Below are 245,653 nucleotides of genomic sequence, written 5' to 3' on the forward strand. Positions count from 1 at the left end.
TTTTACTTAGCTCTGAAACACCTGCTTTCCTGAGTTGTAGGAGCATGAAGTAGGCTGCTGATGCTGATTGCTATGTGATGCACCACTGTTGTTGAATGTTTATTTTGTTCCAAGTAGAGTCTATCTATGGGAAACACTGTTTATATATGTATATATATATAATTGCAAATTATGACTAATTTCCTTTTGCCTTCCCTCTACTTCAGAGTCACGTGTTGTTCAATCAGATAAATCCCTATAAGATCATTTTAAGTGTGTTGCTGTAACATGACATTTTTACAAGGCACTGTATCCAGACTCACTGACAGCGTAATCACTATCCTGCAGCCAGAGGGCAATTGTATATAGTGCTGCAGCTCTCTGTACAGTATGTGAAGCACGTTCCCCTACAGAAAAAATGACCTCTTCGTTCCACGTTCATGCTCACCTTTTGTCTTAACCAGCCCAACATTATCACCATCCTGCCTGCTGCAGTGAAGGTGTGCTGTGACTGATTTCACACAGACAGGATCGAAGCACCGGAAAAGCGGCTTGCAGTAACAAAAAAAAGAAAAGAAAAGAAAAAAAGGATGAACAGCAGCCTGGTAAAACCACAGACCAATCACATAATTGTGGAGCCCTGAGGAGTAAAACCTGCTGTCTGCTTGTATTTGACGAAAAATAAATTAGTTTGAGGCTCCCTCGTTTTATTCTCTTCATCTGCAGAGTTTAGAGTCTCTGTCTTTCAGTCTGCTTGTTTTTACATTTCAGTGCCCGGCCTTTCCCAGCGTTCTCCACCTTCATCTCTCCCTTCACTGAAATAACCAGCTGCGTTCTGGTAAATGGTGGCCCAGTTTGTCTCCCCAAACCCTCCCCTTCCTCTTCCTCCCCCGTGCTCCCACTGGTGAAATTACCAGTTGGTTACTATAGAGACGTGTTTATAAATGCAGTTTATGACTCCCTTTTTGCCCCTTTTCCTCCTGCATTTACCTCCTCATTTTCCACACACACATTGTGCCTTCACCTCTAAACTGACATCTTTCCATTTTTTTGTGATATCTCCTTCATTTGTCCTCTATAGACCAATTCTATTGCACCTTTTCTTTGACAAGATCTTGTTATTTCATTAATCTTGTTGTTAAGCGGCTTTAAATGTTGATCTCTACAGTTTTTCCAATGAATGAATGCATTATCCCAAGAGTTAGCACAGGGCTTTCATCATTTTCTACTTGTCTTTGTCTTTGATGATAAGTTACTGTAGGGCTTTTCTTTATGATAATGTACTTGTATAAGACATGCCATATTTCACTGTTTGCAAAGCTCTCTTGTACCTATGTGGCCACAGAGGTAATCTAAAGGAAATAAAAGCTGTGGGTTGTCTTTCTGCCCCCTCCTGAAAGTCTAATGGAGAGCTGATTCATGCACGCTTCTACTCGAGAAGACGATGGGCGTTCAGGCGTTTCTGTGGCACTCAGAGAAGAGTGCTGCTGAGGCTACAGTTTTCTTCCTACTGGGTTCAGGTGTGGAGGGGAGCTAATGCACAACAAAAGGTTTCTGTGCTTACGCAAAGACCAGCCTACCACAACTCAAGCTGCGAGCGAAGCACTTAGGTCCGGTTTGAATCTACAAAATTGTAAAAGCATTAAAAATGCTGTCAGAAACTACAGTGAACAAATATTGAGTCATCTGTTCATGTATATTTTACATCTATGGAGCTTTACTGTCTTATGATCTTGAAGCTATAGTTGCTAATCTTGTTCAGAAACACTTTTTGTTATGCTGGGTAAAATAGTCATTTCATCCTGAAAATAGTTAATACATTATGTATTCACAAAAAGGAGGTTAAAAAAAATTCTCTGTGGGAGCTGCAGGCTGGCCCTGCGACAGACTGGCGACCTGTCCAGGGTGTACCCTGCCTCTCGCCCATTGAACGCTGGAGATAGGCACCAGCACCCCCCGCGACCCCATGAGGGATAAAGCGGTTCGGAAAATGGACGGATGGATGGATGGAGCTGCAGGCTGGTAAAATTTCTAAACAATCCAGGGCTTTTGATCCGAAGGGCATAGATTTGTCATTGTTTTGTTCCTGCTCTCAACCCCCCTCTGTCCCTCGTTCCAGGGGAATCGCCTTATCTATTGGTTGTCCCGATCATTCTGACGTGCCAATGTAACTCCAGTGTCAATGCTCTTTCCTTCCTAGTTTCCGCTTGCTGGCTGTGCATGCACACTTCCAGTGTGTATGTATTGTTATGGAAATATATGATTATTTCTTATATTAATCAGGCATTTTGATGGAAAACAATAAGAGTTACCTTTAAATCCCTAAACTGTGTCTTGGAAGTGTACAGAAAATGGGGGTTAGCTCTGAGGGATAACATGCACCACTCACAGGGTGTTTGTTTTTAAGGTCTGAAAGCTATTTTATGGTTCTTGAGGTCATCTGGGTTGACCCTTGATATGGCATTTGGGTGCTAAATCAGCCTGGTTTCACAAAGACTCTTAGGAGAACAGAAATCCTTTGTGTCGTAGCAGATATGACCTGAAGTAAACAGACAAATCGCTTGCAGCACCATGAGGTAGGATGTCAGGTAAATATACAAAATGAGGTGTTATTGAGCTTCTAAGTGTTTTTTGGAAGCGATTCCAGTTGCAATAAAAATGGCATGTTTTAAATATTTGTCTCTGATAATTTATTTCTCCCTTGCTGCCAAATCTTCAAACCGGGTGAGACGGGCCATGGTAAATGGAACAGGAAGCAAACCGTGTTCATGAACTTTGGACCATTCAGAGACAGTCCAGGTTATCACTGTTGCTTCTCACATCTTTATCTGCTGCACATTTTCCACTAAACTTTCAATTAATATGCTGAAGGTCGGCTCTCTGTCAACAAGCTTCTTTAGCACTGACGTTGTCTGGCTGACTGCTCTTGTGGAGGGTTTCAGTGGCTGTCTGCTGTCCTAATAAGAACAAAACAAATCATTTATGTATTTAAAATCCTTTTATTCCTGGTTTTATTGTACTATTCTAACTGTTGGGGCAACTGAATTGTTATTTTTTTATTAGCTGTAAGCCCTTTAATCCTCAAAATGAACAAAAAAAGGCTTAAAATACATCACTGTGTATTGAATAGGAATAAAATATGAGTTTAACTTTCGGAATTGGATAACTGAAATAAATTAATGTTACTTTAGTGAGATCCACCTTTAAGAAACTGTGGATTTTTGTAACTAATAGTGGGTTTGAAGCATCCTTTATTTCAGGTTACCTGCTGTAAAGACACACACACAAAAAAGAACCATTGGCATAATGTTGCAGCTCTGGCTCAGGTGTTATAATGAGTGGTAGGTAGGTACACAACCAAATTTAACCTATAAAACTAGTTTTATTCTTGCCAGACTTCTCCCTAAATGTCTTCTTCTCTTTTTTGTTCAAAACATCCGTCTTTAATGCAGGTGAGATGTGCTAAGCAAGAGAAGGGGTATGTTCTTTCCTTCAGGAAAACGCAACACACAGTTTGTGATTCTTCTCTCTGTCTCTGTTCTTCGAGGATTTTAAAAGAAGGAACTCAGCTTGCATTTGTTTCCAAGCTGAATTTCTATCACACATCTGGCATGCTCATAGAAGGGTATGCACATTAAATATTCATGTGGAATGTTAATAGCAAACAAATGCATTGTTTACCAGGTTGTAGTGAGATCTGATGTGTTTTTCTTTAGACTGTGACAGATTTTGTTCACCTATTTTCCGTCCAGTATTTGTACATGACAGCATACTGTGCTGCTTGTGTTTAAAAATACAAAACAAAAACGAGGAATGTGGATAAATGGAAGACAAAAGTAGAGGTGCCTGGTCTATAAAAATACTATTTATAGCAGATGGACAGTAATGGAAAGTTATATAATTAATAAACAAGAAAAACATAAATGAAAAACCTGACACTGCATCTTATCGATGCATCACTTTTTAGCTCACCACCTGCCGTAGGAATCATCTTGATGGTGCTAAAATACCGTTTTATGCATTTCCCACTTTTTTAATAGTTTTTTAAATCAACTAACACAAAATAAACAGGAAGAACATCAGCTGCTGATAAAGTATCTAAAAATTGTAAATTCTCTCTGATCCACCTTTTCCCAGGTTTGTAGCTGATGATAGCTGTATTCATCTGTGTCCGAAATCAAGGAATTTATAGAAAACCTGCCGTTGTATGGCAGCCTCGCCTCTATCAGTCTGCCCCAGGGCAGCTGTGGCCACAAACATAGTTCACCACCGTCAGGGTGTGAATGTGAGTGTGAATAACTGACTGTAGTGTAAAGCCATTTACCATTTACCAAGAGACGATGCTACATTTGGACCATTGAACTCCAGCATTAGTGGATAATAATGGTCACCCAAGACTGAAATATCGTTTGTAAAATAAAGACCTGGAGTATGTAGGGATTTATGCAGCGATGGCAAGGAAGTCAGGATAAATGCTGTTTAAAACTCAATAACATGGAGATCCAATACTTCGGAACCATGAGATTTAAATGCTGGCTGGGGTCGCCATGCCTGGCTATAATTCTCCACAGCAGTAACACAAAATAGTCGTCTGGCAGCATCCAGGTTGACTTTTGATTTCCACCCTAGTTCTGACCAGGTGTTGTACTTTAAAGAAGAATATCAGTAAAGCAGTAAGACAAAGCAGGGAAAGAAAGAGCAGCAACGATGTGAGTTAACAGGCCACAACCCAATATATATCATGGAAGGAACATGGCAATGAAAGGTCTTTTACTGACAGAGTACAGATAAATATTTTGAAACAACGCATTTTTGTACCTTACAAACCTCATGCTCACAAACAACCCCCCGGCATTGTTTCCTCTTCCCTCAGCGGTTGGTTATTTATTCCCTTAAACCACCGATAACAAAAATTTTATAGATTTTATAGGGACAAACAAACCCCTTTAGAAAGCCTGATACTTTAAAGTGGTCAAGACCACTTTAAAGTATCATGAGAATCCTTGAAAGGAAATATTTTTCTTGTATGTTTGACAAATCTGCTCTAAATAGGACTAAGATTTACCAACACAATAGATAATCGGTCTGGAATACCAAGCAGGCAACTGATTAGAAGTCCGTTTGAGTTGGCCATTAAGCGTGTTTGGAAGGATAAAGCTCGTTTGTGTGATTATATCTGCCTGTTTGTGCATCTGCCTGCATCATGTCTCCGATTTTCTGCCACTTGTCATTTTGCCTCCTTTCCAAGAAGACACATTGGCACGCTGGAGAGAGCCTGTCTAACACCAGCGCTGGTGATATTATACCGTACACGACAGCGGGACGAGCTGCCGTGACATTGATGACACAACGCGTGTCACCCCTCCGCTGCATCTCTGCATGCGGCTCCGTGCGGGCCTACGGTTGTATTTTTTTTCCCCCCACTGCCTTCTCTCCTTCTGGGATTTGATGAGGTGCAGTAATATATAAGAAATGACTTGGTGGCAACTCATCTAATATGATTTGTGTAGGAGCTCATAAAACCTGGCCAGGCGTAACTTTAAAAGAATGGAATTGGAGGGCCGTGCAGATTCAGCTGCCTCTGTCGCATTGCAGGCATCGTAAATGTGTTCAAAATCCGGTTCTGGGATTATCTGGGAATTTCTATCAGAGCTAATGACATCCACATCATTTTCTCATAAAATGTGTACGTGAACAGTGTGTCTGAGCCACTTTTTACACGCACATCTCTACCTCAGAACGTTGCTTTCGGTCTGTGGAGAGGCAATGAGGCGTCTGCCTCCCCTCCGCCTCGCTCCTGCGGTGACTCTGGAAATAAATAATAAACACATTTAATTAAAATGAAAATGCGCTGCATTTCTGTGTTAATCCTAATTTATTCGCTTTAATTGAGCCTCCATTTGCGTTGTCAATGGTTGGCAGAAGTGTTAATAAATATGCCATTGTCTGTATGCCGTGAAGCATTTAGCATAGCAAATTCTAATATACGGCAGCCCTTCACCTGACTAATCAGCAGGAGGAAAAAAAACTCCTCAGGGTCATTAACTTAAAGAATGCAGCAGTCACACGCAAATACACAAGCAACAATTAATACCTGACTAGAGGTTCATCAACAAGACAGCGAAACTTCAAACTTACACAATGAGGGTCCTTAGGGCTAAAAGTGAGTGAATTCAGCAAAAGATTCATTTAGAAAAACAAACTTGTAATTTTAGTAAGGATCCTTTTACATGAATGTATTTCAAGCATTTAAAAAAAAGCATGAAAATCAATTCTACTTAGAAATCCACTGATATTTCCAGGCTGTTTTTTTTCTCCCTAAGAACAATAAAATAGAAAAACATATGCATCAGATTCTATAATGTAGGTAATTGGGGCAAAAAAAAATCCAACACCAAATAAAGTAATTAAAGATTTTTCTCTTCTATGCATAAAAGCATCTGTCCCCAACCTTTATCTGATTTTTAGTTCAAGTTCAAAAAGATTCACTTAGTAGACCCAAAACGGTAGGTAGCATTTCTCCTTTTTTCAGAGTTCCCAAAAGCTTGAAACTATGGCCTATTTAGTTTAACCTTAATTTTATCCTCTAAAAAGCTTAATAAAGAAACGCAACATTAGTTTACATCAGGATAAAATATCACTATACTGTAATATACTGTCTACACTGATATCAGTGGTCAGCTATTCTGCTGTGAAACATAATGAGCATATTTTCACTGCCACAACCTGTCTTTCTTTTTCTTTTCCATCGCAAAATAAAAGTGGAGGCTCCTCTGAAGTTTAGAAATGTTAAATGTATGCTTAATGTCCATATGCTGTGAGTGCATGAAACCATGAAACCAAATCAATTATAGTCTTTGTTTGTTCACACAGTCTTGGCCAATAAGGATGATTCTAGTTCTGATGTGCAATTTTATTTATCCTTACAGCCAGATGTTTCGTCATCTGTTAGGTCTATGCTTTCTTACACGGATGATTAAACACTGTAAGTGGATGTGTCAGAGTTTCATATGCTTAAATCAAAAAGTGAGATTTTTATCATTAAAAGCATGTGCTAACAACATTGGACCATCCATCCATCCATCCATCCATCCATCCATCCATCCATCCATCCATCCATCCATCCATCCATCCATACATACATACATACATACATACATACATACATACATACATACATACATACATACATACATCCATTCATCCAATACCTGCCCCCTAGTTAAATTATGAGTGATCAAACACGTTTTTGGTTCAAATGGCTAAAATTGAACACCCACTTAAATAGAACATGTCTGACAACATGAAGTAGGCTAAAAGCAAAATATCAATCTAAAAAAGACTGAAGATAAAAAATAAAATTTTGATGTTTGTGTAATTTGGTATTGTGAATAATAATTTTGTATTCATAGTTCGTTTTTTTTTTTGTTGGTGCACTTGAGCACACATTTGTAGGTACCCGAAGTTATGCCCAAAATGTTTTTTTAGAGTTTACAAATCAATTACAAAGCTACACACAAACATTATTACACAATTTACAAATCAAGTATTATGTACAAGCAGATATATTGAGTCTTTTTTTTTCTCTCCATAAGTGGCTACCAGATTTTTCCAAATGCACATAAAGAAGTCACCCAGCAGGTCACAAAAGAGCCCAGAACAACATCTAAAGCACCGCAGGCCTAACTTAGTGAACAAAGGGTTTAATTATTCAACAATAGGAAAGAGACTGGGCAGAAACGAGCATCAACGGGAGAGTTTCAAGGCGTGTTTGACCTGTTACATCTGATGTCAACCTCACACAGCATTTCAGAAGAAGAACATCAAGAAAATGTTTTGCTCTTTAGCAGACCCTGAAGAAGAATGTGCTGCCGTCAGTTTGTGACCTTGAGCTCCATTTAACAAGGGTTATACAGCAGGACAATGATCTGAAACAAAGCAGCAAGTGTACCTCCTAATGGCTCAAAGAAATCACACTACAATGCAGGTTCTGAAGTGGCCTACTGGCCAGAGTTTCGAGTTAAATCTGATTAAGATGCTGTGGCATCAACTTAAAAATCCAATCTTGCTTCAAAAACCTCCTATAATTTCCGAAATAAAACTTTTCTGAAAATTTATGGGCAAAATTTTATCCTCTAATATGTAAAAGACCCGTTACCAATTTTGTAACGTACGCACTCGGTGGCAGTTATTGCTGCCATTGATTGGCACAACCAATTATACTGGTTTTACAGAGAAATTCCCTGTTTCGAATAGGACCAGGTAGATTCAGATAGCTTTTTTCTCTTTATAAATGAGATCCTAATCTTAAGTGCTTTAGTAGAAGGCTACTGGACATCTATTTTTTTTTTTTTGTTTCTGGGAGACATTTAAACGTTTAAACTCACAGGATGAGAGTGAGTGACTGAGAATCTACACCGGCGAAATGAAACCCTAATTTAAACATCATCTCTGTAACATCGAAATTTCTTTGACGACCTGAACATTTAAGTGTGACGAAAGAACAAAAACAGAGGGAACCTCTAATTAAGGAATACTTTTTCGCAGCACTGTAGCTTTGTGATAAGACAGACACACATTTTCTCTGCAATAGTGAAGAGATGTCTACCTGTATACACCTGTAAAAATGTGGTCTTTGTTGTTTTGTTGCATTATGAAATCCTTACATTAACAGAAATGTGGTAACATATATTCTAACATTTTTCCAGCCGGTACTAATGAAACCTGTTAACATCATACAGTACATCTCTGAATGCAACCTATAAACTCACATTCTTTTTCAGATGCATCAGGACACATTATTGCAGCTCTTTCTCGCTCCACTTTTTTGCACAAAATGATGAAAAGATATTCGTTTTTCTCGAGGCAAGAATAATCTTTTTTTTTTCTTCTTTTTTTTTAGTAGCAGTTTAATTGCATCTTAAAAGTCTACTTCTTCTGCGTCTTTCACCGTTCTTGAACTGTGCCCCTTCGTCTGTCGTCAGAACCAGCGTGGAAGTAAACTCTCTCCTCTCCTCTGTGTCTCCCTTTCTCATTAGCGGAGTTTTCCCTTCATTACCCTAATGTCATAATTTTCTTTTGAGAAAATGTAATTGGGTCTTTGCTTGTCAGCGATTGTCTCGGTATTTGCCGCATGTAAAATCAAGTGAGAGCGAATTTGCACCCCGGGCGTATTTGAGCTGTCTCTCAGCGTCCCACTTGGTGAATTCAGAGCATGAGAGAAAACGTTGAACATGGGCACACTTCTATCAATCCTCTTTCTCTGTAACCCTCAATGCCCCCCCCCCCTCTCCCTAAATATTACTCAGTCTGATGCAGCCAAGCAAAACATCACACCTCGTCCATTCAAAACAGCGCCTATTTGCAGTATCTGATTAGACTCCTTGTGTCTTCTAGGGGGGGGGTGAAGCATATAGCGGCAATATATTTAAAGTACCGCTGTCCTCCTCAGTGTGGCCCCAGGCGAGGCATCTGCACACATCTGCAGCGTGCAAAAAACATCCCCTGTTGCCTCGTTATCTTCTCCAGAGCTACTAAGTGATTTATTTACCTGCACGCCACACGTCGCTCAGGCAAACGGACGAGGGCCGTTAAGGGAGAGAAAATGCGGTAAAGGAGCCGGAGACGGAGGGAGAGGATAGGCATCAGCAAGAGTAAAGGTGATGAGGAACAGAAAGGAGGAGGCAATGAGCAAACGAGGGGCTGAGACGACGATAACAGGCTGACGATGAGGGGGAGCAGGTGGAAAGACACGTTCGGTCGCCATTTACAGACTGACACGGCCGATGAAGGTCCGTCTGGCAGCGGGGAGTAGAAAATGAAAACAACACGCCTGGGACTCGGCGATGCCGTCGTGCCTTGCGCGTCACCCTCAATCAGGGGATCTTTATTTGGCTAAAGTAAAATCCATGCAAACCCCACGAATGCCACTTCTCATTCATTTCGAGCCTGTCATCAGTGAGAAGACATCAGCAGCTGAGGGACATCAGGTGGCGGGAGACGAAAGGTATTAGTCAACTGAAAGTGGCTGTCCTCTGTGTTGCTGCGTGTGTTCGAGTCCACGCAGCCAGTTACATTTCCAGGGGGCTAATTTAATAAATACTGAAGGAATACCTTAGTAGGAGTCATAAATAAAACACTTGATTTCAAAAAGTGTTGGGGATCCTCATGCTACCAAGCTTACCGAGGATTGACAACAGACCGGTTTGTATGGGACCATATGAAGGCATTCAATACGCCAGTAAGCAACATGCAGCAAAGGTGAAGGTCACATAAAGATGATATTTTATTAGATGCTATTATAGATGTGGTGAATGAAGGACAGAATAGTTTCTCTCAACTGTAGGTTTACTAAGAACCAAAAAATCCCCTCCCTACGCAATGATACTTGTAAACATTGCTTTTGGTTGCTTTGTTTGTTGTTTCTTTCTCTTTTACCTGAAAGTAAATCTGTTGAGCTTTCTTCGGTAGTATGAAAGCAATTCTGAGCGTTACACCACCAGACAGGATAAACCTTAGATATACAAGTGCACTCTCAGAAACACCCACAGGTGCTTGGTGCTGACAGATTCACCTCTATACAGATAAACCCTATAATCAGCATTGGCTGCCACTAAATAAATATTGTATTAAATAATACTGCATGTTTTTCTGTGATGTTATCAAAGTTGTTGGTTGTTTGTACCTGTGGTACTTTTTTTTTGGTTGTTTTTGATGTTCTTTTTATATCACTTTCTGCAGGTGTAGAAGCAGACTTCAAAGATTTTATCTTGTTCTCTTTTTTTCTTTAGCTCTATTTTTGTTACTTTTCTCCCTTTTAACGTTTTGCTTCATCTTTTGTCTTCTTTTCTTTCCCTTTTACCTTTCCATTTCTGTGTCCAATTAAACAAAAGAAGAAGAAGAAAAAGGAAAATAGTCAACACAGTTATCGCTTTTATGATGAAACACATTCCTGATCCATTGGTGTTTATGTTGATTATCATCTGTGTCTTTACTTTGATCATTTTCTTGTTATGTCTTGCTTTATGTAAGTTCTATTCTCTGTTGGTTATTGTTAGTATGGTCTTGCCATACAGGTTCCTTCCCTTAGGCTCTTTATTGTTTGGTTAGTTTAGTTTATGTTTTTCAGTATTATTTGTGATCCTTTTGCATTTAGCTTGTTTCCCGATCTCTGTTTGACATTTTCTTGTTCAGGTCCATTTATGCTGATTTGTCTTTTATACCCGTTTTGATTTCGGCTCTTTTCTTTTGTCTTAGCTGTTCCATATCTCCCCTGATTGCACAACATTCTCTCTCCTTCAGTTGCAACTCATCCTCACTGATTAGCCCTTCTGGTTTATCTGTCATATATTATCTTTTCCCTGCCTCAGAGTATACTGTATATACTTATCGGTTTCATTTGTTCCTCACTGGATCCTCCTGTTGCAATGCCATTTGTTTCCTCACGTTTTAGTCCAGTTCTCTATCATTGCTCCACGCTCCGTTCTCCTTCGGCCAGCCTGTAAATTTGGTATTTTTACGTCCTTCATTCATAACCATTTCCAATCACCATGCTGTTCCCAAGTACCTGTCTGCATGTTGGTCCAGCCCTTGCCTCACAAAAAAAAATTACAAAGATGTGCCCTCTGTGGTACATCCCAAAGGATGTAACCACTTTTGGTGTTATTTTAAAAGTAATTGTTTTAATGCTACTTAGTAAGTGTTCCTTTATGACATAAATGAATATTAGAATTATGATTGCATACTTCACAGAAGTAGTCTTGGCTAAATAATGTAGAGGAGCAGAACCTTTGGCACTATGTAGTCCCCCAACCCTCTCCCCTGGTTGCATAGTTTGGAGCAATTTCCATTCCTGTTAATATGCAGTTCTGGACAAAGATGAGTGGTGCTGCTGTTCTTATACCCACACTTTAAACATATTTTGGAGGTCATTACTTGGAAGAAACAGCTATAAATGAAAACCTTAAACTTTGTGTTACCTGTAGGTTACTCAGTTGCTATGTCTGGGGGTTCGTGTAACTTTTGGTAACAGTTTTTATTGAAAATTGTTGAGCTGTGGCCAGTAATGGTGATAAAGCTGAACTGCATTGTCATACTATTCTTGCAATAGTGAGCTGGAATCTAAAATATGTTTATTAGGACAGAAACTATTATATTAGGCAGATCATGCACATGTAAATTGTTCCAATTAATTTTGTATGACTCCTAAGGTGATTTGATGAATGTTTTATAAGCACAGAATGCTGCATTACTTCACAATGTTTAGATTTCCAAGTTAATACCAGATTGTCAGTGATATTTACTCATGCCATATGAGCTTCTGATTAACAAATATTTCTAAGTTCTAAATTCAACACTAAATGAGGTAGATTTACTTATCTAAAAGCATAGAATTTTAGCTGAATTTTGCACTATTTCAATACAAGCATATAACAATATATATATATATATATATATATATATATATATATATATATATATATATATATATATATATATATATATATATATATATTTGCCAGATGTCCCTTGATAAAAAGATTTTTAATCTTAATGGTGACTTCCTGGGTAATAAATAAAGGTTAAATTAATAAAAAATAAAGCTCCAGTTATCACATATGGTTTTGAGAGAAAAAAGGGACAAATGAATATAGAATTGTTTATTCTTTATTTTGATTTTGTGAATCATTGTTTGTACTGGACAATTAAAGCATTAAAATGTATTGTAAATGAGTTGCCAAAAGAATTAACATATGCAATTCTGGAAAAAAAGACGAGTGCTGCTGTTCTTTTTCTTAATCTCCCACATGACATATATTTTACAGACATTCTCTTTGTTACCACGGACCAAGACCTGTAGCTCCACTATTTCTGTCAAAAAATATTGGTCTGACTGCATTTCACAGCTTTCAGTATTGTTGCTGCTCAGGATGTTTTTCGTTAATACTGATCACTTTCATCCCCTGCAGTAAAAATATAGCCGTTACTCCCCTCACCTGCCAGTGTTCATAAAATGATAAGATTGTACAAGCAACAGCTTCCAGCAACAACAGATCTTATATTAATGGCCCTTTTCTTCGCAACACAGTTTGTGAAAACATGTTTTTTTATTTATTTACTGTTTTTCATAGCTGAAGGTAGCTCTCACACATGGGGAACTTCTGCCTCACTCAAAGAGAGCTTATTATGATTGACAGCAAACAGAGCCTGAGTTCTGTATTCCTACTCAACACACTGGGATGCCTGCACATGCATTCAACAAAATAAAACTTGTTTAGGTAGCAAATGAAAGATAAATATATAAACTGTTTTACATTTACTGTTCCACCCACTCTTCTAGTATGGCCCTGGGCAGGTGCCAATATTGCTAATATCAATAACCATGTGACTGTTTATGGTTGTGTAAGTATAGTTACAAATAAAGTAATTAGGTTTAGGTTCTGTATCAGTTTTGGAATAGTTTGGGTTTTATTGTGGTTTGATTTTGTTTTATGTTATCAGTTTTTCTGGCCTGCTCAGATCACTTCTGTCACCAGTCTTAATTCAGTTCACCTGCCAGCATTCTTTCACCTCTTAGTCACCACCCCGTCACGCCCCTTCTCCAGTCACCATCCAATCAGCTTCACTTTACTTCCAGTCACTCCCCTTCCCCTGATTAGCTCCACCTATGCCAGTAATTAGTTTCACTCCATTCACCTGCTCACTCCCCTACTTATACCTGCCTCTGCAATCTGCCGCATCATTGTTTTTTCCATGCCCATGGGTGAGTTTTGTCCAGTAGTTCCTGTTCCCTGTTATGTTTCTCCTGCCTGATCTGACTGCCTGCCTTTTTTGTCTTGGACTGTTTATTTACCACCAGCTTTGTTTATGTCCTGGGGCCCGTTATTTGTACATTGCTTAAAACATCCAAGATCAAATGAGACATTCAAGATGATTTCATCCAGCTAATCCTGATCCGGCTAATTGGGTTCTTTGAAGACACCTGTTTATGATTAGTATGGCTGGATTGAGTTATCTGAGATAATTGCACGTTCATGCATTTGTTTAAAAGGGGAAATGTGTCGATAGTAGAAACAATGATCAGCAACGCTGCTATTGGCTGTTCGGCATGGCCGAACCTCTTCCTTTTTAAAAGCCACTATTAAATTATGTGTTTGTCTGTTTCTAACAGCCACCAAGAAAGAGGCTGAAAATGAAAAAAAACTGGTGGAGGTCATGCACCACCACACTATACCCCAGCAGAGGACCTGTCCCTTGGGTTAAATGAACACCAGGCCAATGTGGAGGGCATCCCCGGGGGGAGCTCTTCCTCAGACCCAAAGCCAGGGACCAGTAGCAGCAACACCGTCATTACTGGTAGGCTAAATGAGCTTTTAATTCTCTTAGTACACTGTAACATTATTTGCTGCTGAACTAAATTAATATTATTTCAACCATTTGTGAAAGTGCAAACTTCAAAACTTTAATAGAAAATGTTTGAGTTAATGATCACATACTTTTTACAGTAGAGTTCATTCTAATTACCCCCCCCCTCTGTGCAGTTTTACAAAGTACACCAACACTTGTACCTGTTGCCAAGCAAGTGGTGGCTGAGGCATATGCGGTAAGTTGTGTACATTTTCCAACTTGCATAAAGGGAAGATATTGTAACTTTGTAATGCCCATTTATTTGCATTGCACAGGACATGGAAGACACCCTCTCAGATGACTGTCCTTTGGAGGAACCTGTAAGGGCATAAATAACTTTACTCTAATTTTATATATACTTGTGTACCTATTCTGTTTGCATTGTGAGTTTCAGGAGTCCATAGCTGGAGAAAGGCTTGAAGAGTCTGCACAAAGAACTGATACAGAGGTGGACAGTGTTGTATTTTTACTTTTGTTGCATTGTGGCATGTTTTGACTGTCTTTTTTTCTTTCACAAAATGACACAGGGAGACATCCGTTCCCTATATAAAAGGCATCTTCACCAAACAATTGAGTATTTGGAGTTGAAAAAACGCAAATTAAGAGGAGAAATTCGTCTTGACAACTTGAGAAAGAGAGAAATTGCACTACAGATCGAGTTGCTTCAAAAGGAACTTCAGAGTAAGTTTAAATGCACCATTTGACACATAGTAGTATTGCTGACTTTACATAACTATCTCTTATTGCAGGCAAGAGATGACTTGCTGCCTGGTCTCCATAAAGAATAATCGCTTAAATAAAAATACAGGAACTAAGCATATTTGTCTTGTCTTTTATTAAACATTCAAAAATGGTGTTCCGCAATTCTGTCCCGTGCAGCTCTGCCACTAGGTTGGTCCAAGTGCACTGGTCGTCATCATCAGGCTGCACCCCCCCCACCACAGGGATCCTCTCTTTCTGATGTTGTGCAACATGACACATGCAACAATGTCACAGGCCCTGTCAGGTGCATCCCTCAGACTTTTCAGACACTGAAATCTTTCCTTCAGTTGTGCAAAGGTCATCTCAATGTGTGCCGGGTCTGTGGTCCAGGGTTTGGGTTGGGGAAGGGTGTCATAAAATACTGCCTGCAGGCATAGCCCCTGTCTCCAAGCAGGATCCCGTCAAAATCCCCTGTAATGGAAAACGCAGTTTTGTTAGGCTCAGCATAAGTGTGTTTAATACTGTGAACCTGACATTTATGTTCCCTTACCACATTCAAATGTACATAAATGTGACTCTCGAAAAATCACATGCCATCTAAGAGATTTTTAGTTGGTCAACTACATAACTTTTGATTCCATTCCTTTTTTAAAAAAAAAAAAAAACAAATGTATTGCTAATCTGGAAAATTTTAAATTGGACAGCAACTTACCTGCACATTTACACTGTGAACCCCCTCTCGGTTTAAGAAATCCCCTTCATTTGGGCCTTGATGGGGATGTGTGTAGTCTATGGCACCAATCACATTAGGGAAGCCTGAAGGACGCATACAGTAAGTCACTTTTTGGCATGGTCATGATTGCATCTCATTAGCTATAAATGTACCTGTAATACCAAAATTCTGCTTTACAACCTGGGGTCTTAAGTGGCTTGGAAATGCTACAAAATCCCTAAAAAGAAAACTGCAGTGCCAGGTACACTTTGCGAAATGCACGACAGACGGCACTCTTCACCAAGTTCTCTGCATCGCCAATAGTGTACAGAAAAGTGCCACTCGCAAAGAATCTGAGGGCAATGCACACAGGCTGCGCAGTTGTAAAAGCCTGACTCCTCCATGTTGAACACTTAATGTGGGGTTCCAACAAATTAAATGACACCCTCACGAGAAAAACGACATCTCTCCACAATTACACTGTTGCTCTGCGCTAAAGGATCCTGTCTGTCTCGCAATACGCGATTAATCCGAAAGGCTCGGCAAACTATTCTTGCACCTTCCGCAACAGGTTGTCGTAAAAATGGACATGGCTACAACAGACTTCCCTATCTCCTCCGCTTATAGAGCTGCTATCTAATCCTGTTTACATGAAATAAGCTGCTCGCGAGCAGGCTTAAGTTTGCGCACACCTGTTGCTATGACAGCAAGCCCAGGATGAGTTTCGAAGAACCAAACGATCCAAGATCATGCCAAATCGTCAATTAAATCCAGCTAACTGAGTTAGCGACGTACGAAGAACGGGCCCCAGGCCTTCATTTTGGCCTGCCTGTTTTTCTTGATTCCTGCTCACACATGTTTGGAAATAAACCTTCTTAAAAAAAACGTACCTCTTGTCCGGCTGAATACTGGGTCCATCTGTTCCTGATCATGACAATATTAAGTGTATTTCAGTTTTTGTGTTTGTACATTGAAAGGCACACGTCCTTGGACTACAACAAACTAATAAACCTAAAAGCCATTTGGTTTAAAAGTTCAGTATTCAGCTCAAAAACCTTTTTGATGCCTTTATGTATTTACTTCATGGAGCGTGCCCAAGGCTAGAGAAACATTCGGTAACAGGGACACGTTCAGGAATGCATTCGGCTCCATTGTGGGTCACATTTTTTGTCATTGTACAGTTGCTAGAAAAAACACCAAAACACTCAGATGCAGAACTTTAGAATTTGTTGGAAATTGACAGGACACAGGATTTTTCCCTATATGCAAAAAGGCTTGTTTGGACTTTATGAACAAACAAGAGAATAGTGGGGGATAATTACATAACAGTATTATGCAAATACATTAGAAAGGCAAACCCCAAGGGTAAATTCAAATAAATCTTCCTTAAAATTGTTTGCAGTCAAGTATGAGTTTTAACTAGCTTCTGAACATCAGCTGTAGCATCAGAACAGATGCAACTGGTAGCCTGCGTGCCCCTTCCGGCCCGCGCTTGATTGCAATCCGGCCCGCGAATGACTTCTTTGTAAAAAAACAAAAACAAACAAAAAATGTAACTGTTATAATCCCTGGCCAATGTTAATAATTTACTACCTTCTGATGGCCAGTTACAAGCCCAGTCCCAATACTCACACAATACTCACTGTGGCTTGATGGGTTGAGTAGTCGTCTTGCAATCAGAAAGTTGGGGGTTCAATTACTGGAAAAGTGATACATAAGTTCAGTCTATTTACCATTTGCTAGACCATGAAGTGTGTGCTTGGATAAGGTGCACAAAGGTTCAACTGTGCAGGTTACAAGCATGCAAAAATTGCAGAATTAGGACACAATGGGTTACTTCATCAAAACTGGCTAAAACATTTTTAAAATTGCCACAAGCAATTGTTTTATGGAGAATAAATCGCAGAAACCAAAATTTGAGAAGATCGGGCATAGTAGAGAGAGTATTGCCATGGGGAAAAAAAGAACTGAAAATAATATTGTTATAAGATTTAACCAAAATAGATCTAAAATGACTAAAAATATCTAATATGTTGTGTACCTTCAATCAATGATAGCAGCTTGTTGTGACATTGTTTTCTTTTGTTACAGAAAAAAGTAAAAAATAATAAAGAAATGTGATATTTTTTCATAAACATTTGTTTATTGTGTAACAGCTTGTGTGGTTAAAAATCACCGTCGCAGACGGGAAGCATAACTGGTTGCTGACTTTTTCAGAAATACAGTCACTTTCAAATAAGACAAATAGACATGCAAATATTTTCAGATTTTTATATATATATATATATATATATATATATATATATATATATATATATATATATATATATATATATATATTTATAAATCTGAAAGCAGAGCAAACAGAGGGTGTCAGTAAACAGAACAGACACCTAAAGGTATACTGGACAATCTTTTTTTGGCTTCGAGCTCTGGGAGGATATACTTATCTATCGGTCGTCCCAAATGCTAATCATTGTGATGCGTGAAGCCAATGTGCGTGCACGGTCCTTGCTAGTTTCTTCTTGCTGCACATGTGCCTTTTTAGTGCTTAGGTATCCAGTGAGCTTTGGTCCTAGCCATTCATTGTAGCTCCACTGCTCTTATCGTATTTGTTGAAAATGGCGGAGAGTCGCAAGAAGCGAACCGTCTTACAAGTGTATGAGAAGAAGAATAAGACCAGAGTGTATTTGGGAGATTCTTTCACGCGATCTCCCTGAGAAACGGAAGAGCTGATAATATGGTGTTACGCGCATGCAAAAAAAAAAAAGGACTTGGGCATTTCTTACCAACATTTCCAGAAAATGAATCATCTGCTTTACCTTTAACTCATGTTTCAGATCTGTCTCTATCTAGCCCTGCCCTGCCTGCACCCCTTACACCAATGAACAGATAGAAAAAGGAAGACCAGTTTAAACTGAAAAATATTGAACAAATGAAGAGTCCCATGACAACCCAAGCCTAATAACACAACAGTGTCTCTCAGGAGCGCCCTTTGGGTTGCTGTACTGTGTTATGTGTTGCAATATTGTTTTGAAGAGAAACATTTGAGTTTACCATGTCAGCCATAATGCTTTTTTGTATTAGCTGCAACTTTGCTGTCTACTAGTTTTTAACCTAAGGGTAGTAATTTGAAATAGAAACACCATTATAGGTTTCTGTTGTCGTCTTTGTGAACAGAAAAAAGTAAAACTGCCACATGTTTTGGCTGCTAAAGGGCATGAGGCTCATGCATTTTCCTTTCATTTGTGTTTATTTTGAACGACAACATGGTGTAAAAAAAAAGTGTATACATATTTTACTAATGTTTTCAGTTTTACATAAAACTTGACCTCTTTCTTTGACATTTCACATTTGGGTTCTGCCTATTGCATTTCGGGTTTGGTGCAGTAAAATAAAACGATTTAATAGGTAGCAGATTATTGCAATGCTTTTTTTTTTTTTTTTTTTTTTTTTTTTTTACATCATGACTTCAATTGTTGAATGTCTGCCCCCTGAGCTGTTGGTCTTCAGTAACTGTGGCCCCCTAAGCATTTTAACGGAAAAGCCCTGGTCTAGAAAAATTACATAACGTTGTAGTAGAAGACTAAGCGCCGTTCTATTGGTGAAAAAGGGTTGTAGGAAATAGTCACAGGGAGCATGCCAATAATGTTGATGGTGTTAAACAGTTATTTACTAAAACAATATTTCATTCCACATTAAATAAATTAACTCACATCGAATTTTTAAGTTTTTACACGTACTTACCAAGGGTTACAAAATAAAACTATAAATACAACCGTGGTTCTTTTTATACATTGCAGATTTTTAGATTCCACCGTTACTGAGTCAGCACTCTTAAAATCAAACCTAATGCAAACTTCCTTTTAATCAGACACTTGTCACAAACGTGAAGACTGCAACTTTCCAGTGGAAAAGGGACAGACCTCGCTTAACCACCAGAACTGTGACGGCTCTATAGCAGGCAGTATGCTTGAAAGCAAACGCTGGTTTGCCAAGGTCAGCCCCGGGGTGCTCGCCGATATCAATGCCTGTGAGGCAGCACTTTTATCCACAGCCAAGACTCACGCTGCTCCCTCGAGCTCTGCCTCTCCTTGCTGTGCCACCTCCCCTTGTCCCCTCTGGATCTGCAGGCTTAACTAAGTCAACCGTGTAAGCACATCTCTCCCACCACTGGAATCAGCCTCCGTCGGGGCCCCTGCTTGCTTCGCCACACAGCGCGCTTAGGGCACGCACCGCCAATTTCCGCTAGAAGCCAGACAGACGTTCATAGAGTATTCCCCCCCCCACACACACACACACACACAAGCACCCTCCTGTGCTCTGAGAGACCTTTCCCACCTCAGCATGTTGGTTTCAACCCAGAGGTTCACTGCCATTTATACCACAAGACGAGTGGCAATTCAAGGCAATTCTTCCACAACCCACTAACTCCAGTTTGTTTCATTTTAGGGGGGGAAAACTTGTCCAACCCTATCAGGGATTTTAGAGCTGGAGTGCCGAACGGAGCCTCTTAATGTCAACGTCGAGAAAAATGGGAAATCTCTCAATTTGGCATGGGCCACGCCGTGGCAGGAAGGCGAAAACGTGATGGAGTGGGAAGGTTTTAAGCGGCAGGAAACCCGGTGACCTTTCTCTGTTTTCTGACGCCTTGACTCGATTGCCCTTTTGAAAATGCTAATTCCAAACGGTCCTCCAAGAAGGCCCTTGGAGTGCCAAATAAAAGGCTGAAAAAAAGACCACTAGCTTGGTGTGTTACGTGGATACAGACGTTGTTTAAGGAACCTGTATGATGGGAAACTAATTTCTCTGCATGTTTAAGTAGCGTCAAATTTCTTCAAGGACTCTGGCAAAGAAAAACGTCAATTCCATCCTAAAGTTTAAAAGGCCAATCTTAAATACGTGAATTTGTTGTATCAGATTGGACAGTATTTATAACCCCTAAAATAAAAAGTTAAATCTATTTTGTTTGGATTTTACATGCCAGACCAACACATTGTTGTACAGAATAGTTAAATAGAAGCTCTTCTTCAAATAGAAATCTGAAAGGTGCTGTGCATTTGTGTTCAATGCCCTCCCCCAAGGAGATGCTACAACCACCTATCGCTGCAGTTACCCCTGTTGGGTTATGTCTCTAACATATTTTCACATCTACTGATGGCAATTTGGGGCCATTCTTCTTTAAAAAACATCTCAAGCTCACTCAGATTGGATGGAGAGAGTCTGTGATCATCAGATTTTCATCTCTTGTTACAGATTTACCATTTCTGGACTTTTTCACAGAGTCATTGCAAAAATATGGATAAACTTTGATATAAATCAATTTGTTATAGCTCTGGCTGTATGTTTAGTGTTGCTGACCTGCTGGAAGGGAAACCTCTACCTCAGCCTCCAGGTTTTTCAGCCCCTAACAGGTTTTCTTCCAGGATTATCCAAGGCAAGGCAAATTTATTTGTATAGCAGATTTCAGTACAGAGGCAATGCAAAGTGCTTTACATGATTAAAATATAGGAAAATTAAACAGAATAAAAGCAAATTGTAATAAAATGTAGAAACAAAACAGAACATGGGAGAACAGAGACTAAAAGCAAACATTAAGCTTAGGAAAAGCTTCCCCACAGGATATGCCGCCACCACCATGTTTTACAATGAAGGTAGTACTTTAATGGTGAGGAAATACCCCCCCCCCCACCACCACCACCATTTTAAGCATTTTCAAGTAGGCCAATACAATTTTGTTACCTTATTTCCCTATGTTATTGAAAATTAGACTGTAAGAGATACTCTCCCTGCCCAGCTTGTCTGTGTCGGGGAACGGCTGTGAGTTTTATAAACTAACTCTGCTTTAAACTTCTCCCCAACACTATTCCTGACCTGCCTGCTGCATTTGTTGGTCTTCGTGATTTATTTGGTTACAGATGTTTCCTAAAAAAACCTCAGAGGTTTTTCACAGACCTTCACAGAACAGCTGGATTTATGCTGAGATTGAACCACACACGGGTCGAGTGTAAGCCATATGTAGCTGACCTGAGGTCACTTGGTTGAGCTGGATTTTTAGGGATAAAGGGATGCTGTACACAAATGTATGCCAAACACTTTCTTATATTTATTTATAAAATTGTTGGAAACCAGCCCATAATTTTTCTTCAATATCACAAGCCTGCACTACCTTCTATGTATCTACCAAATAAAATCCCAATCAAACACAGAAGTTTGTAGTTGTAACTCGTCAAAATATGAAAGAAAAAAATTCAATTAGTATGAGTACTTTTTCCAAATGCGCTAAAAGTCTGCATTTTAGGAAGGATCTTCTTTTTTTGTTGCACCTGTCCAATCATGCAAATAACGCAAAGCTGCTCAGTTTCTTGAGCTCTACAAGTACACACGAAGAGCAACTTAATTATTTGCAATTTCCTTCATTCAATGGGCCGCAGAGGTGTGCAAAAAGCAATGGAAAGCATAATTATCTTAATGGAAGACTGAGATGCATGCCCTTTGTAACACAAGCACCTCTTAACAGCCAAATCAATAGCACACTACGGCTGTGCCCTCAGCACAGGAGTGGATCACCCCCATCTCCACTATTGAGCACTGATGATCATAATAAGCAGCTTTGATGCGATTCACATCACCACAAATAATGAGGCATCCTCGTCCTGGAAAACACTATATTAGCTTTCAGCTTCTCTCTCACAGCAAAGTTCAGTGTAAATGCAGCTTAACAAGTTTTTCTTCAAGCCTCTCCAGGGCACTGAATCCCAGTCATTTACTTCCTTCTTTCTCTTTGCTTCCCTTGTACGTTGAGTGGCATTTTTTTCAGAAGATTAATTAACAATCATCGCTTCATGAAGAACTCAGTTTGGCAGTGTGATAGGAGCAGAAATAGAACAGAATCTGATGGCTGTGTTGCAGAACCCCCTGCCCCCTCCCCCCAGCAGTTGTAAGATGGTTGCCATGCATGTGGAAAGATATAGCTCCTTTGTCCAGGCTATACACATTGCCTTATAAAAATATCCATACCTTTTCAAATGTTATCACGTTAAACCACAAACTTCATGAAGTGGATGGACAATAATACATGTTATTTTTTTCAAAATGACACAAAAATTTGAAAATGTAAAATATTTTAGGGCCCATTTACAAAAATAGTCCTGTGCAACCAGTTGCAGTCAATGTCACCAAGCAGACTAGGGATAAAAATGTGTAGCAACCAAAAGCAAGGTTAGGTTATAAAAGCCTGCAGCAAGGAAAGCATTAATCAAAGAAGCAGCCAAGAGGCCCATGGTAACTCTGGAGGAGCTGCAGCGATCCTGTGCTCGGGTGGGAGCATCTGATAACATCTGCTATTTCTGGAGGAGTGGCAAGAAGAAAGCTACACAAAGTGACAAACACGTTAGCCATCTTGAGGAACAAAGCCCATGGTCTGCAGAGTAGTACGCCTTTCCTTTTGTGTTTTTGTGATTATTCAATTAGGCAAAAGGTGAGCAAAAGGGTGGGAACCGTTGATGTAATTGAAACAGCAAACGTGGACAAAGTTGCTCTTCTCAGATGAGAACAAAATAATAGTTTCTGGACAAAATGCTAAATGCTATGTGTGGTAAACAATTTATGGTGGTGGCAGCAGCATGCTGTGGGAATACTGAGGAATCCTCTAACAACACAAATCATTAGAGGTAGCAAAGACCAGGACATAGGCCAGGGGTAAAAGTTCACTTTACATTGCGAGAAAAAAATCTAAACATCCAGCCAAGGCTTGGATGAAGTGGTTTAGATCAAAGCATTTTTGTGTGGAAAATGGCCCAGTCAAAGTCTAGACCCAAATCCCACTGTTAATATGTAGTAACGCTTCAAAATTGAGGTTCACATATGCTGCTTATCACATCTGAATGAGTTTGAGCTACTTTTAGTTTCAGTTCTCTTGTAGCCAGGTTTCTGTGAGACAAAATAAATCAATCTGATTATCAGAAATCAGAAATCGATTCATTAACTAAAAAAGTCTTTGGAGGGAGAGACCTTTATATTTAATATACCACATTTTATTTCTTTATTCGAGTGGTATTGATTCTTATGACCTTTTTATGATTTGTTCCTTTTAGATCAGTTTTTGATCTGTTTAGTTTTGGCCGTGGGAAAGACACCGTCTCAATAGGATAATGGGTGGTTAACTGTACAGAAGCTGCAGAGAGTTGTGTTAAACTACGGCTCTGCTTCCTGGTCTGGACCCTGGGTTGTCAGCATTTGGGAGAACTAATAAATCCGGCCAGATTCCAAGAAAGAAGAGCTGCACCATCCAAAGTGGGATGGATGCCGTCTCTCCGGATCAGACCAGGTTTTCCCCAGAAAGTTCTCCAGTTATCAGTGTAGTCCACGTCATTTTCAGGTATAAACATGGTCTAAAAAACATGTCCCAGTGACAAGAAAAATGTATATAAAAATATCACTGGTACTTTTAGTATCATTTAGTCGTGGAAATTCAATGCAATAATAAAAACAACAACAGAAAAACTGCAAAATATGAAGGAATAAGGAGGATGAAGAAAAAAGAATTAGGAGGAAGAAATCAAACAACTTTTGACAGAGTTGCTTTTGGTTTTCATACATTGTAAAGAACAATTAGAATTTTTTTGTCAGATTTTTGTTTATTTATTTGCCAATTAAAATGTGAAAATAGAGCTATTATTCTGTTGCTGGTAAATTTTCTAATACAGTTATTTCTGTCATTATTTAATTCCAGATGGTTTAAGTTATTTTTGTCCTTGTGTCTGAAGTGTATTTAACTTCTCTTTATAACCACACAGAGAAGGCACCTTTCTCTATCACAAGTTATAGTCTTCTTAAAGTAAACGGTTTCACTTACGTCACCCTAGTAATGTGACAAAATGTGAAAACTTTCAAATGAGTTTAAATGATATATCGTAACCGCATGAGAAGCCGTGTCAGCAGGGTGTCTGTGAGCTATTAACAAGAAGCACTGACTTCATTGGACCCTAACTCCTCCTTACCAGAGTCCTGACTAACAATCCTCCGAGGAGGCGTCCCGTCTCTGTACGAGAGCTTACTGCAAAGCAGACTGCATGGCTAGCTAAAATGGCTCTGAGCATCAGTTTATTCCCCTTAGGCTCATAACAACGCTCACATTTAACGGAAGAGCATTTTTATGGCAGCCATTCTATACAGCATCCGTGTGAATATTGATAGAACTACGTCAATCAGCGAGATTCATCCTAACATGCGATAAGTGTTGGAACAAACGGTGCAGGACCCCCTGATTTATGGACAATCTGTTAGCTGAATGGAGTTTGTTTCCTTCCAAGCACAGCAGCCATTACTATGGCCGTATAATTGAAGTGAAGGCACTTGAAGCTAGAGCGTAGATGTATTTGGATTGGTCATAGTCAGATGCAGGTAGTTTGTAAGATGTCCCAAATTTTATAATTCCCAATTAAAATTATGAAATATTTGCTGAACACATCAAAACAAAGGCTTCTTTTGTAAATTTCTCTGCAGAGACACCTTTCTCTGGGAGCTATAACTCCCTTGTTTATCTCTTTTCTGACCCATTTGGGTCGTTTTTAAGCTTAAGCCCTGAGACAGGGGACTTATAATAAACAGCAGCCAATCACAGATTGTGTGCAAGGGGACCATAAACAAAGCTGTCCCTTCAAATTGCCGTTACTTACAAATTCATGCTTTGTCAGCAGAAGATGGACTTTCACATAAAAATCTGTCGATACAGCAGCCTCCCGTTGAGGTGTGGTTGTAATTATGTTTGGAACGATCTGTAAATTACGTTTTATTTGTCTGATTTATTGCTTTGTGCAGTCAATACCCACTGTCTTATTTTTTTTCCTCCCTCTCTTGAACACTGGTACTGCTTTACGATGAAGTGAAAACGGCTGTGTAACCCAACAGAGGCTATTTTCCTTTAATAGGTCATTAGTCTGTTAGTAATAATGAAGCTGAAAACAGCTCAGAGTGTTCAAGGTTCTAAGGTCTAACGTGACCAACATATTTATCCTGACTGAAAGAAATAGATGGCCATTTTGACTCCTGGTTTGAATCTTATAGAGAACCTGTGAAGGGAACTAAAGATTAGGGTTATGGGATGGAGGCCTTCCATCCTTAAAGAATTCGAACATGCAAAAAGATGGGTTTGATTGCAAAAAACTCAACAAAGATTTTTCAACTCCAGTTATTTTATAAAACGAAAATAAAAACAGACAAAACATACTTCATTTAACATTTTAATTGACAGACACCTATGTCATGTCCTTTCAGAAAAAAATATTTTATAAATGAAAATACATTTAAATCTAAATCTGCCAGGGGTGTGAGTAATTTAGGGCCTCACTGTACATTTCCGATGTAATTAGTAAAATTGCCCTTTAGACTATAACTTTTGACAAGACTTTTGGGAAAATGTCATGGTTAGTAGATTGTCAGTAGATGTAGAGCTTTTCCCCCCCCTCCAATGTCTGACCACAACGTTACGATCATGAATCTGCTTCTGGATTTTTCTACCTTGCCTTGCCCTTGTCAGATTTTCTACCAAGCTTCTGATATCTGGACCCTCTTTTCCTAACTGATCTCTGCCATTCTGCCTGATGCTGCAAAGTGACTAAAGTCTCTCGCCACTGCCAGGTTGAAACCAGCTTTATACTGCAGAAGTTCCCCACCTGCAGCAAGTTTTTTTTTAAACCTAAATAAACCTTTTTAAACACAACTCTTTGTCTTATTTACTTTTCAGGTACTTCAGTCTGTTTCCTGACATAAAAATCTGAAAGAACGTGACTTGCACCTGTATTTGGCCCATGATATTTAAACACGAAACATTTAATGCAATTAACTGCACCCAGAAAGGTGTAGCAGTCCAAATTGTGCAATTACTGTGGTTTATTAGAGAACATCAGTGAACAAGCGGCATCATGAACACCAAGCAACACAGTGGACACGTCAGGGGCAAAGTTGTGGAGAAGTTTAAAACAGGAATAAACAGAATTAGGTTATAAAACAGTATCCCAAGCTCTGACCTATCTCACCTCACATCTAACCCTAACACCTGTTCAGTCCATTACCTGAACACCGAAAGAGAATTGCACAAAAGCAGAAAGACATGAACATCCACCTAAAACTGACAGGCTGACAAAGTAACACTGAAAGTCTTCTCCCTGCTATTTTTCACCGCAAGACAAATTGAAATGAACAGGATCAAATAAAAATGATAGCACATCTAAGATTTAGACCAGTTTGGACAAATTTTGACACGTCAAAAAATATTTTAATCACATTTTATATATAGAGTGATATGCCGGAAGGACAAAACCTATGTTGCTCCCGCCGTGACCTGTGATTTCTTTTCATTACAGTCCACACTTTTTTAAAGTCTACTTGCTCGTGTATTTTGATGAAAATAAGCCAAGTTTTGAGGAAACTTTAAAGAACAGTGAGAACATTCAGAAACCAACCAGTGCCCGTCCCGATGCCCAGGCCGCACCCCTCCGTCTCCGGTGATGAGTCCGGTTCAGCGATTACTTTACAAATCCATGTTACACAGAGAAGCAGGCTGCTAGCATATCTGCATGCTTTAACAATCCGTCCTGTTATCCATGGAATGAGCGTAAATTAGGATGGGGAGTGACACTTAGCTGCACTGGCAGGAAAAAGCTGTCAGCTCTTAACTTTCATGGCTAACGGCTGTGCTGTCCTGTAAATTAATTTACAATCCATTCATTTAGTCTCAATATGATAAACGACGAAGTACAATTATCATTCTCAGTCCGTTTAAGTTAGATTTATAGACTTACTGTAAATACAACCGCTGCTCCAGAACACCCTGTGCTGTTTGGTTACGTTAGCATGCGTTGATAAAAGAATTATCATTTAAAAAATAATGAAGTTCCTAGACATGAAGAAATTATGGAAATTATATTTATCTGCTAAACACAAAATGGTCATCACAGCCTACATAAAAAAAATGGTGTGCTCGGGTGTTTGGCTGCTCAGATGAGGGCTTTTAAAAGAACTGTGGTATACTGTGAAACTGGAAACAAGCCAATCCCCAGTTTTTTTTTTATGCTCAACACAACTAAAACACAAAAAAGCAGCAAAATTAGGGCAAATTGAGTAAAATCTGATTTGTAGAATCACAAGAAAACTTGCATATAAGCCTAAAACCAGTTCTACAAAGGGAAATATTATGGTGGATTCCTCACACAAACTGCTTTCACCAGTTATGCAGCACGTCTTCTCCACCTGCACATATGAATTATGTAAAAGCCATGTGATTTTGACCCCTCACCCCACTCAGCCTTGATATCTTTGTCTCTGCTGTTACCATACAGAAGCACTTATCAAGAGTCACAAACTGCTTTCTGTGGTAAAAAAAAAATCATTGTAATGTGTAAATGAAATGAAATTGTAAATTAGAAGGAGAAGATTGTCAGTTTTCTAAATCTTGTGTATTTGTGCTCTTAGAAAAAACACCATGCATGGCTTTGTGAGTGCTGTTTCATACATTCTTTGTCTGAAAACACTCCTGCATAAAATGAAAAAGGAGAAATAACAGAATATATTGCTCCATGATTCCTCAAATATATATTTAGAAGATGCTTGAAGGCATCTAACATAAGTTTCACTTTTGTTTTGAGACTGTGATTCTGCTGCTTCTACTCACACGCTGTGTTTTATGTTTAGGAAAAAAGAAGACTTTTGTTCATGCAAAAAGTACACCTCTCTTAAATAACAAAAAACAAGACTGTAAAGACTTAAATATTATGTTCTAAATGTTTTTTTTTAGAGTTGGATGGTTGAGTTTTATGTGTTTGTGCTTTGGTTCTTGTTTTTTTTTGTATTTATGGTGTGTTTTTCTCTGCTAACCCTCGTGGTTTGTCAGGCTATCTGCTGTCAGACTTCTACAGTTTCTTTATTGGCACTTATTCTTCCCTATTTAATTTGTTTTCCCTTAAGTTTGTTTTTATCATTTTTTGATTTTTTTTTTTAAATTGTGGTTACATGTCCTGTTTGTGAATAAAGACTTACATTTTATTCTATGGCTGCATAGAATTCTGGATATCTGGTCTCTAATTCATACGTTTGATATTATAACACAGACATTTTTAAATGCTGAAATAAAACAGGCTTTGCTAACACTAAATAAAAATAACTACTGTTACACTGACTTAGAAATACGAGGTTAGATAACCTTGTTATTGTCAGATGTCTGAGAATCCTTACCAGAATATCCTTATCTGGATACTATTTTTTTGTTTTTTTGTTTAAGAACTCCTATAAAGAAAAGTCAAAGCAGGAAAAAGGTAAATGTAGAGAAAACAAACAAATCAACAAATTCAGAATGCATGCAATGCAATTAGGCTTTATTCTGACACAATTTGCATTAAACCCCCTGGAGTAAACATTGTACTCAGAGTAATGCACGCAGCATTTAGTCTCAACAAATCTCCATCCCATTAGTTTGGTAAACACTTTTCTCTCATATCTCAAAAGTGTCTCGGAAAAATGAATAATATTAGGTGTCTTATGTTGTAATGGAGGTGGGCCAAGCCAACACCTCTCCAACACGTGCTCTTGAATCTAACCATATTTGCACTTTGTACCATGGTATGATATGGCAGCTAACTGAGTTGGGAGTCTGGTCGAACTCAGTACAACTAATGCAGTGAAAATAAGTGTAAGCGATAAATTTTTGGTCAAATCAGCGTATTGCTCAAAATCCTAGCATGTGCTAATGACGTTTGGTCCACAATATGAGGAGTAGTTAAGTTACCCTCTGATTTACTACATCACAAAAGCAACAGGAACTGCATCACTGAAGAGAATCCGAACTAAAAAAGACATTTGTAGAGTATTTCCTGTCAGCTTTCTAGCTTTTCCCTCCCTTCGGTCTGGTCTTGATAGAGTGCAGGAGACTGGGTTTTATAACGCAAAGAATAGAACAGCATGAGTCAGTAACCGGGCAGAAATCTGCAGCTTTCACTGACCTCGTGACAAACATTTGGCGAGGAGGACAATAGGAAATCCTTTCAATACATTCGGGCAGAGCGCTTTACTCAACATGCTTCCTGGCCACGCCTGTCGACGGTCGTTGGGGATTAAAGGTAACAAGTCAGGAATCCCTTACTGATCAGTAAGTGGCTCGCAGAAATGGCAACATGAGCGAACACAAATTCCCTGTTATTGTCATTTTACTGACTTAATAACGCTCCCCGAACGGCAGAAGATTTCACTTAGCATTTCATCACAGTGCCTGCACACGCCTCTAACGAGGAGCCGCAGAGGTGGAACTGCGCTGGCAGAGAGAAGTGAGCTTGGCAGAGTGAATCAGAGTCAAAAGGCAGCGTTAGTCACTGCCGTCTCTCGCCCAGGGGCTGGCCATACCCTGCACATGTAAGCCCCAATAATACACTCCGAGAGCAGTTATTATTAGCATAGCAACTACTTTGTGGTAATGGCTAGTACAGAGCATGCATCTCAAACACAGAGATCAATGTATGATGAATTGTTATTCCTTACCTGTATGTAAACAAAGAACGTTGCGCTGTCAGAATGATAATCCCACCCAACGCCTCCTCACTCGTCCGCCCCGGCCATCCTTCATCCAAAAAACACACAGTTTACTAAACTTACCGCGTCCTCACAGTGACAGCTATTTTCTGCCTCCTCTGTAAATGTTAGGTCGAAAGTTCACTTTGAAATAATGGAGCATGTGACCTTTTTTTTTTTTTTTCCGCCACCAGCAGAAGATATTGCTCCTGAGAAAATGGAGCATTTTTGATGAGAGGGAGGCACAGAGGAGGAGCAAGGCCCTGAGGGAGAAGGAGAAATGTCACAATCACTGCCGGAGCGCAGCCTGGCATGGACATCAACCTTTCGCTGGGTGTGTGTGTGTGTCTGTGCTTTTGTGGGGAAAAAAAGGGCAATTTTGGATGAAATTAGGGAAAAAACAATTTAGAAAAAGATGAATAAATTAAAAAGGATCCGTTTCCATCCCGATGTAAATTAACAGTCTGATCCTTTGGATGTTTATGGTTTGGCAGAGAGCAGGGTACAATACAGTCTGCAATATAATATCAAAATAGTTTCGAAGCAAACAACTACTTCATCCCAGCATCTGATATGTAACAATTGTGTTCAATCTAGAGAATATTAAGCTGCACAAATTTCTGGTTAATTGACCTCCATGCAGCCATTGTCTTCTCTGACCGTGACCTGTAAAAGATCCAGAAGGGAAAACCCAGACATCCCTCGGCGCAGCAACCGTCTCCAGCTCATTTTGGGAGATCCTGAGGTATTCAAAGGCCTAAAGGGATAAACGGTTTCCCTCACAGTTTCTGGGTCTCATCCGGGGTCTCCTTCCAGAGGGGTGTGCCTGGGAACACCCCTCTGGAAATTAAGAACTGCCCAGCAAGCGTCCCGATGAAATGAAACCACCTCAGTGTAGCTAAGTCTTCTTTATTTTCCAAAATGAGGCAAATCTTGATTTGTGAGATTATGCGTCAGAACTAAATAAAACTGTGTTGTACTGCTAAAAAAGGGTTCTGCTCCTTGATCCTGTTATGCATCCACAGACTGCGATGAATGGCTGGATGCCCAGAAGGGCTGTACTCAGGATTTCCGTCATGGATCCAACCGATGCTTAGGTCACTCAGCCCTTGGCTTTGGATCAGTCCCAGCTCGGGATGCTCAGGCTGGCTGTCATCAGGTCAGTATGTCAGGTCTGACCATCTTGCACAAGCGGCCGCCTCCAGAGCTGCATGAGCTGACTGACCTAATTAGCAGCTTGAATAATTGCCCTCCCATCCAGCGCTCCTGATTTGGATGCAGGAAGTGGATGTATTTTAAAACTTTTGCTAGAGTCTGAAAAGTAGTGACAAGAATCTGTAATGCTAGGATAAAATGACACTGCATGAAAGGAATTCTAAAGAAAATAATGCTGATCCAAAAAATATTTCATTAGTATATACAGCCAGGCTGTAACAAGAGAAAGATGTCTCATCGTGGGGTTTCATTCTTTCTTTGGGACCCAAAGTAATTCTGATCAAACCCAATGCTTGGGTTTTATCAAAACACTTTTTTTCCGAAGACAAAAAGGGATGTGGATGGCAAATACAATTAATTTGTGGGACGAGGAGCATTAATGAGGTTAAAAGCTGAATAAAGAATCAAACCGAAGTTTAAATAATGATATAATCATCCATCAGTCCTTCAGTCTGATGAAAATAAATGTCTTCTTGGGCAAAGTCATCCTTTCCAGCCATGATTTATTTATGGCCAATTTTCATCTAAATGAGATGTTAATTCTCCAAACAGCTTTGTTAAATAAAATGTAATTTTAAATAAATACTACTGTAGAAACTTTCTCTGAGATTTTGAAATGTGATTATTTAAAATTGCATTATAATCGGATCAAATTGGATTCTGTTTAAATGCACCAAATGTGAACAAGAAGGTTATAATGGAAATCAGCTGACCTGATTAAAAATGGCTTCATTTTTTTTTTTTTTTTTGCTAATAAACACAGTTATGACTTTTTGATACTATAATTTTGCCCTTTACAAATCAAAGGAACTGAAGAGAATCAACTTAAAAGATCTGCCAGGGCAGGGGTGTGAATAGTTTACGGCTTAGTTATATGTGAACTTCTGAATTTGATGGAAATTACAACAACAATCTCTCTTTTCTTATTCTAGCGTTTAGTAAACACAACGTATTTTAATTGTTGATGAAACAGAACAAATATGTTTTTTTGTGGCTTCATCTCAAACAGTGAGGGAACATACAGGGATAGTATGTGTCTATATAGCCGTCAAAATATGTTCAAGTAGGACAGATCAACAACTTTAGTGGACAAATGTGATTATATTTCTGTATTTTAATAAGTAGCAATTCTTCTAATTGTGACATTAATTAGCTTTATTAATCATTACTCCTTAAATAAACATATTCTTTTAAATTAGGTGCAGCTATTCTTTCGTGTGTTATGAAAAGATCATTACATTTGTTACTATATCAACATTTCTGTTGGTAAAAAAAATTCATTATTCTATTTTGGTATGTGAATGCAGTGGGAAAAAAAAAACTCTTTCCTGTCATAGTCATGACAATAAATCTGCTTCTTTTTTGTTTGCTCATCACACACATGCTGCTCAAGTCTTGTTTTTTTCCCCCTCTCCATCCTGCTCAATATTTCATGCCACTGTAAGTGCATCTATTCTCATCGTTCCCCTTGCCCTACCACCTCCCGACTGTCAAAACATAATTTTCTATCATCCCTATCCACTATCTGAACCCTGTGTGTGCTTCTTGGTCTTTCAGTCTCTCTTATCGCTCATCATGCACCGACTTATGGGATGCTAAATAACCTAAAGGTTTAGAATGTTTGAATGTTTGCAATAGTCTTTTGTTAAAACTAGGAATCCCTTTTTGCACCAAAAAGCTCAAAACTTATTTCACCATGAGATTCCAACACTTGAACGTGCTAAAACTAAACACTTGGCTTATTTAAGATGCTTCTTGATCAGTTTGGACAACAAGCTGAAACAAATGTTGCATGCTTGGCATAAGGAATTGCTGCAATGTCCACTACTAAATGCAAGCGACTGTCTTATATTGCTACATGCTCATTCAGGAAAAAGAGCATGCTGTAAGTCAATCTGCTGGGTTCTTTCTGTTACTCTTTGCATGTGCAAGTGATGCATCACTTTGTGGGTGCAAGGTCTGGCCCATGTTAGATGCAAAGTGGACATCTTTAAACAAGACTGTTCACATTCTGCATTAAGATCCAGGTTCAGTGATAACACCTCAGTGTATATAAACATGTAGCTAAATCAAAAAAATGCTCTGCCAATACCATCAGCATGTTAACTAATGGGTTTTAATAAAAGCCCTAGTACGCTCAGCCACCTGCGCTATGGTATTACTTTGGTTCGTATTCATCTGAGTTGCTGAGACAATTAGTCTGCAAATTGCTAGTTAAATCTAATAATGCAACTTAATAGATGACACATGAGAAACCTTGAGATGCATAAAGGGTCTCAGAGTTTACAGAGCTCTATTACAGTGCAAATACAATATTGTAACTCATAAACCCCAAAGGCATTACAGCAGTTAAACGCACAGAAGTTGTATCTTCAGAATAATCCCATAGAGGTGTTACATTAGCCATGGTTAGATTTCTGGACCGGATTGAAACGTGTTTGGATTGAAAAAGAAAAAAAAAAAATCTGAAAGCATTGTTTATATGGGCACAAAAAACAAGCAATCCAATCATGATGTACATTTACATGCACCAGGTTTATTTAGAACAAAATCACTTTGACAGCAAAAGGTAATTTTGTCTGTTCTGCAAAAAGTGGAAGTGTGCTATTAACAAACAAGGAAAGTTAAGAACACACACATCTATCTATCTATCTATCTATCTATCTATCTATCTATCTATCTATCTATCTATCTATCTATCTATCTATCTATCTATCTATCTATCTATCTATCTATCTATCTATCTATCTATCTATTTTCTGTATATATATATATATATATATATATATATATATATATATATATATATATATATATATATATATATATATATAGATATATATATATATAAAAAAAGTGCTCTCGCACCTACCCCTCATACTCCTGGGCAGGGTAGGTGGCTCTCCATTTCTCAAGATCGGGTCCTCTACCAGAGGTCTGGGAGCTTCAGGGTTCTTCTTAGGCTCTTAGCTGTTCCTAGGATTGCGTTCTGTTGGACCCACTTCTCCAGATTGGGGGTTCCTGCCCTAAGTTCTCCGATGAGCACGGGCCCTACTGTTGTCTTCACCTTCCAGGCTCTTTCTAGTTCTTCCCTGAGCCCTTGGTATTTCTCCAGTTTCTCATGCTCTTTTTTCCTGATGTTTCCATTACTTGGGATGGCCACATTGATCACAACGGCTGTCTTCTGCTGCTTATCAGTGATCCGGTTGCTTGGCCATTACCATTTTGTCTGTTTGTATCTGGAGGTCCCACAGAATCTTAGCTCTGTCGGTCTCCACCACCTTGGGGGGTGACTCCCATTTTGACCTTGGAGTCTCCAGTTGGTGTTCTGAACAGATGTTTCTGTACAACATACCAGCCACTTGGTTATGGTGTTCCATGTATTCCTTCTCTGCTAGTATCTTACACACTGCTGTGAGATGCTGGACAGTTTCTGGAGCCTCTTTGCACAGCTTGCACCTGGAGTCTCCACCTTGTATAGTAGATCTGGGCCTCTATTGCTCTGGTGCTCAAGACCTGCTCCTGTGCTGCTATGATCAGAGCTTTAGTGCTGTCCTTCAGTCCAGCCCTCTCTATACATTGGTAGGATTTGGTCATATCAGCCACTTCAGCTATCTGTCAGTGCTACATCTCATACAGGGTTTTTTCCTCCCATGATGGTTCTTCTAGCTCCTTCTCTTCCAGCTTCCATTGTCGGAAACATCCACTGAGCACTTTTTCCCCTGGGGCCATCTTCCTGATATATTCTTGGAGATTGGACATTTAATCTTCAATGGTGGCTCTGATGGTCACTAGGCCTCTGCCTCATTCTTTGTGCTTAGTGTATAGCCTATGGATACTGGATTTGTGGTGGAATCAATCATGCATGGTGAATAGCTTTTGTGTTTTAACATCAGTGGCATGTATATCCCCCTTGGTCCAACTTATTACCCCAGCAAGGGTATCTGATTACTGGTAAGGCATAGCTGTTGATTGCCTGGACCTTGTTCTTGCCATTGAGCTGACTTCTTAGAACTTGTCCTACTTGTTGCAGGTATTTGGCTGTTGCTGCTTTCCTTGTGGCTTCTTCACGGTTGCCATTTGCTTGTGGTATTGAAAAAGCAATTCTCTCTGAACCTGATCACTTATTGTGCCACCCTCAGCGGCCACAACTGCCACCTTTGTGATAGCTGATAGTAATTATTTTACTCTCCTTTACAGAGTTTCTTTGTTTTATTTCAGCCACATTGTATGGTTTCCAAGCATGAATTGATTGCCTATTTAAGGTCACGCCACAGCATCTCTGTCAAATATGTCTGGATCTTGACATGGCCTCTCCAAAAACTTCACCTTGTTTTGCGTTTTTTGAGTTATCCAGGTGCGGGCTCACTGATGTGCTGTGGATCATTGTCCTGCATAACCCGAGTGCGCTTGAGCACATGAACTAAAGGTTACAAAGTGATAGACCAACATTGGCCTTCAGGATTTTCTGGTAATTAATTAATTAATGGTTACATCAGTTATGATAAGTTGCTCAGTCCCTGAAGCAGCAAGGCAGCCACAGACCATCACACTACCACCACGATGTTAGACTGCTGTTCCGGTGATATTTTCTAAAATTCTGTGTTAGATTTACTCAAATTGCAATGGGAGCGTCCCAATACCTTCCAAAAAAATCCCACTTTAGTCTCGTTAGTCCACAGAATATCTATTCAACTGTCTTGGGGATTATGAAGATCTTCTTTTAAAGATTTTGCAGTCTTAGTGGCCTTTTTATCCCCTAGTTCACAGAGGATGAAGAATGAATGTAAAAGAAACACAGCAAAGGTCCTGAGGTCGGGGGTCAAACCCTGAACAGCTATGTCAAAGAAAAAATAGCCTCTAAATATAATGTTTTGGATGCTGTTTATGGATTATTTGTGACCTGCTGGATTAGTCGTCATTTTATAAAATTATTTTGGTAAACCAGTGACTCCTGGGAACTTTTCCTACTGTTCAACATTTTGTCCGTTTGTGGATAATGACTCTGACAGAGAATCACTAGAGTCCCAACAGTCTAAAAATTGCTTTGTTACCCTTTCAAGGCCAATAGATATCTTTGTATTTCTCATCTGTTCTTGAATCTCTCTAGATCGGGACGCAATGTGTTGCATTTCTACAGCCTACTTAATTTTGTCAGACAGGTTCAATTTCAGTGAATTATTGATTCTACTGGTCCGTGTTCATTCCGGCTCGGGTGTGGCTAGGGAAAATGAACCAAAAGAAGAACGTGGTTAATCCCAGTTTATTAATGACAGGGGGTTTAAAAGCCTTTTCTCATAAGGCGAAGTCAGTAAGAATTTCATCACATAAAGTTAACTGAGAGCGTCATACGATAAAGTTCTCAGTGAAGAAGAAACAGCAATGAAGTAAGACATTTTGCTTGGCTTCTTTCAAACCCTTTCTTGTATTGATGTAGTAATCCACGTCTGTTTACTCACACTTTATTCCTCTCTTTTCCACTAAACACCCTGGCTTGCGTCTTCTACAACCTTTAATCAAAAGGTTTCTTCCCTCTTAATGTTAAACCTGCATCCCTTTCTATCAATGCAGAGGAACATTTGTGTTGATTGCTTGGTACGTACCAATATCCCTGACTTATATATTTGTAATCACATCAATGGACACAAAGACAGAGTCCCCATGACAGACCAACCTGACTCCCCTTGGCACCGCAGCATTAAAAATGCCTCTGTGTCTCCTTCTCCACATTCCTTTCCCATGCTTCTTTTGTTATTTCTGTCTTCTGTTAACTTATACATGCTTCTTTTGTTTCTCCATTTTCTTTCTATTTCCTCATACAATGAACGTTTGCCTCCAGGTTTTTACCTGGTTCGTTTTTCTATCACTGTAAGATTCTTTTTTTTGTTGTTGCATCCTTTTGCCGTTTTCTTTACTTTTTCACACTTGCATGGATGCGTTGAAGTTCAGATTGCTGGAAAATGTAATCTTCAAGCAGATATAGAAGGAAAGGAAAGGGGGATGACGGTGGGCTTAAGCCCTGAGATAGGTCTTGTAAAAGTATTCACACTCCTTGAATTGTGTAAAATTTTTCACTTTACAATCACAAACTTTAATGTGCTTGAACTCCTTGTACAGTAATCTGCTTATCCAGCATGTCATTTATACATCTTGGTAGGTTTGCAATTTCCCAATGCTCTTTCTGTTTTCATAGTATGGACTGAACAGAGCTCTACGAGAGGTTCAAGAGTTGAGATTTAGATTTATATCCTAAATCTTCTTTAAACTTCACAGAACAGGTAAATAACTGACTGACTTCCGAACTAATTTTTGGGGGGTATCAGATTAAAAGGGGTTGAATACAAATGTCATGGTTGAGTTTTGGTTTGGCTTTGTTTTTCTGTTATTTTCATTTTTTCATCTCTTTTGGGTTAGGTTTGACTTTATTGTTAGTTTTCAGTCATCAGTTATTTTCTGTCATTTTTCACTTCACCTCCTCAGCAGTCAGTCACACCTGTTATCATTTACCAGTCAATTAGCCAGATCCTTGTTCCACCTGTGTAGTGCTCTATTTAAACCTCCCTCTGCCTTCAGTTCAGCACTGGGCCGTCATCATTCCACACCTCTCCATGCCAGTCCCCGTTTTGCCCTGGAAGCTTTGTTTTGCTCCTGTTGTTAAGGTTAGTCCTGTCAGTCACTCTAAAGACTGTTTGTTCACTGTTTGTTCCTGGAGAGGTTCTGCTCTGTGTCCTGGTGTCTCCAGAGAACTGCTAACTGGACTAGCCATCCTGGAAAGGCTCTGCTCTGTGCCCTGGTGTCTCTCAAGTTCTGCTAACCTGACTAGCCGCACTGGAGAAGCTCAGCTCTGTGCCCTGGTGTCTCTCAAGTTCTGCTAACCTGACTAGCCGCCCTGGTGAAGCTCAGCTCTGTGCCCTGGTGTCTCCAATGAACGGCTAACCTGAGTGCTATGAGGCCTGCTAGCCGAGCAGCACCTTGCAAGTGTGGACTCTCTGTCTCCGGGCCGTCAGCTCCTGCCATCACATTCATCCCTGACCTTCTGCAGTCCTGAACCTCCGGTCTTCCTCATTCACCACCCAGCATACTTCCTTCAATAAAGACTCAAACTTTTAGTCCCGTGTGTGCGTCCTGAGTTCATCAGTAAACAAAACCTTGACAGTACGGCCCAGTCAAAGGGTGAACTCAGGCGCCATGCGGGGCTTACCTGCAGGAGTTGACGACCCGGACATCCTCGCATATCTGGAGATGTGCGAACGCCAGATGAGGGAGAGGTACGCCAAGATGGCTTCTGCCCGGGACCCTGCGCCACCGATCCGGGTCGACTCCACTTCCCCCGTGGTTCACGTGGGCGTTGTTACAGCTACCCCGGAGCCCAGTGAGAGAAGCCGCTCAGCCTCTCGTCGTCTCGGTCATCACCTCCATGACTCGCAGCTGGCCCCTCGAGTGAGGCTCATCATTCCACCTAGCAGAGCCCCACGCATCAAGGAGAGCCAGCTGTGGGAGTTCTACTACGGTGACCGAGACGACCCTCTGCCCTGCTGGCCAGCTGCCACCCCCCGAGATTGCCCCAGATTCCTCATCTGTCCCCTCCCGGCGAAGACAGCAGAACCACCGGCGCGGAGGGTCCGTCAAGGCTAAAGAGGAGGATCCGCCTCCAACCTCGGCGTCCGCTGAAGCCTGTAGCCCGGCGCCGCTCTCTGAAGCCTGTAGCCCGGCGCCGCTCTCTGAAGCCTGTAGCCCGGCGCCGCTCTCTGAAGCCTGTAGCCCGGCGCCGCTCTCTGAAGCCTGTAGCCCGGCGCCGCTTTCTGAAGCCTGTTGCCTGTCACTGCCTGAAGTAGCCGAGGAGAGGGTTCCGCCTCCACCAGTAAGCTCCGCTCTGCCGGCCGCCGAAGGATCTGCTCTGCCGACCACTGAAGGCTCCGCTCTGCCGGCCGCCAAGAAAATAGATCCACCGGCCGACGAGGATGAGTCCGAGGGAGCCGCTTTGCCTCAGCCCGAGGCCTCCGAGGGAGCCGCTTTGCCTCAGCCCGAGGCCTCCGAGGGAGCCGCTTTGCCTCAGCCCGAGGCCTCCGAGGGAGCCGCTTTGCCTCAGCCCGAGGCCTCCGAGGGAGCCGCTTGCCTCAGGGCCTCCGAGCCTTGCCTCAGCCCGAGGCCTCCGAGGGAGCCGCTTTGCCTCAGCCCGAGGCCTCCGAGGGAGCCGCTTTGCCTCAGCCCGAGGCCTCCGAGGGAGCCGCTTTGCCTCAGCCCGAGGCCTCCGAGGGAGCCGCTTTGCCTCAGCCCGAGGCCTCCGAGGGAGCCGCTTTGCCTCAGCCCGAGGCCTCCGAGGGAGCCGCTTTGCCTCAGCCCGAGGCCTCCGAGGGAGCCGCTTTGCCTCAGCCCGAGGCCTCCGAGGGAGCCGCTTTGGCCTCTGTCCAAGCCTCGTGAGGAGGTCCGGAGGACCTGCCTCGCCCAAGCCTCGTGAGGAGGTCCAGGAGGACCTGCCTCCGCCCAAGCCTCGTGAGGAGGTCCAGGAGGACCTGCCTCCGCCCAAGCCTCGTGAGGAGGTCCAGGAGGACCTGCCTCCGCCCAAGCCTCGTGAGGAGGTCCAGGAGGACCTGCCTCCGCCCAAGCCTCGTGAGGAGGTCCAGGAGGACCTGCCTCCGCCCAAGCCTCGTGAGGAGGTGCAGGAGGACCTGCCTCCACCCACGGTTTCCGCCGAGACCGGTAGCTTGGCCCTGCCTCTGACTTCTCTGTTTGGCCGGAGCCGCCGACTGCGGACTCCGAGCCGCTCGACTCTGCCTCGTCGGGGCCGTCCACCACGGCGCCCGCCTCTGACTTCTCTGTTTGGCCGGAGCCGCAGACTGCGAACTTCGAGCCGCTCGACTCTGCCTCGTCGGGGCCGTCCACCACGGCGCCCGTCTCTGACTTTCCTGTTCGGCCGGAGCCACCGACCGCGGTCTCCGGGCCGCTTGACTTTGCCTCGTCGGGGCCGCCCTCCTCGAGGGTTTAGTCGGGCGATGCTGCTCCGCCGCCTGCCTCGTCCAGGACGACCTCCACGAAGACTTTTTCTTTTTTGCTTAGCAGCCGTTCTTGCCTGAGCCCTTAAGGCCAGTGCCTTCTGTTATTTTTTGGGCTCGATTCCAGTTTTTGATTTACTTAGGATTTTTGGGGTTTTAGAGTTATTTAGGGGTTCTTGTTTTCTTAGAGTTCTTAGTCTCTGTTTTACTTTTGTTTTTCCTGCTCCGTTTTAGGATTCTAGGTTTTGCCTTAGTTTCCAAGCTTTGCTTTGTTTCCTCATTTATAGCCTTAGTTCTCTGGTTTTCTCGTTAGTTTACTTATTCATGTTCTAGTTTTCTTGTTTTGCCTTAATTTCTAGTTTAGCCTTAGTCTCATAGTTCTGCTTAGTATTTTGTTTTGGTTTTGCATTAGTTTTATAGTTTTTCTTGAATGTCTTGATCTTTTTCCTAGTTTTTTTGTTTCATTTTGATTTTCTAGTTTTTTGCTTCGGTTTTTCTTTTGTTATCCCTACCCTAGTTCTTCTGGTTTTGTTCTATAGGTTAGTTCATGCCTGGTTTTCTAGTTTTTGGTTTAGATCTGTAGTTTCCCAGCGCTCTTTAGGTCCCAGCGCTTCTTAGTTTTGTTTTGGCCCCCTAGCTCTTAGTCCCCTGGCGTGTTTGACGCTCTCCATTCTCCGGAATTTAGACGCCCTTAGTTCCTGGTATTTTTGTTTCCTGGCGTGTTAGGACGCCCTCTGACCCCTGTAGATTTCGTGTTTTTCTGGCGTGTTAGAACGCCCTTTGTCTCCTGGCGTATTAGGATGCCCTTTGTTCCTGGTTCCCTGGTGTTTAGATTTCTAGCGTTTAGATTTAGTGTTCCCGACGTGCTTAGACGCGCTCTGTTCTCGATTCCCCGGCGTGTTAGGACGCCCTCTGTTTTCGGTTCCCCGGCGTGTTAGGACGCCCTCTGTTTTCGGCTCCCCGGCGTGTTAGGACGCCCTCTGTTTTCGGTTCCCCGGCGTGTTAGGACGCCCTCTGTTTTCGGTTCCCCGGCGTGTTAGGACGCCCTCTGTTTTCGGTTCCCCGGCGTGTTAGGACGCCCTCTGTTTTCGGTTCCCCGGCGTGTTGGGACGCCCTTTGTTCTCGGTTCCCCGGCGTGTTGGGACGCCCTCTGTTCTCGGTTCCCCGGCGTGTAAGTACGCCCTCCGTTCTTGTTCCTAGGCGTTTTAGATGTTCCTGCTTCCGTCATATCCCGACGTTCTCTTCCCCAGCCCCGGCGTTTTCCTCACGCCCCGGCAGGTTTCCCTTTGGCGTTAAGTACGCCCGTTCCTTCCCTTTGGCGTTAAGTACGCCCGTTCCTTCCCTTTGGCGTTAAGTACGCCCGTTCCTTCCCTTTGGCGTTAAGTACGCCCGTTCCTTCCCTTTGGCGTTAAGTACGCCCGTTCCTTCCCTTTGGCGCTGTCGTGCGCTCGTTCCTTCCCTTTGGCGCTGTCGTGCGCTCGTTCCTTCCCTTTGGCGCTGTCGTGCGCTCGTTCCTTCCCTTTGGCGCTGTCGTGCGCTCGTTCCTTCCCTTTGGCGCTGTCGTGCGCTCGTTCCTTCCCTTTGGCGCTAAGTACGCCTGTTTCTTCCCTCTGGCGTTGTCGTACGCCTGTTTCTTCCCTCTGGCGTTGTCGTACGCCTGTTTCTTCCCTCTGGCGTTGTCGTACGCCTGTTTCTTCCCTCTGGCGTTGTCGTACGCCTGTTTCTTCCCTCTGGCGTTGTCGTACGCCTGTTTCTTCCCTCTGGCATTGTCGTACGCCTGTTCTGCCTTGTGGCGATGTTCGCCTGTCGTGCCCGTTTTTGCCTGGTGGCGATGTTCGCCTGTCAACGTCGGTTAAACGCCTTTTGTTTTGCCTACCAGCATCTGTTAGACATCCTTTTTAGTTCGCCCTAGTGGGTAGTTTTGGTTTGATTTTAGCCCACGATCCTACTTTCCCTCCACCCACCCAGGTTAGATCAGCTTAGTTATGACTCTTGCCCGCCATCCTGCCGTCCCTCCACCCACCCTGGTTAGATCAGCTTAGTTATGACTCTTGCCCGCCATCCTGCCGTCCCTCCACCCACCCTGGTTCGGTCACTTTGTAGTTTGTTTTGTTTGATAGGCCGTCCGGAGTCCGGCCTTGAGGGGGGGGTAATGTCATGGTTGAGTTTTGGTTTGGCTTTGTTTTTCTGTTATTTTCATTTTTTCATCTCTTTTGGGTTAGGTTTGACTTTATTGTTAGTTTTCAGTCATCAGTTATTTTCTGTCATTTTTCACTTCACCTCCTCAGCAGTCAGTCACACCTGTTATCATTTACCAGTCAATTAGCCAGATCCTTGTTCCACCTGTGTAGTGCTCTATTTAAACCTCCCTCTGCCTTCAGTTCAGCACTGGGCCGTCATCATTCCACACCTCTCCATGCCAGTCCCCGTTTTGCCCTGGAAGCTTTGTTTTGCTCCTGTTGTTAAGGTTAGTCCTGTCAGTCACTCTAAAGACTGTTTGTTCACTGTTTGTTCCTGGAGAGGTTCTGCTCTGTGTCCTGGTGTCTCCAGAGAACTGCTAACTGGACTAGCCATCCTGGAAAGGCTCTGCTCTGTGCCCTGGTGTCTCTCAAGTTCTGCTAACCTGACTAGCCGCACTGGAGAAGCTCAGCTCTGTGCCCTGGTGTCTCTCAAGTTCTGCTAACCTGACTAGCCGCCCTGGTGAAGCTCAGCTCTGTGCCCTGGTGTCTCCAATGAACGGCTAACCTGAGTGCTATGAGGCCTGCTAGCCGAGCAGCACCTTGCAAGTGTGGACTCTCTGTCTCCGGGCCGTCAGCTCCTGCCATCACATTCATCCCTGACCTTCTGCAGTCCTGAACCTCCGGTCTTCCTCATTCACCACCCAGCATACTTCCTTCAATAAAGACTCAAACTTTTAGTCCCGTGTGTGCGTCCTGAGTTCATCAGTAAACAAAACCTTGACAACAAATGCTTGCACCTTCTATATTTTTAGGTGTAAAAAAACTTATATTTTCGTTTCCTCTTTCCAATTCTCAGTAACATATTTCTTTGTTTTGTTTACGGGTTAAAATCCTAACTGAACGCAATAAAGTTTACGTTACAACATAACCAAATGGGGAATGGGTGGTATAGGAACTGTTTGCGTTTCTTTGCTTTATTTTTCTGCATTGGTAAATTTAAACGTGATCTGCTTGTGAACTGAACTGAGTTCTGTTGTTATTTTTTGCAGCACTTACTTTATATTCAAAGTTTGACATTTCACTAGATTAACTGATTAATCAGTGAAATCGCTGTTTGCTGACATCGCCACTGGACACTAAGCTCAATCACACCACCCTCATTTAAACCCATTCACACTGAAACCTGAGAGAACTCCAAAAATGAGACACGGGGAAGCGGTGAACAGATGCGAGTTGGAAAATCAGCGAGGATGGCGACAGAAGCCTAGAGGAAAAAATAAAGAAATCCCAGAGAAGAAGAAACCAGCACATTTTTTTCTGTTACGGGAATATTGCTTACAACGGTAATGAAGTAGGACGAAGAAGGAGATCGATATTTAGCCAACAAGGATATATGAAGGTGTCGAGGCTGATTGATGAGAACAAATTATCTGAATAATCAATATGCCCATAGCTAGTGTTCATGAATTAATCACAAACAGATCCACGGTCAAGGTAACGAGTCGGGTTGGTACAGCTCTAACCAGTGCCTGTAGCAAAATACAAAGCGTGGCTCTGCAGAGGCTGCAGGAGGCAATAAGCATGCACAGGCATGGCGTCACGTGTTGCAAACTCCAAAGAACAAATGTGTTCAATAACTTATGACACTCAGAAAGCGCATCATAAATATGCATTTGGACCTCTGCTGCTAGAGATGGGATCTGGAAACATATTAAATGTCATTTCCTATATTCTCATCTCACTTTTATTGGCAACTGTGTGGTCGGCATACGCAACAGGAAGACTGAGATAATCGGGTTATGAAGAAGTGTGGGATTGATGCTCCATATATGCAATGCTTTCCTCCTGAGCAAGAGGCGACAAAAGGATGACAAATGGAGGAAAGGGATGCAGTGGAGCTGCACAGATAGGTGTTGGGACAGTGAGAGATGTGGATGGGGTGGGGGTGGGGGGGGCTCATTTCATCTGCCCCTTTCGCTCTAGTCACCACAGCAACATGCCCGGAGGGCACCCGGGAGAGGTATCTTCGCCGACAAAAACAACAGAGAGGCGTAGACTGAGTGAGAGCAAACGGCAGCAAAGTAGTCACACTGAAACGAACGAGAGCTGCAAAAGTGTGCAACTGTGCTACAGCCACAAACTTCAAAGTATTATATATTTTATTGGGATTTTATGCGAGAGGCCAACACAAAGCGGTGCGTAATGGTGAAATGGTTTTCACATTTTACAAAGTAAAATCTGAAAAAGTGTGGCGAACATTTGTATTCAACTGCCCTTATCCCTATCGCTACCAGCTTTGCATATCTAGAAACACACATCCATCCATCCATCCATTTTCCAAATTGTTGCTTATTTTTTTGTAAACTAGCTCAAACTCAGTCTTTTTGGTCTGCACTTTGCCTTTGCCATTCTAACGCATTAATAGGGTTTGCGCATAAACCTTTCTATTGTAACGCTGGCTCTGCTTAGGGTCATTGCCTTGCTGGAACTCCTCAGTCTTCAGCCTCTAACAGGTTTTCCCTTAACCCCCGACCAGCTTCCCTGGCCTTTCTGAAGATCAGCATACCCACAGCATGATGGTACCACCACCATCATGTTTCCCAGCGTGGATGGCGTGTTTATGGTGATGTGTAGAGTAAGTTTTCAGCATTACAAAGCATTTTGTGTATGGGCCAAAAAGTTAAACTACTGTCTCATTTGTCTGAAGCATCTTCTCCTGCGTTTTCTGTTTTGTCTCTATTTGTTGCTACTTATGGCTTGTGGGAAACTGTAAATAAGATTTCTTATGGTAGTCTTTCAGTGATGGCTCTTTGCTTGTGATTATTCCACGGAGTAAAGACCTGTGGAGTATGTCCTTCATACTGGACCTCTGCAGCTCCTCCAGAGTTACCATGAGCCTTTTGGCTACTTCTCTCCTTAATGCTCTTTTTTCTCAGCCTGTCAGTTTATTTTAACAACCATGTCTTGGTAGAGTTGCAGTTGTGCCTGAGGCCTACTCTTTCTATTTTCAGATGGTAGATTGAACAGGGCTCTCTCTGTAAGATGCTAAACGCTTGGGATATTGTTTTATAACCTAACTCTGCTTTAAACATCTCCATCTCTTAAATTCCTCTGAAACAGGTGAATAATGTTCACTAATTAGGTGACTTCTAAAGGGAATTATATTTTGTTTATGGGTATCAGAGTACAGGGGGCCAACTTTCTAGATTATCTGTAAAAAGAATTTTTTAAATCCTGTATTATTTTTCATTTCATTTCAAACTTGTAGCTGGCGTGTTTGTTTCATTTCAAGTTTAATTTCAAACTTGTAGACTATGTTGTGTGGCAGGGTTACATAAAGTCCAATAAAAAAAAAGTTTGGTTGCAACATAACAAAATGGGAAAAAGGGCCTTTCTAGAAGAAATATGTTTAATAAAGAATAATGGTCTGAATCACTCCACTGAAGTTTAACCAACAGTTTCCAGGTTTACGGGTGTGACTGTCTCTAGCATCCCCTTGAAAACGACCATGGTAAGGCTCAGAATTAGCAGAGTTAATCAAACCGAGGCTAATTTCATATTTGAAATGAGCTGAACTGTTAATATAGCGGGTCGCTGTTAGGATAGATAGAGTGGCTAAACTACCAACGGCAAAATTAAACAGGTTAATTAAAGGCTCCAAATTCTCATACCCCCCGCCAACCCTCCAAGTCCATATTCTACATTACACACGCACACACACACACACACATACATCCAAGTACACACATATAATTACTTTACCACATTTGGTATCATTACATGTCCAATGGCACCCTGCAAAGAATATTATTTTCCCCAAATATCCATGTGAAATTAATCCTAACAAACCCCGACCTTCAATTTTGACTCTACTTCTTACGAATTTGGTTCTCTATTTCTCTAAACACATAAAAAATACATTAAGAAGAAGAAATCTGGCAGAAATACAAATAGCTGGAGCTCCAAATGTTTTTTAGCAAATCCATTCAGTTGCATTCACTAGAGGTTTAGTTGCAGTGGTTGCAAAGATCTGTAGGTGCCTTCAAACCAAACTGCAAACATGTCTGTCTATCTATCTATCTATCTATCTATCTATCTATCTATCTATCTATCTATCTATCTATCTATCTATCTATCTATCTATCTATCTATCTATCTATCTATATATATATATATATATATATATATATATATATATATATATATATATATAGTGTGTGTGTATAATGCAGTCATATTGAATAAATGAGAATGTAGCAACTTGTGATGGTTTTAGGTTTTCATTTTCATGCCCAAAGTAATACCTTAAAGTGGCATAGCCATGTTATTTGACTCTTTAAAATGTATACGTCAGTAGCTCACTCTGGTTACTTTTTTATGAAAGATTATCACGTCCTGCTGGCGTATTAGTTGTTATCTTAGTGTTTAAGCTTTGTTTTTGCTCAATTTGTTCGTAAATAAAGTCTTTTTGTTTATTTACGACATTAACAGAAGTACGTGACTGCGCATGCGCAGCAGGGGTTGAAACAAGGAAGCAACTAACAGCTATTAGCATCTCGCAGCAAAACAAAGGATTAAGATCCAAGATTCAGTGAAAAAAATGCAAAAAAAAAAAATATTCCAAGAGGGAAAAGACTGGGAAAATAGTATGAATAGTGTTCACTGAAGCAGATGCTAAACCTGCGAATTGCTCAGATGTGACCGCAAAGTTGATTGGAGTGAGTAAATGTTCTGATATGAGGCCGTTAAAGTTTTTGCAGATTGGTTTATTTAATAAACCGTTGGTCTTCGATCACGCTGAGCTGCCGCTTTACTGCGAGACATTGTAGAGGGTCAGGCTCGGTCCGGCAATATTGTCGCTAGATGTCACCACTTCTGTTTATATTTCTTAATCGCGCCCGAGAGCAAATTATTTTTCATCTCAAAGAAGACTATTAAAACATTATTAAGATAGAGGCTTTGTGTATATAACCTTATTTTATCATGATCAAACGCTTTTTATAAGCATATTACGTGGCTATATACCTTTAAGAGTAAAATAAGTCAAATAAAGAGTGGTATGGCATTTGGACAGCCAATTCAGACATCAGTGCATAACGCAAAGTCCTCCTTAGAAGAAACTAGTGATAATCAAGTCTAGCCCAAATGTGAATTCAATTTGCCCAGTGAAGAGGCAGAAATCAGTAAAAATCTTGTTGGAGAGCAGTAGCTAGATGACCTGACTGATTAGCACCTTACCCAGGGATATAGAAGAGTTCTGTGATGAGCGCCGTTTGCCTGTAATTCACCACAGTGGTGAACATAAAGCTGTGAAAAAAAAACCTGTAATTTAAAACACAAACATGCTGGCACTTACAGATACATCTGCTTTGGTTCTGACCACGATTGTGATTTTACAAAAATACCTTTTTTGTAAAATAAATAAATAAATAAAAATACACATACACATATCACATCAGATAAACACCATAGGACAAACATCAATTAGCATCTTGAAAGAGTTCTGCCCTGTTTAAACCTTAGACGTTTGGTGTTGTCCTGACTGATGAAGTAAGGGGAAACATAATTGGAAGACCCAAAAGATCAGTCAGATGCTAGGGCAAAATAATTTTTATATCTCAACAACATGGTTTTATTTAAAATAGTTGCTTCTGGCTGACATTTGCTTTTCTGGTGTTAAAAGAACGTCATGCTTGCAATGTGTCCATGTGATTTGGGATACTTTGCTCTAAAAGACCTTATCTACCTCGCCATCATTGAATCCATGATTAACATGTTTTAAATTGTTGTTGACGCTTAAAAATATGATATTTGCTCTTTGAAACAGGGTTCTAACTATAACTATTGTTTGTGCAGTTTGGGATCAAAAGTTAATAAAACACAAAAGTATTTCTGAATATTTTTGGCTGACTTTAGCGCAAAAACCCTTCTTTGGATGTCTGAAAAATGCCTCAGAAGTGTGAATGTGACAAGCATTGTGACATTGCTGGGTTTGTGTCTGAATCCAATAAGAAGCATCACTTTTACCCAGCATCATGTCTTTTTTCTCCTATAATTTGTCACCAGCTTCTGTATCAATAATGTTCTTTTTTCTTCTGACAGTTGACAAGCATTTGAACAGCATGCCAATGTGTAACTACAGCATAATGATTAAACCTTTGGATAATGAGCCAGAGCGGATTTTAGTCTTAAATTCACTTCTTCCAGCTTAGTCGCAAAGTAAACAGCATCAGACGAGGCCTGTTCTGCATTTTAAAGATATTTTCTCATTCACCAAGTCATGAAAGGATTTTTTTCTGATCTAACAAAAGGAGAAAGGCTGCAATTAGTATGTTTGTCTAGATGCGCTAAATCTGGTAGAGCCTCGAAATTACTGGAAGTTATTAAATGAGTTAATTTTCCTTTTTCATTTTTATGTATGGCTGCATTGACATGATAATAGGAGAAGATACCTGTACCAGTTCATATGTTCACAGAATATTAAAAATAATCACGTGTGTGACAGTGCCAAAGGCACAACATTTTATTCTGGACCAGGAAAATATGCCACATTGTGGCCAAATTACCCATCGTTTGGGTAATTTGGAGTCATTATTGTTTTGGTTTCATGTCACATTCATAGGATACTGGCACAGAGGACATCTCTTGTATGAATAGACCGTTACCAGTAAAGTTACTAGCTGGCCTTATCAAAATATGACCAAACTCCCTTTAGATTTATGCCTATTTTGACCTGTAAAATATCCAGTGCTGAACAGTTTTTCACGTAAATTGACATTTTCAAAAGGACATTTTAAAGTATGAATGCCTTTGGTCTCATTAAAAGAGTGGGGCTCAAAATGACTTAACATGACAGGAAACGGCTCACCTCTGTTGAACACAATAATTTTACGTATGCTATTTCTACCTTTAACAGAGCAAAGTGTTCCTTGGAACCCCGTGACCCTGTCAATGTGTTCTGTTGAGAAGCTAAAATCTCTTTTACAGCAACATCAACAAACACGAAAGAAATCTGCCCATTAAACACTTTCTCAAAAGAGGATTTACTGTAAAAGAAGTATATGTAGCTGAACCCCCCCAGCACTTTGGTGTTAATAAATTGTCCACAATGAAAAGTCTTGTAATGCTAAGTTATGTTATGGGTCATGTTGGGTAATATTTAAAAGGGTGCATCTCTGCATATGAACTATAACTTGATCAATGCCTTTATCTGGTAAAGAAGCAGCTGAACAGAGTAGCACTGAGCCAGGGGTACCTTCTATCTCAAAGAGTAAACAGGGTAATTGCAGCAATAGCTTGGTCTATGGCTTTCTTTAGGAAAGACACAGCTCTGACCCTTTGGGAGTGCCTTCCCTAGCTGCCCAGCTTCCTCATCTGGGGAGGCCCCTTTCCTCCTGGTCTTACAAAAAAACCTCACCCCTCTCTTCTCTGGCATATAAGGGTCGCTTTCGTGACCAGGGCCTGGCGGGGATTGGCTGCTGGGGGGACTCCATTCCATGACCCTTTTTGGGCTTCTGTCTCAGGCTCTCCCCTGCTCTCCTTTAGATGGATACGTGGTGTTCCTGTGGTGGGCTGCCTGACCTCTTTGTGCTCCATGGGGCTTCTGGATCCCTGGGTTTTGGGGTCCTCTCTGCTTGCTTCTGATCCCTGGAGGGGGACGGTGGTAGCTCTCTGCACCCATCAATGAGCACAATTCATGTAAGGCCCACATCACATATTTTGCATATTCATATAATTGCTGCTGGTGTTGTTGAGGTTTGTTGAGGTTTTCAGAGCCAGGGAGATACTGAGTATCTCCTGGCCACTAGCCTCGTTCTCCTCCTCTTTGCAGTGATTCAGTTTTGGTTACCAGTCAGTTCCTGTTCCAGCTACACCAGTTTCTCAATAAACGTTTTTTTTATGCTTAACTCAAGAATTATTGGGTCTCCAGATTCTGAGGGTGAATTGTAACACTTTGCAGGAGTTTGTGGCTCTCTTTCCTTGGTTTTCCCATGGTGGCCGTAGGAGATTTTTTTTTCTAGCAGCTGCTTGTTGGGTGGTGTAATTTTTGTCTAAATGTTCTACATCTCTGTTTTCTCTCTCCTTCTCTTAAAATGCATTCACATTGGTGCCAAAATGTTGCCACTTGCTGTCGCTCGCCGGACATTATCGCCAGCCGTTCGCACAGCAGTCGACAAGCCTGAAATACAGCAGTACAACTCCACTATCTAGTGATACTTTCACTTCCCTGCCTCTCCAGCCTCGCCACTCACTCTTCTCCAGGCTTGCTCCTTTCTGGACTTGTCTTGGTGGTACTAATTCGTTGAGTCATACAACTCAGGCCGACCGAAGACCACTACAACCAGTTTCTCTTCCATGTTAAATCAAAACTGCTTCCACTCCGCCGCAGTCCAAGTTCAGCTTTTCAACTCCAACAACTGTCGCTTTGCATCAATCCCAGTTGTCGTGTCACTCCAGCTTCGCTGTAATCACCAAAATCATGCATTTTGCGTTGCCAGAATATTTTCTGTGGCTTATCGTAGCATTGCTTACCATCACATCGCTCCCGTGTGGCACCTTTGCATAGAAATATCATGTAAATCTGTCGCTCGGCCTGCCACATTCGCGCTTGACGTGAACGCACCTTTTCTCTGTCCTTGTTATTCCTCTTCCTGTGTCATCTTTGGCACCAGTTTGCACACAATTATCCTAATAGCAATATCATATATATATATATATATATATATATATATATATATATATATATATATATATATATATATATATATAAGAAAATAATAAATCAACAAGGGTTGGGTGTCAATGGAGGATAAAGACATAAACCCTCTCTTGGTTAAGCTAATATAACATGTTTGGCATAACTATGGCAGCCTGAGCACCGTTCTGCTTACCATGATGCTGGGCATGACGGGTGATGGTGGTGGGTGCTGGGGTTTGCAGTAAAACAAAGAAGCGCTGTGCCAGGGGTATTTTACATGGGGAAGAAAAATGAAGACTGTAAGGAGAGTTAATGCCAGCGGTGGCTCAGGTATTGGCTTTATACAGTAAAGAAACACAGATAAACAGAAAAGCACTGATCTTATTTGTTACAGGAAAGAAAAAAGAACTGGCAATGGTAGAAACAGCTCCATCGATGGCTTCGCTCAGTAAATCATCTGTTAAAAGTAAAAACACTAACCCTGGTGTACTTTTAATGGGAAAGATAAACAAAGACTATCCAAAGGTACTGGAAGGCTCCATCAATGAGAGACACAAAGGTATGTGCCTAACTTACAAGTAAAGGCCAGCCAGCAGGTCTATAAAGGTTGGTACTGCACACTATTCTAGACATTTTCAATTGGGAAAACTTCCTGGATGGGAAGCGAAATGTCTTCAGCATCAGAGTAGAAGTCCAGTTGTTTTATTTTCTTTTACCCTTTTTTGGATTAACTGAAAAGTGTAACGATAGGAGCGAACCCGAAATTCAGTCAAACGCAGAGTTACGTCAAAAAAGGGTTTATTGAAAAAGGAAAAACGGACCAGCCGATGCAGGTGGAGCACGTACACATGCTGAAAAAAAAACCATGGCAGCAGAGCACGATTGAGGTGATGTGATGACATATGCTGTGACGATCTGGCAGCGAGTGGGTCAGTGAGGCAGGTACATGAAGGCAGGTGAACAGGTGAGCAGATTTGGAACTAATCAGTGACAGATGGGCAGATGGCTGGTGACTGAGAAGGGGACTGAGGTAATAGGAGGGTTTTCTTGTGGCCGAGAAGTGACAGAGCTGAAACTTCAAGTCCAGAAAAGATCAAAACAAACAAAAACCTAAATCATGACAAAAAGTAGTTTTTGAATACTACAGATATTGGGATTTTCACCAAAATCCACCAAATTCTGTTACTGAGTTTATCATTATATCTATATCTATCTATATCTCTATCTATCTATCTATCTATCTATCTATCTATCTATCTATCTATCTATCTATCTATCTATCTATCTATATATATATATATATATATATATATATATATATATATATGTATATATATATATATATATATATATATATATATATATATGTAAAGCTGATGACTGATATCGCCTGGCACACTGGGCAGGGGCACCATGGGTACAACAGTGACAGAACAGCTCTGATGCCATTACTAATTGATGAGTGGTGCATTACAGGCTTTTATCAGTCTTGTTTGTGAAACGAAGGACCAAAAATCCTCTTCATTTTAAATTTAACCACTGATCTGTGGAAACCTGTTACAAATAATTAGGTCGAGAAAAGAATTTTTTTATTTTTTTTTTTGCATAATATACGCCATATGTTTTTGTTTTGAACGAGGTAATTCTTTTTCACATATAGTCCATGCACACACACACCGTGCATGAGATGAGGGGGCGTGTCGGCTGAGTAGACTGACATGTGCGCGCTTCTCTGCCATCAGAGGGCGGGTTTGTGTCGATGTGTGCGCAGCGTGTGGCTGCTGCTGCTGCGGCTTCTGGTGAGAGAAGTGGCAGGTACCCCAAAATACCTCCCAGCATAGATCCAGCGGCTTGGATGCGACTTTATCAGCTAACCAACAATAAACGCCAGTAGATGTGGCTGCCTGTTTTCAGCCTGTTTTGCCTTTTTGTTTTTGTTTTTTTAAACCAGCGGGTTTAAATTAAAACTGAGCTTGGAAGCACAAGGAGAGACTTAAAAGTACGCAGAATTGGCTCCGGTAAAGATGCCTCAACGGGTTCTGTCGTCGCGATGGGGTTTGAATTAAGGAACACGTAGCCTCACAGAAGTCGCTGAAGTTGAAGACGCGCTCCTGGCCGCTGGGATGTTGTGAACGACGCGTCGTTTGGGACAGAAGGAGCCAAAAAAAAAAAAAAAAAAAAAGAAGAGAAAAAAAAAGGAAAGAGGTGGAACCAGGCAGGTTTGGGCCAGCACCCGGAGGGATTATGGCTCTTGTAACGTTTTCTCTCAGCCTCATCACCCTGGCGCTTACAAACTTGCCCATTTCGAGAGGCAGCAGCCGGCATGCGGTGTATTGGAACAGCTCGAACCTGCAGTAAGTAGCTCCCTCTGCGGCTCTGAACGCAGTCCCGTCCGCGCTGCTCGCTGCTGGTGCGCACCTGTGCTGCAAACTCTGTGCAAGATCGTGGTTGACAACCAGTGGAATGTGTTTTATAACAATAAAATAAAGCTTAACAGAAAAAAAAAAAATCTCTTACACGTAGAAAAACCTTTTGGTAAGAAGACATGAAAGCGATTATTAAAAAAATGCAACAGCTAGATCATAAAAATGCAACAGAAAAAAACCCCATTTATAACCAGACAAGAGCGCACATTTGTTGCCAAATCAATAAAGTCTTAAGAGATTGTCTAACAATGTTAAAATCGGTAATAGATTTCAAAAGAGCCGGTACTGTGTTCCCGCTTCCTCCTCATTTGACACATAAAGCTGTCTGCAGGCTTATATCTGGACACATCCGCAAAAACGTTAATAGAAAAGCTAAAACGCAAAAGGTCCGAAAATGCTTCCTTGTGGGGTTCCTGTTTCAGACTTTCTGTTGTCAATTTCGACACAAAAATATGATTACAACATTATCACTCAAAACAGCTCTGGCAGATCTGTATTCTTCATAGTCACCACTCCATCAGTTTAAAGAAGGAACACTTAGAGTGATTTCTTTTTTGTAGAAGCTTTTATTTCTGTTCATTTTGGTAATTAAGCTAATGAAAACCCAAAGGTTTAACAGAAAAAAATAAAAATAAAGTTAATAAAAAAAGCCAACACAGTGATCAGGACTTTCGATTTGCCAGTTGTCCAGCTGCCAGTCTTTGACCTCATCAGAAATGTTCAATGAGTAGGACTTAAAACTGGAGGGCACATTTGTTGCTGAACCAACCTAATCCTAGATCTGCAAACAATATTGACATTTTCTATAGATTTTAAAAAATAGGTAATGTGTGTTAGAGTATTCTCCCTTTGACTGACAAAGCTGTCTGAGGGCTGAGATCAGGACATAAGTCTGGGATATCATCAACAGCTACACTGAAATGAAAGGATGGCCACTTAAATGGTTCCTTTGTGAAATTCCTGTTTTTTTTTTTTTTAAGGAAATGACCCACTGTTATCAATTACAATGCACTGCACCCTTCTGAATATAAACAAACAAAATAAAGAAATAAAGTAAAATGAAATATTCTTTAAGTATATCCCTTGTGATATGTAAACTAAAAAGATGGTACTTAAAATGGAATTGCTGCTTATTCTTTGGGGGAAAAGACTAGATGTTATTATTCACAGAACAATGTTTGCTACTGTTTAGACCTTCATTTATAGAAACGATTCAGATTATTGAATAATTGATATTAAAACCATTTAAATCCTTACCTTTTATCTTGTGATGTCCTTACTAGCGAGCCAGATTTTATTGCCCATCCTTCTTTACGCAGATAAGACATAACATTATGACCACTGACATGTGATAAGAAAAACACTGTTGGTCTCGTCATCACAGCACTTTGTAGTTAATGAGATAATTAAGTGTGACCACATGTGGTCCTGGGGAGCTACCTGGTGCCCACGGGCATTATGTTAGTGACCCATGATCTACTAAACGTGATCTAAGAAACTAACTGTGGTGAATCAGCGATAGGTTCAAAGGAGGTTAAGGCTCATTTATGTGGCTTGGTGTATAAAGGATGGTCAGTGTGCTCTGATCCAAAAGAACATCTCCTGAAGTGGAGATTGCCAAATAAATTAATGCTGGTTCTAGGAGAAAGGCACCACAGTACAAAATGCTTTGGAGATATTTGCATATTTTAGTCGGGGTTTAGGTCATGTCACAGCGCTGAAACGGCTCTTCTCAAGGTGTGCAATGATTTACTTTTAACTGCTGAGTCCGGAGCTTCGTCTGTTTTAATTTTTCTTGATCTCACTGCTGCTTTTGACACAGTGGAACATTGTATTTAATTATACATTATTAAATGGTTGGAGCCCTACTTGTTTGACAGACATTTTTCTGTCCAACTTAATCTTCTTTCATAGGGGCCCCACATAAGCATGGGGTTCCTCAAGGCTCCACTTTAGACCCTATTTTATCAAGTAGACTCGCTACTTGCTATCACCGGGGTCCATTTTTGAAAAATACTGTGTCATTTCATTTTTATGCAGATGACATCCAAGATGTACTTACCTTTAAAATCCGATGGAAACCCGTAGCTAGAGAATTTGCAGAAGTGTTTACAGGATGTTAAAACATGGATGAAGCTGATCTTCCTCTGCTTGAGTGAAAATAAAACAGAGGTCATTGTATTTGGGAAAACTAATCAGCTGACAGGATGCAGCAGTGGTGGTGGCCCATTATACTAATTATCTTTATAATTATCTGACAGGTCAGCTACATCTCTTAACTTCTGGATTGGACTCCCACTATCTGTGAAATCTGCCAGAACTCTTGATGAATTTAAATCTGTTTAAAAAACTTGTCTTACTGCATTGTCTTTTAACTCTAGAGTAAAACCACTAGGCCATTATTTGACTTTTGTTGTTTATTTTATTGTGTTGTTATCGTTTACTACTTTTATTGTTATGGTTCTAGCTTGTATTTTTATTTACCTATACAGCGATATGGGTGCTTTATGGTACATTGAAGTGCTTTATGAGTAATATTTTCTTTCATTTGATATCGATTTGCTAAGAAGCCGTACACCTTCAGACGACTACGGGTGGAAACGGTATGCAGTAAGGCATCTGTCAATGGGAAGAATGGCTTGGGAATGAATTTGACGAGCACAGCAACATGTTCCAGTTAGCCTCAGATACCCCAGATCTCAGTCCAATCAAACTCCTGTAAGATATAATATCTTGGTACCAGATGCCACTATGGTGAAGTGTATGCCTTGTTGGGTCAGGGTTGTTCTTGTAGCAGAAGGAAGACTGTGCTCTATTAGGTGATAATAGAGTGGGAGTAGTGGCTTTTGTCCTGGAGGTTCTGGGTTTGACTCTGATAGACTGCTACACTGGCTCATGAGCAAGACCCTTAGACCCATAATGCTTCACGGGTGCCGCACAGTGGCAGCCCACTGCTCCCTAAAGGGTGGTTTAAATGGAGGAGACACATTTTAATGGAATGTATGTTGTAATGACAAACGTTATTATACATATCTGCTGTGAAGACTAATTTTGAATGACCTGCATGTTCCTTTAGTTGATGTGTTATCAAGAACTAAAGGGTACCTAAACTTTCAGAGCCTATAATCCTTGCCACACTTGCAGCATGCAGACGTGATTCCTGCCTATTATTACACTCCGGCTAAGGTCCATTTCTTAGGTCAGGTAAGCCTCAGCAGACGCTCCTTTCTGTATCTATCTGTATAAAATATGGTTTGCTGTGGGTCAGGGACGGGTGTGGAATTCTGTGCCTTTCTTTTCTCATTAGCCAGCAGTGAATCCATCTTTTTTTTGCATTTGTGTTTTACCGCGCACCCTCCTTCCCCCCACTACCACTTCTCCATCCGTGCTCCTCGTCTGTCTATTTGTATTCACCTCAGATGCAGGTCTCTCCTATATCTCTTCTCTCTATCGCATACTTGGTTATTTCTTCTCTCCCTTACTTTTCTGAGGTGTCTCACCAGCTTTTCTGTCCCCTTCAATTACCTTTCTGCATTGTCTCATTATGTCTCCCCTCAGCATCTGCTCCTTGTCCCTCGTTCATTTCCTGACAGGACTCACGGTCAATGATTGGAATTAGAGACGGTGGAAAACTTGAGACGGTGACTCAAAATTCGAGACGAATAGTGGCACGAATGGCTATAAAACTTAATCGAAACAGTCAATGGCGGATGGTGCAGAACTTTTACTAGTTAATTTATGCTAAAGTATGAATTTAAGATTTATGACTGCAGTAAATCCCATCTGTGTGACAGGAATGGTAATAAACCTTGACGAAGTTGCATGTAAATGCTGTAAAAGTGCACAGATTTTGAGTGCTGTAATCAATATTAGTACTCCTTATCAATGTCAGTGAAGGCTTTTGGCAAATTTCCCCCCCGCTAAAATGATTTTCTCAACATGAGGCTAGCTCATTTGTCAGCCTTCAATTGACATTTATGTGTTAGGGTGACAAATATGTGCGTATATTATTAAACTCAATATTGCATGTGTGAAAGAGAGAGACAGAGTGGAAGGAAAACAGAGGGAGGCAAGACGCAGGTGTTCGTCTGCATGCCTGCATGTGCACAAAGCCCCCTCCTTTCCTCCCAGTGAGATACAAATCTCTAAAATAATGCAAAACCTGACCCAGTTCGCAGGTAGCAGAGAAATCCACCGAGGCCATGGCAAGAATACCGATGGCCGTCAGGCTTCAAAAAGGCCTTAAAGCTTTCTCCACAGCTCCGTCCTAGGCCTCACTCGTTTGGGAAAGGGGGCTCCCTTTGTCATCCAGACCTCGTTACAGAGACAAGCCCAGGAGAGAAGAAGTGAGAAATAAAAGTGGTGATACACAGCCGGAAAGCAGAAGCCTTTAGGGCCAAACTCTGGTTGAAGCTATAATGTTTTACCCGTGAGCACAGCATTCAGTGCAGACGGTTACAGCACAGCTGCGAGAAATGGGATCACTTTAACAGCAAGCTGTTTGCTCAAAAGCCGTGAAAATGTCATTTTATGATATTTTAGCTATAGGATGTCTTTTGTGTCTTTTTAAGTTAAAGATCTGCTGACACCCTGGTGATAGAACATTAGTTTGGAAGCTCTGAAGGTCATATAATCTCAACACCACTGCAAATTTATTCATCTATGTAGATAAATATGTTGTAGTGGATGAAAAAAAAATTAATACAGCTAGGATTAAAGCTCTATTCTTGTTCATGTTTAACTTGAAGCTATGCTATTACTGCAGCACAGCTAAAGGAAACTCAAAAACATTACAGTAGTTAGTACCTTTAAAGGGGCGTTGATAATGATCCGGCTGTTAATATTTTCCCATTGTGATTATGTTGTGAGTGGGTTTGCTGGTTTTTTAGTATGTATGTTTCTGAGGACAGCAAACAAAGAAAGCTACAAATAAAATAACAAGAAAAGGAGATTTCCTGAAATACCTGTTTGGTTTATATACCCATCACAGACCACAAAGACACAACCATTGTGTTGAATTCCTCAGGACAAAACCCTCTTTTTAGTTCAGATTTTTTGTTTTTAGTTGCCAGTTGCCAGACCTGCGCATCCTTCCCACTTAGGCTGTTGTTAAAACTTTGTATTTGCGAGTGAAACGCTACGATCCAGCTGACCTAACCATATACATGGTAGTGGCTTCATCATGCTATGGGATGCTTAACTTCAGTGAATGCTACTTTGGACAGCCTGAGCTATCATCTGAAAGAAGAATGGGTAATGAACAGCTGCAAACCTACCAAAACATGGTCATTCTGAGCTGACGGCTGGAGCAAGGACCACTGTATTCAGAAAACCAGCTAATGTATCTTTTTCTATTAGTACCAATTCAGAGCTGTGCTTTTTTAGCTTTTAGTACCTGCTTTAATGTGGTTCCAAGTACAGTGAGTCGGCACGAAGACCCCATGTCAGAAGGCCGTACGTCTCTGATTTGCTGCTGTTTGCGTAACTGGAGCCACTCCAAAATAAGAACCAGACCCAATATATTTAATAACATACTGAAAGAAGAGTGAAGTCCCCAAATCAATATCATGGTCCAACGCATAGGCGCACGCAGTTTTGTGCTTGGCAGCTGATGAAAAATGTTACACATTGGACCCTCAGCGCCGCCTTGCTATGTCAACCACACCCGTGGGGGTGCGCTACTCAGTTGTAATGGAAACCCACCTGTGTAGAACTGAATCAAGCAGACTCGTACCATATCCACTCAATGTGTCACCATGGAAAAAGTTAGGAAGTTTTTTTTTTTTGTAGGAGCTACAGAGATTCACAGCTCAGGTGGAGCCAATGCTCGACATGTACTCAGCTGATCTGGGTTTAACAGAAGTCAGCTACTGTTGAAAGTAAAACCCATAAGATCAGTTTGCAGTTTGCCATATAAACCACGCAGGGGACACATAAAACAGGTTGAAGAAGATGCTTTGATCACATTATAGCCCAGGTGCACTTTGCATAGAGGAAAAACCAACACTGCACGCCAGCCTGAACACAACCTGACGATGGTCAAAGCGTGGTGTTGGCAACATGCTGTGGGGATGATTGTCCTCAGCAGGGACAGGGAAGCAGACCAGATTTGATGGAAAGATGAATGGAGCTAAATGTAGAACAATCCTGGAAAAAAAACACGAGGCTGCAAAAGACCCGATGCTGTGGTGGAGGTTCATCTTCCAGTAGCAACTTCCATTCAGAATTTGTAGCAAGAATTGAACAAGCTGTTCAGAAATGCTGGTTATCCAACCTGACTAAGCCCTAGTTAGTTTTCTGAGGATAATGAGCAAAGATGTCAGTCTCCAGATGTACAAAGCTGTCAGAGACATACCCCAAATGACTTAGTGCTATAATTGCAACGAAAAGTAGTTCTACAAAGCGTTGACTGAAAAATTCACACCACACACTTAAGATTTTTACATGCATTGTCTATGCTTTGTCTATCACACAAATTCAACTCCAGAAAATATGATGTTGGTGGTTGAAATGTGACAAAATGTGCAAAACATTCAAGAGGTATAAACATTTGTCTAAGGCAGCGTACATATGCGTTCTGCAAGCGCTGAATTTGTGCAGATTTTATCATCGCTTCCCTTGGAAAAAAAAATGTCTTCCCCTCCGCCGATGATGACCTGCATGCTGTTTGGCTTTTCAGAGCTGTTAGAAAGTAAACAACATCAAACAACTGATTACAGGTTTTTCTGCTGCCTTGGACAATTCCAAACAAGATATCTCGATTATTGTAACCCAGAGAAACGCCTCGGAGCTCTTTGATCATCGCCCAAGTCTGTCACTACCATGCCCCCCCCCCCCCCCCACGACTAGAAAGTGTTGGTCTCAGCTTCTGCTCTCAGCAGTGCGCCCGGCCAACTCGTTACAGATGTCCCTGCTAATGGCTGACTAAGGCAGGAAAAAACACACACACAGGCCATTAAATCATCTCGCTTCTGAGGCAATCTGCCAATTAGAGGGGGGAGATGCGTAACATCTTGGGAGTGCGCGGGAGCAGCGGTGCACTGCAGTAGCCTCGCCTACTCACAAGCAGTGTCCCCTGCTCCTGCCACTTCCTCCCATCAGGTGCTTGGCCTCTCTAGATACACGGGGGCACATCTCTGTAATTGGGCACCCCGTGTCAGCATGATGGAAACAGGAGACCAGCCTTCATTTAATCTACTACTCCTTCCATAAGTCACGCAGTGTCCCTACTAATGCTCGGCCGCACACCGAAGCACAAAGAAAATGTGCCACACATCTCTTTGCTAAATTACTATTCCCTTGCCCACTCAGCAACTGGAAGGCGATCTTTTTTAGCTATTTGCGGCTGGTCCTGAGTGATTTAGAGCTCTGTGTGTTTCATTCTGCACATTATAACCCTGATTTGGACCTGAAATGGTGTCTGTCAGGTCCCCAGCTCGCTTGATGAAAACAACCCAAGTCCCGACACACCATATCTAGTGCTAAATTATCACCTTGACAAATGGCTTCCCCTAAAGTGCTACGGATTTAGGCTTTGTGATCAATGTTTAGTGGAGGCGCTGTCTTTATAAACAGGCTCATTAACTGGCATACGGGTATATCTTGGAGGTTTGACCAAGCGGTAGCTGGAGGTGGTTTCCCTTGGGTGAGGGAGAAGCAGAGAAAACTTGAGCTGCAGTGCAGCAGACTATTAACAAGAAGCAACAGGAAGTTAAGCCATATTGTGGGGAATGTACAATTGAAACTTGTGTATAAAGCAAAGAGGTTGCCATGCGTCCTTTTGTTTTATTTTCTTTAGCAGAACATTGATTGAGTTGGATAAAAGTCAGAAAGGCAGAACAAACAGCACTTGTTTTATCCCCCCCCCCCCCCCCCACCCACAAACAGAAGTTGAGCTATTTGACCAAATGTGCTGGAGCAGCTGTTTTCCGAGCAGATCATACCCACAGGATTTGATCCGTGTTAATGTGGACACCGGCTGGGTCAATCATGTGGACCGGCGCTCGGAGACAATACCTTCAGCCATCCGCTTGCCCCTCATGTCCCGCACGGCTCGGAACAGACGGTACAAGCAGATTTAGAACCTGATTACATGGACGTATGTCCGTCTGCAGCTCCGTCTCTGGGCTCTTTTGCATACAAATGCATCCCATTCATTGGCATTTAATGTCTCTCACTGTCATTGTACGACACAGGCATCTCAAACAGCCCTAGATATTGCAAGGCTCTGAATCAATTGTCCAGTCTTTCGCTGTGTAGTGAGTCAGCCATTTTGTGCTGATGTTTAATGTCCCAGGTAATTTTTTTTAAATTTGTATCTCAGTGCAGTACAGCAACGCACACTCTACATCTTTCAAAGATAATCATAACGCGGGGCTTAAGTTGTCAGAGTAGGGATAGGTGATATGTATAAAAATATCTTTGAGGTTTCTTTTAACAGTTAAAAATCAATTGGGATTTTATGATTGATATTTCCCTATGTAAAAAACACAATCATAAAGACAAACCTGTTTTTCTGAGTATTTACGCCAAGTGGCATTTATAAATAAAGATTAGTACATCTAATTAAATATTTTTTTCAAAAGAAGGTTCACATATTGATGTCTAAATCACTGTCTTTTCCAGGCATAAAGAAGATTAATTACAGGTAAATGCCTTGTTTCACCCATTTAACAAAGGATGTCAACGTAAACCGGTATTTAATATTCAGCGCTTGGCAGTGGTAGAGTGGGCACCTCACATACAGAGCCTATTACTCCTGGATGGAGGCATCAGTGGGTTTAATTCCCAAACTTGGAACCTTTGCTTCATGCACTTTAATGGAGTGCAAAAAGGCCAGTACTAGAAGAAAAATCTTAATAATAATAATAATAATAATAATAATTGGCTTTATTTTATGAAAATTGTCCTCTGTATTTAACCCATCTATTACAACTGATAAAAAATGTGGTGACCAAAGCCTATGAGTGCTGATGTTACCTCCTTTGGCTGAAATGGCTCTCGTGAGAAGGAAAGTTTGCTCCACTCCTCACTTTTATTTGTAAGATATTTAAGAGCTTGTTTTTGCATTTAGCGCCTTTTTCTAATCACCCCACTGCATCTTGTCTACAGGCTTTGATTTGGTCTGGGACTTTCCGTTTCTTAGTTCTTTGCGAGTCCTTGGTTAATTTACTGATGTGTCCAAATGTCCAAAGAACATTATTCAACAAGTCCAGGGGTCTTCGTGTACAAAGCAGTGCGCAGTTCTTATACTAAACATTGGTGGTTGGGAGAAATCCTGATACTTGCGGCACACAAAATATTTAGATGTACGAAACCGTGCATAGCTAGGTAGCCGCATGCGTTGCCTTGTCAATTCTCAATTTACATGGAATTGAACGTACCTGCATGTGTACCTAAGGCTGCCCTGTCCTCGCTCCTAGTTACATATGCAAATCAGTAAAATACACAAAAGTGACTCAGACTCATTGTCAACCAACAGAGAATTTGAGAGATATTTGTAGTGAATTACAGCAACCCAACAGCTTATGGAGCGACATCAGTGAATAATTAAAGAAACTGGCTGAAAATATAAAGTTTGTCTGATCGTACTCGTTTTCTTCTAACGTTTATCAGATTCAGACGGCTCTGTCTAGCTGCTGCATTGAGCTTGATTATAGCTTAATGCTGATCGTTGTCATTTACTCATTGTAATGATGTGAATGTGCCTCTAATACTTCGATGAGAAAGTCTATCCCCACATACATTTTGTGAAGTATTTGAAATCTTTAAGATGAATCACGATGTTACATAAAAAATAAGTGAGTCAGCCATCGCGCACAGAGCCTACTCTTTAGTTCCAGACACAACTATTATAGTGAGAATAATTATAATTATTATACTAATGTAGCGGAATCGTAAATTGAGCAGGATTACTGCAATATGAGTTCAGTCTTAGCTCTGATTACATTTGGAAATTGGTCCTTGCTGAAAACGAGAGCCACAGTTTAAAGGAATTTTATATATCTGAACAACACGAATGTTTGACCACAAGACACAGAGATTTTCCATCGACGACATCCTCCAGCAGCGCCAATGCTGCCACCATTTCTTAGTTACGCACAATTTTATGCAGCTATCTATGGACATGTGATTGTCTCCAGCTTAGGATTCATCACACCTGTTTTGTTCTTTTCCACAGTTGCCTACAAAAGTGTCATTAAAGTGGTATAATATGAGTATAATATGATCTGATATGCACTGATGAGGCCATGTGAATGCCAAAAGTGAATACCAATTTTCTTTATAGGTTATCCTTCCACATAATTCATATTATCCAATTAGATTATACCATCAGCCAAACAGTTGGAAGGGGAGCAGTCAGACATGCTGTATTGACTCAAACTGGAGACAGATGCAGCTGAAGCCGCGGAGCGCTAATAACGTTCCTGTATCGCAGCAGTTCAGCTGCAGGATTTCAGTCCCAATATGTTGAATCACGCCACCAGGTTACAGCCTTTGGTCAGCTTGGCCTCGCCTCGCCGACATCCTGCAACACGAACGCTTCCACTAGCCAGAAAACCATAATATTGATTTGTAACGGAGTGTTGCGCCAAGAAGAGAGATGTGGATGGTGGGAGAAAGTGGTGTTGGGGGGGGGGGGCATGTTTGAGCTGCATACCATCACTGCATCCAACCCTTTTACTGAGGAGGGACATTTAACCTGACAAAACAACAAGTGGATGTTATATTTTAATGACATTCTTTGGATAATTCACATATGCATCAATATCAATTACATGAAATGGTTTCTACAGTGACGTCATGGCACCTTTAAACCATGATGTACTAATCCTAGTCTTAACATGCTGATTTCTCTGCTCAGAAGTGGGATTTTCCAAATTTCAAAATGGAAAACCTACTACACCTCCTGAAGTAGGAATATCCGACAGCCTCAAAATCCAATATGGCGTCCACACATATAACACACACTCATATAGGCACTAATAAACTCTTTATTTGTATTTTCAGAGCTTGCACCTCATTAAATCAAGAACACATTATATTGTATTTCATCAATGGAACTTTGTTTCTTTATTGTTAAATATGTACAAATTTCAGAAATACATAGATATAAACTAGTTATGCTAACTACATAAACTAACTACATCTTCACTAACTACATCTAACTACATCTTGATAAAAAACAGGCTAACAGTAGTTAGCCTGTTTTTTATGAAGAACATTGAGCAAATTCCACTAGTTTTCCAATTTTCAACTGGAGCGCAATTAAGCCCAGATCCAAGTTCAAACCTTTGAGACAAAATGATTGCGTTTAGAGTTGGTTTGTCTATAGAAATGTTAGCATGCTAACTGTAATGCTATCGTGCTAATGTTAATGCTTAACTAGATCTAACCACATTTAGTATAGTTTTTCAGTCTGTTGCTCTTCCTTTCTGCTTTTAGTGACACAACTTGATGGTAAAACTCTGAGAGAATGTTTAATGGTTTGTATGGATCTAAGAGTGGGTGAGCAGATCGATACATTTATATGGAATGGGAAGGTGAATGGACCCCGAGCAAAACATAACACAACCACGTTGCTTTCTGAGCAACAATCAATCAAGGGGACGTCAGTTAATCAATTTCTAAAGGCATTTTTAATTTGATTTTGCGGTGTCAGTAAATTGCCATGTATTATTTGGAACTTGGGTCGGGAAGCTCGGATCAAGCGTTGCCTAGGATCGACATGCTTGTGAATTGATTATTAAGGGCTTGTCAGTCACTGCTCTGGGTTTGGGGTTCCTTGGAGACCACAAAGTCTGTTTGCTCCAAACTAGTTCTTGGTAGTGCTAGAGCCTCTGCTTCATGAAAAAAAGTAAGGCTTAAAAAATATTGGGGCATGCTTAAATGAAAGAGATAAATCTTTGAACTAAATGTGACTTCTGAACAACAGTAAAACAAATTAAAATTCATTTTTCATAACTGGTAGGGATTCCCCTCTTTCCTCCTACTCTTCAGCCAAACTCCTCATGTATATTTTATAGTGAGCATTAGCTCAGCTGCAGATCTCTTGCTAGCTGCATTTCCAGCTTCCAGACTGAACATTTCTCTTGAAGGTAAACACATTCATACAAGTCACTGCTTCCCACACTCAATGTATTAGGTTTACATAAACATAAATATATAATGTTTACCCTGTTTAACCTTAGTTTAAATAAGAGTAGATCATGAAAATACATATTCACCTGTCACACTGCCCTGAATACATTTAACGTTTGCGGTGACTGTAGTTACCATGATTACCCAAATGAAACTATGTGGCAAGATTCTACTTTAAACTATTATTCCTAGTTGCCTTATTTTGACATTTAAAAACGTTAATTGCTCTAATTTGCCTTGCCTTGCCTAATTAGTCATGCCCCAGAGTTTGCACTGTATTGTCGATGCAAAACGTTGTGAACACAACAACAAAACAACACAAAAAGTTCTTCTGTTGTTACTGTAGGTGAAAACGTAGTTAATTGCATTTATATTCGGATAAACACTGTTTATAATCTGGTTCTAATTTGAACTACTTTGGTTGTTCAAAAACATCTACTAAAACACAAGAATGTTCCTATTTAGGATAAAAACGTAAGTTTCTGTATCAAAAGCTGTTATCAGTTTACATTAAAGATATTAACAATTTCAGTGTGAGAATATGCTATTGCAATAAAAGATGAATTTACAATAGGGCTTTTCAGCTGGGGTGCCAATAACTGCGGAAGGAGCATTGTGTGTGTGTGTGTATGTGTGTGTGTGTGTGTGTGTGTGTGTGTCTGGACATACTGGATCCATGATGAGAACTCGTCTAAAGAACAAACCATCCAGGCTACCAGGTGGCTAACGGCTGGTTATTAGGTTAAAAGCTACTCAAAGGAACCGTCATGTGACTTTCCACTTATGTTTCACATCTCCAAACAAATGTTGATGGCAGAAAAAGATCACGTGACTAAATGCAAATTGAAGTTTCTTAACATCAAATGATGATTTATCCAAACAAGCCTTATCTTTTTTAGAAAATTAATTTCCTCTTAAACCTAATAACTGTTAGTGCTACACTTGGCAGCAACAACTGCCATCATGAGTGCGATAAACAGCAATAAGTCTGTTATGTGACAGTATAGATATTTTGATCCATTTTCAATATAGCATTTTCTTTTAGTTTGGCCACATTGGTGTTTTTTTGGGGGGGAAATTTAAGCCAAGACTTTGACTAGGCCATTCCATAACCTTCAGTTATTCTTTTTGAGTATTATAGAGATGAACTTGCTGGTGTGCTTCGGATCGTGGTTTTACTGCATAACTCAAGTGCACTTAAGCATAAGGTAATGAAATGATGGCTAGACGTTCTCCTTCAGGCTTTTCTGAGAGAGCAGGCTTCCTTGTTTCATCAATTACAGTAAATCTTCCAAGTCCCGAAGAAGCAAAACAGCCCCAGACCATCACATTAGCAGCACCATCCTTTTGTGTCAGTACAATGTACTTTTCCTAAAATGCTGTTTCTTACTCCAGATCTAATGCACGTCTTCGAAAAAGTCTAGAGATTAGTCTACAGATTATTTTTCCAAAAGTCAAGATGTTTTTTCAAAAAGCGAGACTGAACTTTTTGTCATTTTTGACAAGCAGGTATTTTTGCCCTGGATGTCTCACACGGGTGCCATTTTTATCCAGTCTCTTTATTAGCATTAAATCATGACCACTCACTTAGACTGAAGCAAGTGAGGCCTGCAACGCTTTAGATATTGTTCTGCATCCTTCGTTCACTCCAGGGAATGTTCACCACTGCTCCATGTTTTCTCCATTTTGGTTTGCTGTAGTCTCTAAGCCTTAGAAATGGCTTTGTGAACAACTTTGTTTCTTTGTTGTTCGTTTGTCTGTTCTTGAAGTCTTTGAAACCGGGGCATGCTTGTTGCTTCTTGAGGCCATATAGCCTACTTCATGTTGTCTGACAGGTTCTGTTTGAACAATGTATTTTTGCACGTCTGGCAGTAATCCAGTATGGGTGTGACTGGTAAAACTAAACTCAGAAGAAGCACTTAATAAAATGTATTACATGATTTATATATATATATATATATATATATATATATATATATATATATATATATATATATATATATATATATATAGTCAAATACATTCTTTGTAAGTTATTACATTATGGAACCATATTGAAATTCCTGAGCTTTTATCACTAGTCTTGGCATGATTCAGTCTCCTTTTTTAGTGTTTCTGTCTTAATCCTCCCTGGTCTCCATCTGATGTGCTTTGAGCTTGCATGAATATAAAGAACTGACTGATTTTGTGGGTCATTATAAACTGTCCATAGGCTCTTATGGAAAGCTTTCCAAGTACTCATCCAAGAGCTAACCCAGGTATGAGAGCCCCAAAAAAAAGCAAGTCAGCCCATCAAAAGACATTAGCATTTCCACTCTCGAAGGTCATGAAAACTGCGACTAACTGGCAGTGGGAACCCACAGGAGATAGTCCTGATCCCAGACAGGTAGAACCAATTTCAGACTCAATGATTTGAATGCAAATGCTTCCCACAAAAAGAGGGCCTTCCAACTTCTAAATGGTGGCTCCACAGTACATTTTTTCTGGGAGTCTGCACCACGGCGGCCCCGCTACCCACTGGGAAATTACATTGCTGCTATGATGAAAATGGCTGCCATGTTGGAGAAAGATCAAAGGTGTTGATAGCGGGACGGTCACTGGCTGAAGTTTGATTATTTGGGAAATGGGTCTTTTTATGGTACATTGGGTGGAAAAACGATCTGGCAGCCACAGCGCCTGCTGAAAATAAATATATCTGTTTTTTTATTAAAGCAGAAGGCCTCCTCCGAGCTGCGACTGCAGAGGTGGTGTTTGGCACCAACTGGTGCACCCGGAGTTAACAGCATCCCTTTATATAAAAGCAGTAGGAGAGGATACAAGTTTGTGCTCTGTCATATCTTGTTCCGTGCTCGTACCCTTCAGGTGTTGAGCCGTGACAGGTCTGCGCTCTAATGCCCTCGGCTGCTATAAAACAGAGGCATTACGAGAAGTGGGAACTGTCCTCACCGCTTAGTGGATTATCCGGCTCCTCTTTTCCTTTCATGGGAGGGCAGTTTTTGATACACACAGTCCCAATAATTAGATATTGTTTGACAATTGAGATTTTTCCTTTTGACAATGCAATTATGTGAAGGTCTGAGAGCTTCTGGCAGCCGTCGTCCCTGTAATAGGAATATTTGAAGAAAATGGAAATCTCTCTAATTCGACCCTTCAGCAACAGCAGGAGCAGCCTTTAATGAGTTAATATGTCTGCTTCTTTGTTTTTTTTTTATTCTAAGGAGACATTTCAATCCTCTTCAACTGAAGCGGTTATCAAAGTCTTCAAAGCTTGGAAGTTTGATGCAGTCGAAAATTTGCAGAACGTTTCCTGCAGGCAAAAATAAAAGTGAAATTGTTATGTGGAACATTTGGAGATATTAAAGCTCATCCCTGGAGAATTCACTGTATACGTACGGTATGATCCATTGAATTGAGCAGCCATTTAGGGGAAAAGCGCACACTGTTATGTTAGTGTTCCTCTGAGAGTTGCTGTTGTATTTATGTTTAACTGTGTTCAATTATTTTAGATGTCAGAAAATACTACATATTATAACCCATCAAAGTTAATCTATAGGATGTATTTTTACCATTCAGTAATCAATTCACACCTTTATTGCCTTCTTCTGTTAGATAAAGTTAAGTCTTTTTAAACCGTGCTGGTCTTGAGAAGGCTGTACACGCTTTTATCAGCTCAAGAATTGATTACTGTAGTGCTCCTTTAAGTCAGTGTCTCTTAGTCGTCCCTCAACAGGATTCAATTGGACCATATTTTTTTTTTTTTTCCAAAGCTCTTAATGATCTGGGCCCTACATTTCTGATTTATTGAGTTTTTGCATGCGTGGAAGATCCCTGAGGTCATCATCCCAGCTTGTCTCTAATGTTTGAGCACTAAATATAAATATTAAGGTCTCAGTTGATGCACCCAGACCCTGGAGCCAGCTCCCTCTGGATCTCTGGTAGGTAAGAAAGTAAAACTTTATTTATATAGCACCTCTCAAGTTAAGAATCACAATGTTCTTTGCAACAGAAGTTAAGAAAAAAAACACAGATTAGCAGATTAAAAAATAGAAGTTTTTAGCTGGCTATTAAAAGAAACAACTGAGTCTGCTGACCTCTGAGTCCAAGGAAGGGCGTTGCAGAGTCTTGGAGCCACAGAAGAGAAATCTCTGTCTCGTTTAGTTTTCCACATTTTTTTATGGGGGACAATCAGTGGGTCCTGATCACTGGTCCTCGGAGCTCTGCTCTGCTCAATTACTGACAAGGGCCTTTTTCAAAACCAAACCTAAGACATTTTTATTCAGGAAGGCTTTTAATACTCAGTATCACTGTGACATTTGTTCCAGATTCCTAACTTTTATCTATTTTTTTTTTATTCTGTTTGATTTGTTATATCTGTTTCTAAATGACTTTGATGGACTGGTGACCTATCCAGGGGGTACCCAGCCTCTTGCTCCCCTCCTCTCAATGACTTTCAATAATCACTGAAAAAAATCTTTGCTGTCAAACTTAAGAGATATCAAACGCTTCTGATGCTTACTGACCAGCGATTTGCATATTTCCATTGGTATTTTCGTGATTTATCTTTGTTGTTGACCTCCCATTATTTCAGGTTGGCCTTCGTGCCATCACCCTAATCATCAGCTCCCTTTACAAATTCCCTGTTAGATTCAAGTTGAGAGACTCTGACTGGGTCGCTCCAAAAGGTTAATATTACTTCCAGTCAGAAGAAACATGTTGGTTAAAATAAAAGCTCAATTTGAAACCTAATTCTGCTCAGAGTATAAATAACTTTGGGCTTAACTCCAGAGGCAATAAAGCAAAATACAATAGTCCACCCTAAAATAATTAGAAGAAATAAGCTTATCATAAAGCATATAAAAGGAATCTAATAAGAAAACCCAATAGAAGTTAGGCTTATGTAGATGTGTGTACCTTGGATATTATTAAATGCAAACAACTAGACACCGTGTTTAGAACAACTCAAAAGATTTAGTTTCACAAAAAAAAAAAAAAAACATTTCCTATGTCTTCCTTTACATTTTTGTTTTTTGAGAGAGATGGACTGGAGTACAATTTCATCATAAATAATCCTTAATTTAGACCCGTATCAAAGAAAAAAATGAACAGGTTTGGTGTTAAACAGTGAATTCGGCACTTTATTTATCTTCTGTTATGTTTTAGTAAAAATCTATATTCTGAAAGGCAGGTTTGACAGAGAGAAGAGATAAAGTAGCACTAATAGTGAAGTATGCTAGGATTAAAAACACAAGTGTTGACTAAAAAGAGGTACTGAATTATCGAATCTTAAACTCTGTTTCATAAAAATAAAAAGGAGAAATTAAGGCTGTTTTCAACCTCAACCAACTTCCATTGTATTAAAATCAGGTTCATATTAAAAGTTTGGCAACTTAATTCATATTTACATTTAGATTATTACAATTATGACACATTTAAAAGATTTCTGAATTCATAAACAAATCTGAATTAGGCAATTAACCTGAATAATCTTTGAGTTGTCTCATCTTAGCAGGAACTTTTCTTTTTCTACTAGATCTAAAGTCCGATCCAAAGTGATCTGGGCAAAAAGACCTTACCCATAGGTGAAAGGTCAGATTGAGGTATGTGAGTTAAATGTTAGCCCAAGTCAGGAATATAACACAACATTAAAATGCAATTAGAATTAATATTTGGCATATTATAACAGACATCTAACTGGTTTTTCTAATTTCCTTTTCCATTAAACTGGAGAAATGAGGAGGGCTTGAAACCGTACGGATGGAAGATTGTGTGAGAAAGTAATCTCATCTTGTCTCATGTCAGACAGTACTGTCAACTTATTAAACTCAGTTTCCAGCTCCAGTCTGTCATTGACTCAGCTCCGTTCGATTTCTGCTGGAGTCGCCTTCCCCCTTTTTTTTTCCCTATCCAATTATCGAGGCAGGTTTCTGCCAGAATTAAACATCATTTTCAGTTTCAGATGTTGGGTTAAAGTATCAGTTTTACAGAAGACCAGTGCTTTTTCTTTCTTAACCCGAGGAGCTATCATTTCATGTCAAACTGTAGGACAAACCATCCACCTCTGCAGAGTAGACACATTAAAATGTCCTGATCAAGACCCTTTAAGAGAAGCTCGTCAGTCAGACCAACAAAGCTTAGGAATCCTTGATTTGCTTCCCAGTTTTAATAACCATCTTCCCTCCTAAAAGTGTTGATGGATGAGAATTCAATCTATAAAACTTGACATATTCCCAAATATACGGAACTATTCAAGTTCAAAATAGGTGACACTGTAATAATTAAGTCGTCATGTTAATCTAAAATACAGAATTTAATTACTTTTCCCTGAAAACCAATTTTTTCATAAATATTTTTGCAAACACAAAGAGAAGCTCCTCTTAAAGTCTCTTTAGGCTGTTCATTAATCAGCCACTCGAACTGACCACGTCCCACAACAGCGTGTGATTGCTTAGCAAAATGCAATCAAAAAGAAAAAGTGTAACCTCGTATAATCAATTTTAATTAAATCAAAACAATATGTTTCCCCTTTTGGCTACTAAAAATAATACTATCCATAAAATTATTTTTTTTCTTCATTATTTGGATCTGAGGTGACAGGCACTTAGTTTAAAATAAGAGTCACCAATAACAATTATCTACTTAAAAGGTTTCTTTATTTTAAAAATCAGAAATTAAATCATTGTTTAATTGTCAACAGTGAGATCAAATCTGATATAAGGAGTAGTCAGTACGTCAAGTTTGAGAGCATTTTCATGTTTAACTAAATAAACACAGTGGAATTTGGCAAAAAAATTGGAATATAATAGTAACTTAGTAAGTAAATATGCACTTTTGTACAGAGGAAAACCATTTGACTATGATCCAGCTTTAAAAAAAAAAATCTTTCCACAAGTGCAGTAATCCTGACAGAACTGGTGTAACTCAGTCAGCTTTGCAGGCAACCTTGCTCCCACTCACCTTTTCAGCTCTGCACACACATTTTCTGTAGGACTGAGATCAGGGCCTTGTGACGACTTCTCCAAAAACACTGACTTTGTTGTCAACATGATGTTGCCACCCACTGTACTCCTCAGCTGGGTTGTTATTCCTGGGTTTGGGAGCTTCCACCTTTCTCCTCGAACTGTACAACATTTTTCTAATGGCCAAACACGATAGCTGTGGTTTCCCCCAGACCACCAGACATGTTCCCAAAACCTAAGATCTTTGTGTCTGAGTGCATTTGCAAACCACGGTATGGCTTTTTATTTTGTTTTTGGAGTAACGTCTTCCCACTGTCTACATCCTCACCGGGTGGCTGTGCTGTCCATGTTGGTATAGGACACGTTTCACTGTGGGACGCATCACCTTCCTGGATGGTATGATGGCTGTATATTCCAATGGTGCTTGTAGTTGAGTATAATTGTTTGATCAGATGGACATAGACACTTCTGGCACCTGGGAATTTTACCTGCGGATGAACCACACTGCAAAAATAGAACTAAAAATAAGAAATTATTTCTTGAAATTAGAGTATTTTTCCTTGATTTGAGCAGGTAAATAAGATTATTTGCCAATGGAATAAGATTTTTGCACTTAAAATAGGAACAATTCATCTCCATCGTCTTATTTCAAGTGCAGTATATCTAATTATCTTATTTTAGGGGTAAATATGCTCATTCCATTGGCAAATAATCTTATTTACCTGCTCAAATCAAGAAGAAATACATTAATTTCAAGAAAATTTTACTTATTTTTAGTTCTTTTTTTGCAGTGCACAGCTGTGCTATTCCTGATATCTTAGCCGTTTTTATTTTTCCATGCAGCTCAGCTCCAGGGTTTCCTCCATTTAACTCAATGCCGTCAACATCACGGCCTTCCCGCAGAATTTTAAAGGCCTTATAATCTTTTGTGTATGTGCATTTGAGAATTGCAGGAATGTGATAAGAAATCTTTCTTAATATTTTGGTATTTAGCGGACAGACAGAAATGGTATTCCTAACTGTCCTGAAATGAGAGAAATGTCAAATTAATGTGTAGTGAGGAAAATGGTTGTGTTGTAGTTTACAGTGTATGTGAACTTCAGCTTTCGTGTGTGTATTTGATTAATTCACAACAAATGGCATCTCAAAGCACCTTGTTTGACACACAAGTCAAATTTGCGTTAAAGAACCATATAATCGAATCAGTCTTAAATTAATCCATTACATACATTCCAGTTTAACTCCAATTTATAACACACTGCAGTCAAATTCAGTTTATTGTGGCAATTCTTACAAAGTTGTCTGTTTTAGCAAGTCCTGTTGATTTTATCCAGTTGGAAACTTTGCACCAGTCGCTCATACTGACCAAGCATGTGGCGACTGTGCAAAGGAATGAGCAGAGTGCATGAAGTTAATGGCAGCTGTAGTGTTCACTCCATTAAGGCTGACGCAGGAACATTTTCATTGGTATGAAACATTTACATGGTATAGAAAAGCAGGAAAAAAATGTATCGTGTTTATCAGCGCTGTAACAGAATCAGCTGGGAGAGGAAAAGTTGCAGTGATGTTTTTGCAAAGTCATGCTTGCATTCCCCCCCCCCCAACCCACCCCCCACCCCCCACACACACTTACATAATCTACTGTATAATCTGCAGTCAGCAGATCAGAACGTAACACGGAGATTTCGCGCTCCTTCCTTTTCATCCGCTGCTCCACATCTTCCTCCTCATCATTTAAACAAGTCTCGTGTTGGTCCGCATCAAAAATCTATCCGGGAATTCACTCGCCGCCTTGATGTGTAAATTCGGTTATGGTTAATACATGAGCTACGGCGCATGCATAATCATGTCTCTCTGCTCCAATATGGATTTTTTTCTCTCTCTCCCCCCCCCTCCCCTCTTCCCGGAGTTATCAGTCATTGACGATATGGGACACGTGACGGCATCCTCCGTCAGCGGAGGTATAGGAGGAGAATCCTTTCCCCTTCCTCTCCTCCACTTGTGGGTGGTAGTTGGAATAGAAATAGCTCTACAGTGCAGTTTGTTATTTATATATGGGGCTTGCAGTGGGATGATTTTGAACGGTATTGGTGAATAGGTGGAGAGCAGCATATTTCTACGGGCTGCATTAGGAAGCAATGCAGCTTCCTTATGTTCAAAGGTTGTGTAAGGCACAGTTTTCGACACTAAAGGCTGCAAAAAAAAAAAAAAAACAAGATTTGGTTAAGATGACTTTATCTGCATTGTTTAGTGGAGCTGTTTATTGCAGCACAAGCCTGTGTCTAGACTGGTGCGTAAAACGGGTAAAAGCAAAGAGAGGAGCCCAGCTCGTCGCCATGCTGTGTGTGGGTGTATAGAATATCAATGCCCTGCTGTGCTTTCACTCCTGTGTTTGTCTGGCTGCTGTTTGTTGGCATTTAAAGTATTTCCATGTCTCATTGTTAGTCTAGTTCGGAGCGTTTATGCGCGAGAGCGCTGCACGATTGTTTGATTGATTGTCTGTAAAAGCGGAGTAACGATTCTGTCTGTGCATCTTGGAACTTTCTGTCTCCTTTGGGCTGCCCGCGCAGGGTTTCAGCAGCTTTCTGCAGCGGCAGCCCTCCGTGACTTCCTGCCGTGTTGTTTGAAGTGTTTCTTGCTCAGCCTTCTGTTCCTGCCTCGTTCTCACCTTGCATGGAGTCAATGGGAAGTCCCAGAAGACTGCTTCGCTCAACCGCATTGCCGTGCGTGGGTGGAGAATGGGCCCTGCCGCCCATTTACCTCCATTTGCTTCATCACTCATCAGCGCTGCAAGTGAAAGAGGGAATCACATATGTCGTCTCATTATTTAGAAACCCCTTTGTCTGTTGCACACAATGCTGGTTCTTCCATTAGTGTTGCTCTGGGCGAGCCCCTCCTGTGCTCCCTTTTTGTGTTCAGTTACCTTTGTTTAAAAAAAAAAAAATGTAATCAGTGTAGAATAATTCAGTCGAGGTTTACCAGCGGATATAATCTGATAGACTGGTATGTATAGAAGGGAGGTTTCATGACTTTTAAAGAATGCTTGTTTAGTATTTCAGTTCAGGTTTAAACTGCCTTGGTCAGGGGTGTCCAAAGTGCGGCCCGCAGGCCATCTGTGGCTCTTTGGAAAGAGTTTCTGTAGCAACTGACTCCAATTCAAATATGGTGCAAATGTGGCCCGCCAGGAAAGCTGATTGATGCTTCATAGATGAATTTAAATCTTCCTAAAACAGAAACACAACATATTTATCTGTCATTTACCCTGCTTTTTTGTTATTGTTATTTTTTTGCTTTAATTTTAACTTCATAGTAAACGGGACAGCAAACATTCAGTGACATTTCGAGGCTAGGTTGTAGTCAGGGTCCACCTGCCTACAGCTTGTGTTAACAAAAATAAATAGTGTCCCTTTACCAGCTTCTGTGCTAAGCCACAATAAAAAGACTTCTAGACCAAACTAGAAAGTAGTTGACTCAAAGGAAATAAGACAATTGTGTGCCTCTATTTTAAAAAAGGCTAATGTTAATTATTTTTTTTTAAATAATTTGGATCTATAGAGATGTAGTGATCCTTTCCTACAAGAATCAGCATGCTTTGTTTGTTTAATTTAAGGGTTTAAGTTTTAGTTTGTGAGGCCCACAAATACTTTCACCTTGATTATGTTCCACGTGGTAAAAAGTGTGGACACCGCTGATCTAAGTGTTTTTTAACCAGACCTGATCAATTGCAGTCCTGATTTCACAAAAAGAAAATAAAAATCCTTCAGTGTTCCACTAATTATCATCTTGGTTCAGAAAACAGCCTGAGCTGCAGTGGTCAGACGTGCTTTCTCAGTCCTTACACTGTGTATCACACAGGGTGGTGACAAGTCCCAGGTGATTAGATATGCAAAGAAGTAACAAAAACACGTTAGACTATTCACAGAAAACAGTTTTTTATTAATTTTCTTTTCTTTTCAAGCTTGATTGCTACCTATTCTTAAAGCGAATTCACAGACATGCATATACTTGTTTTTCCCCTGATTTGAGGTTCTGCTTGAGATGGTCAAGTATTAGTATGCTGTGATCATCTACAAACGTCATGAGTCAAAATGTGGATATTGAAATTGGCCAGTTTCCTATTGATCGGCCCAAATTACTGATCGACAGGTTTAGTTTTGATGCGTTCATCAAAGCATCAAAACTAAGAACTCCCACCATCTACGGTCTACACATTAATTAATAAACTTTTTGATGCACTTTCTATGGTGAAATAAAAATAAGATGAAGGTTGGGTACCTAATGGTTTGATGCAAAACAATCAAAATATTTTCATTTTATTTCAGATTCAAAACTCATCTCTCCATTAAAGGACACATCTTTACCTTTATTTTATTTCATTGGGATCATAATAATTGGAATATAATGAAACTCGTCCAAACTGAAATGACCACCTCTGCATTGTTACATCCCTTCCCATGATTCAGGGAAGCAATGAACACTGTCAAAAGAAATTTATCCCCAGATACCTGAAAACCTTCACTAACGTTTAGCTCCTACAACTCACTTGGAATTGAAAGCTTAGCGATTAAAATCAAGCTGTTTCTGTTCTGTTATCCTCTGTCAAATATATATATATATATATATATATATATATATATATATATATATATATATATATATATATATATATATAGGGAGCGTGGCCTGGAAACTATGAATTAAATAGTTGACAAATGTTTTGTAACTGTTGCATAATGTATCTTGAAGAAAGGCAGACATTTGGGTTACCTAGAGGAGTAAAATCCCTGGAGTTACATAGCAGAGCTGAAAAACAGCAATGTAACTTGACAGTTATATTTAATGTTTCTGGTCTATATTTCATAATTCATGTAGGTCCAAGGTTTGTATGAAAATGGATTTAAAATGGTCTCAAGAAGTAATAAATCTTGCTTACTGAAGCAGAGAACAAGGCATTTGAGCCATTGGAATGGGATGAAGGCAATTGTGAAACCCCAACTTCTTAGACATTTGCAAAACATGATGGTACAGACCAACCGTACATGTGCATAGCTTTTTTTTTGTGCAATTTTAAAAACAGCAACATGAAAGCATCTGTGATTTTCCTTGCAGCCCGTTTGTAAGCGTAAGTATGTCTTTCATTATAAGGTAAGGAGGAGATAGGGTGGTTACGATGAATAGATTTGCTTTTGCTGCACTTAAAGGGATTCTATGCCACTTCCCAGGAGGAAGAGGTAATAAAAAAAAGGAAAACGCTGCGACGAAAAAAAGATAACCAAAAAGGGGAGAGAAATAAAGCGGGGCTGGTGGAGGAAAATGCTCAAAAAAGTAGAGATGTGGGAGGGTGATACAGTATAAAGCTGTGCTGAGATGTGAAGGCAGAGAAAGAGCGTGGAAGTGGGTAGCACTCGCAAAGGGGGGAAGGGGATATATTCATATAAAGAGAGGTGGAGTGTGTATGGAGAATATTAATTGTGTGGGAGGAAGATCTATCTCTGTCTGTCCGTCTGTTCGTCCGTTAGGCTAAATTTTACTTAACCAAATTCAAACCCACTCCACTTTTCTTTTTTTTTTTGCTTCTGTGACAGGGCTCTGAAATCCTTCTCAGTGCTTGTCATCTTCGCCGGGATCTATGGTACAAAGGAGCAGGGAGGGAATTACCGATGTGTGTGTGTGTATGGGGCTGAAGAGGGGAAAAAAATAAAGAGGGAGAAGGAGAAAAGCAGCGAATATGTAACATACCTACCCTAAGATACAAATGACCAAAACAGGGTTGAAGAACGGGGGCCTGTCACAAAGACGGGAACCAACGGAGAACGAGGAAGCATGGGAAATTATTCACATGGCAAAGAACAAGCATCTAGAGGAACCGTGGGCTACGGCGGCAGGGAGAACAGCCGGAGAAGCACGTTGTTAAGAGTTAAATGATGTAGTCAAGGGAATAACACATGCAGCCCGGGGTTGTTGTGTGTTATTGGAATAGCGAGGGTAACACACACAAAGCAACTTCAAAAGATGGATTCTCTCCCAAGGGGGAAGAGGCCTAATACTGGGAGTCTTATTCCCTGGAAGCCCGACTGCTGGCAAAAACTCTGTGGTTCTGATTTAAATAAATGGAAGGTTGGTAATAATGCATTTTTTTTTTCCTGACTGGGAGTTATAACACAGGAAACAAATCATTTGAGAGTTTCGAGAGAAAGTTCTACTTTTGGCAATTATCTTCAGAGTCTTAAATGTGTAACAACTTCTGATTTGGCATTTGCAAATTACAAAGCATTTTGTAATCGCTCACTAGGAGGCTTCGATTTCACTAATGGGTCTGAACTTTCAATTAAGTTAAAGGTTCCATCAGGCTCGATATTAAGTTATGATGTATAGAACTTTCGGTACTTTTAATGCTACCTCAGATTTCTCCGATAATAATGACACAAAGGCGATGGACAGTATTACTGATGGCTTTTTTCTGGTGTCTTACTACTGCGTTTAATAGAGGTTACTACAATGATTTCTGATTGGTTATAACGCCTAAATATCTTCGGTAAAAGATGCAACAGGCAGGTTTTCCTTTTCTATTGAATGTGATTATTATTTCTTGGTAATTATTGTCAAGAGCTACAATCTGGAACAACTTCTGATTTGGCATTTACAAATTACAAGGCATCCTGTAAACTGCTAGGAAGCTTTGATTTTACTAATTGGTAGGATGTTTCAATCAAAACATGCCAACCTTAGTTCAGTGGTAATGCTCTGCACCACACCACTGTACTGCGTTATACTATCATGATGTATTGTAGTACAGCACTTTGCTTTTTGCTTTTACACTATGACAGTCTGGCAAGAAAGGCTTGTTGTGGTGTCTTTTACCTGCATATAAGTTAGGAATTTCAAGAATTTCTAGTATAATAATAATAATAATAATAATAATAATAATAATAATAATAATAATAATAATAATAATAATAATATAATATTCTTCATAATTAACATGACAAATGCAATACACAATACAGTCTTGATCTTGCAAGAGGATTACCACGTTTCAAATTTAATGTTGAAAAGACAAATCTGCTTCCTTATATAGTGCAAAAAGAGCAGTTTGCGTCTGATATTTAAATAGAACAGTTCATTTTATAGCAATTTTTTTTTAAATTTCATTTGAGGTTATTCATCTCTATTTACACTATTTAAATTTGACAAACTGGAGGTTGTTAACGTTCTTTTTCCTCTTTGCTATGATTGCAATTGAGGAACTTGACCCGACCAGAGCCAGACGGAACGGAGCAGAAAATTGGAGTTGTCTGTATTTTGATGGCGAACGACGGAGAGCGTCTCCGCTGACGGTGACGTTCAGAGTACCCACGGAGAACGTGGAACCGTTCTCATTAATTAAAATAACAACGTAGTTGCTCCGTCGGTCGGACGTGCACGTATGTGAACGGAGCAGTCATGGAGGATGTGGAATCTGCGGGTACAACTTACTGCACCAATCACAGCACAGGAGGCGGGATGTATTGACGCGTCGCTCCTAGCACCAGAATTACCCAAAATGCAGCAGTGCTTTTCTGTAATTAAGATGGCGGCCGCAATGGAGCGATGTTTTAAAGATCCCCCTTGTTATGTCCTGAATGAGCTGGATATATCTTTAAAATCTCAACAACTGGCTGCTCTAAGCACTAAAACAGACACAGTTTGCATCACATTCGTAGTTATCTGCCCACATTTATTGCTGACTGGGACCTGGGAGGTCACAGCTAGTAAACTCACTCTGTGTTCTTGTTCAATGAGCCGTTGCTGTGATGTAATAACAGTTACTGCATCTTGTTAGCACCCCAGATACAGTAAATCATGATGGGGGGCTAATGATTGGCGATTTCTGTTAACTTACTAATGTTTTCTTAATTGGTGGGAAACTGAACCAATGAGGCAATTTCTGGTCAGGCAGCATTTTAATGAATTCAAGTACAGGAAAACAGTGCCTTGTTATCGGAATGAGCTATTCTCTTTCCAAACTGTTGTCAAGCTGGGGTTAAGGAAGCATAGTCTCAGCGGTGGTGGTGTTCAGGGTTTTGCATTATCTTCCTCTTCTGACTTCCATAGAATTTCAGTTACTGGATCTAATTTGTCAGGTTTATCCTAATTATTTCTTTGTGCAAAAAAATACGCATTCACAGCAGTGATATTGTAACATGTACAGATTCAGTCTTCTCAGCAGGGGGCGATAGACCTTACAGCTTTTGCAAAGAAGCTGCTTTTCAGTCTGTTCGTTTTGGATTTGATATTCCTGAAACGTTTGGCTGATGACAGAGGGGCAAACAGTGCATAGCCAAGGGTGGGTGAGATCTGTGGCAATGCATCTGGCTCTTCTCTGGACTCATGCAGCATAAACAGTCCAGATCTGTGTCAGATTGTGGACCTCATCTCTTGTAGTGGGTCTCATCATGATAAGACACAACAATGATTTAATTTGGAATACAATTTCATTCTGATAGAGCTTTATCCAACCACAATGTTCTGACTGCCGTGTTTACATGACATATTTGCATTCTGATTGGCACTTTCTTACGATTACTTATGTCCATGTAAACATTGCTACTGTTCCTCTAAGTTTGTAAGAGTTTCTCCTTTCCCTTCACACCTGATCTTGATATGCCATTTAACACACCTGCTTTTGATCCGGTCTTTGATTTGTTTAGCGAGTATACACATTGTTTTGAATTATTCCTTAAACCAGGGGATCCCAAAGTGGGGTCGGGACCCCTAGGGGGGGTCACAAGACACCATGTGGGGGTTGTGAGATGAGGTATCAGCAAATATATGCCTTTAATCTTGGAAAATTATATTTTTTTTCTCTTGAATATTTAGCATTTTTCAACATCAGAGAGTTTTTTTCTCGCAAATGTGTGAAACTAATCTCAAAATATCTGTGTTTCTTTGTGGTAATTTACTTCTCCATGCCCAATAATTTATTTTCTTCAATCCATGATGGCCCTAATACAATTTTTTTAGTGTGGAAATTATGAGAATAAAGTCATAATATTAGGTATACAAGAATGAACATTTCAGAAATAAAATTGTAATACTAGGAGTATAAAGTCATATTATTACCAGAACAAAGTCGAAATATCATGAGAATAATGTTGTAATTATTACAATATATTGAAATAAAGTTGCATATAAAACTTTACAAGCTGCTTAACAGTCCTTATTTTAACACAGAGGGACGACTAATAGTTCTCCTAAAGTTACACCGAAAAGGTGGCGACCCCCTTTTCGGTGTAGTGTTTTTCTGGCCCTGTTATTTTGGGAGTCACAGGTTGAAAAATTTAGGAACCCCTGCCTCAAACAATTCTTGTTGTGTTCAGATTTTTGCATGGTCTCCTTTTGCTTTTGTGTTTTTTTTTTTTTTTGGGTACTCTGGCTTCTTCCTGCAGTGCAAAAGCATAGCTGTAAAGTACATTTGTCTCTCTCAATTACCCTTAAGTATGAGTGTGTGCATGCACACTTGTGTGTCCTGAATTTCTTCTTTAGTGATGCTCTAGTGACCTTTTTCTAGGGAGTACCTAACACCCTCCGTATGCCTGCTGGAGATGGGCACCAGCCCCTGCACCATCCTGCAAGCATAAATAGGTATAGACAACAAATGGATTGATGTTGTGTTATCCCCTAGAGTAGGCGACCTGACATCCCTGATTTCTGGGGACAGTCCTCGTTATGGAATACCATTTTATGAAGGACAAAAAAGTAGCATGTCACAACAGCCATTAAGGTACCTTCTCGCACTGGTGTTAATGTTGCAGATGCAGAGCTGAGTACGCCAACCACCACTCCCCCTACTCCCCTGCATTGTCAGTGTTGTGCGCTGTCACTCCCACCCCTCAACAGCTATATACAGCTGTCAATAACCACTATGAAGCTTACTATTGCAGTATATGTAACCATATTTTATAGCAGTGGAGTTACAGTTGAAAATCCACCAGCACTGGGACAAATTTCAGTAATGCTGAGCTCCACCTTTCCATGTTGTGCACTGCTGCTCAGATGAGGGAAAAAAGGCTACTGCACTTTTCCTTCACTGAAATACAAGTCAAATTCTGCCTGCAGATTGCCCAGCTATGCAACTAACAGGCTCGTTACGTTTGTTGCATTATACGTAGCAGAATTGCAAAACGGAATGATGAAAACACCCAAGAACTACTACCAAATATAGTGGGTCTTTATTTTTTATAACTTATCACTATGTATCAAAATTAAAATAACAGTAAATATATTTTATAGGCCACAATGTTACAGGTTTACTGTTACATATGATATACTAATCATGTAGTAGTAGGACTAATTACATTTTTAATTTAAATTAATTTAAAAATTTTAAGTTTTTTTTTTACTTTTTTCACCACAGGTTGTTATTCTGTAGAATTTAATATCAGCTCACCCCTGTAGCTTGTAGCATTGTAAAACATTTACGGTTGATTATTTTTCTTCAGTGTAAAGAAATACTGATAAAAGCTTCTCTCTAAAATTAGTTGTGTCAATGAATACAAGGACTTTCAAATCTCACTGGCTTTCTGACCTGCATCTGAAACCCGGCTCAGTGGAATGTGATTCCATGACCCAAAAGTTGACCAAAGTAATAAAAATTATTTTACTTTGGCTTCTGTGCTTTTGCACTATGTTTTTCTTTCCCTTTGAAATTTTTCTACTTATTCAAATGCCTCAAAACAACTATCTGAATTCATGTTCTGTTCTGAGACATTGGCCGTGCTATTCTTACATCAGCATATCTCAGTGTTTAGTTTATATTATATGCAACATTTTTTTTTTTCCCTAGGAGTAGCTTGGTTTTTGATGTAGAGGCAGATGGCTATAAAGCATGTCTGGCTTTGATGTGAAAGACCACAGTTTGACTCCTGAAACAAATCTGTAATTAGCAGAGCAGAAGAGTCCAGCTAAAGGGTTGTGAGTCTTTGATAAAGAAGAAATCACATTTCTTTGGTCAACATTTACTCCCACAGTACCCGTGGGCAGGGTAGTAGTCTGGTAATTTCTCAAGTGGCTGAGTTTAAAATGTAGTAGAGAGCTGGTTTTTACAGGTTTTTTTTGCAACTGTGTTCTCTTGTGATTACAGGTTGCTGTTCTAACAGATACACCAAAGAGCTTAAATGAAACAGAGTCTTACCTGCCAGTCTTAACCTTGGGTGTGAAACTGGAGGGAGGAATTACATTATAGCATCGTACACTCATTCTGAGAAAGCCTTTCCCAGCTCAGCAGTCGTCTTCAACACTTTAACTCAGAATTTTTTTCTGGGTGATTATTATCCTGAACGTACCAAAGCCTACCAACAATTGATTTTTTTTTTATTTTGCCAGAATAACCATCAAAATTGACCCCATATGGAACAGTACAAACACTCAAAAAATTCGGGTTATCCTTTTAAGATCTCGTTTAATACATGATTAAAAAAAAAAGATTCTGTGTTCAAGTTCAGTGTTTTTCCATTAAAAAAGAAAAACACTGAACTTTTTGTTTCAAGTTTTTAATTAAGAAAATTAAACAATATTGAGCCATCTAAAAGATGCATAAATGTGTAATTCTTCTGTCTCAAAGTTTGGTGAGCAAGCTTGTCCAGTATTGATTCAAACTAAATAATAAATAAAAGATTTTTTTTTTTAAATAAAATATTTACTTTTTTATCTTAACTTTCCTCTACCATGTCCGCACTCATGGTTCAGTCAAACCATATTGTCTTCATAAGAGTCCAAAATGTTATCTGTGTTTATGCATCTCTTGTCTGGAACAACTCAAATGGACTCTTTCCATTGCAGGGTTCCTGCAGAGTCTGGAACAGTATGGAGAATTTTTAATCCAGTATGAAATTAAGTTTAATTTACAACATTATTAATTGTGTTATTTTGTTATCTGAAATATAAAAGTCAGAGTTTCTGAAATACAAGGTATTTATTTTTTTACATTGACATTTTTAGATTATTATTATATTTGGTTTCATGGTTTATAGTGGATGCTTTTATCTTTAGATTATAAACTGGATGGATGATTAGTACCTCTTTTTGTACCTCATGTACCTGAAGCGTTGCATATGAGATTATTTATCTTCCCTGTATAGACAAATTATGAAAATGCTCAAATTTCATTTCATTTGGAGCATTCCCAAGCATCCTGCTTTAACGGTTAGACCACTATCCCCCATTTGACTGATATCATAGAACCACCTAATTTGTGTGTTTGTGTGTGTGGTGGGGGGTGTTAGTTAATATTAACTGTATTCTATAAGCAGATCATAGAGAACTTGTTGAAATCCCTTGTTGTCGAAGCAGGTGCAAATTAATGCAAAGATGCAAGAAAACATCCCGCTACAGATGGCTCTGTTTCATTTCTGAAAAGGTCAGGGAAGAAACATTCAACACTACACAGGTATGATAAAGCAAACGGGTGAAATGACCGGAACCCATTGTGATCCAGGGCTAAGTACTAAAAACAGCCTCTACCTTAATAGTCCCTTCAAAAGCTTTCTGACGAAATGCAGTGTTTGCCTCATGTTTGAGTTACAGGTAGATGATTATTCTCAACATTGTTATAGTTTTCCCCTTTTATATATATATAAAATAAAGAGCACATGTAGCCCCCTATAAAATTGTCACAAAATCTAGTTGCAAACATTTACGTCCATATATTTCATAGGTTTTCTGAAATATGCCGGTGCAAATTTTCCTTGTCATATAATTTAAGCAGAAATTGTCCGTAAGATGGGAGACAAACCCTTGCCTGCTCGGTTTTTGGACCCTAACTCATAAGAAGGTGCCTCTAAAAATGGCATCGCCTCACTATGGGAGCCGATTGGTCCGCCACTTATTGTTGTTGGTGATAATAACATGACGGCAATAAAGCCGAAACCGTTTAGAATGATATCGACCCGCAGCCTGTGTTCTCATTTGCTGACAGCAATGTGCACACAATTCACCTTGCTGATCAAAATTATTATACACCCCTCACTGTTTCCCTACCTCGTTGCTCTGTGGCTGTCAGATTGAGTCGTGATAAGCTCATCAGTTGACCATATGAGGGCAAGCACCTTCTCTTCGGCGCTCACGCGTGAAATGTTAGACTGTCAAAAAAAATAATAACCCAGAGAGTGAAGGGGTAAAGATAATGTCTCCTAAAACAGTGCTTAAAGTGAAGGTAGGTGGTCATAAAAAGGCTCTCTGGGTGTTTTTTTTTTTTGGAGCGACACCAGCAGAAAATTGTGCCAAACACTCGGCCAGCTTTTCCGTAATGAATATACTGTATGGAGCTACTTGGACCCATGCTCAGATATAGTCTCATTTATCCTTAAATTATTCAGCTTACCTTCTAATGTGTCCGTGTAATCTTTAAGTGCAGCAACATTATTATTTGATGCTATCCTGGTTGTGAAATCAGACAAAAATAAAGACTTCTAGCTGCTGAAAATGTGTCTTGTTTTAACTATTACCCTTTTAGACAGTTTCCCTACTTTCGTCAGAGAAATAATTGTTTTCAAAGCTTTAATTGAATGCCCCCCCAATTGTACACAGTCTGGTAGTGTATTGGTGCATTATAACAGTATTAGTTAAATACTTTCAGCATAAACCAAAATCCTCAAAAAAACCCAAAAAACTAAATTATGTTTCTGGCAGAATCCACTTTTAAGTGTGAGTTTAAATGGAAAATTTGTCAAATAACACCAATTTAAGCCATTTAGGGTGAAACCAAATGCTTAAATATCTGTTTGCAAATAGAAGTTGTATTATATTGTTGCTGCTTCATGACTAACAATTAAAAGCATGATATTTTTCTTTTTGCTATTTTTTCAAAGCAAATGCATACAGTAAAATACAACTTTCCCCAGCACCCTTCATTGCTCTTAGAAAACCAGCTTCTCTTTTATTACCATCTTGACTCCAGGTCCAAATCTGTCCCTTTTTAGGTGCTCGGTAATGTCCTGTCGTGGGCAGGAAAAAAACAAATTGAAACGGACATCATGTGCTACCTCTCAATTAGCTGCTTTAATTTTGAAAGCAACTGCTGTCCTTTCTGTATTTGGGTACAATCAACACTTTTCTATGGACTGATGTCTGCTCATGCTGAAAAGAGATGGACTGATGCAGATTGTGGAGTTTTAAACAATACGTAGACTCCCTAAGAGCTGCACAGAGTATCCTCATTGCAAGATCAGTTTATAGTTTGATAGTAATTTAAGACTGTTTGGAATGGAGTATTTGTTGGTTGTGATTTCCAGTTGTAAATGCACACTTTGACCTGTTGGATGGAGTCACAATGCACTAAATACTCACACCTTACCAGTGTCACATTATAAGGGCTATGGGAGAGCAGGAAGGACTCGCCCAGAGAGTCATTCATGCAAAAAACGCCACTGCCCCTAACAGAGATGATGCAGCGTTGGAAGCACTGATAGTTGAGTTTCCTAATGTTATGCAGGTCTGCTCTTAAGGATTTATTTATTAAAATGAAAGGCAAAGTGGCTCTGTTTGTGTAGAAAAGACTGCTCTTGTCACGGATTCCTGCCTAAATCAACAAGATCAGACCAAACGTACAGTCAAAACACATGTTCTGATGCATTTAATTTGCTAAAAGATCATTAATAAGTGTAACAACGTTTAAAGTTTATTTGAATGCAGACAGCGCCAACAACAATCATAGTTACTCATGAGGCCCTTTGGGAATATGATTTGCCCAGGTCTTGTCATAGAACCATAAGCGTTAAAAATACAAACTTAAAGGAGATAATTTGAAACACTGGTAATGTGGTCAGAACAGACAAAATAAAATCTGTTTCAATGTGTTACGTTACAACTCAAAAGGTAAATACATTTGAAAAGAAGGTATTAGCTTAATATCTGTTAGACTCTGAACTTTCCCCTGCACTGTTTACATAGTTTTACATTGTTTACATTTCAATTGTTTACATAAACCGCTGCTGCATCTTTATCCTGAAATTTACTGTAATTTACTGTGACTTTTCAAGCTGTATGCAAACAAAATTTTGTTCTGTACGCTCTTTGTGCATACAAAATGACAATAAAGTTGTCTAAGTCTAATATAATTTGGTCTTAATCAATAATGCCAATTAAATTAATGTTTCTTTAGTGTATGACTTTGCCAAAATTAATGAATTCTGTGGATTTGCTCTATTGAAATAGTTGGAATTAAGAAAACCTTTAAGTGCGAACCTATTCAAGCGAACTGTTAATTGCTTCATGCTGAATGTTTTTTTTTTCTGTGAAAAAACATAAAGGTTTTAGGTAATTTAAAGGCAGAACTTTGGTAAATTCCAAAGATTACAAACTTCCCAGTGCTACGTGTGTTTAAAAAAAGGAGCTGCGAAGCTCTCAAATTGGAAATAAGTGTTAAACTGTATTTCATTTTACAGTGCAAATGTCCTCAAATACATGTTGAGTAATCACGGCAATTTGATTAAAGTTTTGATTGGAAGGAAGCATTTGAATGCTGTTAAGTTAACAGTAATGTGCTTTTATAAAACATCTAATCAGAATAAAAAAAAAAAAAAGTTGTGGCACAATCAGAATAACATAACGTCTAACTAATCAAAGAAGAAAGGAGGTGCACACACGGGCGTGCGCTCAGACAAAAACACACACACACACACACACACACGCACATTGAGAAAAGCCGCTAACTTTGATTCCTCTCTGCAACGCTCGGCAGGTGTGGTCCGCTCCTCCTGCGCCGGCTATTAGCTCAGAATATCATTGGTATTCCTTCCCCGCTCCATGAGTCGCCCGCAGTTTTTTTTCCCCCTTCTTACTTGACAGAGGACCGTAGGTTAAACGCCGGGGGGAGCGCTTCATCACGACTAGATCTGATCCAATTAAATACAGATTTAATCAGCCCCGCGGTCGCCGAGTGAATACGCAATGCGATCGGGCCGACGGTGACCGGAGGCCCAGCGGTGACAGCGTGGGGTTCGCCATCCTCATTCCATCCCCAGGCTGGGAGATTGGCTTAGTGGGTGAGGAGGCACCTTGATCCTATCTGACCTGTCAGCTGAGCACATCCCTTGTATCTGCAGATGGGTTCGAGATCCATTTTTTTTAATAACTTGTCGGAGCCGGGGCCTTAATTGTCTGCGGCGCCCCTCATTCCGACGACCTCTAACCCGCTGATTTACTGCGATGAGATGCAAAAGGTGGTCGTGGGAGATTCATGAGATTTCCCTCCGATGCAAAACACTCGATTAATTACTGGTTTATGGGCTGGATTATTTTCCGAAGGCTGGCGGCGACGGTCTGTTTGCCGCGGTGTTTACCGGTCGCTGTATGGAAAGCGGGGGGGGAATTGATTGCGGAGTAAAGATTTTACCGTGCAGGGGAAGCAGCCCTGTGATATGAAGTAAAGCTCCCGAGTGCCCCATCAAAGTCCACTGTAACTGCTGTGTCACCTTCAGAAATCCAGGGGAGGATTGTACACGGGAGCTGTAGCAGAGCCTACTAATGAGAAGTTATTGGGGAAGAGGTTTGCTCTTTTAGCATAGCTCCACGACGTCCGGGGTCATTTTAGCCCTGACGTGAGTCTTAATTACGGATCCTATTATGTGTTTGGATGTCGGAGTGAAAAATAGGCTGTCTGACTGTCACTCCAATGTGTAACATAAATAAATGGCCGCCTCAGCTTGCTGCGACCCACACAATGCAAACACGACACACCGCCGCTCTGAGAGCGCTGTTTATTGTCTGAGCCAAATCCAGCCTGGCAAGCAGCTTGCTCTGGCTGGCGAATTTAACAAGGAATGGTTTTGAGGGGGTGGCGAGGTTTACCTCTTCCGCAATGCCGGTTACTCAATGCAAACAAGGTTTCCCCCGTTGCCTGTCTCTTTAATGTTTAGACTGGGGAGCTTTGTAATATCTGGTCATCCCTGTGTGTCGGACATGCGTAAAGTGTGTTTTGTGACTTTTGATGAAAATTCAATGAATAAAAAGAGAAAAATTCTTTACATTGCTCAAACACACAAAGTAACCCTTTTCATAATCTCTGGAAATGCTTGAAGCTTCTTTAAGATATTTGTGGATAAGTGTGGAAACACAAAATACAGTACAGAATAATACACTTACGTTTTCACACATCGTCTAAAGCAGGCATGCCCAAAGTGCAGCCTGGGGGCCATTTGTGGCCCTTGTACTTCTTTTGGGATACCCCCCCCCCCCACTCCAGCTGCATTTCAAGAAAGATTTGGCCCACCAGCAAAGGTGGCTGATGCAGATGGAAGCTTTTAGTTTTTAATTAGGGCAAAATTATTACAGAAAAGCTCAGATCTCACAATTAAAAATGTTAGGTACAGCACAAAGTATTCATCTTGTAATAAACACCTTTTTAACATTCTCTTTAATTTCATAGTAACATCTATCCAATGACATTTAATTACTCAAACGCAGAATTTGGTGCATTAAAATCTGCTTTGAATTCAGTTATTAAAATTGCCCAATTACAGCAAGTGTTTTCAAAAAACAACTGATCCAAACGCTGTTCTTATATTGCTAGACCAAAAAGAGTTCAGTTTATTATTGCTAAAGAGTCAAATTGAATTATTCAAAATAATTTGCAAACCAGATGACCACCTTTTAATACGACAAATAAGCAAAACCCTTTTTTTTACCTTTGGATTTACAATGATTTATGCATTCATTTCCTACAGAAAATCTGACTAATGTATTTATTTAAAATGATCATATTTTGTAGAGCTGGTAAATTAATTAACATAAGTTTCTTGGTTTAATTTTTTATTTATTTATTTCTTTTGGTCCTTGAGTTCCTTTGACTTGACAATTTTGGCCCGTATACTGAAAAGTTTGGACACCCCTGGTCTAAAGGTTAAATCTTTCTCTCCGTCCGTCCGTCCGTCCGTCCATCCATTCTTCCAGTCATTGATTCAGCCATGATTTGTTTTTCAGGTTTGATACTTAAATGAAAATATCAGTCATACATTTATGGCATATTTGTACATTACAATGGACCAAAATGGATTTAGAACTCCGGAAAAGTCTGTCATTTTCCATTTTAAAGAATATTTAGGAACCCTGCATAGAGTTTTTAAAAAACCAGACCTGAAGAGGTGTGAATTAGTTACTTGTTTTTTTTTTAAATGCTTTTAACATCTGGCACAGGGATCTTTCACTTCTTCCCCATCTCAGGTCAGTAGTCTATTATTACGGCTCGTGTTCTGGGATGACGCTCGTCATTTATTATTTCCACGTGTAAATGAGACGAAGAGATGAGCCTTATCAGACTGTGCGCTCCTTCAGGATGGCCTCCGCTCGACGCTGCTGCGGTTTGACATCTCAAACAGAGTCATGTTTGAAGTGCTCGGTTGGATGCCTGCGCTGTCTGCACGGGGATGACAGTCGCTACGCTTCTTCAGATTATGGGGAGCCCCCCCCCCCACCTCCCACCTCCTGTAAGTTGCTTCTTTTGTATTTGCATACCGAACAAACAGGAAATTGTGTTCATTTGTATGCAAATGTGTTTGTCCCTAAGGCTGGGATTTTGAATTAAAAGTTTTACCGTCCCATTAATTCCAAATTACACTCTAGCACTGACATCGCCTCCTCCGCTTGACGTGGGGGTGTTCGACTCGCCGTCCAAACGCGTCTCAGTCGGTTTGGGCTGTTTGGTTTGCCATCTGCGATTGGAATTTGGATTTAATCTGGTCCGCTGATTTGCAGATTGATCGTCTGCACAACGTCGCAATCTCTTCCTAATTATCTCTGGAAAATATGCAAAGATTTTTTGCGTGATTGATATTTGAAAGCACTACTAGAGACAGACGTGAGGAGGCCTTGAAGTGGCTGACTGACAAAGTTGTGGGGAAGCACGGTGAAACAAAGCGAGGGCTGAAGGCCGTGCAACGGTGCCGATGTAGCACACCTCATGAGCCCAGCTCATTACCTAGCACCTTATGAAAAATGCATGTCCCTAGCAGTGACGTGTGGCATGTATGGCCTGATGCTGACAGTCAAGGTAATGTGAAAAATGTACATGTGCACATCTGCTTCTCCAAAACGACCTTGTCTTCTAATAATACTGCAGACAGAGCAGCAGGTTCTATGTGAATTAAGTCACTCGATGAATTGCTTGTAGTGATTTGTCGATGGTTACTGACAAACTGCTAAACAGCATGAAAGATATCAGTTCCAATAATGACGAAAAAAGTATTTTTGCTAGAGAAAATCCTCAGCTTTAAAATTTTACTTTAACTTAGTTTGTGTTTTAGCATTTCATCTTCAAGACGTAAGCATGGAAAACTGTGGATAGCTACTCAAGTTAATTGGTTGCTGACCAAAACCATCTGGATTTGGGCTTAATTGGTCAGTTGACCAATAAAAATAAGAAAAAAACAACCAAAGAATACATCATAGCTAAATAGCCGCATGATGTTAGTAACAAGCACACAGGGGCGAATCCAAGATGTAAACTCAACCTTTATTCCCAGAAGGCCAGGACACAAACAGATAATCCACAATCCAGAGAGGGTAGTCAAAAGGTCAGGTAAGGGTAAGCTATCTGCAAATCACAGGAACAAGAATAAAGGCTGGGAATGCAGACAGAAGTCATGATAACTAGCAAAGACGGGAGGGAAAATGTTGGCTTAAATATTAGACAAGTGATTACGAAACCAGGTGCAAGAAAAAGACCAGAATCAGGACACTTGAGGAAACAAAGGAATAAGGTAACCAAAGTACCAGAAGGGTTTTGACACCTGGCATCGTGGACGTGGTCACTATTTAAAAGGACTTCTGACATCTTTAGCGTATGTTTTTTTTTAAAGCAGCTGACAGCAAATCCATCAAGTTTTTCTTGGAAACTGATGTAAAAACACTCCTATCAAGGCTGCCTTCACCCAGGACACGACGTCCACTGTCGGTGCCAGAAGTCTCGCCCTGCACATCCAGTCAGAAAGAACCTAAACTAAAGAGCCTAAACTCTGGAGACTCAACATTAGTTCAGTGTGATAGGGGTGCAGCAGTATTGGTACCAAAAATGGTGTTTCCCTTCAGGTGTAATTCAACGGTGCATTTCTGTACGGCTCGTACGTGGGAATTTGTGTAAGTCAACGCAAATCCAAAATTATTTAGTCTTTTTTTTTTTATTATTGAACGTCAGCACAGTGTTTTTAAAAAGTACTAAACAACAACCCTTACCATTCTCAGGTGGTTTATTGTTGTATGATGATTTTATTAATTGAGTAAATCAAATGAAATGCACATTTTAGTAAAACAATAATAAAACCTATTTATTGTCAGAAAATAAGGCAGCACAGGGGCACAGATGGTAGTTATCAGTTTTGGTGAACACAAAGCATCCCACCGTACCAATGTTCAGTTATTGCTGATATTCAGTTGTTATTAATTTATATCATGCGTCATACATTGATAGATGTGTTATTCTGTGGGTAATCCGGTTTTATTGTTACATTATGAATATATTGGAAATAGTTAGAAAAAATTATCAATGTAAACTCTAATAGACGATGGTAACCTTTTGTGTAGGACCACCTCTTAAAATGAATCTGTAAAACGGATTAGGTCAGTGAAAAACACAACGCCCAACAATGCTGTTCACACTGAATTATGCATAGGGCACGTCTTGTAACCATGCAGACTTTTGGCAGCATTCTGAGGTGTGTGTGTGTGTGTGTGTGTGTGTGTGTGTGTGTGTGTGTGTGTGTGTGATGACTCCTGAGCAAAAGCGTTAAAGTGCTCAGATGCCGGTTTTGCTAATAAAAAGAGGATATAGTTTTTATGTCTTTTCAAAGACTTTAAGCAGGTTATTTTTTATTGATGTTCTCTTAAAGCTCCAATCTAAGTTAAGCTCTCATCTCTCGACCTCAGTCACCCACAACGTGACACTATTGTCTTCTGGCTAGGCTATCCAATTTGAAATAAAAAGCAACATTTTAACGTGACTTGCAACGGACAGGCATACAATCATGTCAAGGCATATGCAAGACATGACGTTCCCACATTTTATAACTTGTAGTGGAAAATGTCCCAGTTTCACAGTATTAGCACAAAAATTCTAATAAAAAATGTATAACATGATGTAAAAGTTTTCATTTACAGCAGCTTCGGAGCCAGCTTGTAACTTGACAACTGTAGTTTTAATCAATGTAAACCAAAAAAGGGCAATTCCCCACCAGAGCTGCTTGACCTTATTTAAACAGACAATAATTTATTTCCACGGATAGTTTGACAGGTGTGCGAGCTCATCTGAACTCTGGTGCAGACAAAAAAAATAAAAACTCAACTGTGGTCCATCTGAAGACATACTTGCTTTCAAGTGAACCCTGGTGAGGTTTCGATCACAGTAGGAATCAACCAGACTGATCTAAAAAGGTATAAATCCTCACTCGGGTCTGTTTAACCACAGGAGCATGTCATTCTCTCTTCCTCTCTTTCCTGGCTGTCTTCTTTAGTACTGCAGCATTCATCTCAGTGAAACAGAGCAACATGGGTACATACCACTGCCTTGCTTGTGCTGCTGATCCTACTCGCCAGCTTCTTTTGATAGTTCCCCAACACGGCAGCTGTTGTAATTGCGCTGATCCACTTTCAAACGTGCATTGCTAAAGTGAACCAAATCAAAACAAGTTGTGAACTCTTTCAGCATTCCTGGCTCAATTAAACCGAGTCCAGTAGACAAGAATGATAGGCGGAGCTCCTTTAGTTTCTACACCACAAACTACACAGAGACTGCACATATTTATAGGAGACAATTTTGTCTCATAAGCAAGGTATCGTAGTAGTGTAGTGCACAGCAATAGCTGTGTGCAGGATTTTCTCTGGAACCTTATTAAAAAGACTTTAAATCGTTAGAATGATGTGATAAAAAAAACATGTTCACCGACCTTTACTCAATCAGATCACACAATACGCATGTCTTATTTAACATGTTATGAATTTCAAATTCTTAACTTCAGTCTTTGTTTCAGTTATGGATTTGTTGTCCACTCCTGAGCTGCATATTGAGTGGAGGATAGCTCCAAGATGATATCATTATCTTTAAAAACATAATTTTCTGTTATGTTTATATGTTTCAATTGAGATAAACCAGTGGTCACAAGATCATCCTTTCACTCTACCAATATTAGCTGAGCGAGTCAAGATAATCAACATTTTTTAAATTTCACTTTCCATCAGTGGCGGTGGAGGCTTGTACCGGTTCCCAGTGGCCATTTGAAAACAGGCAGAGTACATCCTGGACAGGCCACCAGTCCATCACAGAACAACACAGACATTTATGGGACAAACAACTCATACCTAAGGGCAGTTTAGATACCTGGAGAGAATGATCAAAGATCCAAGCCAGGGATTCAAACCCAGGACCTTCTTGCTGCAAGGCAACAGCACTACCTGCAGTTCCTTCCTGTAGCCTGATGCTACATTTACAAAACTGTCATATAGTTGAGTGCAACTGAAAAACACATTGGGACTTGATTGGTAATGGGCTATGATGAGTCTCAATTTAGCAACCTAATTTTGACTTTTTGTTGTAGATTTCAAATAATGCCGTAAATGATGTGCTTTTTTTTTTAAATATAAACTAGGTTCTGGAGTTTTAGCTTTCACTTACTGTGTTGCAGCCAGTAGATAAGATAAAGTGTATATTGTTTGAAGGAATGAGTATTGCTCCCATTTTTTTATTAGAAGAAAAGACACAACTGGCTTTCTAAATTCAACATCTTCTGGTTCCTTTTTCTCCTAAGTGGAAAACCAAAAAGAACTATCCGATGAATAAATAAGCAAGCCATTAAAATAAGGCATTTTTAATGCTTAGCAATTTCCCTGCGTCGACCAGTACTGAATTAGTGGTGCTAACACAAAATGTTGTAATTGTCATACTTAATCTTTGCAAAACAGCACAATATTCAGAACAACCACTTAAGTTAATTTTCTAGCACATTTCACACAGATGTGTCAAAATTTATGTGTCAAAAACAGATGGAAATGAAATTGTTTTGCACCTAAATAAGCCCCATTTTTTAACACCCAGAGAATAATTGCTCTCTTTCCATTAGCAGGACTTGGATCCACACTTTCTGATCAGCCCACATCCAACTCTTCTGTACAAATAAAAAAAATGTAATACTGACATTTAAATTTTAATTTAAAAATACATTTTGTCAATGCCATTTTCATTAACCTTTCTGCATTACTGGAAACATTTGTTAGATTGTTGCCTTTACAAATATTTTACAATGATTGGATGCTGTGAAACAAACATTTATTCTCTTTTTTTTGTAGTCTCTTGGAAAGGTTATAAATTCTGAAAGTTGAGTATCAGTGCTTGTGTGAAAACAGAAACAACAGAACGACTCATTCTTTACACTGTTGAAAATTTTTGATTTTATATTTTTCTTCTTCCTATTTCTTATTAATGAGAAAAAAAACATTCCAACGGTAAATAATAACTCATCCTAGATTTAAGAAATTGCCTCCTTGCACAGACAAGGTCTTCATTCACCGAGTTTATATTAGCCTGCCATCTTTCAGACTGACTTGCTAATTTCAAACACTGACTTTATTTCTTCCTGTTAATCCCAGATTTCTTTTTACAACTGTTCTCTAATTTAACATGGGTTTAATCCTTCTTACACCAAACCACAAAACCGTCATCGTCAGGCACTCTACAAGACAAACGAGTTCAATTCATATACGGTTATATGCAAATAAATTCAGCCAGAACTCATTTGATTTCAACTAATTCCTTGCAGACCACACAGATTCAAATGTAATTACAGCAATTCGGTTCCTATTTGTATTCTGTTGATCACACAGATCCAATTAGAGGAAAGTTTTCTAAAGAATCCAGCAGAGTGCATTGATTCTTCAGCTCCATTTACGCCATCATCCTGAGTAAGCACAGCACACTATTCAGCACGGCATCAGCCAATAAGAGATACGCAGCAAATGTGGTTTTCTGATGTGAATTTGATACACCTTGTTTATCCCCGTTCATCCAACACAATTACAATTTAAATATCAGTCTCATTTATCTACATTGTAATTAAAGGAGATGGAAGTAACTTTTCCAATAAACAATCGGTCCTCTCCATCAGCAATGTCTTAGTCAAGTTTTTATCCTTTCAAACCTAAAGGTACGGTCCAGAACTACTTCAGTGCAGTGTGTAGCCCGTGTTTACTTCCTGGTTCTTAAGCCAATCATATGAAAGCTCCCAGTGTTAGCAAAAACAGAGTGTAGCATTTTGGTGTTTTATGACAAAAGTATTCGCACAACGGCTTACTTTGGCTTCACTCGTCATCTTGAATTTAGCTGTACAGCCTCCTTATCTTTCTTGACTTGGCAACATGCGAGGGGCTTGTTTTGTGTGCTGTTCCGATTTGAAACACTGGGTGCACCCCGACAACCATGCGGGGTAAGGACACATCCAAACTTCCAAATGACATGTTTGGTTATCGTAATAGACAAAAAAAAATAAGAAATTTTGCTAAACTGGCAATCAGTCAATCAAAAATACAGCACAGCCAGGAATAAGGTAGATAATTATTTGCTCTTGATCGCTTCCTTCTAACGCTGAACGCCAGGAAAAACGTATAGGACCTTAAATTAGAGTGAACGTCCTTAAAAACTGTCCGAATAAAGTTTGCAGCTGTTACTAAGGCTTTACCCTTCAACAGACGGGGAAAGGTGGTTGCTGGTCATATCACTCCATCATTTCATACCTGCAGTTTTGGCTTGTTCCTAGTCTACTTTTCTAGGTGAAAAGTTGAGCAATCTGCCACAGAAAACTTGTTCTGTCCATACGTCATTCATCATACTCACTATGACAACTTATGTTTTCAACAAATTTTTCTATTATCTGTTTGTAGATTGTAGATATGTAGAAATGTTCCCCCATTGAATAAGATCTTCCAGCAGTTCCCTCCCAAGGGATTTTGGTTTAGTCTGTGAAATCTTCATAAAAAAATTATGTATTCAGTTTTGTTTTAGGATTTCTTAGAGAATTATTTATCTCCAAGATAGATAAACTTTCTATCATTATTTAAATACATGTAGAAAAAATTGTGGTGTGTGCCTTGGCTGTAAAATAAAAGCTTGGGGAAAAATGCATGGGTACGAAATGGTGCTATAAATTGGATAAGGCAGAAAATTCACACCGAATGCTAACATACAACAGTTATTGTAGTAAAAATATGACCAAGTTTGAAATTTGTTGCTTTTGTTTAATGTAGTTATCTTTGTTTGAACTGAATGACGAATGGACTGAACTGATACATAGTGATTTTCTAGTTATACAGACCGCATAAGGGGGACATTTACCCAATCGTACTCACAAATGCACACATCGGTAAACAACTTTGACCTAAGTGTCTTCCCCAGGCACACATCTACAAGTGACAGCAGGAAGATGGAATCGAACCTTCAATTTTTCAGATCGTAAGATGACTACTCTTCCCACTGAGCCACGGTCATTTTGCTACAATTTTTTATCAGATATTTCTGCCTCCCCCTTCCTATCTTTATGCCTTTGAATCACCTGTCATAGCACCCAGTGTAATCTTTGAACATTTTTTTGTTGCCACAAGACATTACAAACCATTTCCTTTTGAGTGCTTGAAGGGAAATTAGCAGCTGAAACCCACATTTGGTCCGAAGGAAACCCCCAGTGGCTCTGAGGTCGTGAGAAAAGAGGAGCCAGAAGAAGGTGGCGTAAAAAGAACCAGCAGCATTATCACAGCCCCCAGTATAGACTCTATACCCACCACAGTGTTTAGCTTTGAATTGGGAGAATTGAATTAGACTGACTTGTCTTTAAAGGTTTCGACAATCTAGCTGCCAAAGGCTTTCTGTCTGAGAGCCAGTGAGGGTCAGCGGGACCGCCTGAGACGGCAACAGCCCTCAGCCACAGCCACTCAGAGAAACACTGGAGGAGAGAGACGAGCACAGCTTGGCAGCTCCACTGGAGTCTGATAAGCTTTAATGGCACTGCCACAATCATTCACACCACGACACACACACACACACACACACACACACACACACACACACACACACACACACACACACACACACACACACACACACACACACACACACACACAGAGCTTGAGCAGCCTTGTGGGGATAAATTTTCCGGACCCTGGATAAATTTGCAATAGCGGGGAGTCTCTATTTACCAGTAATTGCATTTCTCTGCCCCCCTTTTAGGCCAAAACTTCAGAAAATGTTCCGTGCCTCAGGAAGCCGGAGGTGGCTCGGGAGACGGCAGTCGAACATGTTGTCGGCCTCACATGGTGCTCCGCCACCAGTTGACAGCTTATAGGGCCAATCTGTACCACGCATGAATGCAAGCTGTACGCGGTACATAACCTGTCAGACAAACACGCTGTCTCATCTGCACTTCCTGAAAGCCTGTTCGTCCAAAACAAAATACATTTAACCAGTTCGTGTCTGTCAGCGCCACTCAATTACTCACCGTCGCTGATACATTGCTGTGAAAAACATCTTCGTCCTCAAAGAGTTCTTCTGTTTTTGCTTTTTTGTTGTTGTTGTCAGACTCAAGTTGCAGATCATGAAACACATTTTAATAGCAGCCAAATATAACCTTAATATAAACAAGAAGCAGTTTTCAGGTGTGAGTTTCATTCATTGAGGGGCAAAAAGCTATCCAAAACAGACCTTGTCCTGCAGGAAAAAGTAATTACACCCTAAAACTGCGTCCTCCTTGATGGCGACTACCACCATCATGCGTTTGTGACAACTGGCAATAAATCCTTCATAAATCTGTGCAGGGATCTGCACCCACTGTTCTGTGGAGACTCATTTGAACTCTGCCACCTCTGGGAGGTTTTTAACCATGCCTGTTCAAAGTCATGCCACTTCATCTCTGTCAGATGTCAGTGCTAACTTCAACTAGCCCTGCTGCAGCGCTATAATCCTTTCATGATTTCGTTTTTTGTTTTGCTTTAGGGACTTTCTGGACTAGTTTCCCTTAAGTCCATTCTACTCTGCTCATTCACACTCTGCTCCACTCCTCCCAGACACCGGGCGCCTTAATTGGTTCCACCTGCTGCCAGCACTAATCAGTCTCACCTGGATCACCTGTCACTCCCCCTACATACACCTGCCTCATTCATTCACTCGCTGTCAGAACATCTCGTCTTGTCCCGCCGCCTGCATGTATGGTTCCTTGGTATCTTCTCGTCTGTTTATTAGTTGATTAGTCCTCTCTAGTTGATTTAACCAGTACTCGCGTGCACCACCTGGTTAAGGTCTCTCCTGGATTCTTCGTGTTTCAATTCTACTGTCTATGGTTGGAGGAAACAGAACAGAAGAGTACAGAAATGCGACTCCATCCTGTCACGTTTCAAAGTTTTCCCTTGGACCAAAACTGAGGCGAATAACCAAAATGTCAATTTTCCCCTTTTTCAATACGAGTCAAACTTTCAATATCTTTTGCTCATTCCTCTTTTTTTTTTTTTTTTTTTGACTGTGCAGTAAGGTTTAAAATGGCAAAAAAAAAAAAAAAAAACAACTAAATGAAAAAACTCATACCAGATCCCATCTGCACTGACTTAATGGCTGGGGTGGAACGTAACTAGTTACATTTCCTCACATTACTGCAATTAAGTACAATTTGTGGGTACTTTGTACCTTTTAAGCAGTTTACAAAAACTGAACTTGATTCAAACGATGGGGCTTAAGTATTTTACTCAGTTACATTTGAAAACACATCCATTACTGAGTGAAAGAAAGAAGAAATAAACAAAATAAAAATAGCACCAAGAACAGAAAGAATGTATACTGAGTAATGTTCAAGATTTAGCTGAAAAAGTGAGTTCCATTTACAAAAGTGCATTCAGTCTCAATGAGGCAATTAGAACCGTCAACTAGTTTATTTGAACTATTTGACCAGTTGAGTACAGTGGGATGGTCTTTATTAAAGCTGAACATAATACCTCCAAAATATTCATAATGTCATGTGTTGACATGTTTTGTTTCTATGTAATATTTTTATTTATAATGGTGTTCCTTTAAATTACCGTAAAAACAGTTTAAGGCCAGTATATATTGTCTTTTCCTTCATGAAATGCACAAGAAGCTCTCTTGTTCTGCTCATAAAAAGTAACTAAGCAAGTTTTAGTTAAGTAAATTTCTAATGAGGTACTCTTTACTTTTATTTGAGTAACATTTTACACTGGTAACTTTACTTGTATTTAATTAATATTTTATCAAATTAACTGTACTTCTACTTGCATACATTATTTTGTTACTCTACACCTCTGCTTAATGGTAGAAAGAGGGTTAAAACGTGATCACAATTGCATAGCATAAATTAACTGCTGAAGAAGAGAAATCATGGAAAATGGACATTGTGACATATATATATATATATATATATATATATATATATATATATATATATATATATATATATATATATATATATATATATAAAGTCACAGTGTCTATTTTCCATGAATTTTCTTATGTATATGAACTTGATTTAAAACTACTTCTAGTTAAGGGTGACCTGGCACAACCCTGGCTAAATTCTTTCAGATACAAACTCCTTTTGCTCATAATTTATTTAACAAGTTGGATGGTCGCACGCCCACATCTGATCTAGATCTTAGCGACGGAAATGCCAAGCTCAAAGAAAATGGTTGGGACCTTGTTATAACAGAAAATAATAAGGGAAATTAATGTGGAATAACTGCTGCTGCCGCAATTGTATAAATATGAAAATGTTTCACTGACCTTTTATTATATAGAAGCATTTCTCACAAATGGTGTTGCCAGTGATTTTGGTTGTCGTTGGCCCCATTTTACGTAGCAGGCTTCTTTTTCTTGTGAACATTCGGCTGAGAGGATCAATACCACCTGTCTGACTGGTTACTGGCTGGCTGCCAGTTTGCTTAGGTTTGCACAAAGACTGGAAACAAGATGAAACGGCTACAGCAGTGTGTCTCTGTCAATAGAAAACGGGTGGGCTCGCTGTAAAGCTGCAGAATGGATCGTGGGATTATAAGGTTGTGTGAAAAAGATGCACAGAGAGAAATGTGTTTAACAAGTTTGTTCTGTTTTTACAACGATCACTCCTGATTAGACCTCTGATGAAATGATGACCTTGAACAAAAATATGGTAAAAAAGTATTATAGTGATTATATTATATTATAGTTACAAATATATAACAAAACCATAATTACATTGCTATTATTCAAACACTGGCATGCAACCCCTATAGAATTACTTAATCGTATTATACCTAGACTTAACATTTGCAGAAATGTCTATTAATATATTAATTGACAGATTTGAATATAACGTAATCTTTATACTTGACCAGCAACCTTCTTCTGTCAGGCATAATGTTAACATTTTTGAGCGGCTGCACCATTGTCCCAACTTTAATCTGATTGAGAATCTATGGAGGGGGGCTAAAGATTAGGGTGGCAACCTCAAAGACTTCATCATCAAAATAGATGATAAGGCAGAAAAAGCTTGTCAGCATTTATAGAAGGTGTGTGATTGTTTTAATGCACCTCATGATTTTTCTATTGACTTTTGAGCGGGGTAAAAACAATGTTCGACGAGCTGCTTTTTAAAATTCAAATTGAATTTAAAAAAAATGTCAGATTTTTCAAACCGATGCCCCTTTTTGCATATTTTTACCTTTTGAGAGACGGCCTTCATATTTCCTTTTACAAAGAGACCTCTAGGCAGAGTTAAAAATATACTGCTCAAAAAAACTAAAGGGAACACTTGGAGTTACTTTGTGTTGTTTAAGCGTTCCCTTTATTTTTTTTTTGAGCAGTATATTTTTAACTCGGGATATGAATAATTTCGTGATCACCTTTCGAAAAACAGGTAAAAGCCGAGGACATAAAGGGGCTGTTCTTTCTCTTTTTGCAAGAGTGCTTTTAAGAGGGGTTCTGAAAACAATGCACTCAGAAGCATCATCTGTGGAGAGCAAATGCTGTGCAGCCTGCTATCAAGTGGAGCAGACTGCTGCATTGCATATGACTCAAAATGTCCATCTGCCCCCCATTATGTGAACAACAGGGTTTTTGTGATTTCTTTTTGCTGCTTTCAGCATTGTGTTTAAAACAGACTCGCATATCTCTGTTCTTTTGGGAGCTCTCGCCACACAAACATGCAGGAGGGGGCACTTAAAAAAAAACTAACAGGGAGGCGGCCTCGGTGCAACAGGTAATTATGTGCAAAAGAATGAACAACCGTGTGGGGTGCAAATTGTATTGTGGGAGGCCTCCACGGGACAGAGCGGCTTCGACTGGAGAGGCGTCCGTTTTCTCTGCGCACATCGTCCATTGTTTAGCGCGGTGAGTGGCGGGGGGCAGTGTCACCGGATCGACACGTTTGACCGTGGGTGTATCTGTTCGGCAGAGAAGATGATAAAGCCTGTGAATGGGACCGCGGGTTTAGCGGTAATTCTGAACTCTATTTAAGAATGACATGGGTTATGAGGAGAAAGGCCGCCACCTCCCCGTCACAACCTGCAAAACAGCAGGCAGGGCACACAAAAAAAAGAAAAATACAACAACAGAAAAACAAACACAACATCTGCCTGTCAGCCCTCTTCTCTTTCTAATTGTTCTATACACATTCATTGGATTATTGGTTTGATTCTGCTTCATAATCACTGCTCATTGTTCCCGCTCATGGTTTCCTTGCTCAATTTGTTTGTTTGTCTTCGCACTTTCGCAACACAAATGTTTCCCTTGTCACACCAACCGTGCGATTTCTGTTCAAGGCAGCCGAGTTAAAATTAATTTGAGGAGCGCGGGGAGGAAGAAGAGCAGGATGGAAGAACGAAGAGGCACCTGCAGACACGAGAAACAATAAACTAAATTAGGGAATGCAGAATTAGGACTGTTTTAGTTTCGGGCTTTACGGGCATTGTTTTAACCTGCGCACCTCACCTAAAATGATGGATTACTCACATAGGGAGAAATTACCATAAATTAGGCAAGTTTTAATTGATCGGTCCGGCTGCTGAATATGGCGACTATTCATCTAAAGGACTAAGCCTCCCTATCATTTTCAGATGCCCAGCTTTTATCGTCTGAGATATATTCGATAATCCCAGGTCGAAGCTTTATCCTCATCTGTTAAGATTAAGATCCTGAACCCTATAATCCTCTGATCTCCTATTCATCACAGCTGCTACATCTTACATTATATAACAGCAGTTTGCAGTTTTAAACATGACATCTATTCTCACTTTGTCAGCCAAGTATGTGACAGTGAATTAAGGAGTTTTTAACTACAGCACAAAAAACCCCAAATCTATCATTGTGAGGATAAAAAATGGATGAAACTTCACTCAAGTGTGCCCGTCACACTATTGAGGGCATGGCTTTCATTTCAATAACTTAGAAAGGCACGAGGCCGTGTTAAACGCTAAAACTGCCATGCAACCCATTGAATGCCCGTTTTAACAATTAAAATCTTCTATTTGTGAAAGAAAATGGCAGAAAAAGTATTTTTGTTCCATTCGTCAACATTTACAGGTTGACGTGTCCCTTTCATACGTACAAGCAGAACGACACTACTTTTGCATACCTTTAGAAGTTCTAGTTTAGACACTGCCCACTTCAATGTGCATTATGTCTCAATGTTACAAATACAGGAAGTTATAAAAGTGCAGAAATTGTGCTTTATTGAAAATTAAGATATATTCTATTTATCCAGAGCTAAAAATGTTTCAGAGCTGCATTTGCCACTGCATGTCAAAACTCTTAAATGCTAAACGGAAAGCCATCTCTAAAGGACTAAGGAGAGGTGGCAAACATTGTTACGATTGTTGGGCCAATAGTATCTTATAACTTCATGTTCCTGCTGGACAATTTACATTTTTAAGTAACCAATAAAAATGAATGCTCACTGCAATGTTATTTTTAATTTAATTAGTTTTTTGAGAGATCAAACTAAGAAAAATATATAAGTCTGAAAAATCATGTGATGATAAAATGGTAATTAGTGGCAGTATTTTAAACCAGAAACCATAAGAAATGACTTACAGGTACATCTCAGTAAATTGGAATTTGGATTCTGATGAGGCACGTTTGTCAGCTTAAATGTACCTCTCTAAGATACCAACCTTTAAACAGGTAATAAGTATGCTTTTCATTCAATCCAAATTTCTATTCATTTCTAAAAGTATATTTAAAAAAGGCTAAATGGTAGATAGTGAAATGATTAGATTCTGTGTGATAAATGCTATTGCTGATAAATCAGAAAAGTGACGAGCTGTGATGATAAAAAGTAGGAATTGGCGGCTGAAGTAACTCTTGCTGCATGTAGCGTTGAGTAATGTAGGATTGCCCTTCCCCTACTTGTGGCGGCACCCTGGTAGCCAACCAGCTGGAAAAAAAAGCTTGCTATACGGTTCAATCGCTTATTAGGAAGACAAATTTGACTGCAAATGTTAATGGTCTCAACCAAACGTTAGCGTGGAAGTTTATCACTCGGTATTAACCGCTTAACCAACAACAGGTCACCTATCACATGACCTACCACAACGTATTTTTGACTTCAAAGGCATGTAGATCCTACCGTAGACTTCTACTTTAAAAGATCTTTTTTCAGGATGGTCATCTAGGCTCTCCTCCTTTGATTGACATCTCTTTTGACCAACTGTGTTGATCCACAGTATCTCCAGAGCTAATGTTATTCACCGTAGCTCATTTCTGAAAACCCTCCCCCTTCCTGTTTTGGGGTACGTTGCTCGGACCAGTCACTTTAGACGCTCATTGTGACATGTGGAGATTTTAGCCAGTGAGATTACCGTCAGGTCGATGTATCGCTTGTGGGGCAGGACACTTAGAGCTCCATAGCACCAGCGTGCGTAAAGCTCATCCGGCTGCTGTACTCTCAATGCATCCTTGTGTGTGAAAGTCAGCTTTTGGTGTTAGACATACATTTTCACCAGGAAATGTGTGTAAAGTTTCTAGGAAGACCCAATAACAACAGAAAAGGTGCTGGAGTTTGTCACAGGAGTGACAATGTTTTTTCTGATTACTTATCAGAAAAGTTGTGGAGAGCGCCTAGACTTACCTACAGAAAAACAGGTGTAGAATAGTTATTTTTTATTATAGTGCATTCAAATTTGAACCTGTCACGCAAAAATACTTATCTTTTTTGGCTCCCTTATTTTGCAACTAGAATGTCCTTGCATCAGTCTGCAGCTGCATGTCGAAGACAGAAACAAGAAAACAAGAGCAAAAGAAAAAAAAATTTGGACAATTTGTGTGTATTACAACTTCAATAACTAATAACTGGTTATCTGTACACCATAATTGACCTCTTGGTTTAAAAAATATAAAGTGTTATCTGTACAGCGATACCAAGATTTTGCCTTTACTCCAAACGGTTCAAGAGCAGCATATAATTTAACTTGGGTACATTTATTTTATACCTTTTTTGGAATTTTGGGGGCGACAGTTGTTTTAAAACTACAGTAGGTAAGCCATAAGCGACATGTTTGCTAATTAAAAAGCTACAATTGGTTTATTTTGATACTCTATTAAAAGCAAAATGTCAAAAGGGGATAAGAATCTTTTTTAACTATGCCCATCTTTAAATCACCTGAGGCCTCATTTATAAAGCTTGTGTACGCACAAGACGGGGCCTGTAACATCACTTTCCATGCAAAAACGTGCGGTCCTCATGGTAAACCTGATCCGCTCATTTTGGAGATTGGCGGCGCAGATGTTAAAGTGGTGAGTGGAGATGATCACAACGGTGATCAGATTAACCGATTAACAGATAAATTGTGACAAGGTGTGAGGCAATTACTTTAACTGCTGTAAACAGTCAAATACACTTAATGCTGCACAGCCGGTGCAACAAAATTTCGTTCTATATGCACTCAGTACATACAAAATGACAAATAAAGATGTCTAAGTCTAAGTCTATTGGCACTTCTGGGGGACCTTGCAAATTAGGAAGGAACGCTGTTTCAGGGATCAAAAATGTCCTAGCCAGTTGTGATGAATGGCCAATATGCCACTCTAGACTCCGAGCATTGCATGCTACTATAACTTACAGGGGAAAGTGGCTACACCCGCCAGGTGATGGGTCCTACCCGCTCTGCAAACCCTAGAGAAGGTGCTTGTTAGTACTGCTCACACCCATGCGGTGCTCAGCTTCAGCTCAGCAGATGCAGCGTCCCATCAGCTTACCAAAATTACCAAAAGTTTCTTTATCATAAGGGGAACACCTCTCATTCATCCTGGTCTTTCTCCTTCAGCAGAATGTCCATCTGAACGCACAGCCTCGGCATTTCAACTTGGAGAACAGGAATTTTGATTGCAGTTTTGACAGCCTCATCCGACGTTTAAAACTGCAATCAATGTCACTTTTTAACAAGTTCTTTTAATGTGGACAACCTCTGATTTACACATTTGGTAAATTCCTCTCTTTCAAATGTTTTCTCAGTCTATATGTTTGTTTGTTTTTTTGTCCATGGTTGCCATTTCACCATGAAAAAAACAAAACCATTATCCGACTTATTTAAATATACATTAACATTCTTGAGGTGCACTACATTGACCATTTACGGTTGAATCTGGGCGTGTAGAGGGCAGAACAGGAGAAGGAACCTAGTACACAAACGTTAAGGTACAGCCGTGAGCTATAAGGAAAATTATGTGCTGGTTTTTTACATGGTTTTATAAATCAGAATAATTTTTTTTCGTTTTTTTTGGTGTACGCAAACTTTTAGTATTCAACGTTTTATAAATGAGACCCCTGAGCTGTATTTTAGCGGTACCGTTACAGAGGTTTTTATTTCTGAATATCATCATCATCATCATCATCATCATCATCATCATCATCATCATCATCATCATCATCATCATCAAAAAAAAAAGAAAAGAAAACAATGTTTAACTTTTAAAATCAAAGAAATCATCTGTACCAGTAATTTGGCTGCACTTACCTGAGCAATGTTCATAAGAAACCTCTTTGTTTTTCTGCAGACTTTTCTGCAAATTCTGTAAACCAACAGCTGAAGCGAGACTCGCTTCCTGAATCAAAAACGCGTTACCTTGTGGCTCTGTCTTGCACATGCACTTGGTGTTGACATTTAGCTTTTGATTATCAAAGCATGGACCTTGAATTTGCATCCCCCACATAAGAACACAACGTTTACGTAATAGCCTGACCACACAACAGACAACGAGGTCTGCTCTCTGAGGAAAATCTGAACCTTCTCTGCAGACGTTGAGAGCGCCTTTAATGTTTCAGCATTGTCCACTTTCTGTGTAAGTTCGTCCGTCAAAAGACAAGATTTGTCATCACCAAACATGTTTGTGCACAACACTGACTACACCACCGTATCCCCAGTGTGGATAAGTGTGTGTTTCGTGAAGTGTAACCTCCACACCATAACATTTGTCCATACCTCTCTACGGTGGGTTGTTGTGTGTTGCTGGGCAGCGAGGATGGAGACAAATCAAACCAATTTTACACTGAGGTCTTCTAACTTCCATATCAACATGAGCCTCAAACTGCTGCCAACTGGCTGAAACTTTCAGCAATTCCCTCCCATCTCAGGCTTTGTCGAGATTTTGTATCGGTAATGACTGAACACTTCGAATTGAGCCAAATGCCCCTATGAGGCCAGAGAACACTGACTCATGTTGCCCGCGCACATTAATAATGCATTATAGCATGTTACACGGGATAATTAACTCTGCTGTTAAATGCAAGCTGAGTCCAAAGTGCCATTCTGCCAGGATGTTGTTGCTGAGAGTGAGAAAGCGGCGAATGATCAGTGAGCCATCCATCTTTGTTGTGAATGATTATAGGCTTCACACTTTTCGTTTGATTTGCAATTTGTTTCATCATTATGTCAGCGAGTGGTGCTACAATTAGATGGATATTAATCAGCTGTGCTGTAATTATCCAGAGAGAACTTTATTTACAAAATTTTACAATGTTTGTTTCTAAATCATAATGTCTGCTCCGATAAATTAAAACATTTCTTTTGATTTTCCCCTTTTTTTCATTTATTCTAAGAGAGCATTTTGCATTGATTAGATTGCTCAAGCTTATTTCTGTTCAATGATTATAAAATTGTCTTAATTGTTTCTATAAAAGTATTCCATTCATGTTTGAAAATGGTGTGAACTTTATCTAATTTAGTCTTTTGGCATCTGTGATTATGCAAATGTGTAATGTGACAATAAATCACGGACAAAGTTTGATTTTCCAGACTTTTTTCCTTAGTCCATTTTCTAAAGCACAAAATCTACTAATGCTGCTATCTGTTTTACGTTGATTCATATAAGCTTGATACACCTTATCTCTGCTTTGCCACATTGCATGTTGAAGTTTAGCCAATAATATTTAGATTTTCCCCTGCTAAATACACACTCATTCAAAAATTAATGGGTCATTTTATTATTAATGTACAAATGGTGTTTTTAAAAATATGTCTAGGAGACTTAATTCCTCATTTGACAAGTCAAAGAGTTCAGGATGCTCGATATTAAGCAAATAGGTCTACTTTGTACAAAAGCAATGGTCTTATTCTGCCATCTGAAAATCAGAACCTAATTCCAGTGAACCTAAATAAAAAAAGCAGGTATGAAGTTAATTATTTGCACTGATATGCTGTTTATTAAAGGGGGCAGATGCAAAATCCACATTTTTAGCCCTTTAATGCATTTTGTTGTGTACTTGGAATCTCTAAGAGTGCGGAAAATATAGTCTGTCCAGGAGCTGCATAGATGTCCTTATTTTACTGTTTGTGTCATATTTTTCAAGCCAAATAAGTTTTTTCTGTTTTCTATTACGTTTTTTTGAACAGTTATGTCACAATATTTGCTGCGGAGCTGCTAAACAAGGCCATGAACTTCCAGCTTACCAGTCTCACTAATCCGCCATTTTTATTTTTATTTAAATTTTTTTTTTTTTTTTTTTACTCTCATTTTCATTTTTCTGAGCTATTTTGTAGTCCAAGCTCAAGGATGCCGAAGCTACAAGTGAATAAATCAAAAATGTTTATTGCACCTTCCCCTAGCATACTACAAAAACGGCCGAAGGGGGTAAAGTGGATTCTCTAAGACCTGGAGGGTGGCGGGGTGTTGGGTGCCTCCTTTAGATTTAAAGAGACAGCACCAAAACGAGTTGCCTTTAAACACGCCTCAGAACAGGGGTAAGAAAACATGGGAGTAAAAAGATTAATAGAAAATTCAGGACCAAAGCATTGCAGGTCCACTTTACATAGGCCACAAATGAATGATTTTATTGTCAAAAGGAGTAACTATAAAAGCATGCTGTGTCCTCTTTAAAAAAATGCATAGCAAAATCTAGAAATTTGACATTAGAACAGTATGCTGGGGCCTGAGTTTTGGCAGGGACTCCGGTACAGATAATTTAAATGCCTGGATAGTGGACAGATCAGGCCCTGCCTAGAAGGAGAAATTAATTAATCCGAAGATAAACATGCTTTTGTGTGATTGTGTAATTCACATATACATGAAAAGAGAATAAATACTGATAGTCTTAAACCTTTACCTTCTCCTTACATCACAAAAATAATAAACAAAACCTCGTGAACCAGCTTGTTTGATTTCCCAAAGTGCTGAAGCTTGACTAAAATTGGGTAATATGTAATTAAGTGAAATTATTCTTCTGAAGATAAAATCTAGTAAGTCATTTTAAGGAGTCCTTTCAGTTCATCGTGTATCATGCTGTTTTGGTTTCTTAATTAGCTGAAACATAGAAGAGAAAAGCATTTGGCCTTAAAAGTGCAACCGATCTCCACAGCGTGACTCAGTTGTTTATGTGCTTTAGTCATTTTGTGCGTCTCAGCTCATTTTCTGCTGTATCCTTGGGCTGCGAGGGAAGTGTTGTCTCCCTCCGTCTCTCCCTGTAAGGTAAATAATCCATGTTGCATGGGCTGCACATTGCAAATAGACTGATTCCGACTGTGATCTGCATTGTGCCGGCCTTAATCTAACCAGCGTAATAACCTAATTGATCACTTACATGTAGCTGGAATCGTTCAGAGGTTTCTGCTCTAATTTACGTTAGCCATGCTTGAGTCGCCTCTAACACAGCTTTTCTTTTTTTTTCCCATCCCTCCTTCTTCTCTTGTTCTTTTTGCTCTCCATCTATCCCCGGCGGTTCTGGTCCACTGCTCTCCCTCCATCTCCCTGGGCTCTTTATTGACTGTTGAGCGCGAGGCGGTGTTAAACCAGCATCGATGTAATAGTAGGCATTAGCCCTTCGAACTGCCCTTAATCTGCCTGTAATAAACTCACATTTATTTTGCTGACTTGCAAACATCCAGCATGCGAATGGAGATCCGTTTGACGGGTGAGCAGAGAGAGACGGGAGCCGGTTATTGTAAGGCCTGGGCCGGTTTGAGATTTCAAACTTGTGGAATATTTGGGTAAAAACACCACAGTATAATGATATTTAAACAAAAAAATCAAACCTGAGCTTTTTTTAACATGCCGTTTTACCTTTTATTGAAACCAGAAAAGCAGCAATTATTGTGATATAACATTGATTATCACAGCTAAAATAATGTTACATATGTAGTTTTAGTTATTTTAATTTTGATACATAAACTACACCATACTGACCAGACTTTGTTTAAGAATTTATGAAAAACTATATTACTTTAAGTTTCCCCTAGAAAGAAAAAAGCCAATGTCAGTGTTTTGTTTTATTGGTTTTGTCATTTTAGTAATTGATTATTTAATCGAACAGTTAGGTCCAGATTTTGATTTTAAATGTATGTTCTTATGAGAAGGACATCTCTCATAAGACAATAAAACAGTAAATAAAAGGAGTAGTGGCTTTTGGGAGACATTCTTTAGCTTTGCTTTTTGCTATTACAATAATGAATCCTTTTTATACTGGCCAAACAGGTTTTTTACCATGTTTCCATTGGTTTCTTCACAATGTACCTCTGGCGGTAAACTCACTGTCGTTAATCCTGGAAGGCCTTCATACCACGACTCTAATCTTTGGCTGTCTCCTCATCAGATTTTAGCTGGGGCTCTAATGAAAAGAGACACTCCAATAATATTGCTTCCACTCAAAAGGAAACTGGGTGGTCAAATTAAAATTTTATTTTAACCCAGTATCTGCTAGGAGTGTAAATGATTCTTGGCTTAACTGTTTACCATTTAGCCTCGCAAAAGCAAAACAAACTTTTACAAAAGGGATTTTATTTGTGTTTTTATGCACTTTTTTTCTTTAGTGACATTTACTTGTATTCCTTATTTTGGCATAGATTATCTTAAACGTTGCTTGTTTCAAATCAGTACCCTCTTAAATCCTCGGTATATCTTGACGCCAATAACAAGAACGTGTTAGTTGCTACATGAGCAGCCATCGTCACGGGGGGTATCATGGTTGGTGTGAGTCCTGTCACACTCCTGTGTGCTGTATCAGAAGCCTGCCTGAGACTCTCCCTTTAATTGGAATGTAATTGGAGAAGCACCATTGATCATGAATCACATTCGCTTGGGGTCCCTCCCTGTTGAACTTGGGGCTCTTCTGTTTTCCGCTCACTGACTCTATTCCTCTCTGTATACACCACCTCCTCCTCTTCCTTCCATAAGGAGAGTGTCAGTCATGTGCAGTGGAGCGAAACATAGGAACAAGGCCCCCTACTGGGTCCAGAGCACGTGGGTCAATGTACGTCTGGGGCCCGAGCCACAGGAAACAAGGAAAAAGCCCAGTGTGGCACAGAGAAGGGAGGAGTGGAGATTAAGAGAAAAGAGAGCAGCTTTGAGATGTGGAATAATTTGTAGTAGCTTGTGCGCTCTATTGCTCCATTTCATCCAGCATTTAGTTAAACGAGATTTGTTTTCTTTTTGCCTTTTGTTTTTGTGGAATATCTGGGCGAAGTCAATTTACTGGCTCATTTGTCAAATGCCGGAGTACGTCGGTGACATCGCTGCAGTTCTGGGGAGCGGGGCAGTAGCTTTCTGTATCAGCCGGAGTGCGGACGGGAATGAGGCCGCCAGAGATTGCATGCGCGCCGTCTTAAACTGGGACTGGAAAACAATAAAAAACTAAGGGCACTGGCACATCACTTTGGATGCCAGATTGATTCTTAAACGGTACAGGGCAGCGTGAGAGAGGAGGTTGGAGGGAGATAAAGAGAAAAATGGAGGGAAAAAAGGTCTGGATTGAAAGCCACAGATGGTATCTTGCAGGGCTAAAAGATTTTTTTTTTTTTTTATTGATGCAGTAGATTGAAGGAGACCACTACTTACCAGGTAAAAGCCACTTCAAAAGGTCACCCACTGGAAAATGACAGCATTTAAACTCAATGTAGGAGAGCAGGATGGTGACTTTCTGACCAATTTGATGGCTGATGGTCAAGTTCCAGCTGTTTCTTGTTATTAGGAGAACATTTTAAACTAACACTAGTTGGCCCAAAGTAACAATGCTTTGCTTTCTTCGTGGTGGAAGCCGTGGAAGAGGTGTATAGTGTGTCGATTGCTGTTTGCCCATCCACTGCAAAAAGGGAACTAAAAGTGAGTAAAATTTTCTTGAAATTAGTGTATTTGTCCTTGATTTGGGCAGGTAAATAATATTATTTTCCAATGGAATGAGTATTTTGATGCCTAAAATAAGATAATTAGATAAATTGCACTTGAAATAATGGTGGAGATCAATTTTTCCTATTTTAGGTGCAAAATCTTATTCCATTGGCAAATAGTCTTATTTACCTGCTCAAAACAAGGAAAAATACATTACTTACAAGAAAATTTTACTTACTTTTAGTTCCCTTTTTGCAGTGCATGCATTGTCCTCTGTCCATCTGAGATCCGGTGGCGGAGGTTCAGAAAGGAAACCCAGACATCCCTATCCCAAGACATTCCCAGATAAGCAGTGATATTTGGTTTGGCTGGTTTGGACCACCTGTTGTCTTCAGTACTGCCATAGTTTATCAAAAAACAAGATGTCAGAAACATTCCTCAGAGTTCGGACCAGGCTCATTGTGAGACATAAAGATATAATGGGGCACAAAGTGCAATTGTGGCGACCTATACCAGGTTCTGGCTCATGCTTATACAGACACTGGTGAAGGTAATAAATGCAAAGGGTAACACTTTATTTGAAGGGGTGTACATAAGACTGACATTACACTGTCATAAACATGACATAACACCTGTTATGAACATAAATGACTCTTTATGAATGTTTAGGACTGTTGTCATTAATTGTCATTCGGTAAATTATGACACTATTAAAGCAAAGTTGACATTGTTTAACATGTCTTTGTTATGACAAGCCCTTAATTTAACCAAATCCCAAATCAAGCCCTTAATTTAACCTAATCCCAAACTAAAACCTTAATTTAACCTAATCCCAAATCAAGCCCTTAATTTAACCTAATCCCAAACTAAAACCTTAATTTAACCTAATCCCAAATCAAGCCCTTAATTTAACCTAATCCCAAATCAAGCCCTAAATTTAACCTAATCCCAAATCAAGGCCTAAATTTAACCTAATCCCAAATCAAGCCCTAAATTTAACCTTGTCTCTGTTAATGTCAAGTTGTCATAACAAAGACATTTTAAACAATGTCAACTTTGCTTTAATAGTGTCATAATTTACCCAATGACAATTAATGACAAAAGTCCTAAACATTCATAATGAGTCATTTATGTTCATAACAGGTGTTATGTTATGTTTATGACAGTGTAATATCAGTCTTATGTACACCCCTTCAAATAAAGTGTAACCATGCAAAGATATTCTCATGAATGAACGAGACGATCTATTTAAATAAACTCGTACCAAATAACTTTGTAAAGGTATTAACAATGCGGAGCAAAAGAAAGAGAAATGTCGCTGGAACTAGAGCGGGGCTGAGGATTCTTCATTTGGCATTAATGAGACATAAAGTGTTGTCATGAAAAAGTGATCCCATTGAAGAGACTGGAGAGTAAAAAATGAAGGCCCGAAAGAGCAACAATAACCGGCGAGGGGACGAGAAGCAAATAATTGATGGGAAGCTGCGGCAGAAGAATGAACGGGAGCAAACAGCGAGCCGAACCTCGGCAATCAGGAAGACAAACAGAACGCGGTGATGAATATAGAGCTGCAAATGAGAGCAAATGGGCAGTGAGGAGATGAAGTCATGGCGGTGAGAGATGAAGTGGGAGCTAGGGGGGAGGTTGGCGTCAGGGTGAGAAGAGATGGAGGGGAGGGAATGGGGGAGTAAAATGGAACAAGCAAAAAGGGGGGAGGTTGTTGTTTTAAGATCAGTACGGATGAGTGCGCCCCCCCACCACCACCACCTCTCTGGGGAGGAAGCCCATCGACTCCACTTGTCTGTCACTCCACTCGTTTATGCCTCGTTCTGAGGGAGAGGTAAAGGGCGCCGAGTTGTTGGTGTGTGCGCTGTGGGCTTCAGGTTGCTCGTGTGGAAATGGGGGCAATTTGGAAAATAAGTGTAGTGCTCTTTTCATCACCAAATGAGTCACCCTTCCTTTCATTATGCTGCTTTTCTTCCCTCAGATTTTTTTTTTCCCCTTTCAGATAATCTTTTCACCGTTGCTCGTTCTTCTCTTATTTGTGGAAGGGGTATTCTCATGATTGTTTTTTCTGCTCTTTCTCGATGAGTCCTAAAGTTTGATTGAAATAATTGCTTTCGTATTCTCTAAAACAGGGGGATGGTTTTGAGAGAGGGAACAAAATGTGGTCTTCAAGCAGTGGTGCAGCACAACAGCTACAATGCTAAAAAAAACCCCACAATAATCATTTACAATCAGACAGAGTTGGAAATGATGAAGAACATGGCTAACTTCTTTGTCTAATTTTTTTTTTTACAGATTTTTAGTTGGCACCTCCTCACATATAAAGAAAGAAAAAAACATTTTCAGATATGTCAGACAGACAGTTTGATTTCTGATTGAATAATCAGCATAAATCAGTTGGAGCTATACAGAGACAGTATTTACACCTTTTGTTTTCAGACTTGCATACAACGAAAAATTGAGGTTTGCAAAAACATTCTTCCTTTTTTTATTTTTTTTTATCCAAAGGCGCGGCAAAACACTTTTATTTTTCAAAAATGTCCTTTAACACTTTTTTTTTTTTTGCTCTCATGGTGACAAAGCTTTCTTTTACGATTTTTACCTTTGCCAGCGTTTGTGATTTTACAAGATCGTTGTAAAATGGCAAAAGTTATGGATGTGGATTGATGGATAGATTGAATCAAAACGGGCAGATGGAACATCTTACAGATTTGTTTATCTATGCATATTTGTTTTGCCACTTCTGCTGTGTTTTCTTGCTGTCTTGTCATTTTCTTTTATCCAAAGTGTCCGAAATAAAGTAATTCGATGGATGGATGAATGGATGGATGGGTGGATAGATAGAGAACTAAATCACAGCATATCTCTGAGAAAACAGCACTGACATATACTCTAATTTATAAAACTTACTTAAAAGAAATGAAAACCCTGTATAGGAGCAGAGGCTGCACGTACACAGACATATGTATATACAGTGCCTTTGCTTATTCTTGTATTTTTCACCAGCTAAACTGATAAAGGAAGGGAGGGCTCCATGTCTATTAACAGTAAAAGTGGAGGTCACCTTTGGTTGTTTCTACTTATTCTTTTACAAATAAAACTTGGAAGAAGCAAGTACAGTAAAGATTTTATTAATAAGGAAATTGCACTGAATTTTTCACCTGCTCAAAGCCTCTTGGCTAATTCCTGCTAAATGCAGCCATAAAGTTACAGTGTTCCTTCATAAAAAGGAGGACAGAGATAAATTCTAAACAGACTGGGATTGTAATTGCTTTATGAATGGAGCTGCATGCATGGCTGCAGAACTTCAGTCAGTGCATGCTAAAGCAGCAAAAACAAATAGGTCCTAATAGATACGAAGAGACTAATGTCTTTTTGAGTGTAAACAAAGATAATGGTGCGTGATTTTTGACGCTGTGAAAAATCTATTTATGTCAGCTGCGGGCTGTCCATGGATCTTCTATACAAGCGAAATAAATGTTTATGTGGACATTTTTTTGGCAAAATTAAATTTTTTTCCTTTAACAAGACTGATAGTAACTTACCTTAGAAAGAATATCAAGTGCTGCTTAAGATTTGTGGTATTTTCCCATCTATTTTGTTGCCACATTTTCCGTTGTTGCCCTCATTACACTCGTTTTTTCTTTCGGATGGATTAAATTTAAAGTAATTCCATAGATCCTTCCGTAATTTCCGACCATCAAGCTCATTTGTAAAACGTGGCCCAGCTGTCATGGCCCATCAATGAATTGGTAAACTCATGGTGAGGGTGGCCGTGACCACATGGAGAAGCATTCCTGCTACTTTTCAGCTTTTGGCTGACTGTTTACATGAACAAAATGTGGAAATGTCACGCGTTTCAATGCCTGACAGACCACCCACTGACATTTTAGTCTAGTATTGTCTCGTCAACGAAGACGTCTTATCATGTTTTAGTCATTAATGAGCATGAGCATTCCATTAAAACCTTTGTGGAACAAATGCACTGCCACCGATTTGGTCCAGATTTGCTGAATTTAAGATGTGGATCTATAAAATCTGAGGCTTCTCCTGGGTTTTCAAAAGGGTTTTCGTGGTGTTTTGTAATGTTGATATGGATAAATGTTTGGTTGAGGCTAAAAAAAAATTTCTTTGTTGATTTACAAATAAATCAGCCATAGTGGTTCCATTGGGAAAATTGTATTTTATGTCTTACAATTACACAGGTACCAAACGTTTGCATTCAGACTTTAAAGCTGTGAAGCTTTACTTGATTCATAACACGTAGGTACTTCCAGGAGGAAATTGCTCCTAAAACCTTTAGGGCTTCACAGGTTTTAAAAGGCAAAATGAAAACACACTTATTGGGGAAACAGTGGGGCAGGAGCTAGGAGTTCGCCTTGAGGCCGGTTTGAACCTTCGCTCCAATCGTCTTAGTAGTTGTGTCCTTGGCCAAGACACTGGTGGCACCTACTATTTGGCAACCTTGTTCTTGTCAGTCCACATCAGGGCTGCTGTGGCTACAATATAGCTTACCACCATCAGCGTGTGAATGTGTAACTGAATGGGTGAATGACTGAATGTCGTGTAAAGTGCTTTGAGATCCTTAGGAATTGATAAAGCGCTTTACAATTATAGGCCATTTACCATATGTGGTGCGTATTGAACCAAACACAATCACAGACACTGAAGCACAGAGAAACCGTACAGTGACGTCAGTTCCTCATCTCATTTATATAAAGTTCAGAATTTGCATCCGTGCATCCCAATTCTCTCTATCCTGGAAGTTATGAAGAACAAAACTTTGATGTTTTGCTAAATAACTTGAGAACAGTTCAGGTTTTTAAAGTGCTTCTTGTTGTTTGTTAAAACAAACAACAAAACACCATGTTCCTCAGTAGAAGGTATTTAGAGTTAGTCTTTTTGCTCTGTGGTTGTGAGTAATGGAATTAGTTTAAAGCCAGCATTAGTGTAACAGAAGTCTGGAAAATCAAGGGATAATTAAAGCTTTAGATAAAATGCACTCACACACACACACACACACACACACACACACACACACACACACACACACACACACACACACACACACACACACACACACACACACACACACACGACACATGGGCTGTGTCTGATGTGACATTGGGTTAAAACTCTTTTCTAATCAATTGTTGCATTAACTTATTTTTTGACTTGAGAGTTAAAAAAAATAATGCAAATAGTTAACGTGATATTTTTAAATCCCCTAATAGATATATAGTCTAATCAAACTCTGAGTGTCTGTAAAATGAGAAAGGCTAATACATTTACCTTTTAACACTGAATGACTCACCTATAACATAAATTATCATGATTAAAGGCAATTGTTAGTTTAATGTGCAGCAAATTGAGTAATGCAAGCAATAAGTCATGTCTGCCCTATAACAAATAGGTTACAACATGTCAAATGCTGTGCTTTAAATTAATTTTGACGCATAGGCTTCACAATGGATGGAAAAGCTTAGCAGACAATTATTAATCTTCAACGATAATATCAAAAGGTTTCCACTACCTTTAAGTCTTGACTTAAAGTGTAGTTTGTTTTATCTTGGTCCAGTTTCACTACCCAACCCAGACCCGTTTACCGCCAAACACATAGAATCAAGTAATCAGTTTAATAGGACCTGTCTGACAACATCAACATGCGTACCTCCATATACAGAAATAAAAAAAAAAACAGATGCAAAACGAAGCTGTTGGCATCTCTGTCTAAAGGGGTTTACAAAGCCTTTACTAAGGCGTTTGGATTCCAGTGAACCACAATCAGAACCGATGTCCACAAATGGAGAAAGCATGGAGCAGCGGTGAACCTTCCCATGAGTGGCCAAGACTACCAAAATTACTCTTGGTCACAAAAGGTCACAAAATAATCCAGAATATTCACTGTAAGTGTTCGTTACTTCAGTCAAAGTCCTAAAATATTTCCTAAGGTGTGTGTTCTATTATGCCTCTTGTAAAAAATACCACAGTATTTAAAAAAAACGACAATACCTATGGTCAAACATGGGGGTGGTAGTGTGATAGTCTGGGGCTGCTATGTTTCATCAGGACCTGGTTGACTCGCCATGACCGATGCTCTCTTTCAGAAAATCCTGAAGGAGAGTGTCCGACTCTCAATGACCCACAAGACACCAGAGAGGGCTCCTCTGAACGGCTAAAAAGGACCCAAAATTACGGTTTTAGAGTGGCTTAGTCACACTCCACCCTTAATTCTCAATGAGATGTTATGGAATGACCTTAATCGTGCTTGAAAATCCTCCAATGTGGCTGAATTAAAACAATTCTGCAAATAAATTACCCTACAGAGATAAAATACTCATTAGCAGTAACCCCAAATTCTTGATGGCAGTTTTTGTGACCAAGGGTCACATGATGATGCCACCCTTGGTTATTAGGTGATGTTATTAGATGATGTTAATAGGTTTTGGGGGCAATTGCGATTTCACACGGGGCCAGGGTTGGTTTAGATCACATTTAACCTTAAGAAATGAAAAAAAAAAAAAAAAAACTAATTCTGCGAGGAGGCATGAAGGCATGAACCTTTTTTCATACCATTGTGTTTATTTACAGAAAAACACAGTCAGTGATGTCTGCCCTGACCGTCAAGAAGCCCAGTAAGGCCAAAATGTAATACAGGAACTGTGACTGGAATAACAACATGTCAAAGGTTAAATTTCCATTGCTTATAATTTGATTCGTGGTGTGATTATCTGGCAGAAGCCAGACAAAGTTACCATTGTTTTCCCAGTTGTGCAGGCCTGTCATCCTGAGTGTGTGTGTGTGTGTGTGTGTGTGTGTGTGTGTGTGTCTGTTCAGGCCTGTTACCATGAAGGTTATCAGGCCAGCACACAAACCAGACCAGAGGTGTTGGGGAGGCTCCCTGCAGATTATGAGGCATGAGTATGCAGCACCAGGTGCTTATTTTTACCGGCGGTTCGTGTGTCTGTTTACCCGCCGCTCTCGCTGCGTTGTTTGTGTGCGCTCGTGTGCAGAACCTCCCAGCAGGAGCAGCCAAAGAGCGTTCCTCTAATGTCATCCTGTGGCCGTCCTCCAGCTAAAAGCCAGCGGCTTTCTCTCCTCCTCCCTCAATGTCACCTTTCCTCCCTTCACTTTTTACCTTCTCTCTTCCTCTGCTGCCTTCTCTTCCACTGCCTCCCTTCCCTCGCTCTCTCTGTTTGTCATTTTTCATCATCTGTGTGTGTTAGCTAATCTCCATCTTCTCGCTGCTCTCTGTCTCAATTCATCATCCCTTACTTGGGTCCTGCGATGAAGGTTACCGAGTCGCTGATAGAGAGGAGAGGAGGAATAGATGATCATAAAGACTGACAAGGATGCAACGAGGGATTTAACCTCTATTCTCTTTTCTTGCCTCTTATTTCTGTCTTTGTTTCTTTTTTCTTTGCCTCCATCTCTTTATATTTCACCTCAACTCCTGCACCTCCCCCTGATCTCTGCCCTTCTGTCTGGTTCCTCCTGATGACATGTCTCATCTCTCCCTCCCAGCCTACCTGTACTTGTCGAACCCAACAGAGACACTTCCTTAGACTTAGACTTAGACAACTTTATTTGTCATTTTGTATGCACAGAGTGCGTACAGAACAAAATTTCGTTTGCATACAGCTTGGAAATTTCAGTGAATTGCAATAGATTTCAGAATAAAGTAAATTACAGGATAAAATTACAGGATATAGTGCAACAGTGATTTCACAGTACAGCAATTGAAATGTAAACAATGCGGGACAAATGTGGTACAGAGTCCAGTTTAAAGCTTCAGCAGTTCAACAGTCTGATGGCAACAGGGAAAAAGCTTTTGCAGAACCTGGTGGACCTGCAGCAGATGCTGTGGAACCTCTTCCCAGAAGGTAGCAGCGAGAACAGTCCATGGTGGGGGTGTTTGGGGTCTCTGATGATGTTACGGGCTCGGGCCACGCAGCGCTCAGATGAAATGTCCTTAATGGAGGGAAGAGGAGCCCTGATGATCTCTTCTGCTGTCCTCACCACTCTCCACACATTCTTCCAGTCAGAGGCACTGCAGCCTCCACACCACACAGAGAGACAGCTGGACAGAATGCTCTCTATGGTGCTTCTGTAGAAGGTCTTAAGGATGGGCGGGGGCAGGTGGGCTCTCTTCATCCTCCGCAAGAAGTACAGTCGCTTCTGTGCCCTCTTCATCAGTGACGAGGTGTTCACAGACCAGGTGAGGTTGTCCGTGATGTGCACCCCCAGGAACTTGGTGCTGCTGACCACCTCCACAGCTGAGCTGTTGATGAGCAGTGGAGCGTGGTGTGGCCGGTTCCTCCTGAAGTCGACGATGAGCTCCTTCGTCTTCTCCACGTTCAGGGTCAGGCTGTTGTCTCTGCACCGGCCCACCAGCTGCTCCACCTCCTCTCTGTAGTCCTGGTTGTTGTCGTCTCTGATCAGGCCCACCATCGTTGTGTCGTCAGCAAACTTCACAATGTGATTGGTGGTGAACCTGGGAGCCCAGTCGTGTGTCAGAGTGAACAGCAGGGGGCTCAGGACGCAGCACTGAGGGGAGCCCGTGCTGAGGGTGATGACATCAGAGGTGTTCTGTCCGACCCGGACTGACTGAGGTCAGTTGGTGAGGAAGTCTAGCAGCCATTTGCGAAGGGGTGTGCTGAAACCCAGGTGTTCCAGTTTTCCCACCAGATGCTGTGGGATGATGGTGTTAAATGCTGAACGGAAGTCCAGGAACAGCATCCGCACGTGCGTGTTCCCAGAAATGACATCAGTTTATTTCTATCATAGCGACTTGAGAAAGTATTCATACCCCCATTTATCAAATTTTGTGACTTTACAACCGCAAACTTCAATAGGATTTATCACATTATACACGTTATGTATTAGCCCAGGTAATGCATATGTTTTAAAGTGAAAAAAAAGAGATTAAAAAGAGAGTACCAATGAGAACCACCTTTCCCTGCAATTACAGCTGTAATTGTTTTGATTTATGTCTCATCAACATTCAACATGCACACATGGGCAAATATGGCTTTGAAATGGCTCAAGCTGAGACAGTAGTATGGAAAGCATGGCAGAAAAGCAGTTTACAAGTTTTGTCAGACATTTAGGTCTGCACTTTGATTGGACTATTTGCTGCATGTTTAGGGCTGATGTCCTAACGAAAGGTGAAGCTCTGCCCCTGTCTTGTGTTTTTTTGTAACCTTTGCCCCATGACTGCATTTGCCTTGATCGGACTTAACTTCAGGTTTGATCAGCATCCCCAGCGCTGCAGAAGAACATCAACCCCACAGCATGATGCTGCCATGACCAGTTTTAGTTTTCTGCCACACAGTGTTTTGGATCTTAAGCAAATATTTCACATTTTGTCTAATCTAACCAGCTGAAACCCGACTTTCTTTCAAATTATTCTTGCTTTTTGCCTCTCTGACATTGAGGCAACATTTGTGGAGCAGACGGACAGTTGTTCTGTCAACAGATTCCCTTAACTGAGCTCTGGATCTCCACAGTTCTTCCTCCAGCTTCCTGGCTGTTGCTCTGAACGTTGCTCCCCTTGCTTGGCCCGTCACTTTAGGTGAATAGCCCTGTTTTGGTACGTTTTCAGTTTTGTCATATTTCTGGTCCTTATGATGTCGATCTTCTTTTTTTAAACCTCTGAAGCCTTTGCAGAACAGCTGGAACCATACAAAGATTGTGCTACACGCGGATGGACTCTGATTAATTATTAGTTGACATCTAAATGTGATTGATTGTGCTGGATTTTATTTAAGTCCATCAGAGAAAAGAGGGTAAAAAAAATAAGTGTGCTGCTCTTTTCAGAGTTTTTCCTTGTAAAATTAAATGGGAATTTAAAAACAATCGTGTATAATTTCCTTTACCTGATTAATATGCACCAAAACTAGTTTTTCGCATAAAACCTTAATAGAACACATTAGAGTTTTTGTTTGTACAGCGACAAAATGTGAGAAAGTTCAGTTTGCTCTGTACATGCAGAATGATGTGTGGCAGAAAAGTCACTCTAATAATCACGGTGAAACATGGCGTTGACACTATCATGCTTTGGGAGACCTTGTTTTATTCAGGGACTAAGTTGATGGCAAGATGGTTGATGGGAACAATGGGGCATTCCTGGAAGAAAACCCGTTAGAGGCTTCAAAAGACACGAGACTAGGTTGGAAGTTCACTTTCAAGCAGGACGAAGACGTACAGCCAGAACTGTGATGGGACCGTTTAGATCGATCCTTATTCCTACGCTGAAGTGGCCTGGTTAAAGCACACACGTAAATTAGATTGAGAATCTAAATTGATTTTCACACATGCTCTTCATCCAACCATGACTGACCTGGAACTGATGTATTTTGCAGTGGAAAATGGATAGTAATTATAATCACTACATGTTCAGAGCTAGAAGCAAATGTGCTGTCACCAGATTTATTTTTTTTTTACTTTTCTTTTTCGTTTGTTTAAAACATTTTCAAGAAAAGTTACAGTTTCACTTCCCAACTGGACATGATGTTGTGTTGCTGTATTGCACAGAATCTATTTGAACTACATTGCAGATTGTGTTTGGAGCATGAAGAAATGTGAAAATGATCCAGGGGTGTGGAAAATGTTACATGGCTCCGTAAAAGAAAGCCAATTAGATATTTGAACTTGTTTCGTTTAGCTAATTCTGTTCACATCGCCGTGATTTGTCCCATATCAATACTCAGACACATGTATGCACACATGCACATGGCTCAGTGTATTAGGTTTGTTTGAGTTTCCTATCTCCACGCTCATAAGGTCACATTCAGAGCTCCTGCATGCCTCGCTACACAGGACGGCTGCATTAGGCGCTCTGCCTGTCTGTATCTGAAATTCTAATCACCGCACACAGACATTATTATTCAGTCAGGGCTTCTACTGGCTGTCTGTGTAACCTCTTAAGCTTTGGACTAAAGTTTCAGTGAAACCGCGCAGGCCGGAGTCCATTTTTTTATAGCACCCATATTTCTGTTGCATATTGATAAAGCCAATCTGTCAGTGACTTTCACTTCACTCTGCTCTGTCTTTGCCACTGGTGTCCCTCGCATTCACAGTGCATTCGCTGAAACGGTTCCTTTTGTCGCCAGCTATTTATGCATTACACATCTCCTCCTAATAATCTGTCTTCTCATCTTTCAATTTTCTCTCCTTTTGCCGCCGTCCGTCTCTACGTCCCTTTCTTCTGCCTCGCTTAAAGCGGTTCACCTCTCCGCTATCTCCGTGCCAGGGCACACTACCCCCGTTCAACACAATTCTTATCTCACCCTCTATATTCCTTCATCACATTTTTATTTTTTTTTATTCCCTATCTTTGCCCGGCTACCTCTCGCCACATCCTTGCTCCGTGCACCCTCCGTTCTCTTGCCCCCCACACCTCTTTTGGGTGAAATTAAACCCCGTCAACTCAAGTCTGGCCTGACCACGTCTCCCACCGAGGTTCAACAGCGCAGACCTCAAGAAAACAGACCTTGGGAGAAAAAAAAAAGGAGATAAACATTATCAAAACTGCAGTGGGCTCACTGAATCATGGGCAGTGTGTGTATTTTTACACCACCCCCACGCCCTGCTCCACCCATTCTGTCTACTCTCGCCTCCCCTCGCCGGCTTTTTTTCCCCCTCTGTCTCCTCCTCAGACAGACACTGTCACAGCCTTGACAGTGAGGAGAGTCTGCAGTGATTAACACTGATTAAAGTGGTTAACGAGTCTCCTCTTTCGTTCGGCTGATTTGAAGGTGTGTGTATTCAGCGCGTGTGCTTAGCTGTGAGGGATCGTGTGTTTGTGTTCAACATGTGTCCATAAAGCTGTCACTCATTTCTGCAGGGTGTTACAGAAGAAAAGCCCAGCTGTGGGTGCTTAACACTGGAGGTGTAGGTGTTTAATTGGATTTTATAAAGCCAAATATCTGTGTTGCAGCTATACAGTATGTTACAGTGGATGTTCTGGTGCATGCGAGGATAACAAATGAGTCTAGACGCCCTTGGTTTGCATTCCAGCTGCTACAGTTTGAACGCAGACGTATTTACTGAGAACCCAATGGCCAATGTGTAAAATAGTTTAAGCATGAAAAAACACTGAACGTTTTATAGAGTTTCATTAAGTGCAATCTCAGTATGCACATTGGGGTTGATGTGAGACCACAGCTCCACAGTACCATGTGTTACATCAAATAACACGGTGATCCATTTGCTTTTATTTTAGAAAAAAAAAAGCAGCCATCATTCCCACCACTGCAGAAAACTATACCATGGCTGTTGGTAAAAAGGAGATGGCAGGTGAGAGTAGAGTCTCAGGTTGTTACTTCAGAATGTCCAACACACACTGAACCCCAGCCAAAAACCTGTCCGTATGCCACTCCCCTTTGCTACCTAACTCCTCCCACCTAATCTGACTATTCTAGTGAGAGATGCTTCTCTCCAGCGCCACCCCAAGGATTGAATAAAATGATCTTACCTTTGCAATCCAGATCAACCTCCCTTTTTTTTTTTACAGGGTTCAACATCTTGCAGGCTGACAAAAACTAAGGAATCTGCCAAATGCGTAGCCATTAGCATGTCGATGGCAAGCAGGTCTAAAATTCCTTTGTCCACCATCAGATATTGGACTCTATAGCTACGTTCACACTGCAGCCTGAAGTGACCCAATTCCGATTTTTTTTGCCCATATGCGACCTGTATCTGATCTTTTTATGACAGTCTGAACAACACAGATGTGATTTTTTCAAATGCGACCAAGACCACTTGGATATGTGGTCCTGAATCCGATACGTATCTGATCTTTTCAAATGCGACCTGTGTCTGTACGGCCGGGTCGCATTTATCCGACCTGTACGTCACGATACTCGACAAACGTCACTATTCTGCGTCCTGCTATGCAGAAGAGGAAAGAAAGACGACAGACATAGCGGAATACAATGAGAAGAGCAGTCAAAGGAGGGAAAGCTCCGGTTAGAAAATATATGAATGACCGCAAAATGCTCGCCAGCATTATAATCAATGTTTATTTTCGCAAACACTGAGGACGCTTGCTACGTGTGACGTCATCGTGTCCTCCAGTGCGCATGCGGGACACTTCGGTTGAACGCATTCAGTTCACACAGGAGATCACATACAAGTCGCATATATTTGGAAATGTGAACGACCACGCAAAAAAATCCGATTTCACAAAAAAAATCGGAATTGAGCATCAAGACCTGCAGTGTGAACGTAGCCTTTGTTAACTGTCGCCCACCAGCAGGAGTTGCAGAATTTTGCTCTACTTACCATTTATCCTCGGGCCGAACGAAAACTTTGTATTCAATAACTGGTGAAAAACTGAAAACAGACAATCAGCCGGCAGCTAGCTGCTGCTCTTCCTACGGTGAATTCGTAGTAAACTGACAGTGAACCAAATGCAGAAATGCCCAGACATGCACGGATATGCGCACAACAGACAGGAACAAGTGGATTGTTGGTTAATGGAAGCTAAACATTCATGAAACGATTTCCAGAGTTAGTGAAGCAGCGATTCCACTAAACAAAAAGTTTGCGCTACTATTACACCAGGCTCACATTTACTGCAGGATATCTGCGCCACAAGGAACCCAAAGTCATTAAAGTGAGTGTGTACACTCATAGTAGCCACAATGCGGTGCGTGTTCGGTTACCGAGGCTGTGCGTCACTGCGAAACATTCTGCACGTTTTTCATTTTTGACATCGTAGCGGTCCCGTGTCAAGCAGCAACTCACGTTAGTGATAACTGGCCTATGTAAACTCCTGAAAAACTGTTTTTGTTTGTTACAGGGTCATCCCATTTAGTCTTGCCTACCATTTGAAGACCTAAGCAGCATCAACAATAGTAGCACAAAGGTATAACCAGCTGCTACAACAACCAGCCATTTTTTATGTGAAGAAATGTTGTCAAAAACATTTTTAAGAAATCAACCCCGAATTACTGAATTTGTGAAAAGTGGAGTTCTGCAAACTTAAAAAATATGTATAATCTAAGTTTGCAAAAATATTGCATTCATATTCCCCAGGCTTGTTATTTACTGCATAAACCAAGGTCTCCTTGACAAAAAAAAAAAAAAAAAAAAAATGTGTGTGGAAGTATAAGCAATCAATCTGGTTGTGCAGCAGGTAGATCCAGGTGTGCACGAGCGGGCTGGCTCAGCCTTGTACGAGGAGCCCCAGGAGCCCAGAGAGCAGTAACCCTCCCAACTAAGGGAGTTCAAGCTGAGTGAGCCTCTGAGGCACACAGATTCACACTGGACATGGCTGCCTGAGCCATAAGAACAACTCCATGAATTATGAAAGCGCACAAGCCCCATTGCTGGGAAGAGATGGAGGTAGAGATAACGACATGTTGTAGATAGAAAGATGGTGTAGGGCAAGCAGAAAGGTAGAAGATGCACTGGTGCAGGAAGTGGGGGAGATAAAGATTGCATGTGTAATGGAGTAAGAGAGGGGGTTTGGTTTAGAGGGAGGGATGGAGGAAGCGCGGGTGTGCGGCGCGCTTGTCTTTGTGTGTCTGTGAAAAACCTGCGGTGTGTTTTCACCAAATCTAACCAGCTGCATGAAGAATGGCCAAGTAAGCCGTTGGCATCAGACCCATCACTCGATGGAAAAAAGGCAACATTTTCACACAGACATCATAACTCACCCCACGCAGGCTTTGTTCCAGCTTCTTCAAACAGTTTTCAGTGTGGAGGTGTGACAGCACGCCAGGCGGGGGATCTTCTGCCCACCATCTCTAAACCCTAGTTAAAAAAAACAAAAACCAGGCAGAGATGAGGGATTTTTTTTTCCCCGTCTCTTTTTCTTTTGCACCAATTATCTAATGTGTGATCTGTGTGCCTGGCTGCCTGTCATGCTCAGACGCCGGTTTATTCTGTCTTTTAATCTTTCCAGTAATCTTTTTGCCACTGCTGAGCCGGTGTCACTGCAGTGAAGTCGAAGACAAGGCAATTCCATTAGGAGATGGCATGAGGCAGCATTCATTAATGGCCCCTGCCAGATGCTGCGCTTCACATGAAATGAAGGCATGGGGATATTTGAATTTTATTTGATTCCTCGGGATAATGCATTGCGCCTCATCACAACGTCGTTACAGAGATGGGGTTCCGGTTTTCAGAAATGAGGGACTGTGGATGTTTAACGAAGCGGTGGTGTCCTTTTTCAGAGCCAATGATAATGCTTTTTACTTGCACATAATACAAATTTGAGATCTACGCAATCAGATATTGTAGCTGAAATCCAATCACAGTTTTTTTTTTTTTTGTAGAGACAGGGCTCCTGCCAAGGCCTGGAAAATATGAAATTTTTCCATTTAATTTTTTACAAATCTGGATAAATATGAAAAAAAAATTCATATTGGATTTATCAATCTGATCCAATTTCAATTTCAAACGCACAGGCTTCAACTAGAGCACTGCAAAAACAGAATAGAAATAAGTAAAATGTTCTTAAAATTAGTGTGTTTGTCCTTGATTTGAGCAGGTAAATAAGATGATTTGCCAATGGAATAAGATTTTTGCACTTAAAATAGGAATAACTCATCTCCATCATCTTGTTTCTAATTATCTTATTTTAGGGGTCAAAATACTCATTCCATTGGCAGATCATCTTATTTACCTTCTCAAATCAAGGACAAATACACTAACATTAAGAACATTTTACAAATTTTTAGATCCGTTTTTGCTGTGAGGTTCCCTTTATGGAACACTGGATTCTTTGTTACGATTTTCAGAGTTCTCCAGTTTACTGTCCTGTCTATTTAAGGGGAGAAAATAATCTTTTGAGACGGCTAGATGATCCATCTGTTACAATCCTCCTGTATCACTGTTAATCTTAGATGATCTACAACAACAATGGTTTTCATATCATTCCAAAATTGCTTTTTAATCATAAACAAATCTTTGCTTTTTTCCATACATTTTTTTCTTTCTTTTTTTTTTATCTAGTGATTTTGTGATCTTCTCGGCTTGTTGTATCGTGTTTTTAATCTTATCTCCAACTTTATTTTGACATTTTACAAGCAAGACTTTGGCCAGTAGCTATTGTAGCTTTATGTATTGGCATCTTGCTACAACTAAAACCTTAATTTATCATGACGCACATAATCTCTTATTTTCAGGTCAATATTTTGTATCTTAATACGAAAAAGGGAAAAATTGGTTACAACATAACAAGCATGAGATGTTTTATCAAGACAACATGATACAGTTCTTGCTACAAAACCTGGACATTGTCCACACATGGACATTGTCCACACATGGAATTACAGTGAGAATTATCCCAAGAAATATAACTTGAGATCCAGTCATCTTGAAAGGTCCTCTGCACGGCCTCCTCAACGTGGTTGTGTTCGTTCTCTGGGGGCTACAGCATACTCAGCCCAGTCTGTTGCAGGAAACCGCTCCACGCTCCCTCGTCTCAGCTTTCCTGCAACAGTAAGCCTGGCCGGCACTGCAAATGTTCGTGGCTGTCCGAAACCCATTCGGACCCAGGTGGCTGTTTCTCCGGTGTGAACCACTGGTCACGAGGGCTCACAGGCAAAGAGGAAGATGTGAAAAAGGCGGATTAGCGTTGTTGCACTGCTGGCACCCCCTGCTGTGATGAGCAGTACCCTGGGGGCCCGTAAAAGTCTCACATTTCAGTAGCTTTAAACTTTGTCTGATCTTTTCCTCATGGTTTGATTGCGCAACAAAATCCTGAAGCAAGACAATGGAGCAGGCTGGTGACAACAACAAGATCTGCCACTGACTGATTAAGCCCAGAACTATTTATGCAGAGCTGACCTGTGTGTTTATGTGAGTGTGAGAGAGGGAGAGGATGAAACATTGCAGGACTCTGGTCAGCCTTACTGTTCCCTGCTGAAAGGCTTGCTCTCTCTTACTGTCTACTAGCCTGAATTAAACACGAACGTGTCTTCATAGGTCCTGCAAAATAGTTTCCTTTAGGGCTGGACGATATAGAAAAAAAAGAAATCATATTGATCGATATCGATAATTATCAACAAACGCAAAACATGTATTTTAAGTGCAGCCCTGGGCATTGTATGCTGTTGTTTAGCAACCAGTTTTTAGATACAGACACACACTGAATTGAAACTCAACCCTTTATTCAACCAACTTTTTACCAAAACTGCAAGTTTAAAAAAAAGAAAGCATGCTCTTTGCACTCTTTGAAGGGGCGGAGTTGGTGACGCCCTGGGTTTGAGTTTGTGATTGGTTGGGAGGATGTAATGACTAATATAACCTTACATTATATATACACGTTGTATAATGCATTCTAACCTATAATGTATATATATTATATACATTATAGGGTAGAATGCAAAGGGAAGGAAAACTCTTCTATTGAACTCGATATGTCTAGTGATCAATATATATTGTTATTGAATTAATGTCCAGCCCTAGTTTCCTTCAACATATCTTCTTACATCTTCATCCTCTGCCCTTATATTTAAACACCCCTTGTTACAAAAAAAAAATGCTAAGTTTCACTCAGTCTTTTTCAGTAAAGAGATTTCTTGTTTTCACAACCTTACTGTATTTTCAAAGACCGGCAAATGATCAGGCTTTTACGTTTCAGTCTGGTCAGGGCCAATCAAGCTGAAACTCATCTGATTCTGCTCACCAGACACATTCTTGGTCCATTTTTACAAAAATGACTTCTTTTACATTCTCATTCCCACTGCTCCCAGTCCTCCCAGTTTCCCTCCCTGACACCATGTCCATTGCCCCAGGAGCTGTGTTGCCACACACCTTCCTGGAGAAATAAACATGCAGCCAGATGCCTCATATCAAACGGCTGCAGAATACCTTTTCCTTTTTGGTCCGCGGTTACATAAATGTCTCCTGCATATGTACCAGCAACTTTCACAATTCATAGCCTCGGGGGGATTGAGAGCGATGTTAGGCTGAGCAGAGTAACACAAAACTTAGCGAGATGGAAACATGGAACAATCAGAGGAGAGAAACCATGCAGGTGAAAGGATAGAGAGCCGTGAAGGAGAGTGCGAAAAGTGTGCAGCATGCAGCCAGTCAATTATTCAGAAGAGAAAGGGTCTGTTGCATCCTGGGAGCAGCTTTCAACTTGTCTGCCTGGCATCACCTGCTAATGGGCCACAGATTGACATGCTACCTGAGCAGACTCCCCTCACCCCCGCTCTTCTCCTGTGGACAGGCTCTTATCAGTGCTCTCTGGTGGCACATGTAAATAATTACTCCATGACCGCTGTGGCGTGCAAGCTGGAGGGCTGTTTGCACAAAGAAGCGGAGATAGATTTTTAAAAGAATCATACAGTGTTTTTGATAAAAATCAGCTTTCTAAATTTCTAAGCTGATGGGTGGCTTCAATTTAATTAGTCCAACAGATCAACCTAGCAAGTTTTTAAACACATTTGTAGACAAAGAACACAATTATGTAGACAAAGAACACAATTATTTGAATCAAATTAACACAAGTTTAATGATGAGCTAAGGAAGACTTTAGGTTTTACATAGTGCAGTAAATTACTTTCCAAACTAAGGAAAATTTGGAATCCAGACAGATGTCAAAATCAAAGGATAGAAATTTAATAGTGAAGTTATGGATTAGAAGGTGTGTTCTTATAAGTGTGAGTTTTCATGACGTGTTTGGTGCTATGTCAAATGATGAGGCTTCTTTCAGAAGCCATCAAGTCTCGTCATATTTAGGAATGGCCAAGATGCAACATTAAAACTGTCTGAAACAGCCACAGAGATATATTGTTTGGACCACAGACATAAAGATTAATTTGCAGAATATTAAAGTTTGGAAAAGCTAATAGAAAAAAACTAAACCAAACTAACAGGAGTAGTTTATGTGACATTTGGTTTATATAATATTCATGCATTTTCTTTGGGTATCTAATATTATACTTATATTAGTTAACATTAGGGTTTTTTTCCTCATATTGATCCTTTGATTCAATTTAGAGTGTTTGTTACTAGTACATTTTAGAAAACTCAGTGTGTTTGTCGTTGTAGATCAGAAATGCTTCCTGAACATCTCTTTGATGTCTAAATGTAGCTATGGAGACAATATAACCCCATGATGCAGCTCTATGCAGCAGTGAGCCCTACCATCTACCGCAATGTATGCGGTGACAAGTTAAATTTAGGTGTTTTTTTTTTTTTTTTTTTTTTAACTACAGTTTAAACTTTTTCTCAATTCTGACTGCAAATTTAGGCAGATTTGAGCAAAAAATTTAATAAAAAAACAAAAAACATTTTACTGATTTCATTTTCAACTGTTTCCTGATTTATGGAGACTTGACATTTTTTTTGTTTGTTTGTATTTACCATTTTGAGAGTTCCTTAGAAAACTGGGTTTCTGTGCTATGGCAAATTGAGGCCCTTGGAGAACAACAAGTCTTATATTACTGTTAAGAGTTTACTAGACATTCTAGCCAACATAGAAAATAAAGCACTGGTTGTTTTGTAAAGATAATTTTCTCTTAACATAAGATTATTTCCCCACTGAATAAATGTAATGTAATTAAATTTGGGATTTTTTCTAAATCTTTTGATGATTATGAGGCTGAACTGCAATATTAGCCTTTTGTTAGCCTTTTTTTGACAGATATTTACCAAATATTCCAAATTGGTTCCTGTTTGTGGCTGTTAAAAATGTTAATACAGTAACCATAACAGTTATAATAATGAATTGATATTATGAACTATGGTGATGAGTGAATGTGCCCACACTTTTTCAAAGTGTGTGCATTTAAGTTAATGCTGGAGGAGTTTTGTAACTACACTGCCTTGCAAAAGTATTCATCCCCTCCGTTGTCGTCCTGGAAGCGTCTCCGGTCTCAAATCACAGGCTCAAGAATATGCTTGTATTTAGCACCATCCGTCTTTCGCTCGACTCAGACCAGTTTCCCAGTCCATGATGTTGAAAAACATCTCCACAGTGCGACCCTGCCACCACCATGTGGATGGTGTTGTTGGGGTGATGGGATGTGTTGGGTTAGCACCAGACATAGCAATTTCCTTGGTGGCTAAAATGTTCAGTTTTAGTGTTGTCTGACCAGAGCACCTTCCTCCATACATTTGGGAAGTCAGCCATGTCCATTTTGGCAAACACAAGACATGCCTTCTTGTTTTTAACACTAAGTAACGCTAATATTTTTTATAACCCCACCCTGACTTGTATTTCTCAACAACTTTGTCCCTGGAGAGTTCCCTGGTCTTTGTGGTGTGCCGCCTCTTGCTTAGGGGAACTGCAGCCTTTGGGTAAAGGTGTATATTGACAGGTCATGTGACACTTAGATTGCATACAGGTGGACTTCATTTAACTAATTATGTGACTTTTGAAGGTAATTGGATGCAGGGGCAGTTCTAGACAGGGGCCAACAGGGGCCCATGCCCCTGTAGAAATGGCCCTGGCCCCTGTTATGGCCCATGTACTGAAAGCATGATAAACTTCTCATAATTATTTGCAATGGCAAAGAAACCATAACTGATTAGTCACTTTGGCTAATATTATTTTTTACCTATACAGCTTTACTCTAAAAAGAATTTAAAACTTAAGATGTTTCACGTTTAGCTTTAGCCTTATTGAGCAGGGGGCAAAGTTTTCTACTGCTAGATCAGGGGTCTGAAACCTGCAGTTCCAGAGCCACAAGTGGCTCACTTAATATTATTACACAGTTAAATATTGCAATTTTATTGTTTTTAATTTTTTTTTGTTCTGTGCCCTTGTGAAAAAATACTGGCCCCACCTTGGCCCCCCTGGTAAATTTGGTCTAGAACCGCCCCTGATTGGATGCACCAGGACTTTTTAGGGTCTTCATAGCAAACAAGGTGGATACATATGCAAATGACAACTAGCAGTTTTTAATTTATTTATAAATGTATTCTTTCTTTTATGTCTTCTCTTTTTCACTTAGACTACATTGGTGTTGGAATGTAACAAAATAGGTGAAAAGCCAAGAGGGGTGAATACTTTTGCCAAGCACAGTCCATCAAACCTTGCGACTTCTGGGCCCAGTAGTTAAAATACCTGATTTATTCCGCTTCCATTAGGCTGGCGCTGTCTGAAAGTGGTCAGGTCTAAATCTGACCCAGAAGTATTTTTCCTTCATCTTACTTTCCACTTTCCCCGTTCTGCTTCTCTTCCCCTCCATTTGTTCTCTCTGCTCTTTATTTTTTTTGTGCTCCCTCAGAAGGTAGTATGTGTGCCAACCCTGAGAAAGAGCTTAAAAAAAAATGAGGTTTTTGGAAATGAACTCCCCACCGTGGTCAGCTTCCAGAGAGAGCAGCCGAGGCCCTCATACACTGAACTTCAAAGCGTGCATACTAAACTTCATACAGATAACATAAGTGCCACTGTTGCTCTCAGCAGACTTACCTCTGTGCACACTCTTTACATACATTTTCTCATCTCCTGCCTTAATTTGTTCTTCTGCTCTATCTTTGATACCTAATGTTTCTCTAGTTACTTTCCTATATGCATGAATGCCCAGATGTTTTTTTTTTATGTACAGCCTTTTCAGTCCTTTTCTTGAGTTTGTGGTCTCTCCTTTTGCGAGACAGTTAGAGATTGGCAGGATAAATACTTTGTTTTTTGGACGTGGCCGGGTGGACCAGCGTGAGCTGCCTGGCACAGTCGCTGTGGGTGTGTACTGTGAAGAATTCATCTTGATGGCGCTGTCTATTGTCTGTCACAGCTCCTCTTGCTGTGTTGCTCTCTGTTTACTTTGCTGTCTATTTTGGTTCTCTTTCTCTCTAAAGTCAACGTCTTGTACTGCAGTTTCAATTCACACTGAACAAAATAGAAAATGAACAGTCGTCCCTAGAAAAACACAAAACAGAAAGTGCTGAAACATCTGTCACAACTCAAAAACACTGTGTGCAAACAGAAATTTTACTTTGGGTTGCTTGGTGAGCAGCTGGTTAGAGCTGAATGAGATTACTGATTGCTATTTAAAGTCCTTTGTTGAGTTGTCCGCGTAATTCATCATTATTAGTATGTTCACTTCATTTATTCTGAACATGATTAGAAAAAAGTAAACAAAACAAAAAAAATAACATCAATTATTAACCACATACTGTATATAATCAACAAAGATTTCACACTATTTACTGTATAAAGACTCAATGCAGAAGGAAGAAGTATAAATCCAATAAATTCTGTCACAGTACCTCAAAGTAAAAACTGTTCATTGTTTGATCTTGGTGGTGGATAATAATGTTGACGATAATGTTACCTGATATATATTAGAGGGTTTGGTCAATCACAGCCTTGCTGCCAGCTCTTTGACCCCCTCTTTCAAATAGGACAACACTTGTCTTATAAGACATTTTACAAGGCTGGAGCTTACAGAGAGAGGGATCATTAACATTTTCTTTCTACACTATCCAGAGTCACGGGTTCTCTCTTATGCTCTCTTTACTTCAGCTGACCAGACAGGTTTTCTATTGTATAAGATTTAGGTCAGGGGACTGAGATGGCTATTGAAGAAGCTTGATTTTGTATCTGTGGAACCATTTCAGTACTGATTTGATCATATATTTGGATCATTATTCAATCAAAAGCAAAATGGTGATAGTAACTATCCATTTTGTAGTTTTCTAAAGGTAGGGGATTTTTTTTTACCTCCTACTGCATGAATTTATTTAAAGTTATGTAATGAAATACATTATTTTTCTATTTACTGTCAAAAGGATTCTAATTTAAGTAGAGATTGTTAATTTAAGAACACCAGAAAAATCGAAATATTGGCATTTAGTGTGCAAATATGCAAAATTTGGCACAATCCATATTGCGTGTTTACAAACTATTCTTGGTATGTGTTAAAAATGCATCAACGGGCATTAGTGCATTTGTTAGGGCTGGGCAACGATTAAAATATTTAATCGCGATTAATCAGGGCGATTAATCGCGATTAATCGCGATTAATCGCATTGTATTTACAAACTCCAAGAATGAATTCAAAAGTAGTGCAAAGAGCACTTTTATTTTAATGTTCTGCTGCCATATGAACAAAAGTGTTGTAACATTTGTAGCACTTATTTTATACTGGATATTTTCAACCCATCTATTGAATTTAGTGCACTAGTTGATCTTTTCTTCATAAGAGAACAGTAAGCACTGCAGCCAAAATATGGCCTTTTTTGACCTGCTGTATATTAGCCAGTCCCTAAGCTTGATGTATCATGAAACTGTTGACCTTTTGGGTTTTGTGGTTTTTATTTTATTATTACAATTAAATAATAATAATAATAATAATAATAATAATAATAATAATAATAATAATAATAATAATAATAATAATATTATGTTCAGTCTTTTTTCGCTAATCCACCTCTTATATATTTCAATCCTTATGTAATTTTGTCTGTGTTGTGTGCACCTGCCTGTTGCTTTAATCCTATAAATTTCCCCGTCGTGGGATAAAAAAAGGATTAGCTAATGTTATCTTATCTTAAATAACACTTTTTAATATATGTACTGGGTTCTTTCAAGGTCTTAATTACATGTTATGTGTGGGCTCCAGTAACATCCATCCATCCATCCATCCATCCATCCATCCATCCATCCATCCATCCATCCATCCATCCACTGATCTACCTGGATGTTCTCTGGAGGACTGAAACGCCTCAGTCAGAGACGTCTGTGGGTCTGTCGGGGCAGTGAGAGAAGTTTCGTCTCCTCTCTCCGTTTCTGGGGCTCGACGTTTTCATGTTTTTTCACGTGCTTAGATAAATTTGTTGTGTTTCCACTGAAATGAACCGGCTTTTTACAAAACATACAGCTTGATTTAATTTACGGTATTAAAATAAAGCCAAACGGTGCTACTTCCCCTGCTCATGTTTTTTCGCTGCTGCGGTCTCTCTCCGCTGTTTGTGTATTAAGTTTGTGTGAGCGCTGAGTGGGCGGGCCAGGCTGAGCCTGCGTGCTGATTGGCTGGCGCCGCTGAGCCATGTAGGAGAGGGGAGGGGGAGCGGGAGAGTGCTGCCGTGACAGCGCGCTGCAGTCAGCGCGCCTGCTGACTGACACTGACTGAAAGCATGTGAGCAACATGCGTTAATGCGCGATAAAATAAATATCGCCGTTAATAGTCTAATGAATTAACGCGAAATTAACGCGTTAACTTGCCCAGCCCTAGCATTTGTTTTAGATAATTAACATGTATCACCCTGGTTGTGTGGCGTCAGTAGTCTCCCAGGGGCTGTGTTTGGATTTCAAAAACACCATGCGCTGTTCAAACAGGTTTTGACCTCACCCTCTTTTCTGGTTCAATTCACAGTGGGTCAGACTTTTCTTTATCACCCAAGTAAAAAAGCTGAGCATTTTAAATTTGCTGTAGCTAATGTGAGTCGAACATGGTCTGCAATTCTTGTGTGTTTCTATCTAAAATCAGTGTGGATTTTATGCAAAGCTTTTTTTTAGTTCTTCAAAAGGGGACATCCGGGATAAAATGTTCGGGAACATAACCTTAGATTGTAGATGTGGCTGAGTTGAGTCTACAGCAGTTTATGTGACTGGCCAGGAGGATAAATAATTCCCAAATGTACTGAGGGGGAATGCGGTGAGGATACAGTTACTTCAATGGCCATCCCTGAATGATCACTTTAAATGTAAATACTGCTTAAACAACTGTACTAAAGCTACATTTTCAATTTGTCTGCAACATGGTAGTGAAAAGATTTTTTTTTTTAAATAGAAGGCTCTCATTGTGAAAGGTTGAGAGGGAATATCAATCATGAAATCAGCGTACATTCAAGCATTCATGCACATAATCAAATCCTCCACCCCTCCCTTGTGTTTGGCAAGAATATAATCATCTGTCCATCCTGTTGAATTTCGGCAACAAGCCACCTTCTGTTTCATTTATCATTTTAAAAAAACAGTTGCATTTCCCTCCTGTATTCAGCCCCCCTGAAAATTAATCACTGTCGTCTTTGTTTTTTGCCAGCTGCCTCACCAGCAACTCCAAATGGCTCTGATGAACTCCCAAAAAACTTTAATTATTACAATCCCATTTCAATCCTAGAATAGTCATTTTAAACTCTTACCAATTTATTATTAAGTCTATTAGGTTGTGTATTAGCGCAGGATCTTTACAGGAAAACAGTAAACGATTCGGACTTTCGTATGATACCTATGATCTGACTCTATGCCGCAAAGAAGATAAATAGTGAAGAAGCTGATGAGAGGGATCAAGAATTTAATAGGGAGGTACAATTAGACCTGCACCTTCAAAGAGATGGATGCCTTTTATATCTGCATGTCGCAGGGTATAATCACAGCAATAACTCAGCAGGTAACTTCACTAATAAGGACTGTCCCTGAGTATGAAGCGGCGTGTAATGCAGTACAACCATCAAGGGTTTCTGTCTGTTGTTATTAGGCGAGAAGGAATTCCCATTTTACATCCATTCATTGTCTATACCAGCTTATCCTAGAAGGGTCACTAGGTATGGGGCCAATTTCCAGCTGGGCAAGAGGTGTGATATACCCTGGACATCTTGCCAGACCATCACAGGGACACATTGAGACACATAGACAGACACGCATACACACAACCACTCCTAAAGGCAATTTAGTAAAGACCAATCAACTTTGCAGTAAATTACAAACTCCACTCAGGCCAGGATTCAAATCCAGGGCCTTATTGCTGCAAAGCACGGACCTAACAGTTGCCCACCATGCAGCTCTTATTCCCATTTTGCTTTTCATATTTAGTATGTTGTTTAACTGACAGTTTTTTGTGGGAGACACAGCCATACATTTCCAAATTAAGCCTGTGATTGGCTGATCGGGTCTTTCTGACGACTCCTTCCCCTGAAATATGCCAGCACCTGGTGAAGTTGAGCTCTGAGTCACAGCAGAGAAAAATACAACAGCAAGAAAAAAGCCCAGCCAAATTGACAGATTTGATTGCAATTAGTTATTTATTCCCTTTTGTCATGTATTTTATTGTTTGTAGAAACACCTAATTGTTTAAAGCAGGGGTCTCCAACCTTTTTAAAACTGAGAGCTACTTCATTGGTGTTGTGTCATACGAAGGGCTACCTGTACTGACCTTTGAACTAGAATAGTCAGAGCTCATCTTAACTTTCTGTAAAATAAACACATTTTTCATGCTTTGTTATAGATATTGTTGTCTTTAAATCTATATAAATGCAAGCGTGATTAAAGAAGAAGATGCAGCTCAGTGGGGGGTTGTGCCATTTTAGAACAGGCTCGTGGGCAACACATGTGGCCCTCGGGGGCACCAGGTTGGGGACCCCTGGTTTAAAGCCTTAGCCAATCTGCTGTGCCTGTCACTTATTAGGCGTTTAGATATCTAAAAACTAATAATATTACACAAGGTTTAAATCTGCATGATACACTTTATTTTCAGTTATTTATTATGTAATATTCCTGCAAAACGTCATTTTATTTTTCCTCCACACGGCCCATATTTTGAATATCACTCAGTTTCTTATTTCCCCCTTTCATGTCCAATTGGATTCTGGAGCGATCCAAAGCAAAACATAATTCAAACATTTACAACTTTGGCCTAACAAACCAGTTTCTCCCTCGTGCAACAGAGAGCAACCTTGATGCTGGTTCGACCATTGGGGCTTCTCCCACTTTTCCCACAAACTTAAAAGCAGAATGGTGAGAACCACAGGTGCAAAAACCCAACCCTAATGAGAAAGGACATAAAATCCAGGCCACAGTAAGGCATCCTGATACTTCTAGTGTGGCAGTTTTTTTTTATGTTGAGCAAATTAACGTGTCTGGGTTTAAATGCATATATTTTTTTTTTATAAATTTTTTTATTCGTTTTCCTCTCCAGCTTTTTCCCCTTGAATGAATATCAGGTATTAAAGCTCCAGGATGTAAAATATGTTTGTTAAAATCCAACTAAACATTTCATAGAAGTTAAACGCTCAAGCTACTTTGATTATATTTTATAAATCTTGCTGTCTGACAACATATGTGTTTTTACAGTGTATGTCAATACCTGTACTTTTAATTATATGTCCAGCTGTGAAGCTGATTAAAAATCCAAATGATCCAGTCCTTATGTTTGCAAATGCTGATCAGGTTATTTTGACATTTTGATGTGTTTTTCAGTTTTTCACCATGTCTTCACTTTTGTCTTTGCCGTATGGGTTGTTTGTAAGAAAAAATGTTATCCAACCTTCAAATCTTCTGAGGGATTTGGATAAAACAATAACACACAGATGCTCTCTGAAAACATTCCTGCTGTGATAAAAGCAAATATAAAACGCCTTCTGTACTCTGGTAGATTTATTATATGCAGGAAGTTTAGCTGAAGAAAAACCAGTGTTTAATATTTAATTTGTTTTCTGTATTTCTGTCTGATATTTAAACTTGTTCTGTCTAAGTCTAGTAAGTAAACCACATCATAATCAAATGCATGTATTATTGAAAAAGAGATGTCAGTTTATATTTCCTTCAAATAGGCTGACTGTAGCTCATGTTTCTTTGTATGTGATTAAATGAGAGAATGAAGTTACTGAAATTGTTGATCTTTTTTGTTTGTTTAAAATTCAATCAAATATCTGAAGGTGTCAGTTTGCATCTGTTTGATCAGGTCTCACTATAGCCAAGTTGCATTTACCTAAGATTTATAGTTTTCAGTGACAAGAAGCAAAAATGGGCTGAATTTCACCTTAGCTATTATTTAATTTGGCAGATATCAAGCCGTTTCCTTGAATGTGAAGAATCTAGATTTCATTCTGTTTTGTCTTTTCTTTCTAAACTGAATATCACATGCTGTATTTGTACACATACTCTTATGATTTGTACATTAAATAAAGCAAAAGGGTTTAGTTAGTTACGTTTAATAGGAACCTGCATCATGTCGCAGGTACCTATTAACCTACGTATGTTTAGTATGTAGTCGTCTCTTTCTCAAATGAAAGACCCATGTGACAGTTGAGTATTGTGAACACCTATTGGCCACTTGTTGGGATTTTGAGTTCTCATTTGACAAACTGACACTGCATGAGTTTTTTAAAGTGATTTCCAATTGAAAACATTAATAAAATCATCAAAGTCTAGACTACTTAACTAGAGTGATTTTTTTTTCTTTCAGTTGTGACAAAATTATTTTTAATACGATGACTGACTGAAGGTTAGTGGTTAAGTAAGTAAATAATTAAAGGTTTTAAAATGAAAACTAGAGTAATGTCCATCAGACCAGATCTTTCTATTGCAGACTGTAGTTCTTTTAGAGGGACAGGAAAAATCGTAAAAAATGAAACATGGAGAACTCTTCTTTTTTTACGCATAACAATGTCAATATGCTACTTTCATTTTGACAAAACTGCTTTTATTTTGGTGGCTGCTAACCTGCGGTCATCCTAAAACTAGAATCTGAAAGAGACTGTGGAGTTTGTAAGTACGGGCTGGCCAATAAATTATCACTGGAATATTAATAATATTGATACGCACGATTGGAAATGCATTATTTTCTATACATTTTACAGACTTTGCATGGTAATAGTTAAGCCTATTGGATGGAGTCGCACTTCATTGTATGCTCCCACCTGACACAGACCATGGAGCCCAGGGTCCAATCCATGAGACTGGGCTTGGCAGTCACCAGGAGAATAGCTTTTGCCTCACTGCATTGCGTTAAGCGTGACGTTTGGTAGAGCTAGGATTATGGTGTTGGGCTGTTCTTCAAGGTCTCAAGGACTTTGTTCCAATGAAATTAACTCTTAACAGTTTAGCATACCAAGGCATTTTGGGCACTGTCATGATCCCAAGGGTTGTGGAATCATGACGTTGGGGATGTCCTCTTCCTGTTCCAACATGGCTGCACACCAGTGCACAAAGCTACGTCAATAATTACATGGATGAGTGTATTTGGTGTGGGAAAAACCTGACTAGCGTACAAGAAACATCCTTACAGCAACCCAAGAAAACAACTTAGGGTCGAATCAGGACTGAGATTGCGAGCTAGGATTTGTCGTCTAACCTCGGAGATGTGCTTCTGGAAGAAGAAGAATGTCAAAATGTCTCATAAACACACTACTAAACTCGTAAAATTTATTCCCGGAAGAGTTTGACGGGCTGAAGAGAAGGGACTAAGAATGGGGTGGCACTTGAGTTCATAGGAGTATAAAGGAAGGTGAGCGAAAACGTCTGGTTTCATTATGCATTTGCTGAAGGTAAAGGGACTCTGGTTGTGGGCAACAGAGCTCTTCTTTTTTTAACTTTTTTTGAGAATTTTTTTTTATCTAAAACATTATTATTTTAAATTAGATAATATGATGTTTCTGTTGTATAGTATGCCAGATTTTATTGTTCAATGACTCACGTTACCAGCAGGTGATAAAAATCATATTTGGAGTTTATTATATTTTGGAAATATTTAAATTTAGCCTCACCAACAATCATAGTTACTCATGTGGTCCTTTCAAGTTTTTTATTTTGCCAATGGATGGATGGATTGATGGATGACGTTCTGTTTATAGACAAACTTGCTACAATCAAACATGCACACCCTGGTCTCTCTTAAACCCCCTCTCATGAAACAAATCACAAAGCAGCTGAGCTACAGAAAGGGTTCAGCTGCTTTTTCTAAATCGTCCAGTTTTCAGCCATTGTGCATGAATTAGTGATAACATTCCCACCCTCCTCCCATAAGAGCAGAGCTCACAGATAATCCACTGGTACTGCACTGATAACATCTTACAGCTGTCAGGCTGGGACTGCAGCGCTGACTGGTTATTGTTTTATTTATGAAACTGTTTCAGTTCACTTTTGCTGGCATGCGGAGCAAATGCCATGACCAGGCAGCAACTCGCACATGTATTAATTACCAGAATGTTTCATCTTAATCTGAAGGATTTGGCATTTTAACATTTCTCAGATCGCTCCCAGACAGTCTGTGAGCAGTATTGGATGTTTAATCAGGAATCTCAGTGAATAAATGATAAATCCATGATTCCTGCAGCGTCTTGAAAAGTATTGGTACTGCATACTTGACTTTTCCCACATTTTTGTCACATTATCAAAACAGAATTCAGTTCACAGGATTTTATTTGATAGATCAACTCAAAGTAGTGCTTCACTGGGAAGTGGGAATAAAAAGATGCGTGGTTTTAAATGTTTTTAAAAAAAAAACTAACTGTGAATGGGTTGCTTTCATATTCACCGTCTCTGTAACAATACTTTGTAAAACCAACTACACCTCTAAATCTCTGACAGCTTTTCACATCTAAAGACTGATATTTTTTTATCTTTCTTTTTTTTTTGCAATTATCTCAAACTCAATCAGATTAATTAGAGAGCCTCACGATGCTTAATTCTCAGTTGAATTTAGGTCTGGAATTTGACTGGGTCATTCTAATAAATTATCATGTTTGAACCTAAAACGCTCTGGTCGTTTCATTGGGACCGGCCTCCTGCTGGAAGGTAAACCTCCACCCGAGTCTCAAGGTTATCCAGCCTCTAACGTGTTTTCTTCAAGGATTGCTCAGCATTTAGCTCTGTCCATCTTGCAATTAACACCCACTAGCCTCACTGTTCGTGCTGAAGAAAGCATCCCAACAGCATGATGCTACCATCCCCTTGTTCCACCATGGTGATGTGAAGGATAAATACTTCTCCCCAGTTCTTTCTCTTCTGATGCAAAGCCTCAAGGAACAGCAGAAAAACTTGCTGTGTCTGCGATGAGGTCAGTCAGTAAACAGAAATCAATAAAATGCTGTCAACGTTTTTTTTAAACAGAAATCAATAAATTCAGTTGGTCAGAAAAGGACAATTCTGTCAAGGTGTCCTTGACTCGGCATTACTTAAGCAGAAATATATACTTTAGTAGTAAGTGGGGTCAAACAGATGAAGGCTGCAGCTTTATTGCCCAGATCCTCGCTGCAGTTATTGGTAATGTTAAACATTTATTGCAAAGGATTGTTATAATGAAATTGCACCCGAACGCGTTAGAAGCGAGCAGAAATAAGGACGAGATTTTACCGGGAGAGACGGAAGGCATGCCGAGGAAACTTTTATGGTTAAATCCTTAAACAAATAAAAAAAAGGTTCATCAGTTTTTGTGAGGCCAGAGTGGCTGAAAGGTTATGAAAGAGGAGGATGAATGCCTCCCTGGGGTTTAATAGCGACAGAAGAGGGCTGCAGCGCCGTCCTCCTTTCACAAACTGGCTCAGGACTCGTTTCTACCACAGTCCTCCATTTTGGATCGAAGTGCCGTAAAAACCGGCCCGTTAATTGCAGCATTAACTCAATCAGGTACGACTCAGAGAAGGAGTGCTTGTGTGTGGATGTGCAGGTGTTGTCTTTTTTTTTAACGCATGGGCTCCAGTAATGAATTGAGGTGCTGAGGTAAAGAGAAAAAAAAAACAGCAGCGTGTTGCCGGTCCGTGTCGGAGGACTTGATTGTAAGAGACTCAGCGGTGGTAAACTGGGGACTGTGTGTTTGAGCTGTGGCGGTTTGTGAAGCGGGGCTTTATCCTCCTGATGAGGCTGATGTTGATTACCCAGGGGAAAACGTTTTAAGGTCATCGCTGATGGTGTCCAGCTGACCTCATCGTAACAGAGAGAAGATCCTGCAACACTGCATCTTGTAGGAATGCCCCAGAAGCATTCCTGCAAGATTTTTATTTAATTATTTTTACATTTAGTGGTAGGTTAATGTACTAATTTACTAAGGCAAGCATGTAGATCACTTGTGAAATAAATAAGGTCCCAATTCTCTGATTTATAGAAGTTGTTTTAATATTTGCTCTGAAGATGTGCAAGCAAATAAAGCAGCAAGGGAAGGAAAAACTTTGCAGGTCTAAAAAAAATGCATTTCCGCCACACCTCCCATCAAGTATTTGTGATAACTAGCGGTGAGGCTTTTTCATCACTGTGGAAGAATTTTGCCCCTACTTTTCTTTGCAGAATTGTTTTATACTTCACGTAAATTGGATTTTTTTTTTTTTGGCATTTAAGTCCGGACTTGTTGTTTTGAGCCATTCAGTGGTGGACATACTGCAGTGCTTTGGATCATTGTCCTACTGCATTACCCATTTATCTTTAAGGTCACAAACCGATGGCTGGAAAACATTCCTAAGAATTTTCTGGTCAAGATCAGAATTCATGATTTTTTAAATTACAGCAATTTAGGTCATGAAGCTGCAAAAATAACTATATATATATTTTTTTAAAAGGCCCAAACCGTTACACTGCCAACACCGTGCTCTGGAATGCTGTAAGTCTTATACCGGGTGTAACATGATACGCATATATTCCAAGAAGTTCCACTTCATCAGTCCACATAAAATTTTCCAAGAAGTCTTGGGGATCATGAAGATGCTTCTCTCTGGTCAGCAGTAGGTTTTACCTAGGAACTCCTCCATGGATGCCATTTTTCCATTCATGGGGGAGTTCCTTTTGTGACGTTCTTCGCTGAATAGTTGATGTTTCTCCATTTGTGGATAATTGCTCTTCCTGTGTTTGTTGTAGTGACTTTGTTTCTCATCTGTTCCTGAATTACTTCAGATTGGTTTGTTTGTTGCTTTTTGAGATCTAGTCACCTACTTTATGCTGTCAGACAGCTTCTATTTGATTACGCCTTTGACAGAAAATATCGATGCATCATATTTCTATTCCAATCTGTCAAAGAGATTTTTTTTTCTGCCGTGGTGCACATGTGGAGAAATGTGTTTATTTTGCAGAAGAATATCAGAATTGATCAGGATCAATGTCGCTGCCAAATCTTTTGACACATCCAGCACTACTTACTGATGACATCCATGAAAAAAAAACGGTGGAGAAAATATTTAAACTTAATATTTCTATTACAGTTTTAAAAGGGTGCCTGTGTGTCCAAAAGACACAGGTAGAGCACAATTCTGAGGAAGAGGGGAGGGTTAAACCTGATATTTATCACTACAATGATTAGTGTTGATTTTTTTTGGAACGATTGGCGTATTTTTCATCACAGGGATTATTTATTTAATGCGGTCGCTCCAAATAATCAGTTTGCAGCACGAGCGTCTACTGTAACCCAACCTCACCGCCGTTATTTATTACTGTCTATATTCTCCAAAGACTCCCTTCTGTGCAGATGTGTAAGATGTAGCAGTGCTATCTTTGTCTCATTCTCATGTTCTCCTCCCTTACTCCATCTCTCCGCCCGTTCCTTTACTCCACCCCCTGCATTCTGCCTCCCCTGGTAGTCCTCACCAGCTTGTGCAGCCTTTACTAACTAGCTGTGCACTCCCACTCGTAGGAAAATGATGATGAGACAGCAAAATCACAGCAGAGACAATGCAGGGGCAGAAAGAGAAGGATCTGCAGGAAACGATGCGAGAGAGCCCTGAGTCTTTTTTTCAAGCACTTCTACCTCATGTGCGTTCCTTCTAAGGGGACCATTATGTCTCTTTCTGGACCTTCCTTTCCTTTTCTTGGCTCTTTGTTGTCATCATCATTCAATGCATTTTGCCCCCTCACTGTTCCCTCTTCCTCGTCCTATCCTAACTTATTAAATCTGCCTCACTCCGCCCTCCCTCAGCTTTTCTTCTCGTGTCTTCTCACCATTGCTCTCTGCCCGGGAACCCTTTTGTTTTGTGCCACTAAGTGGACGGCTTATATAACCGGCAAACACCTGAGGGGGGGACTCCTCTCTTCCTCTCTTCCTCTCACCCACACACCCTGCATCGTTTCACTCCATCCTTTCCCTTCGCTTTTGTTTTCTCCTGCCTTCTGACTTACATGCGTTCTCTGTCCCCCCCCATTCCACTCTGGTGCTGATTATGTTTGAAACAAATGGCCCTCCCGCGGTGGAGGTTTGGGTAGACGAGATGAAGTAATAAGCAAAGCAGCAAGCAGTTATGGCCCGGTTTTAGGTGCACCGCGATTTTAAAAGCAAGTCGGAACAGTTCCACCATACTGTTCTTGTGGATTAACTTCCTCTTTTATTTGAATGCCAAACACAGTGAGTAGTTTTATCCAGATGTATTAAACATAGTGTATAGTTATCTCTCTCCCCCACATGGGACTCCAAGCTGTCAGTCAGCTGTATACGATGAAGAAATCATGTCCATTTTTAAGCTGTTTTCTTCATCAAAACACCAGAAAGCTTTTGCTTTTGCAACCTTTCTATTCTTTTTATTATTTAATAATTAGTCTTTAATAATAATCATCATCAGCATCATCTTTACTTGTCATTGCAACTTTGCACGTTCCAATGAAATTCGGCGTCCTGCTTCCTGCTCTAACCACTACCTAACCTCTCCCCTATTTGCCGTGTATGTTCCATTGAGAGTTATTGATTCAGACTCTGAATCAACATTTCCATGGTCTAAATCGTATAGATTTCAATTGAAAAAGTATGTAACAATCAGAATCAAAACGCTTTAATTGTGTTCTGATGTCCTGAACTGTACATACTTTGTCCCAGATATTATGCAAACCATCGCTTTACAAATCTATGTGGAAAATACCTATCGCATACCAAATTCTATTCTTATTCTTCATGTGATAACCTTTACAGTTTTGTTTAATTGGACAAAACAATTGACTAAAGGTCAGTTTCCCTCTTTGCCAATTTTTTACAGATATTGTTTCACGAAGGACCTTTATTCAAAGTAATGATGGGTAAAGGGTTAGAGAGATAGAGGGGGAAGACTTGCAGGAAAGGTCCCTAGGTTTGGGAATTGAACCTCGGACAGCAGCCTTAAGGCCTCTGCGTTTGGGGGACCAGCTGTACCACTACGCCACACGCCACTTCAGCACTTTGTCTCTGTTTTGCACATAAATTAGCTCTGATTGTGATAATATGCAAATATATTTATGATATATATATAAAAAATCTGATGAACCATTTTGAAAACATAACTTTTCCATATATAATGTGTTCTGTATATAGTGATGGTTTATAATGAGAACCATATGGGCAGTTACTCAGGGCTGTATTAGAAAGGGGACACACAAATGTCTTGCAGATTATCTATTTGCAGTCTGTTGGCTGGTGGCGCCCTCAGAATATAGTCCTGCCCGAGAATTTTCTGAAATTTCTACATTTCGATTGGCTGGGGGCCGTCAAAAAGCACGGGGTTGTAGCCAAGGGTGTCATTAAAAATAACACACACCAACAGTGTCTGATGCTCCAAGGCAACATAAATGTCGCTACTTTCCAAATCCCTTAGCTGCTGCTCTCCTGCGCTGCTTTGTTAACTCTTCTTCTATGGTTTTATTGTAGCACCTTCTCTGGCAAGAAAACAGTTGAATAATATATATAGATAGATAGCCGATACTGTGACCCATGGTATATAAGATCAACAGCAAAAACATATTAATTGCCGATCGATTTCTCACGACAGTAAATTGATAAAATGCTGTCAACGTTGGGGGTGGCAGCTTTCCCTGTGTTGGTCCTTGGATTCAGGTACTTACAGATTCACTTCTATACAGAAAACCCCTATTATTATTATCTTTACCTGTCACTTTATACATTTCATATTAAATAATACTCTATATTCTTCAGTGATGGTATCAAGGCGTTGGTTGTTTGTACCTGTAATACTTTATTGGTTGGTTTTGCTGTTCTTTTTACATCTCTCTTTGCAGGTGTAGAAGCAGATTCAGAGGATGTTGTATTGTTCTCACCCTTTCCTCTCCTCTTTTTCTTTCACCTTTTCTCTCTTTTAGCATTTTGTCTCATCCGTTTCCTTCCTTTTTTCTCTTCTACCTTCCCTTTTCAGTGTCCATTGAACATGAAATAGTCCCGGCATAAAATCTAATAAAGCTTATATAAATATAAGCATATAAAAATCAAGCGGAGCACTATGGTGAAAGCAGTAAGGCTCCACTTGTGAAAGTACAATCTGTTGGGCTCTTTTTGGCATTAATACAGCAATTATTAATTTCAGATTGACAGACAGGACACACAAACAAAAATAATTATTTACTGAATATTACACAGTATAATATATTGATTTTGCTGCGGTAATTGATTTCTTGCTTATTGTGAGCTATGCCACCTGGTGGCATAAACAGATTACTGCACAGATCTGGTCTGACACTTGAAAAGTGTTGTTTCACGTGTGTCAAAAGACTGCTCTCCCATTGTGTTTCCCTTCAGGATTCTGAACGACGCCTTCATATCCTTTTATTTTTTTGTCTCCTAGTGATGAGCTCCTGATGATTCGTGGCTTTTTAATTAGTTTAAACTATCTTTGTTCTGAGTCTCTCCTCCCGGTTTTTAATTCTGTATTTAATCAGTGGCTCTGAATGCAGTGTTGTTTTAATTTAGCCTGTTAGTTTGCATGTTTGATTTTGGCTGTTTCTGTGGTTGATTTATGTGTCGGTGTTCCATAAACTCAGGACTCTGAGAAATATGCAGAAAGCTCAGCAGACATTCTGTTAGAGGAAAGCGTGGAGCTCTCTTGAAAGGAAAAGTATTCCCTCTTCAAAGTGCTTTTAATAAGTTATGAGACTATTGATTTATGAGCATTAATATAACCTAATGTGGTTTTAAGCTTATTAAAAATGTGCTAATAAGCCGCTTTGGTATCCTCTTCTGCTCAGTTAGCATCTTTTTTGTTCTGGCCTCTTGTAAATGCTCAAGGTGGACCGCCTTTTAATGCCTTACTCACACTTTTATCCACAGTTATTACAGAAATAGTCAAACACACACTCTCCTCGGATAGTTTCAGCTCTTGTTGAACACTGCTGTCCTCTACAATAAACACTCACTCAAACTTTTTACGCAACACTTGACTCCCTCTAACTTTTTATGCCCCATATCTCGTCGCTTGCCCCCACCCCACCACACCTCTTCCACCACGTCCCCCCTCGCCCACCCTCACTAAATATGCTCCCTGCGAAGCGTGGCTGCGTCGTCTCCTCCCTCAGCGCTGCGAGACAAAAGTCTGTCATCATCCCACATCTGCAGCAGCGGGGACAGAAAGCACGGATGAGATTAATGGTCGTAAAAGAAGAAGAGTCGTTAAAAAGTAGATAAACATCTGCCTTGGCGTGGGGGTAGACGCATTAAAAAGGATAAAGATCTGGGAACAAAAGGTGCAATTGTAACGCGTTAGACAGTGAGACATACGGAATGAAAAGCATGAGGTTTTATGCCATTTCCTGCCATCGCTTTTTAATTGAACAATCAAAACAAGCGGAAACCTAAACGAGTCACGGGTCTGGCGGCGGATGCATTATGGCATACACGATGATGGATGGTTATGACTGCGTAAGTGCTTTTATAGGAATAAAACAGATGATGTGTATGGAAGAGAAGACAACCGAGGGACAAATATGGTTGCAGAGGGAGGCGCAGAGAAGTTAGCGCTGATGTTCAGCACAATATCCCCACCTAATGGTGCAAAGGAGCCATTACGGCTGGTTGGAGTGGGTCACACATGGCTGCTGCTGAGGACAATTCCCATCTCATCAGCTCACCTGCAGGAGCCTTTGTAATGATTTCTACTTTGTCTAATTACAGACTGTGTAATTTACATAATAGGTGCACTCAGTGTTACACACGGTGTAGGTGGCGGCAGTCACAGCACCCTGGCAGCTGTTCAGTGAGGGGCCTAAAGTCAGCTGAGGGGCTCATTTTACCACCGCATCTGCTTGACCACAGAGAAACTCTGCCTACCTGCTGACAACAGGCTCATCCGTCCGTAACGGCTCCCCGAGGAGTTCGCTCCGTGATGGGTACAGCGTGCAGCCTGGCCCCCCCGCAGCCAGAACATACATCGCCCCTGACAGGATCTCCTTCTACCTCAATGACCCGGACGTGCTCAGGGCGGCGGGGTGGGGTGGGGGGATAACACCCTGGAAGGCAGATCATCATTCCCAGCATGTCCCTCGGCCCTCGCCAGGACGTATTAAGTAAGAAAACGCGTGTCCCCATGAGCGGACAGAAGTCTGAGCCGCAGTCGTGACATTTTTACGGCCCCCTATCATTTATAGATGCGCGTGTTAAGATGTAGCAGTGGGCAGAGTAGTCGTCTTGCAATCTGAAGGTTTTGGGTTCCATTCCAGCTTCCCCTGTCACACTTTGATGCAACCCTGGGCAAGACACTGTAACTCCAAGTTGATTCTCTGTTGATTCTTCCCTCCATTAAGGACATTTCATCTCAACGCTGCGTGGCCCGAGCCCGTAACATCATCAGGGACCCCTCACACCCCCACCATGGACTGTTCTCCCTGCTGCCTTCTCGGAAGAGGTTCCGCAGCATCTGCTGCTGGTCCACCAGGTTCTGCAAAAGCTTTTTCAGTGTCGCCATCAGACTGTTGAACTGCTGAAGCTATAACTGGCCCTCTGTACCACATCCGCATATTTGCACATTTGCATCATTGCCTCCTTATCCAGCATTACAAATGCTGCCGAACTCTCAGTCTTTAAAATGCATTCTTGCACAAATCATTTCTGCACATACAAATGTTTTTTTTAAGAAATACTCACCTGTACACTGTGATCGCACACTGTCTCTTTGTCCTGCATTGCTTACATTTCAATTGCTGTACTGTGAAATCACTGCTGCCCTTAGTCCTGTAATTTTATCCTGTAATTTACTTTATTCTGTAATCTACTGCAATTAACTGAGATTTCTTAAGCTGTATGCAAACGAAATTTCGTTCTGTACGCACTCTGTGCATACAAAATGACAAATAAAGTTGTCTAAGTCTAAGTGTATGAATGTGTGACGGAGTGAATGAGGCTCTAGGTTAAAGTGCCCCGAGCGGTCAGTATGACTAGAAAAGCACAAAATAAATTCAGTCCATTTACCATTTAAAAAAAAAATGTTTTTCAGAGTTCTCTACTACATCAAAATACTTTTCATTGATTTAATTACATTAATATAGGGTTTTCCTTGCCAGCCAAATGTTCCACAGTATATCTTAAAGCATTGCAGGTTCTTATCCTGATTTCTTTTTCTAACTTCCAGGCTTCGGAGAGAGGGGTACACCGTGCAAGTCAGCGTCAACGACTACCTGGACATCTACTGCCCGCACTACAACACCACCCAGCGTGGGACGCTGGAGCGCGTGGTGGCCGAGCAGTACATCCTCTACATGGTCAACTACCGGGGCTACTACACCTGCAACCCCCAGATGGGCGTCAAACGCTGGGAGTGCAACCGGCCCCACGCGCCCCACACGCCCATCAAGTTCTCTGAGAAGTTCCAGCGGTACAGCGCCTTCTCGCTGGGCTACGAGTTCACCGTGGGCCAGGAGTACTACTACATCTGTGAGTCACTGGCTCATTGTGATGGATGGAAAAAAGCCTGAGGGTGCCGCACATCCAATATCTGTGATCTGAGGCTGTAATTTAGAGCGTCTCTTCACCCACACGTATTGATGGTGTGTGGGTTTTGATAATAGATTGTTCAGGAGTTCAGCCGAGGATACTCAGTTTCCTGGTGCTGTTGTTTCTATACTGCAAAAGTGAACCCACGTCGTGCGCGTTATCGGATGTGGTCTTGTTAGGAGCACAAACTTTAATGGATTTTATTGGGATTTCATGTGCAACATCAACACGGGGAATGCATGCTTTTCAAGGGGACGGAAATGAGACGTGGTTTTAAAATTGTTTTAGGAATTAAGACAGAAAAAAGTGTGCTGTTGATTCAGCCCCTTTTACTCTGATACAGCTAAATAAAAGTTTAGTCCAACCTTTTGCCTTCAAACCTTATGTAGTCATTAAATGCATAAATCATGTCAATACAATTAAAGAGATTTTGAGAAGTTTGTTGGAGTAAACGGGATGACGAAGACCAAATAACCCACCAGACAGGTCAAGGAGAAAGCAAGATTAGATTATAGCATAAATCCCAAACTTTGAATCCATCATCTGAAGATGAAGCATATGGCAACAGCTGCGAACCTGGCACCACATGGCCGTCCGCCTGAACTGACGAGCTAGGCAAGGAGAGCATTAATCAGAGAAGAAGCCAAGAAGACTATGGGGGAGGAGCTGCAGAAGTTCACCGCTCAGGTGGGAGAATCTGGATAAATGTTAGCCGTGCGCTTTATCTGTTATTGTTGAAAGAAAACCAATAAGGGGAATGCAGATCAATGTCTTGCTGAAGAGCACTGAGACAGTACCGATGAATGTGGCTCTAATGAGAAGTTTTGTCCATTTATCATTTAGAGTAGATCAAGTTAAAAAAAAAATGAGAACCAGGCTTTCGGACCAGACACTGTTAATCTGTGCTAACAAATACCAATCAACAGGAGCATATCTTTCTATAAACCCTGATGCCGCCAATGTTTAAGCCCTGTGAAGCTGGTCAGAGTTGACGGGAAGATGGATGGAGCTAAATATAAGACATTCCTGGAGGAAAACCTTTAATAGTCTGCAAAAGACCTGAGACGGATGAAGTTCACCTACCTGCAGGACCAAGACTCTAAACATACAAGTTCCAGCGTCTTATTGCTTAAACATTTTTAAAACAATGTTAACTGAGCTTAAATTACGCACAGTTAGACTTCTAAGGTTACTTCTGCAATGGATTTTATTTTGGGTATTAGAGTAGAGAGAAAAAAAGCTTTTTCACGTTTAATTTGTCAAAAAAACAAAACTTTTGTAAAGCCACCACAACCATGCTCTGCTCTTTTTGTCAACCTGCAGAGGGCACAAGGTTGACATCTAATGTATGTTTGTCCTCTGTTTTAGCCACGCCCATCCACCACCACGGCCACAGCTGCCTGAGACTGAGGGTCTTTGTCTGCTGCTCCACTGGTGAGACTTCTCTGCTTCCACGCTCCCTTTCTCCTCGTGTCTCTCCACGTCCCACAAACACGGAGAAAACAAGGAGGTTGAAAGTTGCAAACAGGGCAAGAAATAAAGGAGATCTAAGAGCCGCGTCTCAGAGAGAGAGAGAGAGGAAGGCTTTTCTGCCTTGACGAGGTTTTGATGGTGCCGTTTTCTCCCTCAAAGCAGCGCTTCGAGAATGACAGCCTAATGTTATTCTCTTCCTGTGCGCTATTACAGTAATGCTCTGTCTCATTCTGCGACTGACATTCTCTTGTGAAGATGTACAAAAGATGCAGAGGGAGAGAGAGAGAAAGGAAAAAATACATTCAGCCGTGAGAATCAGATCTCTCTGCCCTCCCCTCCCTCGGTCACTCCTGCTCCTCTGCTTTCTTCTTGACCGCCCCCTCCGCCTATCTCTCTGTCTCGCTTTCTTCCTCTCTGATGCCTGCTGCTGCGTATAGTGTGAGTGTTATTTTTACCCCGGTAGTCTGCGCTCTCCCCTGCAGGCCTTTGATCAGGCAGCGTGGTACAGAAAGCCTCCCTCCTCTCCTCTAACCTTGTCAGCACTAATACATCCCACTCTCGGGGCCAGCGTCGATGCCCGTGTACGGATCACCTTAACACACCCCGGCGTCGCTGCCAATCTGTTGATGCACCTTCATTTGCATCGGCGTCGCTGTGTGCGTTGGTACATCTCCGCCCTCAATTTGCCCGATGTGTGCCTGCATGAAAAGGTTCATTGCATTCGGTCACAATTACAGCCTGCTATCAAAAGCGTTGTTGACTTCAGGTCCACTTTGTTCTCTCCATTGCCCAGTTTAACCCTAACAGAACTAACCTGACCCTAGCCAGATTGATATCACTCCGCCTAGCTTCACTCACATCCATCTGGGACATCTCCCATAGAGAGTTTTAACAATTTTATTGTCCAGCCAATCAGGACGCAGGGCTGGAGTTTCATAGATGTGACGTAGTGGAGAAGCGACCGTGACGTGAGACTGTTTTGATTCAGACAACAATGGCGGCTCGCATCAAGGAAGCAAGCGTTAACATTGATGCTGCTATTTCTTCCGTGTTGTCCAATCTACCTAATATTGTTTCATTAAAAGAACATCAGAGAACGCCTCTGAAGGCTTTTGTTGGTGTGAACAATGTTTTCGTCCTTCTCCCGACCGGATTTGGCAAGTTTTGTTTTCCGGGGCGCGTCCGTGGCGGAGCGGTTAGCGCTAACCATGTTAGGAAGCCTTTAGTCCTCAACGCGGTCGGCCCGGGATCGACTCCGACCAACGGCGCTTTGCCGCCTGTCTTCCCCCCTCTTCCTGTCAGCTCACTGTCAATAAAACGCGTGCCACTAGAGCCACAAACACATAAAAAAAAAAAGTTTTGTTTTTTCCTGCGTCGCTCTCATCAGCGTCACGGGTTGGCTTCGGTGTGAGTGGTTGAAATAACACGTTGATAAAGATGACAGACAAGTGGCTTATCCAATCATATGCAAGGATTTTTTATAAGGCCCAGCCTTCTGAAACGCCATTCCTATGGATCTGTCCCAGATGGAGAGTGGAGCTAGGCGGAGCGAAATCCATCTGGCTAGGGTCAGGTTATAACAGAACAGGGCTTCAGGATAAGCAGACTTAGCTGCTAGGATGATTGGACCACTGAAAAACATTGCTCTTGTCTGTGCATCGTCAACAGGAACCGAGACACAGATCGAACAGAGAAAACCACTTTTATTTCAAGGGTTACACGTTGTGGGACATAATACAGTGAACAGATTTGGTTGTCTGGACTTTGTGTGGGCCATTGTAACACCTTGAGTCTTTTCTTTATTTTACAATTTCCCTCTTATCAACCCAAGCACAATTTAAGAGGAATAACTGATGTCTAAAAAAGTTTTCTATTTGATCAAATGGGCCAAACAAGAGAATAATTTTCACGTTGATGTTGAGGCTAAATTTGGACGGCACGTACCCCTGCCAAAATGTCAGATTTTTAAAGGATGTTTTCCTTGGCTAAATGCCAGAGTTTCTGTAGAGTTTTATAAAGACCTAAATGTATGCAGATTTTTCTTACAAGATCTGAGATTTATTTGTCTTAAATTTGTGCTTTGTTAAATTACTGCTTCTTCAGTCTATTCTTTCCGCTTATAGAACTGGAATTTTGTGTGTTGAAACACTGAAATGGAAAACGTTACGGTTACACAATCCACACCCAAGTCTATCGTCATGGTGTAGTGAACACTTAACAGGGTTTGACGTGAAAACGGGTTTTAATTCTTGGCTAAAGCCCATCAGTAGCAATTATGAGGCTTACTGTATTCTGCATGATCTGAAGTTGGCATAAAAAAAAATACCAAAGTCTGAAAACAAATCTTAATCGGACAAAGTTTTATTTACTTTGCTTGTAATACTAAGCAGGTATTATTTGTTGAAGATAACTTAATGTTTGTGTTTAACCCAGATGAAAGTCATAATGTTTTTACATTTAATATGATGGGCTGGTTTACAGAAGGTTTACACGGTTCACACAATGCAGACAAAAAAGATCAGAAATCTTGTTTTTTCCGATGCAAATTCACAAACCTAAGCCACACTCCCATATTTGTTTTGGGGGAAAGAAGCTTTCTTCAACTTCTTCAAATTCAAACTCTTTCTGATTCGACTGTAATGAACTTTTAACTCCATGCCGGCTGTAAATAACTCTGTTTTCATAGAGATGGTCACGTTTGCTAATGATCAGTTAAGCAAATTAATTTTATTGGCTGCAACATTCCTTCCTTCCTGCTTTGGAAAGCAACAAGGTGCGTATGCACTCTTAGTTTCCATTTTATGCAGTCTTTTTAAACAGTTCCGATAATATTAAAATTATTTCATAATATGTTTTTATCCATATATTAATACTACTACTAATAATAATAATAATACACCTTTTAGTGATGCCTTAATACTTAAAACCCTGGAATCGATTGTACTTATTTATTTATTTACTTACCAAATCAAAAAATATACCAACATCTTTAATAGGTTTGGCAGTCTGCATTTAAACCTACTGTAACTTTTATCATCTGGTGTTTTGAGTCTTGTTACTGATTGTAATTTATGGGTGTTCTAGACATTTATCTATACTTTTTTATGCTAATTAGCTCAAAAACAACTACAGTATTTGCTATTGCATCACCAAATAAATATAAATGAGCCGTAACAGGACAACAGCTTGAACAAGACCGTTTGTAACTTAAGAGAATCAACATTTCATCTGCAGCCAACATGTCCGCCCTGTCAGGTCAGAGCCAAGTTGCAGCAGATCCATGTTATCCAAAGGTCGTATTGTAGTGCAAACAGAGCAGAAGTAAGTCTTACATTTCCATCATTTCCGTGGATTTAAGGCTCTCCGCCTTCTCCATTCAGCGCTGCTTCTGCTAATTTTACCCATTTTTTTTTAGGTTTGAGCTTTTGTTGCCAGAACAGTAGATATTGCTGTACAGAGGTTTGTCGATGATATTTTGAGCAGTACTCTTGCTATTTTTAAACAACCTGGTGCGCGGTATAGCTGCAACATTAATCCATGCACGCACACATCGGCAAACCCAAACTGAATTTAATTCCAAGTCTAGACAAACAGTCAAAGTAATGATTTCTGTCCCGTAGTCCCCAAATAAATTCTTTAAATCCTCCAGGCGCAGTCTGGATTTACTGTCCACAATTTCTTAACTGTTTCTCCAATCCACTTTGACTCCACCAAGCTGACCTATTAATGTACACAGATTAATCATGCTGTAAATCTCAGTCCTCTCTCTTTCTGACTCTCTCTCTCTCTCTCTCTCTCTCTCCCTGTCTCTTCCCATAATTGTTGTTCTCCTCCTCTGCCTCTTCTATCCATCTGTCTGCCTCTCTTGTGTTTCTCAGCCTCCCAGGCAGATGATGACTCCGATCAAACTTCTCCCGACTACACAGTCAGGCCGAACATCAAGATACACAACATTGGTAAGTGGCCACAAGTCAATGGAAACGATCAGTTCCCATTCCCCTTTGACTGGACATGGGAAACATGTTTTGTGTATATTTTAAGCACTTTAAGACATTTCCTACAAAGCTGCACGAGGCCTGTCTACTGAGGCCTGTAACAGGGTATCTGATTAATAAATCTGGTTTCGCAACAATGGGGGTTGGAGCTGGATTAAAGGGCTATTTCACAGTTTATGAAGAATCTGCAATGCATTTGGTGATCTCTTGCTTAGAAACTGAAATTCTTGGACCATTCAGACCTTAACTGGATCACTCTTGACGGAACAAGGGCTCTAAAACACAAACTGAGAAATGGTGAAACCTTTTTCAATGCTTTTTTTTGAGCCCCGCAAGTTGTGAAAATGTGAAATGCCAACCTAGACTGAATTATTCAGACTGAGTTAAGATTATGGTGGTATTCATGCAAGGACTAGCTCTCTGTGTGCAGAGAGGCCTGCTTGGATGCAATGTGTGGTGGGCTGTCCTGTTTGAGGTCCCCATATGATATAGGCTCGGCGTCATCCAGCGAGAGCTTGGACTCGACCTGCTGCTCCTCTTCATCGAGCAGGGACCGTCCCTTGTCTTCCATAGATGCCTATGGCCTAACCCTAGTTTTTATCTAACCATAATTTAAACCTAATTGAGACCTTAGTCCTAAATCTAACCTCTAGCCCGGAAAAAAAGAGAGGACTTTTTTTTTTAGCCCTCTTACATCAAAGTCCTCACTTTACTAGTAAAATGAGCAGAAAGATTTCTCGCTCAGACAAGAACACACACACACACAAATTTGTAATTTACAAAATTGTAAATGTCAGCTGTTTAAGTTTCTTTTTTATTTTTTTTTACCTCTGCATGTTTTTTGTGTCTGCAAGTGGCATCATGACTGCAACTTGGTCTGAAATAAACATGCTGGTAGAATTTTATAGCAGCTCTTTAATTGCTCAATTTGTTTTTTTAAAGAAACTTAAAAAAAAAAAATAGTGTTTTATCGGGCTCCTGTTAAGATAACCTATCTCATTGCCATTACAATACAATGAAATCCCATGGTGCAATCTTCCTAGATATAGCAGCAATCAATCATACAATCGGAGGGATTATGTATTTCCAGCAGTTTGGGGGTTGGTGATCAATGTGTGTGTGTCTGCTGGCATGAAGCACCTTCACACCTTTTAATAAGCTACATTTTTCGTACTCGAAAGCTAAGTCTACGGTTGAAACAGGAGAAATATATATATTTTATGTTATGTGTTACGTTAAAAACACGTATCAAAATAGGTACGTCCTGCTAGGAGGTCAGAACTTACTGAATGGACTACTGACCTCGGAGCATCTTCATTTTCCCTCGAATCAGTTAGATTTCTGAAAGGTTGAAACATATTGCATAACCAATAAACCAAAGAAACGTAGATTTAGTTTTTCTATAAGTTTTATTGGGTGAACGGACTTTGGTTAAATCAAGGTCACATAGCTGCAGTATGCAGTAAGTCTTAATTTCTGGCGTTATTGGCAGCAATCATTTATATTAGCAATGTTAACATGATAATTACAATAAATGATGGGAGTGAAAGGAGCCAAACCTCTGAAACCGAATTTGCCTCTCTGCTGACCTTATTACACTGTTCATTTGTCACTGTCATTATAAGATTAATTATTTCCTCCATCAGCTGCATTAATTCAGTCATAATGCTGCACACGGTTTCATGACCTCACGTTATCTTACATGAGAATGATCTTAATGAGCTGCACACAGTGAGGCATACAGAACGCTTAGGGACACCGCAGAAGAAAGTTTTTGCATTTGCACAGTGATCTAAATGGACTAAAAATAAGCATAAAAATGAGTTCGAATGCGTTCAATGTTCAGATACTAAAGTCCCGGAAGCAGTGGGAGCAACGGTGCTCTTTCCAGAAAACTCTCTCAGCTATTCTTTTTTTTTTTTTTCCTGTATACAAAAACCCACAAAGAAAATTGAGGTCTTACAAGAAACCAAAGGGTTGTGTTTACCTAAGGAGAGCAAATGTCAGAGAAAGAGTTAGTTGTTCAGTGGAGTGGTTACGTAAACCCTCTATTTTCCTTTGTCTTTTCCCATCCCCATCTCAAACAAAAGCCTTTTGCTGGGAATCATTTAGCATCCTTTTTTTTCTGGGGCGCTGTAGGCAGTCTGTGATGAGGGCTAAGAGAGCGTGACCCTCCAGAGATGGAAATCAGAACCAACAGACACCAGCCAAAAGAAGAAAAAAAAAATGCTCAAACCTTAAGCAGCCTCAGCGATTCACAGTTTAAGGAAGGAGGTCAGGACAGAAAAGGAATATAGGAGAGACAAAGAGGAAATCGGTGAGATAAGAGATGGTGGAGAGAAATGCAGCAGTAAACTAAAAAGGACTGATGAAAAATGAAGAAGAAAAAACTGAAGAGGAGGCAGAAAAAAAAGAGTGCAGAGGAATGGGAAGCAGTAAAAGAAAAAACTCAGTGGCGGCCGAATTGCTCAGCAGTAACTCCGTCTCCAGCTTACGTAGAATTTAATACATAAAACACACACACACACACACTGGCAGGAAATCATAAAAAATCCTAGCCTCCAGCACTGTGATGCATTCTGCTGAATACATTCGGAGGAGGCTGCACAGATTGATGCACATGCACGCAGCCACACACACAGGATTGTGCTTTACAACAACCCCCAGTGGCTCCACTGACCGCTGGACTCCCACTCTCTGACTCAGCCTCAGGACCAGACCAGCCCACAGCATCCATCGCATATGTTTGCCCTTCTGCCTTCCTTTTTTTCCCCTCTTAAATCATTATCTAACCTTTTGCGTCACATTTTCCTTATTTAACTCAGTGTTTCAAGGATAACATTGCTCTATTACAGCCACAGTGTGATCATTGTGTTCTTTGAATGGAGTATCTAGAACTGCGGCCACAGCATTAGTAAATATATGCAGATTGTTTATATCATGGTCACAATCTTCACCCTTTATTCGTCTTAGCAAGCTTTCCCACTATTGTATTTACATATGGCACTGATTTTACATATTCACTTGAATGTTATGGCAGTGCACAGTCATAGGTTTCCTTGCTAACGACCTCCCACAGGGAGATTTTCTAATGTTTAGAGCAACAACTGCTATCATTTTTATAGTAATGGTTCTTCATTTGATTAGTTTTGGTTTTGGATGGTGTCACTTTTCCTGAGTCTTCTACTTGATCGCGTTTCCATATTGGGGATTTCAGTTTTCCTGGGCTTTACGTTCACTGGAAGAAGGTCCTGGTCTAAGAGTAAGACTTTTCAACAAGCCTGGGGCTTTGGTTAATGGGCGGGGTTGTGTGCGGCCAGGCAAAACAGTGCGTGGCTTGGAGGAGTAAGGTGCAAGGAGGAGATGAGACAAATCTATCGATTTTATACCCTTATTTTATAATAAAAAGTAGTTTTGCAATGTTTATAGGTGAGAAAGTATACCTCCAAACTTAATCTGCACAAAAAACATAACCTAAGTCATGTTTTTTGGACTATGGGAGGAAGCTGGAGTGCCTGGAGAGGACCCACGCATGCACAGGGAGAACATGCAAACCCCATTCTAAACTTTTTCGAAGTTTGAAGACGTTTTGCTTCTCATCCAGAAAGCTTTCAATTCAAAAGTCTGGGGTAATGTGGAGTTCCAAGCTTTATATTATTGCCCAAAAAGGCGTTGTTATGGCTTAGATAACATGCAAATTGAACCAAAAGTGTGGTCCACGCCTCAGCAAAGGGGAGTCGTTAGGGTCATCATTGGCCTGGCTTACAGGGGAGATGTTGTGATCACCTGCATGGAGGTGAGTATTGAGGTGAAAATTGGAAGGAATCAAACCTACTGCTGTGTTGTAAGTTTTTGAAAGTTGAAACCTGAGTCCTCCTCCTCTGTTTAAAGTTGTTTTTTTCTCTCTTAACGTAAATGGCTTCCTTCACCCCCCCCCCCCCCCCCCCTTTCAAATCATCTGTCTTCTTTGTCCAAAATGTGAATATTTTGGTCCTCAAAAGAGTGTCCTTTGTCCTTAAGTTGTAGGTGGACAGCAGAATCTTGTCCGGAGGAGGTAGCTCTCCTGTGGTGGGCCTTGCGTCTGTGGAGAGGTTGTTTGGTTTCTCCAATATAAAGATCAGAACATTCCTCACTACACTGAAAGCTTGGAACTCCAGACTTTTGAATTAAGAAAGCTTTCTGGATGGGAAGCGAAACGTCTTCAAACTTTAGAAAAAAGTACAGCTGCTTTGTTTTTTTAACTGTTCTTGGAGTGATCATGACCTGGATGACTGAGAATCTTCACCAGCATATGCATAAAGACCCAGGGCAAGTGTAGGACTTGAACCCAGGACCGTTTTGCTGCATGGCAACAGTGCTACACACTGCCCACAGAACGCCAGACCGCGTGTAACTACTATGAAGAAGAAAATTGAGAAAGCTTTCTGGATGGGAAGCGACCTTTTTGTCTCATATTTTGAGACATATTCTTAGTGGACTATGCTGTATCACAACTGAAGACTAACTCCAAACAAAGAGACTTGATTCACAGTGGCGTATATGGTAATTAAGGGAACATTGTATGGTAACATGTTTCAGAAGTTTTAGTTTTGCACCTTTGCAGATTTTCAGATGCAGAAAACTCTGTAAATTACATGTCAGGAAGAGGGAAAACAAACAAAACCATGTAAACACGGCCTCTTTAACGAAATTTCACAGTCAGCCCAACTAACCTGGAAGAGAAAAGGAAGGGGAAACAATTAAATACTACTCAGGCTGTCCACTGTAAGCATTCATCACACTTAATCAGTTGTTTGTCGAGAAACTGGTACCATTTGCAGTCTGCATGAGAGCAGCGCTTACAAATCACTTTCAGGAACAGGGCCACTGTTTGTTTGCAGCCTGTCATCTTGTCTAATTCGCTAGCTGTTCTTGCCCTATTAAAAAAAAAGAACTTCCACATCGCTGCAATTAATGTTGCCGGGTCCAGTGCACAACACGACCCACAGAAATGATTGATGAACTGTGAAATAATTGGATTTGCTATTTTACTCCCTGCAGTTCAATTCTTCCGGCTTGTTTACGATGCTATTTATGAATAGCAGCAGTGTGTTATTGCTGACCATCTTAGAGAAAAGAAAATCACTACAGTGGTAGTGATTCATTATTGCTGAATTAATCATCTACAGTGTTGGTCGTTCTTACAGATTTCAACAGACATCCATATTGGAAAATGATGACCTGAGTATATACAAATTGTAGTTTTCAAATGATGATCTCGTTTATTATGAGTATTGTTGTTATGTTAATATTATTAAACCATTATTCATACAGGTAGTCACACTGGCACAAGTTCTCATTTACAGGAGAGACCTTTAAGGTAAAAAGCATTTCAAAGCAACCATTGTGAAAATAGAATCATCTCGACTGTTTAATCTTGAAAAAAATACATTGTTTTTGGTTCAGTTTTTTTTTTCCATTCCCAACCGTAGTTACTTTCTTACCTCTTGTATCATTAAAGTATCTAAAAAGTCCCTATCTAATGGCAAGAAGCATGCCTTAACATAGAGCCAGGTTAGTTTGGATAGCTTTTCCCCCCCCTTCTAAAAAACAAGATCATCACCAGAAAACTAAATATAGTATTTACTCAATTTACTGTATCTTTGATGTCATATTGTGTTCGAGGATCATTGAAGTGGAACAACAAAGCAAAATTAAAAAACAAACCTACAGAGTTTTTGCACAGCCAAAGCGTCACGTCACCTCATACATTCATTCATCCGCTGCAAACTTCTTACTTACCCAGGTAAATAGCAAAGAAAAAAGGAACAAGTGTCTTCTGTTTTGTAAAAAAAAAAATTAAAAAAAGCGCTATAAGACTTCTAATGTGCAGAAATTCTGAACATGTGTCAGAAAGTATTTAATTCAGAAAATGTCTTCATCTGTAAAGCCTCCGAAGGCTGCGATGAGAAGAGCTGAAGCTGTGGTGCTCAGTTTCTGCTTTTTGTAATATCCAAACAATAAACACGAGGCCTCTTGAGCTCAATAAACCAAGTTTTTTAAGTGTCGCAGGTTGCAATGGCCATAAAATAGACTGGTGTCTAAGCGATGTTCTGACCAAGCACTCAATCATTCTGAAAGTCTGCTTAAAGTAAACAGCTTCATCAATGTCATCCTAAAAACCACATGATAAGCTCTTGGCTGAACTTATTGAATTTATGGGCTTTGCTTTTAAAAAATAAATACGCTTTGAATAACTGAAAGTAGTTCACTTTCATAGATGCTGTGTATGTTACTCCTATGCAGCTGCAGATGCACGTTGCCTGATGCTGTTTATGGCTCACTGTAAATCTACCATCGCCGCAGTGTCGCTGGCAGGAAGATTTATCTGCCCAGACAACCTTTCTCACTTATTGACAGTCCAGAGCTGATGTTTCTCATCTCACTGGAAACGCCTCGGGTGTTTTTCTGTGGACAGAGGAGCTATTCTGAGTGCCTCCTGTTGTTCTGTTGGGCCTCATACAGGCAGGAATGCTCTTGGAAATTGATTTCAGGATCTTAATTTTGGACCGTGGAGACAGGTGTCATACTAAAGACCTTTGATAACTTGCAGCAGCCCGAGGCATTCAGCATCCCCCCGCGTTTGTCTCCAGCTGCAAGATTTCTTAAAAGGCAAAGGTTTTTAGGAGAGGTGATTACTCCAAGAAACTGGGGCCTGTAAACAAATCTGTAAGAGTGAGTTCACATGCAAGGAACCAGAGAGTATGAACTTTTTTATTTTAAAAAAACACATGCGTATAATTTTATCAAATCTTTATTTTCCCGACTGTGTGTTTGAGGTCATTGTCCAATGACCCCATATATTCACAACCCTACTGTTATTAGTATGTACAACCCCCATTTCTCCAACAGGACAGTCTTTTAAGACAACAGGGGTGGAGCACAGAGAGAGGGGTCTAGCCTCTCAAGATGGCGTGGAATCGAGGCTGCTCTCCAATGTTCTCTTTGGCTCAGTCCACAAGTTTACTATATGAATTAGGTCTTTGGACGGAGAGGTTCAATGAAGAAGGCTGATTTTGTTTGTGTTGAACCATTTATGTGTTAATTTGGCCAAATATTTTTGGTTACCATTTTGCAGAAAGATCCAATGGCAACAAACTTTTACTTTCCTGGGAAAGGTAATCAGATTTATGCTGGTGAAGATTCTCAGTCATCCAGGTCATGGTTATTCCAAAAAAATTAAAAAACAAAGCAACTGGACTTGTTTTTCATAGTTGAAGACGTTTCGCTTCCTCTCCAGGAAGCTTTCTCAATTCAAAAAGTCTGGAGTAACGTGGAGTACCAAGCTTTATACTACTGCCCTAACAAAGGCCTTGTAATGGCTTAGATAACATGCAAATACAACAGAAACAGGTCCACCCCTTAGTAATGGGCGGTCGTTAAAGTCATTAAGCCAGCAGATTGGACCGAAACTGGTCCACTTCTCTGTAACGAGGAGTCGTTAAGGTTGTTATTGGCTGTAAACAAGTCTGTAAGAGTGAGTTCACATGTAAGGAACCAGAGAGTATAAACATTTTTATTTAAAAAAACATGCATATACGTTTATCAAATCTTTATTTTCCTGACTGTATGTTTGAGGTCATTGTCCAATAAGCCAATAACAACCCTAACGACTCCTCGTTACAGAGAAGTGGACCAGTTTCGGTCCAATCTGCTGTCTTAATGGCTCTAACAACCGCCCATTACTAAGAGGGTGAACCTGTTTCAGTTGTATTTGCATATTATCTAAGCCATTACAAGGCCTTAGTTTGGCAGTAGTATAAAGCTTGTTACTCCACATCACTCCAGACTTTTTAAATACTACAGTATTCAAAAAGTATGCACACTACGAAAAACAAGTCCAGTTGCTTTGTTTTTTACTTTTTTTTGGAGTAATCAGATATAGTTAAAGCACCTTTATACCGTATAAAGTCCCTGATTCCATCGACTATAACGACGGCAGCAGGCTGTCAGCATCACAGACCCTCCACCGTACTTGACAGTAAAGATGATATGCTTCTCTTCATATTAATCCTGTTTTATGGCAGACTCATAAACGGTATGCTTCTTTTTTTTTACCTTCCTTACTTTTCTGCTCAATATCCATGAACGGAAGCTTTTCTGGATGTGATGACTCTCTCATTTCGAAGAGTAGCCAAGAGAAATTGGCTTCTTTGTCATGTCGTATTTTAACCCAGGAAAACATGATATCAGCACTGGTTAAAATTTTAGACAGTGAGTTACTTGAAAAAAAGTAAAGTATAGAGATAGAACATAATCTTCAGCTACATTTATTTTGAAGAAGGACGTATCAGGGGCACCAGTAATTGTGGGAGTTATTTTGTGAGACCAGAGGAGGCCAAAAGATTTGGAGGGTCTTCATCTTCTGCAGGGGCAGCGTGTTTTTTTTTTCTGGTTTGCTTAATCTACGTCACGCCTGAGAAACGTTCGTGAAACGGTCCTGCCGTGACCTGTAGACCCCACCTGAGGCTGTGCTGCTTTGAATTCTCTTGTCAGCTTTCACATAGCGTTCTCTATTTGAGATGATGTTGTTGCAACGTCACGTGAATGTCAGTGTTGGATCTTAAGACAGATGTATGGTGTTCCTTGGGAACAACGGTGACGTGGCCAGCGTCACAGGAACAAAACAAATCTCAATAACATCCTTTCATCTGACATTACCGGGCAGTCAGGGCAGTCCTGTTCTCGTTATCTCTCATCGCCTTGCTTGTTTTTACTTGTAGACTGACAGACATTGAAAAACTGTTGGTTTGCTAAAGCCTTTATAACATCAGGGTGACAAAAGGAATCATATTCCACCTGGTTGACCTCAACAAATATTAGATTTTTTGTTATTTTGAGTTGATCCCATCAACATTATATCCCTTTACATTTCCAAGATTAAAAACTGGGGCATTGTGTAAAATGCAATGATATTTTTTACACAGTTCAAAACCTTTACTTACACCACATACTAATATATAATAAATTATAGGATATTCTTATCCAACGTACTGTACTCATAATTTTTCATAACACAGTTGGATTATACTAAAGGGGAAAATGGGATTATAAAGTTAGCTGTTTGTCTGTCTGCACAAGAAGATATTGTTCTTATCTGTGAACACAGGATTTATGTTTGACATTGGCATAGTGATTTTATCACAGGTTGCGTGTAAAACCTTTGATCTGACAATGTTTGGATGCAATTCAAATATTTGTGTTTAGATCTATGGATATTTTGTCTCAAAAAACAAACCTGACATGTTTCCATCAAAACTTCTAATGTATGTCTTTAGAGACAAAATGTGTGTCTCTAATAAGAAAAGAACTTTAAGACCATATTGTTGACAAACACAATGGACTTCTTTGGAACATAAGGATATATGTGTTGCAATTTCTGTAGGTTTTTACTTTGTTTTATAGAGTTATAGGTTCCTCATTTTGTTTTTGCTTATACCTGTCGGTTTTGCTTTTCTAGATGGTTCTGGTTAGTTTTCTCCTTTTTGTTTTTCCTTTTTAATCTGCCCCTAGTTGTAAAATCACATCCACATCAGTTGCTAACATTCCTCAGTATGCACACATTCTGGTTTCTTTAGTTTCTGTTAGGTTCTGGTATATCTTTAAACCGGGATCCTTTTATTTTAACATGAGTTGGTACATTAGGTCTCATTTTGTCTCATTTGTCATTTAGCAAGTATAACACTTAGTAAATAAATCACATGTCACACAAGGGTCCAGATTCAGGACACTTTCATTTAATATAGAGGTTCTCCATGGCTCAGATTATGGAGTGCAACAACATTTCTAACAATATGTATGCTGATGACACGCAACGTTATACACTATTTTGCCAATAGTATCTGCATGCATCCGTTTACAGAAATAAGCACTTATTTGCCATCCAATTCTAAACAAATAGGGTTTACTTTAATGATGGTTCTCTGTATGCAGCTATAACAGCCTCTGCCCTTCCCAGAAGGCCTTCCGTAAGGTTTAATCAAGTGTTAATGAGAAGTTTTCACCACTCTTCAAAAATTAATTTGTGTGGTCAGACACTGATACTGGACAGGAAGACCTGGCTCGCAGTCGCCATTTTAATCCATTCCAAAGTTGAGAGAACAATAAGAAAACAAGCTTTGTGTTGTAAAATAAATTGCAACATGTAACTTCAGACCAAGCAGTTATACATTTTTTACTCATATTCACTTCATATTTTGTATAAATACCAGATGCTGATGTAAGTAAATCCAACAATTTAAAGCTGTTTTGACGTGCTTCATCAAAGCTGACCGGTATATATGAAATAATTATCTAGGCGTATATTTTCTTTTTTTAAACATAACATAGTTTATTTTCCTTTACAGTGCTGTCATAAAGTATTTTTCCCATTTACGGATTCATTTTATTTTAAAAAAAAAAAAACAGTGATTTCCCCTTTTAAGGTAATCCAAACCAACCTGGTTCTATGTAAATAAATACTTGCCCCTTGAACTTAACAACTGGCAGTGCTATCCTTGGTGATAACAGTTAAGATCAAATGTTTGTGATGACAGGCAATGAGTCCTTTATGTCACTGTAAATGCAGAATTGTTTAAATTCTGTCTCATTTGGTAATCTTGAAGAATGAGCAGCCATTTTTAAGGTCATGCTGCAGCTTTTCAATGAGATTCAAGTTTCCACTTTAACCAAGCCAATTGATTTAGAAAAAAAAAATGCAATCCTAATTTGAAAACCCCTCAGACTATCTTTGTCTGATATTAAATTTGATCTAATTTAAAAATGTAAAAAAATTGACTAAAAGCAAAAAACACAAGTAATCTGTAATTCTTTTTACAACCAAGTGGATTTAATGTCAGGGTGATTTTACGTTGGATAAGAGGTGATCGGAGTAAAAAATGAGTTTGTTTTTGTAGCATGTGTGATTTCTCAATCATTGAGCAGCAGTTAGCTCAGGTTTATGCAATAACCTGTAATGAGTTGATTTGCTCTGTCTCGTTTGTTTGCCTTATATTTTAGAGGTAATGGGAAGCATTAGTTAGGGAATGAACATGATGAGCCTGTAATCCACTTTTACTGAATATTCCTAAATCCGTTCCCCGAGCTTTTTCTCCGACTTTCCCCTCAAGCTAATGTTCTATTGTGTCAAATCAATGCTAAGGCCATTGTAATTTGGTTTGATTGAAATCCCTCTTGGACAAAAACATCATTAGCCTGAAAAAAGTAACACATAAAAAAACCCATCAAAAACGACTTTGTTTTTTTAATTTTCTCTCCCACAGGGAAGGCCATATGTAGCTGATGATAATTGGTAGTTTGTTGATAATTGCTTCATGCCTCTTTTCTTGCATATGTTAAAACCCAATTTGCATGCATCACTCAGCACTTTTAAATTCATAAATTAATGAATTTTGTCCTCTCTTCTTCTTCTCCTACTTCTTCTTCAGGATTATTTATTGTCTTTCTGTGTTTCTGTTTTCCAGATGAATTCAACCCTGAAGTTCCCAAGCTGGAAAAGAGCGTGAGCGGGAGCAGCCCGTCGCGTGACCGCCTTCTCTTCACTGTGGCGACGATGCTCGTGTCTGCCGTCCTGTTGTCCTAGCGACCGTCACGGGGAACTTGTTGGACCGCCTCGTCCAAAGGGCTTTGTATCCCACCAAGTTTTTTTTTTTTTTTTTGAAGATGCGAAAGCTAAACGGAGAAAATGAAGAATATGTTCAACGGATAAAAGTCAGAGACAAAGAAAAAAAGAAGCGAGGCCTTTTTTGCTGTCATATTTACACCTTTCATGCAGGTGTGGTGACCACATGGAGATTACAACCAGTATTCAGAATCCAGTTTTTTTGTGCTGCTCTCATTGGATGCAGATGAGAGTTCTTTCGTAGCATGATAGAGAAAAGAACAGAAAATTTGAAGTGTTACTCTCGTTGGAAGATGAAAGCAAGGTTCTGGGGCTAGCTTTGAAGATGGCAACTTTAAACCCTACAGTGGATTTTTTTAAGGCTTTGCTGCATCAAACCGAACTTTGATGTAGTAAAAAAAAAAAGACAAGATGGACTTTGGAAACTATAACAAGGCCTTTATATGATCAGTGAGTAATCGAAACGACTGTCATTGTCCTGGACATTGTAGAATGTTTTCATACTGGTGTGTGGTAGCTGCTGGTGATAAAAGCCCGGACAAAAGGGTGAGAATTTATAAGAATATCCACGGGCCTTTCAGTAATCCATTTTCTCCAGACATCAAAAAATGCTCTGGCTTTGTGATAGGCACCGATTCAAAGCCTGCTTTTCTTCGAAGGGTACCGAGTGCCCCTCAGAACTAGTCTTTTGTCTGCATTTCCTGCCTTCGCACTGTAACAACCCGAGAAAAATACAGACCCTGGACTAGTAATTTGACGGCACTTAGACGCAGTAGATGTGGCATAGACGTGTGTTTTGTTCCGCCGCATTTACCTCCAGCAATGGGCTTAGAAAAGTTCCAGATGTCAAATCTTAAAAAGAAGAAAAAAAAAAAAAGTCTCCTCGCAGCAATCAGCACCGTTGTTCAGAAACGCCTCTAATTTGCAATTGTTCAGAAACTGTCAGAGGCAACTTGCCCTCTTTTCACTCCCAGATTACCTGTTTTTTTTCCCCCCTCCACTTCAGGGGCTCACAGCCAATCAGCGCTGATAGCCATTGCAGCAGTCCCAGTTACCACGGAGACCACCCAATACAGTCTGCCAAAGCGTGGCAGGTGCCTGAGCAGAAATTATGCCCACAGTTTCAAACTGTAGTCACACAAGAGTCGACGCAGTATGAACATCCGGACCTTACGCCATATTGGGAGAGGCATTTTTGTGGAAACATAAAAGTTGTGCAAGAAAGTTCTGGTCCAATGCTTATAAGGTATAGCTGTGTGAAACATGGCCTGTGATGATACTGTGACAGATTAGCCTCACAGGGCTCTTCGGTTTTACAACAGACGGTAAATCAACAACTGGAAATAGAAAAAAACCATAAATATCATCCACGCATTAAATATATAAAGATTTATCAATAGAGTATATTCAGGCCCAGAATTATTCATGCCCCTGGAATATTTAGTTCTTCATATTAGAATCTTTCAGCGTTCCCATCATGTTTTCTCTGACTGGAGAAAGTAAAGGTTCTATATCATGCTTTGTTTAAGCCTTTCAAAGTCAAGTATAGCATCTATTTTATTTATATATATATATATATATATATATATATATATATATATATATATATATATATATATATATATATATATATATATATATATATATATATATATATATGTGTATGTATATATGTATATATATATATGTATATATGTATATATATATATGTATATATATATATGTATATATATATATATATATATAATGATGAAATATGGCCTTTGGAACTATGGTGTATTCATTTGCTATAAAATATTTGTTGTTTTCTGGTGCTATTTTTCCAAACCGGAGGAAAGTCGCTTGCCTCCACTATGATAACGTCTGTCCACATTTTGGGTTGTCCCAGAGTCGCTTCAGCATGGTATCAAAACAGAGCAGTTTAAGTGCTAAAACAGACACTTCATCTCATCTTTGTGCAAAAATGATCGTGCTCTGCCCTACCAACGACAAAGCTCGTTGGGCATGTTGTTTTCTGCAGGGGCAGCGCAGTCACGGTAGGTACTTCTTGGAGGGAGCGGGTAATGATCGCTCTACGACGCTGACCCGGTCATGGCCGCTCGTTTTCAAGGACAGGGAGGGGGGCTGCTGCTCAGTGAGCAGAATTCACAAAGATTACTCAGACATGCATAAATCAAGCAAAATACCACTTCGGCCATGATTTTTATGAAGAAATACCACCGTAAAAAGTTGATTTTGCATGATATAGGCCCTTTAACATGATGGAGTGAATATAAGACTTGAATCTTATAGACATAGGAAGTCTGTGGTGGGGGCTATAGATTAAAGTGATGGAAAGGAAGGCTTCCGACCTCAATCACATACAGCTCATCACCGAAGTTAAATCATCAAAACACCAGTGGAGACATCCAAAAAAGTGGCAAAGCTGGTACTGACCATTCATTACTTATGTTACTGCTGCTGCACAATAACCAAGTAGTTATTAACAGAAAAAAAATTCTCAATACACATCCACACAGACTTCTCCACAACAGTAAGTCAAGTCAAGTAATGTTTATTTGTATAGCCAGTTTCAGCAGCAAGGCGGTTCAAAGTGCTTGACATCATGGAAACATAAAAACACATCGTAAACACGTCAGTCACTGGTTGTAAGACCAGTAACAAACATTAAATTTTATCAAATGAAAAACATCAATACACATCAAATATGTTGGTCAATGTTTCTGTTATTATGGGTTTGAAAGCAACTCTAAACAGGTGGGTTTTCAGTCTTGATTTAAAGGAACTCAGCGTTTTGGCTGTTTTGCAGTTTTCTGGAAGTTTGTTCCAGATTTGTGAAGCATAGAAGCTGAATGCTCCTTCTCCATGTTTGGTTCTGGTTCTGGGACTGCAGAGTAGACCAGAACCAGAAGATCTGAGTGGTCTGCCGGGTTGATACAGCAACAACATGTCTTTAATGTATTTTGGAGCTTTTTTGGAGCAGTGATTTATAAACTAACAGAAGTATTTTAAAGTCTATTCTCTGAGCTACAGGGAGCCAGTGTAAGGACTTTAGAACTGGGGTGATGTGCTCTACTTCCTGGTTTTAGTGAGAACACAGGCAGCAGCATTCTGGATCAGCTTCAGTTGTCTGACTGATTTTTTTTTTTTTTTTTGGGTAGACCTGTGAAGACACCGTAATCAATGCGGCTAAAGATAAACGAATGGATTACTTTATCTAATAGCTGTGCTGTTTTCGTCTCACCTTTCTTATTCTTGCTGTGTTGTGGTTGGATCCAATTGCTCAACAACAGAGACGCTGGTACCGCATTTCTTTCTGTAAACAGTGCGCTGCTACGTGATTCCAATCCATTTAATTACTAATGTAACGAGCTTTCTTGATTTGTTACCGGTACCGCATGAGGTGGAAGGAGACTGGAGTCAGAGCTGGGCTTTTTGGTCATTGCATGGCTCAGCAGGACTGCCAGAAATGCTCAGCACTATGTTACGAGCTTCCAGCAGTGTTGCCAGATTCGGCTTATTGTCAGGGAAATTGGGTTTGTTCATTTATACCATTTACAAGGTAGAGTTAAAAGAGCTCGTTGCCTGTTTCTCTCACAATAACTAGCAACACTAGAGTGGCTTCCCGTCTCGCATGCACCGATTTTTCTAAATGCTGCGGAAGCTAACTTTTTGGTTAGCTGTGTCCAACACTGTAAAGTACAGCAGTCAAACCATTCTTTTAAATCCTTGTCAGCTTTTTGAATGTTTCCACTGGTATTATGACTTTGGTTAATTAGCTCCAAGTCTCTGAGGTTGAAAGACCTCCTTCCATCACCCTAATCTTTAGCTCTTTACACACACTATCAGATTTCACTTTGTTAATATTGCTTCAAATCACAAAACAAAGCATCAAACATAATTTAAACATAAACTTTAGTCTTTCGTTCAGAAAACCAAGTTTCAGCACAAACTTTTGTTGCTTCCCGAGGAAAACTTGCCACTCACAATATGAATGACGTGCTGATAACGTCGTCTCTGTGGGGCAGCAAAGCCAATGAAGCGTCTACTCTTCTGTGTCTGAAGGTAATGGTGGCACCATCATGATTTAAAAAAGAACAAGACATAAATAAAATGTGTGAATGTGAATCTTATGAGAAGTTCTTTTATACTGCGTAGGCAAACCTTAATCAAATTACAATGTTGTGCTTTTTTATTTATTTACTTCTCAAATGCTCTTATTTTGAAATTAAAGTGTATTTATCTACATAATTTATTAATGTGCATTCTTAGGCCTTTGCTCAATAAGCTATCGTGCCATTTTTTATCATTTTTTTTCTCAAAACTGTTGGATTTGTACTGCAGTATTTTTGCTTGTTTAGACTAATAGATGTAACTCAGCCGGTCACAAACAGACGGTTCTTTGTTAATAATTCAGTGCAAGCATACACTCGGTAAGCCCAGTCTCATGTAAAAAGATGCAGCTGATAATGTTGCTGAGAAGCATGTCATGAACCAACCGGAAAAGCAAAGACAGAGCTGGTGTCGTTGGATCCTGCATTGTAATGTACATTTGAAAATACACGCAGGGTTCTTGAATGTGTATGAGTGTTTTAGCGTGGGCGTGTTTTTTTTTTTTTTTATCTTCTTTTCTTTTACTTTTTGGCGTGGGAGTGAACGAGAGGATGTCTTTGTCTGCGCTTATAAAGTACGTGGCATTTAGAAAATTCGTACCCGTTAGCGGAGTCATTTGTAGGATCTGAATATGCAAGCGTGTATGAGGGCGAATGTGCTTTTCAGTCATGTTAGTTTATGTTTAAAGGTGGGTCTGAGACGCCGGCAAAAGCATTTAATTTTACTGAAGACAACCACAAGACGTGTTTACGTTTGACAAGAATGAATAAACTGTAAATTAAACTAAGAATGATCAAAATGATGCCAATTAAAATCTTTTTTCAAACTTGTTTTAGTCTTTATTTTTCAGTCTAAATCAAACTGTCTTGTCCCTGTAGAAACATTACCTGAAAGTGAAGTTGATAACACTTTAAATGTATTTACTAATCTCACATTAGACACATGACATTTGTATTACTTTTTCAGCTTTTAAATTGATGTGCTTACGTTGCTGATTGCCAGAAGGTGTGACCACCTTTTTATAAGCAGGAACTTTGGCTCTTTGCCTGTCTGGAGCATACAGGTCTGTGTTAACACAATGCACAGATGGAAATGCATCAGCAATCTTACTGAAGCAAATTTAGCTGCCCATCAGTCTGGGAGGTCCTGAAAGAGTTCCTTCCATAATTTGGAAATCTTTCAGAGACAGTGATCACTAAAGAAAAATGTCATGCCTGATGATGGTCTTCTTCCCAGGAGTGGATGTCCCAGCAAATTCTCCACAAGGTAATACCCAGCAATATTTAGAGAAATTGCAAAAGGAAAGAAAATTCAGAGCTCAGACTCTAAACATATCAAGCTTGTTATTGTGCCTTGCAAATGTAGTTATGCCCACTGAGATTTTCATCTTTTTGTTAATTTACAAACAGAAAGTAATGTATTTAATGAGACTTTATGTGATAGGCCAGTGGTTCTCCAACTTTTCCTGCTGCGCCTCTATACAATGAAACACGTTTAGGGCCTGCATCCCAAAAACAAATGATGAAACATTTGTACACAGCATGTTCTCTCTCTGGAAGTACGGCAGGTTACTTTTACATAGCTGTGAACCTCATCATCAATAACATACAGAGACCTAAAATAGACTAGCTATAATAATATCAAGACACTAACATCAAAGTTTGTCCACAGACATTCATTGCTACATTTCTTCAATGCAGTGAAGCGCTTGCTCTGAGGATTACCCAGAATCCATTGCTATTCTTGCTACTGGCTGCATGTACAGACAGCAGATGGTGCTCTACCTGTACTTTTTGGACCAAAAAAGGGCACGGCTATTCTGACTCAATTTCTGTAATCTGGAGGGAAACTGATCAATGTTTTTCAAAGTTTTTTACTAAACAAAAAACTTAACGGCAGAAGCTTGGTACAGACGGGGTCATAGAAACAATACAGCAACGTGACCCAAATCCCTCTACAACGATATGAAAGAATTGCAAAGTCAGAAACAAGTACTTTCAGTTCTTTTTTTTTAATAGAACTATTTAAAACTGGATTATAAGAAATTGCATTTTCTCATTTACCTTCCAGTAATTCTGTAATAAAACCTCACCATGGTTCTGCTCTCACATCTGTTCCTCTTCCTCACAGTCTCTCCTTTTTTTGGATACACCAGCTTTAAACAGAGGTATAAACACTTATGTTAGCCACAAATGATCACTTTTTTTTCTCGTGGCCCAGCTATAGAGCCTCTCACTTCAATGTAATAAACAGCCCTGCCATGAAGCATAATCACAGCGTGGAGTGGAGGCAGAATCCCCGCTCCGCGTTTCCTCATTCGGCCGCTCTGTATAAAAGAAGAAGAAGAAAAAAAAAAACACCTGGAAGCCATTCATGTCTCTGCAAATTTGCCACTCCACATCACTCTCCTATGCCCCCTCACCACTGCCGGCTTCTTTCTGATCTTCCTACACAGCACAGAGTGACAATGTGAGGGACACGTCTCAAAAGCTCTAATGTCCATGTCAAAAAGGGACAAAAGGGGGCAGTGGAGATTTTTACTTTGATGTTGCACATCAGACCCAGAATCACTTGTGAAAGGAAAAGGAAGTAGAAACGATTGAGAAGAGTGCTTTATGTGTGAAATATATGTACTGGTTACGGCTTCCTATTCACCCTGGCTTTAGCTCATTTTATCTGACAGACCGATAATTGCACAATATCACAGAAGATCTCAGCTTACAGTCCCTAAACGTTTTAAAAGGTCTGGGCTTGCACACTAGTTGACAGCATGAAACCGTATAAGTGTTTTAGCTGCTGCTCCTGGGCATGAGCTGACAGCATACAGTATAATAAAGCCTATAGTTGACCAGATAATTTCAGGGACAATTTGGCCTTATCTGTTGTTGGCTCCAAGGAGATTCCAGTTTAAAATAAGTAGGGCTATTATAATGACTTTAATTTCTGTCTGGAAAAGTATACAATTTGCCTGAATTGAATAAGAGAAACTAGTCTGTTAGAAAAGGGATTTAAATAATTACCGTGTCTCCACAAATAGCTGACATGGAGCTTAATGTGTTGAAGAAAAAATAAAGTAGCTTACAAATGTATTCACTCCCACTGGGGGTTTTCTCATTTCATCACGATAAAACTACAAACTTTAGTGTGTTTTCTTGGGAGTCTGTGTGATAGACCACCAAATAGCACATAATGGTGCAGAGGAAGAAAATCATCATGTTACGATCTTGGATTTCTGTTTTCTTGTGTGGATATTTGGTAACTTTGTTTGTTCTTTGCTTTTAACACTTTCAGGTCTTTATTAGATCTTGCCTTATTAGTTTATTTCTTTTGTGCTTAGTCTTTTGGTTTATTTTTTTTGTTGCTGTTGTTGCAGTTGATTGGTTTCTTGTTTATTTGTCCCCCAGATTCCCCAGGCCAGCTCTATATTTGTTGCAGGGTTACTGCAATCAAGCTCATTCAGCCCACCTGTGCCATCCAGTCTTACCAATGCCACTCAGCTGTGTCACCCACTACTTAAACTCACTGGTTCTCATTTCCTGTTGCTGGCTTCTTTTGTTTGCCTGCCTTTTCCATGTCTGTTACCTCCGTTCACTGCCAGCTCATGTGCTTCCTGGTTGTTTTCATTTGCTGTTAACCCACTCAGCCTATATCGAGTTCTGCTCTGCTTGTGAGCTGAAAAATTACAGATCAATGACTTCTCACATCTTTTACACATAGACCTGAGAAGTGTTGCATGGATTTGTTTCTGTTCCCCTTTAGACTGCTGTCTCTAAATAAATCCATCGCAACCAAATGCCTTGAGAGGTCACCTTTTTTTTATGAGGACCAAGGATTTGGTTTAAACACCTCAAAGAGCCCTGTTCAGTGGATTATCTGATGATCAAGGAGAGCATTAATTGATGATGCAGCCAAGTGGCTCATTTTAAGGTTGAGTAATCATAACTTGCAACACTCTGTGACATCATCTGGGTTCCTCAAGTCAGAGGTAATCTGGAACATGTCCACAGAGACCACGATAGAGTGAAAACTAGCGATGTAAAAAGCGAGTTTAAAAAGCAATAGAAGTGAGACAAAGGTGTTTATATTATAAAAATTGTTAGGTACTAAATTGTCTTTCCTTGCAATCATTTTACTCTGGAACTAGTGAGCGACAATTAATTTTGTTACCTTACTCAACTAGTGTTGCCCTCTTGAACACATCTCTAGATGCATCCTCCTATCTTGAATCACCTTAACTCTGGAGCTAAGGAAAACATTCCATTAGCATGAGACGATGGCCTTTCTTCTGTTTGGAAACGCATTGACGTTTTCTGAATCATGCATTGTGAGATAAGCCATCTGTGGCACGGGGCAGGTCCGTGCCGCTAAGGAGAAATTCCCCTGACGAGCTGCGCCGTCTGGCTCCAGCAGCGAAACAGATGCCTCCTCCTCAGAAGACGTGTTATAACTCAGGACATCAGTGAGACAATCACTGAGAATAGTGTCACATTCAAGCACTGGTTGTAAGCTCTCGTTTCAAAGATGAGAGCCATAAAACTGAATTGTCGCTCATTCAAGAAACAGATGCCTTTGGCAAAAACAATTTTGTTCCTACTTTTTCATCTCAGTCGCACACTGAGTTTTGCCTTTTCTGCGCTCTGTTAATGGAAGTAAACAAAAAACCCAGTCCCTTATTTGAAGCCCTGCAGTTTATGTCTATTATCTTTTATGAAGGAACTATATCAGTGAAATATCCAATAAGCTACCTAATCTGACTCCATTATCTGTTTAGCAGGGTAAACGGAGGACATATCCTGCATTACGTGTCCCCTTCAGGTCCAACATGAGTATTTTAATGGAAATCAATTACAGGCTTTGTCACTTTAATACGACATATAACTTCCATCAGTCATTACTTTGGTTACTTTGATTAAATCAATATGTGCCACAGTCTCATTTTTGTTCATGGGTGAGTTTCTACTCTAAAATAGACACCGACACACTTTGTTCAGGAAGAATTTCTTTGAATAGATGTTGATAATAACTCATCAGGCATTTTATTAGGCACACTTGTTCATGTGGTTGTGAACACAAATAACTAATCAGCTAATCACATGGCCGCAACGTTTAGGCATGTATATGTGTAGAGATTCAAACCAAGCACTTGAATGGGGGAAAAAGGGGATTATAGTAACTTTGAATCTGGCCTGAATGATCAACTGCCTATCAGTACCGAACAAGCTAGTTTGAGCATTTTGGAAGCTGCTGATCAATGTGCTTTTAGGAGCAAATGTCTTTTCTGAGAATGGTCCAAAAAAGGGAAAATATCCAGTTTTATGGACTTAGGAGAGAATGGGAAATTTGGTTTGAGAGGAAAGAAAGGCAACAGCAGCTCAAATGACCACTTATCCTTATCCATGCTGTACTGAGTACTGTCCTGTAATGCGCAACACATTGAACCTTGAAACCGATTGGGTACGACTCACAGAGGCTTCAACGATCAGATGTTAGGTTCAGAATTTGATTTAGATATGACGGCACTGATCCATCCTGCCTATTATCAGGGCTTCAGGTTACTGCTGATGCTGCTCTTAGTTTCTATCATGGACTTTTTAAACACCACAGCCTCCTTGAGTGTTGTTGTGAATCATAGCCCTCCCTTTATGACCACAATGTACTGTCTTCTGATCTCTGCTTCCCGCAGGATAATGCACCATGCCACAAAAGCTCAAATCATCTCAAACTGGCTAGATTTATATTTTACTTTTTTTCCCCCACATGGCATTTAGGCATACCCTTCAGGGAAGCTGGCTGCCTACATGTGCCGGGGCCAATTTTCTTCACCAAAAGAATATCTCAAGACGTTATTCTAATTGTGTCATTGACTTTATAAAATTCATGCTCGATCCAGCATGACAGTAGTCAGGCCACATTGATGTAACATTAACCTGTGTTTATATGACCTTTACCTATTGGGAATATCTGTGTGTCAGTGCGTGGGCGGGTGTAGGCCTATGTATAGAAAGGAGTGTGTTTGTGTTAAGCGTGTGTATGTGTGCAAGTTTGTCTTGCAATGCTGCGGGGGGAGGTGCACTATCGTAAGAGTGGCGAGAACGGTAGACGGCCTGCAACCCACAGCAACCAAGAGCAGCAAAGGACAGGTGGAGTTTAGTCCGGTTGGCTGCAGCAGTTCCAAGCAGAGAGATACAAGGCATCACCCTATAGCAGCCATACACTCTCCACCGAGGTAAGTTGTGAGTGAAGCACAAGAGCAGTCGTCCGCAGCTCAAAAAGGCACAAGGGGAAATGTTGGTCATTGCACCCCCTGGATTTAACCCCATCACCATCTCCAGCCAGGCAGGCCAAGCCTGAAGTCCCAGTGTCCACACCATCCTCTGGCACCAAGACCACCCAGCACCAAGCAGGCACCAGCTCATCATGGCAACCTGAGCTTGGAAGGACCAAGGTTGGGAGGGATAAATATCATGCCACCTAGTGAGCTATCCCCTGAGAGGTCAAGAGGGAGGGATGCCCACCAGAGCCCAACGTAGCCCCATGGCTGAGCCATAGGCCAGCAGATGGAAACCTAACACCCCATAGCATGGCCTGAGCCCCCACACAAGCAACACAACACCCAGAGGAATAGCCCCAACTGGTTTCTTGAAGATGACAATGAGTCCACTGTACTCTAATGGCCCCCACAGGAGCCAGACCTCCATCCAATAGACCACCTTTAGGATGTGGTGGAATGGGAGATTTGCATCATGGACAAATAGCTGACAAATCAGTAGCATCTGAAATGCTGAATATATGCCACAAAGAGTTAATCCGGTTTTGAATGCAACCAGGTGTCCAACCCTGTACCTAATCGAGTGGCTAATGAGTATATCTCCAGAGAAGAGTGGATTAATGATGATGTCACATTTCTACCAATATACTGTACTTCATTACCTTCTTTTCTTGTCACGTGATGTCTGCTTTCTCCATTTTATATTTGCATATTTTTAGTCAGGGTCGTAGGTTACCTATCTCTAGCGTTGCATGAAATGCATCCTGAACATTCACACCTAAGAGAAAAATCAATCTCCTAGTAATATAAATGTTTTTTGATTGTCGGAGAAAACCGGTGTCACCAAGGCTAAACCACTGCATGCAAACTTCACAAAGAAAGTATTCCACCTGAGATTTGAACCATGGACCTTTTTGCTACAAGGAGAAAGCCCCAACCACTGCTCCAAGATGCTAAAATCTTTGAAAAGGTCCCATCTGAGGCATCTGTATTCAGAGTAATAATCAAACCCTTTGCATACCGAACACTGGGCTGCATGCATATGAAATAATGTACAAATGGAACAATTTTTTGGGGTATTTTTTACTTTTTGAAAGGGAGGAAGAAAAAGACAGCCAATGTTAAACAGTCGTGGAGTTATCTTACCTACATTGTGGCTACATCATAAAGTACACTAAAATGGTCTGTTAGGCAAAAGTGATAAATCCATTGGCACCTGAATTTGTGAAGATCTTACACATTTATTTTTGTATAGATTCAGAGCTCTGCTTCTTTTTTAAAGGGCCGCCCTTGCTGGTTATTGAAAACCCAGCTTTTCTGAGGATGTGTGGATTATATTTGAAAGCACTTGGGTGATAAATCGTGTACAGTAAACATACATTCATGGATTTATTGTGCCAAAAAAAATCTGGTTTCAGTTTAGCACGCTGTCTTTTTAAATGTGCACACAGTTCCTTCAGCAACACTGTCAAACAGAAAACATAATCACCATAGAGAGGTCTCCTTTTTGAAACATGTTGGCAGACGACAGATCTGTGCAGAACTGCACCCAGTTAAACGGGCAGCTTAACAGCTTTCCACCCATAGATGTCAGCAAACCTTTCTTTTGCTGCAGCTGTAAAATGCACAAATGGTTTCATCCAGCCCATCATAGAGCCAGTATGCACCAGACTCTAAAATATTTACGTGTAAGAGATCATTTCATTAGAACAATGATGATAAAACTTGTAAAACCTGGTTTACGTATTATGTGATCTTTGTCATGAAAGGACTTTGGATTTTCATTAAACCATTGTCTATTAGTGCGAGTAAGGCAGTTCAAAGGGAATAACATGTTGCATCAGAAAAGTCAGGAAATATTAAGACTTTACACTATGCTGTTCAAAAGGGAACAATAGAACAATACAAATCACTGAATATGATATTTTATACTATAAAACCTTTTAAAGGAAGAGCAAACCTACTGTAAGGAGCAAATAATTTTACCTAAAACAAGCAGGATTATGTTTATTCAGGTTTTATGATGGCATTTAACCTCAGCTGTACACATAAAGTTATTTCAACCTGGAAAGACTCACACAGACAGAAGAGGCAATTAGAGAGATGTATTGATATAAGTCATTAAAACTTCTTTGGCACTTGGACCCCGGCAGAAGATGTGAAAGCTGTGATTGGCTAAGATCTTGGTTGTTCGTTTAGGATTAGTATTAGAGAGGTCTTCCCCCGGGGTCTGGACACTGGTGGTGGAGGCCAGAGAAGGAAGCCAGGAGAAGGTTGAGAGCACGATGCGGGAGATGGGGTGATGGGTTGAACCTCAGCAGAAGGGTAGGAGAATCCATGGATGGAAAGCTTTATGAACAGTTTTAAATTAAACAAGCTTTTCTAAATGGCACTATCTACATCTTGTCTAAAACTATGTATTTCTTTCTTTCTTTTTATTTCTTTCCCAAAACCCATTTACACCCATCCACATATATTTCACCATCATACATCATAGTAATAAATTAAATGACACATTTAATTAGGCTCTTTCGGTAAGTAAATCCATTATCTGAATGGTTTAATATAATTTTTTTTCCCACATATTAGAAAATCTCCAAATTTATTAAGGTTTTTGTTAAATTGTTTTACTGTCCTAGCACGGTCTTTCAGTGTATTCGGTACTTATTGAATTAGACTGTACGTTATGCATGGGTTACAGCTGCGGTCATAAGTTTACATCCACTCATAATTAGCATTAACAGATTTTTTGCTTTTACTGATTGATTTGAAGCATTATTATAGTAAATGTTTGACAGACAGCATCAGACTTTAATCATTTCTTTTTTAAGGAGATAATTACATGGAGACGTTTGAATTTATTTTTGGACGTTCTCTAATTTTATCCATGTTAATATTTATATGTACAGGCTCAGATAAATGTATTAATATTTGGCTAAATTACCCTTTGCAAGCTGTAATAACTTGACCTGTGTTTTTTGCCACCACCAACAAGCTTCCGTCAAAATTCACTCACTTTGGCAGAATTTGAAGAGACTAATGAAATGATCTGGTTTCCTGGGACGGATCTGGCTTTTAAAGATAGCCGGTGATTCAGGAAAGCTTCAAAAGATTGATATTAACCGGTTTCACACAGTTGTAATGTGTAGGATCACTGTTCAGTCACAACATCCAGTTATGTTTCTGTTCCACCCATTTAGCGAACCATCTGAGATGAAGATGAAAAATTTGGTGTCACTCATCCTGTATTATTCCATCTTATTCATGCAGTGCAACAGTAAAACTCATTGCAAAACTGAGCCACTGCATGATGCTCTCCTTGACAGTGCACTGTTCTTAGGTTAGAAAGACTTACCTACATGTTGGGGCCAAATAACTTAAATTTTGAGGTCCTTGTAGATTAGCTTGAACAGCTGATCTTGTGCGTTTGAACAGCAAAGTGGTCCCACCACTTTTAAAGCCTATGGCTTTTGAATGTTTTACACCACTGCTGTACTTCTAGCTACTAGGATACGCGCTGCCACCTGACATTAGATGGCAACCAGCAGGAGCACTGGCTTATACATTAAAGCTAATTCCGATGTTTTTCTGCCTAAAGGATTGCTATGTTGAATAGAAATAAAGAGATCAGAATCAACAGAAATCATTTCTGATGAGAAAAATATCGCTCTACTGAGTTTCTCCTCCATTACTGTAAAGCGAGCGGTACAGGGAGACTGCAGAAGCAGATTTTATGTGTAGCGCTAACAGCAACGCTGCACGATATCTGCCGTTGTCCTGCACTGCTGGTGTCTTTTCTGAAAACTCACAGCTGTTCAGGGTGAAAAATACTGATGGCTGTAATAGCAAAATCAAGGTGTAATTTGTCGAATCAAGGAACAAACACGTCAAACTAATATGAATCAATGTGAAAACACAAAGATTCTTTATGTTACGTGTTACAGTGGTGAGACTTGCTTTTCGGCCACTCCGGCTAAGAGTACACATAAGATAAAAAAACAACAAACAAACAGGCAGTGAACAAGGGTTACAGTGTTTTTTCCCCATTATAGCATTCAAGAGAGATTAAAAAATAAAAAGATGAAGATTCAAAAGTTTGCATGAACTAGTCCTTCATGAGTCACAGATAACAGATAATGAGGTAATAAGGTGCTTATCGTGCAATGATTGGGTGCTGGTCCCTATCTCCAGCTGTCATTGGGAAGGAGGTGCCAGTCCATCACAGGGCAGCACATAGACGCACAGGATAAACAACCAAGCACACACACACACACACACACACACACACACACACACACACACACACACACACACACACACAACAAAGGGTAATTTGAGATGAGAGGGAAATCTTTATTGTAATTCTCATATTTACAAGGTACAATGAAATTTGGAGGGCCCGATTAACCTAACAGTCATCTGTTTGGGCTGTGGGAGGAAGCAGGAGTACCTGGAGAGAAGCCAGGCATGCACACGGAGAATGTGCAAACTCCTTGCAGAAAGTCCTGGGTTTGAACCCAGGACTTTTTTGCTGCAAGGCAACATCACTGAAAAATAACAAAAGCAAATTCTATACTTTTTCACATGTCAGCATGATTTAGTTTCTGACACTTTGAGCAACAAGGAAACCATAAAAATGTGAGTTACATGCCTTCAGTTCACCTGATAGGACAGCGCTGTGTCTCCTATCTTATGGTGCAGGAACCGCATCAAATCCTCTCAAGATTCCGAATTTGATCTGACATTCCTCCAGCTTGGGGTCACCACGAGTCAGCTTTCATCCTCCGCATACGGAAACTAACCCTGGATGTGGGCTTGATGTGAGAAAGGGTGATGAGATGTTTTGGGATCCAAAATGGCATCATTTAATACCCTTGGAAAAACAGTGTCGGCTCCGGCAACAAAGGCACGAGCAATAAGGGAGGAGGATGTGACGGTCCACCTTTGACGTCAGAAAGCTATCAAGGCGGGTTAGCAGCGAGATGCGTCAGTGTTCACTTCAATATATTCAAAAGTTGCTGATTTGACTCATGCAGCTCTCAGGGTGAGACACATCTGCAGGGCTGGAAGACTTTTTTTTCAGTAGGTCCTTTTGATAGCCCACAAGAACAACATAGCTCGTGTTATAATGTGGAAAATCTCAAAGTAAAACCCATGAAGGCTTATTGAGATATGCAGCTTTTATGTAAATGGAGCATTAGCTTCCTAATTCACTCAACAGCCCACTAATATATGGCGTTCAGACAGAGAATTTTAATGCACATGGAGGAAAATGTGAACGTGCATCTTAATTAGAACAACGTTAATCTTCCTAGAGGGCTTCGCTTTTGTGCACATTAATTTGGGCTTTCTCCAATCTTCCTCATGTCAGATGACAGATGTGTTGACAAGCAGAGAAAAACAGAATCAAACACACCACATTTTCTGTCTGGAGCAGCATCTGCAAGCCTGTTTACTGCCTGCGTGTGATCTGAGCTGTTTTATATACTGACGACGGGACGATTTGGAGTGTAACATTGGGTTAGAAGAAACTTGATGCTGCAAAAAAAAAAAAAAAAGGAAAACTCCCACCTTTAAAGATGAAGTTGAAAGTATATCCATCAGGTTATGTTATTTTATTTCTAAATGTAAAAGAATTTAGAAATATAAGCACAAACTAATATTTGGAAACCATATTCTAATTTATCGAATATAACTATATGAATATATGTAAACATGTATTTATGTATTCCAAGATAAACTGCATTGTGCATAAGATAAAACGTTTTATGAGTTGCACAAAATGTAAATAGTTTTCTGGAGTTTAGTTCTAGAAATTTCCTCTTTGACCTAAATCGTGAGTTTATCCATTCCTCTTCATATTTACTCATTTTTACGAAATCCCACTCTATATTCTGTCAGTGAGCTTCTTACGATCGCTCTCCGTAATCCGGCTGCATTTCCTCTCGCCCATTTTAGCCCCTTGTTTTAATTTTAGACATTGCTTTAACTCGCATTTCCACACTGCTCCCTAATCACCACCCACCCGCTTCTCCTTCCCCTTCCTCTTGCCCTCTAGATTTAGCTGTAATCTGTCATTTCTGGTCATTACATCTGCTCAGCGATCAACAGCTGGGGGCCCACATGCGCACGCAAACAGCCATAGATCATGTGTGCGTGTCTGAGTTGTGTGGATGTTGGTGTGCTCGCACCCTGAGCATCTGGCCACAACTTAAGCTAGAGAAGAGATGCTCCCTGTTTCGGGAAAATATATAAAAAAAGCAAGCTGTTGTGTAAGTTTCCTCAATTGAAAAAAAAAAAAACTGTATAAAAAGGATAATATTTATTGTCCCCATTTTGATCTGAGTCAGACAAGAATCAATATTTGCTGCTATTAAGTTTTGTTCACATAACCACTGCAAGTTTTAAAGCCCAGTCTTGTGCTCTAAAAAATGTTAAGTACAGTAAAATAAAACCATTTGCCAAATACATAAAAGCTTCATGCTCATAAAAGCTCATAAAAGCCCTTTAATGTTTCAGATAACAAAACCAATTTAGTAAACACAAAAAGTACTTACAATAAAAAAACTACCCAAACCAATCTAGTCCTGTGTAAAAACGTGATTGCATCAGAAAATGAATAACTAGCATATAGTAATAGTTACTACCTACACTCATAATATCAAACATAAACAGACCGTTTAAGTCATTCCACAGCATCCCAACTATTTGAGTCAAAAAGTTGAGTAGGTCACTTTAACCCACTCAGTTTTTTATTTTAAGCCATTCAGAGGTAGACTTGCTGCTGCGCTTTGGATCGTTGTCCTCCTGCATAACCCAGCTGCACCTTAGATGGCTGGATATTATCATTCAGTTTTTTTAATTATTTTATCTTATTTAATTTTTTTTTTATTTTTTTGTTTGAAGAGAACATTAGTACCGGTAAGTGTTTTAGGTCCTGAACACGTGAAGCTACCCCAGACCATCACACAACCACAGACATGTTTAACGTTCTGCCTTTTGTTCATTTTCTAAAATGCTTTGTTCATTTTATACCCAATTTATTAGGATGAGCAACTTCAAGATATAATGTTCCCCGTTTTGTCCTCAGTCCTCAGAATATTTTCCCTAAAGTCACGATGTATACAATTGTTTTTGGCAAATGATCAGCGAACCTTTGTGTTGTATTTGGTCCCCAGTGGTCCCCTGTGGTCCTGGAATTCTCCTGTGAAAGTAATTTTGCACTCTTCCATGTTTTCTCCATTTCTGGAAGATGATTCTCACTGTGGTTCCCCGGAGTCCCACATTAGGGTGGCTTTGTTACCCTTTCAAGACAAACAGATGTCAACCACTTGGCGTCTCGTTTGCTCTTAAATTACTTGTTATCGGGAGGATGGTGTGTCACCATGAGATGTTTTGGCCTATTTCATGTTGTCACACACGTTTGTTTTCGGTGATTTCTTGATTCTAAAGGTCTGGCGGCAATCACGCTTTCTGATCACAGTTAATTCATGACATAACAAGAGTTATATCATGAGTTATATATGGCCAAGTCGGTTTTGATAGCTTTTTTCCTTAATTAATGAAATCATGACTTAAAATCAGTTTTTTTTTGTGCTTACTCTGTTTTATCATAATTTTGCCTCTTGAAGTTTGAGAGCATCACTAGCAGTTCTCTGAATTACCTTGAACAAAAAAGTACTTGGCCATGACTTATAATCTTTGTTATATGTCTTACATCATGCACATACTGAATTGTTTAATGCATTTCTGAAGGTAGGCCAAATGTGATCTTAAATTCTGAATCCTATAACCCAATAGTTATGCTTTTTAATATTAATATAGATGTTTTTTTCATAAAATTGCCCTTTGGTTGTTGTTCCCATATTCCTCTTTGTCATTTGACATACAGTAATTTCCAGAGCAGAGCACACAGTAGAACCTGTCATTACAGCTTTAGCTATCCACTCTGTTCCAGTTTTAGCACTAAACTGTACTGTAAACTTGTTTTTTTCATTGGAGTTTAATTCTCTATCATGACTTCCGTTATTTCTTTATTTTCCATCCAAGTGACTCATTTTTAGTGGGGAAAACAGGTGAGCACATGCTTGAGCACACCCTCAAAATACAAAAACCAGTATTACTGCAACTTACCACTGTTGTAATAAGACCAAGCCTTTTTCATTTCCATTGTATTTTTGGGTGTTTCACCTGGTCCTTGTCCAGTTCTTATTCCTCATGATATGTTCTCTTAGATCATTTTTTTATTTTATTTTTTTTACTTTTACAGTGTTACTGTAACGATGATTTAAAAATCGAGGCTTTGCACCTTTAGTTGCAGTTGTATTTAAATAAGATGATAGTTTTCATCTGCTGGATCAGGGGTCTACAACCTGCAGTTCCAGAGCCACAAGTAGCTCTTTGGCTCTGTGGCTCACTTAATATATAAAATAATAAAATGTTGTCAATCTTTTTTTGTTCATTCATTCCTTTGTTTTGTGCCTGCATGAAAAAACACTGGCCCCTTCAGGACCCCCTGGTAAATTTGGTCTAGTAGCTCAACTGGTTTTATAGTATCCTGCTAATGGCCTAGTTATTTGATAAAAGTATCCTGAAGCAGAAGCACATCTGAAAGCTGCAGGCCCTCAGAGACCGGAGTTTAAATAGTTAATAGAAATATAAATATAGTGCTTTTTTAGTTATTGACCACTCAAAGCGCTTTATACTACAACCACATTTGCCCAATTGCACTCATTCATTCGTATACTGATACACAGATCGGGGTCAAGTGCCTTCCTCTGGGGGCGCATCACCATGTGACAAGTTGTGGCTGGAACTGAACCCACAACCTTTTGACTGCAACAGCAACTCCAGTTGAGATCAGTGCCTTAATATTATAAGTTGACTAAAAAGAGAAGGAATTTCACTTGTCAGGGTTCTCCACCAAATGCAGGACAACATGCAGGAGCAGCATAGCAAATTTAGCTTTTAAATAAAACTAAAGAAAAAAAAAAGTACAGGGCAGACATGAGGAGGATGAAGCATGAAAGCCAGAGCAAAAACAGTGATAAACTTGGCCAGGAGTGGCATAACCTAAATCTAGTATAAGATATCGATAAACAGGAGCTTAAGTAGTGGAGAAAACAGGTGAGTGACATGAGTGATGATGATGCTGACACAGGTGAACTAAATGATCTGGACTGCACAGTGGCAGCCAGTGGTAAAACAGAAGGAGAGAGAATAATAAACATGAAGGAGGCTGAACAAAAAGACCCAAAGAAAATATTTTTACAGAAAATCTGAACATTGGAAACTAAATAATATCATAAAAATTAAAATAACAAAAAAAAAAAAGTTAATGCTGGGGTTGGCGATTTTTCCAGAAGTTTCCCCAAGTCCATTTTTTAATAATTGCATGCACAAAACTGGCTTACCTTGTTCTTCCGCTCCTCAGGGGGTTCAAATAATAAAATACACCCTGGTTTTATTATTTTCTACTGAGGCCTTCCACTTCTTTTCATAAACATGAACGCAGTTTGCTCCCCAAGTCTATGGGGAGAGCATGTGGAGCTACAATAAACAGCTAACCGCTAACCTGGCCGCTAACCTAACTTAACTTCTACATTAACGCTTGAAATGTGCTTACACAGCCAGCAAGCGGAAACTAGGTAGGGAAGAGCACATACACTGGCATTACGTGAGCGCATCAGAATGATGAGGGACAACCAATAGATATGGCGATACCCCCGAAACATGAGGGACAGAGGGAAGCAGGAAAAAAACTCTAACCAAATTGATTGGTTAGAGTTTTTGTGGGCCTGCAGCTCCCAAAGGAGACATTTTTATTAACTTCCTTTTTGTGAATACATAATGTATTAACTATTTTCGGGATGAAAGGACCATTTTACCCAGTATAACAAAACAAATTCTGAACAGGATTACCAACTATAGCTTTAAGAAGGACTTAAAGACTTAAAGATGACAAGTAAAAGTCAAAACATACAAACAAAAAGAAAACTTCAACAATTTCCAGCAGCAAGAAGCGTAAAAAATAACTCACATTTTATTCATCCAGATAAATCTCACTGAGACACAGCGTCTGATTTTAAAGTGACAGACAAGGGAACATCTTTGTTAGAACAGATTGTGTTTAAAGCATTTATACAACTTATTTATTAAAGTTTCACATACATACACATATGAGCAAAGTCAGCGGCAATATAATATAAGAAACGAGAACAAATCTTCCAGTTATGTTTTCTCCACTGTCCTTTGAATGTGTTTAAAATCCTTTGCTTAGTTTCAGCTGCACGTTTTCAGGTTCAGGGGTAATTTGATCCAAGTAGAAGGTGCATGCTAAGAAAACAACTTTTTCCAAAGTTCTGTATCTACCTAAACAAACACAGAATTGGATGCAGATGCAATAGGAGTTGAGTTGTAAATTGTGCTTTAGGTTTTCAGATGTAGACACGTGTCGAACTGATTTTTAGATAACTGAGAGAGCATTGCTGGGTTATCTAAATAACCCACAGATGTCCAATTAAAATTAGCATGTGTTTGGTTTGAACATTTAAATGTAGATCTTGTTTTGATGAGCATAAAAAATAATCAGAGGGAGCTGGATTTGAATTCAGCATATCCCAGCTACTATCTCTGCATTTCTACCAGGTGAGCCATGCGCCGACACTTGTACAAATATGCAAATGTGATGTTGTTGCAGGGGAATCTATGACTTTCATTTTAAAGCAAAGTTAATCTGTTCCTTATCTACTATTCTTTTGACCCGGGGACATCTCTGAGTTAGAAACCACCAAATCACAGAGCTGCTGCTGCATGTAGCCTAAAGTTATGGTGGGGAATAATAGTTCATGCTAAACAACTGGCATTTTTCTTTATGAAAGCAAACTCAACATTTTCTCTGCTGATAAATAAAAAGTGTCTCGTTGTAAGTAAACTGCAAAGCTCAAATGTTGAACGACAGGTTAAATCAAAATGGATGCTGTTTCCATCGGCAAATATAGTGCGGATACGTAGATATGGTGCCATATGGTGACACCACGTGACACCAGAATTTTCTTATAATTTTTTAAAATCTTGTTAGTCTTAAAAATGACATGAAAATGCTGATTATTTATCCACTTTTTATATCATTATCACAGCAAAGCAACTAAAAGAAGAATGAAGCTCATGTATGCTGAATCTAGTCATGCTATCTTTGGGTTTAGGATTAAGGGTTTGTGTTTTTGCATAAGAACCTTTAACCATTAGTCTGAGCATTCAACTATTTTTTTAGAGAAGGGATGTTTTGCTCGCTCTAAACCTTTACAAATCATTCTAGGTCAAATTCACGGCTATGAATTTGACGTAAAGGTTTACATGTGGCCTCAACATTAAAATCAAGTATGCTGCTCGCTGCAAAGAAAGAAAAATATCCACATGTGGAAGAAGCTGAATGAGATCGTGCAGCTGATGTTGGTCCAATGACGCATTGTTTGAGAGATTTCTTTCAGTAAGGGGATGTTATTAAAGGTTTGAGGTCAATGAATCTTCAGTAATATTTGTGTGCTTTGTTGTGAGCTTCTGTCAAATCCACTTCAGTCAAATGCCTCCTTCAGATGTCGCAAAGTAATCCTGACTCACTAGCTTTGGGCATATTTCCCCCCCCAAAAAATCACCTTGGTGAGTTAAACTCCAAAATGTTTTTCATTTCCTTCCGAGTTGGAAAAACATCCTGTATCATTCTTCTATATTACAAAATGAAACGCAGCCATAAAGACCATAACTTCAGGAAAATATTTAGAGTCTCACAAACAAATTTGTTTATAGGTTGTTATCGTGTTTCAGCAGCTGCTGTGTGCTGGTCTTCAGCAGGCAGCTTTGTTTTATGCTGAAGCATAAATAATCTTTGAAGGCTGAAGCCAAATGTCTGCTTGGGAACACAAAAGAGTTGTGAGCGCCACATTAAACCGGCATCTTGCGGAGCATTAACAGCCCTGACGATGGATGAGATGTAAACTGACAAAATCTAAGTAAAGCTGGGGAGCACAGATACATTTTAAACGCTATAAATGTTTCATTACTTTACAAGACTTACCACTCCGTATCCAATTCGGGTAGTTGAAGCTGTCCCTCTGATTTTAGACTGGCAACATCTGTATGGCGTTCTTGATATTTACAGAATGTTGCCTGGCCTTGTTACGAGGACATGTTTTTCTCCAGCTGGCAGCTCACATTTACGGTAAACCAAACATGACGTGAACACAGCATGACGCCTGGTTGGGAGTCAGCAGAGGTCCAGCCTTTAACAAGCAACACCTGTACCTAATCAAGCCCCAGCTTTCATATCTCCGAGGTTCGGGGAAAAAAGAAGAAAAAAAAGACGACAGAAAAAAGAATGGTTCCCACTTTATGGCCCACATGTAACACAGTGGTTCATGTGTTAGATTTCAGATGGTAAAACCCAACCAGAGTCTGCCCAAGAGAACTAGGAGGCTCATATTTAAAATATTAGCCCATAAAATCAATGCAGACATTTATTGCTTCTTCTCTAATCTCACATGTAGGGAATATCACTCTGCAGAATCGGTTTAAAAAATGAAAAAGGGAGTTTATTTACTGCATCTGTCTCCTCGGGATGGCATTACTTAGCACTAATTTTATGAGGAATTATCAGTTACAATGGGTAACAATTATCAGACACAGTTAGTGGCTTTGGCAAGTAGGTACGAACCAGTACTAGATTCTTATGTTATAATAACATTGGCTATACAGTATTATAAATTTGGTTTCACTGTATTAGCACAAAAACAGTAAAATAAACCTAATTGACCGCATCTTATATATATTTTGTCATGTTTTTTATTCAAAGACATAAGCAAAAAATATTAGAACTTTAGCAGCAGTTTTAAAGCGAATGTGCATATTGCTGTTCTGCTTTTTTTGATTCCTATTGTTGGCGGTGCTGCCGCAGGATTAATCTTGCTAGTGTCATATCCTTACAGGTTTACAGGTGTGCAGGTTTGCGTGTGGCTTACTTCCTTTGATTACAGGGTGTGACTGGCAGGATGAGCTTAAAGGGGACCGGATCCCCAGAGGCATTTGCCAGATTGTTCGTACCCAGTCCACGGTCTGTTCCCAGGATCCCCTGGATCCACTGTCTGGACTTCTCCACATTCCACCACCATCATTATTCTATAGCCTGTACCATTTTCAATGTACCCTTCAAAAAATAACATCAGGACCATTACCCATCTGCATCGATCACCACAACCTGCCAATCTCAGCCTATGTGGGTGAACTCACCTCCACCCTGGAAACTTCACCATCGTGACAACAGGAAGACTTCTACCTCTTCTCCACAATCATCACAAATTATCTAATAACACTTCTCTCAATAACCACTTACCACTCCCCCTCAATGCGGTAAGAACACGGAAGAAACATTCATTCATTCACTCTTGTCAATAAACCTTTTAAACCTTTCTCTGTTTTCCGTATAGCTGCTAGCACGAGAGTCTCGCATGCAAACGTCGTGACAGCAAGCCACTTCAGGAATGACGGAGGCAGCTGCAGTAACGGGGTTTTGTTTAGTACCTAATCATGTGTACTGATTTGTAGGTTTGAATGAAATGGTTAGTGGTTTGAAAAAACGTCCTCTTTGTTGTCTGTTCCGATAATCACCCACCTGCTAACTTGTCTGAACAGCCATGAACACTTCTTGTGCCGCATGTGGTTGGATCTTTCATCAGGATCTTTTGCTATGGAAATGTTCATGTTTGAACGTGCTATTATTTTGATGGGGGAAAGACTTTAGAGCTGTGTTTTCAAACTCAGATCCTCGAGGGCACGCTCCTGTGACTTTTAGATGTGTCCCCTGTCCCACGCACCTGAATCACATGGCTGAACTACCTCACTAGCAGGCAAGCTACACAGAGCTTCGCTAATGAGCTAATATTCTTTTCTCCAGTCCTTTGTGGTGAAATCTTCTCACCCATTTTATAAACATAGATAAGATGTGTTTCAATCTCCAGCTGTCCTCTGCAACTTATATCTGCCGTGTATCGGATTCTGGTTGGTTTGTTCTCAATGGTTTAGTAGTCAGAGTCCAAGATGCCTTCCAGAATGAGCCATCTTTGGTACTTCTGGAGCAGTTGGCCCCGCGAGATCGCTAGAAGAAATGCAGTTTGTGTGTATCCGTCCTGTTTTCTTTCCATTCCTGCCATCCCAAAAAGAGAGACTTCCTGCGCTCTGAATTCTGATGTTGGGAGATGTTGTGAAACCGTCTCCAAAGCCGACTCCGTTCAATTATCGTCCAGCCTTGTGCCACACAAGTGGAATTACTTGTGTTATTGGCCACGGTGAGATTTGAGGCTACAAAAGTGGATGATTTATCTCTCGTGGCAACACCAATACGAAAACAGCATTGATATCCCAGTGAGGAATAATAAAATGCTTTCTTTTCAGTTCCTCTCTTCTCCTCCTCTCAGAGTATAAATCAGTCCAATATTATCCCATGAAGTGAAAACTAAATCCCACATTCACAATGTCATCTTATTATCAGAGCTGCAAATAGCATGAACATAAGCAAACAGAATAAGTTCCATAATTTGTAGCTTCAGTCAACATGTATCCATAATATTTATTTTTTTTATTAATTATTAGAAACAGCTTAGAAGCATTTTGAGGCATTCATATGTCATGCCCCAGAGGCCTTGCCTAGTAATCTTTAACATGACTGTCAGATAAGTCATCTATCGAGCTTCAGCTTCTTGTTCCTTATCACCTCAGTTTGGCTTTGGCATAGCAAGCTCTGAAACGATGTTATCATTTGGCCCATCATTAAAAAAACACCCTTATTGTCGTCTACCAACCTACCTTCTGTGTATGTTTGAGTCAAACTCAGCAACACAACATGAAAGGATGAACATAGGGGTATCACGTCAGGAAGTTTTTTTTCAGAGAAATGTTTTTTTCTTTTCTTAACCTCTTTCGCTTTGTCCACTAATTGAACCAAATCTCATCCAAGCGCTGAGTATAATCTGCCGACTAATTCCGGTAGATTAGGGGTTAGTTTCAGCGGCACCTAAAATGACCGTTGGTCATTTTAGGACAGGCGTGGTTTGAAACTTTTACTGTTATGAAGCTGAGCCCAATTGTTTTAGTGCGTGTTCACAGCATTTCTTCATGATGTCACGGTTGAGGTTCATGAAAAAGGATCATACATCAACATCAGGCTCTAAACAGAAAGGTTTTTTCCATTTAGCCACAGCTCCTTCTGTGTGATTTTGTGCTTTTCCACCACATCCAGATCAGCTAGGGAAACTCCTCTGATGCCTGTGAGTGTTTTATGTTAGCAGAGCGCATCTTCCAACACCAAATCCCAGCGTTCATTTAGTCTAATCTTTGTCGCCATGCATGTTGTTGGTACTCCTTTACCTGTAAGTTGTTATTTCCTTCTGCCAGATTTTGCTCCAGTTTTCGCCTTATTCTTGATAAGTAACAAATACTTTAGGGACAACACGACCAAAAACAACAGTGCAATTCTAAACGATTATAGATGTTAATCTATTGTCATCAACAAAAATACACCTTTTTTAATTTGTAAAAATGCTTGTAAATCCCCAACAACCCATGTTTCTTTCCAACAGAAACATTCTCAGAGAGACCTACTCAAGATGATAAATATTTTTGACATAAACCAGGAAATGGATTATATAATTGCTCGGTACCAGGCCAAGATGTTGCCCAGATGTGGGTGGATTTCGTTATCAGTATTTTGGTCTTGAATGTTATTCTTCGTTGTGCTTGTTGTATAATGAACACATTCATCAGGAGGGAGAGGAACAACCTGTATCTTCAGTGTGATGGCATAACAGCCGCAATCTAAAGAAAAAAACACAAGGAAGACTTTTAAATATATAATTTTTTCTCTTTCAGAGGAAGCCACTCCCTGCAAAAAAAGAAAAACACAAACATGGTCAGATGTACTAAATCAGCTATATCTCTTCCAGGTGGAGTTTAGGTTGCTGATTTATGGGAGGGTAGAGTGCGAGATTGATCCACAGATTGGACCTTCATCTGCAGCAATAGGGGGATTGTCTTGATCAAGATTAGGCTGATTATGGATTTACCATTCCATCTACGTTTCAATCCTCACCTACGGTCACCAGACATAGGCTACAACTGAAGGAACACAGTCCTTGATGCAAATAGCTTCCAGCGTAGGAAGAAGTAGCTCGACTCTAGGGATAAGGTGAGACCCTCTGTCATCCATGCTCAGAAATGGGCCTCTGGTCATCTGTATTGGAAGGAATTATATAAGTAGGTTCACACACTTGATTAGGATACTTTGTGGACATGTTCTTTGAAAGTCCAAGGGTACATGGAAGGAGAACCCAAGGCAAACCAAGGACTCTGTGATTTGACTATATATCACTTGTGACCATAAACCCACTGGGACTTCACAGAAGGAGCTGGAATGTTGGATGGATTCAAGACTAGTTGATTGATAGTTCAATGGCTATAAACATGATTTGCTACTGGAAGAATGGATGGATCTTTACCATATAGCACGATAAAGCAGTGCAATACTACAAATAATGCTCCAATCTGCTTATTTATCTCCTGCTCCATCCTCAAATCACTCATAAATAAGACACCAATATATTTATACTTCCTCGGCTTGAGGCGTAGACTGATCCCGAACCCGGAGGGAGCATTCCACTCTTTTCTGGTTCAGAACCGTTGCCTCAGATAGAGAAAAAGTGACTCTCATTCCAGCTGCTTCACACTTAACTGAGAACAGCTTCGAAAAGGTGCTGAAGGTGGTGACCTTACCACATCATCTGCAAAAAGCTAAAGATGAGACCTCGAGCCTCTAAATTAGACAACCTCCTCTCAATGACAACACCTTGGCAGCTGTGACAGATCCTAACATGCACTGGGAAGATGATTGCTGAGAATACCCCAAAAACACCTGCAGGGAGCAGGTCATAAGTCTTCTCCAGAAAACGTTTATGGACCAGACGACTAAACTGCCAACTTCACAAGTGTCGAGATGTGGCCTGCTGTTCCATGGCCAGAACAATAGCCTCACCGAGGGTCATGAGATATGGATCGTGACTGAAAGAATGGAAATTCCCAACAAGCAACTGACACGAGCTTCTGGGTATGACCTACTGAAGATCTTCATCATCCAGGGGAGCTTAAAGTGGAGCTGCTGCTGCTCTTCATCATGGGGAGGAAGTCAGCTGAGGTAGATCTGGGATCTCAGGAGGATGTCTCCTGGATTCTTTCCTCTGGACATTTTCCAGACACTGGAGGGATTTCAGATCTCCCTTCTCACCTGGGAAGGCCTTGAGATTCACCAGAATTAGCAGGGCAGTCTCTTTAGGGAAAGAGATTCCTTGCTTTCCCTCCTGGACCTAATTGGGTTGATCTGAACTGAATTAGAGTCTACTCAATATAATAACTGGACCCGCTTATTCTTTAGAATATGTCGTTGTTAGTTTAGCTCTATTGTATATATTATCTAGTCTTCGACCGAAATTGTCAAACTGCAAAAAAGAAAAATCTGAATTTGCAGATGTTGCTCATTTATTGTTACTGTGATTTAAGTACAAGACTGTCATCCTAGTTCGTTTTCCTTGAAATGACCCAGAAAGCAACCTCACTCCTGCTGAGACGCTGAGGTCCCAGAATGGGCACTGGAGTCTGCTCCGACACTGATGACTTCCAGACACAGCCTCAGTTTATTATCACACTGCTAATTCTGCTTTCCACAACTACACCATTTAGTCTGAGAGGGGTTTAATAATACAGACCTTGGGCTGGTAATTTATTGACCTTAGCCCGAGTTTTATCTGAAACCAGCCAGCATGTGAAGTATTTAGGAGATCCGTTACATATTCAGCTCTTTTTTTATAAAGACATTTTTCACTACCAATGTCTTATTTCACAGTTGCATCTGGAAATGAAAGTCATAATTTGGTAAAAAAAAAATTAATTTGTTTCATTCATTAAAAGACATCAACAATGACGTGTTTTCACAATTATGGACACCCTTCTCCTTAATAGCTACATTTATTGATAGAAATACATCCAGTAAGCTATTTGCCTAAGTCTAAAAAAAAAAGTTTGTCTAAGTCTCTAGTCATCTACCGGTCTCTGAAAAGGACCCCACCCTTTCAGCTCTCAGATGTTTGAGGTGTTTCTTGTGTGGACACCCTGTTTGAAGTCACCCCAAATCAATCCAAAACGATAAAGATCTGCCTTTTCATCCAGCTCTGAGGTCACTGTCTTGTTGCAGGGTCCAATTCTTCAGTTTATTTATTCATTCTTCTATTAATGGTGTCAAATTTTCCTCAAGCACTCTCTGATGTGTGGAAAAGTTCATAGTGGATTACGGCTGATGATGATCTGGCCAGGCCCCCTCAAATGTTTTACATGGTTTTTGCCAAAATTATTCTTAGATCTGGTATCTAAATAATGAAATTTTAGACTAAACTATTCAAACAACATTACTCAACAAGTTCCCGTCTTTATCTACTTTCTCTCTAACAAGCTTCTAGTCTGTTTTTCTAACAGAGCGAACCTTTACTCATTGTACGCCTCCCATGAAAGTCAAAATTGTGGCGCGTTTTTCCGATCGTACAGGAATGTACTTCCGTCTCAAGAGTAGCATGACCCCTAGGTCGTGTGATGCCATTGTTTAGGGTTTTGGGTGACTTCTTTTAGCTTTTTGGATAATGCGTTCAGGGTGAACCAGCTTGGATAGCCAGACATGGGCATGTTGACAGTTGTTTTTAAATGTCCTCCAGGCTATTTGACTACTCGCCATGCAGTGGAATGGCTGGTGTATCTTTAAATCCCCTATCAGACTCGTAAGCGGCTACAATCGTCTTTCTGAAGGCCTCAGACAGCTGTTTTTTTCATCTCATCATGGCGTTCACTCACACCAAGCTACACATATGAGGCTTAAGCAGGATATGCCCCTCAGAAATGCTGAGTAATGATGTTCTAATCCTGTCTGATGCGACACACCTATAGGCAAGTCACATTTCTGCCATTTAATTGGGAATAAGGGTGGGGGCGCAATAAATTATTTCTCATCAGTAATTGCATTTCTTTAATGACATTTTTTACAGAACATTTCTAAAGGGATTTTCTTCAGTGTTTGTGGCTTATTTCTCTTAATGTATTTTTTTAATGTCATTAAAATACACAATATATACCAGTATGTCTAGATATGTTTTGAAAAGCACACGGTCTGTGTTTTCCTGACAACCATGGCTCTAAGCTCATCCACTGAAAAAACGGAACTAAAAATAAGTAACATTTTCTTAAAATGTGTGTCTTTTTCCTTGATTTGAACAGGTAAATAAGATGATCTGCCAACAGAATAAGATTTTTGCACTTACAAGAGGAACAATTTATCTCCATCATCTTATTTCAAGTGCAGTATATCTAATTATCTTTTTTTAGGGGTCAAAATACTAATTCCATTCGCAGATACTCTTATTTACTTTCTCAAATCTAGGACAAAAACACTCATTTTAAGAACATTTTACTTATTTTTACATTGTTTTTGCAGTGTCCATGTTATGAAACAATGTTGGTTTGGTTTTGTAGCTCATCGTCACTAATACATAAACATCTGCAGCTGAACGTGGACCCATGCATTAAAAATGAACATTATACAAGCAGATGATGTGGAAGGATCATAACAGAATGAATTTGTGAGACGTATATGTGTCAGATGGATCCAGTCTGGAGTAGAGGAGGGAACATGTGTGCGTGTCTGAGGACAGGAGCCCAGGGCAGTACTTACTCAACAGAATGAAAACAAGTCAGAGCATGGTTACATGGTTCACCTGACCCGGCAGAGCTCTTGCACAATCACGGCTCACTAGAAAATCCCTGTCTTGTTTTTGTAGCACTTTGATATTATCGCATAACGACATAGACTTTTTCTCATTTCGGTCCAACTTTGAAATGAACATCTGATATCTTTTCTAAAAAGCTTGCACTCAGACTTTTGGTTGTACCATTTCTGGAATTTGTTCTTTGTTTATTTGCTTGTTTGTTTGCATAGTATTATATGCATACTGGGATTGAAATTAGTTATTAGATTAAAAAAAAGGAAATTAGAAAGGTTAAAAAGTGTGGCCAAAAGTGTTTTTTTTTTTTTCTAACCGTCAACATCTGGTGATAACTAATCATTCACTGACAGTTGCCGTGTTTTCATTACTCCTCCAACACCTGGCAAAATGTTTACATAACCTTGCAAGTTCATTTCAAACGAGGAAGCACCAATATAAGTTTAGTTCTTTGGAAATATGTCTCTGGAGAGCCTTACTGACAGTGTGACAATGTGTCTGCAACTAATTTGACCAAAACATTTGTTTTTTTTTTAAATTAGTGAAATCAACCAGATACGGAGAAAACTGAGTGTTTCTTTGTGTCGACCGCAGTGATGTGAATTTTGAAGTAATACAGAATACCACAAGATCAACTATCGTATTTTTCGGACTATAAGACGCACCTAAAATCCTTAAATCTTCTCAAACATTATGGTGCGTTATAATCTGTTGCACCTTATATATGATTACCGTTGTGCTTACTGACCAATTTTATGTGGTACAATGTGCTCCAAAGTAAGTACGACTATGGATATACGGAGCATTGCGGTGCACTGTGTCTCTACTTGATCGCCCCGTAACAGGACCCCTAAGCAGTCTACTAGGCTGCCTGACTGTAATGTCTAAACTGGAAGTGCATTCATGTAAGGAAGCCCCAGTGTGCCTTATGGTCCGAAGAATACGGTATGTTTGAGAGGGAAACTTGTCTGGAAGTTTCTGTTTAGGAACCCATAATCCCTTTTTCATCCTCTTACCTTCTGATATGTTCTTGTAAACACTACTGTTTACATTAAACTACATTATTCAACGACAGAAGAATAATATGGTGACTCCTGAAGGCAAGTGCTCGTACTCGGTTTTATTTAGGGGCATCCAAATAAAGGGGCTGAATAACAATACATGTCACACAAAAGAAATAAAAGAGAAGTTTGTAGCATTTTTCCATCCAATTCCCAACGATGCACTAGTTGGTGTTGATCTCTGAGATTAAATCCCAATAAAATATCTTGAGGTTTGTGGTAGTTATGTAACAAAATTTGTAAAACAAATTTAATATAAATGAATTTTTATATTGCCCTATTTACTTTATTTGTTGGCTGAATGTGGAACCATAATGACATTTTGTTGAGATGCCAGCTCAGAATGCACAAGTTCGCACAGAACATGCAGACAACAAAATCTAAAGTTTTCCAATAGTTGCATGCATAACTGACAGCCTCCCTGAGAAGCTAAAAGCGTGCAAATAGCCCTTAACATCTGATAAGATTAATGTTCGTAATAGTTGTTAGACCAGTGATTTTGCAAACACAACTGTGTTACTCACATAGGATTTTCCCCACTGAATATGTGTACTCAAATTAAAGGTTGGATTTTCCAATTTCCTTTCAATATACTACTGCAATTAAATATAATTTACTTCAGTTACTTTGTTACAGATTTTTACCAGGGGCTGCAATAAATGGTGTACGACAAACATAACTACTTGTGGATTTACAACTTTAAAGACCAACTGTAACAAGTTGCCTCACAGGTAAAGGAGCTTAGGCTTGAAACTTGAATGAAATGATTGTTGCTACTGTTAGATGTCTAAAAGTCAATTTTAACCTCTACAAAAGTGGACCAGTTATAGCAAAAAATCTTTGCAATTAATGAACGAGTCCCTCCATTTAGATTTTTGACTGAAAATGGTCAGCAGATTTGTACAAAGCCATTAAAAATGGAGATAAATATATCAATAAGATTACATATTCGAGAAGCAGTGTATGTTTTACTAGATCAGTAAAAATGTAATGCGATGAACAATTTAGGGCAGCAGACTGGACTGAACCTCTTATATCTCCTTATGATCCATGCATTATTGCGTCCTCAAGCCCATTGATAAAATCCAAATTAAACCACTTTATCCCAGACAAGCATTCATATGAATCCGGGCAGCAAGAGGTTGCACACAGACAACCCAGATGTTTTGCTAGTTGTGTATCAAAGCACGGATTAGGCGGGGCACTTAAGTAAGAAGATAATGATCTGAAATGGACCAGAGTCGGAGGTCAGAACGTGCTGCTATGTGAGCCGCATTATATTTTCACAGCATTCTGTCTAATTTTATAAATGAATGAGACCTTCGATGTAGGTCAGGAGCAGCCACATTGCACAACAACTGTAAGGTTAAGACACTAATCACAAAAATGAAGAACTAATATTTATGATGAGAGGTAGAAACACACATGCATAATTAAATGAATTATATAAAAAATGGGAATTCTTAAAAATATCAGCATTTCATGATATTTTACTAACATAATTGGGTTTAATCTACATTTAAGTGGTAAATATTTTTTCTAAATGAATACTGTTTAAAAAAACATGATTTAAATAAAAATGTAACTATCAGCTAGACTTAATGTGGTAACCACAAAATTGACAATCTAATGCACTTCCTAAGATGATGAAAAAAACAAAAAACTAACAAATTTTGTTTAAACAATGAGAAAATTTTTTGTTGTATTTTCATTGGCAACCCAATTACAGACAAGAACGATTTTATTTCCTTCTACTGTACTGGCTGCTATATGGACTTCTATGGTTAGCAATAGGACATTAAGGAATCTCTAGAAATAAATATGTTATTCATACCTATTACTCAGGTCCTGTCATTAGCACTTTGACCTGCATATTTTAATTGAATATCTTTCTCCTTTTTAAATTGTGATTTTAAGACAATCAGAATCCAAAATAGCTGTTATACTATTTCTCATCTTGTATGTTAGCTTATCTAAAAAGGCCTTTTACATGGATCTAAGAATGAAACCCATGTTTTAAACACCTGGTCTTGGCACATTTGAAATATCTGTATCTCCTTTTCTGCTCCTCTGTGTTTTTTGTTGGGCATGTTTGGCAAGGAAGTATATAATATATGCCACTGTGTAGTGATTTTTTTTTTTTTACTTTCTTTAGTTTCACCATCTTGTTTTTCATAGTTAGTGATCACCTGATATCCTATCCTGAAGATAGGATATCAGTTACCCAGGTGGCTGCCTTTTCATTTTATAATTCATTAATAAAGGACAAGGTAATCTCCCCTGTTGTGTTTATATCAGGTTATTGTCACATTCAGGTACATTTTATAGCATCAGAGCATTTATAGTGTATTTGCTGCATTTCAGTTGAGATGCCCATAATACAGCTAGACTTGGCTGTAAAAGCAAAAACTTTTTTTTTTTTTTTTTTTTTCAAATACTGTAGTGACTGGGAAGGAGTTCTTTATAGCATTTTTGGGGCAAACTTCTCCCTAATTTAGTTACATTGGAAGGTTTTCCAGCATTAACAGCATGTTTATGGTCATCTTATGCTACTGCTGTGTCTTGGATCCCAGCCCCAGATTTTTACACTACCGCTGCCATGTTTGACTCTTACTTTTCCAGCAAATGCTCGTAAAAGTTCTCCTTTTGTCTTGTCTACCCACAATTTTTTTTTGTCATAAGTCTTGGTGATCATCTATATGTGGCTGTCACTGGCGGTCTGCTGTACTCCAAAAGCTTCAGCAAAGCCCTTTGTAACTCTTTCTATACTGATAAAAATTAAGGGCCTCGTTTGTCCACTGTTCCTGATGTTATTCATATGGTTTGTGCTTTTTGAAATACTTTTTGCCTACTTGGTGTTGTTAGACAGGTTCTATTTAAAATATTTATCTGATTTAGAGGAATGGCGGTAATCCGGTCTGGGTGTAGCTAATAAAATTTAACTCAGATTTCCAAAAAATATTGGACGGTCACAGTTAACTCAGGATTTAACACAATTGTGTTTTAACACAAGGTCAGATTGGTTTGGTGGCCTTTTTTTCCTTAGTAGAGGAAATAATCTTTTTAAAACTAGATTTGTTATTTACTCCAGTTATCTCTGTCTGTTGTTATAATTTGTCCGATAATCATAAACATTAAAGTTTGACTGTAAAAAGCCAATAACAAACCTTTAGGGCAGAAACTTTTTAATAGCACTATGTGCTACTGTGACAGATACTGTAACAGATGTTGGAACATCTGTTACAGTATCAATATTAAATTAAATAATATTGAAAAACAAGGTGGATATGCATTGGTGTTTTGCAATTATAACACAGACACCACAACATAAATAAGGTTGTGGTATACAGTTATGAGATAAAAAGAAAGATTAAAAAAATCTATTAAGTGGTCATCATGTCACAAATGTTTATAAAATTATTTTCGCATCAACAGTTTTAATTTTTACATTAATGTGCAAAAATGACATATATGTGGTGTTAAAAACATGCAACACATTTTTTTATTTGGTTTTATTTTTTTTACACAACCTCTGAAATGCACCATGTGTTGGAAACCAGAGATTATTTTATTAAAGCTGGTCCCACATTAATGCTTTTCTCATCTGCATGACGAGTTCGCAAAAAATTGCTTGTGTAGTGTGTGTGTTTGTGTGTGTGTGTGTGTGTGTGTGTGTGTGTGTGCGTGTGTGTGCGTGTGTGTGTGTGTGTGTGTTTAAAAGGTTTATTTTGAAGTTTATTTTGAAGAATGGAGAATCATTTTGTCAATAAACTTGATCTGGATTAAGCTCAGAAACCACCTTGAGTCATAGATCCTGCCGATTTGAAAGTTTCTTCATGTATTTTTTGTAAATCATTTTTATAGGGATATAATTGGAAAAACACAGACACATGATGATGGGAAAGCTCGGGAGAAAATATTACTCATACACAGGTTTTTGTCTGAATCATTCTGATGGGAAGTGATGACATTGAATTAAATTCTCACCAGCACATTTTGTGGAACTCATCTACAGAGTATAACATTCACCTTTCTTTTGGTGGAGAGTTAAAGATCAAATGTGACCTTAAATGAAACAGTAGGATAAACTCTATAATTCATTGCAGGTCTAATGGGGTCTTTGGTAGCATAATGGGCATTAATGAATGCTAAAATCTATGCATGTGGCCCAGCCAATGAAGGTCAGCAGACAAATGTTGACCTTAACTACCACTGAAATATTAAATAATGTTGCAGAGTGTCACTAGGAAGAATTATTTTGCAGCGGTGGCATTCATAAATTAGGTTATGGATATATATATATATATATATATATATATATATATATATATATATATATATATATATATATATATATATGTATGTATGTATGTCAAAGAAATATTCAGCAAGCTCCTAATCAGAGTACATATTATTAAAGTTTGTAATCAAGGGAAGGTTCTGCTAAAATACATGAAATCTTTTAATAAAAAGAAAGTTTTAATGAGATGATAAAAACTTGGAGATTTATGAAGATAAGATGCAATTGAGATCAAACAACCTAAAGAATTTTATCAAATCCAGCTAACTTTCCAACATGCAACCAAGATAAAGAGACAATCATGCCTGGAGAAAGTGAGCAGTGGTGAAACATATCAGAGGAGATGACAAGACGGAAGCATGCGAGGCAAATATTTGCCATGCTAACGATTTGACTGGATTCTGGAGCCTTAATGAGAAGGATGGAGCAGATGGAGAGAGGCATGGAGCAGACAAGATAAAGGTAGCTGAGAATATGAAGGATGGGAACAACAAATCAAAAGTTGAAACTGAAACACACAAAGAAGGGGGAACTCCAAAAAAACAGGCAAAATGTTCAGTATTCAGTTCTTTATAAATTATTCTTCAGCTTATGTTTTTGCATTAGTAGTATTGATACACCCCAGCGGTATCTTGGTTGAAGAAATAAAGCAAAAATAGAGAGAGAGAAAAAAGCTATACTTAAAAAGATAGTCGTGCTGCAAATATTACACAGCTTAAATAATATTGAATGCCATCTTAGACGCTTTTCTTTCAAAAATGTGCTATTATAGCTATCGTACTACTATATAGTTCTTCAGCTTGAGTGACTAGTTAAATATATGTCGTGTCCAGTCGATTTCTAAGAGTCAAAATCTGCTCACCAGACAAGATTTGTCTTGCACTCTCCCCACAAACGACTTTCTCTGTGTAAACATGTTTCTCTCTTTAAAGAGTCTCCCTCTTCCAGGAGAACGGGTAAGTGAGCATGCATAATCATTACGCTTTCATGTGCTGTCATGTTAATACAGGAGAACGTGTCCTCGCTAACCTGTCCTCAGGTGACTTGCCAACACAAACATGTGCATGATGAGTATAGAGGTTGAGAGGCGCGAGAAGCCAGGCAGAAAGATGGACTTAGACAATAATAAATTCATGCCGGCAGTAGAACCCAGCCTGCTTTAAAAAAAATATAGCTGTTAGCTCCACTGCTGTAGTGTGCAGATCCATAATGCAGAAATCCCAAAGGGGCAGCACCTGCCGTCTATGTGGAGGCAGGAACCCACACAGACACGCAGTTTGCAGGGCCAGTGGAGGCTGTTGTAGAGGTGCAGAGTGGGGCCCCTTGAGCTGAAGGTCTTTGTTCTTCTTTCATGGGCTCTGCTTCCCTCTGATGATGGCCCCATTGTTTGAGCTTCCAGTGGACCTGCACCATTCAGGCCCGATGATAAAGCCCCCTTTCACACGACGAACGCAGGGGAAGAAGGAGGGAAAAGAGGAGAAAGGCAGTGATGGAAGTGTGGAAAGGCAAAGGAGATGGGTTGGAGAGATTCAGAAAGAAGGCCGGAGAAAGTGATTTTTCATGGAAGAAGGAGTTCTGTAAGCGTGACGTGCGAGATCCTCGGATGCGTGTCTACAAGAAGTCGGAAAGGGAAGAAGAACACTATACTGAGATCAAAAAAAGATTCTTTCAATGGGCATGAAAACAAAAAGGATTCTCCCTTCTCTTCAACATGCTGCTGATCAAAGATAAGCCCTCAGGTGAACAGAAGGTTGTACCTCTGCAGCAGTTTCTATCTTGCAAAATAACCGTGCTACAAATTCGGCACGTAGAACATTATCATTACACAATTCAGACTCTTTTTACAGCATTGCATGAAACTGGGGGAAAAAAAGCGCTTTCACTGAACTTTAATAAGTTTTTATGCCACGATTAATAAGAGCTCATGGAAGTGTGCAACTCTTGGCTCCAATATGGCGCAAACACTGCTTACATAATCATTTATTTATTGTGTAACCATGCAACTAAACTAAACAGGCCTAATTTTTTTTCCCCCCCAGAAAATAAGGAAAGAGGAGGAAGAGAGGAAAACGGAGGAAAATAAATGTGACCACCACTGCTGTCATGCAAAACTTGAGGGGATGCTGCAGAGCATGTCACACAGCGCTCGGTCTTAACAGCAGGGTTCTGCCTCGAGGCGGTCTCTGCCCTTTCTCCTCCACAGGATTATAGGGGTGAATGGTGAGCACTCATCGTGGTCATGCATTTCTTTTCCTGGTACGCGGAGAGGAAAAAGTGCAAGCAGGAAGCAGGCTAAGTGGTAAACACTAGCCAAGTACCACAGGAAGACATGGATTGAGGCCACAGGCCATAGCAAGGCGAGTGAAAAGGACGAATGAGGCAGACGTTCTCATCCAACAGTAAAAGATTCAGAGGCTTTTCACTCAGATTAAAGAGCAACGGAACGGAAATCAAACACCCGAGGCATATTAAAGCAGATTAATCCCCTCAATTTAACAAGATCATTTCCTACCACGAAATTCAATAATCTTGTCTGAAAGATCTAAAATTATTCACCCTCTATATCGAACAGAGTGTGCTATTTTTGGGTAAGGCTTTGCGTTGCGTTGTGTTGTGATGTGATACGTTGCAGCAGTGTTGGTCATCACAAAATAATCTGTACAGCAGCCGTCCAGACTGTTGCATGTCAAAGTGCTGCAGCCTGAACCGATTCAGCATGTAGAGAGGCTACTATCTGGCTATATTTAAAAGCAAGGTTTATATAAGATGTTTAGTAGAAGTGGAAGGATCATCTGAGATTGAGGTTCACGTTGTTCACTGTAACTGCTGGAGAAAGCTAACGAATGTCTCTGCAAAGACTAAAATAACCAGTGATGATTAGAACACACTGCCAGTAGCAGTTGGGCATGCATTAGTGCACTGGATCACTCGACCGTTTCAGAGGTGTTGGGAGAGCTTTGGCTTTTCTGTCATTTTAATCCATTGACTGAACACATTACATGAGTGATGCAGCAAAAAAAAATAAGTGTCACATCAATGGTATTCTCAATAAATATAATGTAGACCTAATGGTCTTTCTAATCTGATTTTCATACAAGATGTAGGTAACAACCTAAGTGCATACAATATCCCCTTTTTACTACAAAAGTCTTGGGATTTAGATACCTGGGATTATTTTTACCCGATTAATAAGGAATTCTGGATAATTTGTTAGCTTTATTTTTCCACTTCTTTGGAAGGCTGCAGAAATGCAGTTTAAATCAGCCTGAAAGTATGGGGAGGTTTTGAAGAATACTGCACTACACCTCCACTACAGCAGGTGGCGGTGATAAGAAACCAAGTCCTTGATCACAAAAACTACTTTTAAAAATGAATCTCCTACAAAGTAGAAAATAACAACAACACACAGGACTTTAAAAAGTGGGTCGGTGGAAATCAGAACACCAGCGCACTGGCCAGAAATGTATCCACCAAGCTAATCTGAAAGTCCTACTATTTTACTATTTTACTTTTATACTATGAAATGTGGACTCCGAAAATTTCAATTGCTTGGGTAAAAGTGTGTTAAAACACACAATGGACTTTCAGAATCCCAGGTATTGGCTGAAAGCCCCTGCCATGGAAAAGGGGCAAAAGAAACCAACACATTTTGGGTAGTTATTTGGACAATGACCCAAGCATTGAAACTAATTCAGGGTATTAACAGTGACCCATGACAGAAAAAAAATTTAACCCCGATACTTCCAACCCAAAAATAACAAGTAGAAAAGTCTTTGTTGGTAATGGTAGCTTTAAGGTATCTCCTGTATAGAGAGACCAGTTACATGCAATACTTAAATATTTTGACATATTCTATCCTGTCTCTAAATCTTCAGTCTTCATGTCTTTGCTCAGATTTTCAGTCGGATTTACTTTGGGCAATCACCCAACGTAAATCTAGCAGGCCAATCTAGCAGCTTAATGTTTTTGTTGACTTAGAGTTGACTTGACTCTGTGAGATCATTATCTTTCAGAAACATCCACTTAATCTTTAGCAACGGAAGCAGATTTGTTAGGATGAATGTTCAAGTAAATTGCACCATTCATATGTTTTTTTTTTTATCATATGACATCTGCCAGTATCATATGCTGGAAAACAGCCATCCACTACTATGTTTCCGCCTTGAATCTTCACTTTTATAGTGCTTATTTGGAGCTAAGCTGCTATTCTTCCAGATTATACATTCCCAGCATTTAATTGACTGTCAGTGACTCTTATTTAAAACAACTGTATCTGCTAATTCCAGCTCTTCCCGAAGATCTGTGCAGGTGGACCTTAGGTTTCAAACAACTATTATGATTATTCTATTGTCTCCTCTGTGAGAAACCTGGCAAAAAGTGAACAATTTTGGTTCATTTATGGTGAAATTATGCTCTAATCATTTCTGAATTATAGCCCAACCTGTTTCAATTGAAACATTAAGAAATGTAGAAATTGTAACCACACCATCAGTATGTTTTGCAACAATAGGTAGGAGAGAACTTTTGCTTTTACCCATCATGAGATGGCTTTTGCGCAATACCTTGGTAATGATAACCCTTTTCTAGGTTTTTGAAGTGTCTTTTGTCCATGTACCTAATTCCTGTATCATTCAATATGATGACAAATAGATAAAATTATCGAGTAGTTTTTTTTTTCAATTTCTTTGTGCATGGGGATCATTTGGGTTGTAAATGATATTTGGTGCAAATTTCATGTCAATATGCCCATTAAATACAGCATATAGGCATTTAAATCTTGGTATGTCAATGCTTTTTTTCTCCGCTGTGTCTCACGGACTTATGCCTGGTCTGTGTTTGCACTGTATTATTATTCAGGGGACCAGGACAGATTTAACAGGTAACAGGAGGAGTTCAAGAATTTCTGAGCCCCTAAATGAATGCTTCCATAAATACTCAAACAGGCATTATCAGAAAAAAATTAAAATAAAAAAAAAAATATATATATATCTGTCAGTCAGACGTGGGTAAAAATAACAATTTTGTGAATGGAGAGGGGGTTGCACATCCATGGGTTATGATGTTAATTACAGGCAGAGGCAAATGTGGGAGACAGGAAGCCCAGAAAATGAGCGCAGAGCAAAGCCACAGGCGAGGACAAGGTTTTAGAGGCGACCTGGACGTGTTTAGGAGTTCCTTCAGCACAGCAACAAGCAATAGGACAAAACAACAAGGAAAAAAGACAAGAAATGTTGAGAGGGAGAGAAAAAAGGAGGTTATGACTGTGCAGGGGGAAAAGCACAAAAACTCTCGGGACTACATTACGGTATTCCACTGAACTTTGTGACACTGGATTTTTAAACGAAGCTTTGAAAAAGACCGGTTCAAAGTATATTTGAATTTAATTAGGAGAACTTCGATGCCAGACAGATTTGCTTCATTTGCTTAAGAGAGATATAGAGCGATGAGGAAAAAAGCACAGCGAGGGATGGAGCAGGAGGGCTGGGTAAAGTACAAATTTGGAACCACACAAGCCAACCACACACTGAAAGACTGTAATTTGGACTTTCCCAGAATAGCCAGAAAAGTAGGGAGAGAGAAGGGATAGAATAACATAAACTCTTTAGCAGCACGCAACTCTCACAACAACAACACACTCTCCCCAGGACACCCGTCAAATCACACATACATGTATGCATATAGAGGTATAAAAATAGCCAGTTTATACTTCCTAAATGGTCTTTAAAAGTCTGCTTAAACTACGTGGACAAGGATTTATGTTGTGAAGTGAAAACCTAGGATTTACTGCAGTGGAAAATCTGGCAATTTATCTAAAAATGAATGGTATAAAGCACAAAGATAAAATCAACATGATATATTTCAACCTCCTTTTAGCTCAGGGAATCCAAAAGGCTTAAAACATGCTGCGAGTTAATCTGTGTAACCAGTCCACCCAGCAATTGGTCCAAAGCTAACTCATCTTTGTTTAATCTGCACTAAAACCAAAGTATAAACACGGCATGTTGTGGTTTACACGGGACTATTTCTTGGACGGTCACAGTGACTTGACTCTGGGCGGTGTGTCACAGCGAAAGCTTTTAGTGTGACTCCAAAGGGAGTTTGAACTGCAGCTGTAAATGTGCCATTATATTAAAGTCCCATTTAAAGAGACCGACCTGTAGTCACAGTGATGTTCCAGTGTTGGTAGGAAAATGCACAAACCGTCAACACCACATGAGGCTAATACGATTTTCCTTCCAGATGGGGAAATCTAAGCAGGTACAAAGAAAATAGCATGCTATTTCAACAGTTCCTATCTCCAGCGGCACACCTAAGGGCTACTTAGATAGACCAATTGACCTAACAGTCATGATTTTGGACTGTAGGAGAAAGCCAGAATATCCAGAGAGAACCCACGCATGCCGACGGAGAACACGCGAACTCCATGTAGAAAGACCTTCTTGCTGCAAGACAACTGCCCCACTGTGCAGCGCGCATTGGACAGTTTTTAATCCAATTTTAGAAGTTAAAGCAGTCTTCTTAGATGTTTTTTGTTTTTGCTTGATGCTTGTCAATAATCTGGTCCTTCTGGAACAGATTAATATATTTTAATAAGTCACTGGATAAGACTTCTAGCATGCCTGCTTAAGAAATGAGAAGCTATTCACGGCACCAGTGATTGTTGTGTAACTAGTTTCCAGCTGAAACATAATTGTCCTATGCAGTAATTATGAAATGGGAGGCTTTTAAAGCTATAGATGGTAATCCTGTTCAGAAACACTTTTTGTTATACTCTGCATAACGGTCCTTCCATCATGAAATTAGTCAATACATTATGTATTCAGAAAACGGAGGTTAAAAAAATCGTTCTCTGTGGAAGCCGCAGGTCTGTTAAAACCCTGACAAATCCCTGCTCTTCAAACCGAAGAGCAGGGATTTGTCAGGGTTTTGGTTCTGCTCTCAGTCTCCTCTGTCCTTCAAGTTCCAGGAGTATCACAATATCTATTGGCTGTCCCACATGTCAATCATTGTGGCACGCTCACATAACGCCAGTGTCCGTGCTCATTCCTTGTTAGTTTCTGCTTGTTGGCTGCGCATGCGCACTTTATGCATCCGGTTAGCTGAGCGGTTAGCCGTTCATTGTAGCTCCACTCACTGATCTCTATTTATTCACTGGATTGCGGATTGGCCCGAAAAACTGAAGTCACTGGCCGCCACCTTGCTCCTCCCTACTCTCACAGAATCCCATAGGATTTGGCTACAACAACAAGCAGTGTTCTGGCTGTGGGAAGATGTTCCACAGGTAATTTTACAGACAGTGGATGTAATAACAGTATCAAGTACTGAGAAAGTCATGTGCTGAAATATTTTGCATGTAGCATATATGTGTGTGTGTGTATATGGATTTGGTTGATTGCAAATTTCCACACAGTGATGCTGCACGGATGAAACAATGAGCGCAGAATGTGAGAAGGGTGCAATGGTTGCAAGTATGTGCATACATACTTCTATGTATAGTATATGCAAATTCTCACCTAGAACCGCAACTCTGTATATCATTACAGCACACGTATTCCTTAGTTACTGGAGGAAAATAGGGAGTACCAATATGGCGGCTGGTGGCTTCACAGTGTACTGCCAATGGCCAATCAGCAATCCAGTGAATAAATAGAGATCAGTGGCTCCGTTGCACTCACCGTAGACTTTGAACATGGCTGAGAGAAATAAGACCAGAGTGGATTTGGGAAATTTTATCCATGCGATCGCCCTGAAGAGCGGCTGAGCAGGTAAGACGGTTCTTGCATTATTCCAAAAGGGACTTTGAGAAACTTCAGGAAAAATCGGCAACTCTACCTTTAACTGTTTTGCTGTGATATTATTTCAGAGGTTGTTCGTGTAAAAGCACTGTTGCCTTGTAGCTAGAAAGTTTTAGGGTCAAATTCCGGCCTGGAGGATTTCTGCATGGTGTTTGCATGTTCTCCCCGGTGTTTGCATGGGTCCTCTCAGGGCTTCCTCCCACAGTCCTAAAACAGCACTGTTATGTGAATTGATCTTTCCAAATTGCCCTTAGGTGTGAGTGTGTACGTGCATGGTTGTTCGTCCGGTGCGTTGCCCTGTGATGAACTGGTGATCTGTCCTGGGTGTACCCCGCCTCTCACCCAATGACCTCTGGAGATAGCCCCCCCCATGACCCTTCACGGATAACCGGGGATAGATAGTGGATGGGTGGATGGATGGGTGAATGTTTACGTAAATTACAACATAACTAAGATCTTATTTCTGAATTATTTCCACAGAAAGTTGAGGGTCTAATCTTCACAATTAATTTCACAAAATAAAATTCCCCCTCAGGATTTTTTTTGTGCCACTTGCGAAGTCAATGTTTTTCCAAACCATTTTCCTGCAAATCCGACTTTTTTCTGACATGCAACACAATACAACTGCATCTGCCAGCCCGGCACTGTGGGACGTCATTTAACCTACTATTGGCATTCTTCCCACGACACTAGCCCATGTTCTTGACAGAGACATCATCAGAACAGTCTGTTGTTAAAGAGCTTTTGAATATATGTCATGTATATCTGTGAGATCGACTTGGACAGAAAATCAGTGTAAATATTAAAGAGGTCCTTTCCGTAAGGCTTACAAAGTCTTAGGTTCCCCTCTTTTGAGTTATTTTCCCTCTCTCTGCTGTGGTCATTGTTGTTCTTTACTGACACAAATCTGTCTCTGTAACGGATCGCTCCACTTCTACAAGTAACTAATACTTCTGGTTGTGCCTTAAACAGCTGAAACCAATAATCTCATCAGCAGCAGAGGTGTCATGGCTGATTTATGACTTAGCGTTTAACACTTCTGCGCAGGCCAGCAAAAGTGCCGCACACAGTGAGCTTGAGATATCCATCTCTGTGGAGGTTACGTCCTCACCAAGTGACTCTCAGCTGCATGTCAGTTGTGGAGACAATGCACAGACATGCATGGCTTCAAGCAGCCGTCTATCAAAACTGTAGCGCTTGGGTCCGTGCATTCAGTGTAACTGGAAGCAGATGTTGTGGAAAAGCTCTGCAGGACCTGTCATCCTGTCTAAAACACAAACAGTATGGATTGCAGAGAAGTATAAACAAAGCTCCAGTCATCCCAGCGCTGAAAAAGGTTAAACATCAGCTCTAATATATCAAGCCTTCTCATATCTGGGTTCTGTTCAGCTTTACCTCATTATCATGTGCGAGAGTGTGAGAGAGAATTCAGAGAGCTCCAACAGAGACATACCTGGTTTCAATTCTGCCGTGACTCAGAAAAGGTGAAGATAAAGACGATAAAGAAGTAACCGCATGTTTAATTTTGATAATTGCCGCCAGGGCGCCTTTGGGTGAATGACACAGCTGTATCTGAAATAAGGTTTAAAAAAAGAAAAAAGAAAAAAAATACAGCGGGAAGATTTATGTCTAGTATTCTGGGAAAATGTGCAAGACTTTTACCTCAACAAGGCATGTAGATAAAGACATAAAGGCAAAGTATTAAAGCAAGACCGCAACAGATAAATGAAAAGTAATCAACAGCTGAACAGACAAGTTAAAATAAAAGTAACTGAACAACTTTGTCTATCCATCCATTTCTTTTTATACTTAGGAAATGCCTATTGGTTGGCAGGGTACTGGTGTCCCTCTCAACTGGTCAATAAGAGCTTTTACCCTGGAAGGGTCACCAGTCAATCACAGTGCAACACAGAGACACGCGGGTTATTCATGTAGGCACACACCTAAAGGTTTTTAACATTTTCCATTTTTTTATTTATTTTTTTGGGTTTTTTTAGGTGGGGAGGGCGGTTGGGGGAAGCTGCAGATCCAGAGAGATCTTTTTTTTTCGAGGAAAAAGTGCAAACGGGGCCGCCGTGCATCCCAGATGAGTGTCCTTTAGCTGTGCAAACAAAACAACAACAAAAAAACCAAATACATTTTAAAGAAAGGTTTAGGATTTCAGGGAATCCACTCTTTCCACTCTTTTCTGTCACACAGCTCTAACCGGACCTGGCCTCAGCGTTCCTCTCAAAAAGCGGTGAGCCGATCTCAAAGTGTGTCTGTCTGTCGCTTCACAGCCTGCAGGAGCCAAGGCTTGATCGCCATGAGCTGGTTTTCCCCAAATCTGCGTGAGGCGATCTGCTCTTTATGGACTTTCTTCATCAAGATTGTAGAATTGCTCTTGGTCTGCTCTCTCCACATAGACCAGTTTGCTTTACAAAGGAGTTTGTTCCTTACAAAGGAGTTTGTTCCTTAAAAAGGAACGATGTCCAGGTTTACCAGGATCACTGTGGCGTTCAAAATTCCACCGCCACAGTAAAGAAAAAGAAAAAGTATACATTTTTTGATGGGTGAAAAAAATCAATGACAAAAACAAAGCAAAATAATTACTAATACATCAGAACTTGCTGGGGGATTTATATTCATTTGTTGCCTGGTATTTATAGCTCTTTCCCACTTTTAACACACTATAATCATAAACTTTATTTTTTTAGCATTCTATAAAAACAAAGCAGGAAGCAAAAGGGTGCTTTAACATTTTGAGCTAATGATAATCTGAAAAGTGTGGCGTGCATTTGTATTACAACCTTCTGAGACAATAAGCACCTTTTCCTGCTAATTCAGATGTAAATATTTTGGAGTATTTTCCTGCTAGCCCTGTACATGTAGTATAAAATGTATATATTTATCATTCTTTGCCTCAACAAGGCAAAGCAACAAGTCCCACCATACATTTTGCTTAAGCTGTGCGCAAAAGACTCAGAGAAGAAAAGCTTCTTCTCTGAGCCACTCTTCAACACGAGAAATACAAGAGAACATCCCCTTCACTAAATGCAGATATATGTTGATTTTTATGGGTCAGCCAATGGCTTCTTAACTAAACTTGTTCAAATATGCAAAGAGAGTAACAATAAAAACTTAAAAACACCTGGATGTGTGACAGAAAATGGTTTTTATTTTGCTAACATACAAGGGAAAAAAACAACAAATAAACGCCCAAAGCTCATTGCTAGATAACTCCATCTCAGAGTCGAGTCTGGGAGTCACCAAGTTGTTGTAACAATTTATTTTAAAGCATTTGTGCATACCACAGATGTAAAAATTGTAGTGGGTGCTGTACATAAGGAATATGAAATGGGCAAAAATCCAGCAATCTGACCGTTTCCTGAAAAGAGGCGAAACACAGACGAGCTACGCGTCGCTGAAAGCCTTCAAAGACCACGGGAGACAATCACAGTGCATGATCACAGAGTTCCCTCTCTGATAAGGCAAAGCACGTAGACATCTTTGAGGCAAGTCAGCAACATTCCTGACATCGACCATGATTTATTATCTAAGCTTACGATCAAGAGACGTCTGCGTGCCTTCGTTGTTTTTCATAAGACACACACCACGATGAACACGCAAGGACAAAAGAGCTGATAAGACCTACGTAAAACCATTGAAAACGCTACATGTACGTGAACAAGGTGCTTTGAACGCACAGAGATAAAGATGAACTTTAACCAGGCAAGAAAGATGAAGATAGATTGAATATTATGTAGAGATCACAACTCAAAGCAAGCTGCTGTAAACCAAGTTCAAACTTATTGTGCTCTTTTTTTTCTCCAGCCATTTTTTTCCATCGTGTTCTATTTTTCCATAATATCGTTCCCGTTTTGCTTCACAGTCAAAACCTGTGACAGCTTTAATACCAGCACTTTCCATCCGCTGTTAGACATCCCTGTCGGATGTTTATGACACATTCCTGCTGCCTCCACAAACCGTACATTCAGGCCTCCTCTGTCTCACAGTGTGAGGAGTTACTATTAGGGCATTATAGTATAGAGGTTGCATTGTATGGCATATACAAGTGCTTTATAGTTTTTTGAAATCCCCCAGTGTGCCCTGGACTGCACATCCTAAATCTATATAGTAGGGGCATTGTTTTAGTAAGAATTCACAATTTATATTGTTGAAACAAAGCGTTTGCTTGTTCACAGATTTCTTCGGTTTTTGCTTTTTTTTATCAGATTTTAATGTTTCAGATCATTAAACTAATATAACAATATTAACTTATAATGGGTAAGGATAACCTGAGCAAATATAAAAGCCTTTTTCAGATGCTGCAAGCCAATAACTCAATAGCTGGGTTTGCTGAGATTTTTTTGGAAACTCTTTAACCATTCTGTCTGTATGATGAGATGTGTTGCCGCTTTAAGAAGAAACTGAAATAACTTGAATCAATTTGAATAATAAACTGGACTTGACTGATTTGTTTAATAACTGGAATTAATTTGAATGTATGCTCTTAACTTGGAACCAGTCTGTATGATTAGACTGAATTGTCCTTTTACTGTAAAGTGCCTTGACAAAACATGTGTTGTGCATTGGTGCTAGTTAAAGGGGACATATCATGCGTTTCAGTTCTTCCTTTTCAAATAGAAATCATTCAGCTGTGGTCTATATGAAGTGGACATGCAATGGTCTTTAGTTTACCCCCGTGTTCCCCCTTTTTACCCCTGTTGTGAGGTGCGTCTGAGAGCAACTCGTTTTGGTCTCTTTTAATCCAAAGGAAGGACTTCACACCCCCTAAACAGACCATTCATGCTCGAAAAGCCCCCTATGTGGCTTAATTAGAAAAACACTGTGAAGATAAGTGGGTCAAAATTCCTCTCAAACGATGTGAGAGACTTGCCTCTACAAATGCTCAGTTATCCGGGTCATCGCAACAGCAAACAGGCTTAAATCGGAGGCAACCGGACTTTCGTTCAGTTCTTTTTGAAAACATTTTGACACTTATCCAGGTGACAAAAGCCCCGTTTACACTACCCTTTTTTAACAGTGCCGAGAATGGTCCGAGCTCGGTAAATGAGATGCACCGTGCCAGACACAACCAAACCGCGCTAAATCTAGTCCAGTTCGATAGTAGGGCTTGGCCCGGTTTTTCAGTGGCTCGGTTCTCTGATAACATAGAGCGCATGAGCAGACCGCGTCATCTCCTCACAGTCAGAAATTTCATTCATAAAAACTCTAGCTACACTACCGTGCCACACGGTTTCCAGTGATGATTCTGCTTAGCAGTGTGATGAACCTCATTGTCTGTCATTGTTTCCTGCGTCTGTAAGCCCTGATTAGACGTCCGTTTGTCTTATCCACGTCCCAAAAGCCAACTCTGTCAAGTAAATTTACCAAAGGTTGCCTTCTTTGCCTGACTCTCCGCAAACAACGAAATATCACAATTATAACAAAACATAACTTCCTGAATGTTACGGGTGCCGCCATTTTTAATTTGCTTGATTCCCTCCTTCAATCCTAGAGAGCTGTAGTACTGTAGATTGTCACTAGGAGGCGAGAAACCGTGCTAGTGTGATGTGTAAATGGTCGTCAGAACCAAGCTTGGCACGGTTAGCTGATCCAAGCTCGGTCCGAACTCGGCATGGATCGGTTAAGAAAGGGTAGTGTAAATAGGGATATAGACTCCAGGATAGGTGTCAAAATCGTGTGGCAAAAAAAGGGCATCGGGCAACATTATCTACTAGTTTTTTAGGTTATCCTCTATAAATGTGAAAGAAATCCTATATCTCAAGATCCAGTAATCAAATTGAGTTCAAAACAATTTGCTGACTGCATCTATAGTTTTTGTAAAATGTAAGACATGAAAACAGTTACAAAGAGATAAAAAACAAACAGTATAGAGGTTAGTGGGGCAGCTTGTTTTGTCATTGTACTCTTTTTCTTAATTGGCTTTTCAACAATAATTGTGTGTTGACTTCACCCAGCAGCAGTCAGATTAGCAGGTTTGTGTAGCTGAAAGTTTTTTTTAAAGCCCTGGTTTATACCACAACTGCTGAGTGCTACGGAGACTAACAGTAAAGCATTTTTTATAACTAACTCTGGAAGTACTTGATAGTTATTGCTGTAAAAGTGCTGCTGTCAAACAGTTTTCATAGGTCGTTTTAAACATGGTTGTATGTCACACATCCTGAGTGATATGTGTGCAGCTTTAATAAGTGTCCAAATATTTATTTCAGTGATTAAATTTAATCTGGTGTTGGGGATAAGTTAAACAAATAGACATTCAGGATCCAGCCTACTCTGTGTCAGTAACAGGCATCAAACCTCTAATTGCTTAAACTCTGTCATATTTTTTTAATCTTTCATCTACTTGTGACCTCACTGTGGATTACTTTTCCCTTTTTTAAATGAAGTGGACAACCAGGACTCAAATAATGTCACTCTAATATCCCACTTTCTTTTTCAAACCACAATTTACAAAATACCTTAGTTCGGCACTCAGTAAAAGCATTTGATTGACTTTTTTATTTATTTATTAACTCTGTTTTAACACAGCAAATGTGAAAATCATTCGATGTACGCCACATTTGTTCCCAGGTAAAGACGTGTAAAATGCCTTATAATAAATTCTTCTTTTATTGTAGAAGCATAAAACGCAACCTTTGATTTGAGTGCATGTGTTCAGCTTGGTAAAAACCTACACTGAGAAACGATCGTCTCTTACACAATCAATGGCGCAACAACAATTAGTACCCCTGATTCCAACAAAATAGCAACGCACATAGCATTTCACAGGCTCAGAACATTCACAGACAGTTTTTAACTTTTCTTCCTTGCGCAGACTCCATAGATTGTCAAGCTACCATATATGTGCCTGTCTTCAGCTCACAGGTCTGCCATTAGATTTATGCGAGGTGAATCATTTCAGAGCAGATGTCACCGTCACACTGAAAGACCGCTTGACGATCCATCTTCACTTTTCTGCCAGAGTCTGTCAGACTTTTCTCTAAATGTCCGAGTAATTCAAAAAGGTACATTTGCCATGTCCTCAGAGCCTTTGAATAAGAGCCCACAGCATCACATAACTTTGGCTGTAGTCTAGAGTGGGAAGTGCTTTTCTAAACATTCGTCCTTTTTTTTAAGATGGACTTAATACTGAAGCCTCCCGCTCAGCCTACCTCTTACTAAAGCGAAGAGAAGGCTCTTTCCTGGCATACCATCTAATCATTTCACAGGATACTTGGTGAACCCAGGATGTCTTTCTTTGCTGCAGTTTTCTGATACTGACTTTTGGAGATTTTATTTATCTCCCTTGCTTCAATGATATGTTCACATGTCTTTCACGTTTTGTGCCTCATAAACCAGGCCTCGGTGTTTACATCATATATATACACACCAGGAATACTACTAATTAGTAGTTACTAGACCCCTAGATCAACCTTAAAAAGTGAAGCATACATTAAAAATACTTTATTTTTGATCAATCTTAAAGCAGGGGTCCCCACGGGCACCAATTAGCCACATGTGGCCCCCAAGGACCCCATGTGGTGCCCATGAGCCTGTTCTATAAAAAACACAATCCACCACCAAAACTTTATTTTACTCTTCTTGTTTAATCACACTTGCATTTATTATAGATTTAAAAATGACAATTTCTATAACAAAGCATGAAAATTGTATTTATTTTACATACAGTTAAGGTAAATTTTGACTCTTCTAGTTCTAAGGTGAGTACTGGTAGCCCTTCGTATGACACAAAGCCAATGAAGTAGCTCTCAGTTTGAAAAAGGTTGGTGACCCCTGTCGAGGTATTGTTAGATGAGCCTGTGAGTGTGGGACAGTGGTTTTGTTTACAACATTCCTACTGAATAAACATACTCTAATTAAGGGCTGTATTTCTGAAACATTCAAACTATGATTTTGCGACTGTGACAAGATAGGACGCTATTTTAGGCCTTTTTACACATCTTCCGGGGATGTCACAAAAATGTAGCGGGTCTCTGTATTTGAAATGATCTGCAGCCAACTCAGGGTGTCATCACTTCAGCATCTCCGATGCAGTTAATGTGTGATAAATCATTTCCTGTTTAGACACATCTGAGGCTTCATAATCCCAGAGAGGGCTGGCAAGGCGGCAGCAGAGCTGATCACTGCTGAGATGAGTCAGCCAATCAGAGAAAACAAGCATCACCACAAGCTATGTGTCATTTTATTTTCCCCAAACCTTCCTGTCGCAACTCAGCAGCTGTCCTTTGTGGCGTCCCCATATGCTGAAAAGACATTTAGCAAATCTGTAATTATCATCTTTAGCCGGGTTAAAACAAATAACCTAAAGGTACGACATCAGAGATAAACCACAGAGACCAGCCAGATATGGCTTTAATGCAGCTTGGACAGATTTGATTCGAGGTTCGATTTCTTACCGACGCTAAACAAGCTGCAAGGCACACTCGACATCACAGGAAAAACGTTGGTTGTCAAACCAAGTCAAGGATACGAGGCTTGATGGCAGTGTTTTCCCAAAATGCCTTGTGTATGATTAGCCAAAAAGTTAGCGAAAGAAAAAAAAAAATACGTCTTCTGTTTTGACTTCCTCTCGGTTTTGCATTTTGACTGTGATTGCGCTTGTGTTGCGATGCCAGCATCAGAGATTGGAGGGGAAACTCAATCTGTTACTAATGCAGGGAGCACGGCATGTTTAACGGTGGAGACATCTGCCCATATTGTTACAGAAAACCCTCCATTTCCACGCGGGACAAGATTCTCTTTTTTGTTGATTTGACCGCTCTGTTTTTCCATCTGTGGGGGGAAGTGACATTTTGTGCTAATACAAACTCCCGCACACACAAGCAATTATTTCAGTTCCCAAGGTCATTTTGGTTTTCAACCCAGCAGTGAAGACATATTTGGCAAACACTAAACCAGGCTCGGTTGTGAATAAATCACGCTAATACTGCCCGCTGACATTCACCATCTTTTAGTGGTTTTTCTTGGGGCTTTGAGCCAAATGTCCGGGATAATTACATTTGATCCAGAGATCTCCTCATCACACGTTTCTCTTCCCTTTGAAGGAAATAATGAATGTGGGCTGATAAAAGATCGTTATCGCCCAAGCTGAATTTGCTCAGGTGTGTTTGCTCTGCCTGCAGAGCTGCTGCGAGCCATCAACACACCCATCAAACATGCACACAAGCAGACAAGGTAACGCCTTATCACAGAAAAAAAAAAAAACGCACAGATGTTCATGCATATGATTGAGCTCTATCTCTTAAGGGTAAAGTTAATAAGTGCTTAGATCAATTTAAATACCGCTCTCACCAAAAGCTTTAATACTGTTAGAAATCTGAAACCATCCAAAAGAAAAAAAAAAAAAGAGTTGAAAGCCACTCTTGGAAAAGTGGATTGCATCCAAAGTGTGCTGGAAGGTCATGTTATTTGCATGAGTTCTGATCCGGTCTGTCTGAAATCGACTGTAGGCAACAATCATGCAAAATCAAAACTGACAATTTAATTCAATTTTTTTTTTTTTTTTAGAACTCTCATTTCCATCGATTTTAATTTCAATGACTTTCTGCCTGTGGTGCTGCTAAGTGCTTTTAATCTAAATAGTGCATCCGTTGCCACGTCAATAAGGTTTTTTTTTTATCAGTTAAACAACACACACACATCCACTAACCATTTCAGGATCTTCTAGCAGATATGACTGCTTTTAATCGTAGTACTACTGTACACTGCAGTGAAAATGCACTGCTCTTTTGCTCAACAAAATACTCACCACTTATAAGTTTCAAGACCCTGAAGCTATGTCTAAAATTTTCTTTTTTTAATCCCTCCAACATCTTGAGGATTAAATAGCGTATAGGTGGAGTTGGTGTTATCGCATTTTACAAGACTTCCTGAATGTTCATAACTAAGCACAGATTTTTTGCCAGTGTGTTGTACAACAGTCCAACAAAGTGCATATCTAAATGTGTCATTATGGACACCATGATTATTGTTATTTCTGGTGAAAAGGACATTTCAGGTAATAATTTGTCTTCCCAGTACATTTTTTTTGACTGTACTGGATTGACTCATGAATACATGGACTGGAACAAAAAAAAAAACCTGCATGTTGTTGGAAAATTTTGGATTATTGGCTGTTACAAAAATCTAAAAGGTGATCTGCAGCACAGGAAACTGTACTGGTACGTTTTTTTTTTTTTTTTTTTTTTTTGTTCACCTTCCACACTGCAGACCTCGCCGTCAACTCACCAGGCTTCCACAAGCAGAAGTTCTCTGATGACTCTGCAAGTCTCATCACAGATGAAGATGAGACTTTGTTCAGAGACTACTTGTCACATTTGGGGAACATTTCATTTGATCACTGTTTCATTTGTATGTTGAAACAATAACAGCAGAGTAATTTTGTGTAATATTTTGTTTTGACCTACTAACTGAACAATAAAGTGTCGACACTCCTCTTTCACTTATCAACACAAGTAAAACCTCTACTTCCATGTCTGGTTGGCACAACAGCGAATACGGCGTATTTGGACCCTCAAACGCTTTTACAGACTCATTAATGACTTTGTTGACCATTCGAACACAGTTTGCGTTTGTGTTTGGTCTCCTAGTGACAGCCCACAGTATTTGTTGCTCAAGATAAACCAAACAATATTTTTTCACTATCCATGAAATGCGATGAGTTGGGTTTTTTTGGTGTTTTGTGGCCGTTTATGTTTGGTATCTCACAGTGAGTGTTTTGTTTGGGATTCTGTAATGTGGTCAGCACTCACACGAGAGACAAGCCCAGCGGCGGAGCGCCGGGGGGAGGGAGGGTGATGTCTCAGAGCGTGTGAATCCAGCAAATATCCACATTTTGCGTTTAGGTTTGTCAAAAAACAAAACGTCTTCACATTGCTAAATGCGTGCGTCTCTGCAGTTCTTGGAAGTCTTGTCGTTTTTGTTTCTCTCCGATTTCTATCTGGATGTGTTTGCGTAGCCCTTTGCTATGGGAGAAACCGGGCGAGGGCCTCAGTCTGGAGCGAATGGGCAGACAGACAGATGAACATGCCACAATGTGACCAAAAGAGAGGAAGGCGATGTCAAAACAAGGAGGGGGACAAGAGGAAGACAGGGCAGGGAGAGCTTGGACGGAGGAGAAAGTGGGGAGAGCCGGGGCCCCTGACCTGACCACACTGACACACTCGGGTCTCTCTGTCCTTGCCAGCTGTGCATTGCGGTCGACTAACAGAGGGCACACTTGCACACACATATACTTATCTACGCATGCTGGCGATGAGGACATACTTGGCCTGGGCGAATGCATGTGAGTTTGGACGCAAAAAAACCCGTCCATGCGTGCTAAAGAGAGCGTAGAAGCGACCAAAGCTCCAACCGTCTGTGTTTGTTTTCTCCCCATCCTTTGTCTCTCTGCGTTCATGTCTCTGAAACTGTATGCACATCTGTGTGTGTGTGTGTCTGTGCGAGCGCGTATATTTACATGGCAGCTGGAGTGTGCCGGTGCTCATTTCCATCTGTTTTTCTAACTCAGCCACTTGGGCAGGATATTGGTGTGTAGCGTGTCCCCCCGCGTACCACTTCATCATCTCAGTCTCTTCTCTGTTGTGCCCACATGTGTGTCGCGTCTGCAAGCCATTTGCAATGTCGAGCACAAATGGAGTAATTAGAAATAAGTGCTCAAAGGTGTAACGGTTAGATGTCCCAACCTCCCCCCCCCCCTCCCACACTCCATTGCCGCCTCATTGAGGCCACCCTTCCCACCACTAGATTTTGCCAGTTGCCCAACATGCACGTCTCTGCAAATAGAAACGGCCCTGCAAACAGGCAATGTGGGCACGCTGTGTTTTCAGAGAAGGCCATGGCGAGTGCTGACTGGCTCACTAAGTGCTTATTTTTACCATGTGTGCAGTTTCGATGGACTTTACAGAGCTAAAAGGTGCACGAAATACAACACTGGAAGATTCTCTGCTAAATTACCTCTTTGTCTTGCTTCCAAGGAGCAAACATTTGTTTTTATCTTGTAAACTTTGAACTTCTTAATGTTAAGCTTTCTTCTAGACTTTGGTTGTTTTTCACTCATTTTCCAACTCATTCTTGTGACTTTTGCTGCATGTGCTTAAAAAAACTAAAAGACTGGTGAAGAGCAGGATTGTAGAAGACGTTGTTCGCCAAAAACAACCATCTGTCAAATGAACAATATCCTAGACCAGGGATTCCAAAAGTGTGGAACCTGTGGGGGTGCGCGAGCTGTCGCTAGGGGGTGGGCTGGATGAAAAATGTATTAGCAGTCGGATAATCACACAATGACAGTGTTTTTTCCCTACACAATAAAGACGTGTACATAAACATTTCCTTTGTAAAGATTAAAATCAAAAACTGTAATGTTAATTAATAAATAGAAATGTATTCACACAACAAATTTACTTATTTCTAAGAAGTGTTCTTCTACGCTTCATTTTAAAATGAATTATAGAAGAAGATATCTTCTACGCATTGTACTGTATAAGTGCGCCTAGCTTGTGGCCTCTACTTTATTCATTCTCACAAATAATAATAACACATTATTTGTTATTATGTGTGTTCTGGTCATGTAGGCATGATTAAACAACTTTAATAAGGTGTAAAAAAAAAAGCGTGTTGCATTCATTTATTTATTTATTTTGAAGGTGTGGGGGATTGGGGACACAGAAAAGGGCGTGGCTAAAAATGTTTGGGAGCCGCTGTTCTAGACCAATGTCTTTAAGAAACCTGAAGAAAATCCAGCCAACACGACTTGAAATACATCATCCTCCAATCAATCATCTACTTTATACCAGGTTTTCAGCTAATAACTCTTTATGAGTCACCTTTTCTGTGATAAAATAATATTTTATTTTTTGAAAATTCTTTCATTTTTTTGGTATTTTTCATATATTCAACCAAAGTGATCAGAGCAAACTCTGTTTATGAGGCTTCTTTTATCAAAGGACCCAAAGTTCCAACCATCCAACCATTGTTCTTCACTTATCTGAGGTCAGGTTTTGAAGATCACAGAGCCAAAGGAATCTCCCTGACATTCCTCTACTCAGCAATATTCTCCAGATTTCCAGAGAAGAAGCAATATATTGGCCCTCCAGCAACAATCTGGGTCTGCCTCAAGGGTTTCCTTAAAAGTAAGGTGGGGCTCCACATTTTATCTCTAAGACTGGATGTTGCCGCCCTATGAAGGAGACTCAGTTAAGCTACTTTCATCTCATTCTTGTTCTTTCTACCCACATCTCATGACTTTAGGTGAGTTTATGTTGTTCCTGCAGATTTACAAATGTGAGCATGCATCCACGTTACAGCAAACAAAGGTTGAGCTTGTCAATCACTCTTGTGCCACTCTCAGCCATTACTCCCACACGTCAAGTTACATAGATACCTCATCTTGAAGAAAATCTCCCCCCCCCCCCCCCCCTGGCCTGACTGGCTTGATTGATCCTTTTGTTTTTTTAGAACCATAGCTTTAGACCTAAAGGGAACAAACTTTAAGGATACTCCAGTGCATACAGTAGATTGTACCAAAGTGCCAAAGAGACAAAAGACTTCCGCCCAGGCCAGTAATCTTTAAAAAGTCATTTTTGTGTTCCGATCGTGAGTGGTGATAACTTTTTGTAGAACTTAATAATTCCTGTTTTTTAGACAACAAACTTCAACTTAGTGATCAGCATTGCTTTGAAATAAAAGATGTAAACAGAGAAACTCTTAGGACAAACTTGAAAAAATGTTTTTCACCAAGGTGACAGGTGTGTTTTTATTTTATTTTTGGAAGTCTCATTTGACACTAAGTGAGAGTTTGTAGGTGTAGCAGAGATGGACAGTGCAACGAAACTGGAGCTTATGGTATTTTGTCACTTATAACTTTTTTTTGCTCTCTCACCAACATAGTTAAATAGTCAATCTTGTGTCACTTCACCTCCCCAACTAGAATAGATTTTGAATTAAAAGAGGAATACCAAACCAAGCTTCACAGTTGTCCTTTACATTTTTTTACATTTCCTTTAAAAACAGTTTTGATTTAGTTCTTTATAGTGGCAAATGGCACAACCCTATTTAAGTCAGAAAATGCATGTGTAGATGTTTAAATAGTTTTTTTTTCAGCCAATATAGTATAGATTTGAGTTTAGTGTCTCTGGTCCGATCTCATCAGTTTATGGCTGTATATGTCAAGGAGTAAAATCTGTGTTTAGGAAGCTAGCAGAGGGGTAGTGAGGTGGGGGAGGGACTGAGGAGAACCAAGCAGAAGCAGCAGTGCAAGAAATGCAGGATGCTTTGCAGCTTAAATGGAACACAATTAGTAGGGTTTGCTTGATTGTGTTATTCTAGAGAGAGTGTGTGTAAAATCAAGCATGATTCAGCAACACTGATCGAGCTGACAGCCCGAACTAGCTTCCAGGCATTGGCAGATTTGTATCATTCAGGCTGAGAGACGTCTGACGCTCCTTTGATGCATAACGCTCTCTATTGTCCCCTGTAACTTCTGCTCGACCACGCCTTTGATTCCACAATACCAGCTTTATTCTGGAAGCTCCCACATTAGCAGATCATGGCTTTTAATTGGTGATTCATGAAAGCCGGAGGCAGTTTTACAACAAAACAGTTTTTGTGTTTGTTACATTGTAACCCAATCCTTGTAGGTTTTTACAGTTTCAGCGTGTTGCGCTCAGGCAACACTCTCCATGTGTTTGTGGGTGTTTGTCTCCTCTCTTCTAGGAAACAGGCTTTCCTTGGCGAAGCAGACAGCCAGCCAATTCTGATGTAACCTTTGTAACCTCCACCCACCACCACCTCCTCCACCCTTTCCTCGCCATCCTGTGAAAGGGGCTCGAAACAGATTTTTCCGAGTCTGTAGGAGATGGCACTCAAGCGAGGTTCGGACAACCTCATAAATGCATGGACGCGCGCGCACACCGTGCACACGTATCAATGTTTGCATGATCGTGGGGGACTTCCCAAACAAGTTGATGACATCTCAGTCCAGTGCCACCAAGTGCAGAGTTGTCCACACGCCGAGAGGAAAAAAGGAATGGGAAACAGCCTCGCTCCAGCTGAGGTCAGTTTTAGAGGAAAAACCCAAATGTTGAGTGCGCAAAGTGGAAACCTGAAAATATGTGCTTTAATCGCTGTCCTCGCTTTGCCCTCTAGTGATACGTGCTCCAACCCAAGTCAAACAAAGGACGGAGAGGGAGTTCAACACAAACATATTTGCATATGCTCACAGTTCGCTCCCGAGCGAGCGCAAGCGCTGTACAGAAAATTGATCCAAATAATTGCATCTGCAGGCTAATTAAGATAACGCTTTTTTCCACTGGATCTAATCAGTTACACATATAAACAAATCTCCTGCGCTGTGCACAGATTTTGTAGATGAACGCTGCTTCTTTTGCACACATACACATAACAGTAAACACACTGAGGCCACCATAAATTACAGTCATCCCATCTGGGAGCATTAAGAAGTTGTTAATGAATAGGGTGCTGCAGCAATGGCCACAAGTGGAGCGAGCCAGCTGGAAGAGGGAGGAGCGGCGGATGGAGAGGGGTGGGGGAGTGGGTGGGTGGGCGAGGGGGGGTGCTGGGTGGCATCTGGGTAGCAGATATGCATGCAGTTGTGCAGAGGAGGCTGCGGTACGAGTGCACGTCTTGAGGGATGAGAAGGATCCAGAAGTTCTGTTTAGAAGCCAGCGGTTTCTGTGACCTGCCTGGTAGGAAATTCACTGAATGGACGTATCGCATGTAAATAATCATAAAAATATCTGCACAGGGTCAAACGTGAGTGCTCACTTTTTAAGCTAAAAGGCTTGACATGGTGTGCCGAGATGAAAAAAACAGATAAACTCAGTCACCCCTCACAGTTTGTACCAAACTCTGGTACAGAATGAGCTGCAGAGAACAGCAGCAGCCTAAGACTAATGACTTCAAACTCTCTTCAGTCTTTTTACAAAAATGTTCATACTCATCGACATTTTTTACTTTTTGTTTTGGCCTTACAGCCACAAACTTTAGTCTATTTGATCATGATTTGGGTTGATTGAAGAAAAAAAACAGCAAACATTATAGTGAATTGGAAGGAAATTTACATATGCTTTTCTATGTTTTTTTTTTTTTTTTTTTTTTTTTTTACAAATGAAAGCATGAAAAGTGTGGCTTGTATATGTATTCAGCCCCTTTTACTCTGTTGAACTTAAATAAAACTGAGCACAGTCAGTTGCCTCCAGAAGTGACATAATTATAAATATAATCTCACTATAAACCATGTATTTATGCTAAGGCCTCAGAGGTTTGTTAAAGAACAATAATAAACAAATAGCATCAAGAAGGCCAATGAACACTGCAAGGATGAAGTTGTGGAGAAATTTAAAGGGTGTGGTTATAAAACAATATCCCAAGCTTGAAACATCTCAAACTGCTCTGCTCAGTCTGTCTTTTAAAAATGGAAAGCGTATGGCACAAGTATAGCAAGACTGACAGGCAGGATAAGGAGAGCATTAATCAGAGAATCACCTAAAACATCTGTGAACCAGACATCCACAGTTCAGTTGGAAGAATCTGTCCGCAAAACAACTATCAGTCATGCACTCCACAAATATGGCCTTTATGAAAGAGACACAAGAAGAAAGGCATGATTGAAAGAAAGCCTGACAAGGTCCTGTGCGCGGTTTGCTGCAAGCCTTGCAGGAGAGACAGCAAACGTGTGGAATTAAGTCCTGTGGTCGGATGAGAGCAAAGTGAAACTTTTTAATCCTCATGCAAAAACACGGCTTGTAGTGGAAAACTACCATCACTCTAAAGACATCATCTAAAGTGTGAAACATGGCGGTGGCATTATTATGGTGTGGGGATGTTTTTTTTTTCTTTAGCATGGGCAGGAAAACTGGTCAGATGGGTTGATGGGAGTATAGCTGGAGCACAACACAGGAGAATAATAGAAAGAAAATATGTGAAAGGCTGCAATACATTTAAGAAAAGGACAACAGCCCTAAATGCACTACTAGAGATACAGTAAAATGATTCAGACCAGAGCACTTTAATGTATTACAGTGGTCCAGTCAAAGTCCAAACCCGAAACCAATTAAGAATCTATTGCAAGACTTGAAGCTTGATTTTCACAGACTTGGTTTATCAATCTGATTTTATAAAGAAGCATGGGGAAAAAAACGTCTTTTGCCCATTCTTCCTAACGTCTTTCAGTTAAAAGACCTTTTGATGACTGACTTAGATGATGACTTAGACAACTTTATTTGTCATTTTGTATGCACAAAGTGCATACAGAACAAAATTTCGTTTGTATACAGCTTGAAAAATCACAGTAAATTGCAGTAAAGTTCAGGATAAGGTGCAGCAGTGATTTACAATTGAAATGTAATCAATGTAAACAATGCAGGGGAAATAGACATTTAATATGACATTTGTTTGATGTTTGAAACCATTTGTTATGTTCTTTCTACTCTAAAGCGATACCGTGCTTTTTGTTTGCCTAATGGATTTGCAAAAATATGTGAAGTATTTGGTTGCACTGAGACAAAATGTAGAAAAGTTCACTTTTGTACGGCGCTATATCGGGAGGTGTCTGAGGAGGCGTGGCAACAGAAGGTTCGGTTATCTTAAGTGACCTTTTAATACCCCCAAGGCCTTTCACAAAGCCCCTCTGGTGGGCGTCTGAAGTGGACACATGGGCAGTTTACAGAGCAGAAGTGTGCCTCCGATCCGGACAAAAGACACCACCTGTATGCTAATGAACTGTGAGGCTTTCACAGAGGGGCTGAAGCATGTCGTCCCTTTAGAAAAATCCAGGGGCTGTAAAACAGACGCCAAAAAATTGATTCTGAACCCACATTTTTTAGCAAGTAGAAAGGCAAGAAATCGGAGGCAAATGAAGCATAGGGTGCTGTAAAATGGATTTTCTCTCTCGTTCAGAGTGCAAAGGAAAACAAACAATAGCCGCGGTGTGGATGAGTAACTACGGGACGGCAAGAAGAAAGGGCATGGGCAGTAAAATTCATTTCTAATCAGGGTTAAGTAATGAGAAGGAGGCAAAACGGTGGAGTGTGCCACTTCAGATGGGAGGGAGTGGGATGTCTGGGGCGACAGATAGGACCAAAGGCTGTAAAATTCATTTTGCCATCCGCTTTCTGAGTAATGGGGAAACCTACATGGCTGAGGGCGAGTTTGGTGTCTTTGTCAGTAAGCAGAAGGAGGCCAAATGAGGCAGTAAAAAAAAATAATTCCTTTAGGTTTTAAATTTGTCCCACAGAGAGCCGGGCGTTTGGCTTGAGGAGCGTGCCACGGCAGAGGTCCTACTGTTCATATGGAGAAAAGGGTGCAAGGTCAGAGGCCGTAAAAAAGTCTTTTTTCTTATTGCTTAAGGTAATAAAGCAGAGTGTTAGCATGTGCCTGTTGAATGGAGGGCGGAGTAATTGCTATTAATCAGATTTCGGAGAGGCACACTCTCACAAAGACGCCGAGTCTCCCCCGCTGCAGCCTAGGACCACACATGCAAACACTTTTGCTCGCTCATACATAAACAGACTTATATAAACACATCTTTAGCATGCGCACAGGCGCTCCATTCATGTCACCCGAATATACCGCTATCTAATAGTCCTGCAGGCTTTTTGGTGCAGCGATTATTTTTGTCATGCTGCCATGTTTAAAAAAGCCTAGAGCTATCCATTTACAGCGCTGTCCCTCGGTTTGTATACTTCCAGCCTTCTGTCTGTGCTGGACAATTTTTCTTAGCATTATTGTTATTTTCTAGAAGCAATGTTCAGCCATAAAATGCTGTTATATAAGCCTCTGTCAGTGGCTGTCCACACATTTAGAAAAACAGATTCCGAAAAAAGTCACATCAAGGTTGGAAAGCTAAAATGATTTGACTTCCCACCTGGCGGCAGGAGTCTTCATCAAAACCACTGTGGCTGCTGATGTGAACTATCAGCGCTTGTTACCAGCGATTTCGCTTGCACTGTAATTACCATTTGCAGAACATATTGTGTGAAGCCCAGGTATGAGACAGGTTAGAACTATGCTGCTGTTCACCTGCCCTCTTGAACAAGTTTGGATTTAGCTTGAAGACTGGATTCCACTAAGAGGTCTACAGTTCCTGCAACAGCTGAGGTGGAGATAGTTTAGTTTAGTTTTATTTATTTAATAGGGACAAGTGTGATCATTAAACATGTAAACACTGCAACATTTATAGCCATGGCTAATTTGCCATGTCCGTGCCTGGAAGGGCCTTTAAAAATATGAAGCGCTGGTTTGCCAGCTATCTAATTCAGGAAGAATAATAAGTAGTAGAGCACACTGAGAATTTTCTAACCCGAAATCAAGTTTCATGCCAGGATATGCCCCCCAAGTCTGGACTGTGACTTGTGTTGCACTCCAGTCACACAAAACCTGTATTGAGACTTGATTTAGACCCTTGGTCTAAATCAACTCACGTTTTGTCACTTTACAACCAAATGTTTTGTCAGATTGCTATCGTGTTTCTTCTTCTGATCTCATGCTTTGTGGTCTTCTTTGGCCAGAGGCAACCTACACCGAAATCTAATTCTACTTTCATTTTGTCTCACTGTCATAATCTGGGATTGTTAGTTTGTTTTTTGGACTATTTGGACTAAACATTCTCACTTCTAACATTCTCACTTTCCAGCCATCACTCACCTTAATTCATGTGCAGCACTTTGAATGTCTTGTTACAGAAAAGTGCTATATAAATAAACTTACCTCACCTTAATTAGTTCCAACTGCTGCTGCCACTGATCAGACTTACCCGCTCACCTGTCACTCTCCCTACATATACCTTCCTCATTCAAGCTCCCAGAGCCAGAACATCTCATTTTGTTCTTCTCCCTGCATGTGATTCATCCCCCAGTACCTCGGCGATCAGCCTGCTAACCTTTTGTGCCTGTTGTCGACCGGCCCTCTAGTTAGATTTTGTCTTGTGTGCACCAAGTGGTTCCTGGGGTTCTCTGTGTCTCGCACTGCTTCACTGGGGACTTATCAGCAGCTCCTGGTCGAGTCTGTTGTTACATGCATTGTATGGTCAAGTCTGCTCCTGCCTGCATCGTATGGTCAAGTCAGTTTCTGCCTGCATCGTATGATCAAGTCTGCTCCTGCCTGCATCGTACGGTCAAGTCTGCTCCTACCTGCATCGTACGATCAAGTCTGCTCCTGCCTGCATCGTATGATCAAGTCTGCTCCTGCCTGCATCATATGGTCAAGTCTGCTCCTGCCTGCATCGTATGGTCAAATCTGCCCCTGCCTGCATCGTATGGTCAAATCTGCCCCTGCCTGCATCGTATGGTCAAGTCTGCTCCTGCCTGCATCGTATGGTCAAATCTGCTTCTGCCTAATTATCTGAGGCAGTCTGTATCGGCCTGCTTCACCTGGTCATCTGCACGCTCCTGCCACTGCCACCCACTCAGCCTGCCTCTGTTGTTTCCTGCCATTACCAAGCCATTCATGCTAACCTGTCATTTGCATCATCTTTAATAAATCTTTTAAGAATTAACACTAACTCCGTGTCAAACTTGAATATCAGCTTCCCATAGCTTCCAGTCATAACACTTAGAAGTGGAGCTTGGAACTTAGCACCATGGGGACTCAAGTTTGTTACATGGGCTCGAGTCACGTTTAAGTCAGGAGACTTCAGTCTTGACTTAGGCAGTGTTTTCATTACAGGTCATAATACCCAATGGCGTTTTCTTTTTTGCTGAGTTTTAATTTTATTTACTTATTGCATTTACTTATTGCATTGTTGTCTACATCAAAATGTAAAAGCAACTGCTATCAGACTCCAATCTGAACTGTCAATAGCCTTGAAGTGTCTAATGCACAGAAGACGTGACATCACACACAGCATGCTGTGTTTAATGAAAGGCTGCCACACATGTCAGCACGTGTGCATCAACTCTCAAGTCATGGAGAAATCAGAGCTGAAAAAAAATATATACTCTGTGTGTTCTGTTGTCTTCTATAAATACTGTTGTTGCAAGACTTTTATTGTGAAAGCACCTTTCTCTAGTAAAAGGAATTATGGGATCTCACCGTGATTACATTGTTCTGTTATGAGTCGGAATAAAGAGACAGAGCAGAAGCTTGCAACTCCAAATAAAACATGGTTAGCGTGCAGTTTTGTGGAGTAGTTGGCTAAATCTCCATTTTTGATCTAGGCTCGAATCCCAGTTGCAAGTTGTAATTACTTTGGTGACCCCTGAATAAGGGAGCAGCCAAAAAGGACTGATCAATCACAGTGTCCATCAAGCTTGTTTCACCCATTCTTCACATTTGATCTTGCTGCTTCCTGCCTCCTCCAACACAAAATTGTGAGTCACATGCAATGACGTAAAAGTCAGATGAAATGCGGTTGGACCGTAAAGACAAAGCTTGCATTAAAAACATCCATCTTTTTTAATACCCGTTTATCCATGCAGGATCATGGAGGACTTTACGCCTATCTCCTGCAATCAATAGGCAAGAGGTGGTGTACACCCTGCACAGTTAACCAGTTTATTACACAGACACAAACAAGATAAACAACCATGCATGCACACACTCACACCTAAGGGCTATTTAGAAATACCAATTAACGTAACAGTTATGTTTTTGAGCTTTGTAGAAAATTATTTGTGAATCTTTCTTTCTAACACTGAGAGAATGCACCATTATCATGGCTGTTCAGATGGTGAAAGAAACCTGGATTGCGTATGGAGGGTCTAGTAGAGTCCATAGCACAAAATGATGCTAAAATTTTGGATCACACAAGACTTGTTTTAAAGCAGACGGTTGAGTAAACTTAGATTCATGAATCATTTCTTGGCCAGGCACTTTCCCTGCACCGCCCGTTCCTGATGGGGTCTTCTCGATTTAGAAAGTTTTCCTGAGGCTTTTGAACCCTGGACATGGGTCACTTTGTGCACTTTCCTGTTCCTCATTAGACGGCAGGACATGTCTCTTTTATTGCTCCACTTGTTTCAGTGGACTAATGAGCAAATACGAAGACCCTTCTGAGCCCCGAGGAGTGACGGTATTCAGTGTTCCTGTGCAAATTCGGTCATGTTGACTCTGGGATCAGGTGCGGCACGCATCCCCCATGAAAATCTAGATCTTCAAGCCCTGTAATTACAACTTAGCTTTTCTCCTGAGGAAAAGGATGCACAGCTGGCTCCTGTTAGGCCGATAGATCTTTCAGTTAAAAGTCCTTTTGTGTGAGTGAAATATGCTGCTGGGCTGTTTACAAATGGATAGGACTGCAGTTCTCCCTTCCCCTCGGGTCTTGTGTGTGCTGTAATCATGTAAATGGATTTAAGCGTTCTCTTGTAGGTGCTTATTCCCGCTGAAGTCTCCATACAGCCTCTCAGGCTGTTGTGTTGTTGTGTCAGGAAAAAGCATGGTATGTAAACAAAGACCCTGGGTGGTCTTCTTTCTCTGGACTCAGACTGCAAGGACGCAAAGTAAAGTAAAGTCGTCTGACAGGAGAGGAGCTCTTTCTTTTCAGCTCGACCTGCCTTGCCGCTCTCCTCTTTTGGTCGCTTGTTTGTGGCTGCTGGAGTCTATGGAGTTGGCCTCATACATATTGAAGGGGCTTTTTGTGGAATCCACCAGTGTGCACCGTTTTCATCCTTGCCTCCTATTTACATTTGAGTGTCAGGCCCTCCTTTATTCCTCTCTGCGTCTGTCTGTCTGTCTCCCTAAGAAGCACTTTTACATTCCGGGATTTGATTTCTGTTTTTCTCAGTCCGATAAAGGCCAGCATCCTTTCTCACACCACTCGGCTCTAAATCTTTCTCTCCCTCAGTGTTTTCTGGTATTTGTTTTGTAGTTTAATATTCTAGTGAGCTCCTCTCAAGGCCTTTAATTTTCTCTCTCAATTTTCTCCCAACTACAAAGGCTTGTTTTATTTGCTTTGTTTCTGCTGCCACAGAAATTGTTCTTGGGAATTTTATCTTTTACGATTCCCCCATTAGGAGCCTTTCTTTGTGATTTTTCTGCTACACCAACTTGCAAATATATTGCCAACTGTTAAAACGTGTCTCATCACAAAACTGGGTAAATTTTATTGGTATTTAGTGTGATAAACTAACACAAAATGTATTCATTCATCATTCTCAAGTGGAAGGAAAATGAAACAGGGTTTTTTCAACGTTTTTACTTTTTAATTTAAATCCGGAACGTGTGACAGAGCTGGCCACCTGTCCAGGGCATACCCTACCTTTCACCCAATGTGTCCTGGAGATAGGACCCAACCCAAAACGATGGATGGATGGATGGATGGATGGATGGATGGATGGATGGATGGATGGATGGATGGATGGATGGATGGATGGATGGATGGATGGATGGATGGATGGATGGATGGATGGAAGGATGGATGGATGGATGGATGGATGAAGTGTGACGTGAATAGCCCTGAATAAATACTTAGTAGAATCACCTTTTGCTACAATCAAAGCCGCATCCGCACAAAGATGAACACGGTAAATATTCATAAACGATTAAAAACTAATATGCGTCCACCCGAGAGGACGCAGCACAGCATATTTGCTGTTATTCGTGAGAGTGAGGGGCGTGCCGGTTACAGAGAGGCGAAGCTACGACGTCATCGGTTCAGAAAAGACGGGGCTCGCAAGTATGGAAACGCGAAACTGGTGTTTTGAAATGTATTAACTGTAGGACCCGGTTTCAAAATTGTTTATTATCTCCCTAAACACCGGATCCTAAATGACAAAATACGTTTGCAGATACACCTAATCTCGGTTCCACGTGGAAGGGGCTTAAATGTCACGTTTTGGGTTTTCTCCTCCAGCTTTACACATGAAAAGACTGAGAATTTTGCCTGTTCTCGTTTGCAAAACAGGTCAAACTCAATTGGATTGGATGGAAAACATGTGGAAGCATCAATTTATGACTCACCACAGATTCTTGATTGGATTTAGTTCTGGTTTGTTAGTTTTATGCTTGCCTATGAATGTTGCACATGTTCAGTGTCACCTTTCTGTTTTCTTCTCTGCTTGCGACAAACCGCAAAAAAAAAAAAAAAACAGAATAAACAACAATACTTCTTGTGGGTATCTTCTTTCCAGTCTTGCAGGACTAATAGTCGTGCCGTCATCAGATTCTCCCAGCTAAGCTGTGTATCTCTACAGCTCCTCCGGAGTTATCATTTGGCTCATTCTCTGCTTAATGTGCTCCAGTCCCAGCCTGTCGGTTTAGGTGGACAACCATATCTTGGTAGCTTTACAGCTGGGTGGATTCTCCATTCCACTGTCAGATGAAGGATTGAACAGTGCTCTGTGAGATGTTCAGGTTTTCAGAAGACACTTTGTGTACTGATGTTGTCTAACGAACCTCTGAGGCATAACAGAACAGAATGATTCATACTTACTTATTAAGTGACTTCTGAGGGCAACTGGTTCCACGACATGTTATCTAGCTGTTATGGAGCTTCAGGGATATCAATACTTTTGCATGGCAATGTATTTCTTTCTCCCTTGGTCCAGTCAGCTCTAAATATCCTCCTGTAGTTCCAGTAATAAACTCTTTCTCACAACTTCCTATTTATGCCGTTTTCTTCCATCCCTTCATTCTCAGTCTTGCATCTTTCTACGCCGGCTCCTTGTGCATTAGTATGTTGCGACTGATCTGAACATCTTATTACATCTTGCACCTCTCCTTCTGTCCTTTTTATCTGTTTCCCATCTACTTCTGTCTCTGCCAGCTGCCTAGTATTCATTTGGCGTCCGTCCCTGCTTCCACTTCTTATCCGCTCTCCATTTCGCCTCAGTCATATTTATGTTTACACATTAGCTCTCTTTTCACCTCGATTCCCGGCTCCCTTCCTCGTTATTAAACTTCCTCGATGCATAAAACGGAGGGGGGGAGCAAACGAGACGGACTTCATTCGTTCTCGCTTCTTTCCAGTCTTTCTGCTTGCCCCCAGAGACGCCGCTGCATTGTACATTTGTTTGTCTGCAAGTCGCCTGCAATATCTCAGAACCCACTTACTAGAATGTGGCAGTGTTGGGGAAATGATGTATTGCACTCTAAAATTTCAATTTGCCCAAGGGAGCTAGCCATAATTACAGGTCAGTAAAAGCTACATGTCGACTAATTACCGGTCCAAAGGTCTCCCTGCATCATTTATTGCTGAAATATATTTATTGCCTCATGACGTTATGTGCCTTCTTTCCTTCCTTTATTTTTTTTCTGCATCACTCTGCCATGCATGTCCCTATTATGCACGTCTTTTTAAAGCTCTTCTCTCACACGCCTCTTCACTTTTCCTTTCATTCTTGGTCCCGTACACTCTTGTTATCGAACATTGTGTTTGCAAATTTTCCTCAAGCCTCCTCCCCCTCATCATGATCCACCTCCCTCTGAGATGCTCTTTGTCTCCTGGTTTTGTTTGCGCGGCGGATGTGCAGGCGTTCATGATATTCTTTGTATTGGAAGTGTTGTTCGCAGTCAATGTTAATAAATGCAGCTGCAAACTCTGTGTGTGAATGTCAGGTCAGCGATGCCATATGCTCCAGGTTTCTCCAAATTTTGGCTCCGAAAACCTCAAGATATGCATGAATTTAAATGTGGATTAAAGAGAGAGTGGGTGACCCTTCACATGGGTGGTTTAGTACTATAAAGGAAAGGTGGAAACATGATATGAAGCTTTTGGATCTCTAAGGAAAAAGGAAGAAAACAAATATTCTGAGCTAAATGCACCTGCAGACTTAACCTCAAAATATCTGCCTTGTGTGATTGTTTCCCAGGAAAAATCTCATGGAGGACCTTTCCTTGATTGGGTGAGAGATGGGGGTAACCCTGGACAGGTCAGCAGTCCAACATAGCGACAGACAATCCAACTTAGAATCTTGTTGGTTAGAATTGATGATTGCTGTTTGTAAGTGGAAAAAGAACATCCAGCAGGAAAGACCTGGACCAGAATTGCTTTGAGGAATGGCCAAAGCTCCCAGTGGCAACATGTGACAAGGTCATTGAGACTTGCAGCTGGATTAGTTGCAAAAGTCACTGCAAAGTACTGACTATGAGGGGGGATGACCAGATGTGAACACTGATGTTTTTTGTTATTTTGTCCTATTTGTTGTTTGCTATAAGTAGAATGGGGGGCAGATCCTTTAGCTATCAGGCTCCTCTCCTGTGGAACAAAATCCCAGTTTTGGTCCGTGAGGCAGACACCCCGTCTACTTTTAAGACTAATCTTAAAACTTTCCTTTTTGACAAAGCTTATAGTTAGAGTGGCTCATGTTACCCTGAGCTACTTCTATAGTTATGCTGCTATAGGCTTAGACTACCGGAGGACATCAGGGTCTATTTTTCTCCCCGCTGAGTTCTTCTACTGTTCTCCACCTTGTGTTGTTTGTTGTTATTTCAACTTTTGACTTTTTGTTCTCTCTGTCTGTTTTCTCTTTATAGTAGGTACACCTGGTCTGTCATTCTGTTAGCGGTGACACCATCCAAGGAGGCAGATCATCTGCCATTACCACATAACATAGAAAGGATTCCTGGGTCAATGTGTGCTTTTTGCTCTGTCTTCTCTAACCTCCAGTCGGTTGAGGCAGATGACCGTTCACACTGAGCCTGGTTCTGGTTCTGCTGGAGGTTTTCTTTCCTGTTAAAGGGGAGTTTTCCTCTCCACTGTCACTTCATGCATGCTCAGTATGAGGGATTGCTGCAAAGCCATTGATAATGCAGACGACTGTTCACTCTGGCTTTACGTTCTTTCAAGAGGAGTGAATGCTGCTTGTCAAGACTTGATGTCATCTGCTGGGTTTCCTTACATAGGAAACTTTTTGACCAACCTGTATGATTTGATTGAATTTGACTTTGTAAAGTGCCTTAAGATTGCATATGTTGTGAATTGGCAATGTATAAATGAAATTGAATTGAATTCTCAATAAAAAAAATATATACACATCTTCAAAGTTGTAAACATGTTCTGTGACTGATATGGTGCAAACTCTCAAACAATCCATTTCATTACCAGATTGTGGGGCAATAAAACATGAAAATGCCAAGTGGGGTGAACACTTTTGCACGACACTGCACTAAAGACCTAATAAAAGAATCAGCGATGAGCTAACATATTACTGTTCACAGATGCTCTGACTGAGCTAGAGCTATTTTACAAAGAGGAATGGGTAAATGTATCTGGATGTGAAAAGCTGACAGACACATAAACCAAAAACTCCTGAAGCTGCAAATGCAGCAAAACATGGTTCTACAAAAAAATCCACTCGGCAGGTCTGAACCCAAATGTGCACCACACTTTTCAGATTATTATCTGTGAGCAGTTGTGAAAACCATTTGTCCTTTTGCTTCCGGTTCACAATTTTCCAGCACATTGTTGTGGTCTGTCATATGAAATCCTATTAACATACATTGTAGTTTGTGGCTGTAATGTGATAAAGAGTAAAGAAGGTTAATTGGCATGAATACTTCTGCATGGCACTGCACATGCAACCCCCAGCTACTTTTAGACTGTTTTGTAGATGTTAAATCCAGCATTTGCTGTGTTTTGACTGTGAACTGAGTTGACACACTGCAGGAAACATTAAATACGTGGCCGTATAATCAGCCCGATAATTAACCACAGTTAATTAGGAGGCATCGCTCACTTATTCATGTCTTTGCAGTAATGTTGCTGTTACTTACAGATTGCCTTTGAAATTGCTTCACCTTGTCATTAACTGTCCTTTAAATTAAAGCAAGTCACGACACGTTTCATTACACGCAGCCTTTCGAGACGACAGTGGAAACGCTACCTTTATGAAGCTTTTATCTGAAAAGGGAAGGTAGATCTGTGCAACGCTAATTACAGGAAACACTTCACTTGCATTGTCTGGAAAGAAAGAGCTCTCAGGTTGAGGAACAATTGCAGCAGTGGAGCTGCATTGACTAACAATGGGGCTCAAAGAGGCTAATGTAAGGAGACGCACACTAGAAGGAGCACCGCTGGGCTTCTCCTTGATCCACACCAACAGGGTCCACTTATCCAAATACAGTTTCTCTTCTAGGGGAGGGGAACGTGACGATAATCTGCCATTAAACCTCTCATTTGTATTCACAGCAAAAGGGACCAAACGCTCTGATGGCTGAGCCGCACCTCAACTAGTGACAGTCGTTATTTGACTGTGGACTGAGGGAAGTAAACAGCAAAATACTCAGAATCATGCAGATCGGTCACCGGATCTGCCGTTTGCAACGGTGGATGTTTTTTTTTTTTTTGTTTCATCAGAATTCTGAGTGGGAAAAGGATCATTCTATGTTCTGGTTTATCTACAGGGTATGTGGTTCCATGACATAACCTAATTACGCTGGTTAAAAGGGTTGAGAAAATAACACGGATCATCGCGTTCCCATGCCGACACGAAACGGCTGTCCCTATCATTTTCCTGTATCTCATTTTCATGCCGCAGAAAAGCCTGTGTGCAGATTCTGCCAGGAATTGAGGTGAAAAAGGTTGTGCTTATGAGGGTGTGTGTGTGTGTGTTTGTGTGTACCCCAGCAAGGATCTGTGCATGTGTGTGTGCACATATCTGGACTCAGGAGCAGTTCTCTTAAACTACATCTGTTGAGTCATTTAGAAATCCAGGTTTTTGGATGAAGTTAAGGGTCCTTTCATTTTGAAGTTTTGACATGCTGAAAGCTTCTTTTTTTTTTCCCCCACCGCAGGTTTTCATTGCGATGCAAATGACAATTATGCTGGCGGTCCCTCTCAGCCCCCTTATCTTTGGATGCGGAGCCAGAAAAAAACAATTGGATTCTGAAAAATTGATCCAGCAGGAGGATGATGAGCGCTCTTCATGAATACAAAACACCGCCTTTTTGGATGACCTGCTTGACATGGAACGGTGCACAATTACCGAGCATATATGCCTTTTCTGTATTTGCACTGTTAGACCTGAAATGGTTTGTCAGCTTGGGGAGAGTTTTTAAAATGCAGATTGCCGTCGCTGGCGAGCACTCACCGGCGCTGAACGCAGAATGTATTATCTGTGGAGTGCAAAGAGCTCGAGTTGGGGACTTTTGCTACAGAAAGCGAGCAATAAAACGGAGCGAGTGGGTTGGTGGGTGGGTGGGTCGGTGGAGGAGATCACTCAAAGATCAGGACAAGCAAGCAAAGATTCAAACAGAAGTTAACAGCAGAGGCTGAAAGGTGGCTGGGGGCTTTTAATCTTCTGAAAAAACAAAACAAAAAAAAAGAAGGCCTGATGTAACTGGTGTCGTATCCACAGGGCTGTGGGGAGGTTTGTGTGCACCTCTCTGATTGCAGGGTGTGGCTGGAAGGTGTGTCCTGGCCGCTGGAGCTCGTTTGGGCCAATCAGGAGAAGCAGAAAAAGTGGATCCCCCAAGGCAGGTGCCACATTGTTCTCACTCGCAGAGTGGCAGGCAGGCCTCAATACTTTGTTGAGGTCCAGCTTTCACGTTCCTTCGCTTAACTCTCGAGTTCTCCTTCCTGGAAGAAACTCTTCTCCAGTCCACAGTTCTCCATCTGGTCTCCAGTCCTCCTCGTTCTCCAGAGCTCTCTAGTGAACTCACCTCTGGATCCCCACTGAAGAATCTCCTTACCGCTCTGGTTGTGACTCCCTGGATATGCTGCCTGGACCTCTCCACATCCAATCCATTACTCACCTGCCTATCCACCAACAATCCAACCCTCCGCCGTCATCTTCTTATTCCTCCTGGAACAAGAAGACAAACATCATCAGCAACCCACTCCACACACTTCCATTTGTCAACTTCAACCCCTCTGGATATAATCATCCCTCTCTGAGGAACCTCACCGTCTTGGAGAACAATAATTACTCCATCTTCTTTAAATCTACATAAAAAATAAAACAAACTCCAGTTTTTTGCAACAACCACCCTCATGTCTGCCTCAGGGACATCGTGGATCCCACTCTCAAGCCTGGAAAAAAAAACTTTTACTTTCCTTGTTGTACCTATAAATCTTTTAAACCTTGGTCAATCAACCGTAGTTGTTGCCTGCACAGGGATCTCACTAACAAACACCATGACAACTGCATGAAAACAATTAAACTTTCTAATTAATAACTGATTTATGTCAATAGCTAAGCTAAAAGTTTAATTATCTTCTGAAACTGCAAGCTCTTGCCTTCTAAATGGACCAAGGTGTTGAGATCACATTGCAGACACATTTTTTTATGTATTCTTAGGATTTTATGTACAAATAAAAACTAATCACTGCATATTTTTAGAAAAAAGAAAATTACACAGGGGTTTCAACAACTTTTTTTTTTTACAAACAAATCTGTATAGAGCGATTTGCATTAGTATTCAATCCCATTTAATGCAACCCATCTAAATAAAATCCAGCTTTGAATTTAGGAGACTGAGGTCTTTCTACCACATGAATATACATGAAATACTTTGATCTAAACCATTCCACTGCAGCTCTGGCTGCATATTCAGGCCCATTATACTGCTGGAAAACAAAACTCCACCCCATTCTCAAGTGTTTTGAATTTAGCTCCATTCATCTTCAGTTAAACTCAGACCAGCTTCTCTGTTCCTGCAGAAGAAGAGTATCCCCACAGTATAAAACGGACACCACTGTGTTTCATGAAGGGGACGTTGTGGTTTTTACTCAAGCATTTTGTATGTAAGAAAATAATGTTGGTCTCGTTTGACCAAAGTACCCTCTTCTATATAATAATAAAAATATTAATCATTTTGATTTGCCATTGCAACTTTTTTGTAGATTCCAATAAAAGTTGTTGTCTGGGTTTAACCATTCTCTTTTGGAGCAGTGGATTGTCACTGTGCCGCACCCTGGGAGCATTCTGGGGCCATGGGTCTTGCTCAGGGACCCAGAGTGGCAGTCTGTGGAGTTCAAACTGGGAAACCTGCAGCCTTCCCAGGAAGCAAGTGTCCTGTTCAAACCACTAGGTCCACCGCTCCCAATTTCCTCTGTCCCCTAAGCGGCTTGTGGCAAACATCTTTCTGCAAACACTTTCTTATCACCTTTCCATAGGGGGCTGATTTGTAGAGTGCAAGACTATCGGTCATCGTGTCAGTAGATTGTTCCACCTAAACTGGAGAACTCTGCTGCTCCACCACAGACACTTTGAGACCCTTTTTGGAGTTTAGGTGGATGGACGTGTCTTTGGGGGGTTTGCAGTCATGCCATACTCTTCCTAGTTTAGGACTATGGATTGCACGGTGCTCTATGAGATGCTTCGAGTTTGAGATATTGTTTCACAACCTATTCTTCCTTTAAACGTTGGCACAATATTCTCCCTGACTTGCCTGCTGGGTTTCTTGGTCTTCGTATTACTGTGTGTTCACTAATGTTCACTCACAAACCTCCGAGGCCTTCACACAGCAGCTGGATCTATACTGAATTCAAATTAACCAACAGGGGGACTTTATGAACTAATTAGGTGAATTTTGGCTACACTGTGTTATATTTAGAGGTTTTGGAGTGAAGTGGGCTGAATATAAATAAAAAGCACACCAAAACTGAATAATTTTCCTTCCACTTCAGAACATTAATTTGGTTGGTTTGTCACATAAAACACATATAGATTACAAAGAGATTTGTCGTCAGAACTCAACAAAAATGTAAAAGCCTGAAATGCATCAGTATTTTTTGCAAATCATGGTACTTCCGTTTTTTTGTTTTTTTTTAAATATTACATTTACATGACATGGCAGCCATATCATTCCTCCTGTGTCTGCACAGTCCCTCCTACATGTCATCCTTTAGCTCTTCCTGTGAGCCAGCCCTGCCAACAAGCTCCATTTTCAGTTTCTGTTTGTTTACTTCGATACCTTTAAAAAGTTTGGCTGCCGAACAGGCTGCAAATACAGCGCTCTGTCAAGCAGATGTAGGCTTAAAAACACCCCATGGGCAAAGCAGTGCACTTCACTGAGCAAGCAGCTCCCTGTCCAGATTATTTATTCAACGATACAGAAAATTAGGTTGATCCAATTTCATCTAATATATATATATATATATATATATATATATATATATATATATATATATATATATATATATATATATATATATATATATATATATATATATATGTGTATATGTATATATATTATAAGATTTAAGCTTTTAAATCTTATATATTTGATTTAAAAGCTTAATCTTATATGTACTGTCTATATTTGACAGATGCCTGTCAGTATTTGGAGGTGTCACAGACAGCCTTTAGGTTGATAATGCACCTTAAGTTAACAAAATATCTAGATGTTGCCCTTCCACTATTCAAGCCTGGGTGTTGCCCACCAGTGGCTGAAATGGGCTCAAGGG

The 245,653-nt window shown here is 40.1% G+C and overlaps 1 protein-coding gene and 2 long non-coding RNA genes across 3 annotated transcripts; 2 read left to right on the forward strand and 1 right to left on the reverse strand.

Annotated features, from left to right (window-relative positions):
- The first annotated feature begins 14,181 nt into the window (after window positions 1–14,181).
- On the forward strand, window positions 14,182–15,193 carry LOC118565548. The gene is made up of 5 exons (XR_004932435.1): window positions 14,182–14,334; window positions 14,520–14,581; window positions 14,661–14,705; window positions 14,780–15,066; window positions 15,135–15,193. It is a non-coding gene; the product is annotated as an uncharacterized LOC118565548 (long non-coding RNA).
- Window positions 15,194–15,352: 159 nt separating this feature from the next.
- On the reverse strand, window positions 15,353–17,481 carry LOC118565557. Its single transcript, XR_004932445.1, has 3 exons — window positions 17,443–17,481; window positions 15,800–15,903; window positions 15,353–15,558 (listed from the first exon to the last, which is right to left on the reverse strand). It is a non-coding gene; the product is annotated as an uncharacterized LOC118565557 (long non-coding RNA).
- Window positions 17,482–53,190: 35,709 nt separating this feature from the next.
- On the forward strand, window positions 53,191–170,356 carry efna3a (ephrin-A3a). The gene is made up of 5 exons (XM_012875312.3): window positions 53,191–53,798; window positions 152,463–152,764; window positions 154,193–154,258; window positions 158,176–158,253; window positions 169,794–170,356. The coding sequence occupies exons 1-5, from the start codon at window positions 53,689–53,691 to the stop codon at window positions 169,910–169,912; spliced, it is 675 nt and encodes a 224-aa protein (XP_012730766.1). The 5' UTR covers window positions 53,191–53,688; the 3' UTR covers window positions 169,913–170,356.
- Window positions 170,357–245,653: the final 75,297 nt, after the last annotated feature.

The sequence above is a fragment of the Fundulus heteroclitus genome, chromosome 13 (genome assembly GCF_011125445.2).
Source record: "Fundulus heteroclitus isolate FHET01 chromosome 13, MU-UCD_Fhet_4.1, whole genome shotgun sequence".
NCBI lineage: Eukaryota > Metazoa > Chordata > Actinopteri > Cyprinodontiformes > Fundulidae > Fundulus > Fundulus heteroclitus.

Excerpts from the sequence above, each read along its gene's own strand:
- efna3a (XM_012875312.3), top strand. The coding sequence starts at position 53,689 with ATGGCTCTTGTAACGTTTTCTCTCAGCCTCATCACCCTGGCGCTTACA. Across the intron at positions 53,799-152,462 it reads TGGAACAGCTCGAACCTGCA|GCTTCGGAGAGAGGGGTACA; the intron begins GTAAGTAGCTCC and ends TCTAACTTCCAG. Across the intron at positions 152,765-154,192 it reads CCAGGAGTACTACTACATCT|CCACGCCCATCCACCACCAC; the intron begins GTGAGTCACTGG and ends CCTCTGTTTTAG.